Genomic DNA, 288,358 nt, shown 5'->3' on the forward strand with positions numbered 1-288,358 from the left:
CCAGTGAGGGTAGGGAGCGAGCCCCCTGCTTTGGTTGCTGCATCAGAGCCAGTGTCACCTCTCCCCTGTGCAGGGGGCTGGCTACAGACAGGCAGGTAATGGGAGCTTTGCAGTTCTTCCCTTGTGCTACTAGCCAGGGAGAAAAGTACCCCCCTCCCTGCCACCAGGCCATTTATGGGCCATTCACATGCTCACTGGCTCCTGCCCTCTCCATCTTCCGATCTCTGGGGTCAGCTCTTTGGCTGTTACTGGTGCAGGGTCCGGATCCTGTCTTAAAGAGACACAGTCACTTCCCAAGAGTACGTCAAGGCTGATGTGCTGAAGGATCCCAGGAGTTGAATGGCTGCTGTCTGGGAGCCTTCCCCCAAGTTACATGGCCCCTCAGCAGCTGGTGAGGTTGCACCACACCCATGAGAGTCCTGGTCCCCAAATCTCTTCACCCCGTGAATGTCTTCCCACTGACCCCCACCTGTGGCTCCCCCTGGGGATCAGAGGGGCCTGAGCCCAGGAGTCACAAGCAGACATATCTGCTGGGCTTGGAGTGGAAGCCCGTGTGCCTTCCCCCTCCCCTGGCCAGCTCTGCCCCAGGAGCTGTCTGGGTGACTGCTTCCCAGCTCTCTCTCTCAGCCTGCATTACCAGGTGACCTCCTTGTACGTGATGCCCAGGGTTTCTCGTACACCCCGGAATATTTTCCTGTCTGCCTTAGGGGTTCATTCAAACTTAAGTGGCAAAGCCTGTTTGAACCTTTATAGTCCCCAGTCTCTGCACCATCCATTTGGCTGAACACCCCTATGGCCTTGGGACCAAGCAGGGGGTGTGAGACAGCTGTGCCTGTCAACCTAGTTCAAATCACAAGCCTTCTCACAGGCAGTGAGGTCGGCATCAATATACCTCCCCCATTATACCGGGGCACACTTTGGAATCTAGGCTTCCTGCCAAATTGGCATCTTGGGGTCTTTCCCCACAGGAGGTGCTCTTGGCCTGCCTCTCCTCCAACTCCAGTTCATGTTTTCACTGCTCCAAGCAGTCACTTAGCCTCTGCTCCTCCGGCTCCAGCTCCTTAGCTCTCAGCTCCAGATTTCATCTCTTCATATCCACTGTGGTTGGGAAGCCCTCCTCCTTTGGGGAACGGGGTATGGTGGACCCCCTGCCACTACCCCAACTGCCCCCCTGCTACTCCCAGGCTCTCCGGGCATCCCAGAACCCTGCTGGGATCTGGAACTTGCTCCTCAGACTGGTCATTCTCTACCAGCCAGGCAATCTACACCTCCTGGGTGAGCCTCCCAATGCTCAGCCCTTGCTCCCTGAACAGACATGCAAACCAGCTTTTAGGGAGCTGGTTCTAGGCCCTTTCCTTGCTGGTTCCTTCAATTCCCTTGTTTTATCACTAGCAGGCAACCGTCTACAGGGTGCATCTACGAACAATCCTCTGCTACCAAGTTGTCAGGGACTCACAGGACTTATGCTCTCTCCCGGCTCCATACGGTCCCTGGGAGGAACCCCCTTCATTGCAACAGCCCTTCTCGGGGGTCTGCTCTCTCTCGGGGGATAAGCCGTAGGCTTCTCCACCTCTCTGAGCCTTCAGCATGCCTGTCTCTCACTTGCAGCACACAGGGAAACTGAGGCACGCGCACACAATTCATGTAAAACACTACAAAAATCCCCAACTTCATCACACCAGGCTAGTTTGATCCAGCTAGCATGCTAAAAACAGCAGTGTAGCCATGGCTTCCTGGGCAATGACTTCAACTAGCCCCCTGTATACATACCTAGGATTTCAGATGGGCTTGTACTTGGGGCAGCTATTGTATTGCACTATGTTGCCAAGGCTGTGATGCTATTTTCTGCATGCCAGTTTGATCAGAATCAGCATGATATGGCTATCCAACCTGAAAATTACACCTCCAGATCCAGTGCAGACATAACCTGGGAAGTTCAAAGCACTTTACAACCATGCATGAATTTAGCCTCACATCCCCTCCTAAGGTGACCAGATAGCAACTGTGAAAAAAAAGGACAGGGAGTGGGGGGTAATAGGTGCCTATATAAGAAAAAGTCCCTTTAAAAATGGGACATCTGGTCACCCTATCCCCTCCTGTTAGGTAGGTCAGTCATGTTAGCCCCATTCTACAGATTGGGAACTGAGGCACAGAGAGGCATCACTTTCCCACAGTCACACGCGGAGGTGGGATAAGAACTGAGCGCATGCTCACCGGGATTTGCAAGTCTCCTGTTAGTGACATCCAAACGCAGGCTGTTTTCTGGTTTCTGATGGACACCACCCAGACTCCGAGTCAAGCAGAGACCAGGCAAAATGTGGTAATTTTGGATGAGCTTTGCTTTATCTTTCTTTGGGATTTCTGAATCCAAAACTCTGAGAAATGCAAGACAAGCCAACTCTGTGAGAAATGACACCCACAAAAATGGTACCTTACCACAAAATTGCTGATTTCCCCATCATTCTCACAGCAATCGAGCCAACTGTAACATGAGGCCAGCAGTAATAGAATGTTAATAATTTGACTCTAAGCACCTTCCAAATTCCCAGTCATGGCCATTAGATTCTGCTACCTTACATTTCCTCTTACAGTTACAATTGGAAGGTGGTGTGCCTCACTGCCAGGCCTAAACTCAAGCCTGAAGCTACTGTGTGTGGTATTGCTGTGTGTTGTTAAGGAGCAGCTGACATCTACTTCAGAGGTGACTGCATTTTGGAGATGGGAATAGGAGCCAAATTTTGATCTCAGTTACACTTCCGGAGTTCCCCCTAACTTCAATGGAATTGTACCTGCTTGCACCAGCATTGCAAGTGCCTCTTACCTAATATCTGCACTCCTAGGGGGTTGAGAGGTTGTTTATGTCTTCAAGGGCAGGTGCTATCATTGTGGTTAGCTTTATGGAAGCCATGATCACTATAATGCCTGCTCCAAAGACGCACCAGTGACAATACATTGTAGTACAAATTTGTACCAAGGTGTGAAAGAAGCACTGTGATGCTGGCAAGAACCACTGGACCTGTCAGTGAAAATACCACTAGATTGGTACCATTGTGTTAAAAATTGTCAACCACTGCTTTCTGCTTTCCATTTATTGGGATCACATTGTCATTGCTGGTGATTTTTTTTTCCAGTGACAACTCCTGTAATGGACTCAAGGAAGATATTTAAGAACTTAGCATGTGAACACAACAATATCTGGTGAAGTTCGGCTGGGTGATGATGTACCAAGAACCACTCAAGGGCAAACAATACATGTTTTAAGAAAAGATGGGAACCAGAAAGTCCATTTCTCTTCCGTCCATTGTATTACAGGAGGAGGGTGGGGAAGGTGCAGTTACTGGAAGGCACTGGAATTGCGCTCAGGAGAGATCCGCGGGATGTCTGTGCAGTTGGAGAATAGTTAGAGAAGGACCTGGGATGTGTGGTTGAGATGCTGGAATGTTGAGGGTTCCCAGTCCCCATAGGAAGTACCTGTTGGCATGCCAAATTCACATGTGAGATGCCCTGATTTCACATGCCAAAGAGGCACCTGGCCACGCCAGCATCCTGCTCCTCATCATGTCCCCAGGCAGCAGGCCTTGACCAGTCAGAGCTGGAGGTTCCAGGATATGTGTTCCAAAGCTGCCTTTCTGGCTGGTGATGTGGCTAACCCCCGTGCCATGCTCTGCCTTGGCTATGTGCTCCTGCTCTGCCCCCTGCACCTGGCAGACCACTGGGGGCCCTGTTCATTTGTTTAGTTTTAAAGTCCCCCACGCCCTTTCCTCCCTCCAGGCTACAGCTGATATTCTCCATCCCCCAACAGCCTGGGCTCACATCACAGGGGTGGCAAAGGGAAGGGCTACTGAAGAAGGGGCAAACCAGACCAGATGTCCTTGGAGGGTCATGTTCTCATTTGAAATTGCCACCCCTTAAAGCAACAAGGCAGACGGCACCCCTTTGCTGCCATGGGACATGGCCACTTCCCATTGAAGTGCTGCCGTTCCATTGGCTCTGCAAATCAACACCCCTCGTACTGGGGGCAGCACCTGAGGGGCCTTTTCCGTATCAGGTACACTCAGCAAGTCAGCCCCAGTGGCGAGCACGGCTCAGGCAGCACCTGCTAACCTGCATGCTGTGCTCAGAGCTGGTATGGGTGCAGCCCCGGCTGTCACCTGTCTACTAAACCTGCCACACCCCAAGGCCAGTTAGGTATGGGGGCTGCCCTCTCGGCCAATACTGGGGACTGAACCAGGGACCTAACAGCCAACAGCCCAAGTCTCTACAGTGCAAACTAAGAGCTGGCCCAGCCCCATTCCCTCTGCAGATCGGGATGCGTAGCACTCACCGACTGGGGGCTAACACCTGTTGCCAGCGGAACGGCGCTAGTGACAAGAATGAATAGCTTCTGTCACTGCACAAGTGACCTTGGCTGCAAGGATCTGGAGCCCAGTGGCTTCACACGAGTCCTTGCGGACATGAGGAATAGCAGCCAGGGCAAAGGGCCCTCATGGCCATGTGCTGCTGCTGCTCTCATCACTCGTACTAGCTGGGCACCTCACCTTGCGGGGCTAAGTCTAGCCTGGTGGGCCATTCCAGGAGTCAGAATTATCCCTGGTGAAACTCTGCTGAAGTCAATGGGGTTACCCCAGGGATGAATTTGGCCCATGATGTTTTGCTTCTCTACTCAGGACTCCCTAGGGGGCATAGGCTGCATAGGCCAACAAAGCATCAATGCACCGTGTGTGCAGTGGCCCATTCCCCCACCTCTAAGGCTGCCACTCGCTCTACTGCAGAGTGCCCTTGGCTTGGTTACATGTTCAGATTTCCTCCTGGTCTGCGGACTGACTGTGGGAGCCGTCTTCAAGGGATGTGCAGGCTGGTGCTTTCTCACAGTCCCAGTTTCGGTTTGGCATCACCACCCCAACTAAACTGTGCCTAGCTCCATGTGGAATGTCCCACACATAAAAGGAAGTGGACCACAGGTAAAGGGAATGTCAACCTCCACGAACATCACATGCTTGGAGGGTGAAACTGATCCAAATTGGTCCTTCGGGCATAGCTGATGTGCTATACAGCGGGCAGCGTTCCATCATCACAGCCAAGGATGGAGTTCTTCACCCACCCTTCCAAAGAGACGGAGGCCACCTCTGCTGGGCATGAATTCAGTCCATGTCACACCCTTCTCCCCCCCACCCCAGCAATGCAATGTTCCAAGACACTACTGCCTGGGGGGAGAAGGCGGGGAAGGGAAGATACAATAAGCTCAACACCAGCTGTCATCTAACTGTGCTTGGAACACTGCAGAAGTGATCATACAAGGGACCAACAAAAATCAGCTGCTGAAAACATGTTGAAAGTCAAGCTAAACTGCCTTGAGCCCTCGGGGAGAGATACGTACAGATGGTCATTAAGATGGGGAGGAGATAGGGTTGGGTGGGGGTGGGAGGGTGACCTATTGGGGCAGGGTCCTGGACCAGATTCAAAGTCCCCAAACCCCAGTGCCCTGTGATAGAACCCAGAGTTAGCGCTTCTCCAAGCTTTGATCTGGGCTTCACAGACTGGATCCTATCACTTGGCCAAGCATATCCCTGAGCTCTGACTGGCATAGGTATTTCCCTGGCCATCCAGTCTGCAGTAACAGCACTTGGGGGTTGAGCATCAAGCATTTAATAAAGATCTCCAGTAGACCCCCTAGGAGAGCTCTGTTTCAGGGGGCGGGGGGGAGACCAGACAGAACATTCACAGTCTTTCCCCAGCACTGCCAATAAGTCCATCTTGCAGAAGGTGCTAGGGCAGAGGATCAAGCGTTTGGTGCCTCTTGATATGTGTTGTGGGGTCTGGTGAAGTTTTCTGTGTGGGAGAAGAGCATGAACATCAGGGGATATTCCTGGAATCTTAATCCACCTGTCTCCCACTTCCTTTCAGCCCTTACATTCCTCTGTAATGGCAGAGTCCTTTTTGTCCAGTGCCCCAATCTCGTGGTTCCCAGTGTGTGCTCTGTGGGCTAGCCCTGACGCTACCTGTTCCCTCCTCCCAAAGCTTTAACAAGGAGATTCTGGGCTGGACCCTGTATGCCATTCAGTAATATGCTCGCCCACCTGCTATGCTGAAAACCCCATGTCTGTGGTCCAGAGCAGGCTGTGGTGGATGACTGTCCACCCAGCTGAACGGGCAGGGGCAGATTATACTCTTACCCCAATCAACAAATGCAGCCACCCTACAAGATTGGGAAGTCACAAGTCTGACAACAGCCCCCCTGTGATATGGGGAGAGGTCAAAGGGCTTAGGTGAAGTGGGCCCTGGCCAACCAGGAGTGATGGAGCCTAAGAGCATGTGTGTGGAGGCTAAAAGAGACTGCTGCAGTCCAGAGAGCACATGGGAGTGTCAGATAACGGAGGGTAGCCCTGTCCCAACCCTGCACACTGCAGGGACACGGGTGACTCAGAAATTTGTTGTGACCAGCTGTTCAGGCACCAAAATTTAGACCAATGATCTGCCTCTGTGGTGCAGATGGGTGGAGTTAACCCAACAGTCCTTCCCACAGCAGCGGACTGGCTGGCTGTGAGGATCCACTCTCTTTCCTGCTCTTCTTCCACCTTGGCTTGCTCTGCCTGGTTCTCCTCTTCCTTCCCTCCCCTTCTGGGAGTGTATGGAGGGGGCGTGATACTGAGCTAGTGTAACCCACACACCTCCTGGGTGTGGTGTTCTGTCCCATCTAGTGGCATCGAGACCACTTAGAGGGAGATATAAAATGAGTCTGCCCTACAGCCTTCACTAAGAGGCAGCTGGCTTTTAGCTCATGCAGTAGAGGCTCATGCACTAAGCTCCAGAGGTCCCTGGTTTGATCCCGTGCGCCGACGACTGGAGTCTGTCGACATTATACTAGCACAAACCAAAGAGACTTTCAGCCTGGATATGCTTGTGGGGAGGGGAGGTTCCTTGAGCAACTTCTGTGCCCTAGACGGAGTGCTGAGCCCTTACATGGTCCCCTGTCCTGGCCATCAATCTTTGGCTAAGGAAAACTAGATGGACATTTTTAGAGACCAGTAACGTGGCTCTTACACCAGCCAGATGGACAGTGGCCATGGCAGGAGGGTGAGCAGCTGAGTATGGGAGGAATCGGACTGTAGCTGGGTGAGCCCAGCTTGTGGGTTGGCCGGCACGGCAGGCATGTCACTGACCAGTGAGAAATCATGCAGGATGGTGCTGGATGAGCGCCCAAAGCCGTGCTCTTGCTCCAGGAGCCGGGTGCTGAGGTCCTGCTTCTCCCGCCCCCATTTCCTCGCAGACTCCTCCAGCTGCGAGGGAGAGAACAGATACTCAGTGCACTATGGTAGTGCTGCCCTGCCTGCCCTCTCACCCTGGGTTTGCTCTTGAAGGCAGTAGTGGTGCACGGCACCGCCACTCTGCTCACTGACACATGGGAAACTGACTAGTGCATTTCAGACTGCTGATCTGTGGGCTCCCCATCCAAGCCACATATTCCCCAGCTGGCGGCTTCCCATAACCTATACACTGCCATATACAGCAAAGTGCTGCTGGAATTAGGGGTAGCTTGGAGAATATGAAAACATGGCACCTGGGCAACTGGGTCTTTGAGGCCACACCCAGGGGGTTCTTGTGAGGCCCATTTCTCCTCGTTAGTGCTGATTTGGGGATTTGCTAGACCCATGGCTGCAGCCTCCCTCAGGGGTTTATTTGTGGGAAAGCCTGTGAAAATGCTCAATGCCAGGGAGGCTGGGGGGAAAGGGAGCTTTTGGGTATATCTGCTTTAAGGCCTTGATGCTGCTCTTCTGAGCTCTCCATGGGCTGGGCCTAGGCTATCTCAGAAACGGATGCCTCTCCCTCCATGTTGTGCTCCTGAGCAATGATGAGACTCAAGGAGAAAACTAGGATGAGATTGATCTTTTCAGCGGCCAGTGCTTGACTGTGGAACTCCCGTCCACAAGAGTTACAACTGACCAGCAACTGATCGCCTTCCAGGCCAATCGCAAGAGTCAGATCTTCACCAGCCAATAAATCATAACAAGTCCTACCCTCCGCTGGGAAAGGAGCAGAGATGAGACAATGCTTTGTCTGCATCTAGCCCCTAATCCACCTGTGATCATGTATATAGATATCTCGAAGGAAACACCAGTTTCTGGGGGCACACCAAGGGGTGAGTCAGTTCTCAGGGTTGTCAGAGTTCATTCTCATTCATGCCACAGGACCACGCAACGGGTGGAGATTGGGGATGGGATGTGTGTACTAGGGGGATGACCTGTGAGAAAGGGCATGACAATTACCTGGCTTTCCAGGACACGAATGCGTCCTTGCGCCTTCTCCACCTTGGCCAGCAAAGACAGCTTCTCTGAGTTGGTGGAGAATATGTCCTGCAAACAGATAATGCAGCTAGCAAGTGAGATTTAGAGACTCTAGCCCTCCATCCCCTTCCCATCATGACACAGGCTGCCAGTGACCCCTTTTCCCCCACCATTCCATGGAATCCATATAATGGGAGTGCTGATGTGGGGTCGGAGTGGGGGCAGAAAAGCCAGTGCTGAGCAGGCCTTGGATCTGTGGAGGCTGTGGTGAAGGCAGCTTTTCAAATACAATATAATATTGCATTGCAGTAGTGGCTAGAGGCTCCAATCAGCGGTCAAGGCCCCATTGTGCCAGGCACTGTACAAACCTGTCAGCAGAAACAGTCCCTGTCCCAAAGCATTTACAACCTGATTGTGACACTGCACCCCCATATTCTTCATAGTGATATTATTATGATATGATTATAACATAATTATGATGCAGTTTGTTCAAGATAAGTCATGTGAGATGTCATTGGAAAAGTTATGATTTGCTGAATATGATTATCCTATTTGTATGCATGTATCATTTTTGTATCTAAAGTTATGAATATTGACTATGTATCTGTATTTCAAATGTAGTTACACCTGGATAACGCCCACTAGAAAAGATGTGTTCAGGCTAGATAGCTGGTTGGGAAGGGCCTACTCAGGGCAATGAGCCATTAGGGAGAACAATAGGCCTCAGGAGAAGTTTATCTCCCACCTGGTGAGTCTTCCTGAGAACTCTACAGACAGCCTGAGAGTGATGGCTGCTATGACTCTACAAGGACATGTGACCAGGCCACATGAGGCTGGACTCCATCTTGGGATGTCAGTATTTTCCCACAGATTGGTCTGGGAATCAAGCTTTGGAACAAAGGGTTCCCGCTATATGCAAAAGCTATATAAGGCAGGGAGTGACATCATCGGGGCAGGATTCTTCACTCCCCACACAAGAAAACTCCTGGAAACACCTAAGGAACAAAGACTGAACTGGGGGAAGTGCTGGACCCAGGCTAAAGGGATTTCTAGCCTGTGTATGAAGACCTGAGAAACCCAAGTTGTAAAGTTAATGCAGCTTGTGCCTTAAGAATCTGTAGCCTGCCTGTACCATCAATTAAGGTGAGAATCTGCTATTCATAGCCAATCTATTTAGTATATTAAGCTTATTTTGCATTTTTGTTTATTTACTAGGTGATCTGTCTTGATCTGTTTGCTACCCCTTATAATCACTTAAAATCTAGCTTTTGTAGGTAATACATTTGTTTTGTTTTAATCTAAACCAATGAGCTTTGACTGGAGTGCTTGGGGAAAATCTCTGCTTGGTTACCACAAATGTGCATTGTTCTCTTCACATTGAGGGAGAGGAGGACCAGGTGTAAAACACATATACTGGCCAGATTTGACCAGGGCAGGATGGTTCAGCTCTGGGGTCCCAGGCTGGGAAGCTGGTGGTTAGAGAGCCTGCGTGTAGTAACTGCAGCTGGGTGTGTCCCTACCTAAATTCCCTCTAAGCTGTGCGGTCCCTCCCCTGGCCCCAACCCAGCCCAAGCCCGGATCTGCCAAAGCAGGGGAAGAGGTCCTCCTTCCCTGGCCCCAACCCAGCCCCAGCCTGGACCTGCCGTCGCCGGGGGAGAGGCAGGTCCAGCCCCGGAGCTGCCGTGGTGGGCAGAGGCGACCCTCCCCCCCAGCCTAGGTGCTGCTGCTGCTGTACCTCTCTCCCTGCTGTAGCCCCAGGAAGTCTGAACCCAAAACCCCTCATCCCCAGACCCACCCCAGAGCCCGCGCCCCCAGCCAGAACCTTCACCCCCCCGTGCCCCAATCCTCTGCCCCAGCACCGAGCCCTTCATCCCCGGCCCCACCCCAGAGCCCGCACCCCCAGCCGGAGCCCCACGGACCCCAACCCTCTGCCCCAGCCCTGAGCCCCCTCCCACACTCTGAACCTCTCGACCCCTGCCACATGAATTTTGTTATGTGCACCAATATGGAGGTGATGTGTCACACATCACCTCCATATTGGTGCATATAACAAAATTAATTCCACACATGCGTGGGCAAAATTAGAGGGAACACTGGTCCGACTCCCAGCCTGTGTGAATGCTGGTGAATGTGCAGGTTGGAGGGTTTTGCAGCTTCTCACAGCAGTACAGTGTGAGAGGGAGCCCAGACTGGTGGGTCAGGGGGCTCAGTGGTACCCCAGTTTCAAATGGCACCCTGGGGGGAACCTGTCACACTGATAAAGCAACCAAACTGCCAGCCACAGTGTCCTGCACATGAAGTGAATCACTCCCACTGGCTAACAGGAGACCCTCCCCATGGCGTGGCCCCAAGCCGACCCATCTCACCGGCAAGGCTTGCTGCTGCAGGATGATGGGGGAAGAGCGGTAGTGGGCTCTGCCCAGCTCCTCCCGCAGTCTCATGTTCTCAGCTAGCAGGGTGGAGTAGAACTCCTTGGAGAAGCTATCAGCTGGGGGAGAAGAGCAGAGAAGCCTGGGAGTTCCATACCCTCCAGCACTTTCACTACCCACCCCCTTCCAGGGAGAGGCCAGGTCATTTCACCTCTCCTTTGCCCCTGCCAGCCTACTATAGTGGAATCAGAACCTGTCTGTGAAAGGGAGCACCCTGGGCAGGGCCGGCTCTAGGTTTTTTGCCGCCCCAAGCAAAAAATTTTTTGCCCCCCCCCCCCTTTTTTGTGTGGCTTTTACACGTTTGCACTTTGCAATGTTTTTTGTTGTTGTTGTTGTGTTGGTTTTTTTGACTGCGTGCGGTACTGATGCAGCATTGGGCAACGATTGCATCTGAATCTGCTTGAGCCGGGTGTATCTGCCTGAATTTCGTATTGAGACAAAGGAGCTGAAAAGCCCCATGGGCCACTAGAGCGCCTGAGTAATTCGTGCTGCCTGTAATATGTGCGGAGGGGAAATACAGAATAGAGAGTGACATTTCAAGAGGCTTAAATCACCGCTTGCTTTGCTGCCCCGGTGTCACGCCTGGGTCTCTTGAAGGAAGGCTACGGGGTTGTGCAGCCGTGATCGGAGACAGCCCTTGGCTTTCCTGGGCACGCTCCGTATTTCAGTCTTACTAGGAGCTGGGCTGTTGCTTCTGAGCGCTTTCTGCTACTTTCACTCATTTAAAATGAGCCTGAAGTTCCCCAAATCATTAACTGAAATGGGTAAGGAGCGCACTGGAGAATTGCCTGCTGTCTGACAGTTGCTAATTCCGACTCTGCCACTTGATCAAAGGGTCGGGTCATTATCTTTAAAAAGTTGTGCCTCAATGAAAGGATTTCTCCCAGCTCAGATTCGTTTCCAAGGGGGCGTGGGAGGGAGAGAAGAAGGGGGAAAGCCGGGCTAACCCTTGAAGGGGTATTTCATGGCACTCTCTCCCAGTGCATCTCCCTGAGCCCCACCAGCTGTACCGCAGGGTTACCGGCCTTGGTAAGTTCTCGGTGGCTTTCTCGTTGTTCCTCGGGGGACTCGGGCTGTAGGAACATGAAGTTGCTCTTGGCGGACTCCAGGGCCAGGCAGACTTTGTAACAGTAGCCCGGAGGGCCGCTGCCTGCCACATCCAGGCAGTTGGTGGGCACTTTGTTGCCCGAGGAGAGCTGGGGCTTGATGTTGGAATTTTTGAAGACGTCGGCGGGAATGCCGCCCCTGGAAATGTGCCGCCCCAAGCACGTGCTTGCTTTGCTGGTGCCTAGAGCCGGTCCTGACCCTGGGTACAGCAAGGAGCTGGGGGCTTTAGGCTTCCCTGACTGGGGGCTCTGCTTTTCCCTTCCATAGGGCCAGACATCATGTGGAGTAGCAACTTACTCCACAAGTAGCCCCGTTGGTTGGTGCTGCCCAACATGAGTAAGGGAGGGAGCAGAGTATGGCCCTGAATGATGAGCCTCTCTGCTGGGTCCCTATGAGCTTCTCCCGCCTGCCTCCCACGTGGCCAGTTGAGCTGTAACTTGGGCCACTCCCTCCCCTCCTGCATCACTCAGGAACTACCTGGCTCCCAATAAAACAGGGCCCAGCCCAGCCCCCTGGCTCTCACAGAGAGAGAGGGGGGCATTTACCCAACAGTTGCTCACAGGTCCTAGCAGCCTCTGGCACCTTCTCCTCCAGCATGCGCTCCATCTTCTCAATCACCTTTGGAAGGCAGAAATTCAGTGGAGAGGGGAGCTCCCATCACAGCCCCTGAAGGCCCACATAACCCTTGCAGCAACAGGGTGCCGCAGAGAGTTGGGGCCTTGGCTAGACTAGATTTGGGGCATGTCGTTACCACATGGTCACTAACAGGGTCTAAACATCTAGTCTGCAGAAGGTACGTTGCCTTTAACTCATGCTAAACAGGCTGAGGTGAAGCCCAGAGGGGAGCCTAGGTTGGCACATTAAAGGCAGTGTGGCCTTAGCAACACTAGACTTTTAAAATGTGTGAGTCACACATGCTAACATCACAACCTTAGTCTGGACAAGGCCTAGCTCTGCAATGCTGTTGCTGGCCTTCCCTCCTGTTCAGCTTGCTCCACTGTTCCCCAGCTGGAGGGGACTGTGTATGGGCCACAGACAATGGACCTCATGTCCTTTAAGGGTGTGTCTACACTGCACATGGGCCGGTCCACATTTAAAATGCTGCAGAGGCACAGAGCATCTCCCGTCAGCGTAGTTAAGCCACTTTCCCGAGAGATGGTAGTTATGTGGGTGGGAAAAACTCTCCTGTCGACATAGTGCTGTCTATGCCAGGAGTTAGGTCGGTCTTTAGGCATTTCAGCTGTTACGTAGATAGTGTACCTGCTGGAGAACAACAAACAAATCCTTCCCCCCCAAATTTGAAAGTATCTTCTTTCCTCATTGGTCCTTCTGGTCAGGTGCCAACTAGGTTATTTGAACTGCTTAACCCTTTACAGGTAAGGCAATCCAGTACAGCTGCCAAGGAGGGATTTTATGCTACTGCATACATAAAGGTTGCTACCCTTCCCCCTATATTCATGACAGGGTGACAAAGGGGGAGCAGATGGAGGCAGGAAGATCCCACCCTGCTAGTGAGACTATGGGGCCCAGATCCTGTGGGCCTGGTTGATGCTGACAAACACAACACCAGGGCAGGTCCCTGATGGTTTGCTTTGCTGTGGCTTGTTGCAAGGTCTCCCTGTAGGGAGTGCACTATGAGCACAGGGCATGTTGCCCCAGCATGGAAGAGGAGCAAAGCCCTGTGGGACGCCCAGCTGGGTACTCTCCCCTGCACCCTCCCATGCACCTGTGCTCTGCTCACCCTCTCCTGCTGCCGTACAGTATCCTCCAGGGCTTTCATCTTGGTGATTTTCTCGTGGTACTTCCTCAGCACCGTCTGCTGTTGCTGATGGGCTCGTTGCAGCATCACCAGGTCCTTCTCCCGGTCGTTCTTCTGGTGGGTGAGAGGGGAGGGAAACCATCAGATCCCTCGGGGAGTGAATCAGAATGCACAGGGGATTCTTTACTGAGGTGGATGGACACAGGCAGACCTGTGGTTCTCTCTGGCTCCCAAGCAGTCGCTGATCGGGCTGCGGAACTATGGCAGGGTGTGACCCAAACTGAGCTGCCAAAGCTACTGGAGTTCACCTGTTACTCCACTCTCCTCCCTTGGTCAATCAGGGTGGCTGCAGGGTTAGGAGAGGAGGGTAATCAGCGGAGAACTCAAACTACAGCCCCAGTCTCCAGGAGCTTAGTGAGACTGTCCAGGGGTCTGGGAATATTTGCTTCTCCAGATGGCTCCCCAGCTCCAAGCTGCTCGCCCCCTGTGAGGGCCTCCTGGGCACCAGGCTGACCTCTCTTTGTCTGTGTTAATTTCCACCTGTAACCAGGAACGTGCTGCTCCTAGCGTGCGGCTCTAAAGAGTGGTGGTCTCCTTTCTCCTTTGGAGGGGAAGACCCCCAGCATGGGACAGCAGGAGAAAGGCAGAGGGTGTTGGCTGTGCAGCACAGCTGACTTTCACATTTAGACTGGCCTCTCGCTCCGCAGGCTAGGGCTGGGGAGCAACCTCTGATGTCCCACGTGCTAAGCCGTCTCCTTTGTCAAACTCCCTTCTTGCATGCAGCCTTCTTCAGAGCTCTCCTCACTAGGGACAACCCAGATCCTTGTGCTTGTGCCCTGGGCATCGTATCTGTTTGAATTAGACCCTGAGGCCTTCAGGACAAGAGCTGCATACGCTCACGAGTCCCTCTATGGAATAATGACCAAGCAGGCCAAAGCCATCGGCACAGTTACCCGGATCAGCTCATTTTGCAGCTGTTGCACCCGGTCCTTCATCCTGCTCATCTCCACTGTCCCAGCAGCCAGTTTGTGCTTGAGGGCCACTGCAAGAGACCACAGAGCCCGGTCAGTGGCATGGGGGCATGTCTGAGGGATACAAACAGCTCCCAGGACTCCCAGGGAATAGGGGGCACAGCTATGGGGCAGGTCTATTCGCCAAGGCCAAAAGTGCCCAATCAGATTGTTAGGTCCACAAATTCAGATACAAATTAAACTGGATGGTAAGGACTGAGGAGCATCGGCCAAGAGGGAGAGTCCAGGAGGAGAGGGCTGGGATGGGGATAACAGGGACTGGGGGGCACTTGCACTGTGCCTGCCTCTAGCCAAGGCTATTAACCTTTCACTTTCCCACTCCCTGTAATGCCACAGTCAGAGACATGCCCCACTCTCATGTCAGCCTCTTCCTTCCTTCGCTCCCCACTGAGCAATGCAGAGGTGGGGTGGGAGATGCGTACCTTACCTATCCTGTCGACTATCTCCACCTTGGTCATGACATCCACGTCCACGTCGTTCAGCAGTGTGCGGCCCACTTCCTCGTGCATGCTCAGGTTGCAGCGCAGGGTGCTGTTCTCTGCCTCCAGGCTGGCAACATGCCTGCGCAGAGACAGGATATCGTCCGCCATCTTCTTCATGGCCGTACGGTAATTATCTAGCTCCTGCTGGCCACAGGAGAGCACCTGTTACAGCTTGCACAACCTCAACTTAGAGACGAATGCTTAGCCAGGTCCCTTTTTCTTCCTTCCACCCACCCCAATGACCAAGGATGCTGGCCAAAGGTTCCTGCCACCTGGGACCAGACTGAGCAAGAGCCTGGGTGGGGATGGGTGAACTGCAAATGACATGGATGAGCTGCAGAAAGTTTCCCACCCAATATTTATAGGACACAATCGCCATAGTTCCCAGGTGTTCAGGCACGCACCATAATGTACTGAACTTATATAGCACTCTCCATCCATAAATCTCAAAGCACTTTAGGAGCTTGGGTAAATATTACTGACCTCATGTTACAGATGGGGAAGAAGGGATGGGAAATGACTCACCAAAGGTCACTATGTTAGTGGCAGAGTTAAGACTACAGTCCAAATCTCTTGAGTCTTAGTCATCTGCCTTAACAACTAGACCACACTGTCCCCTGCTTATCTGAGATTCTTGGAAATCTTAAGCTGCTGTCACACTAGGTTTACATCACCTCCTGCCTCTGTTGGGGCTGGAAAGACCATGGGAACGCTGTCTTGTGCTATTTCAGCAGTCAGGCTTCTGATCACAGGTGGAATGGGGAAGTTTGGGGGTGAAACTTCTAGTCAGTTCTTGTTTGGTTTCAGCAGCTCAGCTGGGTCAATTTTTCTTTCCTTGTTTTAAGCATTGTGTCCATCTAGTGCTGGAGGTAGGGGACAGTGAGGGGGGCTAGATTGACAACTCCAGGGACCTGAATCCTATCTTTTTGCTTCCCCAACACCACATGTGTGCCTCCATGCTGACCTTGAGGGATGACCTCTAGGGCTGAGAGGCGAGATCACGGCCCATGACCTAGGCTGTCCCTGGCCTCTCTGCAGAGGCTGCCAACCAGAACGCCAGCTAGCATCAGCTATAACAACAGGCTTGTGATGTAGCACCTATCCACTAGGCCCTGGACTGAGGGCATCAAACCCATATCACCCAGGGGCCACCAGACAGCCAACTGCAGTAAAGAGAGTGACCCAGAGGCAACAGGCTCTGTATCTCATTAGCAGAGCCCAGAGTCAAGCAGTCTTCTTCCCATCTCTACTTCATAAGATCTTCTCATTTCACACCATCCCTCAGATGGCCCCCATCTGCCCCCATCCATATACTCCTCCCTTCCCATCTCAGGTGGCTGCCACCTTCCCGCATCTGCATCCTCTGTGGGGCCCCAGGCCTCTGGGGGGAGGAGGGGGCTGGCCCCAGGCCTCCACAGGGGGTGCAGGGGCTGGCTTGGGGAACAGGGGGGAATTCACTGCACTTCCCGCCACCGGTGAGTGCAGGCCCAGCCCTGTTGCACTCCTCAGGGGAGTGGGGGCGGGGCTTGGGTGGAGTAGGGGTGGGGTGGGAAGAGGTGGGGTGGGGCGGAGCAGGGGTGGGAAGAGGCGGGGCTCAGGCGGGGCCATAGGGAAGAGGCGGAGCAGGGGCTGGAGCAGCACGCAGCTGCGCAGCGCACCAGGAAATTTGGTGCCCCAAATTTCCTGGTTCCCTACGCAGCTGCGTACTTTGCGTATGGGTAAGGATGGCCCTGACTACCACCTTCCCCCAAGTGTATCCTCCCTTCCCATCCTGGGTGTCCACCACATGCCCCTATCCATATCCTCCTCCCTTCCCATCCATACAATGGCAGGTCCCAGTGGTCCCCTCATGGTGTATTCTGCACCCAAAACAGGCATCACTGCTCTGTCTAACTGACAAGGACTAACCAAGGAGCAGTTGACATTGGAGCTGCATTCCAAGATTTACCCACTACCCATCTTCACCCCTTTCAGAAGGGCCCCTGTGCTTCCTCCATATGGCCTCTGGCAGACATTTGTGGCACTCCAGGCCTTAGTTCGTCTGTCCCACATTAACCACTGAGTGATGGAACCAGCCCTGGGAACATGTCAATTCTTTGACTCTGATTCTTAAAGCTCTCATCATGGCAGCAGTGATGTTCTCAGGGTAGAATTCCTCACCTAGAAGGTTACTGAAGAGACCTTGGAACAAGAATTATCACCCAGCTGCATTGGGCAGCAGCACACCACGTGCTCCCTCCTGGCTTCAGTTCCACTTAGCTCCACAACATCACTAGTCCTTCCTAGATCCATCTGTGCAGACCTGGGGAGAGGGCAGCAAATGGGACGAAACATCGCTCCAGCAATAGTGTAAAAAGGACCAAATGGCACTTTGTAAATCAGCTGATAATTCCTATCCAACATTCAGAGTTCTGAACACAGCACATCAATTATACCTGGTTTGTCAATATCAGTCTCTCCTAACCAAGCCTGCTTGGGCTGCTCTGATGAGCCAGGAGATTTACCGCCCTATTCAACACACCCTATAGATATGTTATGTTCTTATGATTTGCCTCCCCTCAGGTAAAAAGGGGACATGCCAAAATAAGGGTATGTCTACACTATGAGAGTAGCTCGATTTTACTTAAATCAAATTAGTGGAACCGATATTACAAAGTCGAAGGTGTGTATCCACACTAAGAACAGTAATTCGACTTTGTGAGTCCACACTAACGGGGCATGCGTCGACATTGGAAGCGGTGCACTGTGGGCAGCTATCCCACAGTTCCCGCAGTCCCCACTGCCCATTGGAATTCTGGGTCGAGCCCCCAATGCCTGCTGGGGAAAAAAATGTGTCGAGGGTAGTTTGGGTAACTGTCGTCATTCAACCGTCACTCCCGCCCTCCCTCCCTGAAAGCGCCGGCGGGCAATCAGTTCGCACACTTTTCTGGTGAGTGACAGCGCGGACGCCACAGCACTGCGAGCATGGAGCCCGCTGCGACCATCGCTGCAGTTATGGCCATTGTCAACACCTTGCACCTTATCATCCACCTTTTTCAGAGGCAGATGCTGAGAAATCGGGCGAGGAGGCTACGGCAGCGCGGTGAGGACATTAAGTCTGAGAGTGGCACAGACCTCTCGCAAAGCACGGGACCCCGCGCCGTGGATATCATGGTGGCAATGGGTCATGTTGATGCTGTGGAACGGCGATTCTGGGCCCGGGAAACAAGCACGGACTGGTGGGACCGCATAGTGCTGCAGGTCTGGGATGAATCACAGTGGCTGCGAAACTTTTGCATGCGTAAGGGAACTTTCCTTGAACTTTGTGAGTTGCTGTCCCCTGCCCTGAAGCTCAAGGACACCCGGATGCGAGCAGCCCTGACTGTCCAGAAGCGAGTGGCCATAGCCCTCTGGAAGCTTGCAACGCCAGACAGCTACCGGTCAGTCGCGAACCACTTTGGTGTGGGCAAATCTACCGTGGGGGTTGCTGTGATGCAAGTAGCCAATGCAATCGTTGAGCTACTGCTCTCAAAGGTAGTGACCCTGGGAAAGGTGAAGGTCATCATAGATGGCTTCGCCACGATGGGATTCCCAAACTGCGGTGGGGCTATAGATGGAACTCACATCCCTATCCTGGGACTGGAGCACCAGGCCAGCCAGTACATTAACAGAAAGGGCTACTTTTCAATGGTGCTGCAAGCACTGGTGGACCATAGGGGACGTTTTACCAACATCAACGTCGGATGGCCGGGCAAGGTTCATGACGCTCGTGTTTTCAGGAACTCTGGTCTGTTTAGATGGCTGCAGGAAGGTATTTACTTCCCGGACCACAAAATAACTGTTGGGGATGTGGAAATGCCTATAGTGATCCTTGGGGACCCAGCCTACCCGCTAATGCCCTGGCTCATGAAGCCCTATACAGGCACCCTGGACAGTGAAAAAGAACTCTTCAACTACCGGCTGAGCAAGTGCAGAATGGTGGTGGAGTGTGCTTTTGGACATCTCAAGGGGAGATGGAGAAGCTTACTGACTCGCTCTGATCTCAGCGAAACCAATATCCCCATTGTTATTGCAGCTTGCTGTGTGCTCCACAATCTCTGTGAGAGCAAGGGGGAGACTTTTATGGCGGGGTGGGAGGTTGAGGCACATCGCCTGGCTACTGATTACGCCCAGCCAGACAGCCGGGCGATTAGAAGAGCCCAGCGGGACGCGCTGTGCATCCGGGAGGCTTTGAAAGCTAGGTTCCACAGTGAGCAGGGTAACCTGTGACTATTAAGTTTGTTTAAAGAGAAGCTGAACCTGCCCCCGTTTCTTTACCCAGTTAATGTTGACTATCCTCTCCAGTTACATACCCCCTTCACCCCGTTTCCCCCCTTCCAACACACCTTTAAAAATAAAATAAATGGAACTTTGTTCATTAACACCGTTTTCTTTATTAAGGGTTTTGTGGTAAAGGGTTGAAACTGGGACGCAGACTGTGGTGGGGAGCGGGTGTAGTGATGGAAAGGACGCTTCTAAACTCGAGGAATGACAGGCTCCTGCTCCTAGAGCGGTCCGCAGTGGTGGACTGGTTGTTTCAACGGAACCTGCCACCCCTCCTTTTCGGGACTCTGTGTGTGGGGGCTATGTGACTTTGTGGCGGGGGAGGACGGTTACAGATCCCCTGCTAAAAGATCAGGAGTACTTGTGGCACCTTAGAGACTAACAAATTTATTAGAGCATAAGCTTTCGTGGGCTACAACCCACTTCTTCGGATGCATATAGAGTGAAACATATATTGAGGAGATATATATACACACACATACAGAGAGCATGAACAGGTGGGAGTTGTCTTACCAACTCTGAGAGGCCAATTAAGTAAGAGGAAAAAAAACTTTTGAAGTGATAATCAAGATAGCTCAGTACAGACAGTTTGATAAGAAGCAAGTGTGAAAATACTTACAAGGGGAGATAGATTCAATGTTTGTAATGGCTCAGCCATTCCCAATCTTTATTTAATCCTGAGTTGATTGTGTCTAGTTTGCATATCAATTCCAGCTCAGCAGTCTCTCGTTGGAGTCTGTTTTTGAAGTTTTTCACAGAAGTGGGTTGTAGCCCACGAAAGCTTATGCTCTAATAAATTTGTTAGTCTCTAAGGTGCCACAAGTACTCCTGATCTTTTTGCGGATACAGACTAACACGGCTGCTACTCTGAAATCTAGATCCCCTGCTGCGTGGCTCTGTCATCCAGGCTAAGGACCGCTGCATAAGATCTATAACCTCCCTCCCCCGCCACAAACTCACATAGCCCCCCCCCCCACAGAACATGAAAACCACCTCCCAGACTGACCAGGGTGCCTAGTGACTGCAATGTGTGTGTGACCTGCTGCTGAACCTGCCCCCGTGTCTGTACCCTGGTAAAGGTGACTGTCCTCTCCAATTCCCAACCCCCTTTCCCCCCCTTCAAACACGCTCTCCTCTAAAAGAACCTGACGGAAACAGTAATTAAAAGAAACGTATTTTTTATTAACAACTGCACAGGTAAGGGATGACACTGGGGTGGGGGCTTGGGTGAGGTGCTTTTGGAGTGAAGGAAAGGACTTATCAAAACTTTGGGAATGAGAGCCGTCTGGTACTTGAGCAGTCTGCAGGGGTGGAGTGACTGTTTTCACGGCCCCTGCCGCCCCTCCTTCTTGGGACTTTGGGTGAGGGGGGGGATGGGACTTTGTGGCGGGGGAGGGCGGTTAGAGAGAGACTGCAGCGGGGCTCTGTCCTCCTGCCTCCGGTCCTGCAGAACATCTACAAGGCGCCGGAGCGTGTCCGTTTGCTCCCTCATTAGTCCAAGCAGCGTTTGAGTCGCCTGCTGGTCTTCCTGCCGCCACCTGTCCTCCCGTTCGCTGTGTGATCGCTGGTATTGCGACATGTTCTCCCTCCACTGGGTCTGCTGTGCCGCCTCGGCTCGGGAGCAGCCCATAAATTCGGAGAACATCTCGTCCCGTGTCCTTCTCTTTCGGCGCCTAATCTGCGCCAGCCTCTGGGAGGGGGATGCCGGGGTAGGTCGGGAGACACTCGCAGCTGTGGGATGGGAAAAAGGGAGTGAATTCCTCACAAAGATACATTTTAGTGAACAATGAACATAGTCTTTCTCTGTGAACAAGACCATGCACAGCACCTATCACATGCGCACTCAGGACAAGGTCGAATTTTCGGCCTTCCCATTCAGTGCCTGGGGTCTTGGCCATGCTGTGTGAGGCACTGATCCCAGAGTACTTGCTGCTAGCCTGGCGTGGAAAAGTTTCCTACCATGGAGGATGCAATAAGGCTGCTCTCCCCAGGAACCTGATGCAAAGGCTTTCAAATTACCTCCAGGAGAGCTTCGTGGAGATGTCCCAGGAGGATTTCAGCTCTATCCCCGGACATATTGACCTAATTTTCCAGTAGCTGCACTGGCAAGGACTAAAAAGTAGAGCGCCTAGGGCAAAGTAATCATGAAAAACCCATTGTTAATATTCCATTCCTGTTCTGTTCAAAATAAATGTTTACATGTTTAAAACACTTACCGACTGATCCTTCCCCTGATTCAGGGTCACGGTTAACGCCTTGGGAGGGTTGGTAGGGGATCTCCGTGAGGGTGATGGAGATCCTGGCTGTCGGGGAAATCAGCGTTGTAAGCAGTGTCGACTGCCTCGTCCTCCTCATCTCCTTCCTCATCTTCCCCATCCGCGAACATCTCTGAGGAAGCGGCCGTTGACAATAACCCATCGTCAGAGTCCACGGTCAGTGGTGGGGTAGTGGTGGCGGCCGCACCTAGAATGCAATGCAGTGCCTCATAGAAACGGCATGTCTGGGGCTGGGATCCGGAGCGTCCATTTGCCGCTTTGGTCTTCTGGTAGCCTTGTCTCAGGTCCTTGATTTTCACGCGGCACTGCGTTGCATCCCGGCTGTATCCTCTCTCCGTCATGGCTTTGGAGATCTTCTCGTAGATCTTCGCATTCCGTTTTTTCGATCGCAGCTCCGAAAGCACGGACTCATCGCCCCACACAGCGATCAGATCCAAGACTTCCCGATCAGTCTATGCTGGGGCCCTCTTTCTATTCTGCGATTGCATGGTCACCTCTGCTGGAGAGCTCTGCATCGTTGCCAGTGCTGCTGAGCTCACCACGATGTCCAAACAGGAAGTGAGATTCAAACTGGCCAGACAGGAAAAGGAATTCAAAATTTCCCGGGGCATTTCCTGTATGGCTGGTCAGAGCATCCGAGCTCGGAGTGCTGTCCAGAGCGTCAACAGAGTGGTGCACTGTGGGATAGCTCCCGGAGCTATTAGCGTCAAATTCCATCCACACCTACCCAAATTCGACATGGCCATGTCGAATTTAGCGCTACTCCCCTCGTCGGGGAGGAGTACAGAAATCGATTTAAAGCGACCTCTATGTCGAACTAAATAGCTTCGTTGTGTGGACGGGTGCAGGGTTAATTCGATTTAACGCTGCTAAATTCGACATAACCTCCTAGTGTAGACCAGGCCTAAGCCATGTTAAGGGATGCACAGCTCTCTTAGGGGCCTCGTATTTTCATGGGGAGAAGGTTTCTGATTGGCTCTTTCATTTAGCAGCCAAAAGCATAACGAGATCCTATAGCTGGAAGCTGAAGTTGAACAAATTCAGATGAGAAATCAGATGCATTAAGAGTCATTAAGCGCTGGAACAATATACTGATGGATGTGGTGGACTGTCTGCCACTTGAAGTCTCTAAATCCAGGTGAAGTGTCTCTAAAAGATGCGCTCCAGCTCAAACACAGGTTATTGGCTAAGCTTCCTGCGAATTTTTCGTCTAGACTTTTTTTGTCAGAAAATGCCAATTTGTCAAAACCAGACCTTTTGTGGAAATACATCAGTTTGGATTAAATTTTCATTGGGAAGGTGCCTCTGGTCTAGGATGGAATTTCTGGTCAAAATGAGGGTGGGAGTCATTCCAGACCAGCCAATAGCCCAGTGGTTAGGGCAGTCAGCAGCATGTGGGTCATGTCCCTATTCTACCTCATGCAGAGCAGGGATTTGATCCCAGCACTTTCTGTCCCAGGGCTGCTACTTTCACACACAGATCTCCATTTTGTTCCAATGCAGAATGAAAAAAAAATTGCAAACCTTGAAATTTTTCACACATCCTTGTTTTCCAGCCAGTCCTAGTTACGGGGTTTGGTGCAGGACTCACTGGGGTAGGTTCCCTGGCCTATGCTATTCAGGAAGTCGGAGGAGATGATCATAATGGTCCCTTCTGGCCTTAAAACTTATTAATAATACTTCTAAAGGGGTGTGTGTGAACATTACTATCACGGTTTTAGAGGCGGAGAGACTGAGGCACCAAGGGATTAACCATGGCTTGCCCAAGATCAATGGCAGAACTAGGGACAGCATCTAAAAAGCCTGACGCCCAATCCATTGCTCTAACCACTAGACCACATTCCCCCCCCCCGCATCTGCCTGCCCTATGTTATAGGAATGAATTCCCTACATATCAATCCAACTAACAGTCAGTGAAGATCCTGAGAGAGGAATAAACCAGTGGAAAGGGAGCAGGGAATCATTACAGCAAAATGAGGGCATGGAAACAGACTGGATTTATTAACCCTCAATGCACTCTTTCCTGAGGGACTGGATCTGAAGAGATCTCTCTCCCATTGGCATAACTCCAGCTAAGCCACTGGAGTTTTATACGGGCGAGAATAGCCTTTGGCCTGTTGTGTTTCTCTAAGAAGAGTCCCGCTGAGTGACCAGCTCTACCTCTCTCCCTGCAAGGCCCCCAGCCTGCTGTGCATGGAGGCACTCGGTAAAAGACAAACAGGGAGATGATAACGTTGCCATGGTTTGGAGTTAGCGCCCAGGGGCAAGGGCAGACTCCAGAGCCCTATCTCAGGAATGGAGGAAACAAAAACAACAGCCAGCTGCATTAGCCAAGAGCAGCGTGTGCTCTGGCCAAGGTTAGAGCTAGGAGAGCACTGGCTCAGGGAGTGCGGCCAAGTTCCACTTTCACAGCACACAGAACTGCAGGCTGCAGTGAGGCAGAGATTGCTGCCTGGCGTTCCAGATCTAACAGTGCTACCAAATATACAGAACATAGCTGCTGGGCCTCCCTGAGATACAGCTAGGCCTAGGTATAGCACACTTCTGGGCTGTCAAGGCTCCCTGCTATGTACAGGTAGATCATACCTGCTGAGCTGTCACACTTTGTTGACATGGTCTGATTCTTGGTCACCTCTCTGCTGATGAACGTGTCAGCTACATTCAGGCAGATCACACCTGCCATGCTGTGTCCATGCATGCCCAGAGACAATGTACCTGATCTGCTGATGAACATGTCAGCTGCGTAGCAGGTCTCTTATACATCCTCTTGGGAGCCAACACTCACTCCCATACACAAAATATGACCCCCGACTTCAAGGAGCATTGGGTGATTACCTTTCTGGCTGATGAGTGGTTTGAACTTGTGACCTAAGCAAGAGGCACCTCAGACTCCAGGGTAAATCCTCTGCTGCAGTACAAGTCAAGCAGCAGCACACTGCCCCCGAGACACCTACATTTAGTCTCAGCTCAGTGCAGCTTTTCAGGCACAACTCTTGGCTCTTCTGCCACCCTTCAGGGAGGCATCACACATGCTGCAGGGCACACAGGTTGTGGGAGAAAATGTAGCAGGAAAAACAAGGAAATAAAGCAATTTCAGATCCTTTCAAACATCCGCCTCAGAGGCAACACTATTCTGAGCAGAACTCCAATAGAATGGGAGCTAACAATGGGGTGATATGTACTCTGCACGCTGGATGGCTTCTGACACTGCACACAGCAGTCGCTAGTAAAAGGGCAGTATCTGCTAAGGGTTCCCACTTTAAGTAGAAGGAAAGACTGTGGCTACTCTGATGCTGCTATGCTAGGAACGTCTGGCAAATGCTGATTTGTCCTTCGAGCCCTGTGAATGGCTGGAGCTCTCATGATGGTTGAGGGGTGGTTGCTTGACCATGAGCCACCAGAAATGGGAAAACCCTTGGAGTAAGTTACAGTGAGTGGACAATGAAGTTTGAGCTATGGCCAGTATATCCCATTGTCATGCACTCTTGTTCCACAGTGCACGAGCTTTCTATTCTTAACATCAACTCTGGTCGATATCAGCTACATACTGGCAGTGCTAAAGGGCATGCAGCAAAATCCTTCTCTCCTAATGGGAGGGGTAAGATCTCGCCTGGTGTAAACCAGGAGTAACTCCATTAAGAATCAGGCCCCAGAGGTGTCCATTTTCACAGAGAGAGACAGAGCAAATGTGGATTGAGAAGCAGCCTCCCGAATCTCAGTTCTTTCTCTCATCCCCTGGCACGGCAACAGAAACACTGGTGGAGTGGTAAATAATCACAGGTGTTCATAGTTTCTAAGGCCATAAGGGACCACTGTGATGATCTAGTCTGCTCTCCTGTATAAGACAGACCAGAGAACTGCCCCAAAGTAATTCCTTCTGAACTAGATCATGTCTTTAAAGAACCCATCCAATCTTAATAAGTTGTTCTGGTGGTTAATTACCCTCACTGTTAAAAATTTACACCTGATTTCCAGTCTGAATTTGTCTAGCTTCAACTTCCAGCCAGGGATCGGTCAGTTATACAGATTAACCTGCATCACTTGGTAAGGGCTGCTCATTTGAACACCATATGTTTTAACACAGCCAAATACAAAGTCATACTTCTAGAAACAAAGATTGTAGGTCACATTTAGAAGATGGGTGACTGTATCCTGGAAAGTGGTGACTCTGAAAAGCATTTGGGGGCATGGTAGACAGTCTACTGAACATGAGCTCTCAGTGCAATGCTGTGGCTAAGAGGGCAAACATGATCCTTGGCTGTATAAGCAGGGACATATCAAGTAGGAGTATGGAGCTGGAATTACCTCTGTGTATTGCATTAGTGAGCCCAGTATTAGAGACTGTGTCCAGTTCTGGTGTCCACACTTCAAAAAGGATGTTGAAAAATTGGAAAGGATTCAGAAGAGAGCTACAAGAAAGATTCAAGGTCTGGAAAACCTGCTATAGAATGAGAGCCTCAAGAAGCTCAATCTATTTAGTTTATCCAAGAGAAGGTTAACAGATGACTTGAGCACAGTCTACCTCCATAGGGTATAGATTTCTGATAGCAGAAAAAGACATAATGAGATCCAATGGTTGGAAGCTAAAGCGAGACAAATTCAGACTAAGGTGCACTTTTTTAACAGTGAGGGTAATTAATTATGTGGGGGATTCTCCATCGCTTGCAGTCTTTAAAGCAAGACTGGATCTCTTTCTAAAAGAGATGCTATAGCTCCAACTGAAGTAATGGGTTTGATGCAGAAATTACTGCGTGAGGTTATGTGGCCTGTGTTATGCAGGAAGTCAGAGTCGATTATCATAATGACTTTAAAATCTATGAAGCTATAACCTTGGCAGGCCATTGTATTTGCTCCAGTTAAATAGTTTGTGGCACTGATGGAATCAGGTGAGGAGACAACAGGTTGTGCCAGACATACAAGCAGCTGCCTTTACAGGAGAAAGCAGTCACGTCTGATTTGAAAGGGGGTCAGCCCCTCCAACAGCTGCCACAGCTGTATTGCTCGGGGCCTTGGGCAGAGACGGCCATGACAGAGCTGTCTGTGTGCCAGTACTGCTGACCTCGGCAGCTCTCAGCCTTGGTGCTGGCCTTCGGGAGAGTTGTGCATGGCTCGAAGCCTTGAGGAGGCCTGTTTGTTTTTAAACAGGGGAGACTATCAGCTGGAAATTGCACGAGTCCCATTTCTCCACTTCAGTGGGGCGCCAGCCTTGCCGGTGTGCGTCAGGCACTGCGGCCGATTAGCACCCAGTCAGACAAATTAGTCACTCTGGGACCCATGTGCCAAAGGGGCCCCAATATTGCAACCCCCACCCTGCCACACAAGCTGTCCTTCCAGGGCATCCCTTATCGGAAAGCCATATAGAATTTAATAGGGATGAAACCTATGGGATCCTGATAAACATGACTCCCAAACCCTACAGAATTTAACAGAGAGTGAGAGCCTTTTTACAAGGTTTCTAAACCATCTCCTGTAGGCAGCACAGATTTCCCTATTGCACCCAGTAGGATAGTTACACAATCAACAAGAGAGGACCTTCTGGCAGGGAGTACTTCATACCATTCTGATCCCAAGAGAGGTGGCCCAAGAGCAGCTTTGATGAGTCCCCTCCTTGGCTTGAAAGCTGGGTCAGGCCAGCCTGTTAAGGTCAACAATTTTGGGGGGGCCTGTAATTTCTCTTGGTCCTACATGAGCTCCCCATGCTGTGATGCTATGGAAGGAGCCTGTCAGAGTCCTGAAGGAGCCTGTCAGAGTCCTGAAGTGCTGGAGCCTGCTGCTGGCACGTGGCCATGTGAACTGTGCTGTCTGGGATGCTAGGGAAGCTGCCCCATCTGAAACCTTCACCCAGAAGAGTTCTGCGGTTAGATCGACAGGCATTCACAGAACGGGTTTGCTCTGCTGTCTCCCCTCATTTTTGCTGGCTGGCAATATGGTTCACTGGACTGAGCATGACACTAGAAGCCAGGAACCCCTAATCTCTGACCTGACTCTGGATAGGTTGCTCTATGTAACACAGACTTTGCTTGCTGATGGTCCATGGGAAATCCCAGCCTGGAGTTTGGTGCCACCTGGGACTAGCCTGTATCTAATTACCCCCTGTCCGATGTACTGTTGCTCATTGCAAGGAAATACAGAAACACATCCTGGTTACCTTTCTCTCTCTGACTATTCCCTTTCCATGTTTGTATCTCACTCTCACACTCCAGCTGCCCCAATTTTTTCCCAGAATTTTGTTCTGTGGGAAATTTCAATTCTTTTTTTTTGTACCACTACAAAAGGATTTTTTTCTTTTGAAAGTGTGAAACAATTTAAACAAAATCAAATCCCTGCTCAAATCAAATCCCTTCATGATCAATTCTGCATAATGCTCCGGCACTTCCTATTCTTTTCTGCAGATGGCAGCATTTCATTGCAAATACTAAGATGGCCTGCCGGCTGGGATGTCTCACTATTTGCTCTTGCTTCTCCTGCTCTCTGTAGGTTGCTGGTATCTAGGTGGGAGGCCCTGTGCATGTCACACACAGAGTTAGCTGCAGGTTTGATTCAAACCCTGTTAAAATCAATGGAAAGACCCTCACTGACTTCAGTTGGCTATGGATCAAGCCTTAATGGAAAATCCAGGTCCTCATTGCACCTACACAATGACGCTGCCAAGCTATTTATCTGAATGTTATCAATGGAATGGATCTTGTTCCCATGGCTATCCCGGGAAGTTACGACAAGCCACACACTTCATTTAGCCCTTCCTCCAACAGACAGGCTGCAGAGCCAGAACACAGAATGGTGCACTACAGCTGGATGAATCCTTGGGGGTTTGGTTTGCAGCTCACTCGAGAACAACATGAAACAGTCAACAGCCATTGATTAACAACAGGCCTCCACCTACCCGTGCTGCTTACTTCCCACCCACCTGGCACTGCTTAAGCCCAGCAGTCTCCACAGAGTGTTACAACCATTGCCCACTGAGCACCATGTTGTCCTCTCGCTCATTTCCCTCCCTGCCTCACATCCCACCCCTTTCCTGTCTGGCCAATGTTAGCTGTACCCTGCCAGACCTGAAGTGCCCAGTTACCCACATTTCTAGCCTGCTTCGTCCATTGCCCTCCTGGTTCCTTACCATCATGTCTCCTCTAGGAGTGAAAACAAGCAGCCCCATTTACTCACCTGATCCAGTTGGAACCTGGTGACATCCTGGGTTCTGCAGAACAGAAAGCAAAGGGTCAGGGATGGGAGCCAGGCAACCTACAAGCCCATCAGAGCAAGAAATAACTAGTGAAGCCCCGTCCCCTTGTCTCTCCCTGCCTGAGAGAGGAAGCAGGTAGGTCTCAAGCCATTTTGGGCACCATCAAACCAACCCAACACCTCAAACTGTCTGGGAGCCAGTGCAGATCTTGGAGCACAGGGTGACATGCCCCTGCTCTGAGCCACTGCTAGTCTGGCAGGCAGCCAGTAGCCCACTGCACTAATCCAGGGCCTATCAGAGTCAATGACTGTTGACTTCAATGGACCTTGGATCAGGTCCCAGTTTGGATCTTACAGGGCCTGGATGACAGTGGAGATGTCCCTAGGTTCTTGCCAAAGGTAGATGGAAAAAAAAAAAAAAAACCTCTCAGCCACCACAGCTAACTGAGCATCCAGGAGCAGCCCCAAGTCACTAGCCAGTACAAGGAGAAACAGGTGTACTCCCCATTAAGGAATGCCATTTCTTCTGGTGGCTTGCCCCAGTCTCCAGGCATCAGCTCTGTGCTGTCAAGGTGGGGTCTCAACCAGCTCGCTCCTGCCCAAGGCCCTGGGGAAGCCTGTGCCAACTGTACTGGGCAAGATGGAAACCCAATGCTGGAGGAGGGCTTTCCAGAAGACAGGCAAGCTGGAAGCTGGCAGTTGGGGAGGCAGGATAAAGTTGGGCTGTGAGAGGGGTGCAGGTGTGTGTATGTAGGGGGGGATTGGGCCTTTTGCCTTGCAGAGGATGTTGGGTCCTTAAATCCCACCTGTCTTTTGTCTCCCCATATCCTCTAGCTCTTTCCCCTACCATGGACTAACCTGTCCAGCTCACCTCCTTCTGAACTAGGCCCCGCTGCTGAATGGCATGCTGGGTCCCACTGCAATGCATTAGGGGCAGACCTCTGTGGTGTGAAGTGATTCCTAATGCACTGTGCTGTTCCACCAGGCCAGCAGCTGGCCAGGCTGGCCCCAGTAAGACCCAGCTCAGAAGTGGGCAGACTATGCCCAATGAGGCAGAGGAGTACTGGAGGAGGAGGGGAGAGGGCTGAGCAGAAGATGGTGAGAGGTGGTTTGACTTTACCTGGCTGGGCCTGTGAGTCAGCTGGGAGTTCCCCAGAAAACCAGTCAAAGCCCAGTGAGCTGGGATGTGTGGGCCCCATGCTAATGCTGCGCCCTTGCACCATTGGGGCCAGGGTGCAATCTCACTTGTGGCCCTAGTGAAGTGAGTCTGCTAGAGACTTCCAGCCAGCCCTTGGGATGCACTAGGAAGCCACTAGGAAGCCTGGCCCAATTCAACACGATTCAGTGGTGAGACATATCAGGATGGAAGGTCATTGGCCCAAGTGTGTGGGGCACAGGACTGCAGGATGGGTGCAGGGAGGGGGTCACAGGGAAGGTTGCCCACCACTCCACACACTGTCGTTGGCTCCAGTCAGGACTGTCATTCTCTTACTAGCAGGGGCAAAATATTCACAAAAAGAAAGTGCTGGGGGTTAGGAGGGAACTTCTGATATGAGCAGGTTATTCCCTAGCTTCCCAAGGCAGAGATCTCACACCTGCCTCTGAAGCCATGACAGAGACAGGATACTGGGCTAGATGGACCTTGGGGTTGGTTCAATCAGCCAATCCCTATGTTCTTAAAATGTCACTAGCAATGGACTATCCGGACCCCAATGGGAGGCAGGAAGAAGAAGCTGGTACAGGAGGAACCAGGGGAGGTGGCTAAGGACACATCTACCAGAGACAAAGAGATTTCCAGCCCAAGCTGGAACACTGCTCCCCATACCTTCTGAGCATGTCCGCATCATCCACGTCACTGTCTGCTGGGGCGGCTGCCTTTTCATATAGGAGCATCTGCTTATCTGGCAGAATCTCAGCTACAGCCTCAGGGGGCGGGAGGGAGACGTCATTATCTTGGTTAAGCTGCAAGAGGGAGTTTAGAAGGTCACCATGGATGGAGCAAAACTTACAAAAGTGGGGCCGGTGCCAGGCAGAACACCTCGGATGAGGGAACTGGGGCCAGATCCTCAGCTGATGTAAATTGACATAGTTCTGCTGACTTCTGTGGAGTGATGCTGATTTCCAGATCTGGTCCCTAATACAGAAGCCAGCCTGATACCATATCAGAAGCTCTCCTATATCCTTCCTCTCCTTCTCTCTTTACTTAGGGCACTTGTCTGAAGAGATGCTCTGTGTTTCCTAAGAGTTCATCTGGTCTAGCTGTTTACTTGGCCCTGTTTGGTCTTTCCTATGCTTCATCTTTCAGAGGAGATGAACAGCACAGCCCAGGACCACTTGGGGTCATTGAAGATCACAAAAGGCACTTTTGCGTTGGTATGAAGTGTTAACTCTGGTGGTATGGAACAATTCCAGAGGGGTTAGTTACATTCAGTCTCTCTCAGGCCTCCTGATGTTTCAGCCTAATCACTAATTCTCAGGCAGCCTTGACATTTCAGTGCAAATTTGGAGTATTTGCCAGGATGGTCAGCATTGTGGTAAAAGCACTGGACTGGGCTCAAGAAAGCTTGGTCTAATACGTGACCTTGGGCATGTCATGTCTGCTCTCTGTGCCGAAGGTCCAGACAGGGCCATCCCTAGGGGGGTGCAGGGCCCGGGACAAATCAGCCTCCCTGCTAATCTCCTCATCCTCTGCCCGGCACAGCCACCCGGCTGCCGCTCGCCTCCTCACCCCGATTTGCCCTACCCCAGGGATGACTGTGGGTCCAGCTATAGAACAGGGCTCCTAGCTCCCTGCTGCACTGTGAGGGACTCAGCTACTAGAGTGATGGGGCCACCTAAGAACTGAGATAAACTGTTTCACCCACTTATTAATGTAGTGGGTATGTTTGGTGAACACATGAATCTGTATGATTGAAATATGACCATTTATATGATTAATAGTACCACTATTAGACAATTGAAACAAATCTTGTACAAAGTATGCCATGTAAGGTATCAATGGAAAAGATTCAGTCTATCAAATACGATTATCCTGTTTATATGCATGTATCATCTTTGTATCTAAAGTTATAAATATTGATTATGTACCAGTATTTCATGTGTTTGCTTCTGGGGTAACACCCACAAGGTAGTTTACATCCAGTCTAGTCAGCACATTGCACATGGACCATTCAAGTGGATGGCCCATTAAAGGACAAAATGGGCCATAGAAGAAGCTTGTCCCTGCCCAGTGAGTTGTGGATGCTTTAGCCAAAATATGGGTAATGGCTGCTCCTATGAGTTATCAAAGAATGCAAGGGCATGTGACCCTGGACTCCATCTTGTGCCTGTACTTTTCCACAAAAAAAAGACTGAGAGCAGGCCCTCCACCTGGGAGAAGATATAAAGGACCCTGAAAGCATCTCCATTTTGCCTCTTTCCTGCTCTGATCTCTGGACTATAGACTTACACTAAAAGGAGCATTCCAATCAATGAACTGAGGACTTTACAAGCCAGCAGTTTATTCCATCACTGCTTCAAACCTGATTTAAGAACTCTGCAAGGATTATATGTATTTGATTTCCTTAACCATTTTAACTCTCTCCTCTTTCTTTTCTCTTATAAATAAACCTTTATATATTAGATACTAAAGGATTGGCAACAGCGTGATTATTAGGTAAGAACTGAGCTATATATTGACCTTGCTGTGTGGCTGATCTTGTGGGATTAGAAGGACCCTGTAGACGTCCGGACTCACCCCTGCGGTGCCTCCTGCTGGTCGTCCAGGGAATTAGCTCACCAGCCTCTGGAGCGCCCTCTCAGGCCAGTGATCCGACTTGCCATCCCCGGCAGTACCCCACAGATCTGGATCTCCCCTCCCTGGGGAACCCTCACCCACTATCCCCACCTTGCCTCAGCACTAGGCCACTGCCAGTCACCAACTAGCCCCTGCTCCCTGGGGCAGACTGCAGTATAGGCCACTCATCACTGGCAAGGGGGGTTTGGACCTGCTGCCTTGGACTCACCCTGGGCTGCCCTCTGCAACCCCCAGTACCCCTTGGCCTAATACTAGGCCGCAGCCTGGGGCTTTCCAGGCAGGCGCTCCCCAGCTCCTCAGCCTTTCCCCAGCCCTGCTCCACTACAGGTACCCTGTGTCTAGCTCCCTGCAGCCAGGCCCTTCTCTCCCTGAACACAGAGAGAGACTCTTTGGGCTCCTGGCTCCCAGCCTCTTTATACCGGCCATCTGGGCTCTGATTAGGGTGTGGCCCAGCTGCAGCCACTTCCCCCAGTCAGCCAGGGTTTTACCTTGCCCAGCCCCAGCCCTCTGCAGGGCTTTTCCAACCCCTCAGGGCAGGAGCGGGTGTCCACCCCGCTACACACCTCCCCCCTCAAAACCCTCACCCAGGGAATCAAGGGGCCTTCTGGCCTGTGCGGCCCAGAGGTGTCCCGCCAGCCGTGCCTGCTTCTCCTCACTGTCTTTCAGTTTGACAGCCAGGTCTTCCCTCTCCTGGTGGGCTTTTTGGAGCCCCGCCTCTGCCGTCCGCCGGGCCTGCTCCATGGCCTCTAACCGCATCCGCAGGTCCTGGTCCCCCAGGCCATCTTCCTGACCCCCCACCCTCAGGGTCTGGATCCATTTGGTGGCCTGATCGTGGACCACTTGGGGTCCCAGCCTCTTCCTGGGCCCACCCGGTCTGGGTCTCATCATCGGCGACAAACCCCGGGCTGGTCTGGGTTCCTGCCTCCTGCAGGGATCCCTCCATCCCGGTCGCTACCTCCCGCAGTTTTGGCCCTTCTGGCCTCACAGGCACCTCCTCTGGCCTCTCCTCAGTTCCTCTGAGGGGGTAGTGCCTCCTTATATGCCCGGGCTCCCTACAGCCCCAGCAGGCATCCCGCCTCTGTGCTGCCCCGGGCCTCGGTATTTTCCTTTTGTCCTTCACTGGGCCAACCCTCCGTGGGTTGCCCTGGGCTGTATTCCTGGGGCCGGGGCACTCCCGTTCCAAGTGCCCCCTGCGCCCACAGGCCCAACATGCCCTCAGCCGCCGAGGTTTCCTCACCCCGCGGCCTACTTGAGGGATCGGGCACCACTGCGTTGCAGGGTGAGGTCCTCTGCCTCCAGCCCCGTCGGGACAGTCCCGTTTTAAATGTCCAGCCTGACCGCAGGCGTAGCAAGCCTTCGCCACGGGCCTCCTGGCCCTGGCACTCTGTGGCCCACGGCCTCCGCGGTCTCTTGTATATTCCCTCCTCAGGAGTGTTCGCACGGCCCGCTGCTCTTTCGCCAGCTGGCCGATCTGTGCCTGGAGGGCCCACAGCGCCTCCCACAGTCCATCCTGGGTCTCCCGGGCCCCCTTCAGGCCGTCAGCCCCCTTCCACTGGACCTCTGACGCCGGGCCCCACCCAGGGACAACCCCCGGGGTCTCTGCATAATATACCCCACGGTATACAGGATCCATTGTCCCATTCCTCAGTTTCCCCAGTCCAGGCAATAGTCCTGCTGTCCTCGCCTTGCCCCTTGTGTCTGGGGTGGACCGCCTATGCCCGCATTCTCCACCATATGTAGACGTCCGGCCTCACCCCTGCGGCGCCTCCTGCTGGTCGTCCAGGGAATTAGCTCACCAGCCTCTGGAACGCCCTCTACAGGCCGGTGATCCAACTTGTCATCCTCTGGTGCCCATGTCCCTCCCAGGACCCGGTGCCCCTATTACTGGGATGCTGCCCCCTGGCAGTACCCCACAGATCTGGGTCTCCCCTCCCTGGGGAACCCCCACCCACTATCCCCACCTTGCCTCAGCACTAGGCCACTGCCAGTCACCAACTAGCCCCCACTCCCTGGGGCAGACTGCAGTATAGGCCACTCATCACTGGCAAGGGGGGTTTGGACCTGCTGCCTTGGACTCACCCTGGGCTGCCCTCTGCAACCCCCAGTACCCCTTGGCCTAATACTAGGCCGCAGCCTGGGGCTTTCCAGGCTGGTGCTCCCCAGCTCCTCAGCCTTTCCCCAGCCCTGCTCCACTACAGGTACCCTGTGTCTAGCTCCCTGCAGCCAGACCCTTCTCTCCCTGAACACAGCGAGAGACTCTGTGGGCTCCTGGCTCCAAGCCAGCTGGGCTCTGATTAGGGTGTGGCCCAGCTGTAGCCACTTCCCCCAATCAGCCAGGGTTTTACCTTGCCCAGCCCCAGCCCTCTGCAGGGCTTTTCTAACCCCTCAGGGCAGGAGCGGGTGTCCACCCCGCTACAGATCCTTTGTCTCATGAAATTGGTTTTCAATAAAAACTCATCCTTAGAGGTTTTTAAGGCCCGGCTTGACAAAGCCCTGGCTGGGATGATTTAGTTGGGGTTGGTCCTGCTTTGAGCAGGGGGTTGGACTAGATGACCTCCTGAGGTTCCTTCCAACCCTGATATTCTATGATTCATCATAAAGTCTAGTGTCTGGGTGGTGAAATGAGTGCTGGAATGCCTAAGGAGACTGCATTTCTGACTTCTAGTTAACCAATGTGGTAAGACAGAAGTTTACTTTTGTTTCAGGGTTGGTATATTTAATAATAGAATAATCACTAATTTGGGGTAAGTCTGCCCTATTTCTCAGCAGTTTGTCCTGAATCTCGTATGCTCAACTGTGACCCACTGAGGCAAGGTGACAACACAGTCTTTTGCATCTGTTCACTCCATCAAAATGGAACCGTGCACAGTTTGCATTGCATATCTCATGTAAATGAGTGATTTACATCTGATTTGTTGGTGCCTAATTATCAGGGACAAATCCTACTTCAGTAAACACCACACATTGCTGAACTAATCAAACAGAGATGACACCATGCAAACAAAGTTCTCTCCTGGCAATTTTTAAAGCATTGATTTTCTTAACTCAAGTGACAGAAATCCAGTGCAACCCCAAATATTGCTAATTCATTTTTCCCACGTTCTCTGTAACCCAAAGCAGGGCCATGTTTCCCAACTGCTAGTCATTAACTCTGAAAATATACCTGCTTCGCTGGAACCTCCGCTATCCACAATGATTTGCTCCCCACCACGACACTCTGGTGCCCATGGCCGTAAAAGCATATTGGTTATATCTGACACTGCATCTGATCATGTTGCACCACTTCTGATGGAAAGATATCTTGACACATGAGCTTTCAAAATGCAACGCTCACAAAAAACACGCTCAGCGCTGCAGCATGGGCAGCAGTCTACCCGTGGCTGCAGAGTTCTGGCCAGGAGCTACAGAAGCACTGACACTAGCTAGCACTAGTCAGCCTGAGAGCTAGAGAGCAGAGAGGATCCCAGGGTCTGTCTGTGTCCAGCAGGCTCAGCAAACAATCCTCTTGCTCCTCATTACAGTTGAGCCCTGTCTCCTCGCAGCTGTGAGGGGCCCTACAATGGCAGGAGCTAACTGCCCCCTTTGCTAGCAGCAAGGCTAAGGACTGAATGGGTCATGGGGATGGGGGTCTCCTGTTCTGAAATGGTCTCTCCAGATTAGGGCTGCCAGGTGATTGCATGGCGCAGAAGAGGTTAGTGCGCACTGCCTGAGCTGTGTCTGTGCTGTTGCTAATGAGAAGAGTGCACTTCCAGAGCTGTCAGTCTGGCACCCTTTGCCAGCACTTAATTTAATGTGAGAGACAAAGAGAGATGATTCATGGTCCCCTACCCCCGTTTGCAGCCCTGGATACTCACAGTTGAGGAGAACGGCCTGTAGTACCAGGCCATCCACCACCTGTACCTGGCCCCTATCCTACTAGCTCATTCCAAGACGTCTCCCCTAGGCTGCTGCTGCTGCTCCTGGAGAGACTCTGGGCTCCAGAGATAACTGGTGTCACCCTTCACTGGAAGGCCAGCCATCCGTGATAAGCAATTCGTTGCCAGGTGTCTGCCACTTCAAACAGCAACACCCACAGAACTATGCGAACTCCAGAGCTGAAAGGCAAATCAGCCATCCCATTCTCTGCTGTCCTGGCCACAGGGGGCTTGGACATACACTCCACCAAGGCTGCAAGCTGCCTAGGAAAAGGCAGTAGGACACCAAACTTACAGAGGAGCTGGTAGCCTGCAGCATGAGGGGAGCCAGGCGTCTTTGAGGAACTTTTTACTAGCAAGAGGGGTTAGGTTTAAGCAGGCACCACCTGCTTCCTTTGTGCATTCACAGCTCACACTGTGCTGCTGTTGCTACAACAAGAAGGTTCCTCTTAGCAACCGCACAGGAAAAGCTTCACTGCACAAAGTGTGCACCCCCCAGATTTTCTCACTGCCATAACAGATGTGTAGAAGGGAAAGAGAAGGGTGAGCCGCTCTGATGGAGAGCCAAGGGCCTAAGGTCAGCTATGCAAATCCAGGTTTCGATACCTTCCTGATTAGCTGAGGTGCTGAGCACCCAGGCTTCTATTGACTTCAGAACCAGAAAAATCAGGCCTCTTCTAGTTCTATATCTATGGGTGGATTGAAGCACTGAAAAAGTTAGCCTAGATGAAGAACCTCGAGCAACACAAACCTGTTGTCCTGTGTGTCCGTCAAAGTAGTTTGTTACATGGGTACTGCCAAGTTAAAAAAACAACCCCGGGCATCACTCAGTTGAAGTCAGTGATGGAATAAACTGATGCAGTTACGCAGATTTACACCTGCTGGCACCTACATTTCTTTATCTTTATTACCCCGTAAGTCTTACAAATCTCATGGACTTTTCACCACTGATTCTATTAGTTTATCCTTTGCATTTCTCTCTGATCGGGACAATGAAAATAAAGTGGTCAGTTTCATTTATGTAGTAAGTCAGTTTCTAGTCCAGTGGTTCTCAACCTATTTACCACTGTGGGCCACATATGCAGCTATGTGTTATATGGGCCTCATCCACACAATATATATACTAGCTGTATGGCCCTAAGGATATCACATGGACTGCAGCTGTGTGCTGATTGCACCACAAGTGCGCCATAGGCTGTGGGTTGAGAACCACTGTTCTAGTCAATTCTACCTGCAAGAGTCCAGTACACCAGCTTCTGGATTGGCAGTGCTGCTGGGGAAGTTTAACTTTAGGGCCCACTGAACATTTAAATGTTACATCTGTATTTGGACCCTTTTCAATGGGTGTTTTGGTCTATGAAAGCATGCTTTGGTTCTGATTCAAAACCTAATTCAGTATCATTACAGTCCTTGTCAGTCAGCCCAAGCTCGAGATGTCTCAGACCTCACTGAAGTTCAAAGCTCCAGAACCCATTTAAGACCAGGTTAATAATAAACCAGCTAGAGTGTTCTGGGTCCTTGTCAAATTCCCTGTTTGAGGATGCCAAGGTGAATGATACAATGCTGTTTTCTATGCACACAGGCAGCATTTTGCAGGATCACAAGGGCCTTCTGTCGTACTGCAGCCAGACATGCCAAAGCAGGTGTAGCTAGAACTTAAGTGCTAGGTAGTTGTGGGAATGAGAACACTGGCTAGAGTCCTCGACGGTGTGATGCAATTCCCAGACACAGGGGAATGCACAGGAAGTGATTCCAGAAGTGACAGCCAGGCACCTGGAATCACAAGCATCTCTCCAAATCAGTCATACAAGGCCCCATTCCAGGGAGAAGGTATCTACAACAGCACTACTTTCCATTTCTCTATCCAGCCATGTCATCCATCTCAGCCCAATGGCTGGGGAAGGCCTCCTCATCACCGATACTGTTCATCCATCTGTCCACACATCCACATACAAACATAAGAACGGCAGTAGCATAGCTAGCGGGGTGCAGGGGAAGCAGCTGCTTCCCCCGCCTTTCCAAAAGCAGCCGGGGGGGGGGGCGGCATAGCATGCGGCCAGCAGAGCGGCCTGGCAGCCGCGGCCGGACGCCGGAGGAGCGAGGGGGGGTGCAGGCTGGCGGCCCGCAGCGCGGCCGGCAGCCATGGGGGGGCGGCGGGCACAGCTGGAGGAACGGGAGCCGGGGCGCAGCATGCGGCCGGCAGCCGCGGCCGGAGGAGCGAGGGGGCAGGGCCAGCTTTAGCCCCGCGCCAAGAGGGCCCCGCAGCAGCTGTCCACCCCGCCCCCAGCTCACTTCCCCCTCCTCCCCTCCCCTGAACGCTCCGCCCCCCTGCTCCTCCCCCTCCCCTGCTTCCCGCGAATCAAACGTTTGTTCGTGGGAAGCCTGAAACAGGCAGGCAGGCAGCAGGTAAGCTGGGGGGGTGGTGGCGGCGGGGCGCGAGGAGGCACGGCCCAGTCCGGCCCCCCAGGCCCAGTCCGGCCCCCCCCGGCCGAGCGGCTCCCTCCGGCGGCCGGCCCCAACCAAGAGGCTCTGGCCCCGGTGGCTCCGGCCTGGCTCGGGCCCTGGGGCGCCAGCCCCGGTTCCGGCCGAGCGCGCCGGCCCCGGCCGAGCACCCCCGGCCCCGGCGGCTCCAGCCCTAGCGGCTCCAGCCCGGACCCAAGCCCCACGACCCTGTCCGGAGCTCCATCCGGAGCGCGGCCCAATTCCTGGGGGCGGGGCTTGCTGGAATTGGGCCGCGCTCTTGCTAAAGCTGGCCCTGCGAGGGGGGGCGCAGGCTGGCGGCCCGCAGCGCGGCTGGCAGCCATGGGGGGGCGGTGGGCGCGGCCGGAGGAGCGGGGGGAGGGGCGGTGCGGCCGGAGGAGGAGACAAGGGGGCATGGCCAGAGGAGGAGCCAAGGGGGGGCGCCTTTTTTATGTTTGCTCCCCCTCCTCTTAGAAGCTGGCTACGCCACTGAAGAACGGCCATACTAGGTCAGACCAATGGGCCATCTAACCCAGTATCCTGTCTTCCAAGAGCAGCCACTGCCAGGTGCTTCAGAGGTAGGTTCCCAAAACGAGGACACTGCAGGGGAAGCGGGGAAGTTAGAGGGGGGGTACCTGTGCCGGGGTACTCACTGGAGGTGGGGGGAGTGTTGCTCCCTGTCACAGTGGCAGGGCAGCTGGCATAAGCCCAGGATGCAGCAACAGCCATCAGTCAGTGCCTCCCTGCGGGACCCCCTCCCCAGGGCTGAGTGCTGGGGCCTGGGTGAGTGGGATCCGGCAGCTGGGGCTTCAGGGGAATGAATGGACCAATCAGTTGTGGATCAGAAGAATGGACCAATCAGCTGCAGTTGCAGGGGAGGGACCAATCAGGAAGTGGACCAATCTGGACTCTTTCTGAGCTGCAGCTTGTCTGCTTTACAAAAACCAGGACATTTGCTGTTATTATTTGAAAACGCCACTGGGACAGAGAAAGCAGGCTCGAAAAAAAGGCTCTGTCCAGGGAAACCTGGACGTATGGTAACCCTGTTCAGAGGGAATGAACAGAACAGGTAATCATCACGTGACCCATCCCCTGTTGTCCACTCCCAGCTTCTGGCAAACAGAGGCTAGGGACACCCAGAGCATGGGATTGCTAATAGTCATTGATGGACCTATCCTCCATGAACTTACTTTGTTCTTTTTTGAATGCCATTATAGTTTTGGCCTTCACATCATCCCTTGGCAATGAGTTCCACAGGTTGACTGGGCATCAACAATCAGCCATTCTCAGCCCAACTGATAGCTCATCAGCTTTTCTGCTGTCCAGCACTGCCAATGGGCTAGGCCATAATTGACCAGTTTGGGTTGGAATGGGAAAGAGGCAGGTCCCTAATGTGTTTCTCCACTGCCTGTCTTCCATTGCTGAATCACCCCAAGTTTATCACCCTGAGGGTTCCTTGGCAAATTATTGTCACTGATTACAAAGCAGACATTGCTTTAGGAATCAGACCACCCCAACCCTGAAGACCTCAAATGGCTCTGTATCCTTGTCTGGGGACCCTTTTTTGAGAGCTGGTAAATAAACAAACTTGGGCTGCATGCTCAATCCAGGGGATCTGTGTATGATACTACAAGGATACCCAATAGTGCGCTGTTCACTTATGGTAATGCACAGAGACGTCCATAGTAGACTCTGCCCCTTGCTTCTACAGGGGTCGTGGCTTTTGCTCCTTGTGTTCTGGGTTGTAATTGCTGTCATTGTAATTGCTGCAGTGTGGCTTTACAAAGAGGAGAGTCTTGCAACACACTAGGAATAATGACAGACTTTGGCTTGGTCTTCCTCTGTGTGCTTATTCTGCACTTGAACATCTCAGTGGAGAAAGCCTCACCAAGGACTCGACATTGGGCACTATCAACTGCATTGTTCCAAGGGAGGACAGCTATCTCAGTTAGACCAGGATGGAGAGGAGGTGTCTGATGCAGCTATTCCCTGGCCTTTCAGGTCCACGGCCTTGAATTGGCACTGGAAGCAGATGTTGATCCATTGGAGAGCAAGGAACCCTGGTGTGAAGAGTCCGGTGCTTTCCTTCCTTAGCTAAGGAGATGGGCTCTGCCTTCTGCACAAACTGGAGATTCAGCGTGGCTTCCATATGTAGGCCCACATACAGCACAATGAGTTATCACAGTCCAGCCTGGAGAAGACCGAGGCACAGTCCCCATGGCAGGATCCTCATTGAAGAGCAAGGGGCATCACTTCCTGCCAAGCGGAAGCAGCTACCATGATGGACAGGATTAGTGATGATGGGCCCAAGACCCACACTTAGGGTAGGAGGGTGAAGCAGTTTGATGGCAAGAGAGGTCAACATTTTGGCAGCTCTTTGGAGCATTTCCTCATTCCCCCTGCACCACTCTAACCTTCCCTGCAGTCCATTTGAGCTAGTTCTCCCTGTGCAGTTGCTAATCTCTTATAGACAATTTGCACACCTCACACAGAATCATAGAATCATAGAATCACAGGGTTGGAAGGGACCTCAGGAGGTCATCTAGTCCAATCCCCAGCTCAAAGCAGGACCAATCCCCAACTAAATCATCCCAGCCGGGCTTTGTCAAGCCTGACCTTAAAAACCTCTAAGGAAGGAGATTCCACCACCTCCCTGGGTAACCCATTCCAGTGCACAGGTGACATATCTGTTAATCTTTCATATACCATGGTGATGAGGGCCACACAACCCCATGGAGGTGCCAAGAAGGAGCTATAGAACTGTGTGTCACCATGATATTGCTCGTAGCAAAGCCCACGGGAACTCACCTCCTCTCCAAGAGGCCTCAGAAAGGAAGGGAAGAGAGACTAGACAACACTGAATGGAAACTATTGCATGGGCTGGTTACTGAATGCGACTGCAGCACACCCCCTTGGACTCCTCCAGCAGGTCAGTGCCTTGCCGAACATTTCCTACAGATGCCCCAGGCCATCCACCCAAAACTGCATAGACGACAGGACAAGCTGGGTCTGCAGCAGCACTGGCACAGCTGTGTGAGGGAATCACAGACATTTAGGCTAACCTCCTATTAAGATGCAGGATTTATTGTGTCTGAACCATCCAAGACAGATGGCTATCCAGTTTCCTTTTGAAAACTTCCAGCGAAGGAGCTTCCATGACCTCCTTAGGCAGTCTGTTACATTGTCCTACTGTGCTTACAGCTAGGAAGTTTTTCCTCAGATTTAATCTATATTTGCTAGGCTGTAGTTTGAACCCATTGTCCCTAGTCCTGCCCTTTGTGGTAAAAGAGAACAACTTTTCTCCACCTTTTTATGGCACCCTTTCAAGTATTTGAAGACTGCTATCATATCCCCCCCTTAATCTCCTCTTTTCCAAACTGAACATACCCCGTTCCTTCAGGGCCGGCTCTAGGTTTTTTGTTGCCCCAAGCAAAAAAAATTTTGGCTGCCCCCCCCCGCCAGCCCTGGGCTCTCTCTCTCCCCCCACCCCCAACTGCACCCTCCTGCTGCCCCAGCCCTGGGTCACTGGTAACTCGCTCCCAGGGCGGGTCATTCAGCAGGAATTTTGGATGTGCACAGAACACAGACAGGATTGGTTCCCATATGGTTACAGAACTGCAGTAAAGTGGAACAATTTTCAGCTTGTGTGATTGAAGGATATCTGGATGCATATTATAAGACTATCCTACATAAATGAGGAAAAGTTGAGGTGCCTTTATTATTCTTTTTGTTTCTATGGGGAATTTGCCAATGCAATATCACTGTCTTCCTTTTAAACAAATAAAACCAAAACTAAAAAAAAAAAAAAAAAAAAAAAAAAAAAGCAATGGCTGTTGAAAATAGCAATTCCAGTCCTAATAACCACTGGGAAGCATTTCTTGCTCAATTTATTCTACTTTTTCTACAGCAAGTTACAGTGGATCAGTATATTTGATTTGGGGGAAATGAAGTAACAGCTGCCCAAATTGAGCTTGAGCACTCCTGAATTTTGAGGTGTTCATATCTGGAAGGCAGGTGCTAGATTCCCTTTCTGAATATTAGCTAAATCTGGAAAGGAAAAGTCAATTTCTGCTTCCATGGCTCAGAAGTGTAAATCCTCCTACGTGCCTGGTACTGTATCTAAAGCTGCCCAGGTCCAGAGCCTCCCCTCCCTTACTTTTCATTTTAAATTCTAGTGGGATCCAAGTACCTCCCTTGCTAGGCTTCAGATAGAGAGGTGCACTGTCCATTTAGTCCACCCAATTCTTTCTTTGGGGGAGAGCCCAGGGCTGGGGTGGCAGGAGGTGCGGGGAGGGGGGGAGCCCAGGGCTGGGGCAGCAGGAGGTGCAGGTGGGGGCCAGAGCTGGGGCGGCAGGAGGTGCAGGTGGGGGCCAGAGCTGGGGCGGCAGGGGGTGCAGGTGTGTGGGAGGGAGAAGAGCCCAGTGCTGGGGCGGCAGGAGGTGCAGGTGGGGGCCAGAGCTGGGGTGGCAGGGGGTGCAGGTGTGTGTGGGGGAGAAGAGCCCAGGGCTGGGGTGGCAGGAGATGCGGGTGGGGGGAGAGCCCAGGGCTGGGGCGGCAGGAGGTGCGGGTGTGTGTGGGGGGAGAAGAGCCCAGGGCTGGGGTGGCAGGAGATGCGGGTGGGGGGAGAGCCCAGGGCTGGGGCAGCAGGGGGGTGCAGGTGGGGGCCAGAGCTGGGGCAGCAGGGGGTGTGGGCGGGGGAGAGTCCAGGGCTGGGGCAACACGGGAGTGCGGGGGGATCCAGGGCTGGGGTGGGGGGCAGCAGAAAAGCTAGAGCTGGCTCGGTCCCTACCATTCACAGCAAGCTGCAGCATGAGGTTTCAGTTCCACACTCCTTCCCCCTCCCTTTCCTGTTAATTGCGGCCAAGGGAATTCTGGGAAATGTAGTTCTTTCCCTGCTCCAGGGCTGGCTCTATAGGCAGGGAGCTAACCAAGGAACTACAGCTCCCAGGGCCTCCTGTTGGTTCTCAGCTCCCATGCTGGATTCTTGCGCCCCTGCAAATTTGCCGCCCCCAAGCAACTGCTTGTTTTGCTGGTGCCTAGAGCCGGCCCTGCGTTCCTTTAGCCTTTGCTCATATGGCTTGTGTTCCATCCCTCTGATCAGGGCCGGCTCTAACTTTTTTGCCGCCCCAGGCAAAAAAGAAGAGCGCCGCCCCGCCGTAACACCCCCTCCCAGTGCCGCGCTGGGCCGCCCAAACCCCCGCCCACCCCCCAGCGCCGTGCCGCGCCAGGCCACCCAAACCCCCGCCCCGAGCGTTGCACCGGGCCGGACCGCCCAAACCCCTCGAGCGCCCCCCGCCACCCCAACATTGGCCGCCCCTTCTGAGGTGCCGCCCCAAGCACGTGCTTGGTCGGCTGGTGTCTAGAGCCGGCCCTGCCTCTGATCATCTTTGTCACTCCCTTTGGATCCTTTCCAGTTTCTCTACATCCTGTCTATACATTGGTGACCAAAGTTGGACACAGTACTCCAGCTGAGGCCTAACGAGCACTGAGGAGAGTAGTACTATCACTTCCCATCACTTGCATGCTATGCCTCTGTTAATACAACGGAAAATTGCATTTGCTGTTTTTGCAACTGCATCACAACTCCCAGATCCTTCTCAGCAGTGCTGCTGCCAAGCCAGTTTCCCTCCATTCTGTATTTGTGCATTTGGTTTTTCTTCCCTAAATGTAGCACCTTACATGTGTCTTTGCTGAATTTCATTTTGTTGTCTATAGTCCAGTTCTCCAATTTATCAAGATTTGCTGAATTTTAGCCCTATCCTCCAAAGTATTAGCAAGTATTGGTATCCTCCAGCTTTGTGTCATGTGCAAATTTGATCAGTATGCACTCTATACCGACATCCAGGTAATTAATAAAGATGTTGAAGAACTCCGGACCCAGAACAGACCCCCTTGGAACCCCACTTGGGACCCCCCTCCAATCTGACATAATTCAATTAATAGTTACTCTTTGTTTGCCTTGTTTAACCAACTATGTATCCACTTAACAGGGCTGCCACATCAGGCCCTGCAGCAGCATTGGCGAAGCTGTGGGGCATATTTAAGGCTTTGATTCCCAAGGCAGAGGCAGCACGGACACAGCTGTGTGCACTCTTCCTAGATCAGGGGTTCTCACAACAATTTTTTTGGTGGCCTCAGAGTGCAGCCATCAACTCTTGCTGGTGGCCGCACTGACACTTTTTCCTAAAATACTTAACTTTAGGAAAAACAAAAAAATATGCATGTATATACATCCAAATCATTGTAATTTATTTATGTAGGGGTTTTTTCTGTACTCAGTAATAAAAATAATACTGTGAAAAATGATATTTGTATGTTTGTTAATATCACTTTTCACAGCAAGACCTGGCAAGTTAAGACCTGGATGGAGGAGTGGGGGGTGAGGCAGCAGTGGTCAAGGAAGATGGATGCGAGGGCCCCTCCATCGCGTGGTTGGGTGTGTGGGTCGGTGCCTGGGGCTGGAGGTCAGCACCTTGGGCCAGCACCCACTGGAACCCAGTGTTGATGCCCGCAGCTGTGTGGACAGGGCTGGGGATTGGCGCCCAGGGCTGGGAATCAGCACCTGCTGCTGTGCAGCCGGGGATCAGCACTTGGAGCCAGCACGCACCGCTGTGCGACCGGGGCTGTAGGTTGGCACCCAGGGTTGGCTCTTCGGGTCCATGCACGATGCTGCACAGCCAGGACTAGGAGTGTCCTGGGCCAGCACCCGCCTGCTGCTGTGCAACCGGGACTGGAGGTTGGCATCCAGGGCCAGCACCTGCCGGAGCCTTGGGTTGACACCTGCTGCCACATGACTGGGGCTGGGGATCTGCACCCGGGGCTGGGGATCAGCGCCCATGGCCAGCACCTGGTAGAACCCAGGGTCGACATCCAGGAGCAGTGCCCGGGGGCAGTGGCCAGGGCTGGGGGTTAACGTGTGCAGCCAGGGGTCGGCCGCCGCCAGCGTTGGGGGCTGGCATTTGGGGTCTGCATCCAGAGCCAGCACCCGCCGGAGCCCAAGGCCAGCGCCAGGGATCTTCACCCAGGGCCAGCAGCTGCAGCTGGGGATCTTCACCCAGGGCTAGCAGCCACTGGAGCGCAGACAGGGGTCAGTGCTCGGGGCCAGCAGCCGCCGCTAGGATTAGGGGTCAGCACCACACAGCAAGAGCCAGGGATCAGAGCCCACCGCCATGTGGACAGGGGTTGGAGTCTGAAGCCCCATGGCTGAAGGCCAGGATTGCATGGCCAGACCTGGGGGTCAGCACCTGAAACCCCATAGCCAGAGCTGGGTGTTGAGGCCTGAAGCCCCATGGCTGGAGCCCTGGTCTGCAACCAGGTTCCCTAATTCCCCACCACCCAAGGACCCCAGGGCTGAAGTCCACAAAGCCCCCTATCCCTCCCCAGTTAGAAAACTCATCTTGCTCCTTCAGCGTTGTGCCCACCTGCCCCCGGAGACGTGCAGAGCAGTGCATCCAGGAGCAACAGGGAGGGAGGGGAAGGGGCATTCCCTCCCCCACGTCACCGCTCAGGAAGTTGTCGTGGCTTCAGGGAAACTGCCTGGTGGCTGCATGCGGCCACGATGGCCGCATTTGAGAAATGCTGTCCTAGATGCATCCAGGACTAAAACCCTTCACTTTTCTGGTCCCAGTGCTCACAAAATATCAGTCTCCCCATAGTGAGCAGAGGGGCCCAGCCCCATGATTCTCCCAGTTTCTGAATCTGAGCAGCCTTGGGAGTTTAGGGGCTTGAGGACAGGGCCGGCTCCAGGCACCAGCCGAGCAAGCTGGTGCTTGGGGCGGCAGCTTGTAGGAGGCGGCATTCCGCCCAATCCTAGGGCGGCACGGCCGCTTTTTTTTTGTGTTCCACTCCGGCCGCCCTGTAGGGGGTGGCGGCGCAGAGGAAGGGAGCGCCCTGCAGCAAGCCCGGCAGGGCAGCCCAGGTCCTTCCCTCCCCACCGACCGGAGCGGCGCGGAGCCCTCCCGGCAGGCGGCGCGGCGGGAGGGGCCGCGTGGCAGCGCCCTGCTGAAGCCCTGACCGCCCCCCTTCTCTCTCTCTCCCGCCCGCTCCCTCCCCCCACTAGCCGGGGCACATCTGCAGTGCAGGGAGTCTCCCTGCACCCGTGCTCCAGCCGCGCCGCAGGGTTTTTGTTTTTGTTTTTTTTGCTTTGCCGTTCTGGCCGCCCCGTTGTTTTTTTTTTTGCTTGGGGCGGCCAAAAAACCAGAGCCGGCCCTGCCTGAGGATAATCCCGTTGGTCCCTTGTGAGTCTCCCAACCCTCCCTACTTTCACGCAAGCCACTGCCTGTTTCTCTCAGAGCATCACCTGTGAGATGGTGCAGACGGGTGCCCGAATAATCAACTCCATCTGCTCCCTGCCTGGGCGGCCACTGGGAACCCCATTGTGATTGCTTTGAGCTCTACGTCAAGGACATAAAGGTTGCGGGCAAAAGGCAGTGTGGTTACATGCACAGCCCAGCTCACCTGGCTGGGGATTGAAACTCAGTTCAGATGGAGAATCCCTGCACTGACATCCCCCCGCCTGGACTCTTCTCCCAACAAACTCCAAACTCCTTGATCTTTCTTCCCTTGGCCCCCAAGCAGATTCTCCTGCAGGCCCTTACCCCAGAGAGAAGCACAGCACACTGCTAGGTAAACAGGTGCAACCTCACTCACATTAATGGTGTTATGTCTGCTAATGCCAGCAGTGAATTTAGTTCAGATTCTCTACCGATTCCTGCTCCCCCCACACCCTTTCTCTGATCCCTCCAGAACTTCTCTCTCACCCTCTGATTTCTGCTCCCCCTAAGCCCCTTTCTGATTTCTGTTCTTCCCAGATACCTCCCCTCTCTGTTCTCTGCTCTCCCGACCCCTCTTTCTTCTCTGCTTCCCTCAGATCTCCTCTCTAATCTCTGCTCCCCCAGACCCCATTGTGACACTGTACCCCACATTCTTCAGAGTGATATTATTATGATATGATTATGACATAATTATGATGCAGTTTGTACAAGATAAGTCATGTGAGATGTCATTGGAAAAGTTATGATTTGCTGAATATGATTATCCTATTTGTATGCATGTATCATTTTTGTATCTAAAGTTATGAATATTGACTATGTATCTGTATTTCAAATGTAGTTACACCTGGATAACGCCCACTAGACAAGATGCTTTCAGTCTAGATAGCTGGTTGGGAAGGGACCATTCAGGGCAATGAGCCATTAGGGAGAAGCTTATCTCCCACCTGGTGAGCCTTCCTGAGAACTCCACAGACAGCCTGAGAGTGATGGCTGCTATGACTCTACAAGGACATGTGACCAGGCCACATGATGCTGGACTTCATTTTGGGATGTCAGTATTTTTCCACAGATTGGTCTGGGATCCAAGCTTATATGCAAAAGTTATATAAGGCAGGGGAGTGACATCATCAGGGTTTTTCACTCCCCACACAAGAAGACTCCTGGGAAATATCTGAGGAACAAAGACTGAACTGGGGGAAGTGCTGGACCCAGGCTAAAGGGATTTCTAGCTTGTGCATGAAGACCTGAGAAACCCAAGTTGTAAAGCTAACGCAGCTTGTGCCTTAAGACTCTGTAGCCTGCCTGTACTATCAATTAGGGTGAGAATCTGTTATTCATATCCAATCTATTTAGTATATTAAGCTTAGTTTGCATTTTTTGTTTATTTGCTAGGTAATCTGCTTTGACCTGTTTGCTATCCCTTATAATCACTTAAAATCTATCTTTTTGTAGTTAATAATCTTGTTTTATGTTTTAATCCAAAGCAGTGAGCTTTGACTGGAGTGCTCGGGGAAAATCTTTGCTTGGTTACCACAAATGTGGATTGTTCTCTTCACATTGAGGAAGAGGCGTACCGGGTATTAAACCCATATACTGGACAGATTTGACCAGGGCAGGACTGCTCTGGGGTCCCAGGCTGGGAAGCTGGTGGTTAGAGAGCCTGTGGCTGGGTGTGTCCCTGGATATGAATGCTGGTGAAAGTGCAGGCTGGGGGGCTTTGCAGCTTGTCACAGCAGTACAGTGTGAGAGGGAGCCCAGGCTGGTGGGTTAGGGGGCTCAGTGGTACCCCAATTCCAGGTGGCACCCCGGGGGGAACCTGTCACACCCATTTCTTCTCTGCTTCCCCCAGATTCCTCTCTATGATCTTTGCTCCCCATCCCTTCTCTCTGTGATCTCTGCTCGCCCATCCCCGCTCTCTCTGTTTTCAGCTCCCCCAGTTCCCTGTCTCTGATCTTTGCTCCCCCAATCCCCTCTCTCTTATCTCTGCTCCCCTCACATCCTATGATCTCTGCTCCCCCCAGTCCCCACCTCTCACTGATCTCTGCTTCCCCTGACTCCCCCTGCCCCCTTTTCCCCCTTGCACTTTCCCATACTCCCCAGGTGGCTAATATTTGCTGGTTTCATTCTTTGTCTCTGGGCCTGACATTAGCTTTCTTTGCACTTATCTCTAGCTCCCAGGAGCTGAGACCTAGCCAGGCAATTTGGTGGAGATTATTATGGACTCGGAGAGGAAAGTTATCGCTCCTTTCACACTTGTGGAATCTCATTTCCATACATTGGATCTCAGAGACTGAGTGCCAGCACCTATCACTCTGCAGCTTTCTTCCCTGCAATGCACACATCTTATCCATTTAAGTTCTAAAGACTCTCAGCATCTCAGATCCCATCTCTGAGAGAGTCTCTGCTGTGACATTCCCTAGGTGAAACTGAGGCTTCAGCTCTGTTCTGCCTTGCCCCAAACTTGAGCACATCTCAACACAGCTAAAGCAAAGGGATTTTAGGCTAGACACCTCCTCATTCTCATTTCATAGAAGGGGAAACTGAGGCAAGACTGAGCGCCTGTTTGTAACCGGAGTGAGTCCCCACCTGCTAACAGCCCCTTTGAGTAGTGGGGTAATCTGCAGCCCTCATTCCCTTTATATGCTAGGCAGTGGAGAGACAGTGGAAGATAAAAACAACAAGGAGTCTGGTGGCACCTTAAAGACTAACAGATTTATTTGGGCATAAGCTTTCGTGGGTAAAAACCTCACTTCTTCGGATGCATGAGTGGAAGATAAGAAACCTCTGTCCGAGTGAGGCCAAATTGGTCACAGAGGGGTGCTCCAATAATGCCTCAATGATACAGGCTGCATAGCCTGTGTGTTTGTGTGTGGTACCCTACATTGGACACATTAGTGGGGCCTGATGTACTGAGTGGGGAGTTGAATACATTGAGTTCTTAGCACTCCAGCTCCAGACCCAGAGTGGACCAGGATATACTGTAAGAGGAATTTAATTAAGTGAAGGACTTTGAGGCAGCTCATTCCCCAGCTCTCTACTCAAGCACACGGAGCCTGGTGTTTCTCTGCTCATGCTGCAGCCTCTTAGTACACAGATCCCATTGATTTCAGCTGGAGCTGGGAGTGCTGTGTAATTTTGACTCAGAGAGCATGCCATGGAATGGCTCCATTATGATATTTGCTAGCAAAATCCTTGCAGTGCAACCAAAGGGCTTTGCCAGCCCCCTCCTCATCTAGCCAGAATGCTGTCAGCCTCGCATTACTCTCTGTTCTTGTGACCCCAGGAAATGAGAAAGATTTCAGGTTTGCCTTATATTTTCTTTTCGGGGGTAACCATCTGGGCAAAATAATCCTGCATGGGGCAAACTGGTGACATAGCACCTGAGGCCTGCTAAGATGTCAGGAATACTCAGTCTGTTGCTTCTGAGCATCCATCGAATCACATAGGACAAGGGGAATTCTCTCTTCCTCCCAAGGATGATTTGTCCAGTTCATTACTCGTTCTCTGTCATGTGCTTGTTTGCACTTCACTTCCTGTTCTACAGATCTAGGGCTCCTGCTGTCCATCGTGGTGGCCCCTGGTCCCTCCTGGCAGTTGGGGAAGAGCCCAGTATTTCAGAGCCACAGGAGATTTGAGATTTACGGATACATCCCGATGCAGGATGTCACTGGAGATTTAGGTAATCAACCAGCCCTTCCCACCCCCCGGCTGCCTAACTGATTTGCAGCTGTTAGGGCACACAACTATACCTGTTCCCACCTTGCCAGCCAGCCAGCACCTTGTCTGTTGCCCTGCCAGCCAGTGTCCTGCCTGCCGCCCTGCCAGCCAGCCAGTGCCTCGCCTGCTGCCCTGCCAGCCAGTGCCTCGCCTGCCATCCTGCCAGCCAGCCAGTGCCTCGCCTGCTGCCCTGACAGCCAGTGCCTCGCCTGCCATCCTGCCAGCCAGCCAGCCAGCACCTCACCTGCTGCCCTGCCAGCCAGTGTCCTGCCTGCTGCCCTGCCAGCCAGCCAGTGCTCGCCTGCTGCCCTGCCAGCCAGTGTCCTGCCTGCTGCCCTGCCAGCCAGCCAGTGCTCGCCTGCTGCCCTGCCAGCCAGTATGCTGCCTGCCGCCCTGCCAGCCAGCCAGTGACTCGCCTGCTGCCCTGCCAGCCAGTGTCCTGCCTGCCGCCCTGCCAGCCAGCCAATGCTTCGCCTGCCATCCTGCCAGCCAGCCAGTGCCTCGCCTGCTGCCCTGCCAGCCAGTGCCTCGCCTGCCATCCTGCCAGCCAGCCAGTGCCTCGCCTGCTGCCCTGACAGCCAGTGCCTCGCCTGCCATCCTGCCAGCCAGCCAGCCAGCACCTCACCTGCTGCCCTGCCAGCCAGTGTCCTGCCTGCTGCCCTGCCAGCCAGCCAGTGCTCGCCTGCTGCCCTGCCAGCCAGTGTCCTGCCTGCTGCCCTGCCAGCCAGCCAGTGCTCGCCTGCTGCCCTGCCAGCCAGTATGCTGCCTGCCGCCCTGCCAGCCAGCCAGTGACTCGCCTGCTGCCCTGCCAGCCAGTGTCCTGCCTGCCGCCCTGCCAGCCAGCCAATGCTTCGCCTGCCATCCTGCCAGCCAGCCAGCGCCTCGCCTGCTGCCCTGCCAGCCAGTGACCTGCCTGCCGCCCTGCCAGCCAGCCAGCGCCTTGCCTGCTGCCCTGCCAGCCAGTGTGCTGCCTGCCGCCCTGCCAGCCAGCGCCTCGCCTGCTGCCCTGCCAGCCAGCCAGCGTCTCGGCTGCTGCCCTGCCAGCCAGTGCCTCGCCTGCTGCTTACCAGCCAGCCAGTGCCTCGCCTGTTGCCCTGCCAGCCAGCCCTGTGCCTGCTGCCCTTCCAGCCAGCCAGTGTCCTGCCTGCCAGCCAGCCAGCACCCTGCCACCACCCAGCCAGCCAGTGCCTCACCTGCCACCCTGCCAGCCATTCAGCACCCTGCCACCCCTGCCAGCCAGTGCCCTGCCTGCCACCAAGCCAATCCCTCACCTGCTGCCCTGCCAGCCAGCCAGTGCCCTGCCAATGCCCAGCCACCCAGCGCCTCGCCTGATGCCCAGCCAGCCAGCGAGTGTCCTGCCTGCCATCCTGCCAGCGACCCAGCACCCTGCCAATGCCCTGCCAGCCAGACAGCACCCTGCCACCTCCCATCCAGCAGTGCCCTGCCACCGCCCTGCCACCGCCCTCGCCTGCTGCCCTGACAGCCAGTGTCCTGCTTACTACCCTGCCAGCCATCCAGCACCCTGCTATGACCCTGCCAGCCAGCCAGCGCCATGCCATCACACTGCCAGCCAGCATCCTGCCTCTGCCCTGCCAGCCAGCCAGCGCCCTGCCAGCCAGCCAGCCAGTGAGTTGCCTGCCACCCTACCAGTTAGTGGTACCCTTAAGGTGAGGTATGTCCCCCTCTTCTCTGGAAGGCATCGCAGCGTTGCCCCAGCCAGGAGGAGCCAGGAGCTGTAATGTGGCCTCAGTCTTGGAGAGGCCCCAGGGGTTCTGTTCCCTCTCTCACCCACTGCGGCATCCCAGACTTGGGTCTCCTTCAGCATTTGTTAAGAAACAAGCGGAGCCAGAGCCAGTTGATCTCTCCTTAATACTGCAGCCCGTGCCATGAATTTTTAATCAAGGGCTCTGTGTGCTTTAGGAAGCATGCAATTAACTGCCCCATCAATAATGCACCAGGCTGCAACTTTCTCTCCAAGATCCAGGGCCAGACTGGGGGAGAAGCCAGGTTGTTATTTACACTGGATCTGACCTCTCTTTAGTCTTCATGAAAGGTGCTGGACTGACAGCCCTGGACAATGACAGCCTCACTGCCTCCGCAGAGCAGGGACCGCGAAGGCAGAGGCAGAACCAACTTTGCCCACACCCCCACCATGACAATGTACCTCAGTCCTGACTTTGAGGGACCACCTCTGGAGGGGTGGGGGATGGAACTGAGCCTATATTCTCAGTCAAGTCTGGATGAAGTTGTAGGCACTACAGGCCCGTGCCTTGGTCCCCAGCTCCAGGAGTCAGATGATTATATTGTACTCTCAGATTTCAATTGAAAATAAAGGATCTTTCTACCCCTCATGGTAGGTAAGAAAAGGTTGAAAACGTGATCCTGAGTGTGGTTGGAACAGTAACTTCTGCCTGAGTCTGCAGACAGCCTGAAACAATAGCTCTGAGAGGGGTGAATTGCCCCATGCATCTCAGTGTGGTGTTATCTCCAATACTCACCCCACAGGGCTCTGAGTGTGACAGCAGGCCCACCCCCCTTACCCAAGCAGATAATCCCCACCTGTCAGGGAAAGCTTTGCTGCTCCTAAGAGAATGGGGGACATGGCTGCTGCTCCTGGGGGGATAAGGTGGCCCCTTGCCATTGCACCTGCCTTTCTGGGAGGGGGTCCCTGCCACTCCAGAGTGAGGCTGCCAGGGCCCTGTTTCATGGTTTACCTAAGGCCCTGATTTACCTTAATCTGGGCATGTTACCAGTCAGTTCTTAGCCTCTGTGCCAAGACTGCTAACAAGGGGGTCATTAGATCTGGTGGAGCATTTTGCAATATGGCAGGAGGTGGGAATCATAGAATATCAGGGTTGGAAGGGACCTCAGGAGGTCATCTAGTCTAACCCCCTGCTCAAAGCAGGACCAATCCCCAGACAGATTTTTACCCCAGTTCCCTAAATGGCCCCCTCAAGGATTGAACTCACAATCCTGGGTTTAGCAGGCCAATGCTCAAACCACTGAGCTATCCCTCAAGGATGGCTGGCCTAGTGGGCAGAGTGGTAATGGCAGAAGGCAGGACACTGAATTAGACAGCCCAATGAGTGATTCAGTAAAGCTGACAGTGCCACAGTGGGCTTGGTAGAGCCGTGATCTAAACTGCCCTCGCAGGAAGTGAGATACAAGCCTCGATGGCAAGTTTCCCATACAGCAAGACGCAGGCTGTGGCTGGAAAATGGTCTGATCCAGTATGGCAGTGCTTACATTGCTGTCACTTGGGTGTCCTCATAAATGTCCATTGTAAATGCCTACCAGATTCTTCACCTTTGCCCGTTGCCCCAGGGAAAGATCTGTTCTGACTCCCAATCCCAACCACCAGTCTAATGGTTGATGGAAAGCATCCCTGTGGATAGTTACTCACCAACAACAGATTGACATGGGACTTCTTGTGTTTGAGCTCAATGGGGGCCATCTGGAAAAAGAAATAAAAGCCAAGGTTATTGCCTTCCATGGGCTTGCCCTGTTCTGACCTTTGACCCTGACACTGTGAGTTCTGTAGAGACATCTGCATGCTCCGATGAGAACTTGCTCCAGAGGTGGATGCTGTGCATAAAGGACAATGGAGTGGAGACTGGAGGCCCTGGACAACCAGCAGTGTCCATAAAATGAATCTTCCCCAGATCCTCCCAGCTAACAGAGAGATGTCTAGTTTGGCTCAGCCATCACATTCACTATGGCCCAAGCCAGGACTTTCCCATCCATACTCCACATGGGTTCTTGTTCCTCACATGGCTGCTAGAACTTCCCACTCATTCACCACCAGCATGGGGTGCTAAGGAAGAAGGGAGGAAATCATTGTATGATGTAACTTTCTTCACACCAGTCATGATTTTATAAGCCCTCTATCATATCCCCCCTTAGTCATTTCTTTTTTAAACTGACCAGTCCCAGTCTTTTTAATCTCTCCTCTTACTGGAGCTGTTCCATACCCTTAGTCATTTTTGTTGCCCTTCTCTGTACCTTTTCCAATATATATATCTTTTTTGAGATGGGGTGACCACATCTGCACATAGTACACAAGGTGTGAGCATACCATGTATTTATTTTGTGGCATTATAATATTTTCTGTCTCATTATCTATCCCTTTCCTAATGGTTCCTAACATTCTGTTAGCTGTTTTGACTGCCGCTGCACATCGAGTGGATGCTTTCAGAGAACTATCCACAATGACTCCAAGATCTTTTTCTTGAGTGGCAACAACTAATTTAGACCCCACCATTTTCTTTGTATAGTATGGATTATGTTTTCCAATGTGCATTACTTTGCATTTATCAGCATTGAATTTCATCTGCCATTTTGTCTCCCAGGCACCCAGTTTAGGGAGATCCCTTTGTAACTCTTCACAGTCAGCTTTGGATTTAACTATCTAAACTCTCTCCACTGCAGTGAGAGCAGCAGTCCTGTAAGTACAAGAGGAAGCAATCAGTGGGGCAAAAGGGCTGGGTCCCCAGCTTCTCTGGAGATGCTTGATGAGGATTGCAGGAGTTGGAGTGCTAAGGGCACCAGAGAAGGGCACAAAGCTGACAGCTCCCTTTTCAGACCTGAGACACATCCTGGGAGAGGCTGCCCTTTCCCACATGGAAATCAGAGCTCTTCACAGCTGCTGAGATAAGCTCATAACAAGCCCTCACATGGTACTGATAAGAGACAGGGCTTGGACTGCCACCCTCTGGATGCTGCTCTGGGTCTGTGCTTCTCAAGGAGTCGTTCTCAAGGCAGAGAGGCTGTCTCCCCAGAAGTCACAGATGAACAGAGACGAGGATGATGACCTTTCCTCCTCCATGCCAGAAATCCTTGCTGACTGGCACTGAGGGCACTCATGAGATCTTTACACATGCAGAGACCAGAAGACTTGGCTCTGGTGTTTATCCATCATACTCAGTGTTGTGTTAGGCCATGGCATCATATGCAAGGATGCAATGCTGGCAGGACAGCAGGGCTTGGGAGGAGGGCTGTGTCCACAGAGGTCCTCACAACTCCAAGTTGGCAACTCAGGAAGTTGGAGCATGGAGTGGGGGCAGGCAGGGAAGCAAAGAGGGGAGCTCAGAAAGGAAATGGTAGGGAGTTTGGGGGAGCAGTCAGAGACGGAATCCCTGGGGGGGATTTGGAAGAGTCGGGTAAACAAGGGGTAGGTGGAATCCCTGCAGGAATCAGAGGGAATTCAAGTTAGGGCGGGGGGCAATGAACCCCTCAGCAGGAGGATTTGGGGAAGCAGGTGGAAGCTAGGACTCCTCAGTGGAATAGAAGAGCCGCCACCTGCGGTCTGGAGGAGACACAGAGACTGTGTGACTCTGCCCTGCCCTGAAGTACATAGGCGCTTGTCGCTGCATCCCCAGCCATGCGTGTAATTTCACAAGGGCAGGGGGAGAGCTCCTGGGATACTCTGCCATGGGTCTGCACAACCTGGCAATGAAAATATTGCAAGGGGGGCAATGTCAGAAGGGGGGTTGTAGTTCAACAAGTGTCATGCTGCCCTAGGGCACCTGCCCTCTGGCTTCTAGTGAGCAGCAGAGTGGGAGCTGACTCCAAACAGAGCCATTTGTTACCCACCAGAGTCGACAAGAGCCTTCCCACCAGCTTTAAAGGGAGCTGAAGGAGGGTCTGAGCTACCTAATGGGTCTGAGCTGCCATGTTCCAATCTGAACTCCGGGCCAAACTTCCCAGAGCTCGAGGGGGTTTGAGACAGTGCTCCGGATTGGGGCCCACTCCATTTTCATGGTGCTTCACCAGTCCTGGAGCCCACATAGACCAGCTGGCCCATTGAATATCACAGGGTACATCTGCACTGGAGCTGGAAGAGAGCCTCCTGGCTGAGGGAGACAGACTCACACTAGCTCTAGCATGCTAAGAATAGCACTGTGGATGGTGGGCTAGCTGCCCAAGGCCAAGCCTGCCATGGGGCCAAGCTCTGGTGGCTAGCCTAAGCCACAAGGGCCACCCTGCTATTTTTAACATGCTAGCTCAAGTCTGTCTACCCAGAAAAGTCTCATCCATACTGGAGCTACAGTCTATGAGCAGAGGAGAACTACTGAGGCAGAACAGAAGCACCCAGCCGTGTAAATCTCACAACAGCAGCATGTCCACTGTTAATCAAGTAACCCATAGCAGCATCTCTTCTTCAGTGTGCCACAGACAGTTCAAAGCTCAAATTGACCTGATCAGCCACTCATGTCTTCCCAGAAACCAAACCAACCAGTAATGTCATGGTCATCTTCAAACTCGAAGGATAAACAACAACCTGGGCTGAGCGGTACGCTTCCAAATGCAGGGCAGCCATACCCACAGCGCGCCTGTGGGGATGACTTTTCCTTCCTACCAGGCAGATGTGAGCAGCACAGCCAAGCAACAACCTGGAGAATTCATCTTTACAGTCCCTGGGTTATTTGATCATTATTACTATTGTTACCTATCAGTATGACAACAGCACATCCAAACCCAACCGAGGTCAGGGCCCCATTGTGCAAAGAGCTGGACAGACACAGAGCAGGCAGTCCCTGCCTTGAAGGGCTTCCAGTCTAGAGATGAGAGCATTATTATCCCCATTCTACAGATGATGAACTGAGGCACATGGCCAAGGTCCCACAGGGAATCTGTGGCAGAGCAGGCATTTTGCCCAAATCTCTAGCAACCCTGTCCCATGCCTTGATCACAGAACCATCCTTCCTCTCTCCAGGAGAAGATCAATGTTAATTTTACCAAATCAAAGCTACAACATACTCAACTACTACCTCAAATAATCATATGTAGATTAACACGTGGCTACATGAATGTCCCTGTGGTCAGCGCTCAGGATGGGGTGGGGTGACTGTGTCTATTAGGTGTCTTTGTCTGTTTCTGTCCTCCACCTCAGACACATCTGACAGATTCATATGTCTGAATTAGTCTACAATGCGATTAGCCCCACTCCTAACTCAGCTTGGGCTCTAGTGGCTGTTCCAGAACCTCAGTGTAACCTCATTACCGAGCCCATGAACACTGCCTGCTGTCAGAGCCTGGAAGGGACTGCACCGCCATCAGCAAATTTAGTTTCTTTCTTATAAAGCAAAAGAAAGATCACACCCTTGGTGGATGGGGGCCAGATGGAGCGTGCACTATGGGCTGGCCCCATGCTGCACAGAGACCTTTTTGCATAGGACGGGTTTGCCCAGATGGGGCCATCTACTGGGAATGACATATGAATCCCCCACGTGATACTGCTGGAGACATGAGGAAGCAGAGGAGCGAGAATGAGCCTGTCAAAGGGATGTGTGTGTGTGTGATCACTGGCAATCCCAACTCCCTTTTGGGGGCTGAGTGTGCCCCCAACTTCCCTGCCCCACAATGTACCCAACACCACTGGTTACGTATCTAAAGTGCCATGCGGGGATTTTGCCTTGGAACTCCAGTTAATTAATATCAAAGGGAGCTGTGCGGCGCTGCAGTGATTCAGGGGTTGCACTACACTGTTAGAAGAGAGGGCATGTGGTCATTGAAGATGTGCCCTGCAGTGAGGAGGCTGTCTGAAGAATTTTGATGGAAAATGGCAGGGCTAAGAGGACAGAGCCAGGGCCGGCTCCAGGCACCAGGCAACCAAGCACATGCTTGGGGCGGCACCTGGTAAGGGGCGGCGGGGGGGGGGGGGGCGCGGCGCTGCATTCCGCGGGGGGGGGGGACGCGGCGCTCGGCGGGGGGGAGCGGGCTCCGGCGGTGCGGCGCGGCGCTCGGCGGGGGGGGCGGCGCGCGGCGCGGCGCTGGGGGGGAGGTTTTCCGGCAGCGCTCGGCGGGGGGGCGGCGCAGGGCTCGGCGCTGGGGGGGGGGGTGTTCCGGCGGCGCTTGGCGGGGGGGCGGCGCAGGGCGCAGCGCTCGGGGGGGGGGGGTCTGTTTTGGCGGCGCCCGGCAGGGGGGGCGGGCTCCGGCGGCGCGGCGCTCGGCGGGGGGGCGGCGCGGGGCGCGGTGCTCGGGGGGGGGGGGGAGGTGGCGCGGCGCTCGGCGGGGGGCGGGCTCGGGGGCAGCGCTTTTTTTTGCTGCTTGGGGCAGCAAAGAAGTTAGAGCCGGCCCTGGACAGAGCTACGTTTGTCTTTCCTCTGTGTGCTTATGCCTACTTGCTTTACACAGCACAGTCGAGATGAAAGGCAACAAATCCACATCTGTCATTCTTACACCTTTGAATTTCCTGGCAGTCAGATGTTTGCTAATTTCTTTTTAAATGTACAATCCTCAGAAGCTCTCCCTCCTTTTCAGCAATTACACATGTGGATTTATAGTCTTTCAACCACTTGAAAAAGATTTTTTTCCTCTGTATTTGCTTAGGCTTATTTATTTATTTATTTTACAGATTGCTGGGTGACACTTTGGTGCATCCGATTAGTTTCAAATGATGGAATCTATTCATCTTTGGGCGTGTGAAGAAACAGGGCAGCGGAAAAAACACCGCAGGAGGCCCTGCCGGGTTTATCACCTCCACAGGAGGCCATGGGGAGTTTATAGGCACCGGCATGCCCACATCAGGCCTAGCAGGCATTACATTTTCTGTAGGCTGCGCCTGTGGATGCCTGCATCAGACCTCAGGTAGATTGAAATGCCCACAATGGGCAGCCTGGCAACTAAAACATCCCTCCCTCTTCTTCTAGTCAGAGCCTTCCATGCACCTGGAGCACCCTCCCCTGGGGCCAATCCAGAGCCTCTCTTGGGGGCTGATCCAAACCCCACTCGAATCAATGGGAGTCTTTTCACTGCTTTCAGGAGGCCCGTGCCCCAAAGCTCACTCTGTCTAATCCGTGCCATGATCACAAAGTGCTATTGGAGGCCAAGTTCCTCAAAGATATAGGAGTTAGGAGCTTAAATACCTATGAAGATCTGCACCTGAGTGCCCAGTCCTTTCCTCCATGCAGCATATGAACTCCAGCCATCACCGAGATGAAAATTTCCACCATCTGAGTGAAATTCACCACTCTGCAGAAGGCTGATGCAAATCCTACCCCCACCTAAATCCCATGTAGGATCCCTTTGGAGACTGAAATGGTATACTGGCCTCAGCCTGGCCCGCTGAACAGGGGTGCGTCAGTCATTGTAAAACCTGAATGAGACTCCAGATTATAATGCTCACAAGACCACCCAAAGTTCTCCGAATCTCTCCCAAACTGGAGGAGATAACTTAAAAATGACCCACCCAACCTTTCCAAGCAGAAGCAAAGACAACAGTCCTCACTGAATATAATGCAATGCATGAAATGGGGGAGATCTGGTGCTATATCCCTTTGGAAATATGGCATTGGAAAACTGAAATTGGTTCCAAAGCTCCTTCTCCAGTACCACCTTTGGTATTGGTGCACACTGTGTTGGCACCAGTACAGTCTTCAGATGCCATTCAGTCTTGGGCTCTACATCTATGTCAAGCTCTCCTACTGCATGAATGACTTGTGTGATTGTCACCAAATGTTCCTATAAAATACCTGGCCAGGAGAATGACACAGGTGAGAAATTTCAGGTGGGTTGGTTCACAATTGACCAATGGAAATAAAGTTTCAGTCATCTTTCTTCAGCAGGCTGACTGAACCCTTACTGTGCTCAGAAAGTCCATAACTAAAGGGCATCCTGGTTACCTGAGACACAAGAGGCAGGAATTAGGAGAGACTGGAAAGCACATCTACTTGGCCAGGAGCTCCGATCAAGAGAGAAAGGTGCTTTACTGTCCAGCTCTTGCTAGGAGAGCCCACGATCACACTGAGTCTGAAAGTGGGGAGAGAGTGATGGAAGCCAAGTGAGATGAGACGGAGAGAGAAAGACTGGTGGAGCAGACCTGACAGCCTTCTGATAGCATAGACAGAGCTATTAATGGAAAGGGAGAGCAGCACTGAGAGCAGCACTGGGGAGTGGCTGAGAATCAATGCTGTACATGAGCTCCAACAAGAGTGTCACCGAAATATTGGGTCCACCTAGCTGAGAGCCAATAACAGCCAGACAGGGATAAGGAAGAGTTGCTTTATTCTGCAGAAGAAAGGAGAGCCTTGCACCTTGGTACAAAGACTCTGTCTTACACACATTTTACAGATCCTTTATACACATTCAGACAAAGGTCCTTGCAGTGTTAACACTTGATTGGTGGTTGTCAGACCCGTGCTTTTGCTATCTGGTTAGTGAAAACCGGCTTGGGACCAGCTCCAACTACCTTAAGGCCTTGAAGGGAAAACAGTTGAAAAGTTCAGGCTACTGTGTCCTTAAGGTGTCTGCTTCCCCCTAATGGCCGCTGGCTGACATAAAGGCTTCTCTGTTAAGGGGGGTCACTAGTAACTTTCACAAGAGGGACAAAGATAAGCGGCTCCTGCTCCCTGTTAAAGCTGCTGGGGCAGGCATGTGAGTACGGCCTCGTGGGGAGAAGTTCCGGACTGCCTCTCTAGATCTGGTGCAGGAGAGGTAGAGATGTGTGGCGGGTACAAGCACCTGCAGCCTTCCATCTGGACACTCTGCCAGGAAAGGACTGAAAGGGAACATGAGTTAACATCTCTCCTCTAAAGGACAACATCCCCTGGGAGGAGGAGAGCAACTGCTGCATTTCAAAACTAGCGAAGGGTGTTGGAGCCCTGACCCTAATGGCCTCTCAACATTGGCATCAGCAAGAACCAGAGCCAGATCCAATGCATCCAGAGGGCTGGCCAGTGCTTCAGGCCCTAGCCAGAGACCCTGCTCTGCCACAGCCTTCCTGTGTGACTGGGGGCACATCCCTTAGCCTCTCTGCTTCAGCCCCCATCACCCTTCTCTCCTCCCAGGGCTCGGTAAGCATAAATACATTAAAGGCTGGGAGGTACTCAGATACTGTGATGATGGGGGCCAGATAAGCACCTTAGACAAATTTTGCAAAGGGCCCTTGTCTTTATAATGGGCTGAACCAAAAGTCTGGGTGTAACATCCAGCTCCAAATCCTGTGGCTTGAGCCCATCTCAAGGTAGCCCAGGGCTCTCTCAGCCCTTCCCCTTGTTTCACCAGCTCTTCCTTCTCAGTGCAGAAATACCAGCACACACATCATGGCTGTGGGCCCCATTTATAGAGGGATCCAGCTTATGCCCCAGCCTCCAGGCCTAGTCACTCACTCTCATCCTGATCTCTGTGGGCATTTAAGGGGCTGGTGGCCGGACACATTATGATCATTAGTGTTTGGGGGCTTTCTTGGGCACTGGCAGCTTGACAAGCACAGTGTGTTATTTCTTTGCACGTGCCGAGGGTGGAAGAAGGGAGCTGTCAAACTATATATACAATCAATGTGCATGCATTATAGGTAATGGTCTAGCCCGGGCATGCCTTGGTGTAACGATCGCCCTTAGAGGCATTTATTGATAGCACAATATCTATAAATCTTATGATCACATATTCATGGCCTTTAATTATGTACACTCATTACCTCTCCCACCCACCTCTGGAAGAATCCAACTGCAATCATTTGGGCAGGATGAATCAGTCAATAAGGCTGACACGCCCACCCTCCACCCTCCTCAGCACCCCCTGTCTGTAATGTCACGGGAGAGAGATTTCTAACCCTGGAGCTATATAACTTATGCTGGTTACCTGGCAGGCTTGCACTGCGCTACAGCCAACACTGGGATCTGCCGGCCATCCTGAGCATAGACTGGCATAGCCCCTGCCAACCACAGGACCTGATTTTCAGAGCAGCAAAGCACTCACAGCTCCACTGACATCAATGGGAGCGGCAGGCAATCAGCACCTCTGAAAATCAGGCCCCTCAGCTTTTAATTTGCTGGCTGCGGAGCAACGTTCTTGTGGTGATTGGCAGGGGTTTCAGGGATCCTCCTGAGTCTTTTATTACCACCTGGCTAGATCTCTCGGGCTCACTGCACCTGCTGATCGGGGCATGTGCAGGAGCCTGGCTTCGCTGGACCTTAGGAGCATGATGGTGCAGGTGGAAATGGCAGCGCCTTTCCAGTTGTTAACTGCCCTCTGCCAGTTGGAGAGGGAGTGGTCGGCTGGATCCCCGAGAATGGCTGGTTATCCTCATGCATTAGAAATCATTTGCTCCGCTAATTAAAAAAGTGTCTTCTGTTTGCCCTGGGAAATGACCAAGGCTGAGCTTTCAGCCATTTGTGTGAGCAAGCAGCTATGGGAAAAATCCCACCCCAGCTCCTGCAGCTGCAGGGGTGCCAGGGGGACTGGCGTGAAAAGGGCAGGGCTTGAGGAGATGGCACAACTGGGCAGTGAAGCAGGATGCAGTTAGGAGCAGGGCATGGGGAAGGGCAGGGTCAGGGCAGGGTCAGTGCTGTGTGGAGTCTCCTGCCTTCTTCCCTCAGTGGGCTGTGCCAGGGGTGCAGATGGTTGCTACAGCCAGTAGACTGAAGGGACCTCCATGAGACTCAGCCCAATGCTGAGGGCACCCAATTGGGCCCCGGGCATGGATTGGTAGCCTGGGAGTCCATCCTCTGCCCTATCATCTGTCTAGAACATACATAACATAAGAACATAAGAATGGCCATACTGGGTCAGACCAAAGGTCCATCTAGCCCAGTATACTGTCTTCCGACAGTGGCCAATGCCAGGTGCCCCAGAGAGAATGAACAGAACAGGTAATCATCAAGTGATCTATCCCCTGTCGCCCATTCCCAGCTTCTGGCAAACAGAGGCTGGGGACACCATCCCTGCCCATCCTGGCTAATAGCCATTGATGGACCTATCCTCCATGAATTTATCTAGTTCTTTTTTGAACCCTGCTACAGTCTTGGCCTTCACAACATCCTCTGGCAAAGAGTTCCACAGGTTGACTGTGTGTTGTCCTTTTGTTTGTTTTAAACCTGCTGCCTATTAATTTCATTTGGTTACCCCTAGTTCTTGTGTTATGAGAAGGAGTAAATAACACTTCCTTATTTACTTTCTCCACCCCCGTCATGATTTTATAGACCTCTATTATATCCCCCCTTGGTCATCTCTTTTCCAAGCTGAAAAGTCCCAATCTTATTAATCTCTCGTCATATGGAAGACGTTCCATACTCCTAATAATTTTTGTTGCCCTTTTCTGAACCTTTTGCAATTCCAATACATGTTTTTTGAGATGGGGTGACCACATCTGCACACAGTATTCAAGATGGATACTATATAGATTAATATAGAGGCAATATGATATTTTCTGTCTTATTATCTATACCTTTCTTAATGATTCCCAACATTCTGTTAGCTTTTTTGGCTGCTGCAGCACATTGAGTGGATGTTTTCAGAGAACTATCCACAATAACTCCAAGATCTCTTTCTTGAGTGGTAACAGCTATTTTAGACCCGATCATTTTATATGTATAGTTGGGATTATGTTTTCCAATGTGCATTACTTTGCATTTATCAACATTAAATTTCATCTGCCATTTTGTTGCCCAATCGCCCAGTTTTGAGAGATCCTTTTGTAGCTCTTCGCAGTCTGCCTGGGTCTTAACTATCTTGAGTAGTTTTGTATCATCTACAAATTTTGTCACCGCTGTTTACCCCTTTTTCCAGATCATTTAAGAATATGTTGAATAGGACTTGTCCCAGAACAGACCCCTGGGGGACACCACTATTTACCTCTCTCCATTCTGAAAACTGACCATTTATACCTACCCTTTGTTTACTATCTTTGTTTACTATCTTCAGCTACCGATCCATGAGAGAACCTTCCCTCTTATCCCATGGCAGCTTACTTTGCTTAAGAGCCTTTGGTGAGGGAGCTTGTCAAAAGCTTTCTGAAAATCTAAGTACACTATATCCACTGGATCCCCTTGGTCCACATGCTTGTTGACGCCCTCAAAGAATTCTAGTAGATTGGTGAGGCATGATTTCCCATTACTAAAACCATGTTGACTCTTCCTCAACAAATTATGTTCATTTATATGTCTGGCAATATTGTTCTTTATTATAGTTTCAACCAGTTTGCCTGGTACTGAAGTCAGGCTTACCGGCCTGTAATTGCCGGGATCACCTCTGGAGCCCTTTTTAAAAATTGGTGTCACATTAGCTATCCTCCTGTCATCTGGTACAGAAGCTGATTTAAATGATGGGTTACAGACTACAATTGGTAGTTCTGCAATTTCACATTTGAGTTCCTTCAGAACTCTTGGGTGAATACCATCTGGTCCTGGTGACTTATTACTGTTTAGTTTATCAATTTGTTCCAAAACCTCCTCTAATGACACCTCAATCTGGGACAGTTCCTCAGATTTGTCACCTAAAAAGACTGGCTCAGGTTTGGGAATCTCCCTCACATCCTCAGCCATGGAGACTGATTCAAAGAATTCATTTAGTTTCTCCGCAATGCCCTTATTGTCCTTGAGTGCTCCTTTAGCATTTTGATCGTCCAGTGGCCCCAATGGCTGCTTAGCAGGCTTCCTGCTTCTGATGTACTTAAAACATTTTTGCTATTACTTTTTGAATCTTTGGCTAGCTGTTCTTCAAATTCTTTTTTGACCTTCCTAATTATATTTTTGCACTTCACTTGCCAGACTTTATGCTCCTTTCTATTTTCCTCACTAGGATTTAACTTTCACTTTTTAATCCTTTAAAATCCGTCCAGCACCTGGCCTGGCTGCCCCAGATGGGAGTAGGTATCCTAAGTGCATATATTGGTATACCCTCCCCTTTGAGATGTATGGGCAATGCCCATCGGTATCAGGGGTAGATCTTGAGGGTACAGCCTGACCTCTAGGTCCCAGCCCTTTTGTCATGTTGGGGGGAACAGCACCTTGTTCCTTTCCTCCCAGTAATCTTTATCTTTAGTCATGACTGCAGAATGGAATGTAATTGTGCAGAGAGATGGGGCTGGTGGGGGGAGAAGGGCTCATTTGCACCTTAAAAGGGTTGCCACATGGTGACAGTCCCTGAGTGAAATCGATTCCCTGGCACTGCGGGGCGGGAGGAGAGTTGTCTAGTCAAAGACTGGCCTTGATGGGATCGTGGGGAAGAGATGGAATTCATTCCCAATGGACCAGATCCAATCAGCTATGCAACTGCTGCCCTGCAGCCTCCCCCAGGCCTCCCTGTTCCAGCTGTTACCCTTGTACACAGCATAGACACCTACAACCAATAGAAGGGAAAAGTGACTTGGACTCCTTATGCAGCATCAAAGAGGCAGGGGGAGATTGAGCTGGCTGGGGCGATGATCAATGTCATAAGTGCATTGACCTGGGAATTCCCTCCTTTCTGGCACCCTCTGGATGAAGAGGGCTGCCCTGATCTCATCACAAGAGAAGGATCCAGCTGCAACAGGGGGCAGAGGATCCCAAGGGGCCCATTCACATGAGGCCACTCCCTACTGTCCCCTTTCTGAGCAAGGACTGGCAGCAATGGGAGAGGCTGGCACTGTGTGGGGAGGCATCCACACAGCTCTGCCAATGCACCTCAGTCCTGACCTGCAGCCCCCCTGCTAGGCCAGCTCTAGGCTCTCCATTCACCACCATCCTGACCTGTAACCCCCCTACTAGGCCAGCTCTGCCCCTTTCCCTCCCCTTGCTCCCCAGCTCTGCTAACGCACCTCAGTCCTGACCTGGGCAACACATCCTGCTCTTCCAGTCCTGGATACTGCAAATATCTGCCCATGCATCTCTCTCAGACTGCAGCATACCCAGCTATTCCAGTCCAGCAACATCAATACTCCTCTCCCAAGTTCTGCAAGTTCTCTACTATCTCAGTTCGAGGATACACACCATTTATATTACTGTGGATAAAAGTCTATTAGGAAGTGAGGTTGAAAACGTACAACTCGTTTCACCTGTGAACAAAGATGCATTTAAATCCATCTCCAGGCTGCATATTAGACTAGGATGCTACAGAATCCCCTCAATAATAAACCCTTCCCTCACAGTAATATCAAAGCAAGCTCCCTCATTGTTATGAAGATGATATAGGCTCAGATTTGCATATCTGAGAAAAATTGCTGCAGCAGCTTAGCATGATCAGAGGAAAAAAATCTCCCTTTCCCCCCCTCCCTTTCTGTGTAAATACTCAGGAAAGCACCAGAGGACAATTAGTCTCTCAACTGCTTTTTCAGCCTAGTTATCTAGGGCCCAAGTCAGTGGGAGCTTTGGATAAGGCTCTTACTCATATTTCCTAGTAGTATTACCACAGGGCATAGGAGCCCCAGTCCTGGACTAGTCCTCTGGCAAGGAGTTCCGCAGGCTGACTGTGCGTTGTGTGAAGAAATACTTACTTTCATTTGTTTTAAACCTGCTACCTATTAATTTCATTTGGTGACCCCTAGATCTTGTGTTATGAGAAGGAGTAAACAACAGTTCCTTATCTACTTTCTCTACACCAGTCATGATTTTATAGACCTCAATCATATCTCCCCTTAGCCGTCTCTTTTCCAAGCTGAAAAGTCCCAGTCTTATTAATCTCTCCTCATATGGAAGCCATTCCATACCCCTAATAATTTTTGTTGCCCTTTTCTGAACCTTTTCCAATTCCAATACATCTTTTTTGAGATGGGGCGACCACATCTGCACACCGTATTCAAGATGTGGGCATACCATGGATTTATATAGAGGCAACATGATATTTTCTGTCCTATTATCTATCCCTTTCTTAATGATTCCCAGCATTCTGTTCACTTTTTTGACTGCTGCAGCACATTGAGTGGATGTTTTCAGAGAACTATCCACAATGACTCCAAGATCTCTTTCTTGAGTGGTAACAGCTAATTTAGACCCGATCATTTTATATGTATAGTTGGGATTATGTTTTCCAATGTGCATTACATTGCATTTATCAACATTAAATTTCATCTGCCATTTTGTTGCTCAGCTGACCAGTTTTGAGAGATCCTTTTGTAGCTCTTTGCAGTCTGCCTGGGTCTTAACTATCTTTAGTAATTTTGTATCATCTGCAAATTTTGCCACTTCACTGTTTACCCCTTTTTCCAGATCATTTATGAATATGTTGAATAGGACTGGTCCCAGAACAGACCCCTGGGGGACACCGCTATTTACCTCTCTCCATTCTGAAAACCAACCTCGATCAGTCAGTGGCCCCACTGGTTGTTTAGTTGTTTAGTAGGCTTCCTGCTTCTTATGTACTTAAAAAAAAAAAAGGTATTACTTTTTGAGTTTTTGGCTAACTGTTCCTCAAATTCTTTTTTGGCCTTCCTAATTATATTTTTACAGATCCTGTGCTCCACTTAGGACTAGATCAAGAATTGCCTCTCCTCTGGTGGGTTCCAGGACCAGCTGCTCCAAGAAGCAGTCATTTAAGGTGTCAAGAAACTTTATCTCTGCATCCCGTCCTGAGGTGACATGTATCCCGTCAATATGGGGATAATTGAAATCCCCCATTATTATTATTGAGCTGTTTATTTTAATATCTTCTCTAATCTCCCTGAGCATTTCACAGTCACTATCACCATCCTAGTCAGGTGGTTGGTAATATATCCCTACCGCTATATTCTTATTATTAGAGCATGGAATTTCTATTCATAGAGATTCTATGGTACAGTTTGATTCAATGACCTATAACATATTATATGGCTATATGAATCACAATGTATAATTTGTATGTATATATATCACCCAACATCATGGCCCAATTGGAGTGAGCAGTGACAGCTCGATAATGAATGAGAGGTGGGGCCTGACTGTGAAGGGCCTTGAAAGTGAACACAAGTAGCTTACAATTGGTGTGATAGAGAAGGGGGAGCCAGGGGTGGGATGCAAAGAAAGGGGTGACATGGTCAAAGTGACAGGCCAGGAAAATGAGCTTGGCAGCAGCCTTCTGAATAAATATAAGCAGGGCAAGATTGGATTTGTCAAGGCCAGAGAAGTGGATGCTGCAGAATTGAGACATGGGATGATGAGAGCTTGGACAAGAGTTTTAGCTGCATGGATGAACTGGAAAGACCGTATCTTAGAGCTGTTATACAAAAAGAATCTGCAAGATTTAGCCACAACCTGGATGTAAGGACCCTGAGAGAGGTCCGGATTGAAGGTGAGGAGATGTCAGAGAGACAGGACAAGATTTCAGTTTGGGCAGAAGGAGACAGGTCTGGAGCAGAGAGTAAGATCTGTGAGTCACCAACATAGTTAATCTCTGTGTGTGCCTCCGCTTCCCCATTTGTAATAATATCTACCTCTCATATGGTGCTTTGCAGCAGTAGCTCTCAAAGCACTTTACAAAGGAGGGCAGCATCAGATTCCCATTTTACAGATGGGGAAACTAAGGCACTGAGCGATGATGTGATTTGCCCAAGGTCACCCAGCAGGCCAGTGAGAGAGGCGGGAACAGAACTCAGCTCTCCTGAGTCCTAGTCCAGTGTGGATTCTCCATCTCTTGAGGCCTTCAAAATCAAGACTGGAAGCCTTTCTGGAAGAGATACTTTAGCCAATCCCAAGTTCTTGGGTTCAGTACAGGAGAAGCTGGATGTGATCTCTGGCCTGTGCTATCCAGGAGGTCAGACTAGAGGATCTAATGGGCCCAGCTGGCTGTAAAATCTGAATATGGGGATAACACTTCACTGATTCTCATGTGATGACATCATTAGGGAGCTTGAGGTGATCAGATGATGAGGGGAAACATGGAGATAGAGATAGCTCTTCAGGGTCCCATTTTGTCTATTCTCCCACCCCGAGAAACAAACAGCCACTAACCCGTAATGAAGGAGTAATGTGATCCCTGGCTCTTTTGATAACAGAGCTGATCAACACTTTTCCATCAGCATATTCCTCTGGTGAAAAGTGACTTTTTGACCAAAATGAACATTTTCAGAGAAAATTTTAATGGTGGTTGAAATTTTCTGGTTTTTCTATGAAAAACGGAAAGACAAAAATATTGAGTTTTCAAAAACTGAATTTGTTTAAAACCCAAACCAGTTTTTAGAAAAACCCAAAATATTTTGGCTTTTTTCATGGAAAAAATGAAAAAAAAATTGTGGGAAATTTTGAAAGAACACAACAAAACAGAACAATATTTGAAATTTCTCACAAGCAAAAATGGGCAATTTTGAGCAGCTCTAACACAGAGCCCATCTCTAGCCACACACAAACACTGCATGCCACCTGCCTTCTCCCCTTTCTTTCCGCCCAGTGTGTCAGCTGGTCTAAGGCTGCAATTAACCACCCTTTTATCTGATTAAACCAGGTTTGAACTCTCATTTCCCACACATCGTAATCTACAGCCCTGATTACATTTCAGCAGCGGTCTGTGACAGGAAAGGGAAAAAAATGTGCTGAAGGGGGTATATTAGCCAAAGCATTACTATTCAGTTTGAGAGTTAATTGGATTGTATTGAAAAGCATTTAATCTGAGCTGAGTTCGATTTAATAGAGACACTGTGTCCATGCTCCCCCGCATCTGGCCAGTGATTTTGGGGAACACAGATTGCCATCGTCATTCTGCTTCAGTCCCAGCTGCTGTTTGCTGATATCATATTTAACAAGGAAATAAAAGCTTCCAGATTACATTGGTAAACTCCCTGAGCCGACAAGCTCTCTGCAGAGTACGCTGGCTTCTCTGTGTCTTACTCCTCTGTCTGTTCCGCCAAGATAAGGCTCAGAAAGCAGCTATTCCAGCCAGCAAAGAACACGATTCCCCCATTTAGTTTTTATGTCACTGCTGCTTTATATCCCTCCCATTTCATTTGAAATGGCTAAGAACATTGGGGTGCCTTGAAAGTTGTCAGAATGACTTTCCTGTAGCCTCTGACTGGGTGAGCTCAAAGATTTGTTATTGGCAAACAAATCGTCTTCGTCTCAAAGACATGGATCTCTGACAAAAATTATAAAGGAACAATAACAATGAAACCCATCCCCCCATAGAGAAAAAAAGTCTCCTGGCTTTTTGCATGATGTCAGCCAGAACCAGCACTGATTATGGAGATTCTGCTAACTTTTCTCCCTCACTCCACAAACTACTTATTCCATAAAAACAACAAGGAGTACTTGTGGCACCTTAGAGACTAACAAATGTATTTGGGTATAAGCTTTCGTGGGCTAAAACCCATTTCATCAGATACATGGAGTGGAAAATACAGTAGAAAGATATATATACAGAGTACATGAAAAGATGGGGGTTGCCTTACCAATTCTAATGAGACAAATTAATTAAAGTGGGCTATTATCAGCAGGAAGAAACAGATTGACAGAGCCAGAAGAGTACCCAGAAGTCACCTAATACAGAACAGGCCCTAGTCAGGTGTTGGACTAGATGACCTCCTGAGGTCCCTTCCAACCCTGATATTCTATGATTCTAACAAAGAAAGTAACAGAACGCCACTAGCCGTCACCTTCAGCCCCCAACTAAAACCTCTCCAGCGCATCATCAAGGATCTACAACCTATCCTGAAGGACGATCCCTCACTCTCACAAATCTTGGGAGACAGGCCAGTCCTCGCTTACAGACAGCCCCCCAACCTAAAGCAAATACTCACCAGCAACCACACACCACACAACAAAAACACTAACCCAGGAACCTATTCTTGCAACAAACCCCGTTGCCGACTCTATCCACATATCTATTCAAGGGACACCATCATAGGGCCTAATCACATCAGCCAAACAGACTCCAATGAGAAACTGCAGAACTGGAATTAATTTGCAAACTGGACACCATCAAATTAGGCCTGAATAAAGACTGGGAGTGGATGGGTCATTACACAAACTAAAAACTATTTCCCCATGCTATTCCCCCCCATATTGTTACTCACACCTTCTTGTCAACTGTTTGAAATGGGCCACCCTGATTACCACTACAAAAGTAATTTTCCCTCCTGCTGATAATAGCCCACTTTAATTGAATTGTCTCGTTAGAACTGGTAAGGCAACCCCCATCTTTTCATGTACTCTGTATATATGAACCATTGCAAAACGAAATACATGCGATCAGATGTCTTAAGAAAAGCCTGAATAACGGTAACAGGAGAAGAAATTGAAGAAGTGGAACAGTACATATATTTGGGCCAAGAAGTTAATATGCGCCAAGACATGAACAGAGAACTCTCGCGAAGGATTTGGGCAGGATGGTGTGCGTTTAATTCCATCAAGGACGTCCTCAAAGGAAAAATCGACAAGACCACACGTACAAATATCTTCAATTCAACAGTGCTGCCAGCCATGCTGTATGGAAGTGAAACCTGGGCATTGACGAAGAGAGAAGAACAGTGGCTGTCGGTAGCTGAAAGGGCAATGGAATGAGCTACGTTGGGAATTTCCCTTCTGGATCGTATCCCAAATGAAATGATTAGAGAACGCAGCGGTGTGAAAGGTATTGTCATGGAAAGCAGATATAATAAGATACGATGGGTGGGCCACATAGCACGGTTCACGGACAATAGGTGGACCACAATCATTACTGAGTGGTACCTGCAAGAACAGAAAAGACCACCTGATCGGCCTCCAAGAAGATGGGAAGATGACATTGTTAAACGTTTCGGACGAACATGGAGAAGAAAGGCAAGAATGCGAGAAGAATGGCGGATGTGTTGTGATCGGCGCAGTCTTAACGACAGCTGAAGACTGATCGATCCAGGTGATCCAGGTGTATATATATCTTCCTACTGTATTTTCCACTCCATGCATCTGATGAAGTGGGTTTTAGCCCATGAAAGCTTATGCCCAAATAAATTTGTTAGTCTCTAGGGTGCCACAAGTACTTCTTGTTGTTTTTGCTGACACAGACTAACACGGCTAACACTCCGATACTTATTCCATAAGATTCTGGAAGGTACAGAGCAACTGGCTCGTGACTTCATGGACAATGCCAGAAGGAAAAGGGACTTGCACCCTTTTGGGGAATTTCAAATCAGGATGGCACAAGGCAATTGTTGCATGATACGTAAGTCCTAGCCTGGGCCTGAGAAGCTGGTATGTAAATGTGAATGAAGCTTAGGGTGGGATTGGGGTTGAAATTCAGGTTTGGATTCAGTGGCACATACATCTCAGTTTCAGCTCCAAAATGGCAGAAGTCTCCCAAGAGTTCTGCCATCTTGAATGGTGGAGATCTCATGAAATCAGCTCCTCTTGAAAGATTTCCACCATCTTGAGCTGCTTCCAAATGACAAATAAAGCCCTTTTGGTTTTGGATCTGACCTGGGAAATAGTGGTTTGGCTCGGATCTGTGCACTCAGTTACAGCTTCTCCCATGCCCAAATGAGGGTGGAGTTGGAGATTTAGGTCTCAGGTTCTGGTTTGGGGCCATCTCTAACAAATACCCAGGGCTTACAGGAGATGTTTCTACTATGCCCACACAGCCATGGAATAAGGCTCCACATACACATGCATTTGTTCTGTAGCAGTTAATCTTTTGGCAGCACAGAAGTTCTGATTCCATCCAATAAGGGGCAGTGATACGGAGTTGAGAAGTTCTGATTCCATCCAATAGGGGGCAGTGATGGGAAGTTGAAAAGTTCTGATTCCATCCAATAAGGGGCAGTGGAACACATTCCTGCTAATCTTTCAATTTGTTACACTGTATAAGATCACCTGCTTCTGTGCAGGAAATGTGAAAAAGAAAACTATGGAAAAACAATTTGGCTGAAAGATTTTGACAGTCTAGGATCTCTCTTCTTTCATTGCTAGAGAGGTTTGGATCAACAAAGGATGTGGGCTGCTTGGGAGGTCCCGTTCTGCTGCTTCTTCCTCCAGATGAACACAAGGTCTTAGGACTAAGACCTCATGATTGTGATTGTTGTGTCACAACAACCAGAGAAGAAGGCTGGAGGAAATGAACAGCAGGATCAGGTGACATCTTAGAAGGTCCTGCTTTTCCCCAGATGTGCCTTATAGTTAAGAATGATGGGAAAGGAAACACATATGGGATTCAAAGCTTTCCAAGCTATGTTAGTTACTGTTTAAATCATACAGTTAATATATTAAACTCAGCACTTCATGTTTACATATGTTGGTGTTAAGAATCGGCCTTCCCAGTTCTGGAATATTAATGATAACACTTTGCCCTTCCATAATGCCTTCCATATGAGGATCTCAAAGCACTTTACAGACAGTAATAAACTCCCTGGGGAGGTAGGAAAGTACTATCCCCATTTTGCAGATAGGGAAACAAAGGCACAGAGAAGATATGTCATCAGCCCAAGGTCATGCAGGGTATGTCTACTGTGACAAGGTCAGGCCAGATGGATACAGGAAAGTGTTAGAAAGCAGATATATTAGTCCCAGATTAAGTATATCCCTTTTCCCTGGGTAAGGTAACAGGGGCAGTTCCAGAACAAGCAGGAACGTGCTGGAACCAATTAAGGCAGGTAGGCTAATTAGGACTCCTGGAGCCAATTAAGAAGAAACTGCTAGAATCAATTAGGACAGGTGTGACGATGCGGTTCTGGCGGGACCCAACTGAGAGTGCCAATTCAGGATAAATTGCTAAAACAGGGCAGTCACAGCCCAAGGCTGGGGTTTTTCCACCTCTAAGGCAAACCAAACCAGCCAGACTAAGAGGACTTCAGTCTCACCCCACTGGCTAACCACAAGTCTCACAAGCAATTCCCTTAGACACTCCAGTTTCCCAGTATCACCACCAGTGCCACTCGTTATGGGGACAAATGGTTATGAAAACCAATACCCCAGAAAAAGAAAAAAGATTCTCCTGATCCCATAGGACCAAGCCCCAGACCCAGGTCAATATACAAATCAGATCTTACCCACAAATCACGCTGTTGCCAATCCTTTAGAATCTAAAATCTAAAGGTTTATTTATAAAAGAAAAAAGATAGAGATGAGAGCTAGAATTGGTTAAATGGAATCAATTACATACAGTAATGGCAAAGTTCTTGGTTCAGGCTTGCAGCAGTGATAGAATAAACTGCAGGTTCAAATCAAGTCTCTGGAACATCCCCAGCTGGGATGGGTCATCAGTCCTTTGTTCAGAGCTTCAGTTGTAGCAAAGTCCCTCCAGAGATAAGAAGCAGGATTGAAGACAAAATGGAGATGAGGCATCAGCCTTATATAGTCTTTTCCAGGTGTAAGAACACCTCTTTGTTCTTACTGTGGAAAATTACAGCAAAATGGAGTCTGGAGTTATATGGGCCAGTCCCTGCATACTTTGCTGAGTCTCAAGGCATATTTGCCTTTTCTCAATGAGTCCATTGTATAGCTGATGGTTCTTAATGGGCCATCAAGCAGGCTAGGCAGAGCTAACACCAGCTTGTCTGGGATGTCACCCAGAAGCATAGCATAAGTTTGCAATACAGACAGTATAGAGCCAATATTTATAACTTCAATTATAAAACTGATACACACATATAGACAGCATAATCATAACCAGTAAACCATAACCTTGTCTTAGGCACCCCATTTGACCCCCTTTATACAAGATTTGGGTGCCACTACAGGACCTTGGTTGCAACAATGATCTATATGGTCCCAGATTATATCAATAACGTCACAACAGGCTGGCTAAGCGGGGCACCTGAGTTTAAAAAGGACCTCACTTCAGTTTGTAGCGTGCCTGCGAGGAGCTGGGAGCTGAGAGTGGGAAGGCGTATTGCTGGAGAACTGAGGAGTACAAGCATTATCAGACACCAGGAGAAAGGTCCTATGGGGAGGATAAAGAACGTGTTGGGAGGAGGCCATGGGGAAGTAGCCCAGGGAGTTGTAGCTGTCGCACAGCTGTTCCAGGAGGCACTCTAGACAGCTGCAGTCCACAGGGCCCTGGGCTGGAACCCGGAGTAGAGGCTGGGCCTGGGTTCCCCCCAAACCTCCCTACTCCTGATCAGACACAGGAGGAATTGACCTGGACTGTGGGTTCTACCAGAGGGGAAGATCTCTGGGCTGTTCCCTGACCCACATGGTGAATCTCTGAGGTGAACAAATCCGCCAATAAGCGCAGGACCCACCAAGATAGAGGAGGAACTTTGTCACACTACATAGCAACTAGATACCCACAGCTGGCCCATGCCAACTGACTCGGGTGGGAGCCTGACCTCTGGGACCTTCCCACTGCACAGTGTCCTAAAGCCTAAGATCCAGCCAGAGCCCAGAGGTCTACACAGTAATGAAACAGCCCGAGTCAGCTGGCATGGGCCAGTGGTGCGTTTTTCTTTGCTGTGTAGACATACCCTCAGTGAATCAGTGGTAGAGTCAGGAATGGGAAACACAGATCAACTGACTGCCAGTCCTGTGCTTTAGCCACAAGGGCACCTTTATTAATTAACTGAGTAATGAATCTCTCTCACTTACCTAGAATTCCAATCGCTACCGTAAGCAGGCTCATCACTGAAGTATCTGAGCCTGGGAGGCCTTTCCCTTCCCTTTGGAGTAAATGGCCATCAATCCGTGAACCTGGCCTGCTGACATGCTGGCTTGGGCCCTGATCCTGCAGTGGCTCTGTGCAGGCATAAGAATTCATCTACACATATCTAACTGCAGGCTTGGGGCCATGATGGCTTTACTCTGAGCTGTGAAGCTTTCAGATCCAGTAGGCCAAACTCTGATCTGTTTTACTTGTGTAAATTCACAGTAACTCTGGATTTACACCAATGTAACTAACAGATCAGAATCTGGAGTGCCATTGGCATGGAAGAGAGAGGGACATCCAGTGGTTAGAACAGGGGACAGAGAGCTAGGGATCTCTGTCACTGACCAGCTGTATGAGTTTGGGCAAGACACTTAATCTCTCTGTATCACAATTTCCCCTTCTGTGAGCTCCCAGTCACAGGAGTGGTGTATGTCTTGTCAAATAGTGCTTGCACGGTGCTTTGATCTCTTAGAATGAGAGGCACAGCAGGTGTCCAAAACGCTGTGATTAACAAGGACACCTTCCCCCCTTCCCCATACAGGAGGGCCCGACAACATTTTGCCATTATGGAACATCAGTTTTGCCAGCCACAAGTGTTCAAAAATCGTGAGTTCAGCACTAAAAAAAAAAAATCCTTGAGACTGACTTAAAGAGTCATGAGACTGGCTTAAACATCATCATCCTTGTGTGACAGCCTTCAAGGGGGTCACATTTTCAAGCTTTTCTCTGCTAGAAATGTTCTTTTAAAAGGAAAACCAACAATCACATGACTCCAGGAGTTGAAGCTTTAAGAAAAAACAACTATTGCAAGACTTGCAATAGCCTCGGGCTAGCTGGCGATAAGGCAGTACTGAAAGCACCAGCGTAATTACTCGAAGGTCCAGCTAGCAGAACACATAGCTCCATTTTGAGACTTCTATACTGAATCTCAATGACTTAATGTCCAAAAGTTGTTAATTGCATTTCAGAATTTAGGCCTATACTTTCAAAGCGCTCACTAAGCATTTGGCTCTCCCAGCATTTGAGAAATCATTGCCCAAAGAGGTATAAAAATCCACTGTCCCCTCCCATCATCCAATTTACAGGCATGTAATGATCTCCCCACCCCCACACACCGCAGGCAATTTATTGATGGCTCTATGTCCATATATTTTAAATGTTTGCTTATTTATGGACTTTATTTACTGACAAAACTCCCTCCTCCATTCAATCAGAGAGTGTGAATCAGTCGATAAAACGACTGCATTCAGCAGCACTGATGTCACAGCGCTACCCTGGCTAATGAACTGAAAATGTGCGACATCTCACCCCCTAGCCATTCAATTTACTTCCACCATGCCAACCAGCCTCAGCCCGTTGTAGCTGTGGAGAGGGCGGCTGTGGCTCAGCTGATCCACCCTGCTTGGCTGATTCTCCTAATCAGCTCAAAATAATTTGGGCTTGTTAATTAAAATGGAAAAACAACAGACACCAACAAGGCTCGTTTGCTGGTTAATTAGCACTAGAAAAGGTCATCTTGGCTCACAAAGTTACTAATAAAGCCAGGATTTAGTCCCTCGATATAACGCTGTCCTTGGGAGCCAAAAAATCTTACCGCATTATAGGTGAAACCGCGTTATATCGAACTTGCTTTGATCCGCCGGAGTGCGCAGCCCCTGCCCCCCCAGAGCGCTGCTTTACCGTGTTATATCCAAATTTGTGTTATATCGGGTCGCGTTATATCGGGGTAGAGGTGTATTCAGCGTCTAAGGCTATGTCTACACTGCACTTTCCTTGTTAAAACTTTTGTTGATCAGGGGTGTGAAAAAAACACATCCCTGACTGACAAAAGTTTTAGCGACGAAAAGTGCCAATGTGGACAGTGCTTTGTCAGTGGGAGACACTCTCCTGCCGACAAAGCTACCGCCCCTGTTGGGGATGGATTTCTTTTGTCAGTAGGAGACCTCTCTCCTGCTGACAAAGAGCAGCTACACTGCGTACTTTACATCGGCACTGCTGTACTGGCACAGCTGTGCCACTGTAAGGTGCACAGTGTAGACATAACCTAATTCAATGAGGTTTAGCAATGCCCCAGAGCCTTCAATGGACCTGCAGTCATATCTGCCTGGCACTGGCACTGTACAGGCAACGCTTGGATGGAGCCTTTATTACAGGCTTGATCCTGAGCAGCTGATAGAACCGATTGCCCCTCCAATGAATTTCTCAGGTGTTGAGGGCTCAGTCGCTCCAGCACCCTGCAGGGTCAAACCCATTGTGTGTCTTTGGGGGTTCAGACTGTCAGGAGGTACCTAGAGGTTGAAGATATTCATAGAATCATAGGAGATTAGGGTTGAAAGAGACCTCAGGAGGTCATCTAGTCCAACCCCCTGCTCAAAGTAGGCCCAGCCCCAACTAAATCATCCCAGCCAGGGCTTTGTCAAGCTGGGCCTTACAAACATCTCAGGATGGAGATTCCATCACCTCCTAGGTAACACATTCCAGTGCTTCACCACCCTCCTAGTGAAATAGTTTTTTCTAATAGCCAACCTAGACCTCTCCCACTGCAACTTGAGACCATTGCTCCTTGTTCTGTCATCTGCCACTACTGAGAACAGCCGAGCTCCATCCTCTTTGTAACCCCCCTTCAGGTAGTTGAAGGCTGCTATCAAATCCACCCTCACTCTTCTCTTCTGCAGACTAAATAAGCCCAGCTCCCTCAGGCTCTTCTCATAAGTCATGTGCCCCAGACCCCTAATCATTTTCATTGCCCTCTGGTGGACTCTCTCCAATTTGTCCACATCCTTTCTGTAGTGTGGGGTCCACAGTACTCCAGATGTGGCCTTACCAGTGCTGAATAGAAGGGAATAATCACTTCCCTCGATCTGCTGGCAACACTCCTAGTAATGCAGCCCAATATGCTGTTAGCCTTCTTGGCAACAAGGGCACACCGTTGACTCATATTCAGCTTCTCGTCCACTGTAATCCCCAGGTCATTTTCTGCAGAACTGCCACTTAGCCAGTTGGTCTCCAGCCTGTAGCAGTGCCTGGGATTCTTCCATCCTAAGTGAAGGACTCTGCACTTGTCCCTGTTGAACCTCATCAGATTTCTTTAGGCCCAATCCTCCAATTTGTCTAGGTCACTATGGACTCTATCCCTACCCTCCAGCATATCTACTTCTCCCCCCAGTTTAATGTCATCCACGAACTTGCTGAGGGTGCAATCCATCCCATTATCCAGATCATAACGAAGATGTTGAACAAAATTGGCCCTAAGACCGACCCCTGGGGCACTCCACTTGATACTGGCTGCCAGCTAGATATCGAGCCGTTGATCACTACCCGTTGAGCCCGACGATCTAGCTAGCTTTCTATTCAGCTACTGCACTGCACAAACTGTGCCATCCTGCATATGTGTTTCCTGGAGGGGCCTCACCTGAACTCAAAGGAGAATTCAATCTCCATGGACTGTTCTCTTTGACCCTTCTGTGGATGCTGCCAACAAGGGGACCAACTGTGGCAGGGTGTTTGTAATATGGGTGCCTGGAAGCTGGACTGAAAACCACCCAACACATTGCTCACATGCCCCTGAATGACCCAAAGAAAGTAAAACTTTTGGGATTGAATCCACTGAAGTCAATGACAAAACTGCCATGATTTCCCCACTGATGTTTACGGAGGACAAGGCATTGCTCATTCTTCCCTATAGTTCCCCCTCCCCGCCCAGCCAGTAACCTCTCCGGGACAGATCCTCAGCTGGGGCAAATGGGTGCAGCACCACTGACTTCAGTGGAATTTCATCCATTGACACCAGCCACAGAGAAGCTAGCCCTCCCGCTTTACTTCTCCTCTGCTCCTGAAGAGGCCGACCCCTAGAGCAGCCAAGGCACCTAACTCCATCATTCTAGAGTAAGAGCCACAGATACTGTCATGACACCACTGAGAAGAGCTAGTACTGCAGTGTGTTCTAGTGGATAGAGCTCTGGTCTAGGACTCAGACCTGGCTTCTATTGTCAGCTCTTCTCCTTGCCTGCTGAGTGACCTTGAGCAAGTCACTTTGCCACTCTATGCCTCAATTTCCCCACTTGTAAAATGAGGATGATGCTGACTGCATTTGAAAAGATGATGAGATCTACTGATTAAAAATATTACAAGAGCTAGGTGTGATTAATACTGTACAGCTAGCAGTGCCATGCTGAATACTGTGACAAAGTTCCTCCTCTATCTTGGTGGGTCCTGCGCTTATTGGCGGATTTTCTTGCCTCAGAGATTCACCATGTGGGTTGGGGAACAGCCCAGAGACCTTCCCCTCTGGAAGAACCCACAGTCCAGGTCAATTGGGAGCAGGGCCGGCTCTGGCTTTTTTGCCGCCCCAGGCAAAAAAGCCTCCGGCCGCCCCCCCCCCCCCCCGCGGGGGGGGGGGGGGCGGAGCCCAGGGGGGGGCAGCGAGCCCCGGCGGGGGCTCCGCTCTCCCGCCGGGGGGAGGGCGGCCGGAGCCCCGGGGCGAGGGTGGCGAGCCCCGGCGGGGGCTCCGCTCTCCCCCCGGCGGCCGGGGGGAGGGCGCCGGAGGGGAGGGCGGCCGGAGCCCTGGGAGGAGGGCAGCGAGCCCCGGCAGGGGCTCGGCTCTCCCCCCGGCGGCCGGGGGGAGGGCGCCGGAGGGGAGGGCGGCCGGAGCCCTGGGAGGAGGGCGGCGAGCCCCGGCGGGGGAGCGGCTCTCCCCCCCCGCCCCGGCGGCCAGAGCGCCGGGGGCAGGGCGGCGAGAGGGCGGCGAGCCCCGGCTGGGGCTCGGCTCTCCCCCCGGCGGCCAGAGCGCAGGGCGGGGAGGGCGCGGGGGGGAGGGCGGCCAGAGCGCCGGGGGGAGGGCGGCGAGCCCGGCTGTGGCCCCGCGCGCCCCGGCGGCCCGAGCGCCGCGCCGCCCCCCTCCAGGTGCCGCCCCAAGCACCAGCTTGGTTGCCTGGTGCCTGGAGCCGGCCCTGATTGGGAGGTTTGGGGGGAACCTGGGCCCGCCCTCTACTCCGGGTTCCAGCCCAGGGCCCTGTGGACTGCAGCTGTCTATAGTGCCTCCTGTAACAGCTGCATGACAGCTACAACTCCCTGGGCTACTTCCCCATGGCCTCCTCCAAACACCTTCCTTATTCTCACCACAGGACCTTCCTCCTGGTGTCTGATAACGCTTGTGCTCCTCAGTCCTCCAGCAGCACACCCACACCCTCACCCTAACCCTCTCACTCTCGCTCCCAGCTCCTTGCGCCTCTTGCTCCCAGCTCCTCACACTCGCACCACAAATTGAAGTGAGCTCCTTTTTGAAACCCAGGTGCCGTGATTAGCCTGCCTTAATTGATTCTAGCAGCTTCTTCTTAATTGGCTCCAGGTGTCCTAATTAGCCTGCCTGCCTTAACTGGTTTCTAGCAGGTTCCTTATTACTCTAGTGCAGCCCCTTCTCTGGTCACTCAGGGAACAGAAAACTACTCATCCAGTGACCAGTATATTTGCCCTCTACCAGACTCCTGTACCCCACTGGTCTGGGTCTGTCACAATACATAAAGAGTGCAGTATCATTAAGAAGCACCGAGGATCATGGGAGGTCTGATTCAGTGTTGAACAATAAGAATGATTATGTTTACATGTCACCTTTCATTCCATAGCACACCATCAGCTGTGGGATGAACTGTACCCTCCCATGTGTAAAGTTACTAGGCTAGCTGGGCAGTGCAGGGCACGGCTCTCCAACCTCAGTCCTGCCCATGTTCTGAGATCCACAGGGAAATCCTTAGGATCTTAGGGCACCTGTGCAGCTCCCCAGGCTCCTCTTGTCCCCCAAGGGCAGCAGGTCTCCCTCAGTGCCAGGCTATCATGGTGTTCTCTTGCAGTGTAGGTGCCAAGGGTTTGATCCTGCGGGCCTCTCTCATGGGAGTTGTTTTGCTGAAAGGAGGGCTGCAGGAGTGGGCCGTCTTCAGGCGAGTCCAGATCACTGATGCTGGTAACATGAAGGCAGATATCTGCTGAAGAGCTGCTCAGGGCAGCGCATTAACTCCGTATCTGAAGCCATGGAGTAGGGTCCATATGTGTCTCCACTCTGCACCCCCACTGTCTGTGAGATCCTGCTTGAAACAGCCACAAGCCATCCCCTGAATGCTGCTGCTCCCAGGTTTCTCTCCTTGGCCATCTCTGTGGATCTGTGTCCAAGAAAATAAGTCCCCACTTCCCCCCAGGAAGCAGTGTCTCAGTCTGGTTTGAGTTCTGTCCTCTCAGCCCCTTCTCACTGCCCTTGCCTGGGAGCCTCTCTCCAAAGTGACACTTCAATAGGGAACCAACAAAAGACGCCTGAAAATTGCGACTCGTCAATAACTAGCCTTCAGGCAGACACGTGCTGGGTGATATTAACGGGATTAGGACTGTAATGCAAAGCACTTCAGAGAGCCATATCTGATGGTGCTATTCACTGCCATGAAATGCATCAGCTCCTATTGTCTGCTCAGCTAGTGCCTCTCGGTAAGGAACAATGCCCTAATTTCATTTAACTGCCCTGGACACAAAGAGGGGGCTATTTCCATCCTTAAAAAGAAGAGGAATAATGTGGAGCAGAAGGTGGTAAAATTATGTCAAAAGCCCATCAGACATGGAAATGGAAAGGGTATGTTGTATTTGAGCACAACCCCATGAATCTGCCATGTATTTTTGTTTCCTTCCTCATAGATGCTTTCTGTTCACACCCAGCTCTCCCCTGCATTAATCTGGTAATGTTCCCAGTCCTGTATTTGGCCCAGGATGTGGTCATCACTTGGAAAGCTGCAGAGGGATTTACAGGCCCTGCAAAAGTGGACAGGATGAGGCCAAATTCATCCCTGATGCAAACACTAGTTGATTTAGTTTATTGAAAGGACAGTTCAGAAAAGAACTACAAGAATGATTCAAGATCTGGAAAACCTGTCATACAGTGAGAGACCAATTGCTGATGCTAGAGCAGTGATTTGATCATGTTCTACAAGTGCCTATGTGGAAAAAGATATCTGATAGCAGATGGCTTTTTAATTTAGCAGAAAAAGGAGTAATGAGAGCTAAGGTTTAGAAGCTGAAGTGGACAAAGTCAGACGAGATATAAGGCACCATGTTTTAAGGGTAATAGTAATTAGCTGTCAGACCAGTTCACTTGGGGGTGTGGTAGATTTTCCATCACGTGCAGTCTTTAAGTCAAGAGTGGATCCTTCCTAGATGAGAACCTGTAGCTCAAACAAAAGCGATGGGCTTGATGCAGAAATTATTAGGTGAGGTTCTTTGGCCTGTGATATGGATTCATAGGCTAAGGCCAGAAGAGACCATTATGATGAGCTAGTCTCACCTGTCCCCCACCCCCCAAGGACATAGGTTGTAGAATTTCTCCCAGAAGCTGGATTAAAGCATGTCTGCTAGAAAGAGATCTAATATCGTTCTAAAGACTCCAAGCCATGGTGAGTCCATCACCATCCCTGTAAGGTGCTCCCATGCTTAAAAACTCTGTCTCCAAGAAAATGCAACTTATTTCAAAGTTTAATTTGTTTAACTTTGACTCCTAGCCCTTGGATCTTTTTATGTCTTGGTCTGCAAAAATGAAAGGCCCCCCACTCTTAGGTGAGAGTAGATGATCACCACGGTCCCTTCCAAATTTAGGAATCTACGATTTCAGGGGAGTTGCACTGTGATGGGGTATACTCACCCCGCACTGGACAGGAAGGGGTTAACTCTTCCTTGGTGGCTGAGGAAGCCATGCCCCCACGACCCTACTGGGCATGCTCCAGGTGCAGTGGCTTTATAAAGGCAGGCAGCCCAGTTCAGTTGGGGCTGACCGCTGGAGGGGAAGGATGTAGCCTACAGGCTCTCACCGGGGAGCAGCTATCAACCCACTCCGCAGAAGCCCAAAGTGCTGAGCCCCCAACCGATGCTCAGATGCCCACTGATACCCAGAAGGAGGCGGAGACGCTGGGAACAGCCCCAGCCAAGCAACCCGAAGATGTCCCAACTACTGCCACCAGAACCATGGTAGGAAGTTGCCCAGTCGGGGACTAGCCAGAGTCCCAGACATAGGCAGCGTGTTGCAGTTGGATCCCCGCTGACCTCAGTGGTGGAACCCTCTGCCATTAATAGAGCCCTGGGCTGGGACCTGGTGGAGTAGGAAGGGCCCAGGTCCCCCTACCCTAGGCTGCCATCCTCCCCCAGGGGATGGCCCGCCTACCCCGCGGCCCGGGGACTCCTCATTGACTCTGGCCGCTAGGCCTGCCTACCCTGTGGCCCGGGGGACTCCTCAGCGACTTCGGCCAGTAGGCCCAGGTACCCTGCAAACCAGGGAACCACCATTGACTCTGGCCACTAGGCCTTGACCCCGCAAACCAGAGATTTGCCACTGACTAGGACCCTTAGGCCTTATTGTCGGACAATTTTATCAGTGGAAGTCTATCGAGCATCCTACCCCGAAGAAATGGGTGCTTGAGGGACAGGGTGTACTCACCCCGCACTGGACGGGACTCCCACCCTGTCACATGTGGTGGAGAATGTGGGCAACAATCGAGACCTGCTGAAAGGTCTGGATTGCGAAGCCTAGTAGGGTAGGAGTACGTGTCTTCCCGCTACTGGTAGACATACCATATCGCCCGAAGACTATCTGGTCTCAGGATGGAATAGGATAAGGTTTTGAAATGGCTCCTGGAGAGTCAGCAACAGCAGTTGCAGCAAATCACCAACCAACAACAACAGATGATGCACGAACTCGCGCCTCAACAGCAAGCCCAGCAGGAGAGGCTCGTGCAGCAGATGGCAACTTTATTCTGGGCAGGAAGCCCTCTCTCCGCTGTCCCCCATGAACCCGGCTCTGGCTCCCTCCCACCTAGCCTCCCGCAGCGGCTCACTAAGATGGGGTCTGGGGATGACCCTGAGGCTTTTTTAGTCACATTAGAGCGAGTGACCACCGCTGGGCCACACTTATAGCCCCGTACTTGATGGGACCGGCCCATCGGCTTATTGCAACCTCAACACGATGGAAGCCCTAGAGTACGAGAAAGTAAAGGTAGCCATCCTGGACCAGACCGGCACTGGCCCAGAGACATACTGGCAGCGCTTCCGCTGAGAGCGGTACCCATCAGGGGCTAGACCATGAGAGGTGCCTGCCAGTGGCTGGATCCAGACAAGCAGTCTGGGGCCCAGGTTGTGGAAACCGTGATCCTTGAGCAATTCACCCAGATCCTCCCAGCCAGGGGTAAAGAATCGGTGCGACGCCACCGACCCACGACGCTTTTAGACACAGTAGGACTGATGGAAGAATACTTGGTGGCTGAAAGTGGGGAGCCGCGACATCGGAAGCCCTGAGTCTGGGGGAAAGGATAGGCCTGCCAGGGGAGCCTGCACTGGACTAAACCCAGAGGACCCCGGTGCTCCTCTGAGACACCTGTCAACCCCCCAGGCATGGCACGGAGGTTAGCTACCCCTCAGGTCTCCTCCAGATGGGACAAAGACCCCCGGGACAGGACAGGATCAACGAAGGTGGACTCCCCGCCTAGGGAGACCAGAGATCGTTGTTATGAGTGCGGCCAGCAGGGGCATTTCTGATGGGATTGCCCCTACATGGATTGCAATTATGGATAGGCATGGGTGGCCAGCCCTCGGGCCCAGAAGAAGGACCCAGAGAAGCTCGGGGTTTCCGTGCGGGTAAATGGGACACCTACGAGGGCTCTAATTGACTCTGGTTGTAGTCAGATCCTCATCCGGAGTGAGCTAATCCCCACTCTTGAAGTAGAAGGACCCTGAATACACCTACAGTGTATCCACAGGGACGTGCGCGCGTACCCCACGACCTGGGCGACCCTAGGGAGCTTGCACCACAATGCGGCCCTGCAGGTTGGCTTAGCCCCTAAACTGGCCTACCTGGTCATCCTGGGGCGGGACTGGCCCTGGTTCCATGAACTTTTACAAGAATGTTCCCGTGACCCACTGCTCTGGGAGGCAGACACGGCTGCGCTGGGTTGAACTCCTCTGCCATGGCCTGGACAACGACCCAGGAGAAGGATCTTTCCGAGGCGGGGATCCCCGACCTTACCCCCCACTCGGGCCTATATGCCCATGGACGACACATGTGCCGAATTAGAACACAACAGCGAATTTGTCCGTGAGCAGCGAGAAGACCTGACTCTTAGCAGAGCATGGGAACAGGCCTCTATTAGAGACCAAGAGAAGGAGGACGCCCCCTGGGCTCCCCAGGGACTCTGCTTTGAAATACGGGAGGACTGCCTCTATTGCGTAGTGGAAGAACCCCAGATGCAGGAACGGCTCCGACAGCTCTTGGTGCCCCGTAGGTTGTGCCCGGACCTCTTGCGTCTCGCCCACTCGGTGCCCTGGGCCAGACATCTCGGGAGGGAGAAAACCCTTCAGAGAGTGGCCAGGAGGTATCCACCGAGAAGTGAGGGACTACTGCGAGTCATTCCCTGAGTGTCAGCGCACTGGGCCAAAGGAGGTGCCAAAAGCCCTGCTCTGCCCCCTCCCTGTGGTGGGGGTACCCTTCGAGTGGATCGGGCTAGACTTAGAAGGTCCCCTGGAGAAGAGCTCGAACAGACACCGCTACATCCTTGTCATTGTCGATTATGCCACCTGGTATCCTGAGGCTGTCCTGCTACGGACTGCCACCGCGGAACTCATGAAGGTTTTCACCAGGGTGGGAATCCCCTGTGAAATCCTAATGGATCAAGGAACCAACGTGACGTCCCGCTTGATGGCAGAACTGTGTCATCTCCTAGATATCCACGCACTCCGGACATCCATGTACCATCCTCAAACGGATGGCTTGGTAGAGAGGTTTAATAAAACGTTGAAGTCCATGCTATGGTAATTTGTGGAGGAGGATCCCCGCCACTGGGATACTCTACTCCCTGCCTTACTTTTTGCTGTATGGGAGGTACCCCAAGCATTGACGGGGTTCTCCCCCTTCGAGCTCCTTTATGGAAGACAACCCCGGGCTATCCTCGACCTCATCAGGGAAGGATGGGAAGAACAGGAGACCCGGGCGAAGGGGGTGGCCCACCACGTACTGCAATTATGGGAGTGCCTTCAAACGTTGGGGACCTTCGCAAATGAGAATTTGATGCAGGCTCAGCAGAACCAGACCCAGCAGTATAACAAGGGGGCCCGACTATGGAGTTTTGAGCCTGGGGATCGGGTACTGCTGCTACTACCCTTGGCCGAGTCCAAACTCTTTGCTAAATGGCAAGGTCCCTTTGAGGTCACCCGATGGGTCAGACCCGTTGATTATGAGGTCTGACTACCCGGGCGCCATCGGGCAATGCGCATTTACGACATCAACCTACTGAAGGCATGGAAGAGTAGGGAGGCCCTTCTCATCAGCCCATACCCATTCGATCCAGAGCTGGGACCTTTTGTTGATGGACCCCTTGAAGCCGGACTGGTAGCAATGGGCGAGGGACTCACTCAGGCCCAACGGGAGCAGTTGTAGGATGTCCTGCGGACTTTTCCCGAGGTCTTATCGGCTCGTCTGGGATAGACAACACTTGCGAGCCATCACATCACCACCATACCATGACAAAAAGAACGCAACCCCCACAGACCTCTGCCTCGGAAGATATGGGAAGCCATGCAAAGGGAATTGGAGACCATGTTGGACCTGGGAGTGATAGAAGAATCGCACAGCGAGTGGCGGATCCCAATTGTCCTGGTCCTGAAACCGGATGGCTCTGTCCGGTTTTGCATAGACTTCCGGAAGGTAAATGAAATCTCCCGTTTCGATGCCTACCCCAGGCCACGGGTGGACGAACTTCTGGAGAGACTAGGGGATGCTAAGTTCCTATCAACATTAGATCTGACTAAGGGATATTGGCAAATCCCTCTAATGCCAAACTCCCACCCTATAACACCCTTCCCGACCCCCTTCGGCTTGTACCAATTTAGAATGATGCCGTTCGGGCTGCACGGGGCTGCAGCCACCTTTCAATGACTCATGGATCGACTGTTGCAGCCCCAAGGGTTGGTACGCTGCTGCCTATATAGACGACATTGTCGTGTACAGCACATGTTGGGAAGACCATCTCCAGCATCTATCCAGTGTGCTACAAGCTCTTAAGGACACCAAAGGTCTCGCAACAAACCCCACAAACTGCCATCTCAGGCAGTGCGAGGTGACGTACATAGGGTACACCGTGGGCAGAGGGCAACTTCGGCCCCTAGTCGACAAGGTACAAGCCCTGCGAGACTGGCCCAGCCCAACAATGAAACGACAGGTCCGACAATTACTGGTACTTGCCGGTTATTATTGTCGGTTTGTCCCTGACTTTGCATTTTTGGCTACCCCCCTGACGGAGCTGACGAGGAACTCGTGCCCTCAGCAGGTCCAATGGTCCAAAGAATGTGAGACAGCCCTACAGGCCTTGAAGGAACGACTGATGAGAGGACCAGTCCTGGTACACCCAGATTTCCAGAAACCCTTCATCTTGCAAACGGAGGCCTCCAAAGTGGGTCTCGGGGCAGTGCTGTCACAGGAAGTTGTCAGGGAGGAGCATCCCATACTATACCTGAGTCGTAAATTTCCCCCCAAAAAACCCGTTATTCCACTATTGAGAAGGAGGCCTTAGCCGTGAAATGGGAAATAGACACTCTACGGTACTACCTACTAGGTAATGCCTTCCGAATGGTCACTGACCACACACCTCTGCGTTGGCTTAATAGCATGAAAGACACTAATTCACGATTCATGCGGTGGTACCTGGCACTGCAACCTTACGACTTTCCGGTATTTCACTGTCCTGGGATGGCTTGCGCCAATGCTGATTTTTTTTTCACAACCAGGAGGGGAGGGGGCTGAGGGAGAGCACCCACCAGACGCCCTCTTAAGGGGGAGGGTGTGAGATGGGGTGTAATCACCCCACACTGGACAGGAAGGGGTTAACTTTTCCTTGGTGGCTGAGGAAGCCACGCCCCCACGGCCCTACTGGGCGTGCTCCAGGTGCAGTGGCTCTATAAAGGCAGGCAGCCCAGTTCAATTGGGGCTGACCGCTGGAGGGGAAGGATGTAGCCTACCGGCTCTCACCGGGGAGCATCTACCAACCCACTCCATGGAAGCCCAAAGCGCTGAGGCCACAGCCGATGCCCAGACGCCCGTTAATACCCAGAAGGAGGTGGAGATGCCGGGAACAGCCCCAGCTGAGCAACCTGAAGATGCCCCAACTACTGCCACCAGAACCATGGTAGGAAGAAGCCCGGGGGGGACTAGCCATAGTCCCGGACAGAGGCAGCGTGTTGCAGTTGGATCCCTCCTGACCTCAGTGGCAGAACCCTCTGTCACTAATAGGGCCCTGGCTGGGATCTGGTGGAGTAGGGAGGGCCCGGGTCCCCCTACACTAGGCTGCCTCCCTCCCCCAGGGGACGGCCCACTACCCTGTGAATCAGGGATGCCTCATTGACGCTGGCCGCTAGGCCTGCCTACACCACGGCCCGGGGACTCCTAATTGACTCTGGTTGCTAGGCCCGCCTACCCCACGGCCCGGGGACTCCTCATTGTTTCTGGCTGCTAGGCCCGCCTACCCGGACTCCTCAGAGACTACGGCCACTAGGCCTAGGTACCCTGCAAACCAGAGAACCACCATTGACTAGGACCCTTAGGCCCAGGGGTGAAAGTAAATTAAAGGAGTCCTTAGGAGGGGGCGGAGCCTCGACTGGAAGAGGCGTGGCCTTTAAATCCCCAGGTACTTTAAATCAGGATTTAAAGGGCCCGGGGCTGGGGCTGGGGTAGCAGCAGCTGGGAGCCCTGGGCCCTTTAAATCACCCCCAGAGCTACCAGCTGCAGAGGTGACTGGGAGCCCGGGGGTGATTTAAAGGACCCGGGGCTCCAGCTGCTGCTACTGCAGTGGAGCCCGGGGCACTTTAAATCACCATCGGAGGGGGCCCCGGCCTCTGATGGAGCTTTAAAGGGCCCGGGGCTCCACTGCAGTAGCGGCAGCCGGGAGCCCCTGGCCCTTTAAATCACCGCCAGAGCCTCGCCGCTGCTACACCAGGGCTCCAGCAGCAGGGCTCGGGTAGCTATTTAAAGGGCCCCGGAGGGTAGCAGCGGTGGGAGCCCCGAGTCCTTTAAATCGCCACCCCAGCCGCGCTGCCGGAGCCCCGGGGTAGGAGCAGCAGCCGGGGGCTCGGGCGGTGATTTAAGGGGCCCGGGGCTTCGGCTGCCGCTACCACCCTGGGTCCTTTAAATTGTCCCTGGAGCCCTGCTGCCAGATGCCCTGGGGTAGCAGCGGCGGTGCTCCGGCGGCATGTTAAAGGGCCGGGGCGGTAGCGGCTACCGGAGCCCCGGCCCCTTTAAATTGTCTCTGGAGTCTTGCTGCCTGGGGAGGTGGTGGCGGGGCTCCGGCGGCTATTTTAAGGGCCGGGGTGGTAGTGGCTGCCGCAACCCCGGATCCTTTAAATAGCCGCCGGAACCCCGATGCTGCTACCCCAGGGCTCCAGGGATGATTTAAAGGGCCCGGGGCGGTAGCTGCGGCAGGCGCCCTGGGCCCTTTAAATCGCTGCCCGAGCCCCACCGCCGCTTCCCCAGGGCTCCAGCAGCAGGGCTCTGGCGGCAATTTAAAGTCCCCGGGGCTCCAGCCGCCAGGGGAAGCCGATCCACCATGGTACGGCGCACCGGCTCTTGCCAGTACACCGTACCGGGGTGTACCAGCTTACTTTCACCTCTGCTTAGGCCTTAATGTCCTGCGACCTTATATACGTCTACACTGAGTCCGGTTGCCAGCCTGAGTCAGCAGAGTGACACTACACCTCCAGTACATCATTACACCCTGATGCAAAATGGTTCCCAGGCCAATATAGAACACACCTGAAAAGTTTAAGAAACCATTCCAGCTTTTTGGGGCCTTCTCAATATTGATCTGCCAGAGCTTTGGTAGTTCACCATCAGTGGCAACTTTGTGCCACATTGCCTGGACCATCCAGCTACAACATGGTCTGGAAAATAGCACCTTTTCTAGGAGCTCTTTGGGTCTGGTCTGCTGTCCAATCTCTTTAAATCCTCCTTGGCTCTGAGCTCAGCTCAGGGCCTTTTACTCTTGGGTTAATCATTGCCGGGGGGAGGGAAATAAATTGCCCAACACTTAATCCCTTTGAAAAGAGAAACAAGGCCATAAATATCTGCCGGATTCACATTAGCTGATTTATGGGCCTTCTTTATTAATCCGCTTAACCCTGCATGACAGATGTGCCGGGGACCCCACTCCTCATTCATCCAGCACTGAGATCACATGGAAATAACCCCCTTCATGGAGATGAATCGCGCCCGGCGGAGAGTGAGAGAGCTGGCCTGGTCCGTTGGACACCCAAAGAAGGCAGAGAGCCTCTGAACATCTTAGCTCTTCACTGTATTTGATTGATGCTCACTGATCTGACCTGATGTGTTCAAAACCCACAAGGCCATACCTTGCCCACTATTCTTCTTGTGTGGCTTAACTGGGGCTGCACAGGGGGTGTCATTAAGACCAGAATTTGGCCTAAAGTGTCTAGCTAGTTCCCTGCTATCCTCGCTGGAGTGCTGGGAGATGATGACAAGGAGGAGAATGATAGTCTTGAGTTTTTAGAGGGAGGGCAGGTCTGCACTAGAAAATTTTGCTGGCATATCTATGTCGATCAGAGGGGTGAAAAAATCATCCCCGTAGCTACCAGAGCGATGCTGGCCAACCCCAAGTGCAGACATAGCTATGCCAAAAGCAGAGTGCTTCTGGCATAACTAATGTCATTCGGGAAGGTGGTGTTACTACACCGCAGAAAAACCCCTTCTGTTGGAATACACGGTGTCTACACTAGGGGGCGCTGCTGGGATAGCTATACTGGAATGCACATGTAGTGTAGAAGAGGATGGATATTAATTCAAAATGAAAGAGAATAATTTGATGGAGGAATACCTCTCAATAGAGCTATAAAAATGATCTCTCTCAACTGCAGTTCAATCTTGCAGTCTGAACATTCAAACATGCCCAGATACCTGATCCTTTGACCTATGTGATCTCCCCCTCATGCTCACGCGTCTCCTTATTCCTGATCTGCAGCCACTCCTGCACCCAACTGAACTAGGGCCTCTCTGGACTACAGGTTCCTTCTGCACCAGACAGTGGGACCCGGATTAACAGCCCCCAAGAGCGGGGTACATGATGACTCCTTAGGCCATTTCATTTGTGACTTATGAAGTTTGAGACAGGCTCTCCAGAGGCTCCCATTCTGTCCCTGCTAGAGTACAGGCTGTGACACTGCACCCCATATTCTTCATAGTGATATTATTATGATATGGTTAGAGCATAATTATGATGCATTTTATGCAGAACAGGTCATGTGAGATGTCATTGGAAAAGTTATGATTTGCTGAATATGATTATCCTATTTGTATGCATGTATCATTTTTGTATCTGAAGTTATAAATACTGACTATGTATGTGTACTTCAAATGTAGTTACACCTGGGTAATGCCCACTACACAAGATGCTTTCAGTCTAGATAGCTGGTTGGGAAGGACCTATTCAGTGCAATGGGCCATTAGGGAGAACAATAGGCCTTAGAAGATTCTTATTCCTCACCTGGCGAGCCTTCCTGAGAACACTCCAGATAGCCTGTAAGTAATGGCTTCTATGACTCTACAAGGACATGTGACCAGGCCACATGATTCTGGACTCCATCTTGGGATGTCAGTATTTTTCCACAAACCAGTCTGGGAACCAAGTTTTGAAATAAAGGGTTCCAGCCATATGCTAAAGCTATATAAGGCAAGGAGTAACATCCTCTGGTGTTCTTCACTCCCCACACAAGAAGACTGGAAACATTTGAGGAACAAAGACTGAATTGGGGGAAATGCTGGACCCAGGCCAAAGGGATTTTTAGCCTGTGTATGAAAGACCTGGGAATTCCAAGCTGTAAAGCAAGTGCAGCTTGCCCCTTAAGAATCTGCAGTCTGCTTGTATTATTTCTCAGGGTGAGAATCTGCTAATTCATATCCAATCTATTTAGTATATTAAGCTTAATTTGCGTTTTTTGTTTATTTGCTAGGTAATCTGCTTTGATCTGTTTGCCATCACTTATAATCACTTCAAATCTATCTTTTTCTAGTTAATAAACTTGTTTTATGTTCTAATCCAAAGCAGTGAGCTTTGACTGGAGTGACTGAGGAAAATCTCTGCTTGGTTACCACAAGTGTGCATTGTTCTCTTCACACTGAGGGAGAGGTGGACCGGGTGTAAAACCCATATACTGTCTAGATTTGACCAGGGCAAGATGGTACTGCTCTGGGGTCCTAGGCTGGGAAGCTGGTGGTTAGAGAGCCTGTGTGTAACTGCAGCTGGGTGTGTCCCTACCTGTGTGAATGCTGGTGAAAGTGCAGGCTGGAAGGCTTTGCAGCTTGTCACAGCAGCACAGTGTGAGAGGGAGCCCAGGCTGGTGGGTCAGGGGGACTCAGTGTTACCCCAATTCCAGGTGGCACCCTGGGGAGAACCCATCACACAGGCTACATATTATTTGCTTCCCTCTGCTGTGTGATGTGGAGGGGAATCAGTTGCACCGAGGGAGAAGGTGCCCAAGTAGTATCATAATATCCTCTCTGTTGCATGGCCATGGGCGGTAGGTGAAGGGAGAGGAGGCGGAGTCTGGGGAACATCTGTTCCACAGGCCACTGTCCCTTCAAAGGACAGCTGTAGGAGTCTGTGCTTCCTGCTGCCCAGAGTATCAGTGACTACCCCTTGGAGGATTTTTAGGCCTGGGGATCAGTCGGGGGAGCAGCACTGCAGGGACACAAGTGCTGATGGGCAAGTCCCTGAACATGGGTGGAATCCTGTTCTAGTGAACACTGTGACTCAGCTACTGTGGCAAAGGGTACCTGGTCCAGTGGTGGCCCAGCCCAGGCCTTGTGGCAGGCAGATCAGTGCTCCCTTTCTGGGTAATCGGACACAGGGGAGGGTGCATATGGCCCCAAATCAGCAGCACACAACAGAAAGCCACTTTGCAGGCTCTGATGCCTGTGTTCTTTCCTTGCCAAGGCCCAGCTCAGGCTAGCACCAGAAGGGGTCTTGGCAGGAGGAATAAACTGATGGTGCTGGAATCTTTTTTCAACTCCCCTGACTGGATGCAAGAAACTGATATGTCACCAACTGTCCCTCTCCCCCCACGCAAACACACCATGCAAGGGAAAGAAAAGCCTGAACCGATGCTGTGAAGCGTGGGATGTTCCTGTCACCCTTGTGCTGATCGTGGCTGGTCCTGCATGGTACAGATGGGGTACAGAGAAGGCACAAGGCCACCTTCCCCTCCCTTGTGGGCTAGCCACAATCAAACTGGGGGAAGTGAAGGCACTGTACAAGGCTAGTGCTGTCAAAGCTAGTCTGTGCCCACTCCACGAGACTACATGAGAATGCATGCTGCCTCCTTCCAAAGGATGGCAAAACCGCAGCTCCAGTGTGCTTTGCCTGGGAGACCCAGCTGGAATTCTGGCTGAGTCAGCAAGAGTTCCTCCAGGTACTGGGCAGCCCCTTCTCACTCCATTCAGTGGCTTAAAAAGCCCTCATCAGGCCCAGCATTTTTGGGAGCCCAGGTCCATTCCTCTTCCAGTCTCTCCTTGCTATTTATAGAGCAACAATCACTATAGTATAAGAAGCTGAAATGTCTTTGGTTAGGTTTCTCAGCTGGGCTGTGGAATGCTACTATTCGCCACTAGATGGCATTGTGACAGCTATAGAGAAGCTTTGGAATGTGCAGCAATCAAACCCTCTGCCCCTTTCAAGTGTGACACTTCTGACTGTGCCAGCCCAAGAGGCACATGGCAAAGTGGCCAAGGAGTGGCTGTTCTGGGGGTGCATCACGCCTCAACACTGCCCATCACCCAGCCCATATGGCTGACATTCTCCTCCTCCCCAATAGATCACATGGTGATTAGAAATCGGCAAGACAGATGGGCAGCTTTCACACACCGAACAGCTACATGGCATGGAACTGACAAGATTCTCAACTTCAATGAGACAAATCTAAGCAGCTGAATCTGAGACAAGATGCATGTATCTAGGGCCTGATTCTGCCCTGTATTTGGGGTGGTATGCATAGCTGAGTTAATGTTGCCTTCCCTGCCTAGGTAATATAATTTGATCAAATGCATGGAAAGTTCATAGTGTGGGGGAAGAAATGCCAGTAGGGGAATGAATGGCAGTCAGTCCCGCCAGACACACCTCTGCTGGCACAGCCAAAAAAAAAAAAAAAAAAAAAACAGCTCAAGGAAGCAGAACAAAGGAACTGGAGCCTGAAGGAACCTAAGGATGAGGAACTAAGAGTGGCAAGGCAGAAAGAAAATCCTTTAAAAATAAATAAATTAGACCAGTTTGAAGAGTCTGGAAAAACTCTACTGAATCTTTAAATACCACTTCTAAATTATTCATCTCCTGAAATGAGAGCCCTGTAGCCTATTACAAATCTATTCAGTGAGAGGCAGAGACAGGCAGATGCAGCAGGCCCCACTCCCCTCTCATCCCTAGCGGCATCGCACTGGTACAGAACTCTACTGGCAAAGCAAATATATTTTGTTTCCCTAACAGAAACTGCACCGGGATCCTTTCATCTCACCTGGCCGTGGGGAACGTTCTCTGAGATAGAATTCCAGATGATAACCTAAGGCCATGAGCTATGTGCTAATGGAGCATGCTGTCCACTCCTATCACTGGGCCATGTGGGGCTAGATCCATTGACATCAGTGGCTTTACACTGGCTGAAGATCTGGCGCCCTAGAGTGTATTTTTATCCCTGGGCTGAGGTTTTTGTGCATGTCTTACTCCAACCTCCTCCCTTGCTTTCTAATTTGTATCTAATTAAAGCAATAACTGGAAGATCCTGAACAGGATCCCAAAAGTATCATGGATCCAGGCATGCTAATGGGAAGTGATTTACCTGCATTACAGGCCCCAGTTGATAAATTTGGCTGAGCAGGCAAACCAGCACTTGGCTATGATCAGATGAGTGTTTCTCAGTACCTGAACCTGGAACATTCTAGGAGAGCTAGATTGTCAATGGGACTGTAAATGTTCCTATAGTCTCTTATGTGCATCCTGTTCTATTCTCAGGTGCCAGTTCTGATTCACAGCACTGTCAGGAAGCTGTTTCTATTCAGACACACAGAGGTATTTTGAAAAGATAGCTGTAGATACTTAAAACAAACCCAGCTAGTGCATCTGGAAATCTCTCGAAAGTCCTTCTGTGCTAATTGAAGCCAAGTGAAAATAATTCTCATTTAAGGTGCGGAAAAAAAAGACCAAGTTTTCACAGACTGGAAAGTGCTCACCCCTTCCCCCCATTGTTCTGTGCAAAGGAACAAAAATAGATATTGTCACTAAGAAAAACGGAAGAGGCACAGAAACACGTGGATTTGCCCTGGGGGACAATTTTGCTGTTTGAAGCCACAATCTTTTTGCAAAAGGGTTACATTGTCCTCCTGCATTATGTTTGCAAGAATCTGGATGCAGAACAAAACCAGGCTACTTTGCCTCTCCCAATACACCAGCTGGTACCATCCCGTCCTTTATTTACAGCCATTGGGCTGGTGCTATGAAAATATGGTGAAAATGTGCTATGTAAGGGTCTGGCCCAACACTGAAGTCAATGAGAATCTTTCCACTGGCTGCAGCAGCCTTTGGATTGGCCCTAAGTGCACAGTGTGACACCCTGGCACCCCAATATTCACCACTGTCATGTAATTAGGATATGTTTTGTACTAAGTATGCCTTGTGAGGTATCATTCTAAAAGTCTGTATCTGCTAGACATTAATATCTCGTTGGATTGTATGTACTATCATTGTATGTGACATTATGAAGTTTGGCTATGTATGTGTTACTGAAACATGTTGTGAGGTTGAAAACACCCACAAGCAGCCTTTCAGGTACAACAGTAAAAAGGCCAAACAACGTTAATGGCTTATTGAGAAAATGCACACAAGCACACGGATTACCCCAGGGACTGTGTACAATAGAAATCTCTCAGAGATAGCACTACACAATGGGAACTGTTTGACCCAGGTCACAGCAAAAGAGCTTTCCAGCAAGTGGGAAGAAGATAAAAAAGGGGGGAAATGACATCATGATAGTACCTCACTCTCCCTACAACAACACACCTGGAAACACCAGAGGAATAAAGTCTGAACAGGGGGGAAGTGATGGTCACAGGCCAAAGGGATTTCTAGCCTGTGTATAAAAACCTGGAAAAAACCCAAGCTGCAAAGCTGAGGCAGCTTATGCCTTAAGAATCTGCCAGCCTGTTTATCACTCAGGGTGAGAATTTGCTAATTCATATCCTACCTATCTAGTATGTTAAACTCAGTTTTGTTTATTTACCAGGTAATCTGCTTTAATCTGTTTGCTATCACTTATAATCACTTGTAATTAATAAACTTATTTTATGTTTTAATCCAAACCAGTGTGCGTTTGACTAAGGTGTCTGGGGAAAATCTCAGCTTGGTTACCACAAGTGTGCATGGTCCTCTTCACATTGAGGGAGAGGTGGACCGGGTATTATACCCATATACTGGCCAGATTTGACCAGTACCGGACGGTACTGCTCTGGGGTCCCAGGCTGGGAAGCTGGTGGTTAGAGAGCCTGCGTGTAACTGCAGCTGGTTGTGTCCCTACCTGTATAAATGCTGGTGAAAGTGCAGTCTGGAGGACTTTGCAGCTTGTCACAGCAGTGCAGTGTGAGAGGGAGCCCAGGCTGGTGGGTCAGGGGGCTCAGTGGCACCCCAGTAATATTCCTGCTTTGTAAAGAGCTTTGTAAATGTGCTATATAAGGGTCTGGCCCAATACTGGAGTCAATGAGAATCTTTCTACTGGCTGCAGCGGCCTTTGGATTGGTCCTAAGTGCGTAGTGTTATTATAGATAGCTGAGTACGAGAGCTGCTGCGATTCATAGCTCTGGCAGGCTATGAATGGAGAGCAGAGGGAAATCATAGGAAATAGAAGGTCTGCAAAGTGAATTTGTTCAGTGGGAATGTCAGTGTTGCCATCCACTGGGATGCAATCAGCCCTTACCTCCACCTTGGCCTCTGCTATCTCCTACTGGGCCCCATGCTTTACCTACTCTGCCATTCCTGACACTCCCTTTGTCTCCTCTCACCAGACAAGTGCATCACCCCATGAGTGCACCAGCCTGGGGCATTTCTAGCCCCACTGTGGCTGGTAAGAGCTTATGCTCACTAGATGTCAAACCCAGCCCAAGGGACTGAGACCTGACCGCTGAACCCCCTTCCCCGCTTGCAATGCGTCTGGTGCTGGAATGCTCTCTGCAGTGCATTTACATAGGGTTTGCTAGGCCAGCAATATCCACCTACTGATACACTGTGTGTTTTATTATGTATTTCTATTATGTTATGTATAAGACTGTGATTGCTGTAATGAAAGTTGAAGCAGTAAAACTCAATGGATTGGTTGGAATAAAAAAAAAGGCTAGAGGAAAAATAGCTCTTTCCAAGGTTGTTTTTTGTTTTTATTGCCAGCATTTTCCCTGCTTTTCAGAAAGAACTGCAAGCAGGAAGACACACACACACACACACACACACACACACACACACACACACACACACACACACACACACACACACACACACACACACACACACACACACTGTTTTTTAAGCCTGGGCTTGGTCAGCTGATGGGTGAGAAATGGACCAGAGTTTTGACCGAGTGCAGGCAAGCAGACTTCACAAAGCAATGCATTAATGTCATCAAGAAATCTACACACATTCACATGGTACTGGACACATACACAAACCAATGCAAAACACACATAGGCTCACCCACACCAACACAACATGCATGCACACTGTCCTAAACACGCACAACAAGCATCACAGACATGGCAGTAGACACATACCCACACCAAAGCAACACACATGCACTGTTCTAGACATATGCCCACCCCAAACTAGATACATACACAAAAGACACAAAACACACACATCATACTAGATACATGCACACACACACACTGTATACTTGACACACCCACTGACCCACCAACGCACACTGTAGTGGACGCACACACATACCAACGCACATCATGCACACACCCACATCTTACATCTTCTACCTTTTGGTGTTTCATTCTGTATTTCCTGAGTTTATGCTAAGAGCCAGACGTGCAGAGTTGTGCCCATGTGCAATTATTGCAAGTGTGCACACAAGCCACCGGTAGGAGCAGTGACCAGGTCGGGAACTGGGATATTTGTGCATGCAATTTGGTAAATCTGAACTTAAGCGATTTTGCAGCCCCCTGCTTTGCATACATTTAGTGCATTTAAATACAACCTAATACACTATTTCTTCCCCCACCCCCCACGATTCTTAATAACCATGGCTGAGATTTAATGACATGTTATTTTAAAACCAGATGGAGAGATTGCATGAAGCATTACTGCAGCTCAGGGTGATATTATTCACACGACAGCACAATTTATCAGTACCAAAGGTTAGAAGATGGCAGTTATCCGTTTTACGGAGCTGAAAGGTAGGCGCTGTATGGTGCCTGAAGTCCAGAGAATAATGCAGTTGTAATAGGAAATAATTTGCTAAATGGATTCAGGATTGAACATTTAGATCACCTAGACATATCAGTCCAGATTTGAAAATGAGCCCTGCTCCCATTTAGGGATTTGAACATGAGCCAATTTTCCAAAGTCCTCACTATCCAGCTGCTCTCTCTGTGACACCTCTGGCCACATTTTCAAAATGGCTCCGCACCCATCCAGTGGGCTGAATCTTTCTGAAAACCTGCCACTTACACACAATCAGAATGCAGCCGACAGTGCAGCGATGATGCACGAAGCAGAACAAACCCCAGCTCCCCTTCGTGCAGGGATTCGCAATGTACTCAGAAGGCAGATCACATCTTCATTAGAGATTGTCTTGTGGGTCACTTCCCCTCCCATTTGCCATCAGCCAAGCCATCACACAGAACCTCTGGCTTTCGGGCAGCTTTGTACCCAACCTAGCGTAAAGCTGTCCTAATTCAGGGCAGGATGAAGTGGGCAGTTGTGTGTCCCCCCAACAGACTACGTGTGTATGTGTGTGTGTATATAAAGGAGAACTGGTTGACACAATTTATTTAGACTTCCAAAAGACCTTTGACAAGGTCCTTGCACAAGAGGCTACTAAAGAAGCTAAGTTGTCACAGAGTGAGAAGCAAAGTATTGTCATGGATTAAAAACTGGCTAACAGGCAGAAAGCAAAGAGTAAGATTAAATGGCGAATTTTTACCAGGACAAAAGGTGAACAGTGTAGGCCTCAGGGTTTCATACTAAGTCCCACATTGTTTAATATATTGATTAATGATCTTGAAAGGGAAATGAGCAGTGAGGTAGCAAAATCTGCAGATCACTCAAAGTGATTTAGGTTAGTCAGGATCAGAGAGGACTGTGGAGAATTTCTGAGAGACCTAAACAAGCTAAGTGAATGGGCAGCATGATGGCAAATGGAAATTTAATGTCAACAAATGCAAAGTAATGCACATGGGAGGGAGAAATGTAAACTTCTCTTACATCTAACTGGCTCTAAATTAGCTATCAATTCAAGAAGGGAATGTGGGCATCAAAGCAGACAGCTCAATGGAGACCTCTGCAGTCAAAAAAGCAGACAAGATGTTAGGATGCATAAGGATCAGGATGGAGAATAATATCAAAAATAGTATAATGCCTTTATCTAATTCAATGGTGTGGCCTCATTTGGGATCCTGTGTGGAGGACTGGTCACCCCATCTCCAAAAGAATAGTGCAGAACTGGAGTGGGTTCAGAGAAGAGCAATGAGAAGGATCAAGGGTCTGAAAAAACTCTATGAGGAGAGATTGAAAAGATGTGAAATGTTACCTTAGAAAGGAGACAAATAAGAGGGGATGTGCTAAAAGTATATAAATAAAGAATGGTATAGGGAAGGGAGATCGGAGTGTCTGTTCTCTGTGTTTCATCACACAAAAACAAGAGGATATTCAATGAAATAAAAAGGTGTGAAATCCAAAACTGATCAAAGGAAATATTTCACACAAAGTGTGATTAGACTGGATCTCATTGCCAAAGGAAGCTGCTGAGACCAAGAAATTAACAAAATTCCAAAAGGAACTGGATATCTGTATAGATAACAAGAATACCCCGAGTTGTCATTGATGACCACAAATTTGTTCTGCAGTACTTAAGCCAATCTCTAGCTATTAGAGACCAGGATGAGACCAATGTGGGGAGCAGATTATTCCACGTTCCTCTGAAGCATCTGCTGCTGGCCACTGTCAGAAGTGGGATACTGCATTGGACCTTGGGTCTGATCCACTCAGGCAATTCCTATGTTCCTATATTTTAATAAAGCAATACGAGATTTTTCTCCTCAATTTTATGATATAGCTACTAATTCGAAAGGTACCAAGTCTTTGGTTTATGTTTTTCTGTGTCACTCAAACCTTCCTACAAAGCCTGGGGAATTTTTTTCAAAGCTCTGGATCTGAACTCTGATTTTTTCTTGTTTTTTTTCGGGAGGGGGGCGATGGATCTGATTCTGAAGAGAGGATGTGTGGCTTCACACTTCACATCAGAAAGGGAAATATTGGAGGAAGGGCAAGAATCTGAACTCAATGTGCACATGAGCACACCTACATATTTATATTCCCATGTACTATGCCAGGGAATGGAACCATCTGAGAGTAAACTAATTACACAGCTGTCTATGGCCTCTGAGTCCCATGCTAGGAATGGCATCATTGTTATGCTATTCGCACACTTGGGTTTAAGACTGCCCTGCCATAGTCTATTTGTCTACTACCCCCTGCCTATTTAGAATGTCAGCTCTTTGGAGGAGCCTCTCTCTCGCTATGTGTATGGATAGCCCCAGCACAACAGGCCCCGATATCAGGGAGCATGTAGATGGATATAGAAACTTCAAATTGGTAGGGGGGTGTATCTCAGGTCCTGCTCTCAGTGGGGAACAGACATGGACTCAGCCCTGGCCCACTAAGCAATGAGAGCAAGTTTCACAAAGGGATTGAACATTTATATGGATAACAAGGGCATCCAGCTTTAGAATAACTGATGCTAACAACGTTTTTGAAGAGATATCAAACCTCATGCTTCAGGGCTTAAGCCAGTCTCTATTATTGCTCAGGATGAGATTTATGTGATGGGGAGATTATCCCACTTCTGCATCTGAGGGATCTTACACCTTCCTCTGCAGCCTCTGGTGCTGGCCCTGTCAGAGATGGGACATTGAACTAGATGGACCTCAGGTCTGATCCAGTCTGGCAGTTCCTATATGCCATGTGTGCCCCAGAGAGTTCTGCATTAGACCACATCCCCACCAATCTTCCTATGAAAAGCATTTCAGCAGCACACCTTGCAGCTGAGCTCCCGGTCTAAGAGCTCAAAGGAGCTCCGCTTTTCTTGGTAAAAAACCCTCCAAACACGTTGTGAACAAAGAGCTGAGCTCCCAGTTCCCTTCCCTGCAGGAAAGGTCTTGTTAGCAAACTTCATCTCCTGCTGGGCACATGCAGACACTGCAACATTCAAACAGAGTTTAGCTCCATGGATTATTGATGGGTTGATGAATATTTAAAGCCATGCCACAAATGGCCTAGTTCCAACATTTTCTTCCTCCTCCCTCATTTGTTTAGATCTAGAGAGCTCCGGGCCCAGCAGTGGAGAGGAGGAAAGGAGGGAAGAAATGCCCCTAATGAAATCGGGGAGGTGGGGATAGGTGTAGTGGGGAGCACACACAGGGCATGACTTGGGAAAGGCTTTTGTAGGTTTGTTCAGGATTAGAGCGATCAAAACCAGGCTCTTTAAAGAGTCTGAAATCAATGTCTCCTCTCCCCCTGGGATCCTGGCTCTTGTGGCAGTGTATCTACAGCCCACCCATCACCGCAGTCTGCCCCATGATCAGACTGCGGAGGTGGGCAGGGCTTGTCAGTGCCATATTACACAAGCTGGGATAGGGTGGTGAGGCTGGGGATGTGCATGGACTGGAAGTATTCAACCACAGCATTCCCAAGTCACCAAGAGCAGAAAGCCTGTTCCCAGCAGCTGCCAGAGTGGAGAGGAGGCAAAGGCCATGAATAAGTCACAGTGAGCCATGATTATTTCATAGTCTCTGAGTTTCCCACCCTACCTTTCAGACACTGCTTCAGCAGACAGTGAAAAACACTGCACTTCCACATCCCCATGTGCAAGCAGCCACTCTCCTGCATGTAGACCTGTCACTTCTACCCTGGCCCAGTTCTTGGCATTGCGCCTGCATAGAGCCACCCACTGTCAGTGCTTCCCCCACGGCTGCTCCAAGGGCCAGAGTCCTAACTGTTACCTTTCAGCTCCCTAGCACTTTTCATCTCAGAGAGTCAGGTAGGGCTGTACAGATTTTCCACGCATTCCCCTGCCATAGAAATGCAACCATCTCCTGGGAGGAACACAGCAGCTGTTTAACAGAGTCAGCTATAGAACACAACCATTTAGGAAGAGAAGTGAAGAAGAAGAGAGCATCCAACCGAAATAGCTGCAACAATCTGATTCCTGAGTTGGAACTGGGCCAGAACATGAGGGCTGACACCCCAGCTCCTCTGAAAAGTTCCAGGAGATTTCTGATGACCACAAATGCTCAGGACCTCAGTTTTACTTCTCACCTTTTACCCCCCTTCTGTCTGTCTGTTTGTTAGAGACATCAGTTGTAAGCTTTTCAGGGCAGGGAACTGTCAGCATTACGTTTGCACAGCACCCAGCACACTACGGTCCCTGGCCTCTAGGCACTATGCCAATACACATAATAACCGCTCTCCAAGACGGCACTTCTGATGACATGGCCCCAGCACCAGCACACCCATCACAACTGCAGTCAGATTGGTGATGCTCCAGTCTCCACAGTTCAGGGTCTTTCCTCTCCCCATCGCAGGCCTTATGTGCCCCAGGTGGGGTTTTGCCTCTTTCTCACCCTACCCTTTGTGTTGCAGATGCCCCTGTGAGAGGGGAAGGTAGATAGAAGCCTCCTGCGTACTGATATAAAGTCAGTGGGCTATGTGGGCTGAAGCACCTTCCCCTCCATGGAAGAAGCCCGTGGCTTACGCAGTGCTCCCATCTCCTGAGCTCCAGGGAGAGACACAGCAAGTCTGGGCATTGCACCAGGGTCTCTAAACCCCCAGAGTTTACTATAGCACAAGCCACAGAGGGATTCTTCCCCAGTCAGTCCATCTGGGCCTCAGTCCACAGAACCCAGGGGCTACTTTCCCATTGAGGCTCAGCGAGCTCTCTCAGGGCCTTGGACGTCCCCTTCCCCATCAGCACAGTATCTGATAGAGTTGCCAGGTGTCCGGTTTTTGACCGGAATGCCTGGTCGAAAAGGAACCCTGGCGGCTCTGTCAGCACTGCTGACCGGGCTGTTGAAAGTCCAGTCGGCAACGCAGCGGGACTAAGGCAGACTCCCTGCCTTCCATGGCTCTGCGCGGCTCCCAGAAGCAGCGGCATGTTCCCCCTCTGGCTCCTATGCAGCCAAGGGGCTCCGTATGCTGTCCCTGCCCCAAGCGCCAGCTCTGCAGCTCCCATTGGCCGGGAACCATGGCCAATGGGAGCTGCGGGGGCGGTGCCTGTGGACGGGCCAGCACACAGAGCCACCTGGCTGCACCTCCATGTAGGAGCTGGAGGGGGGACATGCCACTGCTTCCGGGAGCTGCTTGAGGTTACCGCTATCTGGAGCCTGCACCCCTGAGACCTTCCCGTGCCCCTACCCCCTGCCCCAGCCCTGAGCCCCCTCCCGCCCTCTCAGCCCCAGCCCGGAGCCCTCTCCTGCACCCCAAATCCCTCATCCCCAGCCCCACCCCACAGCCCTTACCCCCAGCTAGAGCCCTTACCCCCCTGCACCCCAAGCCCCTGCCCCAGCCCTGATCCCCCTCCCACACCCTGAACTCCTCATTTCTGGCCCCACCACAGAACCCGCACCCCTAGCCCAGAGGCCGTACCCCCTCCCGCACTCCAAACCCCTCATCCCTGGCCCTATCCCAGAGCCTGCACCCCCAGTCAGAGCCCCCCCCCTCCCATACCCCAAAACCCTGAGCCAGCCTGGTGAAAATGAGTGAATGAGGGTGGGGAGAGCAAGGGGGAGATGGAGTGAGCGGGGTCGGGGCCTCAGAGAAGGGACAGGGCAAGGATGTTTGGTTTTGTGTGAGTAGAAAGTTGGCAACCCTAGAGCACCTCACAATCTTTACAGGATGTAATCTCACATGCCCCAGTGGGGCAGGACAGGGCAGCCATCCTCATTGCACAGAGAGGCTGAGTGACTTGCCCCAGAGCAAGGAATTGAACCCAGATCTTAACTCCTGAGCTAGAGCCCTAAGCCAGTGATTCTCAAACTTTTGCACTGGTGACCCCTTTCATATAGCAAGCCTCTGAGTGTGACTCCCCCTTATGAATTAAAAACATTTTTTTATATATTTAACACCATTTAAATGCTCGAGGCAAAGCGGGGTTTGGAGTGGAAGCTGACAGCTCGTGACCTCCCACATAATAATCTCACGACCCCCTGAGGGGTCCTGACCCCCAGTTTGAGAACCCCTGCCCTAAGCACTAATGAATATTCCTACTCCTCTCCTGGGGTACAGTACAAGCAGGTGGCTTCTGTGCTCAGGACAGGCCTGGAGCTCCCCTCCTGGCTGAGGCAGTGCAATCTGCACAGCTACCGCCCCCCGGGCTCCTCAAATTTCCCATTTCACCTCCCCCTCTTTCCTGAGCCATGCTTCTGTGCAGGCAGTGGGGTAATGGTGGTCCCAAGCAGCAGCATTGAGAGCTCAGCAGCCCATGCCCCTACATCTGGATCACACAGTATGTCTCCAACAAGGTCAGCCTGCAATCATCCCTCCTCTTCCCGCATGCCCCGCTTCTCAGCCAGGCGCTCCATGCCTGAAATATTGTCAGTCATGCCAGGTCATTAAGGAACCTGGCCCCACTCCTTCACAGTATCAGCACCACATAGTCGACCCCAAAGCTTTGGGACTTCTCAGTCTCTTCCCAGAGTGGCACCAATCAAGCACTCTCGCCACCTAGTCCCAGCCCTTCAGAGTTGAGAACACACACTCCCCTCCGGCTTCCCTCCATCCTTTTGTCAGGTCAGTGACCTACAGAGGCCCTTTGCCGTCTGCCCTCTGGTCCTTGCCAAATTCCCTAGGGGCCTCCTGCTGAAGCTACTTCTGGACCTGGGTCTGCTTCATAGGAGAGGATATGGGGTCTTCTCACCTCACGTCTCCTCCCAGTTGTACCCACTAACCTGCCCTGACATTCTGTCCCCAACCCAGGACTAAACCCTTCTTACAGTTCTCCCCCACAACCGGGTTCCAGCCCAACCCTCTCTACTCTGGGCCAGCTCCCTCTCTACTACCAGAGAGCCTCCTCTTCTCCCTAGGACAGTGCCCCCCCCCCACCCCGTTTGACCAGACCCAGCTGGGGAACACTTATCCTGTTGCTGGGCAGCTGGACCATTTCCCTGGCCAGTCACCCAAACCTACAGCCCTGGCCCTTCTTGGGCTGGATCTAGGAATAACCATCCATGTTTCTAATGATCCCACAGGAGTCAAACCTAAATGTAAGCGGGGGAATGGTCCCGCTATTGTGGGGAACTTTCCTGACTTATATACTACCCCAGTGAAATGGGCTAGCGAAAGGATCTGAGTCCTTGCTCCCACTCCCTTTACCCAGAGGCCTGCCTGACCTCGAGGGCTCCCCTTCCACGCTTCTGGGTGGCAGAGGCCTCGTAACCCCAACAAGTCTGGATATCTGTTGGCTCAACCCCCAACTTTGCCGTGGTCACTTAGGGCAGGGCCTAGGGTGTCCCCACTCCAGGGTGATCTCTCCGCACTAGATGCTTCCCTGACCTACTGATCATTGCATATAGTTCAAAGCAAATACAATTTATTAAACAGCAACTAATTACAAAAAATAAGGGAAAAATGGGAAAGGTTAAAGGAAAACCCGTCACCCTGCTCTGTGGGCATAGGGTACCACAAACAGCCATTGCTGGAATGTCAGGGCAGTTGATGGTTGAGTTCAGGATCCTCACAAAAGGAAGAAAGGAAAGTAGCAAAATACGGACCCTGGACTTCAGAAAAGCAGACTTTGACTCCCTTACGGAACTCATGGGCAGGATCCCCTGGGAGGCTAATATGATGGGGAAAGGAGTCCAGGAAAGCAGGCTGTCTTTTAAAGAACAAAACATCCCGATGTGCAGAAAGAATAGCAAATATGGCAAGCAAACAGCTTGGCTTAACAGTGAAATCTTCGGTGAGCTTAAACACAAAAAGGAAGCTTACAAGAAGTGGAAACTTGGACAGAAGACTAGGGAGGAGTATAAAAATGTTGCTTGAGCATGCAGGGGTGTAATCAAAAAGGCCAAAACATAACAGGAATTGCAGCTAGCAAGGGATGTGAAAGGTAACAAGAAGAGTTTCTATGTTAGCAACAAGTAAAAGGTCAGGGAAAGTGTGGGACCCTTAATGAATGGGCAACCTAGTGACAGATGATGTGGAAAAAGCTGAAGTACTCAATGCTTTTTTTGCCTCGGTCTTGACAGTCAAGGTCAGCTCCCGCACTGCTGTCCTGGGCAACACAGGACGGTGAGGAGGTGAGTAGCCCTCAGTGATGAAAGAACAGGTTGAGGACTATTTAGAAAAGCTGGACATGCACGAGTCCATGGGTCCAGATCTAATGCATCCGAAGGTGCTGAGGAAATTGGCTAATGTGATTGCAGAGCCATTGGTCATTATCTTTGAAAATTCGTGGCGATTGGGGGAGGTCCCAGACAATTGGAAAAAGGCTAATGTAGTGCCCATCTTTTAAAAAGGGAAGGAGGAGGATCCGGGGAACTACAGGCCAGTCAGCCTCACCTCAGTCCCTAGAAAAATCATGGAGCAGGTCCTCAAGGAAACCATTTTGAAGCACTTGGAGGAGAGGAAGGTGATCAGGAACAGTCAATATGGATTCACCAAGGGCAAGCCATGCCTGACCAACCTGATTGCCTTCTATGATCAGATAACTGGCTCTGTGGATATGGGGAAAGCAGTGGATGTCATACATCTTGACTTTAGCAAAGCTTTCGATACGGTCTCCCACAGCATTCTTGCTAGCAAGTTAAAAAAGTATGGATTGGATGAATGGACTATAAGGTGGATAGAAAGCTGGTGTGATAAACTCAGGACAGACAGCTGCAATGGGGGGGGGGAGTAGAAATCAGTCTCAGAGGGTTAAAAGGCCCTCCTCCCTATCAACTGGGGGGTAACTACAGGTCAATCAGGTTCAGCTGAGAAGGGGTTACCAGAATATCAGTTAGAATCAGCTGAGAGGGAGCTACCTGAGGTTAATTAGGATCAGCTGATTCCAACTAAGGGCTGCCTGAGACCTTTTTAAACCCTCCCCTGGGGGAAGAAGGGGGAAGAGAAGAGAGAGACGGAGTCCTGCTGCCAGTAAGTTAGGAGCAGCAAGACAGCGAGCCTCACCAGGAGGAGAGGCTGCATTCCCTCCCATAAGGGAGAAAAATAAGCTAAAAAGACTGGTGGAGAGAAGGAACGGCCTTCCCCTGTGCCACCAAGAGGGACAACATGGTGTCAGGAGTGGGATGTGTGAGTGAGACTTTGTGGCAAACCATCTCAGGGCAGGGTAAATCACCCCCTATATATATATATAAAAAAGGAGGATGTAGTGAAGGCGTTGGTGCAGGCCACCACGGCCCAACAAGAGGCTACCAGGGTGCAGATAGCTACCCAGCAGGAGTCAGTGTGAATACAGCAGGAGACAAATCAACTACTGATGAGCCAGGCGGCTCAGGATTGAGCCACCCTGCATGAGGTTGTGAACCAGCTAAAGGCCCTGACCACTCTAACGCACGGCCCCCATGGGACCCGGCCCTGCGGGCAAGCAACTACTTACAGAAGATGACGATGGATGATGACGTAGAGGCATATCTCCTCGCATTCGAGAGAACGGCCCAGCGGGAGGCCTGGCCCCAAGACCAGTGGGCCAGTATCCTGGCTCCTTTTCTGTGTTGGGAGGCACAGAAAGGATATTTTGATATGACAACAGAAGCAGCTACAGATTACTCCCAGCTAAAGGTGGAGATCCTGGCGAGGTCTGGCGTGACGACAGCTATAAGGGCACAGCGGTTCCATGAGTGGAAATACCGAGACAGCAAAGCACCGAGGTCCCAGCTGTTTGACCTGATCCACCTAGCCAGGAAGTGGCTGTGCCCCGAGACCCACGGCCCAGAGGAAATCGTGGAAATCATGGTTTTGGACAGGTACATGAGAGGGCTACCACCGGACATACAAGGATGGGTCAGTCAAAATGATCCCTCCTCCTATGATGAGCTAGTTGCTCTCGTAGAGAGACCACCTAGCAGCCCAGGAACTTTCTCGGACCACCGGGGAAGGAAGGCACCAGAATAGGAGGCAAGTCTCTGTACCAAGGGCCCGAGTTGCCGTAGCTCCAGGCAGAACTATGGAGGGGAGGAAGGAGGCCGAAGAGCGGCCGGAGATCTCGGAGGGACTTGGGGACTGGGGGAGAAAGACTTGGGGGGTAAGGCCTAACAGCCCGAAAAATAGGGGGCTGCCCCGAGCAGGGTACCGATGTTATGCATGTGGAGAGATAGGGCATATAGCTGCCCAATGCCCAAACCTAGAAGAGCCCATGCAATGCGACCTGGGAGATCTAGAAGAACCATGCGACCTAATAAATCTAGTAGGGGTTGCGATGGTCCCTCATAGATATACTAGGCCAGTTAAAATGAATGGTATAAAGATCACCGCGTTAGTAGACTCAGTAAGTGCGGTCACGCTGGTCTCGGGAAAGTTGGTTGGGCAAGATCAACTATCCCGGGCCAAACGCACAGGAATATCCTGTGTCCATGGGGATGTCAATTACTACCCGACCATCCAGTAAAAATAGAGGTCCTGGGAAACCGCACTAAGGTGACGGTGGGGGTGGTCCCGAAACTCCCCTATCCAGTCCTCATAGGACGAGACTTCCCAGGGTTTGGCAGTCTACTTCCTGGAGAGGAGTCAGAAGAAAGTAATAACCCCAAGAGCAATGGGATGACCTCGATAGTTAGCACCCCCCGGTCTTCCATGAATTTGCCGAGGATTTATTCTCGCCCCCTAGGAAGACCAGGAAGCCTCAGCGAGAAAGGAGGGCAGATAAGAGGAGGGGAACGAGAGTCTTGGCCCAGAACCAGAAGCCTATACTCGTAGGGGAAAGAGTTGGCCCGACTGACAAGGGGACTAGGCAGGGGGTCGACGAACCAGCAGCCGGGCCCAGTTCCCCAGGGACCTCCCTCGAGAGGGAGAGGGAAATAGAACCCCCTGAGATTGGGCAAATTGGACCTTCACTGGAGAATTTTGGACAGGATCAGGCCAATGATCCGATATATAACAATATTCGCAAAGAAGTAGTTGAGGTGAATGGGTTCCCTGTGGAAGGAAGAGGCAAGGGCCCAGGGCCATATTATATGATAAAGAAGGATCTGCTATACAGAGTAGTCTGGGTCCAAGAGCAAGTCGTGGAACAGCTCTTAGTACCACAGAAGCATCAGAGGGGCGTGATGGAGCTAGCTCACAGCCATCTGTTCGGTGGGCATCTAGGAGTAGATAAAACCCTGGATCGAATTCTGCAGAGGTTTTTTTGGCCTGGAATATATGCGGCGGTCCGACAATATTGTGCCTCCTGTCTGGAATGCCAATTACATGGCCCCCGACCACACTTAAGAGCACCTTTGGTACCTCTGCCAATTATTGAAGTCCCATTTGAGCGAATAGCTATGGACCTACTAGGGCCACTAGAGAAATCAGCCTGAGGCCATCAGCACATACTGGTGGTGCTAGATTATGCCACCTGATACTCCGAGGCTGTTCCCCTATGGAACACTATGTCCAAGACCATAGCTAAAGAATTAATCCAAATTTTTGCTAGAGTGGGAATCCTTTTGCAAGAGATCCTGACTGATCAAGGAACCCCCTTTGTATCTAAACTAATGAAGGATTTATGTGCAATGCTCCACATATGGACCATAAGGACATCAGTCTATCATCTGCAGACCGATGGCCTCGTCAAACATTTTAATAGAACATTAAAGAACATGATACAAAATGTGGTGAGCCAGGACGGGAAGAACTGGGACACCCTGCTACCATACCTAATGTTCGCTATAAGGGAGGTTCCTCAGACTTCAACTGGATTTTCCCCATTCAAGCTGTTATATGGTCGCCACCCCCGTGGCATACTGGACATTGCCAAAGAGGGTTGGGAAGAACAGCTGAACCCAGGGAGAAACATCATCAAGCATGTGTTGCAGATGAAAGATAGGATAGCCCAAGTCACCCCCATAGTGTGGGAACACATGGAGAGGGCGCAAGGGGCCCAACAGACATACTACAATCGCCAAGCGACGATCTGAAAATTCCAGGTGGGAGATCGGGTAATGGTGCTCATACCCACAGCGGAGAGCAAGCTCCTGGCCAGATGGCAGGGGCCATACGAGATAATAGAAGCTAATGGAGAGGTCGATTACAAGGTCCGACAGCCAGGTCGCTGGAAGCTGGAACAAATCTATCATATAAACCTGTTGAAACCTTGGCAAGACAGAGAAGCTCATGTGGTCACTCTAGGGTCACTTCCCCCCGAAAGCAACCAGCCTGGCCAAGTGGGAATATCCCCAGAATTTACCCCTGACCAACGAACTGAAGTGATCAACATGATCAAACGCAACCAGGACGTGTTCTCAGAAAAGCCAGGCAGGACTACTGAGGTTCAACATCACATCCTCACACAGCCTGGAGTGAAGGTGAATGTCAAGCCATACTGGACCCCGGAGGCGAAAAGAGAAGAGATCAAGACAGAAGTCAGGAAAATGTTGAAGTTAGGAGTCATTGAAGAGTCTCATAGCCAATGGTCAAGCCCAGTGATCCTAGTACCTAAGCCGGATGGCAGTATGAGGTTCTGCAATGACTTCCAGAAACTGAATGAAGTGTCCCAATTTGATGTGCACCCTATACCCCCAGATAGATGAGGTAATTGACCGACTGGGAAAAGCACGATTTTTGTCCACCCTTATTGGCAAATTCCCTTGGCCAAGGCCGACAAAGAGAAGACGGCCTTTTCAACACCAGAGGGACTGTATCAGTACACTGTCCTCCCTTTTGGTTTACATGGGGCTCCTGCAACTTTCCAACGGCTCATGGACAAACTGTTGCGTCCACATGGCAAGTATGCAGCCGCCCATCTCGATGACATCATTATACATAGCCCAGACTGGGAGACGCACTTGGGGAAGGTGGAAGCAGTCCTGGACACCCTGAGGAAGGTGGGGCTGACTACAAATCCCTCCAAATGCGCAATTGGGCTAGCAGAAGCCAAATACCTCGGATATATAGTGTGGAGGGGTGTGGTGGAGCCCCAACTGAACAAGTTAGAGGCAATACAGAATTGGTTCTGACCAGTCCAGAAGAAACAGGTCAGAGTGTTCCTGGGGCTGGTTGGATACTACAGGCGGTTCATCCCCCACTTTGCCACCAGGGCATGTCCGTTAACAGACCTAACAAAAGCCGGTGGCCCAGACATAGTAAGATGGTCTAGTGTGGCTGAGGAGGCTTTTGCAGATCTGCAGACCGCCCTCTGCACTGACCCAGTGCTGGTAGCTCCAGACTGGGAGAAACTGTTTACTTGCAAACTGATGCCTCTGAGGTTGGGTTGGGAGCGGTTCTTTCACAAATGGTTGGAGAAGAACATCCAGTCCTGTTCCTCAGTAGGAAACTCCTGCCCAGGGAACGTAAATATGCCGTAGTAGAGAAGGAATGCCTGGCAGTAAAGTGGGCCGTAGAAAGCCTTCGCTACTAGCTACCCAGACGGAGGTTTACCCTCGTCACGGACCATGCCCCTTTGAAGTGGATGCACCAAAACAAAGACAGAAATGCAAGAGTGACAAGGTGGTTCCTGTTGCTACAACCCTTCCACTTCAGAGTACAACATAGGTCCAGAATCAAGCATGGCAACGCGGATGGCCTTTCAAGGGTACACTGTTTGCCGACCCAAGTAGCCCAACCCCGTAGTGTTGAGCGGGGGGGAGGGGGGGGAAGAGGGCGGTATGTGATAAACTCAGGACAGACAGCTGCAATGGGGGGGCGGTTAGAAATCAGTCTCAGAGGGTTAAAAGGCCCTCCTCCCTATCAACTGGGGGGGTAACTACAGGTCAATCAGGTTCAGCTGAGAAGGGGTTACCAGAGTATCAATTAGAATCAGCTGAGAGGGAGCTACCTGAGGTTAATTAGGATCAACTGATTCCAACTAAGGGCTGCCTGAGACCTTTTTAAACCCTTCCCTGGGGGAAGAAGGGGGAAGAGAAGAGAGAGGAGTCCTGCTGCCAGTAGGTTAGGAGTAGCAAGACAGCGAGCCTCACCAGGAGGAGAGGCTGCATTCCCTCCCATAAGGAAGAAAAATAAGCTAAAAAAACTGGTGAAGAGAAGGAACGGCCTTCCCCTGTGCCACCAAGAGGGACTATATTACCCAAGCCTGTCTCGCCAGGGCGAAAAGCAGCGGAGGCTGGGGAGACCGAGAAGAGGCTAGAATGTCGGGCTCAACGGGTAGTGATCAATGGCTCAATGGCTAGTTGGCAGCCGGTATCAAGTGGAGTGCCCCAGGGGTCGGTCCAGGGGCCGGTTTTGTTCAACATCTTTATTAATGATCTGGACGATGGGATAGATTGCACCCTCAGCAAGTTCGCAGATGACACTAAGCCGGGGGGAGAGGTAGATAAGCTGGAGGGTAGGGATAGGGTCCAGAGTGACCTAGACAAATGAGAGGATTGGGCCAAAAGAAATCTGATGAGGTTCAACAAGGACAAATGCAGAGTCCTGCACTTAGGACAGAAGAATCCCAGGCACTGCTATAGACTAGGGATCGAGTGGCTAGGCAGCAGTTCTGCAGAAAAGGACTTGGGGATTACAGTGGATGAGAAGCTGGATATGAGTCAGTAGTGTGCCCTTGTTGCCAAGAAGGCTAATGGTATATTGGGCTGCATTAGTAGGAGCATTGCCAGCAGATCAAGGGAAGTGATTATTCCCCTCTATTTGGCACCGGTGAGGCCACATCTAGAGTACTGCATCCAGTTGTGGGCTCCCCACTACAGAAAGGATGTGGACAAATTGGAGAGAGGTCAAAGAAAGTGATCAGGAGGCTGGGGACATGACTTACGAGGAGAGGCTGAGGGAACAGGGGTTATTTAGTCTGCAGAAGAGAAGAGTGAGGGTGGATTTGATAGCAGCCTTCAACTACCTGAAGGGGGGTTCCAAAGAGGATGGAGCTCGGCTGTTCTCAGTGGTGGCAGATCACAGAACAAGGAGCAATGGTCTCAAGTTGCAGTGGGGGAGATCTAGGTTGGATATTAGGAAAAATTATTTTACTAGGAGGGTGGTGAAGCACTGGAATGGGTTACCAAGGGAAGAGGTGGAATATCCATCCTTAGAGGTTTTTAAGGCCCGGTTTGACAAATTATTTAGTTGGTGTTGGTCCTGCTTTGAGCAAGGGGTTGGACTAGATGACCTCCTGAGGTCTCTTCCAACCCTAATCTTCTATGAGTCTATGATTCACAGTCTGTTCCTCACACGTCCCAGGCCTCCTGACAAGGCCCTGGCTGTGTTGCAGAGAGGCTGCGGGTCAGACACTCGCTCTGGTGGTGACCACACACCTTCAGGCTCTAGGGGGCAGAGTCCTTCCCCACAGCGTCGTCCGCTCCTCCCCCCCATTGACGTTATGATCCCCCTCCATGTCTGGCCTGCAAGATCTCTTGGCTGGGGGTGTCTCCCTGCACTGGGCCCACTGCTCAGGGTCTCCCCTCACTCTCCCCAGCTGCTCACCGCACCTAGCTCTATACTGCTCCAGCTCCAGCCCCAACTCCAGCCCCAGCACTGCTGCTGCTCTGCCTCCAGCCCCCTGGGCTTCTTATCTGGCCCCTCTGGCTCTGGTTGCTGCAGTTCTCCTCCAGCACTGACCTGTTCCCTGGGCTGCTTCTCTGGCTCTTGTTGCTGTGGCTCTGCTCCCAGCACTGACCTGCTCTCTGGGCTGCTTCTCGGGTTCTCTCTGGCTGGCGAGGCCCTGCTCCTGAGCTCAGCTCAGGCCCCTGCTCTTTCCTTAGTCTGGTCCTACTCTGTTCCAGGCAGTTCCCACAGTTGCCAACTTTAATGCGGTAAATAAGCACCCTGACTTTCACAATAAGCCAAAAATCAAGCTAATCCCATTTCAAAACAAGGCCAAAACAAGCCAATCCCTAAGAACCCCAGCACTCTATGTGACTAGATCCCCCCGGCGTGCAGTCTGGGCCTGTGGTGGGCCCACTGTGCACCCCTGACTCTCTCCCCACCCCTTGCCCCTGCTTGCCGGGAGCTGATAAAAAAAAAATAAAAAAAAATAAAAAAGCAATAAGCTACAACAAGCAACATGCTACAATCCAAACAAGCAACAAGCCAATTAAACCAAAAACAAGCCCAATTTCTGCGTGGTTTGGCATGTCTGGCAGTTCCGCTCACAAGGAGGATGGGACCCCCCAGCCTCCTGATTCCCTCATTAGCCTGCCTGCCCTGTCAATCAGGCTGACCTGGAGTATTGGCCTCTCCCCATTGCTGCTGGGACTGTCAGTCTCAGGATCCTGATTTCCCATCGACCCTTCCTTTTGGTACTGGGAGATGGCCAACCAACCTCCTCCCCCACTAAGTTTTAGTAAGGGGACAACAGTCCCCTTAGATCAGGGGTCTCAAATACACTGCTTGCAGAGTTATTTGCTGCGGCCCACCAAGCTCCCCGCCCCCCAGGAGTTATTTCCTGTGGCCACCAAGCACCCCTCACCCCATCAACAGCCATTGTCCAGCAAGAGAGCTACAATGCAATGACTCACCTGCATGAGGCCCCACCAGGGGAATTGCTCAACCTTGCTGGGAGACTCATCAATGCCCCCCAGAAGTGCCTGGACTTGTGTTCCAAAAGCACATGGACTGAGGGTATAAAACAGAGTGGACACATACGGGGCCCTTTTCCTGCCCCACCTATGCAGCAAGCAACCAAGACACAGAGAAGACAAGACTCCAACACAGGAGACTGGCCCAGGTTTAAGGAACAAACCTGTATATTAAGGACTGCAATATCCAGTGGGGTAAGAAAAACTGCCGAATCTAGTTGCTGCCCAGTCTAATAGTGTTGAGAGTTTAGACTGCGTGCTTATATTTTCTTTTCTTTTGATAACCACTCTAACTTGTTATGCTTTGATTTATAATCACTTAAAATCTATCTTTATAGCTAATAAATCTGTTGGTTTATTCTACCTGAAGCAGTGTGTTTGGTTTGAAGTGTGTCCGAGGCTCCCCTTGGGATAACAAGCCTGGTACATATCAATTTCTTTGTTAAATTGACGAATTTATATAAGCTTGCAGCGTCCAGCGGGCATAACTGGACACTGCAAGACAGAGGTTCCTACGGTTGTTTCTGGGACTGGAGATATTGTCTAGTGTCATTCGCTTGCAAGTAGCTGGGAGCAGCTTACATGCCAGAGGCTGTGTGTGAACAGCCCAGGAGTGGGGGTTCTCACAGCAGAGCTGGGTAAGGCTGGCTCCCAGAGTCAAGGACTGGAGAGGCCTAGCAGATCATCGGTCCAGATAACACCAGAGGGGAACATCACACCTGTGCAATGCTCCTAAGTCCTATGTGGGCAATCTATGTCAGCGGGGAAAGGAGAGAACTTACCTCATCCGGGGGCTGAAGTGCTAACTTTGATTTGTCCCCTTTGACGGAAGCATATGGTACATGAGAGGAAGGTTGTGCCCAGGGCTCTCTGATCGCCCCAATCTTCCCCAGGAGTTTGGGATCCAGGATGGGAAGGGTGTCAGTGTTGGATGGGGTGAGAAACATATCCGGTCTCTGGAAAAAACAACAATACAGCTTAGATGGAGAGAGCTTAGATGTAGGCAATGGATCAGAGCTGAAAAGAGCAGGGGGACTGGGTTCTGAATAACCCATATTCTCTCCTGTGTTTGCTTCTTAGAAATCAAGACCCCTCGGGCCTGATTTTCAATAGCCCAGAAGCTCCCAGCTGCCTCCAGAAATGTGAGAGTAATTCTGCCCCTAATTTCCATGTGCTCTGGCCATGCTGGTCTGCCCAGCTGGGATAGCCGTGCACACAAAGCAGGCAGAGAGTCGTGCAGGGCTTCTGAAAAATCAAACCCTGCACAGTCTGTTCCTCTCAAACGACAGATCTCAGGCACTACGGGCTTCACTTTCAGAGGTGCTGCTCTGCCTGACTCCTGCTGGGGCTGTGAACTAGCCAATGAGAGGGGAAGGCTGCTGGGACTAGGGGCACAGAACATAGGAGTCAGGGTTGTGGGTCTAATTCCTGGCTCTGCTAGAGCCTTGCACTTAACCTCTCTGGCCCTCATTTCCTATTGCTAAGTGGGGATAATAATCCCTCCCTGTGTCACAGTGGCATTTGAGGCCTGTGGACTTTTGAGGCTTAATTCCCTGAAGTGAGCTGCTAGGTATCTATGGCTCCTGCCTTTCTCAACAAATACGCCCTGTGCCTGTTAACAGCCCAGTCTGGTCCCTTGCCTACATGCTGGTTTTTATGTCTCTTCCACCCCATCAGCCCCATGCTGGGAAAGGGGGCTGACTTCTCTTCTGGCTGACTGTGCCTCCCCAGGCTTTCCAGGGTGGAATCTATGCTGTTGGCTGCGTAGGAGAGAGGTCTGGGTAGAGAGCAGCCCCTACACTTGGCCCTGAAGGATCACAAGAACGTAGCTTCGCAAAGTGTTTCCAAAACCCGCATGGAAACGCTACGATGGCAAACGTCACTAGCAGGGGCAGCGTGCCACCGCCGAAGCAAAGTGCTGCCCCCAAAAGGCTGGAATGCTGCACCTTGAAAAGGGCCGTCCCAAGCACATGCTTGGAATGCTGGTGCTTAGAGCCGGCCCTGGTCCCTAGGGCTGTCCCAGCACAATGGGCTTTGCAAGGGATTGGCGTGGTGCATATAGCAAGCAGAGCCAGGGCTTGAGCCAGATGCTGATTCAGGACTGTAATGCGATTTTACCTTCCTTCATTTCCAGCCACTCAGCTCTGCCCCCTTCCCCCGCCAGCCTGGGTTTTATAGACTAGCATCTAATCTGGTTAGAGAGGGAAGTTGGATCTAATGAAATAAACAATGGAGTCCATAGAACCTTTGCTGCTGCCCTGGAAGAGGGGTCATGGTTAGGATGGTGGGGGAGGGGAGGGTGGCTTTATGCTTTGCAGAATTTGCCTGATGAATTACAACAACCCTCCACCCCCGTTGGCATCAGCACCTGCCTTCTGCTACTCCCAGTGGTGACGGGGCTCCCAGCTCTTAGGCTATGTCTACACTACAAAATTAGGTCGAATTTATAGAAGCCGGTTTTATAGAAATCGGTTGTATGCAGCCGATTGTGTGTGTCCCCACATAAAATGCTCTAAGTGCATGAAGTCGGCGGACCGCGTCCACAGTACCGAGGCTAGCGTCGACTTCCGGCGCATTGCACTATGGGTAGCTATCCCACAGTTCCCGCAGGCTCCGGCGCCCATTGGAATTATGGGTTGAGATCGCAATGCCCGAATGATGCAAAACAGTGCCGCGGGGGGTTCTGGGTACATTGCGTCAGGCCCCTCCCCCTCCGTCACAGCAACGGCAGGCAATAGATTCGCGCCTTTTTACCTGGGTTACCTGTGCAGACAACATACCACGGCAAGCATGGAGCCCGCTCAGCTCAGCTCACCGTCACCATATGTCATCCGGGTGCCGGCAGACGTGGGACTGCATTGCTACACAGCAGCAGCAGCTAACTGCCTTTTGGCGGTAGATGGTGCAGCATGACTGGTAGCCTTCATTGGCGATCGGGATGCTGGTAGCTGTGGGGCTGGCAGCCGTAGGGCTGCATTGCACTAGCCCCTTACCTTTTGCCTTTTGGCAGTAGATGGTTTATTACGACTGGTAACTGCCCTCGTCGGACAATGATGGCTATCAGTCGTAGTATACTATTTTCTGCCAAGTATTGTCTGCTAAGCACCCAGAAGAGGCCGAGGGCGATCTGGGTGCTGGCAGACATGTGGCTGGCACACGTAGGGTTACATTGCTACACAGCAGCAACCCCTTGCCTTTTGGCAGTAAATAGTATATTATGACTGGTATCCGTCATCATCATACTGCCAAGCGCCCAGTATTTGCTGCCAAGCACCCAGAAAATGCCGAGGGCTATCAGTCATGCTGCACTGTCGTCTTAAGATGTAAAAAATAGATTTGTTCTGTATTCATTTCCTTCCCCCCTCCCTCCGTCAAATCAACGGCCCGCTAAACCCAGGCTTAGGAGTTCAATCTCGGGGGGGGGGGGGCATTCTGTGTGATAGTTGTTTGTATTTCTCCCTGATGCACAGCCACCTTTCTTGATTTTAATTCCCTATACCTGTACGCCATGTCGTCACTCGCCCCTCCCTCCCTCCCCTGGTCCTTCAGATACTAGTTTCGCGCCTTTTTTCAGACCAGACGCCATAGCTAGCACTGGGATCATGGAGCCCGCTCAGATCACCGTGGCAATTATGAGCACTATGAACACCACGCGCATTGTCCTGGAGTATATGCAGAGCCAGGACATGCCAAAGCAAAACCAGGACCAGCCGAGGAGGAGGCGATTGCAGCGCGGCGACGAGAGTGATGAGGAAATGGACATGGACCTAGACCTCTCACAAGGCACAGGCCCCAGCAATGTGGAAATCATGGTGTTACTGGGGCAGGTTCATGCCGTGGAACGCCGATTCTGGGCCCGGGAAACAAGCACAGACTGGTGGGATTGCATCGTGTTGCAGGTCTGGGACGATGCCCAGTGGCTGCGAAACTTTCGCATGCGTAAGGGCACTTTCATGGAACTTTGTGACTTGCTTTCCCCTGCCCTGAAGCGCCAGAATACCAGGATGAGAGCAGCCCTCACAGTTGAGAAGCGAGTGGCGATAGCCCTGTGGAAGCTTGCAACGCCAGACAGCTACCGGTCAGTCGGGAATCAATTTGGAGTGGGCAAATCTACTGTGGGGGCTGCTGTGATCCAAGTTGCCAGGGCAATGAGAGACCTGGTGATATCAAGGGTAGTGACTCTGGGAAACGTGCAGGACATAGTGGATGGCTTTGCTGCAATGGGATTCCCAAACTGTGGTGGGGCGATAGACGGAACCCATATCCCTATCTTGGCACCGGCGCACCAAGCCACCGAGTACATAAACCGCAAGGGGTACTTTTCAATGCTGCTGCAAGCCCTGGTGGATCACAAGGGACGTTTCACCGACATCAACGTGGGCTGGCCGGGAAGGGTACATGATGCTCGCGTCTTCAGGCACTCTGTTCTGTTTCGAAAGCTGGAGGAAGGGACTTTCTTCCCGGACCAGAAAATAACCGTTGGGGATGTTGAAATGCCTATCGTGATCCTTGGGGACCCAGCCTACCCCTTAATGCCATGGCTCATGAAGCCGTACACAGGCAGCCTGGACAGGAGTCAGGACCTGTTCAACTACAGGCTGAGCAAGTGCCGAATGGTGGTGGAATGTGCATTTGGGCGTTTAAAAGGTTGCTGGCGCAGCTTACTGACTCGCTCAGACCTTAGCGAAAAGAATATCCCCATTGTTATTGCTGCTTGCTGTGCGCTCCACAATATCTGTGAGAGTAAGGGGGAGACATTTATGGCAGGGTGGGAGGTAGAGGCAAATCGCCTGGCCGCTGATTACGCGCAGCCAGACACCAGGTCGGTTAGAGCAGCACAGCAGGGCGCGGTGCGCATCAGAGAAGCTTTGAAAACTAGTTTTGTGACTGGCCAGGCTACGGTGTGAAACTTCTGTTTGTTTCTCCTTGATGAAATCTCCGCTCCTCCACCCACCCGGTTGACTCTACTTCCCTGTAAACCAACCACCCCACCCTCCCCTCCCCCCTTCGAGCACCGCTTGCAGAGGCAATAAAGTCATTGTTACTTCACATTCATGCATTCTTTATTAATTCAGCACACAACTAGGGGGATAATTGCAAAGGTAGCCCGGGATGGGTGGGGGAGGAGGGAAGGAAAAGGACACACCGCAGTTTAAAACTTTAAAACTTATTGCTCGGGAAATCATCTAGGGTGGAGTGACTGGGTGGCCGGAGGCCCCCCCACCGTGTTCTTGGGCGTCTGGATGAGGAGGCAATGGGACTTGGGGAGGAGGGCTGTTGGTTACACAAGGGCTGTAGCGGCGGTCTCTGCTCCTGCTGCCTTTCCTGCAGCTCAGCCATACGCAGGAGCATATCAGTTTGATGCTCCAGCAGCCAGAGCATCGACTCTTGCTTTCTGTGTACAAGCTGACGCCACTTCTCCTCTTCAGCCCGCGATTCAGCACGCAACCTCTGCTCTTCAGCCCGCGATTCAGACTGCCTCCCACGCTGACAGAGCACAGCAGAATGCATGGAGGCAGACAATTACTGATTTTAGAAAAGCCCAATATGAGCGAGAAGAGAGGTGGCGTGCTGAAGAGTAGCCTGGCCAGTCACAAAACTAGTTTTCAAAGCTTCTCTGATGCGCACCGCGCCCTGCTGTGCTGCTCTAACCGACCTGGTGTCTGGCTGCGCGTAATCAGCGGCCAGGCGATTTGCCTCTACCTCCCACCCCGCCATAAATGTCTCCCCCTTACTCTCACAGATATTGTGGAGCGCACAGCAAGCAGCAATAACAATGGGGATATTCTTTTCGCTAAGGTCTGAGCGAGTCAGTAAGCTGCGCCAGCGCGCTTTTAAATGCCCAAATGCACATTCCACCACCATTCGGCACTTGCTCAGCCTGTAGTTGAACAGGTCCTGACTCCTGTCCAGGCTACCTGTGTACGGCTTCATGAGCCATGGCATTAAGGGGTAGGCTGGGTCCCCAAGGATCACGATAGGCATTTCAACATCCCCAACGGTTATTTTCTGGTCCGGGAAGAAAGTCCCTTCCTCCAGCTTTCGAAACAGAACAGAGTGCCTGAAGACGCGAGCATCATGTACCCTTCCCGGCCAGCCCACGTTGATGTCGGTGAAACGTCCCTTGTGATCCACCAGGGCTTGCAGCAGCATTGAAAAGTACCCCTTGCGGTTTATGTACTCGGTGGCTTGGTGCGCCGGTGCCAAGATAGGGATATGGGTTCCGTCTATCGCCCCACCACAGTTTGGGAATCCCATTGCAGCAAAGCCATCCACTATGTCCTGCACGTTTCCCAGAGTCACTACCCTTGATATCACCAGGTCTCTCATTGCCCTGGCAACTTGGATCACAGCAGCCCCCACAGTAGATTTGCCCACTCCAAATTGATTCCCGACTGACCGGTAGCTGTCTGGCGTTGCAAGCTTCCACAGGGCTATCGCCACTCGCTTCTCAACTGTGAGGGCTGCTCTCATCCTGGTATTCTGGTGCTTCAGGGCAGGGGAAAGCAAGTCACAAAGTTCCATGAAAGTGCCCTTACGCATGCGAAAGTTTCGCAGCCACTGGGCATCGTCCCAGACCTGCAACACGATGCGGTCCCACCAGTCTGTGCTTGTTTCCCGGGCCCAGAATCGGCGTTCCACGGCATGAACCTGCCCCAGTAACACCATGATTTCCACACTGCTGGGGCCTGTGCCTTGTGAGAGGTCTAGGTCCATGTCCATTTCCTCATCACTCTCGTCGCCGCGCTGCAATCGCCTCCTCCTCGGCTGGTCCTGGTTTTGCTTTGGCATGTCCTGGCTCTGCATATACTCCAGGACAATGCGCGTGGTGTTCATAGTGCTCATAATTGCCACGGTGATCTGAGCGGGCTCCATGATCCCAGTGCTAGCTATGGCGTCTGGTCTGAAAAAAGGCGTGAAACTAGTATCTGAAGGACCAGGGGAAGGAGGGAGGGAGGGAGGGAGGGGCGAGTGACGACATGGCGTACAGGTATAGGGAATTAAAATCAAGAAAGGTGGCTGTGCATCAGGGAGAAATACAAACAACTGTCACACAGAATGCCCCCCCCCCCCGAGATTGAACTCCTAAGCCTGGGTTTAGCGGGCTGTTGATTTAACAGAGGGAGGGGGGAAGGAAATGAATACAGAACAAATCTATTTTTTACATCTTAAGACGACAGTGCAGCATGACTGATAGCCCTCGGCATTTTCTGGGTGCTTGGCAGCAAATACTGGGCGCTTGGCAGTATGATGATGACGGATACCAGTCATAATATACTATTTACTGCCAAAAGGCAAGGGGTTGCTGCTGTGTAGCAATGTAACCCCACGTGTGCCAGCCACATGTCTGCCAGCACCCAGATCGCCCTCGGCCTCTTCTGGGTGCTTAGCAGACAATACTTGGCAGAAAATAGTATACGACAACTGATAGCCATCATTGTCCGACGAGGACGGTTACCAGTCATAATAAACCATCTACTGCCAAAAGGCAAAAGGTAAGGGGCTGGTGCAATGCAGCCCTACGGCTGCCAGCCCCACAGCTACCAGCATCCCGATCGCCGATGAAGGCTACCAGTCATGCTGCACCATCTACCGCCAAAAGGCAGTTAGCTGCTGCTGCTGTGTAGCAATGCAGTCCCACGTCTGCCGGCACCCGGATGACATATGGTGACGGTGAGCTGAGCTGAGCGGGCTCCATGCTTGCCGTGGTATGTTGTCTGCACAGGTAACCCAGGTAAAAAGGCGCGAATCTATTGTCTGCCGTTGCTGTGACGGAGGGGGAGGGGCCTGACGCAATGTACCCAGAACCCCCCGCGGCACTGTTTTGCATCATTCGGGCATTGCGATCTCAACCCATAATTCCAATGGGCGCCGGAGCCTGCGGGAACTGTGGGATAGCTACCCATAGTGCAATGCGCCGGAAGTCGACGCTAGCCTCGGTACTGTGGACGCGGTCCGCCGACTTCATGCACTTAGAGCATTTTATGTGGGGACACACACAATCAGCTGCATACAACCGATTTCTATAAAACCGGCTTCTATAAATTCGACCTAATTTTGTAGTGTAGACATAGCCCGTGTGAACGTGTCCAGGCTAAATTCGAATTAACGCGGCTAAAGTCGACCTAAACTCGTAGTGTAGACCAGGCCTCAGCTTTCATTTATTCCACCACTTGAAGGTTTTGGTTTCTGTAAGTACTGGGCCCATGGCGGCTGAGATACCATGAACAGGCAGACCCCTCTGACAATGCAGCTCAGCAGTGACATGCTGTGGCAATGTTGAGCTTGTACCCTGGTCTGCCAATGCTCCTCATTCGTGACCTGGTATTTTGGTGCTGGACTTCTGCCAAACATTGCCACATTCCCTGGTTTCTGAGCTGTAGCAATCTCTGCTTCCCTGGCCTGGACCCCATGGCTCTGCCAACTCCCTCCACAATCTGATTCTGCTATTCTGCATTTCTCTGCTTGTGGTTTCTTTGACAAAACAAATCTAGGTGCCACTGTTCCCCATGACAGTAACTGGGGAAGGGACAGGCTCTGAGTTCTCAGCCAGACACTGGGAGTGAGGAGCCTAAATACTTTTGTGGATCTGGGCCAGGTGTCTCCGAGCCTAGTTTACCCAGTGACACTAAAATAACAGGAGTACTTGTGGCACCTTAGAGACTAACAAATTTATTAGAGCATAAGCTTTCGTGGGCTACAACCCACTTCTTTGGATGCACCAGTGACACTAGTTGCCAAAGACTCCACTCCCCAGAGCCTGTATCTTATCTAGTGATCCCATTCTTGGGAGACAATGGTTTGTCCCATGGCTCTCCAATGTGGCCGATTACTGAGTTGCTGAATGCCAGTGGCTGCTATATTAACACTAGTCCCTGAGGGCCATCACTTCTGCACTGGAACAATCAGCAAAGTCCATGGCATCCCCATGATAATCAGTAACCTGGTTCCCAAGGGAGTAACCCTGTTCCTCTGATACTGTGGCAGCTCCCCACTCTGCAGTAATCTGTAGGTCTGACTTTTGACTAATGTGTTATCATTGGCTCAAATCCCTGTCTGCATTTGAAGGGGCCTGTGCTCAGGAGTGTGAGATACATGGACACAATTCCATTGCCCTTGGAGTTGTTCCTGTGCTGATACAGGCCTGGGTTTAGGGCTCAATTACATGACTAATATTAGGGAAATTAACCAGCCGCCCAAACAACTGGGAAAGGCAGAAGGCCCTTAAATAGAAGAGAAATGATCATTCACTGGAGAAGATTCAGCTGGGCTCGTGCAAACTCCATGGAGCCAGAGGATTCTTCATTGCAATAATCTCAAGCCTCCCCCTCCCATGATTGGTGTGTGCCTTGCAGACAGTGTCTTCATTTAGCACAGCCCAAGTACTCAGGCACCTCTAACTTGCCAAATTGGTGTCTGTGATGGGAAGCAGCAAAATGGCCCTTGCTTATGTCTTACTCCGTGACTGTGGATGACACTGTCTTGTTAGTGCAGTAACGAGGAGCCATCTTTGAAGGCACAAAACAACGCACATCCGCAGCCTTTGGCCCGAGTGCCTTTCCTTCCTTGATTCCCCAAAGCCGCTGCCACTGGGAGAGACTATGTGCAGAACAAGGAACTTTCCAAGTGCTCTGAAGGTGCCCTCACGAACTTCCCGATTGCTGCCTCATTAACGCCATCAGATGCTGTCTTCTGTGCTGACGCATTTCATTAAGCTGGGGGCCTTGACCTCGGAAAGGCTCCTTTGGCATCAAAGAAAGCAAGACACCATACTGCCAAGTGGAAATCCCTCCCCCCTCTCCGGTTCCCTGAACCTGCCCTCCCCAGGGGACAGGATCATGCAAAATGCAACAGTTTATCATGTTCTCTGCAATTACAAGTGTGCAGCATACAGCTGCTGTTGGCCGAGCTGAAATTACCATGAATCCCATCTCTTTGCCTGCCATCTTCACTCGACGGAGATAAAGAGTGTTTGCTAGCAGAAGTGCACATGTTCTTAATTCAATTAGCTCTCCCCAGAACACTCCTCTGGGAGTAGCAGGCAGAAACTGACAAATTCTCTTTAACAAAGATATTCATTTCCCCCCTCCCCGCTTTTGGCTTTGCCCTGCTGTATCCCACTCATTAGCTATCTAACAAAGCAAGCCCAGCCCAATCTGTTTCCCTTCAGCAGCAATTCTATAACTCTTATGTAATTTATACTGAGATAAGGGGATCTGTCTAGTCAGGCAGCGCTGGGATTATTGCAGGCAGGAAGCTGGCAGAGAATAATGAGAGAGCCTGGGAGTCTGCCCATTCATTCAATGGCATTTCATTGCTTTTGGCAATATTTATTTTGTTACTTAGGCTCGCTCTCTCTCTCTCTCTCTCTCTCTCTCTCTCTTCACACAGATGGATAAATATAGACACCAACACTACAGACAGGCAGGTATAGGTTGAGACTTTCAAAGCAGTACAGGGGATTTAGAAAGGTCTTTTCCATTAAAATCAGAGAAAATCACGGGCCTTGTTTAAGTCAATGGGAGTTTTGCCATTGACTTCATTCAGGCCAGGATTCACTCTGTTTCTAAATCCTCTAGACAGGTTTGACAATATTATGCATAGTTACCTGTACAGGCACACACACATAGACACTGAAAAAAAGTGCTATCGTTTCAAAGAGGCCTTTCTATCCCGGATCTTGTATCATCTGGCTAATTGATCCTGTCTCCTTACAGCCCTTCCTGCATTGTACTTAGCGGTCTGTCAACATTTGTCACTTTAAAGGAGCTACATATGGTGGCTGTTTAGTTTGAGTGTAAGATGAAGATACACACATGTGATCAGCCCAGAACACTTATTTGTTAAAGAAAAAACATGTTACTTGGTTACAATGTTTAAGTGACAGAATGTGAGAAAAATAAGAGATGTTTCCCCCGTCAATGTCAAGCTCATGTTTTCAGGTAGAGAAAGGTTTGTCTAACAGGTTGTTTTGGGGGCAGATCGTCAGCTGGCGTTAATTGTCATAGCTCCACAGAGCTATGGCAGCTGAATGGAGCTATGACAATTTATACCAACTGAGCATCTGTCCCTTCATTTTTAAATGGCATCAGTGTAATAAATTAAAGTTATCTAGGCAATGACGGATCTAGGTTGAGTTTGGTTAGCCTGAAAAAAAGGATGTTTTTCTCTTCTCTCCTTTGCATCACTGTTGAATGGAACAATGTACAGATTCATTGATCTTTATTAATTCATAAATTGCAAGGTCAGAAGGGACCACTATGATCATCTAGTCTGATCTCCTCCATAACACAGGCCAGAGAACTGCCCCAAAATATTCCCAGACCATACATTTTAGAACGATATCCAATCTTGATTTAAAAATTGCCAGCGATGGAGAATCTACCTTGACCCATGGTAAATGGTTCCAGTTGTTAATTACCCTCACTGTTAAAAATATACAACTTATTTCCAGTCTCAATTTGTCCACCTTCCACTTCAAGACATTGGATCATGTTCTACTTTTCTCCATGTAGGCACATATAAACTGTGATCAAGTTATCCCTTAACCTCCTCTTTGTTAAGCTAAATAGATTGAACTCTTTGAGTCAATCACTATACATCATGTTTTCTAATCCTTTAGTCATTCTTGTGGCTCTTACATGAACCCCCTCCAAGTTTTCAACATCGTTCTTGAATTGTGGACACCAGAACTGGACACAATATTACAGCTGCAGTTGCACCACAGTGCCAAGTACAGAGGTAAAATAATCTCTCTACTCCAACTCAAGATTCCCCTGTTTATGCATCCCAGGACTGCATTAGCCCTTTTGGCCACAGCATCACACTGGGAGCTCACGTTCAGCTTATCCACCATGACCCCAAATCTTTCTCAGAATCATTGCTTCCCAGGATAGAATCCCCATCCTGTAAGTATGACCTGCATTCCTAGATGTATACATTTACTTTTAGCTGTATTAAAACACATATTGTTTGCTTGCACCCAGTTTACCAAGTGATCCAGATTGCTCTGTATCAGTGACCTCTCCTCTTCGTTATTTACCACTCCCCCAATTATCATGTCATCTGCAAACTTTATCAGTAATGATTTTATGTTTTCTTCTAGGTTAGTGATAAAAATATTAAATAGTGTAGGGCCAAGAACAGATCACTGCAGGATCCCACTAGAAATTCACACATTCAATGATGGTTCCCTGTTTACAATTACACTTTGAGAGTTAGACAGCTTTTAATCCAATTAATCTATGCCATGTTAATTTTGTATCATTCTAGTTTTTTCATGAAAATGTCATGAGGTACCAAGTCAAACACCTTACAGAAATCCAGGGATCCTGCATTAACACTATTAGTTTTATCAGCCAAACTTGTGAGCTCATCAAAAGAAGATATCAAGTTAGTTTGACGGTATCCATTTTCCATAAGACCATGTTGATTAGAATTAATTACATTACTCTCCTTTAATTCTTTATTGATCATGTCCCATATCAGCCACTCCATTATCTTGCCCAGGATTGATATCAGACTGATAGACCTATATTTACCCAGGTCAAACTTGGGCCAGGTATAAAAAATTATCAGTATCATACCTAGAAACTACTTATCTAAAACAGTGGTCTCCAAACTTTTTTGATCGCGCACCCCATCAGTAAAAAAATTTTTAGCACGCACCCCCTGCCGCGCCGAAGCAAAAAACAAAAACAAAAACAAAAGCGCTCCTCCTGCCGCGCACCCCCAAGGATCCTCTTGCGCACCCCACTTTGGAGACCACTGATCTAAAACTCCAGATATGTAAGTAGATCAGGAAATGTCTAGGAAGAAGTAATTAGGTTTAATCCCTTTTATTTCTTTATGGCTTTTGGATTCCTCTGTGCTAACCCCAGGTGCTTTTGTTTTCCTTGTAACCTTTAAGCTGGACCTCAAGAAAGCTATTCTTGATGCTTAATAGTTGTAGTTGTTTTTTTTTAAATCTAGCAAAAACCTAAGTCCCAGATGTATTTTCTTCTTTTATTTTATTAATAAAATTTACCTTTTTTCAGAACAGAATTGGATTTTTGTGTCCTAGGAGGTTTGTGCACGTTTAATTAGCTGGTGCCAACAGCTGATTTCCTTGATTTTCTTCTCAACTCTTCCCCGGGGGTGGTGTGTGTGTGTGTAAAAGGGCTTGAGGGTACCCCACAGGAAGGAATTCCCAAGTGCGCCTTCCTGGATTCTCAAACGGGTTTTGCACTTGGATGGTGGCAGCATCTACCAATCCAAGGTCAGAGAAAAGCTGTAACCTTGGGAGTTTAATACAAGCCTGTAGTGGCCAGTATTAATTTTTAGAATCCTTGCGGGCCCCCACCTACTGCACTCAAAGTGCCAGAGTGGGGAATCAGACGTAACAATCATTATCACCATTTTACAGATGGGGAAACTGAGGAACAGATAAGGGACCCAGAAGGCTGAACTGGGGATGGATGCCAGGTCTCGTGAGTCCCAGTCCAGTGCTCTGTCCTCTGGTGTAGATCAGGGCCCTGTTGTGCTAGTTGCTGTCCAAAAACATAGTAAGATTCTCTGCCTTAAACAATTTATGGTCTAACTAGTCAGGCAGACATAGGATGGGGGAAAGGGAGAATTACTACTGAGAACCACTTGGGAAGTGAAGAACAGAGAGATTAAGAGTAGACTCCAAAGTGCTCAGTGTTAGTCTAACTGTGCTCCCATTGTCTTCAATAGGAGCAGCATTAAGCCAACCAGGGCCGGCTCCAGGCACCAGCGAAGGAAGCAGGTGCCTGGGGCGGCCAATAGAAAGGGGCGGCAGTGCGTCCGTTGTCGGGGCGGCACGTCCAGATCGGCGGCGGCAGCTCAATCAGCTTGTTGTGCTAGATTTTGCAATTTTGCGGCAATTCGGCGGCAGGTACTTCACTCGCTGTCTTCCTCTTTGGCGGCACTTTGGCGGAAGCTCGATCGGGTTCTTCTTCTTTTCTTTTCTTTTTCACTGCTTGGGGCGGCAAAAAAGCGGGAGCTGGCATTGAAGCCAACACTCAGTTCATTTGAAAAATCCCATTCCAAGGTTCACACAAAGAGTCTGTGCTACAGCCAGGGACTGAACCCAGATCTTCTGAGTCTCAGTCCAGGGCTTTCACCAGAAGAGCAGTCTTTCTCAGCAAGACAGAGTCATTCCAAACTAAAATTCCTTAACGGGTTTGTCTTAGTGAATAAATCCAGCATATACAAAAAGCAAAAGGTCCCTTTGAAGCCAGTTGGGATCTGTATTATCCTTAGTATGGAGTATCACTGAGGCCTGGTCTACACTATGAGTTTAGGTCGACTTTAGCAGCGTTAAATCGAATTAAGCCTGGACATGTTCACACGATGAAGCCCTTTCTTTCGACTTAAAGGGCCCTTTAAACCGGTTTCTTTACTCCACGAGGGGATTAGCGATAAAATCGGCCTTAGCGGGTCGGAATTGGGGTAGTGTGGACGGAATTCGACGTTATTGGCCTCCGGGAGCTATCCCACAGTGCTTCATTGTGACCGCTCTGGACAGCACTCTCAACTCAGATGCACTGACCAGGTAGACAGGAAAAGCCCTGCGAACGTTTGAATTTCATTTCCTGTTTGCCCAGCGTGGAGAGCACAGGTGACCACGCAGAGCTCATCAGCACAGGTAACCGTGATGGAGTCCCAGGATCGCAAAAGAGCTCCATCATGGACCGAACGGGAGGTACGGGATCTGCTCGCCATATGGGGAGATGAATCAGTGCTAGCTGAACTCCGTAGCAGTAAACGAAATGGCAAAATATTAGAAAAGGTCTCCAAGGCCATGAAGGACAGAGGCCATAACAGGGACGCACAGCAGTGCCGCGTGAAAATTAAGGAGCTAAGGCAAGCCTACCACAAAGCCAGAGAGGCAAACGGAAGGTCCGGGGCAGAGCCGCAAACATGCCGCTTCTACGCGGAGCTGCATGCCATGCTAGGGGGTGCAGCCACCACTACCCCAACCATGTGCTATGACTCCTTCACTGGAGAAACACACAGGGAAGCGGGTTCGGGGTACGAGGAAGATGAGGATGAAGATAATGTAGATAGCTCACAGCAGCAAGGAAGCGGAGAAACCGGTTTCCCCAACAGCCAGGATATGTTTATCACCCTGGACCTGGAACCAGTAACCCCCGAACTCACCCAAGGCGTGATCCCAGACCCTGAGGGCACACAGGGGACCTCTGGTGAGTGTACCTTTTAAAATATTACACATGGTTTAAAAGCAAGCGTGTTTAATGATTAATGATTAATTTGCCCTGGCAATCGCGGCCAGTACAGCTACTGGAAAAGTCTGTTAACATGTATGGGGATGGAGCGGAAATCCTCCAGGGACATCTCCAGAAAGCTCTCCTTCATGTACTCCCAAAGCCTTTGCAAAAGGTTTCTGGGGAGGGCTGCCTTATCCCGTCCGCCATGGTAGGACACTTTACCACACCAGGCCAGTAGCACGTAGTCTGGAATCATTGCATAACAAAGCATGGCAGCATATGGTCCCGGTGTTTGCTGGCATGCAGACAACATCCATTCCTTATCGCTCTTTGTTATCCTCAGGAGAGTGATATCATTCATGGTCACCTGGCTGAAATGGGGCGATTTTATTAAGGGGACATTCAGAGGTGCCCGTTCCTGCTCTGCTGAACAGAAATGTTCCCCGCTGTTAGCCACGCGGTGGGGGGAGGGGTGAAGTGATCATCCCCGATAATTGGGTGTGGGGGGAGAGGGGGGTTAGTTGGGTTTGTGCTGCATGTTAACCCTGAAACCGCAGCCCCTCCTTTTACATTGCAAACCCATTTTAAATGGCCAATCCAACGGGTGCTTGGTATGGGAAATGAGGACGCTACTGTTTGAAACCATTCCCACATGTTAAGAAGCTTAAAAAAGCCAAAAGACTGTGGCTTACCATGGCTGCCTGCAAGCCGAAATCTGTTGCCTGGCACTGCGTGAGTGATCTCTCACACCAAACCGGCAGGCCCTCAATATAAGAGGAAAAATGCGACCTTGTAACGAAAGCACATGTGCTGTGTAATGTGAACAGCAAAATTTAACGTGAAAGAGTGTACCCATTGTTCTCTAAAATGTGTCTTTTTTAACCACCTCTCCCTTCTCCTCCACCAGCTGCAAATGTTTCTCCTTCACAGAGGCTAGTGAAGATTAGAAGGAGAAAACGGCGGACTCGGGATGATATGTTCACGGAGCTCCAGATGTCCTCCCACGCTGAAAGAGCACAGCAGAATGCGTGGAGGCAGTCAATGTCAGACTACAGAAAAGCACAGTATGAATGAGAGGAGAGGTGGCGGGCTGAATTGCGGGATGAACAGAGCAAGTGGCGGGCTGAAGATGATAGGTGGCGTCAGCTTGCAGACAGAAGGCAAGAGTCGATGCTCCGGCTGCTGGAGCATCAAACTGATATGCTCCTGCGTATGGTTGAGCTGCAGGAAAGGCAGCAGGAGCAGAGACCGCCGCTACAGCCCCTGTGTAACCAACAGCCCTCCTCCCCAAGTTCCATAGCCTCCTCACCCAGACGCCCAAGAACACGGTGGGGGGGGGGCCTCCGGCCACCAGTCACTCCACCCCAGATGATTGTCCGAGCATCAGAAGGCTGGCCTTCAATAAGAGTTAAAGTTTTAAACTGCAGTGTGTCCTTTTCCTTCCCTCCTCCCCCACCCATCCCGGGCTACCTTGGCAATTATCCCCCTAGTTGTGTGATGGATTAATAAAGAATGCATGAATGTGAAGTAACAATGACTTTATTGCCTCTGCAAGCGGTGCTCGAAGGGGGGAGGGGAGGGGAGGGTGGTTGGTTTACAGGGAAGTAGAGTGAACCGGGTGCGGGGGGGGGCGGAGGGTTCATCAAGGAGAAACAAACAGAAGTTTCACACCGTAGCCTGGCCAGTCACAAAACTCGTTTTCAAAGCTTCTCTGATGCACATCGCGCCCTGCTGTGCTCTTCTAACCGCCCTGGTGTCTGGCTGCGCGTAATCAGCAGCCAGGTGATTTGCCTCAACCTCCCAACCTGCCATAAATGTCTCCCCCTTACTCTCACAGATATTATGCAGCGCACAGCAAGCAGCAATAACAATGGGGATATTCTTTTTGCTGAGGTCTGAGCGAGTCAGTAAGCTGCGCCAGCGCGCTTACATCCACTATGGCCTGCACGTTTCCCAGAGTCACTATCCTTGATATCACCAGGTCTTTGATTGCCCTGGCAACTTGGATCACAGCAGCCCCCACAGTAGATTTGCCCACTCCAAATTGATTCCCGACTGACCGGTAGCTGTCTGGCGTTGCAAGCTTCCACAGGGCTATCGCCACTCGCTTCTCAACTGTGAGGGCTGCTCTCATCCTGGTATTCTGGCACTTCAGGGCTGGGGAAAGCAAGTCACAAAGTTCCATGAAAGTGCCTTTACGCATGCGAAAGTTTCGCAGCCACTGGGAATCGTCCCACACCTGCAGCACGATGCGGTCCCACCAGTCTGTGCTTGTTTCCCGGGCCCAGAATCGGCATTCCACGGCATGAACCTGCCCCAGTAACACCATGATTTCCACATTGCTGGGGCCTGTGCCTTGTGAGAGGTCTATGTCCATGTCAATTTCCTCATCACTCTCGTCGCCGCGCTGCAATCGCCTCCTCGGCTGGTCCTGGTTTTGCTTTGGCATGTCCTGGCTCTGCATATACTCCAGGACAATGCGCGTGGTGTTCATAGTGCTCATAATTGCCGCGGTGATCTGAGCGGGCTCCATGATCCCAGTGCTATGGCGTCTGGTCTGAAAAAAGGCGCGAAACTAGTATCTGACGGACGGAGGGAGGGAGGGGCGAGTGACGACATGGCGTACAGGTACAGGGAATTAAAATCAACAAAGGTGGCTGTGCATCAGGGAGAAACACAAACAACTGTCACACAGAATGGCTCCCCCCCCAAGATTGAACTCAAAACCCTGGGTTTAGCAGGCCATTGATTTCACGGAGGGAGGGGGAAGCAAATGAATACAGAACAAATCTATTTTTTACATCTTAAGCTGGCAGACGACGGTGCAGCATGACTGATAGCCCTCGGCATCTTCTGGGTGCTTGGCAGAAAATACTGGGTGCTTGGCAGAAAATAGCATACTACGACTGATAGCCATCATCGTCAAGACAGTTCGATAGGACTGAGCATGTCTGCCCAGGTGCCCATGATTGACAGCCACTGCAGTACGATGACGACGGATACCAATCGTAATATACCATCTTCTACCAAAAGGCAAGGGGCTGCTGCTGTGTGTAATGCAGCCCCACGTCTGCCAGCCCCACATCTGCCAGCACCCAGATCGCCGATGAAGGCTACCAGTCATACTGCACCGTCTACTGCCAAAAGGCAATTAGCTGCTGCTGTGTAGCAATGCAGTACCACATCTGCCGGCACCCAGAGGACATATGGTGATGGTGAGCTGAGCTGAGCTGAGCGGGCTCAATGCTTGGCATGGTATGTTGTCTGCACAGGTAACCCAGATAAAAAGGTGTGAATCGATTGTCTGCAGTTGCTCTGACGGAGGGGGAGGTGCCTGACGACATGTACCCAGAACCCCCCGCGACACTGTTTTGCATCATTCAGGCATTGGGATCTCAACCCAGAATTCCAATGGGCGGCAGAGACTGCGGGAACTGTGGGATAGCTACCCACAGTGCCAACGCTCCGGAAGTCGATGCTAGCCTCGGTACTGTGGACACGGTCCGCCGACTTAATGCACTTAGAACATTTTATGTGGGGACACACACAATCGGCTGTATACAACCGATTTCTATAAAACCGGCTTCTATAAATTCGACCTAATTTCGTAGTGTAGACATACCCTGAGTCTTGTTTTCAACAGGAAATGTGCTTGCGCCTGAAGTTGTATGGGTAGCACCATGGGCTATGCCCTTATACACTAAACAGAGTGATGCGTAGAGAGAACTTAGATGCGAACTCTGCAGTAGGGTTAGTAATTCAGTAAGAGGGGCTCCTACCTGAGAGTGAATAGTCAACCAAAGCCCCAGCATGGGGCTGTGTAGAGTGAGGTCAAAATTTCCTAACAAAACTGTCCCCTCAGAAAATGCTGATTTAACAAAACCGAAAGGTTTCACAGGATCATATCGATTTCTTCAAAAATTTAAATGAAAATTTTTCAAAACATTCAATTTCAACGTGATTGTTTTGACTATACTATACTATGTAAGGGTGACATGAAATATTTTGGAATATTTTGTCTGAAGACAAATTCAGAGATTTCAACTTTTCATTCCACTTCAGGATGAAACCGAATTTTGAAATCTCAGCTTTTCCCATAGGACAGAAATTGCTTTTTCCAACCAGCTCTAGTGTTGTGCAGCTGGCTTTCAAAGGAGAAGCTAAACCAAGATCCTAACTCACTGTGGCTATTAAAATCCAACAGCGTAGGAATAGAAAAACTGGTGTCCCGAGGGAGTGGAGTCATATTTCTTGAAAAGCAAGATGCCTAGACAGCACTACTACTGTGTACACTGGTTCATCACAGGCCTAGTTGATTTCAGGATCTAAAGCCAAACCTGGGCCAGTTCTGCCCCAATAGCATCCACGGAACTGCTAAACATTTGTGAAACAGATGTATAAGGCCAGATTGTTAGATGTGGGGAAATGGGATCCTGGGAGGAAGCACAAGCAGGAGAGCGCAAGAGGGGAGGACTCCTGTCTCATACTGAGAAAGAGGGACGATCGATGAGTTATCTTAAGTGCCTATACACAAATGCAAGAAGCCTGGGAAACAAGCAGGGAGAACTGGAAGTCCTGGCACAGTCAGGGAACTATGATGCGATTGGAATAACAGAGACTTGGTGGGATAACTCACATGACTGGAGTACTGTCATGGATGGATATAAACTGTTCAGGAAGGACAGGCAGGGCAGAAAAGGTGGGGGAGTTGCATTGTATGTAAGAGAGGAGTATGACTGCTCAGAGCTCCGGTATGAAACTGCAGAAAAACCTGAGAGTCTCTGGATAAAGTTGAGAAGTGTGAGCAACAAGGGTGATGTCGTGGTTGGAGTCTGCTATAGACCACCAGACCAGGGGGATGAGGTGGACGAGGCTTTCTTCTGGCAACTAGCAGAAGTTGCTAGATCGCAGGCCCTGGTTCTCATGGGAGACTTTAATCACCCTGATATCTGCTGGGAGAGCAATACAGCGGTGCACAGACAACCCAGCAAGTTTTTGGAAAGTGTAGGGGACAATTTCCTGGTGCAAGTGCTGGAGGAACCAACTAGGGGCAGAGCTTTTCTTGACCTGCTGCTCACAAACAGGGAAGAATTAGTAGGGGAAGCAAAAGTGGATGGGAACCTGGGAGGCAGTGACCATGAGATGGTCGAGTTCAGGATCCTGACACAAGGAAGAAAGGAGAGCAGCAGAATACAGACCCTGGACTTCAGAAAAGCAGACTTTGACTCCCTCAGGGAACAGATGGGCAGGATCCCCTGGGAGAATAACATGAAGGGCAAAGGGGTCCAGGAGAGCTGGCTGTATTTTAAAGAATCCTTATTGCAGTTGCAGGAACAAACCATCCCGATGTGTAGAAAGAATAGTAAATATGGCAGGCGACCAGCTTGGCTAAACAGTGAAATCCTTGCTGATCTTAAGCACAAAAAAGAAGCTTACAAGAAGTGGAAGATTGGACAAATGACCAGGGAGGAGTATAAAAATATTGCTCAGGCATGCAGGAGTGAAATCAGGAAGGCCAAGTCACACTTGGAGTTGCAGCTAGCAAGAGATGTTAAGAGTAACAAGAAGGTTTTCTTCAGGTATGTTAGCAACAAGAAAAAAGTCAAGGAAAGTGTGGGCCCCTTACTGAATGAGGGAGGCAACCTAGTGACCGAGGATGTGGAAAAAGCTAATGTACTCAATGATTTTTTTGCCTCTGTCTTCACGAACAAGGTCAGCTCCCAGACTGCTGCACTGGGCAGCACAATATGGGGAGAAGGTGACCAGCCCTCCGTGGAGAAAGAAGTGGTTTGGGACTATTTAGAAAAACTGGACATGCACAAGTCTATGGGGCCAGATGCGCTGCATCCGAGGGTGCTAAAGGAGTTGGCGGATGAGATTGCAGAGCCATTAGCCATTATTTTTGAAAACTCATGGCGATCGGGGGAGGTCCCGGATGACTGGAAAAAGGCTAATGTAGTGCCCATCTTTAAAAAAGGGAAGAAGGAGGATCCGGGGAACTACAGGCCAGTCAGCCTCACCTCAGTCCCTGGAAAAATCATGGAGCAGGTCCTCAAGGAATCAATTATGAAACACTTAGAAGAGAGGAAAGTGATCAGGAACAGTCAGCATGGATTCACCAAGGGGAAGTCATGCCTGACTAACCTAATTGCCTTCTATGATGAGATAACTGGCTCTGTGGATGAGGGGAAAGCAGTGGATGTGTTATTCCTTGACTTTAGCAAAGCTTTTGATACGGTCTCCCACAGTATTCTTGCCGCCAAGTTAAAGAAGTATGGGCTGGATGAATGGACTGTAAGGTGGATAGAAAGCTGGCTAGATCGTCGGGCTCAACGGGTAGTGATCAATGGCTAGTTGGCAGCCGGTTTCAAGCGGAGTGCCCCAAGGGTCAGTCCTGGGCCCGGTTTTGTTTAATATCTTTATTAATGATCTGGAGGATGGTGTGGACTGCACTCTCAGCAAGTTTGCAGATGACACTAAACTAGGAGGCGTGGTACATACACTAGGGGGTAGGGATCGGATACAGAGGGACCTAGACAAATTAGAGGATTAGGCCAAAAGAAAGCTGATGAGGTTCAACAAGGACAAGTGCAGAGTCCTGCACTTAGGACGGAAGAATCCCATGCACTGCTAAAGACTAGGGACCGAATGGCTAGGTAGCAGTTCTGCAGAAAAGGACCTAGGGGTCACAGTGGACGAGAAGCTGGATATGAGTCAACAGTGTGCTCTTGTTGCCAAAAAGGCGAGCGGCATTTTGGGCTGTATAAGTAGGGGCATTGCCAGCAGATCGAGGAACGTGATCATTCCCCTTTATTCGACATTGGTGAGGCCTCATCTGGAGTACTGTGTCCAGTTTTGGGCCCCACACTACAAGAAGGATGTGGAAAAATTGGAAAGAGTCCAGCAGAGGGCAACAAAAATGATTAGGGGTCTGGAGCACATGACTTATGAGGAGAGGCTGAGGGAACTGGGATTGTTTAGTCTCCAGAAGAGAAGAATGAGGGGGGATTTGATAGCAGCCTTCAACTACCTGAAGGGGGGTTCCAAAGAGGATGGAGCTCGGCTGTTCTCAGTGGTGGCAGATCACAGAACAAGGAGCAATGGTCTCAAGTTGCAGTGGGGGAGGTCTAGGTTGGATATTAGGAAGCACTATTTCACTAGGAGTGTGGTGAAGCACTGGAATGCGTTACCTAGGGAGGTGGTGGAGTCTCCTTCCTTGGAGGTTTTTAAGGCCCGGCTTGACAAAGCCCTGGCTGGGATGATTTAGTTGGGAATTGGTCCTGCTTTGAGCAGGGGGTTGGACTAGATGACCTCCTGAGGTCCCTTCCAACCCTGATATTCTATGATTCTATGTTGTACATTGGCGTAGATGCCCTGAAGTCAGTGGAGCTTCATTGATTTATACGAGCTGAAGATCTGGCTCAGTGTGTTTTGTGGAATGCAGATGCCCAGATTAAAAACTTAGCTGTGTTGAAATGTATGGCCTGCTGCATAAAATGGTTCAGAGGAGAAGATGTAAAGAGAAAGATTCACTTGGCAAATCTCCTCTCTCCTGCCATCTGGGGTGGGAGAGAAATACAATGGTGGCTAGATTCAGTTTGGTTACAGAGAGAAAGGGATCCATGAAACTGCAGCTGTTTGACCCCATCATCCAGCCTTTACAAGGGCAAATGAAAACTGCTCCATTGCCCACATCAGCCGATGCTTACATTTTGGTGCATGCCAGTTAAGAAGGGACCAGGCAAATTCACCTACATAATGTATCTGCTCAAAAAAGGGCCTGAAAATGGAGCAATCTATCCCCTGACCATTCAATAGAGAGAGGGAATTGACAACTTTCAGGCCTTAAATTCACTGGCTACCAGTCACGGAGCTGGCTAATAAGTCATGCCCCACGGTCTGGTGCTTTTATTCCATCAGTACATAGCAGGCAGGATCTGCCCTGCTCTAGGCATCCTGTAGGAGAATGTCTGTTCTCTGTGCTGCCATGGCAGGAAGGAGGTGCACAGGGGAATGCTCAGTCTCTGGGTGAAGTTGCACAAAGCACTTTCTAGAGGAGGTATTTAAATGGCCCTGCTAATGTAGCATCTGAGTGTTTAACAATCACAAATGTATTTTACCCACACAACACCCCGTGAGGCAAGGCAGGCCTACTATCCCCATTGTACAGCTGGGGAAACTGAGGCACTGAGGAACTGAGTGACTTGCCCAAGGTCACACAGGAAGTCTGTGACAGAGCAGGGAACCAATAAGCCATTCTTCCTCTGATTAGAGCGAGCCTGTAAAACTTGGCTGTAGCCGACAGGAAAGGGTAGGTTTGGCTTGCTGTGCAGAGTATGGCTAGATTGTCACTGTAAAACCTGGCTGGGATCCACGGAGGAGGGTAGGTCACTTGCTGTCAACTGGAGAATGAGGGTCAGACTTCAGGGGGATCTAGATTGGTAAAGGACCTAAGGCTCAGGAAAATCAAGCTGTGTCAAGAGAGTACAGTTAAACTGGGGACAAACCTTATGTAGATGCTCTAGTTTCAGTTTAAGGGCATGTCTAACCTACAGCTGCTACAACACTGTAGTGGTGCCACTGTAGTTCCATAGTGTAGACGCTTCCTACATTGATGGAATGGGTTTTTCTGGGTATGTAGTTATCCACCTTTTTGAGAGGCAGTAGTTAGCTCCACAAAAGAATTATTCCATCAATTTAGCCATGTCTACGCTGGGGGTTAGGTCGATCTATCTATGTGAAATTATTCATAGCCCTGCACAATGTGGCTAGGTTGATCTAATTTTTAAGTTGAGACTAGGTCTGAGAGAGATTTATTTCAGGTGGACTTAATCTTGTCCCAATAAACTGAAGCTAAACCAAAAAAAGCAACTCCAACTGAAATCAGAACATCCACATGGGGGTTGCATCAGTTTAAATTCACAGTTTAGGATCTATTGGGGCAACTTTTGTTTGGAGACCAGGCCTTAGCCTGGGGCTGGCTGAGGGGAGACTGAGCAGATGTGACACTCTGTACCTCAGGGAAACAGCCTGCACCCCCATGTTCATCCTTATAATATGACTGTGTGGTATCCAATGCAAAGCTTGTCATGTCAGGTATCTTTGGAAGGCTCATGATGCACTGAGCACTGTTGTTATAGTAATGTTATATTTTGTAATTTCAGGTATATAGTTATGAGGCTGAAAATGTGTCCTCACGGCTTAAAACAAGCCCAGGCAAAAACTCTCCAGGAGCAGAGGCCCAGGCAAAACTGTCCAAGAGCAGAGGGGCAGTTCATTCCTCATCAGGACATGTATGGGACAAACCCAGCCCAGCCTCACAGGAACAAAGGACACTGGCCTAGGCAGCAACAAAGGATCTGTTGGACTCTCGAGTGAGTCACCCCCTTTCGCTTGGTCAGTTTGGGACTACGATGAGGTAATGCTCACCTGACTCTGCGGGGGGTGGGGGGGGAGCCAAGAGGGAAGAAAGGACATGATAAAAGGGAGAGATGTTTGCCATGCTCGCTCTCTCTCTCTTTCACCTCCATCTACAGACACCACCACCAAGCGACTGAAGCACTGATCAAAGGGGAGAGTCTGGCTGAAGGGCAACCAGCCAGCCTGTGGTGAGAAGCATCTAAGTTTGTAAGGGCATTGAAAATGTTAAGATCAGCTTAGAATGCATTCTGCTTTTATTTCATTTGACCAAATCTGACTTCTTGTGCTTTGACTTATAATCACTTAAAATCTATCTTTGTAGTTAATAAATTTGTTTGTTTATTCTACCTGAAGCAGTGCGTTTGGTTTGAAGTGTGTCAGAGACTCCCGTGGGGATAACAAGCCTGGTACATATCAATTGCTTTGTTAAATTGACAAACTCATATAAGCTTGCATCGTCCAGCGGGCATAACTGGACACTGCAAGACGGAGGTTCCAAGGGTTGCGTCTGGGACCGGAGGTATTGGCTAGTGTCATTTGGTTGCACAATCCAAGCAGTGGCTGGCCAAAAGTGCCCACTCACGTAGCTGGGAGCAGCTTATATGCTAGAGGCTGTGCGTGAACAGCTCGGGAGTGGGGGTTCTCACAGCAGAGCAGGGTAAGGCTGGCTCCCAGAGTCGAGGATTGGAGTGACCTAACAGATCACTGGTCCAGATAACACCAGAGGGGAACATCATAGCAGAGCATCCACATGAAGAGCTATTCTACACATGAAAGTTATCATGGAATAAGTTAGGGTGTGAATTTAAAGCTACTGTATTCCAGAATAACTCCATGTGCGGACACTCATTCTGGAACAAGAGGGCCTTTTTCTGGTTACTTTAATCCACAGTCCATGTGGCTTTTTGGCACATTTAAAGCAGTTCCATTTCTTATAACTCTGCCTGCCTGCCCTAGCACTTATTGCTAATGAACATGGGAGGAGCTCCTGAGATAAACTTATTAAAAGATTCAGAGAAAATACTCAGATCTGGCCTGGGGTTTTTGCCCATGTCTGACAGTGAAGACTCAGGGATGGATGGATGGATCCATTGGTTTTATACTGCCACCCATCACCATAGTATCTGGGTGCCTTCCACATAACACCAATAGCAATAACGAAGTCCCTAGTGGACTTCATGAAGTCTCCAGCTCTTCTCCCTTTTCTGGGTCAAATCTCTGCCTCCTTCCTGCGAAGGGGAATAGATTTTTATAACACACCTATTGCCAGAGTATCTGAGCTTGTTTTGGAAGATATTACCCCAAACCATAGTCATCCCTAGTGTGACTCTAGTGGGCCTAATATAACATGATAGAGCCATATAATATGGCGCGTTGAGTTAGTGTCAATTGCTGTCCACTCATGACACATATTTTTCCAGTCAGGGTCCTATCTTGCAAAGTGCTGAGCCCTCTCAACTCCCATTAAAGTCAAAGGAATTGAGAGAACTCAACACCCCCTTACAAGGGGCTCAGCACTTTCTAGGATCAGGCCCTAAACCTGGTAAGTCTGAAAAATCAGACCCTAAGATTATGATTACTCACTAAAGGTAAGCTCCTGCCTTTCTGGGGTGCGGAGGTATGTGTGGATGGACAGGGAGCTGAGAGAATGACTGTATCCTAATTGGTTGGTATAATTAGTCCAAGGACAGCAGCGAGCTGTGCCATGAAACATCTCCAGTGTTTGCAGCTCCTAGCATCAGAGAAATGCAAATAGACCGAAGTCTGCTATTGTCTGCAGCCTTTCAAAGCAGGCTGGAGCTGGGTCGGGGTAAGAGCCATGTGGGCAGCTGTGGAGAGCCGTGGACCCTCCACACCTGCCCTGGACAGGTGGCCCTAGAGGTAGAAACACATCCCTTGGGCAGGTGGAGAGTCCGCAGCTCCCTAGCCCGCTCCGGAGTCCAGCTAAGGTTGTCAGGTGACTGGTTTTTGACCGGAATGCCCCGTTGAAAAGAGACCCTGGCGGCTCCGGTCAGCACCGCTGACCAAGTCATTAAAAGTTCCGTCGGCAGTGCAGCAGGGCTAAGGCAGGCTCCCTGCCTGCCCTGGCTCTGTGCAGCTCCCCCGAAGCGGCTGGCATGTCTGGCCCTTAGGCACAGGGGGGATCAGGGAAGCTCTCCATGCTGGCCCCGCCCCCACTGCTGGCTCCACCGCTCTCATTGGCCGGGAACCGGGGCCAATGGGAGCTGCGGGGGCAATGCCTATGGGTGCAGGCAGTGCGCACCGTGCAGAGCCACCTGGCCCGTGCCTCCGCCTAGGGTCCAGACATGCTGGCCACTTCTGGGAGCAGTGTGGCGCCAGGGCAGGCAGGGAGACTGCCTTAGCCCTGCTGGGCCACCAACCAGGAGCCTGAGATGAGTGCCACCCAGCCGGAGCCTGCATCCCGAACCCCTTGCCCCAGGTCAGAACCCCCTCCCGCACACAAACTCCCTCCCGGACCCCGCACTCCCTCCCACATCCAAACTCCTACCCTATCCCTGAGCCCCCTCCCACACTCCAAACCCCTTGGCCCCAGCCTGTAGCCCCTTCCTGCACCCCAAACCCCTCACCCCCAGCCCCACCCCAGAGCCCACACTCCTAGCTGGAGCCCTCACCCCCTCCTGCACCCCAACCCCCTTCCCCAGTCCAGAGCCCCCTCCCGCACCCTGAACCCCTCATTTCTGGCCCTACCCCGGATCCCGTACTCCCAGCTGGAGCCCTCACCCCTCCTACACCCCTACCCCCTGCCTCATCCCAGTGACAGTGGGGGGACAGCGAGTGACGGAGGGAGGGGGCTGGAGTCAGTGGAGGGCAGGGCCTCAGAAAAGGGGCAGGGCTTCAGGGAAGGGGCCTCAAGGAAGGGGCGGGACAGGGGGCAGGGCAAGGGTCATTTTTGTGCAATTAGAAAGTTGGCAACCCTAATTCCATCTAAATTCCAACTTGGTCGAGGGCAGAGCCTGGGGGGGAAGAGGAGGGACAGGGCCACAGAGGGGACAGGGGCCCCAGGCTGGTCCCCCCACCTTTGGGAAGGCTCCACCTCCCCTTGCTACCACGTGGTTTGGCAAAATCTAGCACAACAGAGATATGGGCTGATGTGCATCACAAAGGAGGTGCATTGGCAAAACTGTGTAGAGATTTAGTGTTGGCATTGCAAGGAAAGAGGCAAAATGAAGGTGCCTTGGCAGAGCTCTGGGATGCAGTGGTGGGGGCAGGAGAAGTAGTGGAGTTCAGGACAGAGATGCACAGGTAGATCTGTATTTGGTGGCAGTGAAAGGGCTTAAAGGTGAAATAGGCCAAGGAGCTGCACATCAGAATTGAAGTATATTGCTCTAGCTGTGTGGGAGCCTGGCAGGGGGGATGCAGCCCAGGACAGAGGTGAATGGCAGAGCTATGTGTGGGAATAGCAGGAGGGGCTGCAGATCAGGAATGAGTCGCATTGGCAGTGCTGGGCATAGGAACCTTACACAGCAGCTCTATGCCCGCAGCTAGCTAGTGTTCAATCCCTCACTTCAGTCAACATGAACATGATTTTCACTCAATTTAACCCTTAGTCTGCTGGCCCATTCTGCACTGCCAGCCAACTTGGCTGCTCAGGAAGATGCGCATAGTTTCCAAAGGGTTAAATAAAAAATAAGTCAGTGCTTTGCAAAGCTGAGATTGCTTGAACCTGCCAAGAGGTTCCAGCCCCTCCTTTTCCTTTGTGTCAGTGGCAACAAATTCATTCAGTTGCATTGTTGCATGGATCTGTTTGCTGAAACAAGCTTCTAAAAAACAAAGAATAAAAACATTCCAAACACGGGTCTGACTCTGGTGCTTTTTGTTTCCTGCTTTGACTCTTTCATATGTTACTGGGAAGGGGGGGCACTGGGGGAAGAGGGGGGAGGAGAGAAAAAAATTTGCAGCTCCCAGATCAAAACAATAATCAGCTAAATGAATTCCGCAACATTTTCCCACATGACCGGGAGTAATAATTTAGTGCGGCAGCCAGCTGGAAGGAAAGGGATTAATTCTGCACTTAGTGACACCCATGTGAATAATTCATCACACGCAGACCCTTTTTCACTGACCCCCGTGAGCAATTACTCCGAAGTACCAAACCAGCCAGCCATGCCCCAATGGTACGGCACCCCAGGTGAAAATAACAATGAAATAAACGGAATGACATTAGGTTCCATCCCAAATTAACTTTATGGATATCATTTTTGTGGGGGGAGGGGGAATAGTTTGATGCTGGATTATGATTTCAGTAATAAGACTGGAGTGAACTGACCAGTCTATGTGTGTGCCATGGCCCTCCAGTGGTTGGCTCAAACATGCTCAACTGTGTGTCCTAGGCCCTATAGTGCTAAGAGCTAATGACGATTCCCCTTTGGGAACAAGAGGATCTGAGTTCTATCCCTGCTTCTGGTGTGACACTCCTAGCAGCCATGAGTAACAATTTGGAAAGGTGGCCAAGGATTTGTTAAAAGTGTCCTTGAGCTTTGTGTCTCTTGTGAGCTGATAGTCTCAAACACTTATTTTGCTGGCAGCAGCTGCAGCAAGGTCACATAGAGGGACTGGCATCAGGTTAACCTCATCCTGATCCATTGCAGAAAAAATCACGATGTTCGACCAATGCATAGCACTGATCTTGACACTGACCATGCCCTTCTCAGGGCCAAGCTCCAATTACATCTTAAAAAAATCTCTTTTGCAAAGCCAAAAGGCAAACCTCGCCTCAACATCACTAACACTTGGGCTCTAACACTTGGGCAGTTTCAATGTGCACTTGAGCTTGTTTCTGAAAATGATCAACCTGATTCCCCTGATTCTGACATCTTGTGGGAAAATTTTAAGATCAAGACCCTGGCTACTGTTCTTTGGAACAACAAAGAAAAAACATTCTGATTGGAACACAGCATCTGAACATCAGTTGTTCCCACTCATAGAAAAGACAAAGCAAGCTGACCTAAGTCTACTTCAACAACCATCTAAGTCCAGAACTCTCAAGTTTAAAGAGGCTAAGTCTGCGGTTCAGAAAGCCACCAGAGAATGTGCCCAGAAGTATTGTTGGCAAGACCTGTGTGACAAGATTCAGACCTGCTTTGAAGGAGGGCACCTTCATAGTACCTATAATGGAATTAAAGAGGCACTTGGTCCACCTTGTAAAAAGACCACAAGCCTGAAAGTGAAAGATGGTACCATATTGACTGACAGGCAAGAACAACTTGACTGATGGGTTGAGTGTTACAAAGAACTCTATTCAAAGGATGCTATTATCTGTGATACTACCTTAGCTGCTGTTCCCCAGCTTCCAACAATGCAGTAGCTGGACCAAACACCAACACCTGAAGATGTAGAGAAAGCTATCTAAGAGATTGTGCCTGGGAAATCAGCAGGCAATGATCAGATACCTCCGGAGCTCCTAAAGGCAGGGAGGAAGAAGCTTGCAAGTGACATCTATGCACTTCTCGGTGCCTATTGGGAAGAAGCCATATACCCCAGGATCTGAAAGATGCTAAGATAATTACTCTATATAAAAATAAAGGGGACACAGCAGACTGCAACAATTACTGAGGGATATCTCTGCTCAGCGAGGTCGGCAAGGTGCTTGCAGGGGTCCTGCTGAAAAGACTTCAAGTCCTTGCTGAGAGAGTCTACCCTGAGAGCCAGTGTGGGTTCAGAGCTGGATGCTCCAGGACTGACATGTCCTTCATATTGCACTTGTTGCAAGAAAAAAGCTGTGAACAACAGGCACCTCTCTATGTAGCATTTGCTGACCTACAAAAGCCCTTCAACATAGTTATCAGGAATGGCATCTATAAGATCCTGTTGAAAATTGGCTGTCGACAAAAGATGCTCTCCCTATTCAAGGTGTTCCATGAGGGAATGAAGGCAACCATCCAGTATGAAAATGAAACATCATTCGAGTTTAGTATTGATATGGTATGAAGCAAGGCTGCGTCTTAGTGCCCAGCGGCTTTGGCATCTTCTTCTCTATTCTTCTTAAGTATGCCTTTGGAAATGATCAATCTGGTGTATTAATTGAAATGAGGATGGATGGCAGCTTGTTTAACATCAGATGATTCCAGAGCAGAAGGCATGTCACCCAGCTTACTATTCAGGATCTGCTCTTCGCAGATGAGGCTGCATTCGTCTCTAATTCACCCGATGAATTGCTTGTCATGATGAACAAGTCCTCTGATGCATGCACTAAGTTTGGCATAGGAATCAGTACCAAGAAAACAGTTTTCATGTCACATGGTACCAACATTCCACCTAAAATCTATGTCAGTAATGAAGCTCTGGACAAAATAGATCACTTCTGCTATCTTGGCCTTGATAGGGAACTGGATGCTAGAATCGGCAAAGCTTCTGTCACCTTTGGCACACTTATCTCATGTGTCTGGAACAACAAGCTGCTAACCCTGAACACAAAGGTGTCTGTTTATCAGGCTTGTGTCCTTAGTACTCTCCTTTACAGCTGTGAAAGCTGGATCACGTACTTCAAGCAGGAGCGGAGACTGAACAGCTTCCACCTTCGCTGTCTCAGAAAAATCCTTGGAGTTACTTGGGACCAACAGATCACCAATAATGAGATCCTTGAGAGCACAAGCTTACAGTCTATGCTGACTACACTGGACGCTTACAGGTTTCGCTGGTTGGAACATGTGGAGCGCATGCCTCAAGATCATCTGCTGAAGGCTTTACTCTATAGCCAACTCAAGAACTGCCTATGATGCATAGGAAGGCCAAAGTTCCGATACAGCGACAAGGTCAAGTAAGGCCTCAAGGAATTCAGCATTCCCACTGCCAACTGGGGAGAACCCTGTCCACAGCCGCTCAGTCTGTAGAAGCCAGGTCAAGGCTGGCGCAGTCATCACGGAGAGCCATCAGAGAGCCCAGGCTGAGGCCTGCCTGTGAGCCAGGAAGCAGAGTGTGCTCCAACCTCCATCTGGCGAGTTGACCTATAGGCACTGTAGGAAGGTCTGCCACTCACGCATCAGGCTCTTTTCCATACTATTGCCAAGCACCACTTGTGATGGGTTCAGTCACAGAGACCCCCTTGGGACTGCCACCTGATGTGTTGAGACTACCTCTGAGCCCGTTTTCCCTGCCAGCTTGGGACTTCAGTACCCTGTCTTGTTGAGCCAGACATGCTAGCCTGCTGCAAACACAGACCCAGGTCTGAACCATGTCCCCCAAAAGCTGCAGACTTAACTGAAAACAGCTTAGAAAGTGCTCCTGTCTCTAGCACCCAGATACCCAGTTCCCAATGGGGTCCAAACCCCAAACAAATCCGTTTTACTCTGTATAAAGCTTATACAGGGTAAACTCATAAATTGTCCACCCTCTATAACACTGATAGAGAGATATGCAAAGCTGTTTGCTCCCCCAGGTATTAGTCACTAACTCTGAGTTCAATAATAAGCAAAAGTGATTTTATTAAATATAAAAAGTAGGATTTAAGTGGTTCAAAGTAATAACAGACAGAACAAAGGGCATGGCTACACTTGCGAGTTAGAGTGCATTAAAGCAGCCCCGTGCGCTCTAACTCACGACGCGTCCACACTGGCAAGGCACGTAGAGTGCCTGGACTCCGCGGCTAGAGCGCTCCTGGTACTCCACCTTGGCGAGTGGAATAACATTTGATGCGTCCCTGCTGGAGCGCCGCAGCGCCAGTGTGGACGCCCTGGTCTGTTAATTCGCTCTGATCAGCCTCCAGAAGTGTCCCAAAATGCCTATTTTAGCCACTCTGGTCATCACTTTGAACTCTACTGCCCTGCCTTCAGGTGACCAACTGTCAGACCCACGCTCTGGGAATTTGAAAATCACCTTCCTGTTTGCGCAGCCAGGCGTGGAGTGTTCTCAGCGAATCTTTCCAGGTGACCAAGTCTCCACGCACCAGGCGATCCCCAGTATGGAGCAATGGCGAGGTGCTGGACCTCATCAGTGTTTGGGGGGAAGGAAGCTGTCCAGTCCCAGCTGCGCTCTAGCCATAGGAATTACAATACCTTCTGGCAGATATCAAGGAACATGATGGAAAGGGGCCATGACTCAGTGCAGGGTTAAAGTGAAGGAGCTGTGGAATGCCTACCACAAAGCCTGCGAGGCAAACCGCCGCTCAGGTGCTGCCCCCACAACCTGCTGTTTCTACAAAGAGCTGGACGCGATACTTGGGGGCGACCCCACCTCTGCTCCGAGGACCACCATGGACACTTCAGAGCCCAGTTCAACAAGGCAGGAGGAGGAGGAGGAGGAGGAGGAGGAAAGTGGGAGCGAGGGTACTGAGGAGGAGGAGGAAGACACCCCAGAATCCCTAGATGCATGCAGCCAGAAGGAAGGTAGCCAGTCGTGGCGGCTGGTGCTTGGGGAAGGACAAACACCAGAGGAGGTTCCCAGTAAGTGGCTTTTATTTTGGGAAGAAAGTTATTCAGTGCAGGCTCTTGGGGCAAGGAGGGTTAGGGCTGCATGCATGCCTAGATGCGGAATAGGGCGTTGATGTGCTCTCTCACATCATGGTAACTGGCCTCAGTGATCTCTTCAAAGGTCTCATCCAGGAGTTGGGCAATGCGCTTGCGCAGGTTTCTTGGGAGAGCCACTGTAGTCCTTGTCCCAGTCAGGCTAACATGTCCGCACCACTGTGCCGTGAGGGGTGGGGGGACCATTGCTGCACACAGGCAAGCTGCATATGGGCCAGGGCAGAAGCCGCATTGCAGTAGAAGACCCTCCCTTGCTTCCCAGGTCGCCCTCAGCAGCGAGATATCTTCCAGGACGAACTCCTGTGCAAAATGTGGGGACAGTGTTCAGTATAGGGGCCCGCTGTAGCTGTTGGCTCTCCCCAAGGCACAGAAACCCACAGGACAGTATGGCCGTGAAACAATCAGTCCCCCTTGACCCTGTGCTTACTCACCATTTTGGGGCTCCCGTGGGTTATGTGTGCTCGCTTTGGGACAGGCAAATTATTCTATTGTGTAGACTGTGCTTGCCCTTAAGTATGGGGGAAGCATTGCTCTGTCTGGTGTGAACAATGCTGCCTCTGTTAAGTGTTGCATTTTGCTTTTACAGATGCAACCTTGAGATCTCAGCTGTCCGTGTTATCACCGGCCAAAAAACTCCAAAGAATTAGGAAGATGCCAGCCATTCTACATAAAGCCTTGGGGGTAAAAGAAGAAAGTCTCTTGGGTGCAGTGGGGAGGCCCACTTGGGCCACAATTTCACAGACACTCAGCTCCCATTTAGGCACCAGAATAAGTGGGCAGATTTTCAGCTTAGCTCAGCATGCTGTGTGCGTATTGGGACCTTTGAAATTCTGGCCCTTACTGGGGGTGTGAGTGCTTACAAATCTGGCCCATAAGGGTTAGGCAGAATTGCAGCCCCTGACTTCTGGGAAGCATACGGGTTAATCAGTTCCTCATTCCCTCCAGGGCATACAGGGCCCCAAAGAGAGTGGGGCCAGAGCTCTGCCTCTATGTATAGATAGCAGAGCTAGCCAGTAAAGCTGCCACCTTTCTAATTGCTGGTAACCAGATCCGTGAGGCCCTGCCCCCTGCGCCGCCTCTTCCCTAAGGCCCCACACCTGCCCTACCTCTTCTCTAGAGGCCCCGCGCCCTTCTCCATCTCTTCCCTCAGGCCCAGCCCATATTGCTTACTCTTTTGCCCCCTCCTATTGCTTGCTGGATCGTCTTCATCTCCCTCCCTGCCCCCCAACAGGGCTCCCTCTGCTCTGGGGCTGGGATGAGACTGGGAGCTTCTGCAGCCTAACAACAAACCTGCCTGCAGGTAAGAGATGGCCCCAGCTGAACAGGGGCTGGCAGGGATTAAGGACCCAGTGCCCCCCCCCCCATGGTAATTGGACTTTTGGTATCCAGTTAGTACATCTGGCTAGACACTGCCAGGTAGGGTTGCCAACTGTCTAATCACACAAACCCAAACACCCTTGCCTTGCCCCCTTCCCTGAGGCCCTGCCCCGCCCTTCTCCAAGGCCCTGCCCGCTCACTCCATTCCCCCTCCCTCTGCTCGCTCTCCCCCACCCTCACTCGTTTTCACTGGGCTGGGGCAGGGGATTGGGGTGGGGTAGGGAGTGCAGGAGGGGGTGCGGGCTCTGGGCTGGGGCTGAGGGGTTCGGAGTGTGGGGGGGGCTCTGGGCTGAGCCTGAGGCAAGGGATTGCGGTGCAGGAGGGGGTGCAAGGTGCAAGCTCTGGGACGGAGTTAGGGTGCTGGAGGGGGCTCAGGGCTGGGAAAGGAGGTTGGGGTGCAGAAGGGAATGTGGGGTGTGGGATCTGGGAGGGAGTTTGGGTGCAGGAGGGAGCTCAGGGGGTTGGGGTGTGGTAGGGGGTGAGGGGAGCAGGCTCCGGCCGGGTGGTGCTTACCTCGGGCGGCTCCCGGTCAATGGCGCAGTGGGGCTAAGGCAGGGTCCCTGCCTGCCCAGGCTCCGTGCTGCTCCCAGAAGTGTCCGGGACATCCCTGCAGCCCCTCGGGTGGGGGGGGTAGAGGTATCTGTGTGCTGCCCTTGCCCCCACTCCACAGCTCCCATTGGCTGGGAACTGAGGCCAATGGGAGCTGCAGGGTTGGAGCCTGCCTTAGCCCCACTGCGACGCCGACCAGGAGCCGCCCAAGTTAAATGGGGTCAGGGGGCTCCACATGCTGCTCCCTCCACACACTGCTCCCGGAAGCAGCCAGCAAGTCCCTGCAGCCCTGGGGCGCAGGGGGCACCGTGCGTTGCCCCTGCCTGCAGGCACCACTCCCGCAGCTCCCATTGGCCGCAGTTCCTGGCCAATGGGAGCTGCAGAGTCAGCGCTCGGGGCGTAGGCAGTATGTGGAGACTCTTGCCCTCGCACCCCCAGGGACCGCAGGGACGTGCTGGTCACTTCTGGGACTGGCGCAGGGCCAGGGCAGGCAGGGAGCCTGCCTTAGCCCCGCTGCGCCGCCGGACTTCTAGCAGCCTAAAATCTCCCGGTTTGGTTTCAGTAGCCTCTGGGACATAGAGCCAGATTCCGGGAGACTCCTGGTGAAACTGGGAGAGTTGGCAACCCTACTGCCAGGTCACCTTTTTGACTGGACTTTCCAGTCGAAAACTGGGCACCTGGCAAATGGCACCCAGACACAGATGCCAAAAAACGAACTGTCTTGGTAAAACCCAAATGGGTGGCAACCCTACTAGCCAGCCACATGGGGGCAGGGGAAAGAGGCTGCACCCTATAGTGGGCCCCCCATGGGGGACTGCAAATCCCCTCTGCCCTGGTATGGCCCATGTTATTTCCCATCACAGAAGCCATGTTCAAAGGTCATGCCTGGGATTTACTTTACATTCTCTCTTCCCGGATCCTCCCCTTTGGCCCCTTTTGTTGTAGAGCACAATGGACTGAGCCTCTGCTTCAGCCCCTTCCTTAAGCCAGGCCTGTTGGATCTCCCTGCCTGTGTTATACTAGCATGGTTCCTTTACGAGTTCTGGGAGACAGGAGGGGAGTGGAGAAGGGCACACGCTTTATAAGTCTATATAACCCTGCATCTGTAGTCCCCAAGTGTATGTGACACAGGCATGCCCAGACACGCACAGGCAATCCTATTATACCTATGTTTGACCAGCTTCACCAAAGGGGTGGGGATGTTCTCTGCTGAAAGCTAAGTGTAGGCCCGGGACTTAACTCACCCCCATACTAAACTAGCCTTGACTAGCCTTGGGTGGGACTCAGGGATTTCACCACTGAAATTAAATAAAATTGCTCCACTGCCGTGGGCACCCCACCACAGGAATGCCCCTAACAAGAGTTATAATACCAAAGGTTGTAAAGTAGAGATATCCAGGCACTGGGAGGATACAGAAAGACCCAATAAATGGTAAAATAGATAAAATAAACTCTGACCAGCGAATTTATGATGGTCATCTGCACAAACAAAGAAAGTCATAAATAAGTTACAATTTGAGCATGAGAGAGAAAATATAAAAAAGACTTGAGCAGGGAGGAGCAAACATAGGTGCCAGTGCATGATTGGTTAAATTTTGTTACCTAGGGGTATCGAATAATGTGATGGGTTTAATAGAGTTAATGGAAGTAGTTAGTTTTACCTATATAATGGGAGCTATCTCTGGACTTCAGTTCAATATCAAGCTGCTAGAACTCTGACCACTCTCCACAACCGTGATGTGCAGAAGCATTGGCGGGCACCCCCAGACAAGTGGATTCTGACTGGCCATCGGGTGAAGTTTGTCTTTGTATTGGGAGTAGTGAGCATAATATATTTGCTTGGCATATGTATTCTGTGCATGTTGCACAGAATACATATGCCAGAATAGATGTTTAGAGAACAGCTGTGTAAGGCTTTTTCACTGGGAAAAGATCCTGCAGACCTGTAGAGCTCTGAGCCCCATGGGAAAGGGTAGGTGCCTTACCCCCAAGCCCTCAGAAGGAAAAGGGTGGGAGTGCCTAAATTGACCAGGTCAAGCCTTGAGCCCTCGGTAGAGTGTGTGGTTAGATGTTTGGCTGCGTGTGTGTGTTCTCTGTGTGCAGACAGCCGGCACAGCAGACCTCGAGCGAACCACCCAATGACCACAAGATTTGTTAAGGTACAAAGGCACCAGGCCAGGTTTATTGTCGACAGAGCACAGTATAAAGCACCTGGCAGACTCTACGAGGATACTAAGACATGTATGCCCATGACAATAGACACAGCTCAGTGAATGGCAGGACTTTCCATTCCCCCCTTGGCTGGACAAAAATACTCCCTCCGAGATACATCTTTATACCCTGATACAAACATGTTACATACAGCCTCTGACATACTTAATTACTGCTCCCTGATGTGGTTAGTTATCACCCATCACCTTGTACATGTTGATTTGATTAAAACATCTTTATTATGTACTGTCATCCTGACTTTGTCTTTTAGGAGGGGTTAGTGTGTTCCTGTTATCCTTTTTTCAGAGTGGGGAATGTTTTTGTATCATCCTTGATATTGGAATGTTCTGGTACCACTTGATATTGGGATGTGTTTGCATGAGTACTCTGTGCTTTGTACTTCTTAGGAATGTGTATTTCTGCAATATCAGCCCTGTTCTTGCCAGATTCTGTGAGCAGGTCCTGCCTCATACCGGGCTTCTGATACAAGGGCTTATGCTTCAGGCTCTCTCCCTACTACAGGGTACAGGTGGGATGCCCTAGATTTTGGCAAGGAAACATAAGAACTGGCTGATCATCTTGGTTATTGTGAGACATTTATATGGGAAATGTTTTCAGAGCTCTGCAAAATGCAGAATATGATGTTCCAAAACTGTTGGAGATGAAGCAGATCACCTGAGGTGGATGGGTCTCAGAGCTAACTCAATTAAGAGTGAAAACAATCAACATCTTTTGACCTAGCCCAGCCCTGTATTTCCTGCTTGGACCACATGAGCATTGACAAAGACAAAGGAACCCAAAGAAAAGCCTCTGACGATGGGACCCTCTAGGCTGAACACCCTGATTATGGAACATCCTGATTATGGAAAGACACAAAACGTCGGAGACTAAGAGAAGAAGAGAGGGCACAAGATGTTATCCATTACAGAGGTGACACTCTGCCAGTGGGAGTGTCTCATGAAAGGTAGATCCCAGCTCTCTGGGCTGGACTAGTGCTGTAAGGACTGACCATCGGGCATGGGCGGCACGTGAACTGTCCGTTCGGGGAGGCTAACCCCAGCCCCTCCCCCACAGCCGCCGGCTCCCCAGTTCCAGGCCGCCCTGGCTGGGCTGCTCCACCCTAGAATCTCTAGCCCTAGGCCACCCCGGCTGGCCCCAGCACCCCCAGCCCTGGAGCGCCGGGCGGGCTGCCCCAGTGCCCCCAGCCCTGGAGCGCCGGGTGGGTGGCCTGAGTGCCCTCAGTCTGGGAGTGCTGGGCAGGCGTCCCCAGTGCCACCAGTCCTGGAATGCTGGGCGGGAATCCCCAGCCCTGGAGCACTGGGCGGGTGGCCTCAGCCGCCCCGAATCCCAGAACAAAGGCTGGTCCTCCTTAGCCGCAGCCCCTTCCCATTTTGGGGAAGAGGAGCAGCCTGGGCTGGGGCCATGAGGGAACAGTGGGAAGCAGGAAGATCTTGGGAAAGAGCGTGGGCAGGGCCACTCCTGGCTGTTTGGGGAGGCTTAGCCTCCCCTGGCCTGCGATACTTGCTGCCCAGGCCATTGCGGGAGAAATTCCTTATTAGACTGAAAAAGAACTTGTTAGTTAGAATAGACTCGAGATTGTGTTTTATGTTTTTCTTTTCTCTGTAAACTGGTGATTCCAATCCTTGTACTTCCATCTATTTTGGATCTTTTTCTTAAGCTCTGTTAAATTAACTTATATTTAGTTTCTACTCTACACGTGACCAAGTGCTTTGCGCTAAAGTGTGTTGAGTGAGGGGAGGCTGGTGAACTGGGGTGCACTGCTGGCCCGGAAGCAGCAGATTGATGTATATTGTGGGTATCCAGAAGAGAAGGGACTGGGCACTCGAGTGTCCAAAGGTGGAGCATGCAGGGATCATGGAGCCCAGAGTGGAGTGCTTGTGCTGCCAGCAGCTGGCAGAGTTGGGATCATTTTTTCCCCTAGGATGTTCTGATGAACATCAGCTCTCTCACCCTGTAAGCAGGTGGTAGTGACTCACCCCAGACACCTTGGGGAACCCCAAAAGTCTCACAGTGGCCTCTGGATGTAACCTGCTCTCAGGATGGCAGCAGCCTGGACACCTTCAGTTTGTTTCTATTCATGTCATTCAGTGCCAGCTTCACTGGCATGGAATCTGCATGACTGACCTCCTGTCCTCCTCGCCCACGCCTGCCAAGGGATGGGGCAGCCTCCTCCAGAGTGGTACTGGGGCAGGGGATGGATGGGCATTCAGCTGGCAGAGGATCTGTGTGGGAACCTTGGAGGGCATTGGAGTGAACTGTAGGGCATACCAACACTCGGGTGCTGCCTAGACGGAATAGCAAACCCCAGTGATTCGCCTTTGGATCCAGGCCCAAAATTCCCTTTTTTTCATGGGGGTTTGGATGCAGGTACAGATCTGCATCCTATTTAAAGTAAAAATATCCCATTCTCCTTTCCCCGTGATGGGAAAGGGGAATTCCCCTTTCACATCCATGGACTAAATCTCACCCACATAGCCCCATTGACTGAGGTGGCCCCTTGTCTCTAAAGTTAATCTGTTCCTTCCCACTTGCCTCACCTCTGAGCTGATCAGCTGCATGCAGAGTTGAACGGTTGGAACAGCACCAGATGTGGTTCTCAGATTAGTGCCCTGGGGAAACAACATAAGGAAGGACAAGGTCAATAAAATCCACATGAGAACATCAGCTCCTGAGAACATCAGAGTGTCAGATGGCAACCCATAGCCTGTAATAGCTTTGACTGGCTGGTGCCAGTCTGTTATGGACAGCAGCCAGCAAGGAATTTGCTTGCTTCCCTGCTGCAGCTTAACATGCCAGGAGATTGGGGCTACCAGGTGTGCCAGGGCTGCCATGACACTCCAAAGGGATTCCAACAGGCCATCGGCAGGATATGGCTACAGGCATGCAGGAGTGAAGAGCCAGTAGTGAAGCAGTTAATAAGCTGGAATGAATGACACATCAGAAGTCAACCCCCCAGCATTCAGCTCTATGGTCCTGTTTCTAAAGATGGCTGGTGAGGTCTGTGCATCATTGCCTGCTCCCAGGTACTACCCACACCCAGAGAGAACCCTGTGCCAGCAGCTATACACTCCCCATGTAGGGTCCAAATCCAGAGAGAGGCTGAGCAGCCATAGCTCCCACAAAATGAGTGGGAATTGTAGGTGCTCAGCACCTCTTAGAACTTGGTCTAGAAATTATTTAACATGGGGTTAAGTTACAGGAGACAAGTATGATAGCTTCTCCTAGCTGGCCAGGGCCCGTGAGCACGCAGCAGGTACCACATGTTGGTGGGTTAACACCCTCATAAATGCTCCAGGGTCAATGCAGGCTGAAGTCAGCCTCCCTGAGCAGGGGCGGCTCTATGTATTTTGCCGCCCCAAGCACGGCAGTCAGGCTCCCTTCGGTGGCATGCCTGCGGGAGGTCTGTCGGTCCCGTGCCTTTGGCGTACCTGCCGCCAAATTGCCGCCTAAACCGCGTGTGACGTTATTGATATAATCTGGGACCATATAGATCATTGTTGCAACCAAGGTCCTGTAGTGGCACCCAAATCTTGTATAAAGGGGGTCAAATGGGGTGTCTAAGACAAGGTTATGGATTACTGGTTATAATTATGCTGTCTATATGTGTGTATCAGTGTTATAGTTGAAGTTATGAATATTGGCTCTATACTGTCTGTATTGCAAACTTTATGCTATGCTTCTGGGTGACATCCCAGACAAGCTGGTGTTAGCTCTGCCTAGCCTGCTTGATGGCCCATTAAGAACCATCAGCTATACAATGGACTCATTGAGAAAAGGCAAATATGCCTTGAGACTCAGCAAAGTATGCAGGGACTGGCCCATGTGACTCCAGACTCCATTTTGCTGTAATTTTCCACAGTAAGAACAAAGAGGTGTTCTTACACCTGGAAAAGACTATATAAGGCTGATGCCTCATCTCCATTTTGTCTTCAATCCTGCTTCTTACCTCTGGAGGAACTTTGCTACAAGCTGAAGCTTTGAACAAAGGACTGAGGACCCATCCCAGCGGGGGATGTATTCCAGAGACTTGATTTGAACCTGCAGTTTATTCTATCGCTGCTGCAAGCCTGAACCAAGAACTTTGCCATTACTGTATGTAATTGATTCCATTTAACCAATTCTAACCCTCATCTCTATCTTTTTCCTTTTATGAATAAACCTTTAGATTTTAGATTCTAAAGGATTGGCAACAGCGTGATTTGTGGGTAAGATCTGATTTGTATATTGACCTGGGTCTGGGGCTTGGTCCTTTGGGATCAGGAGAACCTTTTTCTTTTACTGGGGTCTTGGTTTTCATAACCATTTGTCCCCATAACGAGTGGCACTGGTGGTAATACTGGGAAACTGGAGTGTCTAAGGAGATTGCTTGTGAGACTTGCGGTTAGCCAGTGGGGTGAGACCGAAGTCCTCTTAGTCTGGCTGGTTTGGTTTGCCTTAGAGGTGGAAAAACCCCCAGCCTTGGGCTGTAACTGCCCTGTTTGAGCAATTTGTCCTGAGTTGGCACTCTCAGTTGGGTTCCGCCAGAACCGCATCGTCACACCGCGGGACTGGCGGACCTCCCGCAGGCATGCTGCCGAAGGCAGCCTGTCTGCCGCCCTCACGGTGACCGGCAGGCCGCCCCCCGCGGCTTGCCGCCCCAGGCATGCGCTTGGTGCGCTGGTGCCTGGAGCCACCCCTGTTCCTGAGTGAAGGTAACAGATTAGTTGCCCTGCAGTTACCGGGGTCAGCCTAAAACATGAAAAATAACTGCAGGAATATGTTGACCAAGCAGGAATTTAGTTGGTTTGGATCAATCTGGGGAGCCTTGGTTGGGACTGGCTCTGGTTCGCCAGTCCCTGCTGGGGATGAACGTAACTGAAAGAACCTGGCTTTGTCCCCAGACACCATGCTCACCCAGTACTGTTCCCAGATCAGGCCGAGCAGATGCCAGACAAACTGGCAGCAGTGACAAGTGAAACACTCCTGTGGGTAGAGGAGGAAGCAATGACCTTTCATCCTCTCTGGAAGCCTAGAGACAATCCTGTGAGACTCCATGCACTGTGATGAGAACAAATGCCAGCTGCAGAGGCCCTATGCAGCCTCAATGTCCATCTGCAGGGACATCAGAGTCACCTCAGATATTCTCCCACTGCACTCCACATAGAGCAATTCCTCCTCTTTCTCCTGCTCCACAAGAGCTGTTCCCTGGATGAGAACCCAGGACTTCTGCTGGTTGCCTCTGTCTGAGTGAACTCCCCCTGGCCCTCATTGTACTGCTTATCATATTATCCCCCCATTAACACACCATGAGAAAGTCCCCCCGCCCTTCCTCTTCTCTTCGTCTGGCAAACACCTCTTCCCACAATGCAAAGCACCTCTACCCTGTGCCTCACTCTTGCATGAGATCTCCTCCTGGCTGGCTCTGTTCATTCTAAGTTCTTTCAGCTACCCAGGCCAAACCAGGATGGGATCAGACAGCAAGGTGGGTGGTACATGACTCATTCTTACACAAGGAACTCTTCCAGCAGGACACAAGGGATCAGTGTTCGATCAGCCCTCAGCAGGACCCAGAGCAGTTACCTGGATTGGAACATCATCTACACGAACCCCACTCCGGTTGCTCTCTGCCACAAGACTCCGATACACACTGTTGGTTAGGGGCAACACGGAGTAACCCAAAGGCTTTGGCTTGTTCTCAGCTTCTGTTTCTGACACTGGGGAAAGGAATCACATCAAATACACTTTATAAAGAGAAAAAAGGACTATTCCCTGCCGTGAACCTGGCAGTACTACAGCCCTAAGAGCCAGGAAAACCCAGCACTACCATGCTGAGACCCCAGAAACCCAACACTATTGTGCTGAGGCCCCTCAAGACCCAGCCCTGAGACTCCCAAAACCCAGCACTACCATGCTAAGATCAGCCCAAAGCCAGCATTAACTCCCTGAGATGCCCCAACACACAGCACTACTGTGCTGAGACCCCCCAAACTCATCAGTATCATGCTGAGACCCCTCAAACCCAGCACTACCAAGCTGAGACTTCCAAAGCCCAGCACTACTACGCTGAACCCCCAAAACTAGAAAACCCGAGCAGTCCTGCACTGAGACCCCCAAAACCCAGCACTACAGCCCTGAGATCCCAAAGCCCAGCACTACAGCCCTGAGACCTCCAAAACCCAACACTACCGCACTGAGACCCTGCACTACCTCACTTAGACGCCCCTAACCCAACAGTACAACACTGAGACCCCAAAACACACCATTAGCTTGCTGAGACCCCCCAAAAACCCAGCATTACCGTGCCAAGGCCTGACAAAGCCCACCACTAATGCCCTGAGACCCCCATAGCCAAGCACTACCACATCGAGACCCCCCAAAACCCACTGAGACCCCTCAATGTCCAGCACCACCTTGCTGAGACCCCCCCAAACCCAGCACTAAAGCCCTGAGACCGCCATAATCCAGCACTAAAGCCCTCAGACCCTCCAAACCCAGCACTATGTCGCTGAGACCCCACCAAAACCTAGCACTACCTTGCTAAGATCCCCCAAAACCCCGCACTACCACACTGAGATCCCCAATGTCCAGCACTATCATGCTGAGACCCCACAAAACCCAGCACTAGATTGCTGAGACCCCACAAAACCCAGCACTACCCTGCTGAGACCCCCCAACCCAGAATTATAGCCCTGAGTCCCCCAAAACCCAGCACTACCTCGCTTAGACCCCCTAACACCAGCACTACCACAGTGAGACCCCTCAAACCCACCACTAGCTCGCTGAGATCACCCAAAATCCAGCACTACCATGCTGAGACCCCACAAAACCCAGCACCATGTTGCTGAGACCGCACAAAACTGAGCACTATGTCTCTGAGACCCTCCAAAACCCAGCACTACCATCCTGAGACCACCAAAGCCCAGCACTACAGCCCTTAGGCCCCCTAAACAAATTACTAAGTCGCTGAGACACCACAAAACCCAGCACTACAGCCTTCAGACCCCCAAACCCCAGAACTGGGGGGAGGGAGAGCTCAGTGGTTTGAGCATTGGCCTGCTAAACCCAGGGTTGTGAGTTCAATCCGTGAGGGGGCCATTTAGGGATCTGGGGCAAAAATCTGTCTGGGGATTGGGCCTGCTTTGGGCAGGGGGTTGGACTAAATGACCTCCTGAGGTCCCTTCCAACCCTGATATTCTATGATTCTATGAACTAAGATGCTGAGACCCCCCCCCCTGCCCAAACTCTGCACTACCTCCCTGACACCCCCCTAAATCCAGCACTACCACACCGAGACCCCAAAAAGCCCAGCACTATGTCACTGAGACCCCACAAAACCAGGCACTACAGTCCTCAGACCCCCTAAACAAAGCACTAAGTCGCTGAGACCCCCTCCCCCAAAACCCAGCACTACAGCCCTGAGACACCTGAAACCCAGCAGTACCATGCGGAGACCCCCCCACCAACCCAAGTACTATGTCGCTGAGATCCCTGAAAACCCAGCACTACCACACTGAGACCCCTAGAGGCCACAACTAGCTCACTGAAACTCCCGAAAACCAGCAGTATCATGCTGAGACCCCCCCCAAAATCCAGTACTACCATGCCGAGACCCCCCAAAACCCAGCACTACCGCCCTGAAACCTCAAAAACCCAGAACTACAGCCTTCAGATGCCCAAAACCCAGAACTAAGTCGCTAAGACCCCTGCAAGACCCAACACTACTTTGCTCAGACCCCACAAAGCCCAGCACTATGTTGCTGAGACATCCCAGCACTACAGTCCTGAGGCCCACAAAACCCAACACTAAATCTTTCAGACCCCCCAAAATGCAGTACTGTCACTGAGACGCCCCAAAACCCAGGACTACCACACTGAGACCTCACCCCAAAATCCAGCACTCCCATGCCAAGACCCCCCCTCAAACCTAGTACTGCTGCACTGCGACCGCTGAAAACCCAGCACTACCTCGCTGAGACCCCCCAAAAACCCACCACTACAGCCCCGAGACCCCCCAGTACTACATTGTTGACTCCCCAAAACCTTGCCCTACTGCCCTGAGACTCCCAAAACCAAACACTACAGCTCTCAGACCCCCAAAACCCAGCACTACCTTGCTGAGACTCTCAAAATCCAGCACTATGTCACTGAGACCCCAAAACCCAGCACTACCACGCTGAGACCCCAAAACCCAGCACTGCAGCCCTCAGACCCCCAAAACCTAGCACTAAGTCGCTAAGACCCCCCCAAAACCCAGCACTACCTTACTGAGACTCCCAGAACTCAGCACTATCATGCTGAGACTCCCGAAACCCAGCAGTATTGTGCTGAGAGCCCCCCAAAATCCAGCACTACCATGCCTAGAACCTCATACCCAGCACTACCTCTCTGAGACCCCCCAAAACACAGCACTACCACACTGTGACCCGCAAAACCCAGCACCACAGCCCTGAGACCCCCAAAACCAAGCACTACTGTGTTGAGACTCCACAAAATCCAGCACTACCTCGCTTAGACCCCCCCAAAAGCCCAGCACTACAACACTGAGATACCTGAAAACCACCACTATTTCGCTGAGACCCCCAAAACCCAGCACTACCACCCTCAGACCCCCCCAAAACCCAGCAGTACCATGCTGAGACCCCCCCAAAACCCAGTATTACCACACTGAGACCACTGAAAACCCAGCACTACCGTGCTGAGACCCCCCAAAATCCAGCCCTACCATGCCAAGACCCCCCAAAACCCAGCACTGCTGCACTGGAACTGCCGAAAACCCAGCACTACATTGCTGAGACCACCCAAAACCCAGCACTACAGCCCTCAGACCCCTAAAACCCATGTCAAGGCTGATTCCTCACTCTGGCACTTCGAGTGCAGAAGGTGAGGGCCTGCAAGGATTACAAAAATTAATACTGGCCACTCCAGGCTTGTATTAAACTCCCAAGGTTACAGCTTTTCTTTGACCTTGGATTGGTAAATGCTGCCACCACCCAAATGCAGAACCCCTTTGAGAGCCCAGGAAGACGCACTTGGGAATTCCTTCCTGTGGGGTACCCTCAAGCCCTTTCACTCCCCCCTCCGGAGAAGAGCTAAGAAAGAAAAAAAAGGAAATTAGCTGTTGCCACCAGCTAATTAAACAATGTGCACAAACCTCTTAAGAGACAGATATCCAATCCTGTTCTTAAAAAAGGTAAATTGTATTAAAAAAGAAAAGAAAATACATCTGGAAACTCAGGCTATTGCTAGATTTAAAAAAGAGTAACTACAAGGATAGCTTTCTTGAAGACCCGCTTAAAGTTTACAAGAAAAACAAAAGCACCTGGGGTTAGCACAGAGGAATCCACAAGCAATAATGAAATAAAAGGAATAAACCTAATCGCGTCTTCCTAGACATTCCTGGTCTACTTACATATCTGGGGTTTTAAATGAGTAGTTTCTAGGTATGATTCTGATGATCTTTTCATACCTGGCCCAAGCTTCTTACAGCATAGCTGCTGCCCTGTCCGCCTCTCCCCGGGAGAACAACAACAGACAGACAAAAGGGAGTCTTTATTCAATTTTAAAAAGTTCTAGCCTTCCCATTGGCTCTTCCCACTCACTTCCTTTTACCTATGCATAGCAGAGAGACTTTTTAACACTTTGCAAGTAGAGCAAGTAGAGAACAGCTACTAAGAGGGATTTTATAGCTATTGGCTGGCTGGGTGTCCATAAAAGGGAACTACCCTCACCCCCCTTCATTTATCACAACCCAGTTCTAAGTCTCTGAGACCCCCCAAAGCCCAGCACTACCTCGCTGAACCCCCACCAAGCCCAGCATTACTGCGCTGAGACCCCCCGAAACTGAGCACTACCATGCTGAGACCCCACAATACCCAGCACTACCACGCTGTGATCTCCTAAACACGGCAGTACTGTGCTGAGACCCCTCCAAACCCAGCACTATCACACTGAGACCTGTCCCATGAGACCCCCTAAATCTGCAGCACTACAGCCCTGAGATGCTATCCCATGGGATCGAAAGCAGCCTGATGACAGCTTTGAAATCCAGCTTGGACCACTGCAAATTGCTGCCTGCTGGAATGGAACAATCTTTGGAGTGGCCTGGGAGACCATGGCTTTGTTGTGACAGGTGAGTGAGTGCTGTGCCAGTACCTGCTGTTACTTGCGCTCCTGGGGGAACTCCAGATGGGAATTGGGTGGGAGCAAAACCCAGACCCCTAGAATTCCCCAGGAACTCTTCTGTCTCACACACAGAGCCACACTAAATCCAGAGCACTTCCTGTGGCCTCGCACTTCTGTCTAGCTTTCCAGCCTAGATATGTATGAATATCTTTGGTGCCCAACAAACCAGAGTGAATCAATAGTTGTGCCTAGATCTGCCTATGTCCTTTGCACCAGTGGAATGATCCAAAGCTGGTTGAATCCCAGAGAGAGGAACTCACTTGTTTTGTACAGATAGTATTCGATCACCAGGCTGGTATCATCTGAGAAGAGGGTGGCCCCATCCCTGCCTTGGAAGAGGAAGGAGGAGTTCCAGGTTGGTTTCTCTGGGGGTCCACCAGGTTGGGTGACCTTAGATATGGGGGCGAAAAGACGACAGTGTCAAAATATACAGAGAGAAACACCTTATTTAGGGAGCACTGGAGGATGTGTGGGTGGGGGAATTCCTGTCTCTCCTTTGACAATGCAGAGTGTGCAGTAAATCCATGGGACAAGAGGCCTTTATTGATTGACTAAAGGGCATTCCACAGAGCACACAGATTAGAAGCTGTCAAGACTGGGCCTTCAGGCATCAGTGATCCCTGTGTCTCCCCAGGGCTCCCTGCAGCGAATCCAGCCAAGCAGACTCCTGCGGGAGGCTTGTACTGTGCCCCTTCAGGACGCTATGCCCACGGTGACTATTTGCAGCGACAGCAGGTGGCCATTCCAAAACCAGGGAACAATCTATGAATCTAGGGTTGCCAGGTGTCCAGTTTTCGACCAGAACGCCCGGTCGAAAAGGGACCCTGGTGGCTGTAGCCCATAGGATTATTTTGCTAGCTATTATATCCTACTAATCCAGCCAGCAGTATTAATTAATATGTTTCTTTTTCTGAAATTAATCCATTTTATTCTTATATTTTATCAGTATTAATTCCTTGGAATTTAGAATGTGTTGAAGCATGTGTTTCTTAATAATAAGTTTTGCTGAAATGCTGAAATGGAAGAAGCCTACTGGCCTGTAAGATCCGGTAAGATCTGCTATATAGCAAAAAGTAGAATTAGTTATAAATATGTCAGCATAAAAACTGGGAACCTTTGGCACAGATAAGAATGGTCCCTGAACTTTGGGGAACCAAAGGGAGGAACTATCCACATCACATCACAGGTTTATCCGGCATCTATAACCGGTTGGTAACCGTAGGGTACACCACAAATCGAGGTCATCAAGAGAGCCTAGGTTGGCAGTTTTGGAGTGAGATAATCCTTATTAATATATTTAGAAAGTAAGTGTCATAATCCCCTAACCTATAGGAGAAGGGTACCCATACATTTCTTAGGGTACGGAAATAAGATTTGGGTATAGTAGGTTGGGCCTGAATTACATAGGTCAGGATCCTATAAAATACCTTGTAAGAGAGTGCTCTTGAGCTTTTTTAGTTCTTAGGGTCTGCTATGTTCTATATTCTAAGCTCTTAAACTCTCTTAAGTTCTTACTCTTCTAACTCCTGAAGCTTCGGTTTCTTGGAGTGCTTTTTCCAGTTCTCCTATACTCTGTTCTGTCTTCTATCACGCTATCAGCTCAGCTTGTGCAGTATAGTATAACTACTCAACATTCCTAACCATTGGGGAAGCCAGCACCATCGCGTAATCGGGCATGCCAGGAGTGAGGCTGGTCCTTTACCTTCTATTACCAGGCTCCCAAGGAAGGGTGTGAGTATGTTAGGTTAAGGTACTTATAATAGAAATGTTACCACCAGGAGTTTTGGAATTCTTTTACTGTTTTGCAGTGATACGTTTCATTGCATTCCTTATTTTTATGTTAATGTCAATAAAGATTTTATCAATTTGGTATTGTCCTCAGTGTACACGTTCTTGCCAAGCATCCCGAGAGTCCTCTCCCGATATAGAACTCTCTGAGTTCTTGAACTCTGTAGTCTGAATTGGACAAGAACCTATAAATCTTCTGGTCGGATGCGATCAGTGGCGAGCCATAAAAACTAACCCATCAAATTCAGGTCAACATGGCTCTGGTCAGCACCACCGACCAGGCCATTAAAAGTCCGGTTGGCAGTGCTGTGGGTCTAAGGCAGGCTAGTCCCTACCTGTCCTGGCACTGCGCTGTGCCCCGGAAGCTGCGAGCAGGTCTGGCTCCTAGGCGGGGAGGGAGGGGGCATGGGGCTCCGCGCTGCTGTCCTCGCCCCGATAACTGGCTCTGCACTCCCATTGGCCAGAAACTGCAGCCAATGGGGGCTAGGGGAGAGGTGCCTGTGGGTGAGAGCAGCGCACGGAGGCTCCTGCCCCCCCGCAACTAGGAGCCGAACCTACTGGCTGCTTCCGGGGCACAGCATGGAGTGAGGCCACTTAGGGACTAGCCAGCCTGCCTTAGCCCCACTGTGTTGCTGACTGGGAGCCGCCCGAGGTAAGCCTGCACCCCAACCCTGAGCCCCAAACCCCTGCCCCAGCCCTGAGCCCCCCAAAACCTAGAGCCCCCTCCTGAACCCCAAACCCCTCATCCCCGGCCCCACCCCAGGTCTTGCACGCCCAGCCAGAGCCCTCAACCCCCTGCACCCCAACCCCCTGCCTCAACCTGCAGCCTCCTCACGCACTCCGAATCCCTTGGCCCCATTCCCCAGCCTGGAGCCCCCTCCCGCACCCCAAACCCCTCATTCATGGCCCCACCCCAGAGCCTGCACCCCAGCCAGATCCGTCACCTCCCTGCACTCCTGCCCCAGCCCGCAGCTCCCTCCCCCACCCTGAACCCATCATTTCTGGCCCCACCCCTGAACCTGCACCCCCAGCCCAGAGCCTGTACCCTCTCCCACACCCCAACCCCCTGCCTCAGCCCAGAGCCCCCTCCCAAATTCTGAACCCCTTGGCTCCACCCCCCAGCCTGGAGTCCCCTTCTGCACCCCAAACCCCTCATCCCTGGCCCCACCCAAGAGCCCGCACCCCCAGCCGGAGCCCTCACTCCCTCCCGCATCCCAACCCACTGTCTCAGCCCGGAGCCCCCTCCCGCATCCTGAACTCCTCGTTTCTGGCCCCACCCCGGAGCCCTCACCCCCTCCTGCACCCCAACCCCCTGAGCCAGCCAGGTGAAAATGAGCGAGTGAGTGAGGGTGAGGAGATCAAGCAACAGAGGGATGGGGGGATGGAGTGAGTGGGGGCGGGGCCTCAGAGGAGGGGTGGGGCAGGGACGGGGCAAGGGTGTTCAGTTTTGTACGAGTAGAAAGTTGGCAATCCTAGGTCACCAGGCTGCTGAATCTGAAAGTCCTTCGGTTAGCACAGAGATATAAAGCTTAAGACATAGCCTGTCTGGCCAAGCCACAGCAACCAGTCAGCCAAACTGCTATGCACTTCATGTCAGCCTCTGTCTCTGGCTCCTTCTCAGTCCAAGGTGAGAGGCCTGTGTCTTTTCAGAGAGCCACCCTTAACCTCACCATCCAACCTCACCTTTCTCTTTGGTCTCCAGCTGGGGCCTTGGCTCTGCTTCCCTGCTGAGAGGTGGAGGTGGAGGGGGACTTCCTTCCTTTTGGCAGTTGACTGCCAGGTGTCAATGTCCTGGCCCCTGGGGATTTCCTGCTGTCTTTATTTGGACATGATTCAGAGCCAGCTGGTTCCTTAATGACCCATTCATTCCACCCCAGACAGCATGGTGGCACACACATCTCATATCTCCTGATCTGCCCCAAGAGCAGACTTAAACCTTCCCTCCCTCCCCCCCTCTGGGCAAAGTACAGTGGGAAACTGAGGCACACATAGGCATCTTTAAAAGATTACAGAAAATTCCACTTTGGCACAGAGGCCTATGAGGGTCAATGTTCCACAGTGGAGTAAAGCCCTCACTTTCTACCATGGCTTGAAGCCTCCCCAGACAGCCCAAGTGGGACACAGGACTCTGAGTGTGCCCTGCTTCCGGGTTCCCAGTTCTCCCTCCTCTGAAGCCCAGCCAGATCCTGTGACAGTCGGTACCTCCCATAAGGCTTTATGGAGATATGCTTATGTATGTGTATATATATATAACATAACTAGAATGTGTTGTATGCTACATATGCCATGTAACATATCTCTCTAAAGGTTATGATCTACTGAATCTATTAATCCTATTTGTATGCATGTATCATTTTTGTACTCAAAGTTATGAATATTGGCCGTGTACTGGCTTGATTTCTAAATAACCTTAGTAGAGCATTTGGTCAGTTCCTGGAGAAAGGAATTCGCAAAGTTAAGTGCCCAGTCAGGAAGCACTTAAGGAACAATGCATCTTGGAATGCTCCAATTCACATAAGAAGTCTTCCTGGAGATATTCAAGATACCATGTGGGCAATGGCTTCTGCCTGTAAAAACTGTGAGTCATGCATGGACATGTGACTTGCCCAGGTGACTCCAGAACTCCATCTTGGAGCTGGACTTTGCATAGGAGAGAGGAGAGGGTCTCCACCCACAAGAGAAAGTCTATTTAAGCCCGTGGGAGACCCCTCCATTTTGTCTTCAGCTGGCTAAAGAGAGAGCCTCTCCACCCCCAAAGATACCTGAAAGAAACTGGAACAAAGGACAGTGACTGCAAGGGGTGTGAGTGATTGCTGGACCCAGACTAAAAGGAGATTAGTCTGTAAAAGGAAGCATTCTGGAACTGGTGAGGATTTCATCTGTATTTAGTTGAATTAGACATAGACTGGTGTGTTTTATTTTACTTGGTAATTCACTTTGTTCTGTCTGTCACTACTTGGAACCACTTAAATCCTAATTTCTGTATTTAATAAAATCACTTTTTACTTATTAATTATCCCAGAGTATGTATTAATACCTGCGGGGGCAAACAGCTGTGCATATCTCTCTATCAGTGTTATAGAGGGTGAACAATTTGAGTTTATCCTCTATAAGCTTTATACAGGGTAAAATGGATTTATTTGGGTTTTAGACCCCATTGGGAGTTGGGCATCTGAGTGTTAAAGACAAGAACACTTCTGTAAGCTGCTTTCAGTTAAGTCTGCAGCTTTGGGGCAAGAAATTCAGACCCTGGGTCTGTGTTGGAGCAGACAGGCATGTCTGGCTCAGCAAGACACGGTGCTGGGGTCCCGAGCTGGCAGAGAAAGCAGGGGCAGAAGTAGTCTTGGCACATCAGGTGGCAGCTCCCAAGGGGGTTTCTGTGATCCAACCCGTTACAGATCCCTCCTCTGCAACAGGCCTGGGCCCACCCTTGCCATGGGATGGGGGGAAGGAGGACTCTCTGATGGTTCATATCAGCTCTACTGTGTTTAGCATGCCCCTCCTCCACAGACCTTTGAGGGCACCAGGTGGCTCTGTGTGTGGGGTGGGATGGATGAGCGCACACGCACACACTCTAGTAAAGGGCTTTTGGCACAGAGGGTTTTGGAGAGGCATATGAGGCTTTGTGCACTGGGATCACAACAGGGGAAGGGTATATGAATGGATATTCTTCCTTGATGATGCTTGGGTGCCAGGGAGTGCCAGGGCAGATCTGTGGGAACGGAGTGAGGAGCTATGGCCTCCTTCCCTCACACTGAATGAGAAACAGTAGGGCACATCCATCCCAGTGCATCTCTACCCATCGCAGCTCCAGGGATGAATTTGGTTCAGCATGCTGGAATCTTAAGGCCCATCATCAGCCATGCTTTAGCAATGTGGGATGGGAAAGTGACGCTCATGGAAACAGGACTTGGGGCCACCTCCTCATCAGCTGAGCTCCACTGCCTCCAGCAGAAGGATGCCAGCTGACACCAGCGGAGGGTCAGACCACAGCCTGCTCTCTCCTGCCCAGATCCCCAGCACTTCCCCCCCCTTTCTGAGAAGCAGACTTTACCAGCCATGTTTCTTCAGGGCAAGTGAAATAAGCCTGTGTTTGCTTCAATCGATCTTGCTTCCCTCTCCCTCCATACTGTTTTCACAGCTCTCTGCTTTATTTAAAGAAACCCAGGTTGTTTGAAATTGTTTTCCTCAAGGCTTCAACTCCGGCTATGTCTCTCTCTCCATTTTTCTCTCTCTCAGGAATATGCATCTAGATATTTCTTGTCAGATTCCTCTATCTTCTCAGTACTAAAGGGCAGAACCAATAAGAACACCCCCACTCTCCCATCGTTAAACCAGAAATCAACATTCGTTGATGATGCTTTGGGATTTTTCCATCTCTCCCAGGGGAAAATCAAATCTATTCCAGTCCCCCAAGCAATGTGCTATGGCTAGACGGACCCCTGTGCTTCCAACATGTCATGCCGGCGTAAGGGGATAAGCCACATTAATGGATGCAGCATGCTTCAAAGGATTGGGAGGATATGTGGGATTGCTCCTGCTGGGGGAAGGGGGGAGGAGAGAATCCTCTTGCCCCTCCAGCTGGATTAATATTGCAAGCTCAGATGGAGGTGAAGGGGTTAAGTTCTGTGGGCTCTCTATCCCAGTAACACTGCCAGAGTTCAGTGGGGAGAGAAGCAAGCCACTGAGGATTAGCTTGTTTGCATGTCAAAGGGAGCAGGTGCCTCAGAGCAGCAAAGAATTCACCAGTTGGGAGCCTGGATGGGAGGAGCTCTGAAATCCCAGTGGCTTCTCCCCTAGCCTGGTTTGCCCCTATGACCCCGTGGTCCCAGCAGGTGCTGCTGGAAATACCTCCCTGGGAGTGTAGGGAGCTGGGGAAGAGATACCTCCTGGGGTGCTGTTAGAAGAGGCACGTGCAGGCAAGCTGGGAGTTTGTGGAGTACCTGAGTACTGTCCCATTGCGAAAATGGAGCAATCAATGCAGGGCTTGGAGAATCTCCAGGGCTTTGCCTGGTCCTTGAGCCAGAGAAAGCTGCACTGGGGCAATTCACTGCAGGATGGAAGCAAAGAGTTTGGGGGGAAATGGATGCAACACATGCCATATGCACAGCAGTTCTGTCCTGTGGCCCAGAACCATGGAGACAGTGTTCTTTAGAGGCTAGGATATAATGGGAATCAAGACCCCTGGGTTCTATTCCCACCTCTGCCACTGATTAGCCACATGATCTTGAGCAACACAGCCATCTAGGAACCACTCAGTGTCCCCAAAATGTATACATTTGGGGATACCAAAACCCCACAACACACTTGCACTGAAGCCAGAAAGGAAAGGAGCCAGCTAATAATTAGCCATTAGGCCTGCCAAGTTCATTACACACCCCACAGAGTGCAACTGTTACCCATAGTGAGCACAGGCTCACTACCCTTGTGAACTTCTCCCCTTTCATGATCTCTAAGGTGGGAGGCCATGGGGCAGAAGGACTTGTTAGCAAAGCACTCAGTCTTCCTGTTCCTGGGGATAGATGGCTCCTGCAGCCCAACACTCAGTCAGTGTGTTCCTGGGGTGCATGGCTGTCTCTTGTTAATAGAGAATTCAATCTGCCTGTTCTTTGGGCTGTATGGTTGTAGCTTGCTACTGCAGCCTAGCACCCAGCCGGCATGTTCTGGGATGTATGGCTGTAGCCTATTAGTAGAGAACTCAAGTTGCTTGTCCCTAAGGGTGTGTTGTCCATTTTCCATATGCCTGTTACCTCCGTGGAGCAGGGGCGATGCTTTGGTGTCTGGTACAGTGCAGGACTGTTGGTGCCTAAAATACAAACAGCACCAGCACCTCTGGCTTGCTACAGACTCCCAGGCGAAGCATATTGCACCTAGTTTAATATTTGCTGCTTCTTTTTTTAACCAGATCTGGATCAAAACTAGAACCATGAATCCTCATCTGACTGAATTTCAGGGAAGTCACTTTCAAATCCCTAGATCCCAATTTGTTCCTGTAGAGCTTGATCAGATCTGAATCTACCAGGGGTCAAGACAGTGGAGACCTCATAAAGAGCCACTGATCTTATGAGATCACAACCATTTGTGGGCAAAAGGGTCTCACAAGAACAGCTGGAATAATTTCAGGGCTGTCCAATCCAAAACTTTGTGCTGATGCTGTGAGCATGAACTCCGCTACCAAGCTAAGCCAAGTCCAGATTCAGCCCAGCTCTGTTTACAACTGTCAAAGTAAAGAAATAAATTGTGCAGGAGGATGACGATGTGACCCCAAATGCTGGCATGTTTGCAGCCAGCCAGTCCTCCTGTGGGTTTGATATCACAGTCCAGTGCACTAACGCTATGTGAGGAAGAGAGGCGGGGAGGGACAATGGGGATATCTGAGCACCACTGACAGTCAGAAATCTCCCCCTCTACATAGCACAAACATAGACATCCCTACCAGAGCTTTAACTACAACCCTGTGTTTTAACGCAGACACAAGATACTCTTTCTAAGCTGGGCAGAATCATCTCACCTGCTGTGTTTTGCTCCCGAGGCTAAAGCTATTGTACCAACATAAAATAAAAGGCAGATGGGTTTAGCTCTGTCTGCTGTGTGCTGTGTCGCATCAATTTCCATCCCAGTTCCCAAGCTCCCGTCCTGTTGGAAATTGGTTCTACACAGCCCTGACTGGCTTGGGGACCAGGCACAACCTTCCCAGAGATTCTCTGAGCCCTGTTTGGATCACTCAATTTTCACAGTGGATCAGCAAAAACAGCACTCAAATTTCCTTTTCTCCCCACCTGCACCATGTCTTACCAGAGCTGGTGGATACATACTGGGCCCCAGCAGAAATTGGGTCAGAACATTGGACTGGGACCACCAATAGTTCTTACTTTTCTAGGGACATTTAACAAAGTCTACCTGTGGTTCTCACTAGAGAGAAAGGATGGTCCAGTGGTTAGGGTGCTGACCTGGGACTTGAGAAATGTGCTCACCACGGACTCCTGTGTGACCTTGGGCAAGCTGGCCTCAGTTCCCATCTGTAAAATGGGGATAACAGCACTGCCCTGCCTCCCAGAGGTGTTTGTGAAGATAAACAGATTAAAGACTGTGAGGTGCTCAGATACTGCGGTGTTGGGGCACACCTTAGAGCAGTGGTTCTCAAACAGAGATTTGAGGACCTCTGGGGGTCTGTGAGCAGGTTTCAGGGGGTCTGCTAAAGTAAACCAGAGAGCAGGGCTGATATTAGACTCACTGGGCCCAGGGCAGAAAGCCAAAGCCCGAGCAACTTAGCTTTACAGAGCCCACTATGGTATCTGGCCATGGGCAACTGCCCTCATTGCTACCCCCTAACGCCAGCCCTGGCATTTACTCTCCTGACCCTGGCACAGGTTGGGCCATCGTGTTTTTATAGCACGTTGGGGGGGAGGAAGGGGCTCCGAAAGAAAAAGGTGGAGAACCCCTGCTTTAGACAGCTTTTAGCATTAGAATCTCCTGTGCCTAGCAGCATGAGGCAACTCATTTCCCCCATCTCTGTCTATTCCGATTTAGATGTTTGATTCCATTGTAAGTTGTCTCCATGATGGCAGCATTCTTTTCGGTCATCCTTTGTTTTCTAGGACTTCCTTCTCTTCCCTCCAAGTGGGATCCAATCTGAAATACACCTCGTGCTTCTGTTGCAGGGTAGCTTGATGGCATGGCCAAATCACTGTAGCCGTCTCTGTCTGACTATTGAGTCTGCAGTCTGCTGGCCTGTGTGGTGCAACATTTCCACATTGGTTATACAGTCTCTCCTATGAATTCCCATGATTCTTCTTAAACAATGCCTATGGAGTGCATTCAGCTCCCTGTTGTGAACTTCCAACATCTGCCACATTTCTGAGGCACACAGTAGTGTTGAGTAGATAGTAGAGTTGTACAATCTCATTTTAGTGTGTAAATGTATCTTGCTACGCTTCCAGGTGTTTGAAAATGGGGAAACGATCCACTGGCTTTGTTGAGTCTTGCCTTAACTTCCTTAGTGAGCTAGCAACTAGCAGCTATTGTATTGCCCAGGTAGATAAAGTCATCAATTCTTTCATACTCTTCCTATAAATCAGACATCTGCTGGTGTAGACAGCATTCTCTCTTATCTACATGAACTTGGTCTTCTGAATACTGATTTAAAGTCCCACTTATGCTCATTCAGAGTTTTTTTTTCATTCCATCCCGGTGTCCAGGAAGACTGTATCATCCACAAAATCTAAATCTTGCAGCTTATCTCTAGCCCAAACACCACCACCTCAGCAGCACCTGTTGCTCTTCTGAGCACCAAGTCTATCACAATGCAGAAGAGAAGTGGGGATAACATACAACCTTGCCTTATGCCAGTAGCAATCTTAAACCATTCTGGCTCCACTCTCGGCACAGATTCATCATACAAAGTTTTTATCAGATTAACTCTCTTTGCTGGATTTCCATAGTATAGCAAGATCTTCCAGAGGGCTTCTCTGTGGACACTATCAAAGGCTGTCACTTCTCTGTGGACACTATTAGATAGAGACCGCCCCGAATACTGTCAGATGTACTTGTGTGTGCCTCAAAACTCAGATTCACCCTGTTGTTTCCTAGCTCTGACTTCCACTGCAGCAGAATGCAGCACTGAAGGGATTCATATGTATCTGTTGGACTCAGCATCTGTATTTCAAATAATAAAAAAGGGACTTATGAAAGATTGGAAGAGGCTGTTTATGTCTCTGGTTACTGGGAACTCCTGAGATCAAGGTTTTGAAAGTCAATAGCAAGATTCACTGATCACTTCTGCATTGCATGGGTACCCACACAGCCGTATGAAACTCTCAGGGTCATGTCCCAGCATGCACTGGCTCAGAAACCTGGAATGGATTCTCTAGAAGATGCTTTCTTCCTAAGTCCTGGGCAGAGATCCACAGGGGATGTCCTGCCCTATCATTCCAGCTGGTGACCACCCCGAATGGTGGCCTGCACCATTGTCGCAGCTGGGAACTGGAGCTACTTTCCAGGAAGTGATGTGTTTTATCATCATTGCTAGTAATTTCCATGCTGTGATCTAGCTCCAGACCTAGAGGGTGTCTTTCCATCACTGCATCATGGTCTTTTGAATGCTCCATATTTCAGCCCTACTGCTGCATTAACATGAGCTTTTGAATTTAACTGAGTGCAATAAATAAAATAGTAAAAGACAGAGGAGTTCCTTTGAGGAGCCCTATACACTTTACGAACAGTGAATGATCTAAGTTCCGTAGTGCCTATGGGAGGAAGGCAGGTATTAATCAAAGCACAGAGAGATAGCTAGTCAGTGGCAGAACCAGTAAGAGAACCCAGAAGTCCTAGTTTCGTCCTTAGCCCCTAGTCAATAGTCCCCACATGACATGGTTCTGGTTGTATTACTTAGATGGCAAGCTCTTTGGGGACAGGACCATCTCTTTGTTCTGAGTCTGTACAGTGCCTAGCATGGTGAGGCTGGTGCTCCCTCATGACTGGTGCTCCCTCATGCTACTGTAGTACAAATAAATAACAGCAACAGGGCAGGGCTGATTTCCACATGGCATGTGGACTGTGTTAGAGTGGAAAAACTTGCTCTTGTGATCTTCATTTTGTCCTGATCACAGAGGTCCTGGAGGGACAGGCCATGCCTGGGCCAGGACACCCGGATGCAGAGTGCTTTTTCACAGTCCCAAAGATCAGGTTCAGGAAATGCTTTTTGTGATAACAACATGATTTGTGAAAGCTTGCTTAAGTGGGCACATTGTTTATCCCTGAAGCCACTCGCTGTCACTCAAAATGGCATTGGTCCATCACCGCTAGCAGCTGCTCTCCCTCTCTTCCTGGCCTGCATCAGGGATCATGCCAGCCCTCGAAAGGTCAGCATTAACACAGGGTTCTCATCATCAGGAAATTATTGACAGCAGCCCTTCTTAATACCATTATTCCATTTCCAAATGCTCAGCCTGCCTCACACAGTGGGGACAATATGCACATCAGCCTTCTGCGTGAATGAATATGCTCTCACAGAGTCTGGGAGCCTGGACGCTAACTGCCACGTGTATCTCTCCCTAGGCTGGTTCTTATTTGCAACATGCTTGGCACGCCTGAGTAACACACCTGTCTGTCAATATAAAGAATACAAATGCCATTTGGATGTTAAACAAATTATATTGTAATGGACCCATCAAGAGATGCACATTAAACATGTGATATTATTTACTGTAATCCCTCTTTTTCCTCAGCCACTCCTCATGGTATATTCCTGTCTCCAATCATTGCCTCTAAATCTGCACTGTAAGCTCGCTGGGGTAGAGACTTTTTTTTGCCTTGTAAAGCACCTACTCATAATTTAGGTGCTGTATAGATAAATAACTAATAAAAAGCATCAAATGTTACGAAGTATTTCCCCTGGTATTTAAAATGTACAGGTGGGGCACTGTGAGCAGATGCCATTCCCAAACGCACTCCACACAGTATGTAAAGTCCAAATGCTTCCCTGCCTGCAGTTTGGCTTTAGTAACAAGCAAAAGAGGTATTAGACAACAAAGTTCAGCTTGACCCCTCTCCCCAGGCCTGCTGCTCTTTGGGTTCCTCACTCAGGACTGCTCAGACCACACCATAGGTCCTCTTTCCTCAGGGAGCCACTCCCAGCTGTCTCTAATCCAGGTAAGGTAATGTGCCACCAGTCCACTTAACCCCTTTCCAGCAGGATCAACTCCTGCTGATGGAATGGGGTGTTTCAGGCACATGCTGTCAGCCTGTTACAGGCACAATACTGTTACTCAAATACAAGAGTATATTGGACCTGAATTTGCTGAGCAGCAGAAACTCAAACTCATGTGGACATGCTTGAGTTTTGAAACCCCAAAACTCATCTCACTGGTGTCCTCTCCCTGCTCCAAGCATGGCATGGAGAGGTGAAAGGCTGCTGTGCTAGCTACCCCATGGTGCTGTCTCAAGCCTAGATCTGTGACTCTGAACTTAAAAAACAAGCAAGCAAACCCACTCTTCATCCCTAACCCAGAGCTGACAGAACAGAGTGGCCATCCAACTGGCAACCCTCTGCAGCCCTCCTGCAGCCTCCTCATGGGCAGATGGAGCACTCCGTCTACACAATGCTCCTCACCCCCCAGCCCCACCAAACCCACCCTGGCACATCACAGCCAACGCACTGATTCAGGCAGACGTCTTGTCACAATAACAGCTTCTGCGAAGAGCTGCCTGGAGAAATGCAACTAAGGGGTGGGGAAGTGCTGCCCGCCTGCTGTCTAATGCTTTGGCTCCACCAGCACTGTGACGTTGCACTCCATATGTTTTATGGAAATATGCTAATGAGTGAGAGTATAATGTAACTGGAATATGTTTTATGCAAAAGGTCTCTTGTAAGGTATCATTACAAAGCTTATAATCTACTGAGTGTGTTCATCCTCTTTGTATGAATGTATCATTCTTGTATCTAAAACTAGAAATATGAAGTATTACTCTGAGGTCCTATTGTAATTATGCAAAGTATGAGCCATTAATGGTGGCTTAGGATCTTGATGGCTCCCATTGACTAGGACAATTGGTTGTGAATGGGTTTATTTACCTGCAAGCCTTCCTGTGTACATGACATGGGTAATGAAGAATGAGGTCTTACAGTGACATGTGACCATGTCACATGATACTGGAATCCATCTTAAACCTGGTGCTTTTCCATTTAGAAGGAGGGGTGGGTACCCAGAGAGACTAAGGATTCCCGCCTTGTGCCAAAGCTATAAAAGGGGGTGGAGCAGGACAAAGGGTCTGCCAGTCATGAGAAATCCCCTAGTTACCACCTGAGCTGGAACTAACAAAGACTGTACCAGGGGAAAGGATTGGGCCCAGACTAGGAAGGAGTCTAGTCTGGGAAAGAAGCTTATTAGAACATCTCAGAGAGTGAGATTTACCTGTATTCAGTTTCTTAATGTATTCGGCTTAGACTTGTGTGTTTTGTTTTATTTTGCTTGGTAACTTACTTTGTTCTGTCTGCTATTACTGGAACCACTTAAATCCTACTTTTTATACTTAATAAAATCACTTTTGTTTATTAATTAATCCAGAATAAGTGATTAATACCTGGGGGAGCAAACAGCTGTGCATATCTCTCTATCAGTGTTATAGAGGGCGGACAATTTATGAGTTTACCCTATATAAGCTTTATACAGAGTAAAACAGATTTATTTGGGAGTTGGGTGTCTGGGTGCTGGAGACAGGAGTACTTGGTGAGCTGTTTTCAGGTAAGTCTGCAGCTTTGGCGGCGTGGTTCAGACCCTGAGTCTGTGTTGCAGCAGGCTAGCGTGTCTGGCTCAACAAGCCAGGGTTCTGGAGTCCCAAGCTGGCAAAGAAAACGGGCCCAGAGGTAGTTTTAGCACATCAGGTGACAGTCCCAAGGGGGTCTCTGTGACCGAACCCATCACAAGCACAATGGTTAACTGCTTGTGATAAGGAGATCCCAAGCAGAGCAGATCAAAGGCAGAGTTGCTGGCATAGGCAGAGAGTCACAGAGGTATCTAACGCCAAGGAGGTCATGCGTACAAAGCCTTCCACCTCCAATGCTCACCCTGTAGTGCAATTGGCTCAGAATTTCCAGGCCAACAAAAACATTGTGATGGCTCCAGGAAAGCTGGGTAAATTGCAAGCTTCTTTATGCCGGAGTCAGGTTGCAGTTACACTAGGGAAAGAGCCCCTGAAAGCAGATTTGAGTTTAACAAGGAGAAACCCTCCAAACAGTGGACAGCCACAGAATTATTTCAGGGAAGTTCTAGCCTTTGTTAGACAGGAGGTCAGATGGTGCCCAGCCTTATTACACAGGAGGGCCACATAAACCTAAGCACAGCCTTATATGGGCCAAACAGATTCCTTATATTTTAATGAGATTTAAAGTCACCTGCATTGATTTTTATTTTATGTTCAGCTTGTTTTGTATGTATTTAAATAGGTTGTTTCTATGTACAGTATAGTGTGCTGAAGCAGGCCACGGTCCTTATGAAAATGCTCTGGTGGGCTGTGTATGGCCCGTGAGGTGTAGATTGGGCACCCCTGGACTAGATGATCACAGTGTTCCTTTCTGGCCTTGGAATCTATGAATCCAACGGGAAGGTCTAAAGCACACAAGCGTGGGAATGGATGGAAACTCAGAGTTAAAGGAACTCCAGGATAACCTTAACTCTGCTCCCAGAAACCTGCCTCCTTATGCACCAGCCACATAAGGAATACAAGTACTGCAGTGACTGTTGCTGACATTGCAGACTGGGGCACAATTCTAACTGCCTGTTGATGGGAGTTGGGTATCCAGTTTCCTTGGGTGCCTTTGAAAAGTCCAAATACCAGGGCTAACGATACCCACAGGCACAGGGAACCCAATCACCTGTCATGAGGGGACTCTATTGGGAAGGTGTGATGGGGGCTGGATAGCTCTTTGCAGGAGGCTGTTTGGCCAGGAAAGAAGCATGCCCCTGGGCAGTGATACATATAGAGCAAGTGGGTGGTGCACAAACTAGTATGGGGCAGCGTATAGCAGGGGGAGATGTGGCTCTGATCACCCTCACTGAAGACGCATGGTGGGATGGCTGTATTATAATTAGGACCAGTGTGGGGCTGTTGAGTGGAATGCCCATTTAGAAGGGCTCCATAACACTTACGCCCGGGATAAGGGAACTCAGCAAAGGTTGAAAAGAAAATGATCGAAGTTTTCAGGTCAGAAAAGCCACTTAACTGAAGAGGTGACTCTGATAGTAACAAGTCACAAGCGTTCCACCAAACAGGTATTCCTTGTTAGGAGTCAGGTTAGAGTTCAGGTTTTGAATCAACTACCCCATCAATGCAGCAGAGGTACCTGTGCCCAGATGGAGAGAGTCCCCTGTCTTGCAGCAGTGTCATGGACCCACGGGCAGTTAGCAGGGTACTGGAGCAAGCCAGAAAGGGTTAACCATGAAACAAATGCTGCCTGAAGTCCCAAAAGCTGTGAGTAAAGAGGCATGTGTCAGCCTGCTGCCTGGCTAAAGATGAATCAGGAGCCTTTGTCTGAGGACACTAATGGGAAATGACAGGAGAGATGACATGCTGGGATGGCAGAATTATCAAATATGATTAGCTAGCACATACATTCACACAGGGAAAGCCATTAACCTCTGCAACCAGAGTAACTGCCCTCCTCCTCCAGCCCCTCCCCAAAGCCCTTCAGAGGGCGGTGGATCTACAATGCATAGATTATTGCCATGGGGCTTGTGATGGGACCGATAGGATTTCTGCTCCCCTTAAGGAAGGAGATGAGATGCTGATAGTTGCACTGACCCTTATGTCCAGATCTGCCATACGGGTGAGGGGAAGATGCTGTTTTTCTCCCCCCAGCCCCTGTCTGGAACCAAAACAGAAAGCGCTTTTGATGAATATGTTTCTGAAGGTCTAGGCACACAATCTCAAGCTGGATGGCTTCTGATTGGCAGCCCTGCTCACCCTCTGCACTGCAGCACTGAGACACTCCAAGAGCCGATGGACCATCCTATTCTCTTAACTCCACCTCTGCTGTGGAGGAGTTTGAGGTGGCCCTGATGAGCTGCAGAAAGAAACAGCATTTGGGGCTTATGCAGAGGAACACAGTCATTTTGCTGCACACTGGATCTTCACAAGCGGGGAGAAGATGTGTAGCAGGAAAGGAGAGTCAGAGAGTTTCTCATCAGGCAAGGCCACAGCCAGGATCCCCTAGGCAGGAACAAGGGCTCTGCACTTTCCTACAGTAAAACTTCAGGCACCCACCAAGGATGGGAGGGAATCTGCCTCAGGGGAGGGAGTCCTGTGATGGCAAGGGGGAGATAAAGCTGGTCTCTGCAGCCCAGAGATGCTCTAGAGGTGACCTTCAGCAATCATTGTGGTATTATTCTTCTGTCAGAGGTGGGTCAGAACCAAGGCGCAAGATCCAACCCCCCCAAATTTCTGACTGTTTCTAATTCAGATCTGAACACTGTTGCTTGAGTCCCTCCTGTTTACTTTGGGGTGGTGAAAGCTAGACTAGGGCGGTGGCTGTGGACAGTGTTAAGCTGTTCTCAAGGAAGCTGACTGCAGCTAGAGAAGACTAGGTTTTGCCATCAGCTCAGAAGATGACAGGCTATTGTTTATACCATGATTCAGCAGGGAGGCGAAAGCACCCCAGTCTAAGAACTGAGTTTGCTGGAAGGTCTAAGCTACCAGAGGAACCATACTCAAATCTGGAGCCAGGCAATGCATTACAATCATAAAGTTCCCAAGCTGGGCTGAGTTTTGAGCACCTGGCTGGTGGGATCAGGCAGTAGTGCATGAGCTGAAGCAGTGTGAAGCTGGGCCAGCATGCACCAAACAGAAGGCACTGCCAAAGCTACCACAAAGAGATAGCATTTAGGGGCACAGCCTGGAATGAGAACGGCAACGTGGAATAGATGTATCATTCCAATCACAACAGAAAGGGGGCTGGCACCCCAGAGCCTAGCCCCCACGTGAAATGAGTTTGACAGGTTTCACTCAGGCTCCTGTCCGTGGATATCCCAAAGATCCCCACCCAGTTGGCAATGACTGTCTGTTCAGGAGATGTGGCTGTTACTCATGGGAGAGGGGACTAGTGATCAGGACTGAGGTGTGCTGGCAGAGCTGTATGGGCATCATTTCAGACTTAGCCTTGATTACTGCCCTAGTAAACTGCCAAGCAAAATGCCACCTACATGATCTCTCATTGCATGCGTATTTACAGCCCTGTGCTCTAACTCACGACCTGCTTGGGCACTCAGGTTAAGTGATGGAAAGATATACAAAGTCTGATTAAAGGAAAAGGGGGGAATTCCCTTTGTGGATTCATTTTATAATTTGATTGCTAAGAGCAAGACCACGGCTGACAGGTGTGACTGATTTAGGGATTTGCACAGCCCTCACTGCCCTTCCCCCGCCCCTGCATGGTGGCACCTATTCCCGGCCCACTCCTCTCACTGCTGCCTGTAGTGAGGTACAGCAAACTCACAAGCATACCCTCAAGACAGGCTCTTGAGTCCTGTCAATTCTATCCCTGACACTGATTGCACCCGAAATGAACACAGTCTCCAAGTCACCACTGAGAATCAAAGCAGCAAAACATAAGAAGGACCAGCCCTTTAATAAGGGTGTTGGCGGCTCTAAGGGTATGTCTACTCTGTAATGGAACACCTGCAGCAGGCCCATGTCAGCTGATTTGGGCTTATGGGGCTTGGCCTATGGGGCTGTAAAACTGCAGTGTTGGTGTTTGGGCTCAGGCTGGCACCTGAGCTCAGGAACCCCGCAAAGAGGGAGGGTCCCAGAGCCCAGGCCCCAGCCTGAGCCCGAACAACAACACTGCAATTTTATAGCTCCACGAGCTCAAGCCAGCTGACATGGACCAGCCATGGGTGTTTCATTGCAGTGTAGACAGACCCTAACTCCACTTCCTCCATGAGAAGGAAGAATTCTGTGACTCCATCCCCTTGGGAGGATCCCATGGCGGAAGAGAGGCAGTCAACAAGAGCCAGACCTCCAGCTGGGAGCAAAGTGCCTTGTGTAGCGCTGGGTGGAGAAAGCGTCATCCTGGTTTGGGAGGATTGCGAGATTCCAAAATTGGGTTTTGTTCCCATTTGGAACAAACATAAAACATTCAAAATTCTCTGCGAGACAGCTGCCCAGAGCCCTGACAGACCACAGGGGGAATGGGGAATGGGGGGTGGGAGACAGTTGGAAAGTGTGGGAGCCAGGCAAGAAGTGAGGAGCCTGGGAGCCCTGGCTCTTGGGCCATTTGCCCGGTGGGCTGCTCCAGAGCTAGGGACCCTGGAAGCCCAGGTTGCTGAGAGCCACAGACCTGGCAGCTGAGTTTCCCAGGGCTCTGGGCATCTGGCTCCATGGCAGCTCAACAGACCAGCTGTGGAGGAGCAGGGCAGGAAAGCAGGCTGACATCCATCAGAAGCGTGGCTGATTTCTCTCAGAATCCCACTGAACTTAGCCTGTTCCTGTGGAACATTTCCATTTTGATGACTCGGCAGATTCCAATGGAGAAAATGTTTCATCAAAATGTTTCTGACCAGCTCTAGGCTTAAGCTTTATCTAAAGGCCCTAGGTGATGAGTCAGAGCTGGTGAACCAGTCTTTCTAGGTGCTATAGGGCTCTCATCACTGTAGGATCTGAGCACCTCACACCCATTATTATCCTCATAGCCCTCCTGTGAGGAGGGAAGGATTATCCCCATCTCAGAGGTGGGGACCTGAGATACAGGGCAGAGTAAGGCCTTGCTCAATGTCACAGAGCAGGTTGTTGATTGAACCACTACTGCTATCAGTGAATGGAGTTACTTCTTTTGCTCAAGTGTTGGCCCGTGGGATCCAGGGGGCGAAGAGAGGCATTATAAGCCTAACTCCTACAGTGGTTCTCAAACTTTTTTTTCGTGGACCACTTGAAAATTGCTGAGGGTCTCGGCAGACCACTTAATGATCTTTCCAGCCAAAATGCCTGGGGCTGGACTCCCACTTAGGCATCATAATAAGGGCCACACTTTCACACTGCTTAGTCCCCAGTAGTTCCCATTGTGATGCTGATGAACAGATTGTCTAAAGGGTTCAGCGTATGGACCCAAAGAGTGAGATCTTCCTAAAATCTGGCCATGTATTTTTGGTGGCCAAAACTCACCAGCTGGAAACTAATAATAATTTGGGGAAGGGGAAGGAAGATACAGACGAAAGTTCTGGTTTTCTTCCTTGTGTGATTAATGCTGTTAAATAAATGTATTTAGACATCTGGCAAGGAGGGCTGCAATACATATACATACCCACCAGCTGGGCCTTAATTCCAGCTCCTGCCAGACAAAGCTCAGTCAAGGGGAGATGCAGGAATTAGGTTGCAGCACAGTAAAAAGGCTGGGGACAAAGGGAGACAAGGAAAAAGGGAGGAACAAATGCTTTACTAGCACTGATTCCATTTCTAAACTCCAGGCAGCACTACCTTTGGCACCAGCTCCATGCAGCATCCTCACTGTAAGACAATCCATGTCGTATCTTTAGTACTGCAGCACATGGCTCCCTTCTCCATTCTGGCAGGAGCAGGAATGCTTAAAGACACATTGGCCCCCTACCTGGGGATATCCTTGGTTGGTGACTCGGAGAACATCGAACGCCACCATGGAGGGGTCTGGAAACGTGATGGTGGTTAAATCAATCGCAGGAGAGGGCCGCATTTTCATGGCTTTTCTGTGATGGGAGGGAAAGAGTGATCAGGTATTCTGCGAGACATTTAAAGATGGTAGGTGACTGCTCTGTATCCCTCGGTTTATCCACAAAGAGTGGACATGGACTAGTGGACTCTGCTATACTCTGGCAGATAATATTCAAGGTGTGCCCAGCTTAGAAGTGAGTTAGTGCTTTCTTGGCAGGGTGTTACCTGTGAATGGAGTGCATGTAACATGCAGATTGTGGAAAGGCAATAAAATGTGAAGCCTTCACAGACATTTTCATAGTCAAAATAGAACCGTGCTTTAAATCCTGCTCAGGGGTGGCTCCAGGCATCAGCGCATCAAGTGCGTGCCTGGGGCGGCAAGCCGCGGGGGGGCGGCCTGCCGGTCACTGTGAGGGCGGCAGTCAGGCTGCCTTCGGCGGCATGCCTGCGGGAGTTCTGCCAGTCCCGCGGTTTCGGCGGCAATTTGGCGGCGGGTACGCCGAAGGCGTGGGACTGGCGGACCTCCCGCAGGCATGCCGCCGAAGGCTGCCTGACTGCCATGCTTGGGGCAGCAAAATACATAGAGCCGCCCCTGATCCTGCTCCTTCCATTCAAACCCTGGCTCCCCCCAGTAGAGTGTGTACAATACATATCCTGACACTTCCAGCACACCTCTGAAATATGTTCTTGTGCCCATGCTAGCAGCTGCTGGGCTCCTTTGTTCCTGTGTGTTTGTCAGGGTGCCCCTTGCCCCCTACTCACCTGTATGCATTAAAGTTGTTCACCACTCTGGCAATGGCTACGATAGGACCTTGGGGATCTGCTAGAGGATTCTTCATTCCCTGGAGGAAAACCTAAAAGCCAAGGAAAGAGCAAGGTTAATACCAAGCACCAGTGAGCGGGCATGGCACCACCTTGGCGGAGGGACAAGGGCGCAGCCTAGGAACAGAATAATGCAGCCAGCCTAGCACAGACTGATCCTGGCACAGCTCAAAAGGGACAAAGCTCAGCCAGCCCTTGGGAATCATGAATTGTGCTACATCATGCTCAACAAGGCAGGGTTGGAGAAAGCTCTTTTTGGCAGGTATAAACTGTGAAATGAATTTGAGAATAGCTTGTTAGATTCCCACTGGCAGCTCTGAGCTGCTCTCTTTTTCCAAGCCCCTCTGCCCATCTCTGTCCTAGCTGAGTGCACAGTGAAGTGATACAGATAGCGTTGTGACATCATGAGCACTTTCATGGCAAGAGGCTATCCTGTCCCGATTTCAGGATTATGATTTCACTGGCTTGCAGTGCATCAGCATTGCTGCATGCAGGGGCCAGCACTGGAACAGCAGGGGGTGCTACAGGGCAGGATGGACACACATGGGCTGAGCTGGACAGGAATGTAACAGCAGGGCTGGGTTGAGGGGCACAGGCAGAGTAGTGGGTGGGAAGCCTGCCCAGCACCCACCCACGCTCTACATGGCTCTTATAATGGCACATCACTTTCACGAGCACCCAATTCAGCCAGCAACTCAGCTGCTGGCTGCCATGCCCTGGCAACTCCCTGCAGGCATCTCCCCACAAGGTCTGCAGAGCAGACTGAGGACAAGGTGCATTGTACCAGTGACAGCCCCACTCCAGGGGATTAAATAACCCCACACTGAACCGCTCAGGCTTGGGCTCAGGTGTACTCTGCTATCTGCTCCCTACTGCCCTCAGGGCAGCCAGAAATGTTCACTCAACGCTGCTCTGCTCAGCAGAACTTGCCAGAGAATGAAGGACCTGAAACCGAGGGCCTGCTCACAAGTCTCGGTCAAGAGCAGAAACAGACTCAGAAGGCATCAGAGGCAAGGAAATAGATTTGGAGACATATGAGCACTCATGAAAACAACAGTCCCACTGCAGGGTTCTAGAGCACAGTATAAAAATCTATATAGAATAGAATAGATCAGGTGAATTTGAAGAGCAGCTAGCCAAACACTCAAAAACGAACAGCATTTTTTTTTAAAATACATCAGAAGCAGAAAGCCTACTAAACAATGAGTGGGGCCACTGGACGATCAAGGTGCTAAAGGAGCACTCAAGGAAGACAAGGCTGTTGCAGAGAAGCTAAATGAATCCTTTGCATCAGTCTTCACTGCAGAGGATCTGAGGGAGATTCCCACACCTGAGCCATTCTTTTTTATAGAATCATAGAAGATTAGGGTTGGAAGAGACCTCAGGAGGTCATCTAATCCAACCTCCCGCTCAAAGCAGGACCAACCCCAACTAAATCATCCCAGCCAGGGCTTTGTCAAGCTGGGCCTTAAAAACCTCTAAGGATGGAGATTCCACCATCTCCCTAGGTATTCCAGTGCTTCACCACCCTCCTAGTGAAATAGTTTTTCTTAATATCCAACCTGCACCTCCCCCACTGCAACTTGAGACCATTGCTTCTTGTTCTGTTTAGGTGACAAATCTGAGGAACTATCCCAGAGTGAGGTGTCATTAGAGGAGGTTTTGGAACAAGCTGATAAATTAAACAGTAATAAGTAACCAGGACGAGATGGCATTCATCCAAGAGTTCTGAAGAGCTCTGGGTGTCCCTAAACTCTGACTGCCAGAAGCTGGGAGTGGACGACAAGGGATGGATCACTTGATGACTGCCTGTTCTGTTCATTCCCTCTGGGCATCCTGGCATTGGCCACTGTTGGAAGACAGGATACTGGGCTAGATGGACCATTGGTCTGACCTGTATGGCCGTTCTTATGTTTTTATGAGGGTGGAAGTGTGTTCCAGTGGTTAGGGCACTAGCCTAGTGCTTAGGAGACCTGCGCTCAATTTCTCCACCCCCAACACTGTCAAAGGATGTGATTTCCAAATGGGCCATTGGGGAATATCCATGCTTCCTTTGGTAAGGCTTAAAGGGCTCCAATAAAATAAGCATCAAACCTAAATCTTTGACCGAAAACTCAAACTGAACTAAACTCAACATTAGGAAAACTTCAGTTAACTCCTTAAAAATGCCTTTTACTTATGTTATGTGCCTCTTATCTTCCAAGCTCTGGACAGGACCAGAGACACCAATACAGAATTCTATTTTATTCTATATAGGTTCTTATGCCACCCACATCACTGTAGCATCTGAGCACCTTGTATTAAGTGACGTGACTCACATCTGTCATGTGTCGTTTACTCTCCCGCATCCTTTCCCCAGGGGGAGAACTTTGTGTGCAGAGGAGTGTTTTGTTTTGGTAGGGTTTTTATATTTGGACATGCCACTCTGTGTGTATACCAGAGCAGGCAAGAATGAAGATGTGCACCTGGTCCTTGAAGAGGAAGGTGGTGAGGTTTGTGCTGGTCCTTAGAAAGGCCTGTTCTCCAGGTATTTCTAGTTCAGATGGAGAAAGGAAGAATGGTGATATATATGCTGAAGGCCACCCGCAAACTGCAGCCAACTCTCCTTGTGAAATCTCGGTCCCTCGGGAGGGCTCCCCGATGTTTATCCACTGTGTTATATTAGCTAGAAAGTCAGTGGTTATTAACAGGTCTCATTGAAAGATCAGATAGTTTGGAGAGAACTTAGATTTTAGGCATTCAGCTAAACCATACCTTATGAGGGTTGCTCATTGCTACTAACACACAGACACCTTGTTCCTATTGTGGGCCATGCCGGCATCCCCTCCTCAGCACCATCCATCCCTCTCCTATCTTCCTGGCACAGGCCTTACCTCCAAGCCGGTGTAATTCATTCCAACATAACGGGGGATGAGGCTGCCTTTACGAACAACCGTAGCGTACAGACTTGTCCCCAAGGGGTCCTTCTTCCTCGGCTGTTTGAGGAGGAGACAAAACCACAGGATGGAATGAGTGCCAGACTATAAAACAAGAAGCGTTGTGTATATAAACAGTCTGGGCTGCGGTGTGGTGGCACAGAGCTGCCATAACTGACAATAAAGCAGCAAGTGATAATTAAAGCTCACTGTCCCCTGGAGCCTTTCCAATAAGATCAATATAATAAATCGTTCTGCTTTTGCATTTAAATATTTAATAATCTGCATACACAATGGCCTCTGACTTCCTGATCCTTCTTGGGGTGGCGGGAGGCGTGGGAGGGGATGGAGAAGAATGGAGAAGAAGAAACATACTTGTATTAGCTGAGAGGGGTGTGAATTTTTGGCTGGGGTAAAGTGAGTTTGTCAGGCCTCAGTTCCACCTAGAGTTAACTGTGAAACTTACTTAATTGGGACCTTCCTGCCAGTCGTTCAAACAATAAAGCATGGCACCCACATTATTCTGTGTTGTATTTTTCTGTGAGTCTGCAATGGGTCTGAAAACAGGAACAAGGCTCATTTGAGAGGAAAACAGGATGATCCCTTGACGGCCGTGTAAATATCTGATATTTCAGAGGATGCAACTTTAACTCACAAAAAATAGCTGAACAGCTCTTGTGCCAGGTTAGTCTTTCTGGAGCTGGGCGTCTTGTGGTTAGGGTGTAGGGCAAGCGCAGTCCATCTGAGTGTCAGTCCCAGTTCTGATACTCACTAGCTATGTGACCTTGGGCAAGGTTATTTACTGTAATCTCTCTGGGCACATATACAGCAGAGCTACCTGGCGTGCTAGTTGCTGTGTGGCCCTCACAACAACCTTGTAGTACACCAGGCATTCACAAATGATCCCAGAAGTGCACAGGCAACGTCACCATCATGCATATTAGTCCCGCTCTGAGTAAGGCTAACCACTATGTGGCCTTTCTCTGTGCCAGTCCCTCACCAGGGTGAACAGAGATCGCTGGCATAACAGCCCCAGTGATGCAAACAGTCCTCTCACTGCTGCAATAAGTAATTTTTGTTAGCTCAGTTACTGCTGCCCTCACATGCTCAGTCCCTTAATTGCCCCATCTTCACAATAATCTAGCAACCCTCCTTATCCTTATTCGTGTACCTTCCCTGGGAATTCTAACTGTACGTCCTCAACATCTCTGGTCCAAAAACAAATGCCCAGCAGGAAAGCACAGAAATTTGCCAAGGTACAGAAGTTGTTACCTTTATTTTAGCCCTTGAAATTTCAAAGGATGGATGCGCTACTGATGTAGCTATTAACCCGAGTCTGATTTTCATTCTAGTGAATGCTAAGCACTGTGGAAATCCCAGAGCAGGCCTGGGGCAGGTTGAAACGTTCTAAAGATTCTGACAAACTTGAGACCCAGGAAAAGATAGAAAGGTCTTCTTGGCTATGCTAAGGGACTCAGACCAAGTGTTCCAATTCGAGGAGGAGGAAAACGAGGTCCCCTTTTGTCCCTGGAAGATACTAGCCCGACTGCCCTTGATTGTGTAAATGAATAACCCTACTTTGATACTGCAGCTGGCATGTGTGTGTGTTTGTGTGTGTGACAAAGTACATCGAAAGAAAAGGTCTCAGCATAATGTGCAGATCAATCACGCTGTTCTTTAACAGCTATACCACAACAATTTACTCCTCCCTAAACTCCACCATAACTAATACAGGTCATTAATAAATCATGAGAAAAACCAATGCAGCAAACCATTCCCTATGTAATCTCACCACTACAGAGCACATAAAGGCACCTCCTGGCAGCACCTGCTAATAGTTATTACTCCATTGATACGCCCACCCTATTTCATGACAGCAAAGTCACTCATTATGCAAATTAGGATAATAGCATACGGAATAACGGTCACGGTTTTTCACACAGACAGAGAAATTCACTAACACAGCAATAAATGGCTCCTATTGCTGTTCAGTGGGGACAAAGTCCCACTCTGCCACTCTTGAAAAATTCAGAGCTTTTAAAAATGCTCCAGTCATGCACTTTGTCTGGCCACTCTAAGTATGGGTCCTTCACCCCGCCCCCTTCTCCCCTCCAATACGCCCTCACCTGGCCCCCACCGCCTTTTCCACATGCCCCACTTGGGCCCTGCCTCCCCTCCTTTATGCCCCCACCCAGCCCCCCACTTCTCCTCCCTCATACCCTCACTCAGCCCCTTCTTCCCCCCCATCCCAATCTCCCTTTCCAATTGTGCATCCCTCACTACCTGTCCCATTCACCTGCATGCAGTCCTTGCCTCCCCTTCCACTCATAATTGTCTAACGTCCCTGTGACAGGTTCAGCAAGGGCTTACACGGAGAAGTAATATTAGAGAAACACTGTATTTTAGCTTTGTTTACTGCAACATATAAGCTGGAAACATGCAAAGGAGCCAACCACACAGAACCAGCTCTCGACAGATCCCCAGCGAGTTCTCTGTAAACCTGTTTGAGAACCTGTGTCTACAACACAGGAGACCTGGGTTCTAGTCTTGACTCTGCCATTGGTCTGCTGGGTGACCTTGGGCAACTAGTTCCCTTCTCTGTGCCTCAGTTTCCCTATCTGTAAGATAAGGATGCTGACCTCCTCCATAAAGCTCTTTGAGATCTATTGATGAGCGCTAGGGATTATTTAATTAATATTCACAACGCCCTTTGGGGTCCTTGGAAGGACAGCACTAGGAAGGGGCAGAGTGCTGGGATTTGCTTGCACTGTTGTAAATCTCAGTCTCACCTGTGTTCTTGTCTCCCAGGAGGCCAAATTAGAAAGGGCACTTCAGAGTTTGACATCATATTTCATTATTTCCTAACACACTCATTTCCAGGAGGAAAAAAAAACATTATTTCTCTCTTCTAAAGAGGCCCCAGGGGCACTTTATTTGCTTGTCTCCTTTAGTGCATTCTCCAACTTGTGAGTCTTTGAAAATCCTAAACTGTTTCCCAGTGGGGATTACAATGGTTACACAAGATTTCCTTTACCTGACCTCAGCCAACTCAAACTAAGCAAGTCTTGTGCAAGTCTGTTTGTTTAGAAGCCTGGAATTAGATAGCATGGGATGTGTGTAGCATAAGTTTATGATTACTAATTTTTATTATTTATATTGCGGTAAGTCCCAGGAGCCCATCATGGACCAGGACCCCATTGTGCTAGGTGCTGCACAAACACAGAACAAAAGACAGTCCCTGCCCCAAAAAGCTGCCAATCTAAGTATAAGACAAGGGACACCAGGTGGAGACTGACAGAAAATCCAGACTGCCTGCCCGATGGACGAATGGATGGATGAAGTGGCAGTGAAACAATTTGACTCCCCCATACCCACATGTCTCAGGGTGCAAATTAGTTGGCCAATGCTCACCAGCACCAGTCTCAAGTGGTAGTTGTGAAACGATCGGAGGTACCTCACAGGAATCTTGTAGCTCACTAACACCTCCTTGGTGATTTTGTCGGCCACAGTCAGGATCACAGCTGGAAGGGAAAGAGCAGAAATACACATAAGCAAGTACAATAAGGGACTTAGGGGAGGCTTAGAACTACTCCACATTGCTGACCAAGGCTGGTGTTTGAAGACAAGAGGCCAGATTCACCCCAGGATCTGTCATCACTAGAGGAGGCAGCAGAAAGTCTGCCAGGATGTGGAGGGGTTGTGGTGTTGCAAGAAGCTGCAACCTCCTCTCCACCAAGAGGGGTGAAGGGGGCCAGCCCTGCACCAAAAGGGGTGGTCAGGAAGGAAGGGGGCTGGGAGCTGTTCTGATTCTGTGCATCTCTGCAGCAGCCTTCACTAACCGGGCTCCTATAGAGCCCTGTCTGTAACCAACCAGCTCCCCACCCCCATCAGAAATCCCTGAGAGAGGTTGGCAGTGCCACCATCTACCCTTCCCTTAGGGAGAACACCCCAAGGGCTCACAGGCCCAGACTGAGGCACTGGCTTTAATGGATCTAACCCCTGTGGGTTAAACAATATTGAGAAGGAACAAAGTCCATATTCCAGGTTTGTCAGAGAGGCCTGACACTGAAGCCCTTGAAAAGCTGGTACAAATGTGGTTTAGATTTTTTTAAGAATATAGGATTTGCCTTGATCCATCCAATCTGCCTCCTTGTCTCTGGCAATGGCCAGTACTTAGTAGTTCAGGGAGAAGTGAGAAACTGCTATAATGCATGTAGACAACCATGAAGTCCTTTACGTGGGATGAGGGAGAAGTCCTTCCTGACCCTCCCAAGTGATCAGTTTATACCTTGAAGCATGAGCTTTGATGACAATTATTATATGATCCATGGCTGCAAACGTTTTGGTCTATGAGCTCTTTGGCCAGGCAAGAATAGCCAAATCCTAGCCTTTCTCCTCCATGCCTCCTGCACCAGCTCTACACCTGAGACTGGGAATGAAGCTGTTCTTCACTGGTTGAAGAACCCGCCATGATGGCCCTTTATACCTCCTCCATCCCCCATGTGAGGCTTCTTTATGCCACGATGTAAACCATAGTCAGGGCTGTTAAAGACATGTCACATGGGGTTTGTAATTGTGTTTTAACATGTGTCAGCTAACACAACGGTAAAGTCTAGTGTTGACAGAATGCAAACATTTACATCCCATCCACTCCAGAAATCACAAAGGGCGAGGGACTTAAAGCCAATGAAAAACTCCAGCACAGACAAGCTCTGTGTGATTAAAATAAATACATCAGAATGAGAGTCCAGTGTTGGCAATTCCTCCCTCTTCCCTGAGCATCCCTGGATTAGTTCAGCACCAGGAACAGCACCTCGCCACATGCATGACCCTGGGATGTCCTCAACATTTAACATCACCCAAAGCAGAGGGGCTGCTCCGTGCCCCGTGGCAGAATACAAGCAGGCAGCCACGCAGTGGGTTCTGCCTGCCAGTTGGAAGGGTTTTTGCACAGGCTTGGAGCAGACTGAAGCAGAGGTTGCTACTGATGGCTGGCAGAGGAACAAGCAATGAAAGTACACATCCAGTGGCCTCATACCCACCTGGCACTGGTGCATGGGAGCAGCTGCTGTTCCAACCTAAAGGACATGCAGCCTGTCCGCAGCATGGGGAGGTGGATTTTTCACCTTCAGTGCTGGAGTAGCAGCCCTTGGAATGAAGCCCTCTGTTTAGGCACATAACTGGTGCTGTTTGGGCAGCCACAGGCTCCCCTCACACCACCTCTCCAGTAGACCTCACCCCTGACCATCTCTGTGGCAGAGAGGGCAGTTCATTCCCCAGGCACATTTATCCCCTGGGCCTCTCCACTAGGATGCAACGACCTGATGTTATTCACTCCAGGGTGCTGAAGGAGTTAGCTGAAGAAATCTCAGAGCTTCTGGCAATAATATTTGCAAACTCATGGATGACAGGAGAGGTCCCAGAACACTGGAGAAAGTGCCCAAATTTAAAAAGGGGGAAAAGGAGGAGCCAGGGAACAAACTATAGACCAGTCAGCCTGACCTCAATACCTGGGAAGCTACTAGAGCAATGTATAAAACATCCCATTTGCGAATACCTGGAGGATGGAGGGGTGATCATTACCAGGCAGCATGGATTTACTAAGAACAAATGCCAAACCAGCTTGATTTCCTTCTTTGGCAGGGTAACTGGTTTGGTGGATGGGGGAATGCGGTGGACATAATATACTCGGACTTCAGCAAGGCTTTTAACACAGTCCCACATGACATTCTGATAAGTAAGTTGGAGAAATGCGGGCTTGGCAGAATTACCATTAAATGGATACATAATTGATTAAACAACCACAAACCAAGAGTAACTATTAATGGAATGATGTCAGAGTGGAAGGAGGTCTCAAGTGGGGTTCCATGAGAGGTCTGATGTGGGTCTGGTGTTATTTAACATCTTTATTAATGACCTGGCTGTCGGAATAGAGAGCATACTGATCAAATTTGCAGATGACACAAAGCTGGGGGGGTTGCCCATACTTTGGATGATAGAGCTAAAATTCAAAGGGATCTTGATAAATTGGAGAACTGGGCTATAGACAACGAAATGAAATTCACCAAAGACACATGTAAGGTGCTACACTTAGGGAAGAAAAACCAAATGCACAAATACAGGATGGGTGAAAACTGGCTTAGAGGCAGCACTGCTAAGAAGGATCTGGGAGTTGTGGTGGATCACAACCTCAACATGAATCAGCAATGTGATGCTGTTGCAAAAAAAGCAAATAAAATTTTCAGTTGCATTAACTGAGGCATAGCATGCAAGTCACGGGAGGTGATAGTACCACTCTACTCAGCTCTGGTTAGGCCTCAGCTGGAGTATTGTGTCCAATTTTGGTCACCAATGTATAGAAAGGATGCAGAAAAACTGGAAAGGATCAAAGGGGAGTGATAAAGATGATCAGAGGGATGGAACACAAGCCATATGAGCAAAGGCTGAAGGAACTGGGTATGTTCAGTTTGGAAAAGAGGAGATTAAGGGGGGATATGATAGCAGTCTTCAAATATTTGAAAGTCTGCCATAAAAAAGGTGGAGAAAAGTTGTTCTCTTTTACCACAGAGGGCAGGACAAGGGGCAATGGGTTCAAACTACAGCATAGCAGATGTAGACTTAAATCTGAGGAAAAACTTCCTAACTGTAAGCACAGTAGGACAGTGGAACAAACTGCCTAGGGAGGTCATGGAAGCTCTTTCGCTGGAGGGTTTCAAAAGGAGGCTGGGTAGCTATCTGTCTTGGATGGTTTAGACACAAATCCTGCATCTTGACTAGATGACCCTTGTGGTCCCTTCTGCCCCTACGGTTCCATGATTCTCTGGTTATAACAGTACTGCTCCAGGGCCTTGCCTTGCACTAGTGCCTTTCACCTCGGATGTTCCCAAAGTGCTTTGCAGTTATACAGGGATGTATAACTCCATCAGCCACCCAGCTCCTACTTGGTAAGAGAAGCACGCCCCTTGCTGCATAGCTGGACTACAGTTTTACACATTGTTAGGAGGGGACTTGATTGTGCCCAGAAAAGTAGGTACTTGCAGGGCTAGCAGGCAGTGTAGGGATGCAGAATGGAATTACTCACCCTGGAACTGGGTCAGGATTCCAGAGTCAACACCTCAACTCTTTGAAACAGCACTTGGGCGTATTTTAGGGTGATCAGTGCTCAGGGCCTGTTTTATGTCCCATCCAAAAGCCAGCACTTCAGACAGTACAATACCCCATTGGGGCACTGAACAATGCTGACTCAGAGGGAAGATAGCTATCAACACCACTTCTTGGTGGTTTCTAAAGCAGGCGTCTCCTCTGAGATCCTACCCAGTCCAGATCCTGTTTACAATGGACACCATGCTGGCTCCCAGCCCAGAGCGGGGATGGCTACAGGCCATTTCCCTTGAAAGCCCTGCTCTGGGGAGGCCATGCAAACTGAATCCCATCAGTCGCTAGGGAAGCATGAAGCTTGATAATGGCTTGGAGGATACAATACTTGCAGCCGGACCCCATTTGCTGCCCTAATGCACAAGTCAGGCCAAGCTCAGCTGCATTGTGAGAGCTCACTGACCTGATTAGACAGCTCTGAGGCAGGGGAGGCCCGCGCTTTGTGTCTCCATGAAAGAAACATGCCTCATTAACTCCCAGCTTTGTCTTCCCCTGGTAGGGCTCCTTTGTGCCTCAAGTCACTTGAAGGAGTGGAGAGGCCTGTTTGGCATGTTGGACCTGTCACCCGAAGAATGGAATCTTGCCTCCCCTATCATTAACTTGGCCTTGCTTTCTGCTCACCCCCATCATCACAGCAACAGCCTGCTGCCACTTCCCCTGAAGGGATAACCCCCCTCGCACATCCCTCTTCACCTTCCTTCATAAACCACTGATTTAACCCCTTCAGTGACCCCAGTTTAACCCTATGGTATCGCAGCAATGTCTGGTGCCCCCAGAAGAACCAGAGGGAGAAAATCACAAACCTGACTCCTTTGTCAAAGGCAAATCAATGAAAACCACCCCACATCTTGTTATGTTGCCATTTACACTTAGCTCTCCCTACCACCAGCCTAATTACTGATTGCACTGATGGACAATTTAACTCTTCTCTCCCCAAGGCCCCAGTGCAGTGAAGCATTGAAGCACGTGCTTAAGTCCATCCCAGTTCAGCAAAGCACTTAACCTTAAGCATATGCCTAAAGTTAAGCACGTGCTGAAGTGCTTTGCCAAATAGGCATAGATTGCTGAATTGAGGCAACAGAGTCTCCTCTCTCCCTGCCTTTCCATCCTCTGACTGAAGTTATAAGTTTTTCTGCTGTTACTTTTAAAAGACAGCTCAATATATATGTAGATTGTTTTTCTCAGAGACCTTTGTGGAAAGAGAAAGGACTTGCCATTTAAGCTGTAAGTGGTAAAACACTCTGTCCCACATTAAAGCCAATCTGTTCCACTAGTCGTCTTTGATATCGGATCACACTCCACCCCTTGGTGAGCCCTCAGAGTGCAAACAGGATGGTAAATGAGGTGACTACTCCAGTGCTTACTTTGTAATGAAAGAGGTGTTGGGGCTCAAGCAATTATTTTACATTCATAACTGATGCAGCAAACCCAGAGGTGCCGGACTATGAACTGCCAAGCCTAGAGGTGCCGGGGCTCAGGCCTGGCAAGCCGCGGCACAAATTAAGCACTGGACTCCTCATATCTTGGGTAGAAGAGAGGCAAGAACCCAGCCACAGAGGAAAAGAAAGAGAATAGAAGGCCGAGAAAACAGAAAATACTTTAAATCATGGCAAAATAGTTTACTCTAGTGTATGTTCATTACAATTTGATCCTGCAGGGTGCTGAACACTCTGACCCCAACGTAACAAAGCACTTGAGCACGTGCTGAACTGGAAGCATGCAAATAGCCTCACTGAAGTCACTAGAATTATTCGTGTGCTTTACTGGATCAAGCCTTCTAAAACAGCAACTCACCGAGTCCCTACCTGCACATGCACACACCTCCCTGAGGGTTGGGGCTGGATGTGGAAGGTATTGGTTTGAGCTATGTTTAAAAAGGATGAACTCAAACTGGAACGGGTACAGAGAAGGGCCACTAGGATGATCCGAGGAATGGAAAACCTTTCCTATGAAAGGAGACTCGAGGAGCTCGGTTTGTTTAGCCTAACCAAAAGAAGGCTGAGGGGAGATATGATTGCTCTCTTTAAATATATCAGAGGGATAAATACCAGGGAGGGAGAGGAATTATTTCAGCTCAGTACCAATGTGGACACGAGAACAAATGGATATAAACTGGCCGTGGGGAAGTTTAGGCTTGAAATCAGACGAAGGTTTCTAACCGTCAGAGGGGTGAAATTTTGGAACAGCCTTCCGAGGGAAACGGTGGGGGCAAAAGACCTCTCTGGCTTCAAGATTAGGCTAGATAAGTTTATGGAGGGAATGGTTTGATGGGATAACATGATTTTAGTCAATTAGGCAATAACGTGTCATCGCTGGTAAAATGAGGGTCCGGCTGGAGAATCTTGCCTGTATGCTCGGGGTTCTACTGATCGCCATATTTGGGGTCGGGAAGGAATTTTCCTCCAGGGTAGATTGGCAGAGGCCCTGGAGGTTTTTCGCCTTCCTCCGCAGCATGGGGCAGGGGTCGCAAGCTGGAGGATTCTCTGCGACTTGAAGTCTTTAAATCACGATCTGGAGACTTCAACAGCTGAGTTAAGGGAAAGTGGGTGGGTCAGCTTTTGTGGCCTGCATCATGCAGGAGGTCAGACTAGATGACCATAATGGTCCCTTCTGACCTTAAAGTCTATGAGTCTATGAGTCTATGAGCTGCCTTCTTTGATGACAGCTGCTTTTTGTAGAGCAGAGTGGTTGACCTGGCTACTTGACTGTATCATTTTAAAGTGATGGCAGGGCTTTAGGAAGGGTGCATCTTCATGTGTTTTATCTAACTAGCTATCCAACCACCCACCCACCTCTGGAACAGCACTTCTTATCAGCTATGTCTACACGTGGAGCTGGAGGGCAAATCCCAGCTCAAGGAGTGGAGCGGCAGGATGGGCTAACTGCCCTGAGTACATAGACATTCCCAAACATAGCATGCATTTGAAGTGGCTAGCTCATCCCACCACTCATGCTGCCGTGGCTACACTCTATTTTAAAAGACTAGCACTATCAGAGCTCGCACAGTCTGTCTCCTCCAGCTGGGAATCACACCCCTAGCTCCAAGTGTAGATATGCTCCAGGAGTTTTGCTTGAGAAAGATCTGCAGGACTGGGCTCAGGATAGCCTGCAAAGAGAGCGCAATCAGATTTGTTAAACAGAAGTCCTTGGTTGCTAAAGTTATTGCATTTCCACGGGGAGCTCCTTGCAGGTATGAGTCCAAAGGTTCCATTTTTTCTCCAATGGGAGCAAATTCAGTTGCCAACACCAGTCAGTATCTCTGAGGCTAGAGACTTGTGACTGGGATGGAAGACAAAACTCAAGAGCAGGGAACAGATCCTCAGCACCCAAGAGGGTGTGGTGCTCTGAGTCATTTAAAAGTAATTTTGAAAAACGATTTGAAAACCCAGAGCTTAACAAGTCACCATCACATAAACTAGGATAAGATGAGAGGAAGAACGGCCCAGGGGTTAGGGGGAGAGTCTGGGAGTTGAGAGCTGGGTTGAATTCCCTGCTCTGCCACAGACTGGGTGCCTCAATTCCCACTGTGTACAATGGAGATAACAGCACAGCCCTGCCACATTCAGCTATTGGGAGGATAAAAACATTGAAGATGGGGAGTTGCTCAGATACTAAGACGAGGGGGTACAGAAGTACCAACGATAGATAAGTAGGATAATTACACTCCCCACAAATGGTTCAAAATTAATCCAATCAGGGGATTATAAATACCTCTCCTTTCTAAGTGGGATAATACACATCTGGGAAGCACTGCAAGACAGAAATGTATCAGGACTACGAGAGACTCTGTGCATTCTTGCCTTATACCTTGACGGGGCTTGGTCCTGCAAGGTGCTGAACACTCAACCAGCAAAGCCCAGGCTTAAATTTAAGCACATATATAATCCCATTAATGCCAATGGGGCTACTGATGTGCTTAGTGTTGGGCACAAGCTTAAATGCTTTGCTGGATCAGGTCAGAGTGCTCTGCACCTTTCACAGTTAAGCCCTCACTGCACACCTCAGCAGTACTGCTCTCTCACTGTATACAAGTGTATGTGGCTCTTTAAATGGGAGTGACTATTTTGTATCAAAACCTGTAGCCATGTTGTCACTCCAGGGTCACTTCAAGGGGCATGATTTTGAGGGCCAGTGTTTAGTGCTTTCTGAAAAGCAGATCCCTTGAAGGTATCCCAAAAACGGAGCCACCCGAAATGACGAGTCACTTAAAGATATTGACCTTGTGCCCTAATCCTGCAATGGGCACTTGCACACACTGGTGTTTGCTCCTATGGAGCTCAGTAGAGGATTGAGGCCTTGCACTGCCTCTTATCTGAAACAGGATCATGTGGGCTACAATATTTTTAAGCAGTATTGTCCTTGCTGGGGCAATAGGTTTTGGTAGAAAAAAACCCTAATAATTTGACTGGCCAGTGACTAAGATAGGGTCATACATACCCACAGTTAGAAGCTTTAAAGCCAGTAAAGGCTTATCCCTGACATCAACCAAACATCATCAAACCAACCCAACAACCCAAACAGCAATCGTTTTATGCTATATATCTCATCTCCAAGCATATATAGATATAGTTACACACAAAGAGTGCCAGATCCTCAGCTGGTGTCACTCCACTGAAGTCAGCAGAATTATGTTGATTTTCACCAGAGGAGGATCTGGCAGCTATTTTAGTCTCTCTTTGCACCCCCATTTCCTGTTAGCCTAAGGCAGTTAAGTACAGTAAGTACATCAAATGTTTTTTATTTCACTTAAGCAGCAGCATTAATAGAATTACATGTAATGCTATGACTAATTTCCACTCGGGCTCAGCATTCATTTTGCAAGCATCTGATTTTAATCTAATCACAAACTCTAATGCCATTAACATTATTATAACTGTATACTTAACTACATTGTGATTGGAACAATCAAACCACAAGGCTTAACCATCACTGCAGCAGGGAAGCTTCTAATTAGTAATGATTGAAAAATAATCAGGCATGCTGTGGAGCAGAATTGAGGGGGACTGGCAAAGCTGTGGTGGGTGCTGAGATTGGAACCATACCAGGTCAGGATTCAGGTACACTGACATTGCTGTGTGCAGAACCAGGAATGGATTAGCAGGTATGCTGCAGATCCACAGGAATGGATTTCCACAGTTATGGGGGAGTCCCAGAACACTGTTTCATAATAGGACTGAAGTGCGTTGGCAGAGCTATTCATGGGCCCATTTACAGGGGCTGATTTTCAGAGGCGCGGAACTTCCACAGCTCTCATTGACTTCAACTGGAGTTGTGGGTGCTCAGCATTTTTAAAAATCAGACCCAGACCTGAATGAGGACCCAGAACTACAACAGAAGATTGTGGCAAGTCAGCATTGAGCAGTGTTAGCAGGGCTGGGTGAGGGAGACAGGGGTGGAGTAGGAGGATGAGTACACAGTTTATGGTGCACTGTGGGAATTCAGAGGAAAGTGTGCATAACATGCCTGAACCCTATTTAGCTTTACCCACTACTATCAATGTGCTACTTGCACTACAAGTGTGGATCCCATAATAAGATAAGTCCAAATGGTAAGGGATGCAACTCTATGCTCTGGGTGTCCCTAGACCTCTGCCTGTCAGAAGCTGGGTCTGGATGACAGGAATCACTCAGTAACTGCCCTGTTCTGTTCATTCCCTCTGAAGCACCTGGCATTGGCCACTGTTGGAAGACAGGATACTGGGCTAAATGGACCATTGGTCTGACCCAGTATGGCCGTTCTTATGTTCTTAAGCACACCATCCTGATTCTTTCCAAAACCAGAATATAAAACTGTATTGAACTTCTGTCTTGTAGGGCACTGTATTGGGGCTCAGGAGACATGGGTTCTATTTCCATGGTTACCACTGGCATGCTGGGTGCCCTTAGGCAAATCACGTCACAGCTCTGTGCCTCAGTTTCCCCATCTGTAAAATGGGGATCAAGAGACTGACCTCCTTTGTAAAGTACTTTGAGATCTATTGATGAAAAGTTCTATATGAGAGCTTAACTTTGCAACCGTATATCATGGGTGGAATTTCTTCCTGTCCCTAGCTGATGATCAGCTCATGCCCTGAAACATAAGGATAGTTAACAATTGTATACATAGCTACACTTAAGGGGCCTGATTCCTAAGTGCCTTGCTTTGGGAAGTCATTAGCAAATGTGCAGTGGGATGGTTCTGAGCTGGTCGCATTAGCACAGGTGTAAGTGACTGGAGAATCAGGCCATCTCACTGATATTCACCTTTCCCTCACCACTACCCACTATTCAGCTCTCTTCAGAAACCATACCTTCATGGCCTGCATCTTCTGCATCAATTTCCATGGTCACCTTCTCCTCCCAGGTCGGAGAGTGCGTAGGCTCAGAGGACACATGAGTCACCCCCTGGGCTTCCCATTTCTTCTCAACATCCGAGCTGCTTTTACTAAGAAAGAAGAAGAAAAAACAACCACTCAGCGTAACAGCAGGGGTACATCCACCTCGACATGCACAAAGCCTTGCAGTGAACTGAAGACATCAGAGGAATGAACGCCCCTTCCCTTCATGCCCAAGTCAGAGACCTAATGACTTATATTCATATGGCCTGTTCACCTCAAAGCATCCCAAAGTGTATTACTGACTACAGGCCAAACTTATGCCTGGTATAACTCCACTAAAGTTAATGAATGAATCTGACAGGGTGTGTATATAAGGTTCATTTCCTCAATCTGCAAAATGCAGCCACCTCTGAGATGGAGCACAGCAGCAGTTTAACAGTGCATAGCAACACTACACATGTAGGTGAAGAAGTGAAGAACTTTTCCAAATGAAACCTGAAGGGGGATTTTAAATAATCCAGAATGCAATTACCACTGAGGGACATTTGCTAGCACTCCTAATCTTGTGATGAGAGCCCTGGGATACTGAATGACCACAAAATCCATGGGATATGTGACTAACCACAAAAGACCCAGAGTTCTGTTTTAAATCTGTAGCTGTAGTGTTATAGCGTAGACCCTTAATACAGAGACAGAAGGGGTTCTTCTGTTGCTCTAGTAAATCCACTGCTCAGAGAGGTAGTAGCTAGATGAATGGAAGAATTATTCTGTCAAACTGGTGATGTCTACATCGGCGCTTAGGTTAGCTCACTACACTGCACAGGGCATGCCATTTTCCACATCACTGAACAATGTAGTGAAACCGACGTAACTTTGTAATGTAGCCAGCCCTGAGATAGTTTAATTGTAACCAGCACCCTCTAACCTCAGGCTGAAGGACTTGTTCCCTGCTGATGAAAAGGGAGAGTGTTACCTGCTGAGGCACCAAAACACTTCCTGTTGGACTTTTCCAGTTCTCGCAGGTCTTCCCTAACAGAGCGAAGTGAAAGAGGAGGTTCATGCCAGAGCAACATATACTGTCCACATCTAAAAAGGCCACAACAGATCTAGCCATCATGAAGTTACAAAGAACAAACAAGTCCTGATTATAAACCCTTTAAAACATCTGGTTCAGCACAACAGCAGAGAAGTTCTGCTGCCATTTAAAATCCCACACGAGAGCCGACTGGGACATTGAGCTTTTCACCCTTAGGCCACCGATTCAGATCCAGCCTAGGTTGCTGGTGAATAAAAGACACAGGCCTCAATCCTGCCTTGACTTGCTTACTAGCCATCTCATGAGGATCTGAGTTGTTAGACTCAGAATGTGTCAGCATGTTAATGGAGGATGGAATCCAGCTCACTTTCCCATATCAGAACTGGATCTGCTGGACAGACAGCAAAGCCAGAAGATGGAAGTCTAAGAAGCACATGGTGCAGATCTGCACAGTAAAATAAATCTACTAGAATAATAAAAACAGTGATTTGTGAATAATTTATATTTGATAACTGAGGGGAAAATGTGCTGGATAAATTGTTTACAAGTAATTCAAGCAGCTCTCAGGGTGAACAGTTTTCTGACCATGACCATGCTGTACATTTCCCCCCTAACATTTCAACACAGCAGGGTCATTGAGTTACCAATGACAGGAATAGATTTGCCATGCCGATACTAAAATAGATTTAATAAAACAGCAGAGCCCTCTGAGATGAAAGCTTGCCAAAGGTATATACTACAGTGGGAGGGATAGCTCAGTGGTTTGAGCATTACCTTGCTAAACCCAGGATTGTGAGTTCAATCCTTAAGGGGGCCATTTAGGGATCTGGGGCAAAAAACTGCCTGGGGATTGGTCCTGCTTTGAGCAGGGGGTTGGAGTAGATAACCTCCTGAAGTCCCTTCCAACCCTGATATTCTATCATGAAGATCAGTTGGGGTGCAATAGGGTTTATCTTCTGGCAGGTTTCTGTAGTGTGTTGGTATCAGGGTTGAACAAAAAATCCCTAAAAATAATTTATTACAATAATTTAACCATTTTTCCCCAATAAAGAAAGAGGAACAGCAAGTTTGGCTTGGGACAGAGGTAAATTTGGTTCTAATGACCTTTTGCTTTTCTCTGGTGCCATCTACCTCAAAGTGCACGATCAACCATAATTAACGTTACAAGACCCCTGTGGTTCCTAAGTAGTATTATACCTGTTGCATAGATGGAGAAACTGAGGCACAGCAAGGGGAAATGAGTCACACGAGCTAGGATTAGAACCTAGCTCTTTTTTTCCCATTCTTAGTCCAGTAACTTGATCACTAGATCCTGTTTCTTCTTCTAAAAGGTATATATATATATACACCTTATAGATTTTCAGGCCTGGTAGGCAGTCTTCTCCCAATGAGGGACAACAACTAAGTTTAGTTTGACAGCACGTGCCTGTTCCAGTTTGAGAAGGATTAGAAATGGTACCATTCCTGCTCCCCTTGCCAGCAACACTTCCAGTCATTCCCACACTCTCTGTCCCTCATCCATAGCAGCAAAAATACAAGGATCACAAATAGGTGATGGGATCACACATAGGTGATGCAAGGATTGAGGATTAATGCAAGGATCATGCCTTAATAAGGATGCTTTTGCCCATCTCACGCACAATATGTGTATAGCAATAGCGCCCAGGGGCCCCAGGAATGGACCAGAGCCCCATTGTGCTAGGTGCTGTAGAAACAAGACCCTTGCACCATGAATCTTTAGCTTCCTCCTCCACTCAAGAGTGTAGCAAGGAGCTGTGCTGAGCTTTCAGTTAGGCCTTATGTAATACCAGATACATGGCAGTAATCCCCACTAAATCGCAAACATCTACCCACTAAACCTGAGGTGTTTTGGAACGACAAATGGAGCCTACTTTCTGACAAGTATCCCTTAAGCCTTCCTAATGAATTGAGAGAGGCAAGCAAATTTCAATGCCCCCTTTCTTCCCTTCCTGCTCCTGCCTCCCCCTGTCCCTCATTAGGGCCGGTATGATAATCCCCTCCATGGCTGCCTGGACAAGGTCCCTCTGGGGATCAGCACTAAATGGGACAGTTTCTTAGGGTCACATGTACAGAAATCACCTCTCTGCCCCACTTGCCTCCCCTCCAAATGGATTAGAGTCAGACTCCCTTCCCCCACCCGAGACAGAGCAGGAGGCTAAGCCATTCCTGCTAATCCAGTGGTTCTCAAACTTTTGTACTGGTGACCCCTTTCAAATAGCAAGCCTCTGAGTGTGACCCCCCCTCTAATAAATTAAAAACACTTTTTTATATACTTAACACCATTATAAATGCTGGAGGCAAAGCGGGGTTTAGGGTGGAGGCTGGCAGCTTGCGACCTCCCAGGTAATAACCTTGTGACCCCCCTCAGGGATCCCAACCCTCAGTTTGAGAACCCCTGTACTAATTGAAATGGGGAAGGGGAGCTGCCTTCGTGCCTGGCCTACAGACGTCTGAGGGTTTCCTGACACTTGGTCAGATTTGATTCCTGGAGCTGACGGTGTGAGTTAAAAGACTTCACCCCAGTAAGAAAAAGTGTAATCAGTGTGATGTTGTGTGCTGCACCAGAGCATGAACACTGAAGTATTGCACACTTAAAATGTGCAACGTGCAGTGACAGGCTAGTTTGAGACTCCGTGCAAAGCTCATGAGGTCATAAGTGAAACAAATCTCATAGTTCTCAACCTAATTAGTCTGCATCTCTAAATAGAGAACACAGTTGGGTGGGCCAAGTTCAAATGAAATCTAGACATGACTAGTACAGCAAGGGTGGAGATCACAACTGATAACTGCCAGAGCCTACATGATTAGATAGAGGACAATACCAGGACTCAGTTCAGCAATGCAGTTAAGTATGTGCGTAAGTCCTATTGACTTCAGTGGGAACTAAGCATATGCTTAAAGTTATTATCAATCAATCATCATCATCATCATGATCAAGGCAAATCTTAAAGGAATGTACCCTCCTTGCAGATCTGGCCTGACCCAGATCGATCTCTAGCTAGGTCTTTAAGACAGTTTGGCTGGATGTTCAGTCTATGTTAGGGTTACCATATTTCCACAATCAAAAAAGAGGACACTGGGGGGGGGAAGCCCCGCCCTAGCCCCGCCCCCATCCACTCCCTCCCACTTCCCACCCTCTGACTGCCCCCCTCAGAACCCCAACCCCCCCTGCTTCTTGTCCCCTGACTGCCCCGACCCTTATCCACTCGCATGGGTGGCAGGGTTGTAGAAATTTTGGTGGTGCCCAGAACCCACCCCCCCTCCTGCCTAAGGCTCTGGGAGGGGGGTTGGATGGGGGGAGGAGGTCTGGGGTGCGGGTCCTGGGCTGGGGATTAGGGTGCAAGAGGGGTGCAGGGTGCAGGTTCTGGGATAGAGTTTGGGTGCTGGGTGCAGGCTCTGGGCTGGGGCAGGGGGTGGGTGTGCAGGAGGGGGTGAGGGGTGCAGGTTCTGGGATGGAGTTTGGGGGTGGGAGGCGGTGCAAAGGGAGGGGGTGCAGGCTTTGGGAGGGAGTTTGAGTGCAGGAGGGGGTGTGTGGGAAGGGGGGAGGGGGTTTGGGAGGGAGTTTGGGGATAGGAGGGGATGCAGGGGTGAGGGCTGTGGGTCTGAGGATGAGGGGTTCATGATGCAGGAGGGGGCTCAGGGATGGAGCAGAGGATTAGGGTGTGGGGGGATGAGGGCTGGGGCTGAGGGGTTTGGGGTGTTGGAGAGGCTCAGGGCTAGGGTGGAAGGGCAGGGTAAGGGCAGCCTGTCTTCCCATTAGTAGATGGGGGACACTAGGACCCGGGGGCAGCAGACAAGGGAGAGGCAGGCGGGGCGGGGCCCACAGGGGGGGACGCGAGGGGGGGTGGTGGCAGGTGGAGGCCGGGGACCCATCCAACACTCCCCCGCTCCCTGACTGCCCCCCCCCCGGACTCCCCTTACCATTCTGGCTCCACGTGTTTGCAAAATACGCTGCCCGGTGGGTCGGTTTGTGTGTTACACAGGGCTGCAGACAGAGGGAGGGGGGAGCAGGGGAGGGCTCTGGCTGCTGGAGGCCAATGGGAGTGGGTCAATCGGCCAAGCCGCCCAATCAGCAGCCACACTCTGCATGGAAGGGAGGGAGGGAGAAAACCCCCCCGGACATTTTAACCTTGTTACCAATTCCTCCCGGACGGCTATTTAGAGACGCAAAAGCCGGACATGTCCGGGGAAATACGGACGGATGGTAACCCTAGTCTATGTCCATCACTGGTGACCTTATAATGCTGCCAAAGCTTTTGGTGTCTATGTGATCACCAACCGTGTAGTGTAAACACACTTTGTAATTCATTGAACTGCTATCCTAATAGAATGTCCATACCAAGATAGCTGACAAAATGCAACCAGAGCTGGGTCTGCCTACAAATATCTCTACTGCTGATCTTGTCCTGCCACTTAATACAGAGGAGTGGGCAAAGTCAAACATACTATGCTCAGTCAAGGCCCAGTTAGGATAAATTAGGGGGAATGTTTAAACAATGTCTGCCTACACTGAGAGTAAAGATGACTAGAGTGCCAGCCTGGGACTCAGGAAACCCAGGTTCATGTCCTCTGCTCTGCCACAGACTTCCTGTGTGATCTTGGGCAGGTCACTTAGTCTCTCTGCGCCTCAGCTCCTATCTGTAAAATGGGAATAATAGCACTTCCCTACCTTGCTGGACTGTTGTGAGATGCCTGGATACTGTGGTAATGGGGCCATATAAGCCCTTAAGATACATACGTTACAGCTAACTATGGCCAGTATTACCATTCCCTCCATTTCATTAGCATAAAAATTCACCTTAATGAAAAAAAAAAGACAAATCAATTTCCACAAAAGTAAAGGCTGCAGGAACTGACATTAGCAGAAGGGTCAGTAGTGAAATATTCTTAGTGCACAGACCTCATCCATATCTCCCAAGAGAAATGACGAAACTAGGGTTCATTTAAAACTAGACTGTACAAGACACTAGGGAACAAGCCTGTATTGGCTGTAGACTCTGGAGTACCTCTGGAGGAACTTTGCTACAAACTGAAGCTCTGAACAATGGACTGAATGACCCATCCAAGCTCTGGATGTACTCCAGAGACTTAACTTAAGCCAGCAGTTTATTCCATCACTGCTACAAGCCTGAACCAAGAACTTTGCCATTACTGTATGTAATTAATTCCATTTAACCAATTTTAACTCTCATCTATATTTCTTTCATTTTATGAATAAACCTTTAGATTTTAGATTCTAAAGGATTGGCAACAGTGTGATTTGTGGGTAAGATCTGACTTGTATATTGACCTGGGTCTGAGGTTTGGTCCTTTGGAATCGGGAGAATCTTTTTTCTTTTATTGGTTTCCATAACCATTCATCTCCATAAGGAGTGGCACTGGTGATGATACTGGGAAACTGGAGTGTCTGAGAGAATTGCTTGTATGACTTCTGGTTAGCCAGTGGCGTGAAACTGAAGTCCACTCTATTTGGCTGGTTTGGTGTGTGCCTTAGTAGTAAAGGACCCCCAGCCTTGGGCTGTGACTGCCCTGCTCTAAGCAATTTGTCCTGAATTGGTACTCTCAGTAGTGTCCTGCCAAAGGCCGTTTTGTTACAGTGGCGTAGTCGTGCTAGGATCCACAGAACCAGATGAAATACGTTTTGGATCAGAACCCCACGCTATCCAAATTTGAATTTTGGGATTGTGAGTTTTGTTGGGTTAAAGATCAGTGACCATGAGCCAGAAAGCATCAGCAGAAGCAATGAAACTGCAAGCCCTGAGAGACAGCCTGCAATTTGAACATAAACAAAAACTGGAAGAAATTCGAATGAGAGAGAAGCAAGCCTTGGCCCAGCTGGAAAAGGAAGCTAAGGAAAGGGCTGCTGAAAGAGAGAGAGAAGCTGCTGAATTGGAGGAAAAGGCTCATAAAAGGCACCTGGAGCGTATAGCTGTCGAGGAGAAAGCTCACCAGATGTAACAGAAGACTGCCAGACTTCAGCTACGAGTATTGGAAGAACAGCAGAAACAGTATCATCTTGAAAGTCCAGTTTATAACAATGCTATATTACTCTGAGCATTTTTCTGTATTTAACCCATTATGCTATGACTGCTTTATTACAGCCTGTCCATGAAAAAAACACACCCCTGACCAAAACCCCCAGTGTAGATACAGCTATGTTAATGGAAGAGGGCTTCTGTCAACATAGTTAATGTCATTCAGGCAGGGCCGGCTCCAGGCACCAGCCGAGCAAGCTGGTGCTTGGAGCAGCAGCTTGTAGCAGGCGGCATTCCGCCCAATCCTAGGGCGGCATGGCTGCTTTTTTTTTTTTTTTTTTTTTTTTTTTTTTTTGGTGTTGTTACGCTCCGGCCGCCCTGTAGGGGGTGGCGGCGCGGAGGATGGGAGCGCCCTGCAGCAAGCCCGGCAGGGCAGCCTGCGTCCTTCCCTCCTAGCCGACCGGAGCGGCGCAGAGCCCTCCCGGCAGGCAGTGGGGCGGGAGGGGCCGCGTGGCAGCGCCCGGCTGAAGCCCTGGCTGCCCCCCTTCTCTCTCTCTCCCTCCCGCTCCCTCCCCCCTGCACCCTGGCTCCGGCCGCGCTGCAGGTTTTTTTCTTTTTTTGGTTTTTGCTTGGGGCGGCCAAAAAGCCAGAGCTGGCCCTGCATTCAGGGAGGTTGTGTTCCTACAACAGCAGAACTCCTCCTTCAGTTGGTGTATACTGCATACACATTAGGGAGCTGTATTGGCATAGGCTCCATAATGTAGACATACCCATACGTGACTTGTGCATGGTCACAGAGGTAGTGTGTACTAGAGAAGTGAATTGAACCTTAATCTCCCAAGTCCCAAGCTAGTGCCCTAACCACTAGGCATGCTTCCTGCCATTACATTGTATCATTACCTTTCTGTATTTGACTTGTCTCTACCTCTTTGTCTATTGTAGCAGAGCATTTATACCTCCCTCATCACCATTGTATCTGAGCCCCTTAGTGACTTGGTTGTTATGCATAAGGCTATAACAATGATATCCTTTTATTCTAAAGGCTATTTCACACTCTGGAGGCTAATTATCTAGATGCACCAATGTGAGGACAGGTAGATATCTGGTGGTGAAAGGAGAGGGGAGGGTAAAGGCTAATGAATGGCATAGTTAAGATTCAAAAGCACATAAATAATAAATATTTCAAGCCACAATTAACAAGTGCCTAGCATTGACAGAAAACCAGCCCTACACAATTATCCACGTGTATTGTTTATTTTCTACATACCACAAGGGATGGTGTGTTTCACACACATCAAAGTGTGGTCATCATCCTCAGGCCTAGTTCATATAATTCTTTTCTTCTCTCTCATTTAAAAACACTCAGGAACTTAATTCTTCGTTAAACTCTCAAAGAGAGCTTCTTGTGGTCGATGAATCCTGCCCAGGGGTTCAAACTGCAGCAGCACATCTGGAATGCAATGAGTTTGCTGGCCTCAGCTCTATCTGCTGGGGGCAGAAACACCTAGCACAGAAACAAAGGGATAATGGGGTGGGTGGGGGAAGAGTTCTGCAGTTGCTGAGCTGCCCAAGGTAGGCTGGGCAAAGCTGGAGTTTGGCCCTATGGGTTTGTACAGGGCCTAGCACAATGGGGCCCCTGATCTCAGCTGGGGCCACCAGGCATTAGGATAATAAAAATAAAACAACAAGAAGAATAAGCCCCCTGCCAATGTTCTCCAGACCACTCTAGCTCTTGCTGACATCACCCTATCAAGATCAGTTTCTGCTGGCCTTCATGGGCTGTAGGCAGGGCCAGATCAACCAACGGGTTACCATGGTGCCACCCAGTTTTGTGCACCACCTCCCCTTTCATTATATTTCCACTGAGACCACTTAGAAAGAGAGAGAGTTGGATGAGTCTGCTCTACAGCAACTTTTAGCTCATGTGGTAGAGGCTCATGCACTAAGTTCCAGAGGCCCCAGGTTCAGTCCCGCCCGCTGACGACCACGGTCTGTAAGCGTTACATTTCTCACCCCAAGAACTCGGCGTGTTGGCTACACAGGCCCCCAAGATACTGGCAGCATACAGAGTGAGGGATCCAAATCAGGACACACACTCACATCCCCTGCCTCTTCCTGCAGTCAGGCCCACTACACTGCAGGGAAGCTGTTATGACCATAGGGGACTATAGCCATGGCTTGGCTTAGACACAGAACCACAGAGTACGCCAAGAGTTAATTTATGACTGCTCCTGTCTCCAAGATGAGGGCTAATTGGCAGATGTGGGGGAGAGAGACCCTGGGAAGCTGATGAGTGGAAATGATTATCTATTTCTTTAACCAGAGTGAGGTTTCAGATCCCCAGTGAGGAGGGAAAGGATGTCAATGTAATGGCTTTTTCTTGGTAGGGAACCGTGGGGCAATGAACAGACTTCAGCCAGAACAGAGAGAGACCCCTCCACACAGGCCTGCTCTTGTCAGACAAGGAAAGCTATCTCCTCATCTAAAGCAAACAAACTGGGACAATGGAGTGCCCAATTACTAATGATGGGGAGGGAATGGGAGGAGTGAGTGGCAGGGGAGTTTGTTTTTAATCCATAATGGAATTAAACACGGCACTTCACAAATGAGGGACCCCATGTGTGTTTTAGGGGAACTAGCCAGGGTTGAGAAGAGGTTGGATAGTCCCAGGTGCATTGTCTCCCTAGATCAATCATAGGGTTAGAAGGGACCACAAGGGTCATCTAGTCTGACACCTCCCCCGCCCCCCAATGCTTCCTAGCTTTTATCCATTGCACTTGATTGCCAATTTCTGTAATGGCTCAGACTGATTTTGGAGAGAAGCTTTGAGTCCCGTTTTATCCAAGCTGCTTTGCAAATTCCTAAACAAAGACCCCCCCCCCAAAAATCCCTTTATATTACTATCTTGCCAGGAAGGATCAAACTTTCTAGTTCTAAGGGCATCCGACGAGTCTTAAGAGCAGCTAGTTTGCCAAGGGGGTCACTGTTCACAGAGACCACCCTGTGTCATGAAGCTCAGATCCAAACCTCCCAAAGTTTAGGGTTGTTTGGATCTAGGGGTTTGGTTTGATAGATGCAAACCAGCAAATTTGGCAGTAATCTGAATCCAGATTATACAGTCCTCTCAGTTCTGGATTGTTCGGACCCAGTGACTTGGTTTAGGCCTATCTCTGACTAATGGGTGGGTGTATATAGGGGCTGTCATAGGTCCTGATTCATTGCCCTGCCCCTAGGTTATTGAAAGCATCCTGAAATATAGAATTAAAGACATGCAGGGCTGGAAGGGACCTCGAGAGGTCATCTAGCCCATCTCCCCATGCCAAGTATGTTCGGAGTCAACAGAGAACCATTGCATGGCAACACAAGGATGTTGCTGAGTGCCATGCTGATGTCATGCCACAATGTGGTATGTGCAACAGTGATGTTGCCTTGAGAGGATGTGATGCAAGTCTCAGCATTGTGAGCTGCTTGCTTTGTTTATAACTTTGGCTTCTCCAAGAGTGCTCCCTGGAGTGGAGCCAGCACTGCTCTTAGAAAAAGCCTTAGTGGCGTGGCTTGGATACTGAGTGCAGAGATGGGAGCTGTGCAAGAGAATTCTCACTACCAGGGAGTTCAGATGGAAAAACAGCAAACCCTATTTCCATTCCCTCCTAACAATACTGCCCAGGTTTCAGCCTGGCCTCTAGATTCTGGCTAAACCAGTGTTTGTGTCAGTAGGTGGAAACTTGACCCTTTGGCCACTTTGACAGAAAGAGTCTTTAGGCATGAAAATAGTCAATTCCAAAGAGGATAAATTCACCCTGAATTCTGCATTTGTCCCTGCATTTGTGATAGACTGCACAAATTCACACCACTCTTGCTGTGAGATGCAGAAAAAAAATCAGTGAGTGCTCACATCATTACATGCAAGCAAAATAATGGTGGCTTGGAGACATCCGTTTTTAGCTTGAAATCCTGATGAACTAGCTTCACTCCTGCGATGGGGAGCCGCTTATAAAGGCCTTCCCAGCCGATGGCTAAAATGGCAGGGAATGCGCAGGCAGCACTGGGACTGCGCCGCCTCTTTCTTGGTGAGGGGAGCCAGCCGGCAGTGTGGTTTGCTCCTAGGGATGGACAAGAGCTTGTCCTTGAAACATTCCTAAGCAGCTCCCAGCCGCTGCTCTGTGCTACATCTTCTTTAGGATGTCTTTCATTCTCTCACACCCTCCCCCGTTTACACACACCCCAGCTCCCCCTCCTCTTCCTCCACCTCTCAAAGCTATCAGCCGATGAAAATTTAATGCCCATTCCTTCCAAGCTATTTAATATCTCTCCTCAGTCTCCCTCCTGGCTGGAGAGATTGTTTTAATGTAGTCTCCTGCTCACACACACACACCCTCCCACAATATGTTAATGGGATGTCTGCTTTGGAAGTGAGGGAGGTTGCAACCCGCCCCCATCCTCCCTTCCTTTCCACTCTGGTCCCTTTGCTTGCTTTCTTCCTTAAGTGTAGCTGCTGGCATTTCATCCAGTAATTGGCCACGTGTCAGTCCAGGCAGCGTTCTGCTCTCTATGATAATGGATACCACCTCACCCATGGCCCCCTTTAATCCTGGCCTCTCCTCTCCTCTCTCTGTCCACAAAGAGCACACTCAGCCAGTGCATCAATAATGGATGAAAGGACATTCACTTCTGCCTGCTGTCATGGAGGGAGGGCAAGTCCTCGCAGCTCCATAGATGAATGACCGAAGCAAAGAGATCCCAGCGCACAGTCAAAAGTGGAACCTACGTTAAGGTGACTAGACAGCAAGTGTGAAAAATCGGGACAGGGTGTGGGGGGCAATAGAAACCTATATAAGAAAAAGACCCCAAAATCGGGACTGTCCCTATAAAATCGGAACATCTGGTCACCCTAACCTACATGTACATTCCAGGTGCTTCCCTGAATGCAGAACATCTCAGCTGAGCTGCTGATGGAGCCAGACAAGGGCACTATGAGCTTTAGGACCTCAGCTCTATGGCTTCAGAGGTACCATTTCCACCAGAACAAAGGTGCAGCTGGTGTGTAGAAATATTGATGGAGTTAGAAACTCCATGCAAGACTGCCTGGCTCTCTAACAGTCATTCAAACCATGCAGCTAAGATCACCACCATTGTGTCCTCTCACTGTGAGGGCTTGTGATTTCATTGCAAAACAGCCTTTCACTCCTAACATCAAGTGTAAACACCCACCCACCTGCATCACCCCCTACCAGTCTAACCACAGACACCAATTTCTGGTGCAAAAGAACCTGAAAAATCCCCCCATAGCATCTCCAAGACCCCTGTGGGTACACATTCCAGGTCTGTTTTGCTTGGGGTCTATCCAGTCTGGAGCTGAAAGCTGCTCTACAAGGCCCTGTGTCACAAGTGGGAGTTGAACTGGAAGCCAGATGAATGCCCTCCGACGGGGGCTCTGGGTTCTCACCCTGCACGAGGCCAGCTCAGGGAGAGTGGGGAAATCACAGAAACCACTACCACAAAGAGCCCATCCAGGAACCCAAGAAGCTGGCAGGTCGGAATTAGCATTGCACTTCCACCATTTTGGAGGGCTGGGAGAAAAATCAACCCTCCGATAATGAACTCCCTGGGGGACTGCTGCACAGGCAACGTGCTGAGAGTCTGAATGAAGCCAACATGGTTGTGCAAAAGAGAAGCAAAGAGAGGCTGCTCCTGGTCCTTTTATTATAGACTTGCCTAGAGCATTCAAAAGGCTTGGATGGATGTGAGACACAACACAACATCTAGAGATGTGCTTTGGAATCAATGGGCTGGGGTGGGAAGAACAGAGATGCTTTGATGTCTTCTCCCAACACTAAAAGTCTGGTAACATCCACCTCCTCCGACACTAAAACAGCTACTGGAGGAGACGGAAAAGTGCCATCTCTCCCAGGCTAGTAAGGTCAGAGTCCTCTGAAGATCAGTGCTCTGGGGAATGCTATCTCTACAAACACAACAGTACCTCACTCTGCTCAGTAAAGTTACGACCATTACCAGGTCATTCCTGGGTAGAACATGGCTGGGAAACAGCCAAAGGAAATTCCACCAGGAAAAATGCTGATGAGAAACATGTCCCTCCAGTGGGAAGGAGGCTTCTAGGAAGCAGTAGGTCAGGGGTGAACAGGGACTGCAAATGGGACAACAATTGTATGGGGGCATAAAGGCCCATGCAGGTTTGGGCAGAGTTCCTAGCGGCATCATGCCATAGGACAGGCGGTGATAGCCCAGTCTGTCTGGCTCTGGCTCTGGCAAGAGAATGCTGATGGAATTGTGTACAAGTCTGTTTCCCTCAGTACTTGAAGGATGCCAAGGAACTGAAAGGAAGCAGAGCGATCGGGATGATCCGGGGCAGTGGTTCTCAGCCATTGGTATATGGTCACCCCATGGTATAAGAGGAAAAAGGTTCAGGACTCTGCTCTCATCTAGCAATAAAGACAGGGTGAGTGGTCACAACCCCTGAAGCCAGTTCAAGACCCTCCCAATTGGCAACCTCCCAATTGAGAGCGCTGATCTAAGGGATGAACTAGGCAGAAACATGCAGAAATAAGTACATTTAAGTTGGCTAAGAGACAGTTAAGAAGAGTTGGGAGTGGGGAACATGATGAATGTCTACGGCTTTGTCTTCACTACCCGCCGATCCGGCGGGTAGCAATCGGTTTTTCGGGGATCGACTTACCGCGTCTAGTGAAGCCGCGGTAAAATCGATCCCTGATCGCTCTGCCGTCGACTCCGGAAATCCACCTCGGCAGGAGGCGGCAGCGGAGTCGGCGGCAGCGCGGCAACGGTCGACTTTCCCGCGTCCTCACCGCCAGGTAAGCCGACCTAAAATACGCAACATCAGCTACGGTATTCACGTAGCTGAAGTTGCGTATCTTAGGTCGGACCCCCGCTGCAGTGTAGACCTAGCCTACAGGTATGTGCCGGGGGTGAGCAGAGAGACTGGAGTATTTTAGTGGGATGAATTAAGGAGGAATGAAAGCAAGGAGAGGGGAATTTAGGCTAGGTATCAGGGATGAGATCTATTGTTAAGATGTGGGACAGTTTTCCAAGGGAAGCAACAGAAGCTCTCACTCGTGTCATTTAATTAGCATGGACAAAGGCCAGACTAATGCTCTTTCAGACAGTTCAGTTGAAGCAGGCCTGGTACAGCAGGGATGCAAACACCAAACCGAATCAGCAGCCTTTTGGGGCAGAAAGCTGCTTAAATGGGCCTGACCTACTGTATTTTTCTTACTTCAGTGACCTAGTTTTGTGCTTTCCTTTATGGTCATCTCTTAACAGACTGCCTGGCTTTGGAGATCAGCTGTGTGCACCACTGCTCAGCAGTAGCACTCAGTTAGGATGAAAGCCATCTTCAGACTCTCTCATCGTTGCTTGGAGATGGACCGTCAATGCAAAAATTCCCTACAGTAGCCGCTGTGTCCTGTAACCTAGTTGTGGTGTGAAGCCACAGATCCGGGCCTTTGTTTCTGAGAGTATTCCATTTACCAAGGAACGTCCCTGTGATCCAGCTCCCAAGATCCCCAAACTCCCAAAGCAGCTCCTCAGTGACCCAGCTCCCAAGAGCAGCCTGTCCACCCCTACAGTGCCCCTCTGGGGAGTCATGACCCTGCTCAGAGCGCCCTTTTGGGAACTGGCTCCCCAGCTTAGCCCACTCACTGCGCTTAGCAGCACACAATGCACCAAGGAAAAACTCAAGCTGAAACACTTCTTTTCAAGGAACAGAGGGGACAGCTCAGAACTGCGGAGGTGGGGCCAAATCCATTGCTGGTGTAAACAGATGCAACCCCATGGATTTCAGTGGACTGTATCAATTACACCAGTGGTGAACATGGCCCTCTCTCTTATTCCCTAATTAACGGGTATGTTTTTCCCTCTCAAGCTATACTTCTTCCTTACTAGCAAAGAAATTATCCTAAGAAATTGTACACCTTAGGTCTTGAAGATCCCACCGTCCGTCTCTTTACCCACACTCTGTTTTGAGGGAAAGCTTATCTTGCCACTTAGATTTCCCATAAAAAAGGCCACCCTATAATTTCATTCTGAAATTACTCTTATTTAGCCTGAAGAAAACATAAACAAAAGAAAAGGCTCCAGGAGTGAGAGCGAAATGTGTGTCCTCTGCAATAGGCTGCAGAGTTTGCCATGTGGCCCACAAACTAGCAGAGTGCTCAGCTCTTTAACAGTGTGGTACACAGAAATCCCAAGGTATCCTCAGTTATGGTTGTGCAGAAAATATCACTGAAAATGAAATTCCTGACCTGCAGCCCCCTGCTATCCAAGGAAATTCCAAGGAAAAGGGGAAACAAATTCTGCAAACTTTTCTTCTTTTTGTCCCTTCTGTTATCCTGGTCAGTAGCAGCCAACTCTAGTAATTTTATTGAGAGTCATAGAATCATAGAAGAATCATAGAAGATTAGGGTTGGAAGAGACCTCAGGAGGTCATCTAGTCCAACCCCCTGCTCAAAGCAGGACCAACACCAACTAAATCATCCCAGCCAGGGCTTTGTCAAGTCTTGCGATATTTGGTGCTTTTTCTTAAAGCCCCAGCCATGGAGTCACGTAGTTAGGTGAGAATTTCAATTTTTCTTGAAAAAAGCATAACCTGGAAGGTTCCAAACCCACAAGGTAAATAACAAGATCACAAGTGTATCTTTACAAAAACCCTCATGATTTTAAGCTGATCTCTTGATTTTTGAACACTTGGGGTTGGTGATATTGGATCAGTACATATCACAGATTCATAACTACTGTACATGAGCCACACTTTCCAAAGCAGCTTACTAACGAGAGCTGGGATGAATTTCTCCCCTTCATTCTGGGCCCTTAGCCAACCAGAGGAAGAGAAAAAGGCACAGGCGCTGTGTAGAACAGACCTCCTCGCTAGCCACAGATTCTGTGCATGTCAGGGGTGTGACTGAGGATAAGATGTGGCAGGCCATTCTGGCCAGCCTCGGGCTGCCAAGCTGCCCATAGACAGCCCAGGCAGGAGCCAAGCTGCCATATTCTAGGTAGTCAAGGGAGCTGCTCTAAGTTACACAGTCCCCTGGAACAGTGCAGAATCCCTTGCCCCAACTCCCTCTGTGGGCCCCTGTGTGTGCCACATCTCCTGCACTTGGAAAAGAGGAAGGACAGTCCAGTGATTAGGGCACCAGCCAGAGACTTGGGTTCAATTCCCTGCTTCATCACAAACTTCCTGGGTGACCTTGGGCATGTCACTTAACCACGCTGTGCCTCAGTTCCCCCTCTGCAGGATGGTGATAACAGCCCAGCCCTACCCCACAGAGGGGCTATGAAGATAATGTTTAAAGACTGAGAGGTGCTTGGGTACTACATATAATAAGGATCTAAGGGCAGGTCTTCATGGAGTGGAAGCGGAGTCGACGGGGGAGCGGCAGCGGTCGACTCGCCGCCGTCCTCACGGCCAGGTAAGTCGACCTAAGATACGCCGACTTCAGCTATGCTATTCGCGTAACGGAAGTTGCGTATCTTAGGTCCACCCCCCCACCCCCGCTAGTGTAGACCTGGGCTAAGATACAGGACTCAGTGTCACACGTCACTCTTCCTTCACATCAGCAACCCTACGGAGGCAGACGAATGAATGAGGATTGTGAAAGGCAAACCCTGTTGGGAAATATTCTGTTTTGATGTTAGATGTACATAGACCTGATCTGGTAAATATTTATGCAGCTATCTAAGGCATTACCTCTAACCATTGGAGATTTTCTTTCTGGGATAACATTCCTAGCAGAGGAGTAAACAAGGTGGCTCAGATACATTATTCCCACCAAAGAACAAAACAAAAGAAAATTCAGTACACAGCAACATTCAGAACAGAAATGCTGATTTGCGTACTGCAAATAACTTTATCCTGGTTTCCCTGCTCAAGGTGCTAGCAGTGTATGCACAGCTCATGGAAGAGCTATACCAGGCCATTTTGTAAAGTCTAATTAGTGTTGCCAACTCTCACAATAGTAAATGTTTTTTTCTGAATGCCCCAGCTCCTGGAGTCCTGTGATTCGGTGAGAATCTCAGCCTCACTTTTACAAAAAGGTATGCGTCTAGCCCTTGTGATTACAGAGAAGAGCTTGAAAATGTGTCCTGAGTGTAACCTAAAGATTAAAAACCTGAAATCTATAATTTTGCAAAATCTCATGATTTTAAGGCAATCTCATGATTCTGGGGGCTCCTAACTCATGATTTTCCAATACTTGGGATAGGCAATGCTGACTTAGTTACTAACATTGAAAGTGCTTTGAGGCGGGGCCATCTTTTTGTTCTGTGTCTGCACAGCACCAAGCACAATGGGGCCTGGTCCTTGGCTAGGGCCCCTAAGCACTACGGTAATGCAAATAATAATTGACAGTCTAAAGTCTAAATGGGCAGCAGGTTTAAAACAAATAAAAGGAAGTTTTTCTTCACACAGCGCACAGTCAACTTGTGGAACTCCTTGCCTGAGGCGGTTGTGAAGGCTAGGACTATAACAGGGTTTAAAAGAGAACTGGATAAATTCATGGAGGTTAAGTCCATTAATGGCTATTAGCCAGGATGGGTAAGGAATGGTGTCCCTAACCTCTGTTTGTCAGAGGGTGGTGATGGACGGCAGGAGAGAGATCACTTGATCATTACCTGTTAGGTTCACTCCCTCTGGGGCACCTGGCATTGGCCACTGTCGGCAGACAGGATACTGGGTTGGATGGACCTTTGGTCTGACCCAGTACAGCCGTTCTTATGTTCTTATGTTAAAGCCTGCTTGCTCCTGCACTTTTGTGCACAGTGCATTCCTGCAGCATATGTAGCTTGAAACTCTTCTGACATTGTTTTTTAAATTACTAGGAACTGTGTCTACCTGTAGAGCACCCATTTTGTTCTCAGAGCAGGTACTGCATGCTTCAGAGGAGGGCACACACTGTGCTCTCTCATGGAGACTTTCCGTCTATTTTTTGTTCTTGCTGCTTTCCTTCCTTAGCAATCAGTGTAATTTTAGGCTGAAAGCCTTTGTGTATGGAAACACAACTCTTCTGCTAGGTAATCACTGTAGAGTTTTCACCTCATTTCAATCCCAGCATACAGTGGCTTTGGCTCCTCTTGTATCAGCAGCTCATTTCCAAGTGCAGTGATGCCAAATAAATGCTACTGCCTTGTTGGGAAAACCCAATGGATCTTAGGGGGAATGGAATCTTTCAGAGCAACACTATTCAGGCAGCAAGCACAATAAAGCATTCATCTAAGACCTTGAGTTTCTTTTCTCTAGGCTGAAGTGCATAAGCTCTAAAGGGGGAAGTGGGTTCTTTCCCATGCATACCTCTGAGAAAGGGCCCTCCCTATCCCTACCTCAGCACTTAAGGGAAAAGAGCCTGCCAATTCTATCCTCATTGTTGCGTTAATTGCAAACACACTTGGCTTCAGCACTGCAAGGTCACTCCTGCTTTATGCCAGGCTAGGATCTGTAGCCTCAGACCATCACCCTGTTGTGAGAGCTAGAGGAGCCAAGCACAGCATTGAACTGGTCAGGTTAATCTAGCCTAGGGGCTGCTCCCAGGACCTAGAGATGAGGGGGGAGAGAGCTGTTTCTAGGTTACTCCTTGTGTTCGTAGAAAGAAGATGCATTTGTAGGAAAAGAGGGAGGGTAGGAGAAAGAAAGATAAATGCTGTATTGATTTCAGCCCTTCCCCTGCTCTAGAAGATAACCGTATAAGGAGGGGCTGCCAGTTACTAAGAGACCAGTCACTGGTGTAAAGAAGGGAGGTACGAGAACAAATTGTCCAGGAGCAAAGTGCACTGCAGAGCCATGGAGCGACCCTCAGGACGGGGGCTGTAGGTCAGAACTGAGGGGCACTGGCAGAGCTGGGGGGGGGGCACTGGCAGAGCTGTAGGGGAGCCCAGGGCTGGGATAGCAGGAGGCTGCAGGACTGGACTGAGGGCAGGGGTGGCTCCAGGAACCAGTGCTCCAAGCGCGTGCCTGGAGCGGCAAGCTGCGGGGGGGGGGGCGGCGTGCCGGTCGCCGTGAGGGAGGCAGTCAGGCTGCCTTCGGCGGCATGCCTGCGGGAGGTCCACCGGTCCTGCGGCTTTGGTGGCAATTTGGCGGCGGGTACGCCGAAGGAGCAGGACCGGCGGACCGCCCACAGGCATGCCGGTGAATACGCGTTACCAGCGGACCGCCCGCAGGCGTGTCGCCAAAAGCTGCCTGACTGCCGTGCTTGGGGCGGCAAAATACATAGAGCCGCCCCTGACTGAGGGGCACCGGCAGAGCCAGAGGGAGCCATGGGCTGGGATAGCAGGGGCTGCAGGTCAGGACTGAGGGGCACCGGCAGAGCAGTGGGGAGCCCAGGGTTGTGACAGCAGGGGGCTGCAGGTCAGGACTGAGGGGCACTGCCAGGGCTGTGGGGGGAGCCCAGGGCTGGGATAGCAGGGGGCTGTGGGTCAGGACTGAGGAGCACTGGCAGAGCTGTAGGGTAGCCCAGGGCTGGGACAGCAGGATAGGACTGAGGGGGCACTGCCAGGGTTGTGGGGGGGCAGGGCTGGGATAGCAGGGGGCTGTGGGTCAGGACTGAGGGGCACCGGCAGAGCTGTAGTGTAGCCCAGGGCTGGGACAGCAGGATAGGACTGAGGGGGCACTGCCATGGTTGGGGGGGGGGGAGTCCAGGGCTAGGATAGCAGGGGGCTGTGGGTCAGGACTGAGGGGCACTTGCAGAGTTGTGGGGAGCCCAGGGCTGGGACAGCAGGGGGCTGCAGGACAAGACTGAGGGTGACTGCCAGGGTTGTGGGGGGCAGATCCCAGGGCTGAGATAGCAGGGGGCTATGGGTCAAGACTGAGAGGGACTGGCAGAGCTGTGCATGCGATGGTATGTTGTGTACTTTGCACCATCTAACCAACACTCTCAGCCTTACTCTCAGGAACCATGTTACCTAAAACATCATCCGAATATTTCCCACCCCTGACCCAATCACACAGCCATAAAACTCATCCCACCTTTAAAGATATCTTGACTATCCAGGGCAATGGATTCTTTGTAAAAGTGGGGGGAGGGGGTACAAGACCCCACCCTTCTGTGGCCCAGCCCCTGCCCCTCCTCTTGCCCCCGAAGCCCCACCCCTGGCCAAGCTGGAAGCCAGAGCCAGGCTGGGGAGCCTGGTCCCCTCCACCTGCCCGTGGGGTGGGGGTGAGATCAGCCCCTGGCTCATATCCCCACCTCCCAGGCACCCCGCTCAGGGCAGGTGGAGGGACCCAGGTTCCCCACAACTGCCCGCGTGGCTCTTACCCAGACCCGGCTCCAGCTTCCGGTCTGAGGATTGGGGCCTCGGGGGCTGAAGAGCTGCAGCCAGGCTATGGTAAGAGCGACCCGGGCTGCTGAGGGGAGCCCTGGACCCTCCACCTGCCCTGGGTGGAGGATCCGGGGCAGGGGCGGCTCCAGGCACCAGTGCTCCAAGCGCGTGCCTGGAGCGGCAAGCTGCGGGGGGGGGGGCGGCGTGCCGGTCGCCGTGAGGGCGGCAGTCAGGCTTCCTTCGACGGCATGCCTGCGGGAGGTCCGCCGGTCCCACGGTTTCGGCGGCAATTTGGCGGTGGGTACGCCGAAGGCGTGGGACCGGTGGACCTCCTGCAGGCATGCCGCCGAAGGCTGCCTGACTGCCGTGCTTGGGGCGGCAAAATACATAGAGCCGCCCCTGATCCGGGGGCAGGGACATGAGCTAGAGGCTGCTCTCAGCCCCTCCACCCCAGGCAGGTGGAGGGTCTGCAGCTCCCCACAGCTGCCCAGGCTCCCCAGACCGCTCTTACCCGAGCCAGGCTCCAGCTTCTGGCCTGGCCTGAAGCCAGGAGGTCTCAGGAGGAAGAGGAGAGGTTGGGGGCCAGGCCCATGGCGAAAAGTGGATTGTCCATGGCTCCTTGGCCTGTTCCTGCACCCCTGACCCAGGGTCAGCCTTCTAGGGCTGCTTTATGACCCAAGTGCTGCTGCTACAGTTTGTGTTCAGAACAAATACAATGCAGTGGAGCTGAAAAGAAATGGGATAAACTTTAATTGGGAGCAGGAGGTGGGGGAAGAACAGTTTCACTTCCTTGCTCCAGGTTTACATGTCTTCAGTGAAAGCTAATGTAGCAGCTGTGCGCGAGAGGACTCCTTATAACATCAGGATTCCATTAGCTCAGTCCAAAGCCACTGTGTACAGAGCAGGCCTGGATTAAAGCTGGCGCCTCCATCCCTCAGCCCTGGCAGTGTCCCTCAGTCCTGACCTGCAGCCTCCCTGCTAAGCTGGTGCATCCGTCCTCCAGGCTTCACATGGGCCCTGTGCTCTCAAGGAATTCCTGCACATTTTGTACCCTTCTCACCAACAGGCCCTATGGAAACATATAAGGGATTTGCCCCTAGGTTTGCTGCCTGGCTTTTTTGGTGGATCCAAGCCACACTGACTCCTTCCTGAGGTAGATGTATCAAGTGCTTTTGGAGGAGACACGTGATGCCACATGCTCTATTTGATCTGCAGGCAGAGCTGCCACTGATAACAGGAATTGTCCACACAGAACAAGGCTGGAGATGGCACTTGGCAATTGGGAAATCCAGAGACTATTTGCACTGGCTAGAAGCAAACATGCTGGGGGGCTGGCTCTGTGAAAACTTTCCTCTGCATGCACATCATGGCCAGCCTGCTGTTCCAGTCCCTGGTCTACTCCTGAATGCACTGGCTGTAACCATTCAGGACATCAGCAAGCAGTGAGTTGCCTTCCCCTGCACAACAGAGCCAATGTCGATTCTGTCTGACCCACAGCGTCCTCTTCTATTTGCAAGGCTGTGCTGAGATGACAGTGCCAACTGCAGCGAGTGAACGAACCCACACTACAGGTGGCAATTCTGTGCTGTGGATGGCTGACTGCATGACAGAAGCTACCACACATTCAGCCCATCCAGAAAATTTCACTCCTGACTTTGGTCCAAAGAGGCCCGCCAAAAAATGCACTTTCTTGAGCCCCTTTTGATCGTCCAATAACAAAGTATCACAGGCCCAGCTGCATTTCTAACTGTTCAGTTAGATCAAATGTACCTTCCACCCAGCACCAGTGGTCTATGTATTGAAGGATGCACTCTCGCAGAATTTTTCCTGCACATTTCACTAGCACCAGGGGTTATGTCCTCTCCCATCAGCCCCCCGTTGTCTGTCATTAACATCTCATTAGCACCTGCTGGCCAGCAGCCTCACCTGCCGAGATGAGTGGGCTGGTTACGTTTTGGCTTGATTCCCTTTGGCATCTGCCAGCGTGGTGTCCCAAGCGCATGGCTGGGAAAGCGCAGTTCCTCCAAGGCTGATTTCTGTCTGGCCTTACCTGGCCTGCTACCCCTCTTGCTCCATTTCACGCAACACAAACCGCCTTTGGATTTCATTTTTGTTCTCCTTCATAAGTATTCTCATGAACAATAATCAATTCCCTTCTGCCTGGGCTTCCTCACTATGGTTACTAAAAGGCACCTGATGTGTCCTGCATTGGTAATTCACAGCCTCCCGCACCAACATCCAGTGTCTTCCGTCCCCTCCCCCCCAACCCTCCTGCTCCTGCCCCATTACCATGGCGACGCAGTGATGGAGCAGCCTCGAAATGTAAAGAGAGATGCAACAATCAGAAGCTCGGCTCCCCTCATGTTACCATTTAGGTTATTGATGTTTAAATCTCCCGGGATTATCTGGCTGTAATTGGTTTATGGAAATAGAGACGGCTCCAGCAGTGGAGTTACTCAGGTGCCGACGTTGTGGGGGTGGTGAGAGAGCTCCTGTCACTCTGTTCAAGTGCAGGCTGATTAAAACGATGGGTAGGCTGGGTTGGGCTGGGCTGGGCTGGGGGTGACTCCTCAGCCTAGATTGTGATCTTGGTTCCACTGGAGTAATCCAGACTAACTTCACTGACCCTGTGTGGGTGCAAGCAGACATGCACAGCACAATCAGAGCAGCCCTGGTGCAAGACTGCAAGGCTGGTGGCCCTGGACGCTGAGGGCACTAGATCGTGAGAGGCACAGCACGGGCAAGGTTCATACAATCATAGACAGATGGGGCTGGAAGGGACCTTGAAATGTCATCTAGTCCAGCCCCCTGGGGCCTACGCTGAGGCAGGACCTCAGACCACCCCTGACAGGGGTTTGTCCAACCTGGGCTCAAAACCTCCAGTGACACAGAGTCTACAGCCGCCCTTGGAAGCCTATTGCAGAACTTAACTACCCTTGTAGTTAGAAAGGGAAGCACTTTGCACTTGTCTTTATTGAATTTCATCTTGTTGATTTCAGACCAATTCTCCAATTTGTCAAGGTCGTTTTGAATTCTAATCCTGTCCTCCAAAGTGCTTGCAACCCCTCCCAGCTTGGGGTCAGCTGCAAATGTTATAAGCATCCTCTCCACTCTCTTATCCAAGCCATTATTGAACATATTGAATAGTTCCCAACCCAGGACTGATCCCTGCAGGTGACCACTAGAGATGTCCGCCCAGTTTGATGGGGCAAAGGGAGGGATAGCTCAGTGGTTTGAGCATTGGCCTGCTAAACCCAGGGTTGTGAGTTCAATCCTTGAGGGGGCCATTTAGAGAACTGGGGTAAAAATCTTTCAGGGGATTAGTCCTGCTTTGAGCAGGGGGTTGGACTAGATGACCTCCTGAGGTCCCTTCCAACCCTAATATTCTATGAGTATGGTCTTTCAACCAGTTTTGCAATCACCTTATAGTAATTTCTTCTAGACCACATTTCCCTAGTTTGCTTGTGAGAATGTCAGGTAGGATTGTGTCAAAAGCCTCACTAAAATCAAGATATCATGTCTATTGCTCCCTGCCATCCACTAGGCCAGTAACCCTGTCAAAGAACAATGCTGCCAATGTGCTCCAACTCTAAATTGGAGGGATAAGCTCTCTGGGCTGGAGGGGAGTTCTGCCCACATGAGCCTCTCTGTAGAGGGTCCAATTAGTGTGATGTGGTTTTTATGTGCACCGAGATCCCTAGCTCATTTCACACACACCCTCAACGAGCTGTGAGCTTCCAGCCATTACCCTGTCTGGGCAGCTGATGCTCTTGGGCAGCTGATCCTCTCAGGCCACTGATTCTCTGGGATGAACTCCTGGGCCATGGGCTCTCCTGTCCCTTCAGCCTTTTCCTGAGGATGGGCTCTTCCAGGCTTCTGGAAAGCCCCCTCCTGCCACCCATGCTGTGAGTTGGGGCTGGCTACTTCCTTGGTTTCATTTCCGCAGCCCCTCCGGCTTTAAGATGGACTCTCCTAGGCCAGCAGTGACCCCACATGACTAATTCTCTCTTGCCACCCATGCTGGAAAATGGACTCCTGCACTTCTCTTGGCCTGTGGCTACCATAGACGGTGGTTCCACATGTGCCATCCAGGAGCAGATGTTCTTCAGGGCTGGCTCCCCCTCCCTCCACGCACTAGGAAAGGGCTCCAGGACTGGCATCATGGTTCAATGGCATTTCAGTGGCAACATCACAACATCAATGTCATCGTGCCACAAGGCAGACTGGGCCCAGGTTTGCTAAACTATGTCGCTGGAGGCCTTATCAGAACCAGTTTGTTTTCTCCCAACCACGCCATGTTCCTCTCCAAGGGCCTGATTCAAAGTCCGCTACTGTTAATGGAAAGACTCTCCTTGACTTTAAAGGGCTTTGGACCAGGCCCAGAATGCATCCGAATTTGTGAAAAGTTCCCCTTCCCTGATTCTGCAGGACGGAGTATGTGTGTGTGGGGGTGGGGGGAGTGGGAATGAGGGCTCTGTTGTTGGTTTTAATTACACACATCCAGCTATGCAATGCTGGCTTGCTGCTCTCACTGCTTTAAATGTCACTTCTGCCTCCAGGCAAATCTGTTCCTGGGAAAGGCTGTGCTTTAGCAGACATTTCCTGTGATTCTTCTTTGAATGTTTTCCAGCACGCTTCAAAGGGCAGTGTTATAATCACAGAAATGATGGGAGATGGATGCCGTGCAGGAGACCTGGCCTCAGCCCCCAGGTCCTTTGCTCCTTGTGCTGGAGGAAGCATGCATAGTTTTCAGAGGAGAGCCCTGAGTTGCTCTGCTGCTGAGTCTCTGCTGGCTGATTAACTCAGTATGCGAGCCCAGATGAGTCCTCACCCAAGGGATACTTCATTCCAGCAGTCACTTGGCCCTGCGGTGTACTTAGCTTCTCAGTACAGCTGCAGGCCCCGGAATTAAATCCCCCCTTGAGATAAATGGAGCAGCACACCCCTTTTTCTGTGCCTATATTTCAGCGTGGGGCAAGGGCGCTCATCCATTCCTAGTGCTGAGTGCACAGCTGAATACAACTGGACTCCAGGGGCAGAAATCAGTGGGGGCACACCGACTAGTGCAAAGGGTATAGTCTAGTTCAGGGGTTCTCAAACTTCATTGCACCATGGGCCCCTTCTGACAACAAAGTTACTACATGACCACAGGAGTGGGGCTGCAGCCTAAGCTCCACTGCCTTGGGTGGAGGGAGAGGGGGCTACAGCCCAACCCTTAGAACATAGGGCAGGAGAGGACCTCCTGGATCATCGAGTCCTTTCTCATGTTATATATGTCATCCCAGTAATAAACATATCAAGGTCCATTTTGAAACCAGTTAGATCGGGGTGGGCAAACTACGGGCCGAGAGTCATTTTAAGCTGGCCCACGAGCTCCCACTGCGGAGCAGGGTCTGGGGCTTGCCTAGCTCCAGTGCTCCAGCCAGGGCGCAAGGTCGGGGGCCGCACCACGCGGCTCGGCCCCGCTCCGGAGCTCTAACCAGGGCGCAGGGTCGGGGGCCACATCACGCGGCTCCCAGAAGCCGCAGCATGGCCCCGCTCCAGCGCTCCAGCCAGGGTGCAGGGTAGGGTGCTGCACCACGCAGCTCGGCCCTGCTCTGGCGCTCCAGCCAGGGCACAGGGTTGGGTGCTGCACCACGCGGCTTGGCCCCGCTCCGGCGCTCCAGCCGGGGCGCAGGGTTGGGGGCTGCACCACACGGCTCCCAGAAGCCGCAGCATGGCCCTGCTCCGGCTCTTACGTGCTCCAATGGGAGCTGCAGGGGCGGTGCCAGCGGATGGGGCAGTGTGCAGAGCCGCCTGGCCATGCCGCCGTGTAGGAGCTGGAGAAGGGATATGCCACTGCTTCCGGGAGCCGCTTGAGGTAAGTGCTGCTCGGACCCTGCACCCTCTTCCCACACCCCACACTCCAACCCTCTGCCCCAGACCTGTTCGCCCTCCCGCTCTCCAAACCCCTTGATCCCAGCCCAGAGCACCCTCCTGCACCCCAAACCTCTCATCCCCAGCCCCACCCCAGAGCCCACACCCTTAGCCGGAACCTGAACCCCTTCCCGCACCTCTGCCCCAGCCCTGATCCCCCTCCTGCCCTGTGAACACTTTGGTACCAGCCCAGAGCATCCTCCTACACCCCAAACTCCTCATCCCCAGCCCCACTTCAGAGCCTGCACTCCCAACCAGAGCCCTCACCCCCTCCTGTACCCCAACCCCAATTTTGTGAGCATTCATGGCCTGCCATACAATTTCTATTCCCAGGTGCAGCCCTCAGGACAAAAAGTTTGCCCACCCCTGAGTTAGGTTGTTTGCTCCCCACTGTTCCTATTGGGAGGCTCTTCTAGAACCTTTCTCCTCAGATCATTAGAAACTTGCTTCTTATGTCAAGCCTGAATTTATTCATGGCCAGTTTATATTGCACCAACATTGTCCTTTAGCTTCAATAGCTCTTCTCCCTCCCTGGTATTTACCCCCTACCCCCCGATGCAATTATACAGAGCAACCAGATCTGCTCACAGCCTTCATTTTGAAGTGGACTGAGAGTCAGGAGTCTGGGGTTCCATGCCCAGCTCCACAACTGACTTTCTGTGCAGCTTTTGGCAAATCACTTGTGCCTCAGTTTCCCCATCTTTACTAACCCTTGGTAAAGTCTATGCTCTGAGGGAAGGTGTTAGAGAAAACTGAGGTGGATATTGTAAATAATGGTGGGTTCTTCAGATCACCATGGGTAAAACGCACCAGTGGGTATCCATTGGCCAGAAACAATTACTTCTGCCACCTGAAATCCAGAGGCTGTCGTTTACCACCAGGACAGTCCCAAACTCGCCCTGCCACCTCCCTGCAGGGAACATAAGCACTGCCAGAGATGCGCCATAGGATAAAACAGGGAGTGGATTGATCCAGCTGATGCTGGATTCTCCATCTCCTGGGCCTGACTAAAGTGCACAGACATCCTTCTGTTTCCTAGTTCAGTTCCTTGAACGGTGGGTCTGACACTAGCCGTTAGTCCCAGCAGCCTGTCATTAGCCCAGGGCTGGTCATTGAGAGCAAAGGGAAGCAGAAAAGCAGCAATTCCAGCTCAGGGGGTGCAGAAGGAGCAGGAGCTCCCAACCCTGTGCTCTCTGGCCTTCCAGGCAAACAACTTCAATCTGTCTAAAATGCTAATCATCCACCTTGCCCACTGCTATGGCTACATCTAGCTCCTGGAAACACCCCCACTCTTCACTACTACACTTAACCCTCAGCCCCTTCACTGCGGCCAAGCCCCTCGATCTACCACTCTTCATGGAGCTCATCACCCATCTCCATGGCTTCTCCCACGCTGCCCATGCAACCCAAGCACTCTTCACCCCATCCACCACTCCATGCCTCCACCTGGTGCCCTGTTCTGCCCCACCTCCCAGCGGGTGGCATTGAGGAGAGGGCTCTCCAGCGGATGAGGTATGGGGGCACACCACAGGAGACAGATCTTAAGGACAAAGAGAATGACACATTTGGATGAGAAGGAAGTGCTGATAGGAGCTGCCAGATCTAAGTAATGTGACTGGGAGTGGAAAGGTGATGGTAATCTGTGTTCTTTATGGATCTGGCTTCACCAGCCCAAGGACAAGTCAGACAGGGAGAGCACTTTTAATTACAGAACAAAGGAGCCTGTTGTGGAGGAGAGGCAGGAGGGCTGGGGAAAGGAGAAAAGCAGGGAAACAGGGACCATCTGGTCACTGAGATCAACTCTGCCTATTCCTCAAACATCAGCCGCATAGAACAGGAAAGATTTCAGGTCTCTAAAGCAAACACTCTGCTTGGTCCCTGCCAGCTAGCAGCTTCCACCAGCCTCTTTTCCCAGCTCATGTCTCTTCTGTTATAGGAACTGAGGGCACCAGAGGGGACTTCCCGTCAGTGAGAATGGGAATGACAGAGCTTGGCTCGGCTCCTCGGCTCTAGGAGGACATGGAATATAAAGTGGCTTTGAGCACCACCATGCTCCCTTCATTTTGGGCTGCCGGTGGGTCTGCTTACTACACCTCTGGCCTGTCTCTTCTCAATCACAGGGATGTCTCACACGTGTGTAGGGTGACCAGACAGCAAATGTGAAAAATCGGGACAGGGGGTGGGGGTAATAGGAGCCTATATAAGAAAAAGACCCCAAAATCGGGACTGTCCCTATAAAATCAGGACATCTGGTCACCCTACACGCGTGCATTCGTGTGAATGGGGTGCATGCACTTGTGTGTTTCTGTGTGCGCATCTTTGCCTAAGTACGTACACACATGTGCATGGGAGCCTGAGAAGGTGTGTGTGTGAGCGACTGAATATCTGGGGCATGTGAGGGTGGGTATATGACAGCAAGAAGCTGTGTGTGTAAGAGCGGCTGCACGTGTAGCTGCATGCACATGTTCGTAGGTGATGGACCTGGAATCTGTGAGTGTTTCTACACTCTCAAAGTCGTTAGTGCTGTGAGGGCTTAAGGTTACAGCACCAAATTACTCCTTGATTACTGAGAGCAACTCCGCCTGACTCTGCACACACCTGGCACCAGGCCAGAAATGGCTGCAGAGAGGCTACTAAAGCTCAATCGATAGACTCTTTGCAGTATACCCCCAAAAGAACTGAGAATCTGGATATTTACTTTTCACATTTGTATCTCCTGGGAGCACATTTCTCTTTGGGTTTTCAATTTTCTTTATTAAAGTGAAGGGTTTATAGCTTGGGCAGGGTACAAGCAGTGGAAGAGTCACACACACGGCTCTGCCCAGGCACCTCAGTCTTGTCCCGCACCACCCCCGGCTATCCCACCTCTCGCTCAGCTCTGTCACTGCACTTCCATCCTAACCACTGTTATTCCAGTCCTCCCACTCACCTCCATGGCTGGGCCAGGGCCCCTTCAGACCTGACATGCAGTACCCCTGCTATGCTAGGCCTGGCTCACTCTGCCCTCTGTCAGGTTTGGTGGCATGGATAAATAAATATATTTGTCCAATAAAAACTGCCCATTGGTTTACATTTTTTATGTTCTTTTGTGTTGGTTATGGACCTCCAGAAATCAGTTTCTAAGAAGGGGTTACACTAGTGTAAAACTGGGGCAACCGAATAGAGAATCAGGCTCCTTCAACTGATTTATTCATTTTCAGGTTATGATTCCTCCACCGCTCTTCCTAAAGAAGCTGAAATTAACATGGCTTTTCTTGTTTACAGCCTCATTAGTGCACCAATGTCATTTGTGATGCCCACACCAGTCTGGGAATGGGGTTGCTAAGTAAAGATCTACTGCAATAACAGCACTGTGGAGCACAAAGCATTATTTGCATAGATCACAAACAGTGACTATTTGCCCCTCTTTTAGTGAAGAAGAGATGGATTATTATTTTTTTCTTTTAAAAGATGTTTAGCATTCAGACTTTACCTATCTAATTATAACAACACAACTCAACAGTGTCCTTTCAGTTACTACACACCAAAGTGTTGCTGCTTAATTGAGTCCTCTGATGCATGTATCCTGCACAAGGAACCAAATTCTGTGTGCCAAGGCACATTGTTTTACTTCTTTATTCTGACATATATAAATAAACCCAAAAAGCACCATCCTCTGGACTCTGACATCATTCTATACATTTTACAGTACCAAAAATTCATTCAAAGAGCTGTAAAATAATGAGTAGTCACTCTAACCAAACCTCACCTATCAGCTGACCCAATTACAAACCCTTGTCCAATCCAGAGATCCCTCAGGCCACCCCCCCAACATGAGTTTTGTTTGCCAAACAATATATTCCCTCCAAGCCAGTAGGAAATGAAGGCCATGTCGGCACTACAGAGCCTATGCCAGATTAGCCCCTAGTGTAGATGCAGTGTATGTGAACAGAGGGAGTTTTGTTGCCAGCATAGGAATACCACCTCCTCGAACTACGTTAGCTGCATGGACAAAAGCCGTCTTCTATCAGCAGAACACCAGAATCCCTGGCTGGGATGATTTAGTTGGTGTTGGTCCTGCTTTGAGCAAGGGGTTGGAGTAGATGAACTCCTGAGGTCTCTTCCAACCCTAATCTTCTATGATTCTAACTCCACCTGTACTGGGGGGTTTCGTCAGCATAGCTATGCTGCTGGGGTGTGTGTGTTTTTTCACACCCCGACTGACATAGCTACACCGGTAAACTTTTCCAATGCAGACCAGCCTTAGTTTTTCAGCAGAACAGGTCCATTGCCTTGATGTGGTGAGATGCCCCAATCACGATAAAGGCACAATAGAGTCACTTTAAGGTCAGAAAGGACCATTATGATCATCTAGTCTGACCTCCTGCACAACGCAGGCCACAGAATCTCACCCACCCACTCCCGCAACAACCCCCTAACCTATGTCTGAGCCATTGAAGTCCTCAAATCATGGTTTAAAGACTTCAAGGTGCAGCGAATCCTCCCGCAAGTGACCCGTGCCCCACGCTGCAGAGGAAGGCAAAAAAACCCCAGGGCCTCTGCCAATCTGCCCTGGAGGAAAATTTCTTCCCAACCCCAAATATGGCGATCAGCTAAATCCTGAGCATGTGGGAAAGACTCTATATTTCCTCAACCTCCCACACCATCCCAATCCCCGGATGTAAAGTCTGGCCAGCTGTATCAACTGAGCCAAATTGCATCTGGGACTGCCCCCTGGGTATCATGGCAGCCCTGAACACCTGAGTGTGTACAAGCCAAGCAGCTCCTGAGCCACCCAGTGGACACCAGTCCTACATAGATGCATTGCTCTGAAATGAAGAAGGCAACCTTCAAAATGCCCCGGGCTCTGATCATTTGCTACTTCCCAGCCTGCAGGGGGTTAGTTCATTTCACCCCCTCTGATACATTGCTGCTGTAGATATTCTCCTCCTAGCACTTCCATAGCATAAATCACTGGGGTGACAGCCAGGTTTTGAACAAAAGGAAATTAGAAATAGATATTCCACCCTGAGAGCTGTATGCATCATTTTTTTCTGACAACTCAGGTAAACCCTCTGTGTACCTTATACTCCTCTCCCACAAGATTCTCAGTGTCCCTGATTTATCACGCTGTGCCTTCAGCTCGGAGATGCATCCTCCTGTGACACCTCGCAAGTGCCAGCCTATTCAGTGAAGATTAAGACCAAACAGATCAGCAGAGACCAGCCTTATGGCCAGCACTGCAGTCTCAACTCCTTGCCTGTTCCATTTGCTGAAAGAGCAGATCTTATAACCAAAGCCAAGAAGCAGCATCTCAAGCCCAGAAGTAAAATTCACAGGTACTCACACAGTGACATAGGGCCATGGCACGTTGCCCTTCTGGGTGGCTGGCAGGTTGCTGGCACCGTGCAGAGTGACAGAGATGGATTCCTTCCCAGAGTGTGCCAGGTGCCAATGATTGGTTTCTGAAGTTTGTACGGCCTCATCCATTCCAGAGGGTGCCTCTAATACCTGCCAGGTGCAAGCAGAAAGAACTTCAGCGTTTGTTCTTCCCCGGTGCAAATTCACCTTCCACCTCCCGCTGACCCACATCTCCAGCTCTGTTCTAAAGGCTCAGGTGTGTGCCCTCAACAAACAAGCTGTGCTTGCATATTTCTCAGACTACTTGGAGAGACGAGTCTTTCCCATGGGTGCCAAGGTGTCTAGTGCTCGGGCCAACAGGCTCAGTCCCAGAGCAAGAGTAAATTCAGAGATGTCTCGTCTCCTCTCCCTATTCACATGTAACTCCCATGGAAATTTGCAGGAGTAATACATGCAGAGGAAGAGGAGTTCACATCCCAGGAGAAGGAGCTGAGTTGTGAGCCCACAGCTTCCCCAACAATGCCCTGCCATCGTGCCGCAGGCCAGGCCAGGAGGGACAGCCCATCATAGCAGCAAAAATCAAAGTTTGCATGGTCAGTACTTAGCTTCTCTGCTGAAATTGCCAACAGGGGGGCTAATTAGCAGGGGGCGGGAGGGAGGCTGAGGTGTGGACAGAGGAATGTGCGGTTCAGAAGGTAGAATATAAGAGGGTAGGGAGTTTGGGGTACAGGAAGGAGACTAAAGGGTTAGGGAATGGAGGAGAGAGGGAGATGGAATGGCTAGGAGACTGTGAAGAGGAAAGAGGGAACATATGGGGTGGCAGGTGAATTAAAGAGTAGGAGACTGGGTGGGGTAGAGAAGCAGGGAGGGGAGGGGGACAGGGCAGCAATGGAGTTGGGGGCACTGCAGGCATACACTGGCAGCACTCCCACCCCAGGGGCCAGGGGAGGTTAACCGGGGTCCCCTTCAAGCAGCTGGGGAGGGCCTGCATCTCTGGGGATGCACTGAAGGTTGAAGCACACATAATTTGGGGCAGGCGGCCTCCCACTAAAGGCACAAAACTCAGAAGGCAACCAGCCCCCTGTCCCCCCGTGCAACGTATTACCATTATTAGAAAAATCCTGTGATCACTTCAGCCCGGATCATGAATTTGATGCATGATGGGCTGGCAATACTCTACCTTGGAAGCTTTTCCCATGTTTGGCTTCAGACTGAGGATTGCGCTCTAGGTACCTCCTCTTCCCCTGGAACTCCCCTGCTACCTCTGTGCAGGGAGCTGGTCAGAGGGAGGCAAGGGGCAGGCAGCCAGCAGGGGGCAGCACAGGAGAAGGCAGGAGCTCTACTCCCCTGCTGGTGGGAGGCTGGAAGTGCAGGGTCTAAACAAAAAACCCAACCCCTCTGCTCAGTGCTGAGAGTCTGGCTGGGGCGGGAATGAGTTGAGGAGGTGACACCCTCCACACATCCCCATGGCAATGAGCCTGTACTCCAGTGTCCTTGAGCACAGATTCTTTGCTATGCCAAGGATGCTGATGGGCCTAGGTAATAAGTGTTCTCAGCCCTACCAGTGGCACCATGGTTACAGCCATGGTGTGCAGTACAGGTGCAAGAACGCGATTGGCCAGTGAGGGTTCTGAGCTGTGTGACAGCACTGTGAAAGCACCCCAGGTAGGGCTCAGCCTCGGTTGCCATCACAACAAACAGGCAGACAGGCAGGACTTGTCTACACAATATCGTAACCTGCTTTAAAACTGGTTCATTTAAACTGGTTGGAGCCATAATGCTGATTAAACCCCAAGCAGCCTGAACTGGTTACAACTCCATGATCAGCAGGCCATCAGGAGTCTGGTTCCAATATGGGGCACATCAAACAGGCTCACGGTGACAGTAAAGACATGACAGCACCCCAGAAGCAATCAGTCTCTCCAGCTACACGCACTTTTCACTGAGGGAATGTCTACACTATGAAATTAGGTCGATTTAATAGAAGTCGATTTTTTAGAAATCAATTTGATACAGTCGATTGTGTGTGTCCACACTAAGCGCATTAAGTCGGCGGTGTGCGTCCACAGTACTGAGGCTAGCGTCGACTTTCGGAGCGTTGCACTGTGGTAGCTATCCCACAGTTCCCGCAGTCTCCACCGCCCATTGGAATTCTGGGTTGAGCTCCCAATGCCTGATGGGGCAAAAACATTGTTGCGGGCGGTTCTGGGTACATGTCGCCAGGCCTCCCTCCCTCCGTGAAAGCAACGGCAAAAAATCGTTTCTCGCCTTTTTTCCTGGGTTACCTGTGCAGACAACATACCACGGCAAGCATGGAGCCCGCTCAGCTCACTGTCACCATATGTCTCCTGGGTGCTGCTGGCAGACGCGGTACTGCAGTGCTACACAGCAGCATCCCCTTGCCTTGCCTTGCAGACGGCAGATGGTGCAATACGACTGCTAGCCGTTGTCGTCGTCCCGTGAGTGCTCCTGGCCAACCTCAGTTAGGTTGGTCAGGGGTGCCTGGGCAGACATGGGTGCTCTTGGCCGGCCTCGGTGAGGTCGGTCAGGAGCACCTGGACAAAAATGGGAATGACTCCAGGTCATTCTCTTCTTTAAGTTTCGTCTAATGGAGATTCAGTCCTGCCTGGAATATCATGCCAGCTGGAGGCTTCTGCCTCAGGCTGCTCTCCCAGTCGGCCACACCGCGCGGTCACACCTACCCCAGCCTATCCCTTGCTCCCATGGCTCATGAAGCCTGGACAGTAGTAAGGAGCAGTTCAACTATAGGCTGAGCAAGTGCATAATGGTGGCAGAATGTGCCTTTGGACGTTTAAAAGCTCGCTGGCGCAGTTTACTGACTCGGTTAGACCTCAGCGAAACCAATATTCCCATCGTTATTACTGCTTGCTGTGTGATCCACAATATCTGTGAGAGTAAGGGGGAGATGTTTACGGAGGGGTGGGAGGTTGAGGCAAATCACCTGGCCGCTGATTACGTGCAACCAGACACCAGGGCGGTTAGAAGAGCACAGCAGGGCGCGCTGTGCATCAGAGAAGCTTTGAAAACCAGTTTCATGACTGGCCAGGATACGGTGTGAAAGTTCTGTTTGTTTCTCCTTGATGAAAAGCTGCCCCCTTGGTTCACTCTACTTCCCTGTAAGCCAACCGCCCTCCCCTCCCCCCTTTGATCTCCGCTTGCAGAGGCAATAAAGTCATTGTTGTTTCAAATTCATACATTCTTTATTAATTTGTCACACAAATGGGGGGATAACTGCCAAGGTAGCCCGGGAGGGGTGGGGGAGGAGGGAAGCACAGGGGTGGGGTAGTTGTAGGGGTACCCCCTAGAATGGCATGCAGCTCATCATAGAAGCGGCATGTCTGGGGCTCTGACACGGAGCTGCCGTTTGCCTTTCTGGTTCTTTGGTAGGCTTCACGCGGCACAGCTGCGGGTCCCTGTTATAACCTCTGTCCTTCATGCCCTTGGAGATTTTTTCAAATATTCCGGCATTTCGTCTTTTGTAATGGAGTTCGGATAGCACGGATTCATCTCCCCATACAGCGATCAGATGCAGTATCTCCCATTTGGTCCATGCTGGAGCTCTTTTGTGATTCTGGGACTCCATGGTCACCTGTGCTGATCAGCTCACTACGCTGGCCAAACAGGAAATGAAATTCAAAAGTTTGTGGGACTTTTCCTGTCTACCTGGCCAGTGGATCTGAGTTGAGAGTGCTGTCCAGAGCAGTCACAATGGAGCACTCTGGGATAGCTCCCGGAGGCCAATACCATCAAATTGCATCCACACTACGCCAAATTCGACCCAACAGGGTCGATTTCAGCGCTAATCCCCTCGTCGGGGAGGAGTACAGAAATCGATTTTAAGAGCCCTTTAAGTCGACAAAAATGGCTTCGTCGTGTGAACGGGTGCAGGGTTAAATCGATCTAATGCTGCTAAATTCGACCTAAACTCGTAGTGTAGACCAGGGCTGAGGTTAGCAAAAGGTACAATACTGTCAGCCTTGTGTCTCACAACAGAAGGCAGGAGATGTGTGACAGCCTCAAACAGCCCAAACACTCACACACTCCAGTCTTATTAAATATACAATGACAACTTCTCTTAAAATTCTCCCATCCCAGCAGCTCACATGTGACTGGCGGGGGGAAGGCTGAGAACTGGCTGGTGTAGCTGTGGAAATTAGGCCCCCAAATGGTTGATCCAGTCAATTCTACTGCCAATTCCTCAGTGAACTGACAAGGACCTTCCTCATCTCAGCTTTCCCTATTGCTATCTCCTCCTATGCTAAATGAATTAGCCTCTGATGTGTGTGAACCTTGACCAAGCTTCCCCCCTTAACTTCTCTTCATGCCTCCCTCCTTTGTCCCCCCCTCTGACATGCCCCCTAGTCAGACCCAGAATTTTACAATTTACAAGACTCCAAAGGAATTGGGATCCTGGATTAATGCGAGGGAAAGAGAAGAACAAGATTGCATTCCTCTCCCCTCCACCACTCATTAACTCACACCAGATGATGTGATAAGACATAGAGATTCACAGTTCTTTACACTGGGGGTCCCTGACTTAATTCCACCACACACAAGCGATCATGCTAAAGCTTTCAGTTCCCTCTGAACACAGACCTGGCAGCCCCAGTGCATTCCCTCTGTGATTTAGCCATGCACTAAAGCCCTCTCCAAGCAGTCGCTGATATTCAGCTCTAAGGCTTATTCCACAACAAAGGTGGAATAAAAACTCAATAAAAACCCACATAATGGGTTAATGGTCAGCATGTCATGGGCTCTATGTTTAAGCTCAGCCTTCAGCTGACGTGAAATGCATCCCCACTTGTGCAGGAGACAGGACTGGAGACTTGCACAGCACTAGCCAGAACTACATATGCCAGTAGCCATGGCTACCAGCTTCTCCAATTCCTGTGGACCACAATAGTCACAGGCTCAAGGCCTGACATTATTATTCCTTCAAGGCATGAGCCAGGTCAGAATCTGCCCCGCTTCAGCACTGAGCTGTTTTGCATGGAGTGGGTGACAGCAAACACATCTATAGAGGTAGAAAAACACAGGACAGTAGGTGCAAGAAAAGAGCAGTCCACCGGGTCTGTCTGCAGCCATATCACCCTGTGCTGTGATCACAACACAAGCTAAATAGGATCAGGCCTGGCTAGGCCTTGCATAGGAGACCCACAGAGAGATTTTCTAACTTACTATCTTCTTTCTGATGCTAGTAGTGATCCAGTGCCCCTGCATGGTGCTGACTACACTGTCCTGCCTCAGCTGAGACCTAACATTGAGGTGTTCATCCTGGTGTTCTGGCTAAATTACACTCTGCTGACCCCAGATCCCCCTAAAGTTCCATGGGGGCCAGAGTTCTCAGATTTGGGCAACTACATTTAAATATGGTGTCTAGCTTTAGCCTATGTACTACTTCACCTCCTGTCCTAACCTAGTGTTGCACATATCTTCAAACGAAAGGTGACACAGCCTAGTGAATAAAGCCTCAGAGAAAAGAAAACCCAACAGCCCATCCCAGAATGGCCATTAAATATAACAGCCTACCACAACAAGAAGGCTAAAAGGGAAAAAAGAACATTCTCATCTCACCCAGAAGGATGGCCAAGATGGATTCCAGTGTCCCTCCAGGAGTTCTCTGGAGCCCTTGATGGAGAAGGGCCAGCTTCCTGATCCCTTGTATCAATTGCATGCATTGCTCTGAAGCATGTTGAAATAATACTTTATTGCTGAGGTTCCCTGGCACCATCACAGAATTGGTATCTCATGAAGCTCTTCCATTATAGATAAAACCTTCCTGCTTCCACATCCACTGACCTCCGTAACACCCTTCACACAAGCAGGGCCGGCTCTGGCTTTTTTGCCGACCTAGGCCCTGCTTTGCCGCCCTAGGCAAAAAAGCCACCAGCCGCCCCCCCAAGCGCGGCAGGGGAGGGCGCCGAGCCCGGCTGGGGGCCCGCAATCCCCGACCGGCCGGAGCGCCGGGAGGAGGGCGGCGAGCCCGGCCGGGGCTCTCCGCTCTCCCCGGCGGCCAAGCGCCGGGGGGAGGGCGGCGAGCCCGCCGCGGCTCTCCGCTCTCCCCGACCGGCCGGAGCACTGGGGGAGGGCGGCGAGCCCAGTCACAGCCCCGCTCTCGGGCCGGAGCGCCCCGCCGCGCCGCCCCCCTCCAGGCACCGCCCCAAGCACATGCTTGGTGGGCTGGTGCCTGGAGCCGGCCCTGCACACAAGGCTAGGTGGCAGCACAGGTGCAATTCACATATGCACACAAAAGAGCCTTCAGCGCTTTGATTTAAAGGAGGGGCATGCTCCCAGGCCATGGGGACCAGTGCATGCGAACACAACCAGATGAAGTGTTAATGAAAGCCTGACTGCCTTCATTTGCAAGTCAAGAAGGCCTGGGGATTTCTGTCTACCTCCATTCTTCATCCCGGCCTGCTTCTGCCTGCTGGAGGAAGAAGATCTGAGGAAGACCGCTGTGTAAGCTTGAAACCTTGTCTCTCTCACCAACAGAAGTTGGTCCAATAAAAGATATTACCTCACCCACCTTGTACTGGAGGAAAAACACCCAACAGGACAACCAGAAGAAGGAGGACACCTGGCTTTTCAAAATGCTAGAGTCACTATCTAGCCAAACACAACCAGAAGCAAAGCATTCAGTATATTAACATATCGGATGGGAATCTGAGGTCACGGCAGCTCCCAGAAGGATTATCCATCATGAGGACATACACCTTGTATGCTACAGTAGACAATTTTATCTCTGAAAGTGACTAGCAGGGCTTCTTCAATAGCACTGAAAAGTTCAGTGCACCTCAGAGGATCTAGCCAGAGTCAGTAAGGAACGAATACCCACCACCGATCATCTCCACTGCTGCTTGCTCCAGTTGTCCTGCTGAATTGCATCTCTCATTTTTCCAGTCTCCAGATTCTGCTAATAGATTAAGCCTGCTCTGATGTCTGGCCAACAGTTGGAGGAGAGATGCATTTCCTGTTTACTCTCACAGAGACTAGAGATCAATGACAGGGCCAGCTTTGGAAAGGCAGTCATACTGTAGATCAGGGGTCGGCAACGTTTGGCAAGCGGCTTGCCAAGGTAAGCACCCTGGCGGGCCGGGCCAGTTTTATTTATCTGCTGACGCGGCAGGTTCGGCCGATCGCGGCCCCCACTGGCCGCGGTTCGCCGTCCCGGGCCAATGGGGGCGGCGGGAAGCCGCGGCCAGCACATCACTCGCCCGCGCCGCTTCCCGCCGCCCCCATTGGCCCGGGACGGCGAACCGCGGCCAGTGGGGGCCGCGATCGGCCGAACCTGCCGCGTCAGCAGGTAAATAAAACTGGCCCGGCCCGCCAGGGTGCTTACCCTGGCAAGCGCGTGCCAAACGTTGCCGACCCCTGCTGTAGATGATCCCCAGGGAGACAGGAATTGCTGCTTGGAGTGAAGGTATCACAGGAGGAGCTGTGATGGGTTCGATCACAGAGACCCCCTTGAGACTGTCACATGACGTGCTGAAACTACCCTTGAACTCATTTTCCCTGCCAGTTTGGGACTCCAGAACCCTGTTTTTTTGAGACAGACATGCTACTCTGCTGCAACACGGACCCAGGGTCTGAACCACGCCCCTAAAGTTGCAGACTTTAACCAACTAAACTGCAGGTGACACCAGCTTTGGAATAGTTAAAAGCATTACCTTAGCAATGTGACTCCTTTCCACCATAATGAGTTAAACTGAGTTCCCTAGACCAGCACTTACCCCCTTCCTCCACCCCGAAGGCTTTTCCAAACAAATCCCCTCTGACATGTGTCCTCAGCTCTAAACCCTTTAATGAGGGGGTCCTACACTCCACCTGTCCCCTTTGTCTCTCTCTCTCCAGTGTCTCACTTCACAGGAGATGCTGGATTTGGGCTGGCAGCTGGGGAGGTGAGCACAGGGTTATCAGCAAAATGTGTGACAATTAAAAAACCTCTTCCTCCCAACCCCCACCTTTTCATCATCCTCTCCCCATCCAGCCAAAGCTTTGTGCTGCCTAAGAGACAAACATAAAGCACCGAATTAGGCATGCGGATAAAAAACTGACCTGAGCTTCCCAATTATCATCAGATCAGAGGGGATAGTTGGGTAAGTCAAAAAGCTGAGCTACTGAATGTCAGCTCTCATTGCAGAAGGTGGGGAACAGAAAGCTACTTTTAAAAAAGTGGACAAGAAGATCTATGAATTTCTTCCAGTACAAGTAGGAAAACATTTGAGTATCACCATCCATATTATAACTACAGTCAGGGTCCCATTGTGCTAGGTGCTGTACAAACACAGAAAAAAAAGACTGCCAAAAAGAGCTTTCAATATAAACAGACAAGATGTACAAAGGAAGTGTTGGTATCCCAATTGTACAGATGAGGAACTGAGGCACAGAGAGGCTAAGTGACTTGCCTGCGGTCTCTCAGGGAGTTTGTTGCAGAGCTAGGAATTTAACTCAGCTCTCCTGAGTCCTAGTCTAGTGTGTTAACTTCAAGGCCATCCTTCCTCTCAACAAAACCATTAATCTGCTGTGCTTCCTCCTTCCTACATGCTCATCAGTTAGGGTTTGTCTACATAGGGTAATTGACCAGAATAGCTATCCCAGAATAACGAGGGTTAATGAGATTACATCAGGAAAAGAAAAACGTGCATTTGGTATCATTGTTCCTTATTTCTTGAGCAGTAGAATGTCAGCACCCCAAAAAGGGATGAGTGCCCATTGTACAAGGCACTGTACAAACAAATACACACCGTTCCTGCTGCCCCCGGGGACTTTATTGCAAACTGGTAACATGATGAAGTCCGTTGAGCTGTGGAATGGTCTCCCTGAGGAGTGGCTGAAGCCCCATCACTTATGATGGGTAAGGTCCCATCATCCTCAAGAATCTGGTACACCTACCATGATACCTGGAGTCCCAGTTCAGTGCTCTATCCATTAGGTCCTCTGGAGCTGAATGGGAATAGTTTACACTCACCCCGGAGGGATGCACATGCACCTGCCTGACATATCAAGAGAGTGCTCCATTATTTGGGACACTGAATTAGAGAATGTGCTGTAGGGAATAAGCCTGCACTGATGGAGATCTGGAGAGGATTAGACCAAGTAGGATGTGGAGAAAGTGGTGGACGTGATATACCTTGACTTTAGCAAAGCTTTTGATACGATCTCCTGCAGTATTCTTGCCAGCAAGTTAAAGAAGTATGGATTGGATGAATGGACTATAAGGTGGATAGAAAGCTGGCTAGATAGTCGGTCTCAATGGGTAGTGATAAACAGCTCGATGTCTAGTTGGCAGCAGTGCCTCAGGGGTCGGTCCTGGGGCCGGTTTTGTTCAACATCTTCATTAATGATCTGGATGATGGGATGGATTTCACCCTCAGCAAGTTTGTGGATGACATTAACCTGGAGGGAGAGGTAGAAACGTTGGAGGGTAGGGATAGGGTTCAGAGTGACCTAGACATATTGGAGGATTGGGCAAAAAGAAATCTGATGAAGTTCAACAAGGACAAGTGCAGAGTCCTGCACTTAGGACAGAAGAATCCCATGCACTGCTATAGGCTGGAGACCAACTGCAGAAAAGGACCTGGGGATTATAGTGGATGAGAAGCTGGAGATGAGTCAACAGTGTGCCCTTGTTGCCAAGAAGGCTAACGGCATATTGGGCAGCATTAGTAGGAGCATTGCCAGCAGATCGAAGGAAGTGATTATTCCCCTCTATTCGGCACTGGTGAGGCCACATCTGGAGTATTGCGTTGTGTTTTGGGTCCCCCACTATAGAAAGGATGTGGACAAATTGGAGAGAGTCCAGAGGAGGGCAATGAAAAGTATTAGGGGGCTGGGGCACATGACTTATGAGGAGAGGCTGAGGGAACTGGGCTTATTTAGTCTGCAGAAGAAAAGAGTGAGGGGGGATTTGATAGTAACCTTCAACTACCTGAAGGGGGGTTCCAAAGAGGATGGAACTAGGCTGTTCTCAGTGGTGGCAGATGACAGAACAAGAAGCAATGGTCTCAAGTTGCAGTGGGGGAGATCTAGGCTGGATATTAGGAAAAACTATTTCACTAGGAGGGTGGTGAAGCACTGGAATGGGTTACCTAGGGAGGTGGTGGAATCTCCATCCTTAGAGGTTTTTAAGGCCCGGCATGACAAAGCCCTGGCTGGGATGATTTAGTTGGTGTTGGTCCTGCTTTGAGCCGGGGATTGGACTAAATGACCTCCTGAGGTCTCTTCCAAGCCTAATTTTCTATGATTCTATGATCTCCAAGTTCTCTGATTTTTTCAAAATGCAAAATGCATTCAAATCCCAGCAGTGCCACCAGCAGTGTGAAAACCAAACTGTATTCTCTACCCAAGAGGCAGATACCTGGGTTCTGTGAAAGAGATGAAACTCTTCCCTGAAAAGACATTGATTGTGACTTCCAGTGGAGATCTATTGGGAAATAAAAGAGAACGAGATTTTTTCCAGCACATGGAGAGACAGAGTGAAGGACACAAAAAATAGTTGGATTTGATATTATGATTCACCTTTCTTTCCTCTCGCCAACACGTTGTTTGCCATTTCCTCCCCTTTTAGCTGGTGCTTCCCCCTGGCTTTTCATTAGCTGTCGATGAGAAGGAAGGTTGGTCTCATGGTTAAGGTATAGTAACGGGGACTGGAATCCTGGGGCCTGGTTCTTCGTTTTGTAGTTCATGTATCTATCTATTTAGGTACTCACCTGGCCCTCCTCCCCTGAGCACCTCACAAACATTCGTGGATTTGTATTGTCACAACAGTCCTGTGAGCAGGGCTGGATTAACTCAGCACTGGGCCCTAGATGACCACGGGGTTACACTGATTCTCAAGTTTGTGTCCCTGCCTCCCTCCCGCCCCCCAAATATGGTCTCTAACCACATGCCTAGTTTGCCTGAGTGTTAATCCAGCTTTGTATGTGAGGTAGGGGAGGGTTATCCCCGGTTTACAGTCAGGGAATTGAGGTGAAGTGTCCATTAAGTAACATACCCAAGGCTGCACAGAAAGTCATTGGCAGAGCTGGGAATTCAAGCCAGGTCTCTGGAGGCCCAGGTCACTGCTCTTCTCATTAGATCACCCTTCTACCAGATCCGAACAGTAAGAATTTACATTCACTTTACACCGGGGTAGACAGCTGGGCAATGGAGACTCCAGCTGCTGGGTTCTATTCCTAGCTTTGCCATGGACTCCCTCTGTGACCCTGAATGATCATTGGACCTCTCTGTGACTCAGCTCCCCATCTGTAAAAAGTGGAGAATACCTCCCTACTTCACAGACTGTATTTATTTATATTTATCAAGGGATCTGAGTAGACACTTGACCTGATATTGCAGGAGAGTTTTGCTACTGACTCAAAGGCAGCAGGAGCAGACCCTGGGCTACACTCAGGGGACTGTTTCTGGTGGGGACGTGGAGGGCAGCTGGGCTAATTTGCTGGCACCAGCAGCAAGGAGCACAGCTGATCGCAAAATTCTCCAAGAAGCATTTTTCTGTTGGAAAAGCCAATTCAGCAGCACTGAAAAGTGGCGTGGGAATGTATTCATGGCAATGAAACATTGGGTGGGATCCAGGATGGCATGTCTTTGGAAATGGTTCACCAAAGAGAGAGACACTGCCCAGATTCGCCAATAGCTTGGTGGTCAAGACACTAAGCTGGGATCCCAAGCAAATCTTGACTCGGGGTTTCCTGCATAGCGGGTGGCCACCAGGGCTTGGAGGTCCCTCTCTGCCTTTTCTGTGAAAAATGTCAAACGGACTCAATTTTGTTCTATGTGGAATAAACCCTCAACATTGTTCAATACGTGGAATTCTTGTTTTCCAACCAGCCCTAGCAAAGAGTTAATCTGCAGTGCTGACAGCTGAAAAGTGCACTTGGCTGCTCAGCAAGATTTTGTGGGTGTGCCCAGGTACCTGGTAAATGCATGCCAACTGCACTACGGGGGTCCAGAGCTCTGTGCACTCAGTCATAACTCAGCAGCTTGTGCTCAGAAATGTCCACAGTATAGAACTTTTCCCTCCCACCTGCGTGGTCTTATCTATTTAGATGTAATTAGAGATGGATGAAACATGCTCACCAAAACAGTCTGGGGATGGAAAATGCAGTTTTGTCAAAACCAAAACGTTTTACGGGAACATGACAAGATCAATGACATTTCTGACGGCAGAGTCTCGATAACTTGTTTCAACTTTCTCATTTTGATTCAATACTGTCCAAATATTTTGTAGTGTATTAAAATATTAATTCTATTAATATACATATTACAGTGATTATATATAATATTAAATATGATACATTGTATTAAAATGTTTTGACACTATGAAAATTAAACGTTTTGATAATTCCAAATAAAGTTTTGTTATTATTTTTGTTTCAGGGGAAGTTTTGAAATTTCTGCTTTTCATTCTGAGTCAGGACAAAATCCAATTTCAGAAGGTCAGAATTTCCTGCAGAATGAAAACTCCAGGTTTCAGCCCACTCTTCCTGTAAACTCTTTGGGATTGAGACTGTTTCTTCATACTGTGTCTGCACAGTTACATCTAGCACAATGGGGCCTGTGACGTTGCACTGCATATTTTTATGGAAATATGCTAATGAGTGTGTATATAATGTAACTGGAATATGCTTTATGCAAAAGGTATCATTACAAAGCTTATAATCTACTGAGTGTGTTCATCCTATTTGTTTGCATATATTATTTCTATGTCTGGAGTTAGGAGAATAAGATATAAACCTGTATTACTGATATAAACATATTAAGTGGAAGCCATTAAGGGTGCTTCAGAATCAATGAACTGTAAATGGCTCTGTTTACTTGCAAACTTTTCAAACTTTCCTGTGTACCTGTGGGCCAGGCCAGGAAGAATGGAGGCTGGGGTCACACAGGACATGTAATCATGTCACAGGATACTGGAATCTATCTTAAATCTGGTACTTTTCCATTTAGAAGGAGGGGTGGGGACCCAGAGAGACAAAGGATTCCCGCCTTGTGCCAAAACTACAAGAGGGTGGAACAGGAAAAAGAGGCTGCCAGTCATGAGAAAGCCCCTGCTTAACCCCTGAGATGTCTGCTGGAACTAACAAGGACTGTACCGGGGAAAGGATTGGGCCAGACTAGGAAGGAGTCTAGTCTGTGAAATAAGCTTATTGGAACATCTCTGAGGGTGTGATATTACCTGTAATCAGTTTCTTAATGTATTAGACTTAGACATGCGTGTTTTGTTTTATTTTGGTTTGTGACTTACTTTGTTCTGTCTGATATTACTTGAAACCACTTAAATCCTACTTTTTATACTTAATAAATCACTTCTGTTTATTAATAAACCCTGAATAAGTGATTAATACCAGGGGAGCAAACAGCTGTGCATATCTCTCTATCAGTGTTACAGAGGGCAAACAATTTATGAGTTTACCCTATATAAGCTTTATACAGAGTAAAACGGATTTATTTGGGGTTTGGATCCCATAGGGAACTGGGTGTCCGGGTGCTGTAGAGGTAACCTACTGAGCTGGTTTTGGTTAAAGTCTGCAGCTTTGGGGGCCTGGCCCAGACCCTGAGTCTGTGTTGCAGAAGGCTAGCGTGTCGGGCTCGACAAGGCAGGGTTCTGGAGTCCCAAGCTGGCAGGGAAAATGGGCTCAGAGATCATTTCAGCACATCAGGTGACAGTTCTAAGGGGATCTCTGTGACTGAACCCGTCACAGGGCCCTTATCTCAGTAAGGACTTCTGGGCACAACTGCAATAATAAATACTGTAGTAGCTATAATAATAAGAGCAGCTCAAACAGCCCTGACACTTCCCAGGAAGCTTCCAGCATTCCAGTGCCCCAGGGACAGTGGTGAAAGGGTTAATAGCTAGAGTATACAGGTGCAGAGTACCTGGCTTCCCTAGCCTCCCTGGGAGCATTATGCTGCAGGACAGCATTTCAAAGCTTTTTCAAATGAAGGGTAAGGCAGATCGAAGGCTGTAAAGAGAAATAAAAAGAGAAGGGGGGCCTTGTATGGATCAAACAAGGCTGATTGATGTTTGTCTCGGATGGAGGGGGTTCTCATTTCCATCTCAACCCCAGCCCCCACCTCCCACAGACAATCACCAACATCCCCACATCCCAGCCAGGATATGTTGATGACAGGGAACAGTTCAGACAAAGACTACCCCACACTGAGACACAATACCCCAGACATCCTACCCACACACACCAAAAACAAGACAGCCTACCCTGGCCCCACAAATCATACCCCAGACAGCCTACCCCACCCCCATACACCATACCCTAGGCAGCCCCCCCTAACCCCCCACAATACTCTGGACAGCCTACCCTACCATCACACACCCTTACCCACCCTACAAACCATACCCCAGACAGCCTACCCTGCTCCCACACACCATACCCCAGACAGCCTACCCTGCTCCTACACACCATGACCCAGCCTACCCACCCCACACACCATACCCCAGACAGCCTACCCTGCTCCCACACACCATACCCCTGACCGCCTACTCCGCCCCCACACACCATACCCCAGCCTACCCCACACATCATACCCCAGACAGCCAACCCACCCCCACACATCATATCCACATGCCATATCCCATAGACCCTACCCCATCCTGAGACATAATACCTCAGACAGCCTACCCACACACACACACACCAATACACCAGACAGCCTTCCCCACCCACACACACTGTACCCCAGACAGCCTACCCACCCCCACAAACCACCAACCAGGCAGCCTACTCTGCCGAGATACTATACCCCAGACAGCCTACCCTACCCCCACACACCACTACACCAGACATCTTACCCTGACCACATACCACCTCCACATACCATACCCCAGACAGCCTAGCCAAACCCCAAAACCACAACCCAGGCAGCCTACCTACCACCACACCATACCCAGACAGCTTACCCACCCCCATACACCACCTCCACATGCCATACCCCAGAGAGAGCACCCCACCCCCACACACCATACCCCAGACGGCCAACGGGGGGGGGGGGGGAGGGATAGCTCAGTGGTTTGAGCATTGGCCTGCTAAACCCAGGGTTGTGAGTTCAGTCCTTGAGGGGGCCACTTAGGGATCTGGGGCAAAATCAGTACTTGGTCCTGCTAGTGAAGGCAGGGGGCTGGACTCGATGACCTTTCAAGGTCCCTTCCAGTTCTAGGAGATGGGATATCTCCATTAATTTAATTTAAAAAAAAAACAACAAAAAAATAAACCCTACCCCCACAAACCACAAACCAGGCAGCCTACCTGTCCCCACACATCATACCCCAGACAGCCAACCCCACTCCCACAGGCCATACCCCAGGCAGGTTACACTACTCCCACACAACATACCCTAGATAGCCAACTCACCCCACACACCATACCCCAGACAGTCTACCCACCCTCACACACCACCTCCACATGCCATACCCCAGACAGCCTACCCCACCCTGACACATCATACCCCAGGCAGCCGAACCCACCCCCATACGCCATACCCCAGACAGCCTACCGACCTCTACAGACCACAACGCAGACAGACTATCCACCCACACACAGCACCTCCATATGCCATACCCCAGACAGTGTACCCCAGCCTCACATACCGTACCTCAAACCCCCACACAGCACTACACAGACAGCATACCCCGCTTCCTTACACCATATCCCAGACAGCCTACCCCACTTCCACACACCACACTCCAGACAGCTTACCCACCCCTGCACACCATACCCCAGGCAGCCTACCAACCCCGCCACACCACAACCCAGACAGCCTACCCTGCCCTCACACAACACAATCCAGACAGCCTACTCTGTTCCCACATACCATATGCCAGACAGTTTACTCCGCCCCCACACACCATGCCCCAGAGATCTTACCCCGCACCCACACATCATACACCAGACAACCTCCTCGCCCCCACGCACCATACCCCAGACAACCTACCATGTCCCCACACACCATACCCTAGACCAGAGGTTCTCAAACTGTGGTCCGTGGACCGCTCAATTCAGGTGGTCTGCGGATAGTTCCCTCTAAGGTGAGTGCCTGGGCAGCCTAGGGTGACCAGACAGCGAGTGTGAAAAATTGGGACGGGGGTGGGGGGTAATAGGAGCCTATATAAGAAAAAGCCCCAAATATCAGGACTGTCCCTATAAAATCGGGACATCTGGTCACCCTAGCGGGCAGCCGCACACAAGAGAATGAAGGGCCACCCACCTAATTAGTGGAGCTGCGCAGGCATGGCTCCACTAAACAGGTGCCTGGATCCTGGAGAAGACGCACATGTAAGGTGAGGTGGTGGCCTTGGGGGGAATAGGGGGTACATGGGAGGGGGCAGTGAGGTGAGAAGAGGAGGTGGGGGGAATTTGGGATGTGCCGGGCTGCGGCAGCCAGAGAAAGAGGTGACTTTCCCCAGTTCCAGGGATGCAGCTGCCGGGGAGAGATAGCCCTCCTTCCCAGCCTCAGCTCTGTGGCTGCTGTGGCAGGGGAGAGACCTCCATTCTTCCCAGCCTCAGCTCAGGGGCTGCTGTGGTGGGGGAAAGAGAGAGAGAGACCCTCCTCCTTCCCAGACCAAGCTCGGGGGCTGCCGCGGCAGGGGAGAGAGGGCGCATCCATCGTATTAGAAAGGTAAGACTACTGATATTAAAATATGAGTTGTGTGCTTTCATTTGTAGAACAAAAAAACATTAATTATTATTCATTTTTTTTATATAGAGCGCTTTTATCCAAAGCGCTTTACAATAGTTAGCCAATGGTACAAACAACATTTGGAAAGATCATTTAGTGGACCGCCGACACCCTCAGCAATTTTCAAGTGGGCCACGAAAAGAAAAGTTTGAGAACCACTGCTTTAGACAGCCTTCCTGCCATTACACAGCATACCCCAGACAGCCTACGCCATTCCCACACACCACAATCCAGAGAGCTAACCCACCCCCACATACCATACCCAAGGCAGCCTACCAACCCCCACACACCAGAAACCAGACAGCCTACCCTGCCACCACACAACACAACCCAGACAGCTTACTCTGCCCCCACAAACCATATCCCAGAGATCTTATCCCACCCCCACCCACCACAACCCAGTCAGCCTACCTTGCCCCCCCCCCCACAACACAACCCAGACAGCCTACCCTGTTCTCATATACCATACGCCAGACAGTTTACTCCGCCCCTACATACAATACCCCAGAGATCTTACCAGGCCCCCCGCACACCATACCCTAGACAGCCTTCCTGCCATTACACACCATACCCCAGACAGCATATGTCATCCCCACGCACCAAAAACCAGACAGCCTACCAACCCCCACACACCATACCCCAGACGGCCTACCTACCCCCACACACCACAAAACTGGACACAGTACTCCAGATGAGGCTGAATAGAGGGGAATGATCACGTCCCTCGATCTGCTGGCAATGCTCCTACTTATACAGCCCAAAATGCCATTAGCCTTCTTGGCAACAAGGGCACACTGTTGACTCATATCCAGCTTCTTGTCCACTGTAACCCCTAGGTCCTTTTCTGCAGAACTGCTGCCTAGCCACTCAGTCCCTAGTCTGTAGCAGTGCATGGGATTCGTCTGTCCTAAGTGCAGGACTCTGCACTTGTCCTTGTTGAACCTCATCAGATTTCTTTTGGCCCAATCCTCTGATTTGTCTAGAATCATAGAATCATATAATATCAGGGTTGGAAGGGACCTCAGGAGGTCATCTAGTCCAACCCCCTGCTCAAAGCAGGAACAATTCCAACTAAATCATCCCAGCCAGGGCTTTGTCAAGCCAGGCCTTAAAAATCTCCAAGGAAGGAGATTCCACCACCTCCCTAGGTAACGCATTCCAGTGCTTCACCACCCTCCTAGTGAAATAGTGTTTCCTAATATCCAACCTAGACCTCCCCCACTGCAACTTGAGACCATTGCTCCTTGTTCTGTCATCTGCCACCACTGAGAACAGCCGAGCTCCATCCTCTTTGGAACCTCCCTTCAGGTAGTTGAAAGCAGCTATCAAATCCCCCCTCATTCTTCTCTTCTGGAGACTAAACAATCCCAGTTCCCTCAGCCTCTCCTCATAAGTCATGTGCTCCAGACCCCTAATCATTTTTGTTGCCCTCCGCTGGACTCTTTCCAATATTTCCACATCCTTCTTGTAGTGTGGGGCCCAAAACTGGACACAGTACTCCAGATGAGGCCTCACCAATGTCGAATAAAGGGGAATGATCACGTTCCTCGATCTGCTGGCAATGCCCCTACTTATACAGCCCAAAATGCCGTTAGCCTTCTTGGCAACAAGAGCACACTGTTGACTCATATCCAGCTTCTCGTCCACTGTGACCCCTAGGTCCTTTTCTGCAGAACTGCTACCTAGCCATTCGGTCCCTAGTCTGTAGCAGTGCATAGGATTCTTCTGTCCTAAGTGCAGGACTCAGCACTTGTCCTTGTTGAACCTCATCAGGTTTTTTTTGGCCCAATCCTCTAATTTGTCTAGGTCCCTCTGTATCTGATCCCTACCCTCCAGCGTATCTACCACACATCCCAGTTTAGTGTCATCTGCAAACTTGCTGAGAGTGCAGTCCACACCATCCTCCAGATCATTAATAAAGATATTAAACAAAACTGGCCCCAGGACCGACCCTTGGGGCACTCCGCTTGAAACCGGCTGCCAACTAGACATGGAGCCATTGATCACTACCCGTTGAGCCCGACGATCTAGCCAGCTTTCTATCTACCTTACAGTCCATTCATCCAGCCCATACTTCTTTAACTTGCTTGCAAGAATACTGTGGGAGACCGTATCAAAAGCTTTGCTAAAGTCAAGGAATAACACGTCCCCTGCTTTCCCCTCATCTACAGAGCCAGTTATCTCATCATAGAAGGCAATTAGGTTAGTCAGGCATGACTTGCCCTTGGTGAATCCATGCTGACTCTTCTTGATCCCTTTCTTCTCCTCTAAGTGCTTCAAAATTGATTCCTTGAGGACCTGCTCCATAATTTTTCCAGGGACTGAGGTGAGGCTGACTGGCCTGTAGTTCCCCGGATCCTCCTTCTTCCCTTTTTTAAAGATGGGCACTACATTAGCCTTTTCCCAGTCATCTGGGACCTCCCCCAATCGCCATGAGTTTTTAAAGATAATGGCCAATGGCTCTGCAATCACATCTGCCAACTCCTTTAGCACCCTCGGATGCAGTGCATCCGGCCCCATGGACTTGTGCTTGTCCAGCTTTTCTAAATAGTCCTGAACCACTTCTTTCTCCACAGAGGGCTGGTAAACTCCTCTCCATACTGTGCTACCCAATGCAATAGTCTGGGAGCTGACCTTGTTCGTGAAGATAGAGGCAAAAAAAGCATTGAGTACATTAGCTTTTTCCACATCCTCTGTCACTATGTTGCCACCCCATTCACTAAGGGGCCCACACTTTCCTTGACTTTCTTCTTGTTGCTAACATACCTGTCGAAACCCTTCTTGTTACTCTTAACATCCCTTGCTAGTCACAACTCCAGTTGTGATTTGGCCTTCCTGATTTCACTCCTGCATGCCTGAGCAATATTTTTATACTCCTCCCTGGTCATTTGTCTAAGCTTCCACTTCTTGTAAGGTTCTTTTTTGTGTTTAAGATCAGCTAAGATTTCACTGTTAAGCCAAGCTGGTCGCCTGCCATATTTACTATTCTTTCTACACATCGGGATGGTTTGTTCCTGCAACCTCAATAAGGATTCTTTAAAATACAGCCAGCATGCACCACCACAAATAGGTATAGAAAGACATGCACAAGCCTCTCAAGCCACCCAGGAGAGAGTCTCTCTCTCTCACACACACACTCCCCCACCCCCCACCACCACAGACAATCGCAGGCACACAAGCACCAGGCAAATGGGAAATGGTCAGCTTTATTTAGGCTAAACTGGCCCCGGGTTGGCCCCTCAGTCCCAGAAGGACTACTGACAGCTGAGGAAGAAAGAGAAAGGTTAAACACAGGACTACTCTCCTGCCTTCTCCCTTTAGCCCCCAAAGGGAGGTGACAGCTGCAATCAGCTAGCGATTGGAATAAAAGGGAAGGTAATCACAGGATGCATGCAACAAGCTGTGACTAACAGGCCTGCGACTGCAGAGTGCAGGGACAGCAATGGAGTCAGTGCCAGCAGGAAATGAGGCTTTCTAGCCACTCTGGGTGGTTATGTCTACACTGCAATTAAAGAGCTGCTAGCCCAGGTCAGCCGGCTCAGGCTGCAGGGCTATAAAATTGCAGTGTAGACATCTGGGCTCAGGTTAGAGATTGTGTTCTGTGACCCTGGGATGGGGAGAGGCTCAGAGCCAGGGCTCCAGCCCCCGAATGCCTACATTGCTATTTTTAGCCCCACAGTCTGAGCCCCATGAACTGAAACCAGCTGACCTAGGCTCAGACTTGGGGCTGTGGGTTTTTTATCGCAGTGGAGACATACCGAGTATGTCTACACAGCAGGCTAAGCATGGGCTCTCTCTCAAGTCTGAGCCCTTCCATCCGCATACAGATCAGTCTGAGTTGGGTCAGCAAGCATGCAGGACTTAGGTCTCAGGACCCTGCTAAGAAGGTGGGTCAGCGCCAGAGTCCTGCTGAGACTCAGCTCCAAGCCCTGTCATTTTGCAATTTGGACATAGGTCGAGCTGCAGACCTGCATCAGAAGGTCTGTGTGGTGCAGTATAGAGATGTTAGCATGGCTGTGAGACCCGGATCCAGCAACTGTAAACCCAGGTGTGGACACTCAAGTATGGACTTGAAACATCAATTCCATAACCCCGGGTCCCATGGAGCCAGTTTGAGTGTGCAGTGCAGATATACCCTGAGAGGCCAGGTCTCTTTCGAGAAGTAAGGTTCACCTGTGCAGGGGGAATCCTCTCCTAGTTTGAGCTCCAAGCCCAACAGCCCACCTCTTGCTGCTGCCTGCTGCACCAACTAGGAACAGCAGGGAGGCAGGTGACATTGTGAGCCGAAGACATGGATAAGGCAGGGAACTGGCAGTGGCTCCGTGCACAGAGATGCAGCTGGCAGGCCTCCCTAATCAGAGTGGGGTTAGCCTGGGAAGGCTAGTCTGGTTGAAGGGAGGGAAAAGGGGGTTGGAATCAGGATTTCTGCTTTGGAAAGAGGGACTGGAGATGGGTTCACTTAGCTCCTTCTCAACTGGAGAGAACTGTATCAGCATAGCCACACTGACGTAGTTGCACTGCCTCAAATCCACATGGTGAATGCTCTGCCCTGGTGTAAAATGAGGCTTGCCTGGTGCAGCTTATCCTGGTTTCAAACTGGGGTAAATCACAGCTATGCAAATCCACTCTTACACTGACGCAACACCTCTACACTGGGGTTTGCACTGGTGCAGCTAAATCAGTACGAACACCCCCAGTATAGAAAGCCCCTCAGTAAAGCATGTGATAGCAGCACATACTGGTCCATGGGGTCTAAACATACTGGTTTAAGGGGAGACTCTGAATTCTCTCTTTTCCCCATTCCTTTCTTCTCTCCTCCGGTTGGAATGTGAACGTAGCATGCGCGATGGACTGATCCCAAGCCCTCTTGGCCAAGCCTCTGCAACTATCGGTGCTTCTGATGAAACGGAAGGCAGACCTGCCTTGGTCTGGGGTTCACAAGCCAAAACCTCCAACCTGTTTTGTGTTTTACTAGGAGCCTGACATGGATGAGGAAAGTGTGGGGAAGGTTGGGTGCCTATACCCTGCAATACTACAGTGCGGGTCACAGCTGGACAGCAAAGCACCCAGGAAAGCAGGGGTGGGCGATCCTGTAATGCAGCAGCCCAGGTCAGCAAGGAACAACAGTAACACTGCAGCGCAGATCTGAGCCAAGGAGCAGTGCACGCAGATGGAAGAAGGGGAGCACTTCTGACGTACTTCGTGCACATCTGAACTGGAGAGCAGAGGAAGGGGTGAACCAAAGCCTTGTAGTCTCTCTACTTCTCCACTCTATTGAAGTGGAAGGCAACTCCCATCTGTTCCTTTTTTTTATAAACAAATTAGATGCAATGTCTTCAGACACCTGGAAAGCTGCCACTGCAGCCCGAGAGTGGGTGGTCTGTCTGCCACAGCCTGAGCTGGGTGAGTCTTCAGCTGTGCCCTTGCTGATTCCTGCTGTTGGGGCAGTAATGTTTCTCGGAAGCAGTCTCAGTGGCCTCTCCATGCTGCTTCCCCAGGGCTGGCTAGTTTGGCTATTTGCCTGCAAGTGGGTGGAGGGGATGGTTGTACAGAAATTCTCTGGTATCTGATCATTTTCTATTTCCTGAGGAGCCTACACATTCACACTCCACCTCCCTCTCACCTTAGTGAGCATCTCAGAGTGGTATCCGTCAGGTCATCTCTGGTGCCCCCTGGAGCTGCACTCCTCATAGCACCGGTATATAGGGCCCCACCACACCTTCAGTTCCTTCTTGCCATCTAACTCCAACAGAGGGGAAGATGGTGGGGAGAGAGGGGAGTGGAATGGACATAAGCATCACATCTTGAAGAACAACAGTTACGGAAGATCAGGAACCGTTTTTTCTTCTTTGAGTGCTTGCTCATGTCCATTCCAACATAGGTGACTCCCAAGAAGTTGTGCAAGTGGAGTGTTCGGAGTTCATTGGCACACTGACTGTAGCACTGCTCAGCCGAAACCTGCATCATCTCTAGCTTGCTGGGTGACTGGGCAGTGCAATGTGAATGTGTGGACTGACAACCACTTCGCCGCTCTACAGATGTCCCAGATTGGAACCTGCACTGCCAACGACAACACTTGAGCTCTTGTAAAATGGGCTGTCAACCGAGGAGCTGGGATCTTCACCAGGTGAAGATACAGGATGAGATCCATGACGAGATTCTCTGGTCCGAGACTGGATGGCCTTTCATTCTGTCTGTGATGGATATGAACAGCTGGGTGGACTTCCAAAAGGGTTTAGTCCTTTCTATGTAAAAGGCTAGTGCACCCATCATATCCAGCATGTGGCTTAAGCTAGAAGACTGGCAGCATATCCTGGTTACTATGGAATTGTGAGACCACCTTTGGCAGGAAGGATGGGTGTGGTCGCAGCTGTACCTTGTCCTTGAAGAAGACCATGTACAGTAGGTAAAAGGTAATGGCGACTAGGAAGGCCATCTTCCAAGACAAGTAGAGCAGAGAGTACATTGCCAGTGGTTCAAATGGGGGTCCTGTTAGCCTTGCCAGCACCAAATTGATGTCCCAGGGAGGTAGTGGCTGGCATACCTGGGGGTACAGCCGTTCCAATCCCTTAAGGAAACGAGCATAGGCTGAGTTTGAGAAGATCAACTGGCTGTTCACCCATGAGTGAAAAGCTAAGATTGCAGCTAGATGGATTCTTATAGATGACACTTTTAGGCTTTGCTGCTTCAAGTAGAGTAGGTAATCTAGAATCATAGAATATCAGGGTTGGAAGGGACCTCAGGAGGTCATCTAGTCCAACCCCCTGCTCAAAGCAGGACCAATCCCCAACTAAATCATCCCAGCCAGGACTTTGTCAAGCCTGACCTTAAAAACCTCTAAGGAAGGAGATTCCACCACTTCCCTAGGTAACCCATTCCAGTGCTTCACCACCCTCGCCAGTGCTTCACCAGGCAGTGATGACTAAGTAGGTGAAACACCCTTTTGTGCTGACCAGATTGAGAATCTCTTCCACTTTGCCAGGTAAGTGGTTCTAGTAAACAGCTTTCTGCTCCCTAAAAGCATCTTGCAAACAGGCCCAGAGCATGCCAGTTCTGTGGGATTCAGCCATGGAGCTTCCATGCCGTGAGATGAAGAGACCCGAGGATGATGTAGACGGTCGTGATCCTGAGAGATCAAGTCCAGAAATGGAGGCAGGCTGACTGGCATGTCCACCGAGAGATCTAGGAGGGTGGTGAATGAGTGCTGACATGGCCAGGCCAGGACTATCAGGATAAGATGCACCTGTCCCTTCTGACCTTCAGCAGGACCCTGTGTATGAGAGGGATCGGAGGGAAATGCATAGAAGAGCTGGTCCATCCAAGGGAGGAGAAAGGCGAACCTGGGCTGTGGCCTAGGAAGGAGCAGAACTGAAAACACATCCTCTTCTACTTCATTGTGAACAGGTCTACCTGGGGAGTTCCCCACTTCCGGAAGAGTGTGTTCATGATGTCTGGGCGAAAGGACCACTCTTGATGGTCAGAAAAGGATCTGCGGAGATGATCCACTAACTCGTTCTGCGACCCCGGGAGGTATGAGGCTTCGAGGTAGATCGAGTGGGCTATGCAGAATTCCCACAGGCAAAGAGCCTCTGGGCACATGGGAGAGGAGCATGCCCTGCCCTGCTTGTTTGTGTAAAACATTGCTGTTGTGTTCTCTGTGAGGACTGGCATGCAGTTGCCCTCCGGGTAGAGTTAGAATGCCTGACAGGCTAGGCGCACCACCTTCAGTTCCTTCACATTGATGTGTAACAAGAGCTTGTCTGGAGACCAGAGGCCCTGAGTCTTGAGGGTTCCCAAGTGAGCCCCCCATCCCATCGCCGACGCGTTTGTGACGAGAGACATTGATGGTTGGGATCTCGAGAATGGGACTCTTGTGTATACTGTCCCTGGGTCCAGCCACCAAAGGAGGGTGAAAATCACTGATGGGGAAGTGAGATCACTTTGTCCAGATGGTGCTGGCCTGGTTTGTATACTGATGCCAGCCAAGTCTGGTGAGGCTGAGCTGTAGTCTCTCATCTTGTACCACATAGGTGCAAGATGCCATATGCCCCAAGAGCTTTAAGCAGTTTCTTGCTGTGGTGATGGGGTAATTCCTCAGACTCTCTCTGAGTACCCTTTGAGCTCCGAATCAGTTTCCCGGGAGAAAGGCTATGGCCTGGGTCAAGTCAAGGATCGACCCAATGAATTCTATTCTTTAAACCAGGGAAAGGGTGGATTTCTGCATGTTTATCAACAACTCCAGGTCCTGGAAAGTTGTCTGTATTAGCCTTACGTTTGCCTCCACATGGGCCTTGGACAGATCTCTGATCAGCCAGTCGTCTAGATAGGAATAGACTTCAGCCCTTTGACCTCTTCCACTGCTCTTGCCCTTAGGAGCAACTGCACCTCCTGGGCTAGAACTTTCTTGTCAGAAGGGTCCCTGAAAAGGGATGGGGAGGGAGAGAGGGAAGGAGGGCAACAACTGAATTGAAGGGTGCATCCTACTTCTGTCGTGTGTAGTACCCAGCAGTCGGACGTAATGCGGGCCCATGCCTGATAGAAGTGGGACAACTGGTCCACAAGCATAGGGGAAATCAGCTCCATACAGTGTCCTAATATGTCATCCCCGAGTGTCTCATCAAAAGGTCTTCTTAGACACCCCCCTGCCCCCAGTGTCTCAGGGGTCAGGCACTGGGGCAGATGAGGACTGGGACAGAGGGCTCCTCTTATGGCCTCTGTTCCTTCTCCTGATGTACTCCTGTCTCTGCCGTGGTGGATAGAAGCAGGCCATTGGTTGGGTCTTGTAATGCTTCCTGGAGGGGGCTGGTGTATGCAGCACAAGGGATCTAAGAGTAGCTCTAGAGTCCTTTAAGCTATGCAGCTTTGAGTCTGTCTGCTCCAAGAAGAGCGATTTGCCTTCAAACGGAAGATCCTGAATTGTCTGTTGGACCCCATAGGGCAATCCCGAAGATTGAAGCCACGAGCTTTGCCTCATGACCACCGCCAAAGCCATGGAACAGGCTGCAAAGTCTGCCATGTCTGGAGGCCACTGATTTCCCCTCCTCACTAGGGCTGAGAACTCGCCCCGGCACTCCTGTGGCCAGGGGTGAAAGTAACTTAAAGGACTTGCAGGTACTCTGGAGTCCTGAGGAGGGGCGTGGCCTCCACCAGAAGAGGCGGGGCCTTTAAATCCCCAGGCCCTTTAAATCAGGATTTAAAGGGCCCGGGGCTAGGGCTGTGGTAGCAGCAGCTGGGAGCCCCAAGCCCTTTAAATCACCCCCTGAGCTCCCAGCTGCAGAGGTGGCTGTGAGCCCTGGGGTTCGGGGGCGATTTAAAGGGCCTGGGGCTCTAGCTGCTGCTACCACAGCGGAGCCCCGGGCCCTTTAAATGGCCGACGGAGCCCCGGGGCTCCAGCAGCAGGGCCCGGGGCTCCGGGTGCCGCTACCCTCCAGGGCCCTTTAAATCGTCTCCGGAGCCCTGCTGCTGGAGCCCTGGGGTAGCGGCGGCAGGGCTCCGGTGGCTATTTAAAGGGCCCGGGGTAGTAGAAGCAGCGGGAGCCCCGAGCCCTTTCAATAGCCACCAGAGCCCTGCCGCCGCTACCCCAGGGCTCCGGCAGGCTCCGGGGGCTATTTAAAGGGCCCGGGGCTCCCACTGCCTCTACTGTCCCAGGCCCTTTAAATTGTCCATGGAGCCCTGGGGGGCTCCAGCAGCGATTTAAAGGGCACGGGGCGGTAGCAGCGGCAGGAGCCCTGGGCCCTTTAAATCACCACCCGAGCCCTGCCGCCGCTACCCCAGGGCTCTGGCAGCGGGGCTCTGGTGGCAATTTAAAGGGCCCTGGGCTCCAGCCCTTTAAATTGCTGCCTCAGGAAGCTGGTCCAACCCGGTATGGCGCACCAGCTCTTGCCGGCAGGGGTGGCAGGTTTGTAGAAATTTTGGTGGTGCCCAAACTCTGCCCCCCCCAAACTCCACCCCCCACTTGCCCAAGGCTCTGGGAGGGAGTTTGGGTGGGGGAGGAGGTCTGGGGTGCAGGCCCTGGGCTGGGGCAGGGGACTGGGGTGCAGGAGGGGTGCAGGGTGCAGGCTCTGGGAGGGAGTTTGGGGATGGGAGGGGGTGCGGAGGGAGGGGGTGCAGGTTCTGGGAGGGAGTTTGGGGATAAGAGGGGGTGCGGAGGGAGGGGGTGCAGGGGTGAGGGCTGTGGGGTGAGGCTGGGGGTGGATTTGGGGTGTGGCTGGGGATGAGGGGTTTGGAGTGTGGGAGGGGACTAAGGGCTGAGGCAGAGGGTTAGGGCGCATGGGGATGAGGGCTCTGGCTAGGGCTGGAGATGAGGGGTTTGGGGTGTTGGAGAGGCTCAGGGCTAGGACAGAGGGTTGGGGTATGGGGGATGAGGGCTCTGGCTGGGGGTATGGGCTCTGGGGTGAGACAGGGCTGGGGATGAGTTTGGGGTGCAGGCAGGCTGCCCTGGGACTGGAGCCAGAGAGGAGGACTCTCCCCAGCCCTCTCCCTGCCGGCAGCAGCGAGCTCTGGGGTAGGGACCCCCCCCCCACTGTCACTGCATGTGCTCCTAGGGCCCCTCTCAGGTCCAGGAATCTCCCTTGCTTCCCCTGTAGTGGGTGCCATGCCGGGGGGGGGGGGAGCTGCCATCATATGTGCACCTCCTCCCCTGTTGCTGCCCCTCACTGTAGCCTCACTGGGGGTGGGGGATGGGGCTGCCCCTTGCCCAGCGTGTGGTAAGAGCAGTGACTGCAGGCAGGGGGGGCGGCTGTACTGGTGGAGGGTCCCACCGGAAAATGAAAGGGTCTGAGGGGGAAGGGCAGCCTGCCCTGGCAGTAGTGGAGGTGGGCACTAGGACCTTGCGGCGGCAGTTAATGCAGGCAGGCAGCATGGAGCTTCAGGGGAGAGACAGGGAAGCTCTGCTCCGGCCCCCAGGGAGGCGCATGGGGGCAGCAAAGGGGGGCCGGGACACACTCAGGGGAGGCGTGAGGGGGGCAGCAAGTGGGGCCAGGGGGGAGACCAGGCCCCGAACATTCGTGGAGCCGGGCCCCCGGACCCTCAATATTGCTGGAGCCAGGAGGAGGAGTCAGAGAGGGAAAGAATGCTCCATTTTCTTGCAGGTACGCTACTGCACCTTTTCTTACCGGTCCTCCATACCGGCTTACTTTCACCTCTGCCTGTGGCAAATTCGCCATTGAGCGCCCTGAAATTCCCCGAATTTCGCCATTGAGCTCCAGGAGTTGAAATCGTACCGGCCCTGGAGTGCCTGATGGTTGGCGATCCTGAGCTGGAAGCCACTTATTAAGTAGACCTTTCTGCCAAAAAAGTCAAGTTTTTTGGCATCTTTAGCCTTGGGAGTCAGCCCCTGTCAATCCTGTTTCTCCCTGGTGGTGGGTGCATACAAAAATTGATAGCCCTTGGGAGGGACAAAGTACTTCTTCTCCATCCTCTCTGCAGTAGGTTGGAGGGATGCAGGAGTCTGCCATAGAGCTTTTATAGGCTCCAGGATGGCATCGTTCAATGGCAGGGCCACCCGTGATGGCCCTGAGGCTGCTAAAATATCCGATAGGGCGTGGGAGGATTCAGAGATCTCCTCCGCCAGGATACCCAGGTTCTGGACTAGCCTCGTCAGGAGTTTCTGGTGCACCCTGTAATTGTCCTGGGAGGGCGTTATAGCTGTTCCCACCACCGCCTTGTCAGAAGAGGAGGAAGAAGAAGCCTGTACAGGCACAGGTCTGTATTCTTCGCCCTCTGCCCCGGATGGGTCCAGTGGGGGCAGGTCCTGTAGGCCTGTACTGTGCTTGGCACAGGGACCAATCCCTATTCCCCATATATCCTGATATAACAGAGTAGGACCTTCTAGAGTGGGGGGCCCTGGAGTGGATGAAAAGCCCAGGGATTTCAGAATGGCACTGCAGTGGCACTTGCTGTTGCACTGGTGGCCAGGCCATTGGCAGTATGCCCTGGCTCATGTCAGCCATAGGGTATCGCCGATCAGAGCAGTGTCAGCTCCTGGGCAAGGTATAGTACTCTACTTCAGAATTAGAGTCCGAGGAGGCATTTCTCAGTGACCAGGGTGGAGCGGTACTGATCGGTGCCAGAGAATGATGCCAGGAGGGAGGAGATCAGCGCTGTGCCAACATGGCCAGCTTGCCCTTTGACAGCACCTGCCTTGGTGCTGTGGTGGTCCTTGTGTCCGGTGCTGCCAATGTTAATTCCCGAATGGCTGGGAAGGTGGCATCAGAAGGGATAGTAAGTCCCTCGCTGCCTCAAACACCTCCGGCGTAGATAGTAGTGCTAGGGCTGTTGAACCCCGATGGCTCTCACTTGGTGGAGAGTCCAATGGTACCAGACTCCCTGGCGCTCTTCCCAGGGCCAGAGTCAACAGTACTACTCTCTCCCCTGGCATTTCCGAGTGGCCCAGCATGGGTCACACTCTATCGGCATCTCTATGGCCCATTGATTTTGGGGTTGGAGAATGCCCCCAGTCAATCTTTCTCTGCTTCTTTCTTGATACCGGTGATGAAGAGGGGTGCCGAGAGTCCTGTGCAAGAGTTGACTTCCTTGGTGCCAGGAGTTCCGGGGTGTTGGCACGGAGTTCTTTCTCAGTGTCGGGGAGGCGGAACGGCACTGCACCTCACTCAGAGACACCCAGGCACTTATCACTGAAGTCAAAGTGCTCGGTGCTGAGTCCCCATGACTTGGCTCTGAAGGGGGCCGGTGCGCAGCCGGCCCCCTTCAGAGGAGGAACTTAAGTCTGTGTCCCTGTCCTTTTTTGTTCTGGGTCTAAAGCCCCTGCAGATCCTGTAATGCTCCTGCATGTGGGCCTCGCCCAGGCACTTAACGCAGCTAGCGTGTGGGTCACTAACCAGCATCAGTTTATGGCACGACACACATGGTTTGAACCCCGGGGACTGAGGCATACCCCGGTGCCGGGGAAGGGCTAGCCCCGCTAAGCGGGGTTTGCTATTGACTATACTACTAACTAGCTAATTAACTAACTAAAACTTAACTCTAAAAAGGCAACTATTTACAATCTACAAAACAATCCACTGAGAAAATATACTTGTGGGAAAAACGCAAGAATGAGCAGAAGTTACAGCAACTGTTACAGGCAGTAAGAAGGAACTGAAGGGGCAGTGGGCCCCTATGTACTGGCGCTATGAGGGCACGACTCCCGGGGGCACCACAGCTGACCCAGCGGATACCACTGAGGGAAAACTTTCCAGTGACAGTGCTCAGGGCGAGCACACACCTGCATTGGAATGGACATGAGCAAGCATGTGAAGAACTTATGTCGCTCAGGGGTGTGAATAAACCACCCCCCAAAGCGAGGTAAGTTACCCTGACCTAAGCACCAGTGTGGACAGTGCTATGACGGTGGGAGAGCTTTTCCTGCCAACATAGTTACTGCTGCTCATGGAGTGGTTTTATTATGCTCACAGGAGAGCTCTCTTCCATCGGCATAAAGCATCCTCACCAGACGTGCTGCATCAGTGCAGCGAAGCACTGCAGTGCTGTACGTGTAGACATGGCCTAAGCGTCTTAATCCAGCTTTCATGACAGCCCGTTGTGAAGTCATCAGTACCACAGGTGGGAGGTCAAAATGAACTCATTCTCACAGATGATGAGGGTAAGAGGGAGCATATGGGAATGACTACAGTCTCCTTGCTGCCACAGTTATTCACACTAATTTATCATTTCCCCCCCCTTAATTAAAATTCTAGCTGCATCAGACGAGGCATCAAGCAGACTATCAGTCACTGCACTGCTGAGCTCACTGGCTATGAGCCTTGAGCAAACAGCAGCCATCCAAAAATGGAGGTTCCACATTTCTTCCGCAGCTCCCCTTGATCAGCCTGGCTGGTGACATTCAGAGCCTGAACTTACTTCCTCGTTCTTTTACAAAACCCTTGCAGACCCCCTCATTTTATATCCACTAGCTCACTTTAGTCCAGCCTGGGCATTGTCCAAGGTGAGCCCAGCAGCCTTGTTCCAGAGGTAAACTGCATACGGTCTCCCACAGTATTCTTGCCAACAAGTTAAAGAAGTATGGGCTGGATGAATGGATTATAAGGTGGATAGAAAGCTGGCTAGATCATCGGGCTCAACTGGTAGTGATCAATGGCTCCATGTCTAGTTGGCAGCCAGTATCAAGCAGAGTGACCCAAGGGTCAGTCCTGGGGCCGGTTTTGTTCAATATCTTCATTAATGATCTGGAGGATGGCCTGGATTGCACCCTCAGCAAGTTTGCAGATGACACTAAACTGGGAGGAGTGGTAGATACGCTGACGGGTAGGGATAGGATACAGAAGGACCTAGACAAAAGAGAGGATTGGGCCAAAAGAAATCTGATGAGGTTCAACAAGGACAAGTGCAGAGTCCTGCACTTAGGATGGACGAATCCCATGCATTGCTACAGACTAGGGACTGAATGGCTAGGCAGCAGTTCTGCAGAAAAGGACCTAGGGGTTACAGTGGATGAGAAGCTGGATATGCGTCAACAGTGTGCCCTTGTTGCCAAGAAGGCTAACGGCATTTTGGGCTGTATAAATAGGGGCATTGCCAGCAGATCGAGGGACATGATCGTTCCCCTCTATTTGACATTGGTGAGGCCTCATCTGGAGTACTGTGTCCAGTTTGGGGCCCGACACTACAAGAAAGATGTGGAAAAATTGGAAAGAGTCCAGTGGAGGGCAACAAAAATTATTAGGGGGCTGGAGCACATGACTTATGAGGAGAGGCTGAGGGAACTGGGATTATTTAGTCTGCAGAAGAGAAGAATGAGGGGGGATTTGATAGCTGCTTTCAACTACCTGAAAGGGGGTTCCAAAGAGGATGGATCTAGACTGTTCTCAGTGGTACCAGATGACAGAATAAGGAGTAATGGTCTCAAGTTGCAGTGGGAGAGGTTTAGATTGGATATTAGGAAAAACTTTTTCACTAAGAGGGTGGTGAAGCACTGGAATGGGTTACCTAGGGAGGTGGTGGAATCTCCTTTCTTAGAGGTTTTTAAGGTCAGGCTTGATAAAGCCCTGGCTGGGATGATTTAGTTGGGGATTGGTCCTGCTTTGAGCAGGGGGTTGGACTAGATGACTTCCTGAGGTCCCTTCCAACCCTGAGATTCTATGATTCTATGACTCTCATCAGCTCATTTGGGCAACATACTGTGGTATTTGCCCTGTGGATGTCAGCTCAGTTCACCTTGGCTTTGCAGTTTGTTTTTGTTTTTTACTAATTTCTCCTACTGTACAAGAGAATGCTCATGCGCTGAGAAGAGTCTGTGACTATGTAACCCACTGGTGAATGTGTGTTACAGGCCCCCGCTGTGCCTGATCTGCACATATGATAATGGAGGTTTTTAAGATCAGGCTTGACAAAGCCATGGCTGGGACAATTTAGTTGGGGATTGGTCCTGCTTTGAGGACTAGATGACCTCCTGAGGTCCCTTCCAACCCTGATATTCTATGATACTAATATAGTCCCTTTTCAGCCCTGGCAGCACCACCCCTTGGGGGATGATCAGGGACAAACCCCTCAGGAAACATCTCAGATCAGCTTGAGAAAATGGTTAACAACAATGATGGGTCCCAACCAAACCCCTGAATCCAACATCTCTGAACATTGGGGCTGTTTGGAGACAGATCCCAACTTTGCAGTCTAGGCCCATCTTTTGTTAAAGCTTCAGGCAGAGGTGAAAGTAAGCCGGTACGCCCCGGCTTCCCCAGGCGGCAATTTAAAGGGCCTGGGACTCCTAGAAGAGGCTGGAGCCCCAGGCCCTTTAAATTGTCGCCAGAGCCCTGCTGCTGGAGCCCTGGGGTAGTGGCAGCGGGGCTCCGGGGGTTCTTTAAAGGGCCGGGGCTCCCGCTGCCTCTACTGCCCTGGGCCCTTTAAATAGCTGCCGGAGCCCCGCCGCCGCTACCCCAGGGCTCCGGGGGCTATTTAAAGCGGGGGGGGGGGGGTGGTCCTGGGCCCTTTAAATAGCCCCCAGAGCAGCGGTGGGGCTCCGGGGGCTATTTAAAGGGCCCGGGGCTCCCTCTGCCTCTATGGCCCCGGCCCTTTAAATAGCCCCCGGAGCCCCGCCGCCGCTGCTACCCCAGGGTTCCGGCAGCAGGGCTCCAGAGGCTATTTAAAGGGCCCGGGGCGGTAGAGGCAGGGGAGCCCCGGGCCCTTTAAATAGTCCCTGGAGCCCTGCTGCCGGAGCCCTGGGGTAGCAGCGGCAGCCAGGGGCTCCGACAGTGATTTAAAGGGCCCGGGGCGGTTGCGGCGGCTGAGCCCTGGGCCCTTTAAACTGCTGCCGGAGCCCCCGGCTGTCGCTGCTACCCCGGAGGGCACTTATCGGTACAGGGCGGGCCGGGGCGGGCCGGGGCTGGCTCTGACCCCCCATCCCCGCCCCTTCCGCCCGAGGCCCCGCCCGAGGCCCCGCCCGAGCCGGCCCCAACCCAGCCCCATACTGGGAAAAGTCCCTATTTCTACTTTCGCCCCTGGCTTCAGGTCCCTGTATTGTATTAATAAAGAGACAGACAATGAGGGCCTGATTCTTGCCTCCCTTACACTAGTTTACACCAGTGCAGCTCAGGAGGCAGGCACCAGAATTACATACAGCATTATTACTGTTCTTTGTCCTTTGTCCTGTGGAGCTCCTCTGGTCTGGAACTCTGGTCATGGGGCTTCTAAATCCATCACATGGCTTTCATTTTTTGTGATTCAAAGGGAATTACAAAATTTTATATAAATTCTCTTGACAGGACATTACCAGTCAGAGTTATTCAGCTGTCCCCATCCATGCTGTTTGTTTAATTTTTGCATTCCACATTTGGACACAAACTGGTGAATCAGTTTCATTTTTCTTTTTCATCATTTCCATGTACTCAGTTTCTTTTTGGGTTACAATCGCTCCCTATTCAGTTTCACAGGCACACACTAGTCCAGTGCTGCAGTATTTAGGTTACAGACACTGCAGAAAGTTAATTAAATCTAAAGTGCTGATTTCATAAGCTCTTTCGGACAAGTACTCCCAAATCTTTGCACAGCGCCTGGAACAACTGGACCTTGTTTGTGAATCTGACTCCCTGTTTCTCAGCTAATACTGAACCTAGGGTGGGATTTTCCAAAGTGCCTATGTGTGAATTAGGAGCACAAGTCCCACGGAAAGTCACTTCAGTGCTTTTGCGAAGCCCACTCATAACATTCTGCATGATCCTCCCTCGCTGCTTCTCAAGCGTTAACCCCAAATAGCCCAGGAAGCAGATGTAATCATTATTAGCTTTATCACAGAGTGCCTAGGAGGCCCATCATCACTGAACACTGGAAGGATGACTGAAGGAAGTTCAGGACCAATCATCAGAATTTGTTTTTCTAGTCACTGTTTATCATCCTGAAAAGAGAATCAATAATCTCCTCCATTCCAGAACCATGCAGCTCCAATCTCTCTATCGACTACTGCATGTGGCCAAGATTAAATTGCTTCTGGCTCTTGGATGACACACCATAAATAGCCTCATGAGCAGGGCTTTAGTTTAACAATCCCCACAAGTTGACACACTGACATCAGTACTGGAAGAAACCAGCATATCCCAGGGCTGAATCAAGCACCCCATGGATTACAGGGGAACATGGGCCTGAGCAGCCACCCCCCACCACCTACCCTGCTCAGCTCTACCTGTCAGTGTGGAGAGGAAATGGTGCCGTGGGCCCAGCCCCTGCCTCCATGGTCCCATCCTGTTGTCAGAACTGTGGGCTTTGTGCACTGGGAGCCCAAGGCCTGGGGCTGTGCCTAACCCCAGTGCAGGGGTCCTGAGTGGCGATGGGGTGGAGAGGTTCCTTGTACCTTCTCCCAGCTTGTGCAGCCACCCCTGAATGGGCATGTGCTAGGCTACAATGTGCATGTAAGTGAAGAGTGTGGGAGTCCCACTGGGATGAAGGGGGCTATGGAATGGGTGCTCATTATCACTCCTCAGCATGCCATGCAAGAGCCCATGAAAAACAAACACGCTCACAGTTCAAGAAAGCCTTTGCAGTCAAACCCCCTTCCACTTTGGCCCCAGCAATGGGACTTGAGTTTTTAGTGGCAAGCCATTGCTCCCCACACTACTTGTGCCAAGCTATTTGTACAAGAACTTGTGAAGGTGTAACACACTTGCTTGCAAAGTGTGTCTCAACTCCTCCTCTAGTGGCTGGTCTGCCTACTACTGCTGTCTACCTGGAGAGTTACTCCTTTAGCTCAAGTAGTCTGTGGTGTGGAGGGCCCAGGTTCAAACCCTGATGACAATCCACAGTGGGTATCACTTGGTAAGAGGCTACAAGCTCACTCCTCACTGACATCGGGCTCATTATGGCCATGATCCTGCTCCCTTGGAAGGCAACAGGAAAATTCCTATTGACCTTAATGGTATAGGATCAGGCCCTTCCCCACGCCAGATAACAAGCCCCCACAACACTATCTGCTTGTTTAAAAGAGGACTTCTCACACAGCTCCTCCCACAGCCATAGCCCTCCCTGACAAGAATTTACGAGCGGCTGTTTGGAACAAGGCAGTTTTATCCTCCTCTCGAGACCTCATAAAATAACAATGGGCTCCGTGAATGGAGATGGACTGAGCATAGCGTAAGCTTCCCTAACTCAATGCTTCCCCAAGCTCCCTTAAACGCAAATGGAGACCTCCTTATGGAGGCTCATTATAGATCGGCGAATTGCACAAGCAGCACATTTGTGACAGCGGAGAACAAGAGCAGCCCATACAAACCCCACAACCCTTCCCTGGCAAAGAGATGGAGACTGGCAGGGCAGAATTTACACCGCTCCGTCTGCCAATAAAACAGAAATAGCACATACACTCCCGCTATGTAAACAGTTAGCAATAGTTTGTGTGTATGGGAAACATAGGCTTCAATCTACTCCTCTCTGCAGACTAATACTAAGCCACAAGTCTGTACCAATTTCTCACCTCTCTCCCCCTGGAGAATATAAGGCCAGATTTTCAGAAAGGGCCCACAACTGGGACACCAAAACAAAAGGCCAGATTTTTCACCTGGCCTGGTGGGGGCTGAGCCTTGGGAGAAAATCTGACTGGTATTTAGGTGCCCAAATGGGAGCAAAGTTCTTTTAGAAATCTGGCCCCTTCAGTGGCTGCTGAACCCTTGAAAATCTGTCCCGAGGCACGCTGGAACAGGAGGGGCCAAGGCTCTCCCACTTTTTAAAGTGGACATGCCTGGCCCATCCACTTTTCACCATGGGCCTGGCCCCCTGCCCCTCCTTTTCCATCCGAGGCCCTGCTCAGGGTAAGAGCTGCCGGACAGCTGTGGGGAGCTGCAGACTCTCCACCTGCCCTGGGTAGAGGACCTGGGGGGTGGGGCCACAGGATGGGGGCTGTTCTTGGGCCCCCCCACCCCAGGCAGGTGGATGGGCCTGAGCTCCCCAGCCCCGCTCCAGCTTGGCCGGTGGGCGTGGCCTCAGAGGGAAGAGGAGAGGCAGGGGCAGGGCCACAGAGAGAGCGGGGGCGAATCCCTCGCCCCTGTCTGTCCCTGTATCTTCAGAAGAATTATCCTGCTACTTAGGGTGAGAGCCCCAGGTGTGATAATGTGTCACGCTAATGAGAGAGAAAGAGAGAGAGATTCCAGTTAATGCTGCTAAAGAGAGATGGCCAAGGTGGGGGTGAAATTAGCACCCAGGGAAATAGCTAAACTGCCAACTCTGATTCAGGAGTAGTTGTGTCTAGTACTTCGAAATTGGAAATTCACTACCCAAAATGGACTTGTGTCCCAGCCAGTTGGCCTGCATCATTTAACTGAAAAATAACAAGTTTGTGATTATCATGAAGTATAATGGAAGGATTTTATTTACGCTTCTTCTGCTTTATTTATTTAACTTAGAAATCCAGGTCTTTAGCCTAGAAAGTTAGGAACATTTGGAAAGCTAGTGAATTTATGCCCTCATAAGAGACTGAAAATTAAATTTAATTCAGATTGTTTAAAAGATCTGCTTTGTTAGCATTTATTTAATTCAAATCCCAAATCAACAGTGGGGAGAAAGAACCTCTTTGCTAAAGATGTAATAGCCTCTCCCCTTTGATTATGGGCTCATAACACTCACGCTTCCAGGAGAACCCAGTAAAGACAAGACTTGACATTATTCATCATTCTGGCATGAGGCTAAAAAAGCAGGAAAAAATCCTTACCTTCATTATCCCCTACCACCACCAGTGCAACCTGTCAGTCCTTATTTATATGTTGAAAAAGGAATAAATATGGGCACCAACCCACACTTAACAATTCCTATTGCAAGTCATTTTATAGCACAAAGGACCAGAAAGCCCCTTCTGCTGCAAACCCACAAGAGATACTCCCCCAAATTTATAATCTGCGGGCCCCAGTGCTGCTCCCAGTTGTACTGGTGGAAGAACCACTCAGCTGGTGCTAAAGGGACCGAGCAGAGGCATACAGGAAAAAAACCCACACAGATATGAGATATTTATGCTGCTCCTTGGGCTCCCCTCTACCTAGGATCTCCCATCACTTCAGTATCTCAACACCACACAATCCTTAATGTATATAACCTCCCAATGGCTCCAAGAGGTAGGGCAGAGCTATTCCAGATGGGGAACTGAGGCAAGTTGCTTAGTCTCTCTATGCCTAAAGTCACACAGGAATCTGAAATAGAAGCAGGGAACTGGACCTGATTCTCCTGAGTCTCAGGCTAGCATGCTAATTCCTGGGTCATCCTTCGTCCCCATTACCCTTGGCTGCCAATGCCTCCTTGCCTGTGTATGGCTCCTTCTGGCCTCTCCTGAGTAACTCGTCCAGCTTGCAGTGGGAGCCCACAGCAATTGGAGCCTGATCCAAAACCCTCAAAGGCAACAGGAGACTTTCCATTCATTTCAATATGCTTTGGATCAGGCCTTTAAGTCTGACCCTGTGCCCCTTAATCCCCACAGGAATGCAGATTGGCTGGGGCGAAGGTTCAGGGAGGAGAGGCTGGGTTCCTGCTCCTCTCCGGAGTTCAAGGGTCAATCCCGGGCTTCCCAAGAAAATAACTTGTCTCTCCCCTTCTCACTCCTGCCTGTTTAATGATTGATCTGGTGTGCAATGATAAGACATTGGCCTGGAAAGGGGGTTGGTAGATTGGGATCTTCCATTACAAAGCATTAGGCAGCAAACAGGGGTTAAACACAGACATTACAAGCTGCGACAGCTGCATAACAAGGGCCAAGGAATTGATCAGTAACTGGGCTGAGCAGCAAATCCCATGGGGAAATGAGGATCTGGAAAACAAGGTCATCTCCCTGGAAAGGTGCTGGGCCAGATCCCCAGCTAGTGTCGACTGGCATCACTCTATTGAAGCTGATGGAGTGATGCTTATTCCCACCATCTGAGTCTCCGTCCCATCAGGCTGGCAGGCTTGGATTGCAGTGTTCAGAAGGGGAAGGCTGTGTGCTACCAAGCTGGCAGGATGGGCAAAGGGCTGGGGATAAAACATGAATTGGCCCCAATCACAGCTCTCCCACCTCACCTAGCCTTCACTGCCCCAGGACCCTGCCATCACTAGCTAAGCAGAAAAAGCAGTTCTCATGGAGTTTCCAGACCAGAGGAGATCAGCTAAGCTTCTAGCTTTAGGGGTGAGCATCCAAAGCAAGAACCTGATTCACCCCTGCCTTGCACCTTGTGTGGTCAGTTACAGTGTCTTGGCCCAGGCGTAACACTCTACTCTGCTGCTCTGGTAGCTTTTCACATCTGCTTTGCACAAGTTTACATGACAGCACAAAGTGTAAGGCAGTGGGAGATCGGGCCCCAATTCTTAGAGGACCAGATCTTGCTCTCAGCTGTCCCACCAGTTGAGGGCAGCTTTAAATTGTACCAAGGACTCCATAGGATCCATACTGGCAGAAGTTAGGGTCCATGCTGATCAGAGCATCCTCTCACTGCCTTGGCCACACCCCCTCCCCATCTTAGCATCGCCCACATTTTGGTTTGTACTGGCCAAACATGAGCTGCACTAACTGGAGAGTGTGTGTTACAGGTCCCTGCCTGTGTCAATCCCCACATGGCTCCATATAGGCAGCCCTGGCTCTTCAACTCATGCTTTTAGCTCTGGGGGGGTCTCCAGTTCAAATGCCTGGGGTGTCAGCCAAGACGCTGGCTCTCACAGTTGCACCGCCAGGGTCTGTGCCAGTGGAGAGCCCAGGGTGTGGCTGGCCCAGGGTGCAATGTTACTTCCACGTGATGGATTCAGAGCTTTCAGCTTGACTGCAGCAGGTTGCCCTTAGACAACGGCTGAGCTGCTGCTACTCTCTGTTCGTACGCTTCCTGCCTTGCATTACCTTTATTCCTTATTTAATAGGAGCAGCTGCATAGAAACAGGATTGTTGTTTCTTTCCTTCTTACAAAACAAAAATGTGTGTGAATCTAGTACAGGTAAGAGCACTGGAGACTGGGGCAGGTACAGGGTCAGCTTCCCTCACACAAAACCTCCTGGCCACCTGCCCCACTCCTGTCCTGCAGGAACCCACCATTAGGGGCTGGGAAGTGATCCAGACTCTAGGACTGTTCTTCTCCTCGTTGAGACCCCTGAAAACCTGACTCTAAGCAGCTACAGAAGAGCTGAAGGCCTGATGCTGATCTCTCTCACGCTCGTGTAAATCAGGAGCAATTCCCTTGAAATCAGGGCAGTTCTTTTCCAGCGTAAAAGTGGGGTGAGCGAGAGGAAAAATCAGACTATGGGCCAGATTCTCTGATGACCTGCACCTTGTCTGATCATTTATACCCACGTAAAGCAGTGTAAAATGATAGCAAATCAGACCTGTACACCTACCTTGCAATGCAGAAACAGATCCTGCAGAAACAAGAGCCCCAGACCCAAGAGGTTTGATTACAATCATCCTTCAATATTTCCCCATCACTAGGTACCAGAGATGGGCTCCAGTCAGAGGCAGAATTTGCACCTGGATCTAACACACCTTGAACAATGGGGGACATTCAGAACTGGAGCTTTACTTCAAGCTCATTGCAAAGACACAGGCTGCTTGCAAAATGGAGCGCTGGATCCTGGTCTGGATTTCCAGCATCCCTAAACAGGGGCAGGGTTTTTTCAGATCCCAGGCGCTGGTTCAGGCTCATCTCTCGGACTTACAGCAGCATTCAGTTCTTTTTGCCATGCTCTTCTTTGTGGATCAGTGATTCCTTGTTTGTCTGTCTTCTCTGCTCTCAAGAACAACTGGAGCCTTGGAAATAATCTGATTTGAGGCTGCGAAATCTCATTTGCAGATGTATTAATGCATGGCTGGGATGACACAGGCCCCATCCTGTCTCCAATGAGTGAAACACAGAAAGCAATCTACCCGGGAAATCCATCTCCCAGAACAGGCACGCGGTGGGGGGGAGGGCGTCGAAAGCAATTACGGTTAAGAGGAAGATTAAAACAATATCTGCGCTATTCTTCCTCTGACCCCATCTCCCAGCTGCAGGAGAAAAGCGCTGAGCTACACAAAACAGCTTCCTGAGGATTCGGCCTTTAAACCATGACTTAAAGGCAGCTTCTTGCAGAATATAATTAAAGGAGCTGACGCGCTCATTCCCATTTGCTGGCTATTCAAAGCAAAGGCATTTCAATCACAATGTTGTTAAAACAACAGATAAACAGAACAGCCAGGAGTGTACTTGGAAAGCAGATCCCACAGCATGGAGATTAGTGCTACCAAACACATCAGGGTGAAAGCTTTAGACATTGTGATTGTGTTGGGTGTAGCTATGTAACTCTTAGGACTGTTTATTATTTCTATTGCAGCATCATGGACCGGGACCCCCATTGTGCCAGGCCCTGTACAGACCCAGAACAAAAAGATGGTCCCTATCCCGGAGAGCCTATATGGTCTATAAGGTGGGAGGGATAGCTCCATGGTTTGAGCATTGGCCTGTTAAACCGGGCCTGGGTTGTGAGTTCAATCCTTGAGGGGGCCATTTAGGGATCTGGGGCAAAAATCTGTCTGGGGATTGGTCCTACTTTGAGGAGGGGGTTGGACTAGATGACCTCCTTCCAACCCTGATATTCTATGAGACAAAGCTATATACAGGCAGACTGGGGCACACACAAAAACAGCATGTTGGAGAGACACACACTGCACTCTCTTGTGGAGACTTCTGTTCTTTCTTGTTTTCTTTGCTCTGAAATAAAAGTCACCCAGAGTGAGAAGAATACAGTGACTCTGATAGAAAGAGAGACAGGGTTTTTTTAAAGTGAGCTTTAACAAAGTGCTGGACGCGAAGATGTGGATTCTGCCTCATACAGCGCCCAGTCTAAATCCAGACAGGGCTGATATAGTGCAGACATATGAAACATGCACGAAAGGGCCAAACCTCCAGGGCAGTGTTTTCTTACTATATTCTGAGTCCAGTCCTGCTCTCATTGAGTCCATGGGAGCTAACGGCCCAATCCCAGCTTCAATGGAACTATTCATGTGTTTAAAGTTAGGCATGTGCTTAACTGAATCAGGGCTTAAGTCAGTGGAAGAATCTGCAACAGACTCCAGGATTCCTGGGGTCCCTGTTCACCACACAAACTCCTAGGCAACTCTCCCTCTTTGATGTGCTGACAGCTTGTCTCACAACTGGCACAGCAGGCTCATTCAGAAGGGAAGAGAGCATCACAGCACTGCCTGCTGCTGGGATGCCAAATGGTTGCAGACTGGATGCTGGAGATGTAGGCACCCAGATATTATGGTGATGGGTGTCAATGTAATGCTATGCTGAAAGATGCTAATGGCTGCTAGCAGGTGAGCATTGGACCCCAAAACAATCACAGACCTTATGAAACCCAGTAGGTGCAAGCACTCTCTTTCAGCATCATCAAAAGGAGCAATCGACACACTTTCTGTAATAACAGCTGCAGACAGGGTGGTGGTGATCCCCAAGGTAGTAAGTGGCATGGCCAGGCATGAGCTAACTCAGGGAGATTTACAGGAGTTTACCTGGTTGCAAGAACAGGGGCTAGGAGATTGGTTGCAGCCTGTGTCTGATGGAGGCACAAAACCAAGAGAAGCAATGGTAAGTGTGACCCTGAGAAGAAATAACAGGATGGGACTTCTTGGCACAGAACTTGTTGGGATGGCCCTGGGGATTTCTGAGCAACAAAACTGCTTGCTGTTTGTTTCTGTTATGCTCAGGGAAACGTAACTGCGTGTACATTTTTTGCAGATAAACCGCAAAGAATACACCTGACTCATATCACTGATTTCTTATCCTAACAGAATCAACCCTGCAAGCTCCAAATTTTGGCTAACCACTCAGGCTAAAGGATACACACATGCACACTCACATTTGGAGAGCACCAAGTTTACTGATGCTTAAATCCAAGGCAATTTAAAAAAATCTTTAAAAAAGAAACACAACATAATAAGCATTGTATTTTCTGCAGCTCCCATATGCTACGTTAAAACCATTCACAGCAAATGACAAATCAGCATTAAAAAAAAACAAACCACATAAATAGATCCCCAACCTAGTGAAATAAAAGCAACCAATGCAAAGAGAAAGGAAGGAAACTGACACTAACCCTGTTTTATTTATGATTTTATCTCAGCCCAGTCACTGATCCTGCAGTCCCCTCCTTGTTGCTATATTAACAAGGTAATTGCTACAGGGAAGAAATGTAGCTTTTGTGCCATGTCAATGACATTTGCAGAACCCGGTTACAGCATACAGTGGGGTTTGGTGGGGCTTTATCACCTGAGTTGTTTCCTTGAGGGGGCCCTGCGGGAGCTCATTAGAGATCACATGAGTTTTTTGGTAGCCGGGGGGGGGGGGGGGGGGGGAATGACTATTTATTCTCTTCCCCCTCCTCCCCCATCCGCTCCACCCCATATCAGCATGCTGAGAGAAGTGAAATTTTCAGGGAGAATGTCAAGCCGATTTCTACAGAGAATGCAGCTGCCATGATCCTGGAATCCCTTTGGGCTAAAATTTGCTGAATTCATTGTCCATTTATGCAGAAAAATCCCACTTCACCTGTCAAATAATTAAGTCGACTCACTGCCTGGCGCTCCCATTGTCTGCTCCATTAGGAGAGTTTTACACTTTCTATATTTGTCAGTGACGCTGGTATAATTTTCTTCTTTTCCCCCCCTCATCTGTATAAAAGGAAATGATTTTCTCTTTTTAATCCCATTTGCTTGTCTCACAAAAGCAGACGTTTGACACCTAAAGAGAGATCATTACATACATTGTAGGAATAAGAAAGGGCAATGGCGTGTTTGTTCTTCCAGCTGAATGCAGGGTTGTGCCTCTCAGTATATTCTCCAGTATTTTGTCCATTCCAGTCTTAAATGAATCAAGCAATGGCAGGTCCAACATTTCCTTTGAGAATTATTTTCTACTCTGGCAGATTTCATCACTAGGGAGTTACTCCAGAAATCCATCCTAAATTTTCCTTTACTTAGTTTCATCTCACAGGAACTGCCATACTGGATCAGAACCAACCTCTGCCTTGTTACATCTCAGATCCCGCTTCACATTTCCACTTCCATCTGCCGGGCTTAATTTAGCCAAACAACACACACCTTTGGCTTCATAACTAGAGCTCCTCCAATAGTTTTCCATCAAAAACTTTCTTCTGATGGACAAATGCCTTTTTGACCAAAACTGGACATTTTAGTGGAAAATGGGGAGTTTCTGTCTGATGAAAATTTTCAAAACAAATTTCAATTTTTTTTATTTTGTTTCATAGAATCATAGAAGATTAGGATTGGAAGAGACCTCAGGAGGTCATCTAGTCCAACCCACTGCTCAAAGCAGAACCAGCACCAACTAAATAATCCCAGCCAGGGCTTTGTCAAGCCAGGCCTTAAAAACCTCTAAGGATGGAGATTCCACCACCTCCCTAGGTAACCCATTCCAGTGCTTCACCACCCTCCTAGTGAAATAGTGTTTTCTAATATCCAACCTAGACCTCCCCCACTGCAACTTGAGACCACTACTTCTTGTTCTGTCATCTGCCACCACTAAGAACACTAAGAACAGCCCCCCTCACTCTTCTCTTCTGCAGATTAAATAATCCCAGTTCCCTCAACCTCTCCTCGTAAATCATGTGCCCCAGCCCCCTAATCATTTTCGTTGCCCTCCGCTGGATTCTCTCCAATTTGTCCACATCCCTTCTGTAGTGGGGGGACCAAAACTGGACACAATAATCCAGGTGTGGCCGCACCAGTGCCGAATAGAGGGGAATAATCACTTCCCTCGATCTGCTGGCAATGCTCCTACTAATACAGCCCAATATGCCGTTGGCCTTCTTGGCAACAAGGACACACTGCTGACTCATATCCAGCTTCTTGTCCACTGTAATCCCCAGGTCCTTTTATGCAGAAATCCAGATCATCCAGATAATTAATAAAGATGTTGAACAAAACCAGCCCCAGGACCAACCCCTGGGTCACTCCGCTTGATACTGGCTGCCAACTAGACATCGAGCCATTGATCACTACCCGCTGAGCCTGACAATCTAGCCAGCTTTCTATCCACCTTATAGTCCATTCATCCAATCCATACTTTTTAAACTTGCTGGCAAGAATACTGTGAGAGACAGTATCAAAAGCTTTGCTAAAGTCAAGGAATAACACGTCCACTGCTTTCCCCTCATCCACAGAGCCAGTTATCTCATCATAGAAGGCAATTAGGTTAGTCAGGCATGACTTGCCCTTGGTGAATACATGTTGACTCTTCCTGATCACCTTCCTCTCCTTCAAGTGCTTCAAAATGGTTTCCTTGAGGACCTACTCCATGATTTTTCCAGGGACTGAGGTGAGGCTGACCAGTCCTTCTTCCCTTTTTAAAAGATGGGCACTATATTTGCCTTTTTCCAATCACCAGGACCTCCCCCAATTGCCATGAGTTTTCAAAGATAATGGCCAATAGCTCTGTAATCACATCAGCCAATTCCCTCAGCACCCTTGGATGCATTAGATCTGGATCCATGGACTTGTGCATGTCCAGCTTTTCTAAATAGTCCTTAACTTGTTCTTTCACCACTGAGGGCTGCTCACCTCCTCCCCATACTGTGTACTTCAGCTTTTTCCATATCATCTGTCAGAAGGTTGCCTCCCTCATTCATTAAGGGTCCCACACTTTCCCTGACCTTTTTCTTGGTGCAGTAAAAAACAAAACAAAAGAACCAAACCATCATTTCTCTTACTTTTTACTCCCCTCCTGCTTTCTTCAGTGGGAAAAATTGGGAAGAAAGTGCTTTTTCCTACCAAACAAATTTTTAAGTCAGTACTTTCTTCTAGTAGTGCCCCACAACCAGTGCTTTAATGGAAGGTAAAAATAAGAAACCTAAGTAGAAGAATTCAGTTTTGCATGTAGTTCTGAAAGCTGTGAGATCTATGATCATTCTTATACCTTGCAAGAGTGAATTGCATAGTCTAGTACCGGGGTTGGCAACGTTCGGCACGCGGCTCGCCAGGGTAAGCACCCTGGCGGGCCGGGCCAGTTTTATTTACCTGCTGATGCGGCAGGTTTGGCCGATCGCGGCCCCCACTGGCTACGGTTCGCCATCCCGGGCCAATGGGGGCGGCGAGAAGCCGCGGCCAGCACATCGCTCGCCCGTGCCGCTTCTCTCCGCCCCCATTGGCCCGGGACGGCGAACCACGGCCAGTGGGGGCCGCGATCGGCCGAACCTGCCACGTCAGCAGGTAAATAAAACTGGCCCGGCCCGCCAGGGTGCTTACCCTGGCGAGCCGCATGCCGAACGTTGCCGACCCCAGTCTAGTAGATCCAGTGCCAATGACATTTCTGTCTCCCCCCTCACCAGCCTAGAAGTATTTACCTCTGCTAACATCCCTCCCTGTTTTAAGACTATTGGCTGACAATGTCACAGCTCTCATAAAACATAGCTCTAATGGGGTATCACAGGCACGGAGGGAGAAAGAGGATCTCTTGGGTGGCTATGGTGTGCAATATCAGGATAGAGCTACGGGGCCCAGTGTATGGAGAGGAGTATTTGATTGATACATGTACGGTGGCTGTCATAACTATAAAGGGAAGGGTAACATCCCTCCTGTGTACAATACTATAAAATCCCTCCTGGCCAGAGACTCCAAAATCCTTTTACCTGTAAAGGGTTAAGAAGCTCAGGTAACCTGGCTGACACCTGACCCAAAGGACCAATAAGGGGACAAGATACTTTCAAATCTTGGTGGGGGGGGGAAGGCTTTTGTTTGTGCTCTTTGTTTTTGGGGGAGTTCGCTCTTAGGACTAAGAGGGACCAGACATTAATCCAGGCTCTCCAAATCTTTCTGAACAAGTCTCTCATATTTCAAACTTGTAAGTAAACAGCCAGGCAAGGCATGTTAGTTTTATCTTTGTTTTCTCAACTTGTAAATGTACCTTTTACTAGGGTGTTAACCTCTGTTTGCTGTAACTTTGAACCTAAGGCTAGAGGGGGGTCCTCTGGGCTCTTTAAGTTTAATTACCCTGTAAAGTTATTTCCCATCCTGATTTTACAGAGATGATTTTTACCTTTTTCTTTAATTAAAAGCCTTGTTTTTAAGAACCTGATTGATTTTTCCTTGTTTTTAGATCCAAGGGGGTTGGATCTTGATCCACCAGGAGTTGGTGGGAGAAAGGAGGGGGGATGGTTAATTTCTCCTTGTTTTAAGATCCAAGGGGTTTGGATCTGTATTCACCAGGGAATTGGTGAAGAGTCTCTCAAGGCTACCCAGGGAAGGGAATTAGCACATTGGGAGTGGTGGCAGCGAACCAGATCTAAGCTGGTAGTTAAGCTTAGAAGTTTCATGCAGGCCCCCACATTTGTACCCTAAAGTTCAAAGTGGGGAAGCAGCCTTGACAGTGGCCTATGGTGCTAAGCCAACAAGATGCTGTGGTGTTTTTAAATCAGCTGGAGATTTTTAAGGAGTGTTATCTTTATTCCCAGGTAGCACATGCTGCAGTATGCAAGCCTGGAGGTCATAAATGCATAAGTCATGGCGCTGGGTTTGTATCTGATATGGTGCAGCTGCAGCTGGAAGTGTGTGCCTCTTACCCCCATGGCTGCTTGTACTTCTAGCTGCGTGAGGAAGTCCAGAAGGACCCAAGGCTGACCACTGCATCAGTAAATCGAGGGACAAGGTGAGTGAGGCAAGATCTTTTATTGGATCAACTTCTGAAGAAGAACTCTGGGTAAGTGCGAAAGCTTGTCTCGCTCACCAACAGAAGATGGTCTAATAAAAAGAATTTACCTCACCCACCTTGTCTCTACAATATCCTGGGACCAACACAGCTACACCTCCACTGCAAATTAGCGATCAGAAGGCAGATGCCCTCAGCAGTGGGGAACGCTAGAGGAGGCGAGTCTGTCAAAGTGCTTCTTTCTTCCTAGCAACATCCCTTTAGTCTGAGCCAGCGGCTCCTCTTGCTGGTGATCTCAGCTAGGCACTGAAAACACTGATAGATGCTGCTGAGAGTTTCCCATACCATCTTACCACAGTGTTTAGGACCATTCTTAGAGCTGGACCTATCCAAGGACCCCAGATCCCAATTGCTCCAGTCTCCACAGGGTGGTGCCCATTCCTGTACCACATTAGAGTACATATGCATAAAGAGGCCGTGCTGTGCCCCTGCTGTGGGACTGGGATTGCAAGAGGTATCCCTTTTCTTTCAGGACTTATAGCAGGCCTGGCTGAAATTAGTGCCTTTGCCATCTGCACCCCAGGAATTTTAATTATTTTGCAAAATATTGGTGGGGGCTGGGAACCTCTTGGTATGGAAGCGATGAAACGTTGAAGAGTCCTGTGCAGCGAAAGGTGAAAGCTTCTAGTTGTGGGAGGTGTGGCCTAGAGGCAGCCTGGCCTAGTGAAGTGAGCAGAGGTCTGGATGCCAGTATCTGGGGAATACTATCCCTGCTCCTCCCATTTCCTGCCCTTACTAACACTTTTCCCTTATAAAGGCAGCATGGTTCAGTGGTTAGGGCAGCTGGCCAGGGTTCAATTCCTGGCTCTGTCACTTTCCTTGGACAGGTTACTTCATACTAGCTGATCATAATGATCCCTTCCGACCTCAATGTCCATCAGCTTCTCTGTGTCTCAGGTCCCCCTTCTGTAAAAGAGGGATAAGGCTTCACCTTCTATATAGTACTCTGAGGGCTGTGGATGAAAAATGCTATCCATGACCTAGGACACTCACAGGATGTGGGCAAATATTATTACCCCCATTCCACAGGTGGTAGTGGTGGAGCTGAAATGACTGACACAGCAGGTCAGTTTTAGGGTCAGTACCAGAAGCCAGGTTTATCCACTAGATTCCAGGCAACGCGCAAGCTCCCAGCCATGAAGGCGCTATGTCCAGAGGAGCTGAGCACCCCCGGTGCAGTGACCAGGAGCTGTGAAGGCTGGGCACCTCAGAAAGTCAGGCCTTCAACCTTTGTGATTCTGGTGCCCCTCAGAGCGCCCAGGACTCCAGTGTGGCTGGGCCTTTCTCTGTGGTACTCTCAGGGCCCATCTCTATATGCCAGCAGCTCCTGATGAATCTATCGTGGCACTCTCCTTGCCCGGCCAACAGCCATTCAAAGCCCTACGGATTGGTGGCCCCATGCTCCGCTGCGCAGTGTTTATTTAGCTCAAGGGCACCAGAAGCTTCTGGCAGGACCTGCTGGGGAAGTTTGTTTTTCATCCTCACTGGGCTTCTCAATTAATCAATTTGTCTCTGGCCCCTATTCACCCTGCCTCCCTCCAACACTCTGCCAGCGTTTTAATAACACCCCTGACAGGCAGGTGCTAGAAAGTGCTCAGGCCTCCCGCAAGGCTCATTATGTAGTAGGCACGATGACACTGATGAACAACGGAGCGCTGGCTGGGGGGGAATCAGTCACCAGCCTGACTCTGGGCAGAGAGAGACAACACTCCATTCATCACAGGCTAATAGAGAATTCTCTGCAGTGAGCAGCTCTAATCGCCCTGTCACACACCCAGACCCAGTGACATGAAGAGAAGCTGCTGGACACACAAACCAAGTGAGCAGCACTGAGACATCAGATGTGACTCAATCCATCTCCCATCCTTCCATGGCATTTACCCCATCGCTCTGCCACTTACCTAAAGGAGACCTGTTTGTTCCACAACCACCCATATCCCCCAACCAAATCTCATGCAGCAAAGCAACAGACACTAGAGATGGATCCACAGTCTGTAAAAGTTTGGATCTTGATCTGGTTCTGCATCTCACAGCTGACCTGCTCAGCTCAACCAGGTTTCAAGCCAGTTCAAATCATAGCCTAGACCCTATGTTAGGTGGCTGGATGCAACACATGGAGTAAAACAACCAAAACAGGTCAGGATGCCTTTAAACCATGCCTGCCCCATGCCTGGGTCTCTGAGGGAGTTAGGTATCCAATTCCCGTTGAAGCTTGGGTGCCTAAATCCTGCATTAATACATGTCTCTGCTGGATCGATGGGGGGGTTGGATTTCTTTTCTGGGATAATAGATTTCTGGATTGGAAAGTCCCAGCTTGAGGCTCTCTCCTGGTTTCAGAATCAGTTTTGCTGAATTGTTTTTAACTTGGTTAGAAAATTCTCCCAGTGTAGATCAGCCCCTTGAGGCTGCAATTCAACTACTACTTATAGCTGCTGCTTCTGTTTTATGCATTCAGCTTAAAAAATAAAAGAATTGCTGTTGACTCTAAGGACCACCCCCCCCTTTCCACTATAAAGTCTATGTTACACTATAAATCACTTTACACTCGAACATTCTGCATTAGCAGACCCAGCCACATCACTTCAGTCCTGTGACACAGCTAACACACGGTTGAGTCTTACAACGTAGCTATGACTAGAACTTGTTTTAATCCAATTTTCAAATTGTGCTACAGCCCCGCAGCAATCTATGGCTGAAGCATCATTTGGGAACACTTTTAAAAACACTTCTGTTTTAATCATGTCAAGGGGTTACCATGTTCTAACCAGGTCTCCTGACATGGTAGATTAAAAGGGTAAACAGGACATGAAGGAAGAACCACCTCAGGATTGTTCTTGTGCTCTCCTGTCTGTGTATCCACCTGGTGTCTCTCGTCTTACTTAGATTGTATAGGCCATGTTTTTTGTTCTGTTTCTACAGCCCTTAGCACAACAAGGTGCTGGTCCATGACTGCGGCTGTTAGGCATGCATTGAGTGGGCTACATTTCGTGTAGCAGTACCATCTACCCCTTGTGGCTTTGGGCTAACCACTGCCTCGATTTCCCTCACTCAGGCTGATCTCCTGACCTTCATGCCTGCTTCAGTTGCTGCCATGACTCAACCCTCCGCCTAAGTCCTTAAAGCAAAAAAGGCCACCTTTTCCAGGCCAGCCAAGACCAAAGTCAAGCAGAGGAGTCCTTCACCCCAACCTCCAGCCAGCCCCTCCTTTCTAAGGGTCTGTCTTCTCTCATCCATTCTGGGCTTCTTTGTGTCTCCACCAAGCAGCAACACCGAGAGCTTCCTAGTTGGAGTCTCCCTTTCCCTCTTCTGTCTCTCCAAGGGCTACTGTCCTATTTCCATCCCAGAAGGCCTGATTTAGCCACATGACCTGCCTAGCATGTGACTTTGCTCATTTTCTCCACCTGAGGAGGCAAGCCAAGTGTGTTACAGGTAGGGCTGGACCCATCTCCCCTTAAAGGACTAGTCACCCTGTGACACTTTGCAAAGAAGAGCAAAACTCAACAGAGATGGTTTTCAAGCCCTTTTTTGGGGGAGGAGGAAAGGGGAAGTGAAAGATAACTTGGTGTTATGGTCCCCATTAGGAAGTCAATATTTGCCAAGGACTGCTGCCTACACAGTGTGACCTACCAGAGGCATTTCCTGTTTGTATGGGGAAAACTGAGGTATCACATTTACCAAGTAGGAACTGGGGCTTCTTTTAATGTATTTATTTGCAGTATATTACTCAGCCACTAGATGTTTCTTTGTGCCATAGCATTACACACAGGTTCTGGTCCCTGGTAAACAAAGGAGACAGAGCAGGACTACGAGCTGTGAGGAATCCTGTCTGACTGTAGCTGCAGCTGTATTCTTTAACACAACCCCTCTTGCTTAAGGAAGCTTGTGATACCCTCTATCATGATGGCAACAGACAGCTGTATAAATACTTGAGCCATACAGAGCACACTGCTCTAGAAGGGTTGGAAACAAAACCATCCTCTTTAGGTTTGCTACAAAAGTCAATGTGCTGCATGGATCCCTGAAAACTGGCTGCTCTTTCCATGGGCTCCAACCATGTGAGGGATGCTGCCTGATAGTGGCAAGCACACAGAGCAGATAAGGGATGTGCCACTGCTAACAGCTAGGAGACATCTTCTTCAGCTCAAGTGACAGACGCCAGCACTGTTGAGGCATGAATCTGCACCACTGAAGTTAATAAAGCTTTGCCACTGACTCCAGTGAGCTCAGGTTCAGATCCTTGGAGCTGAAGGGCTAGTGGTCTAGTCCCAGACACACGTGTGATTTCTATAACAATTGGGTTCGCTGTCTGCATTCTTATTTTGCGTTTGCATTAAGGTAGCACCTAGAGGCTCCGACTGCAATTAGGAGCCCTATAAAGGTGTGGCCGCTTGCCTTTCACAAGCGCTTCCTACTGGCCAGCTGTGTGCCTGCACTCTTCTGTTTTTATGCAGTGCCCTCTGCCGGCAGTTTCTCTTTTCAGATGGGTTTTCAGTGACTCAGCCCTCTGGACGAGTCACGCACAGTCTGTATGTGAAACAAACAGAAAACAAATCCCTTCCGGGGTAACCCAGTCCAGTGAATGGTTGGCCTCTCCCCAAGGTCTTCAGTCCCGTCTCTGGGCCTGTTTAAGCACATGCCCCCTTCTCGGGCTCCAAATGAAATGTATTGCCTTCTCGATCCTTGGCCACTCTGCCATGGTGGAGGAACCCGGGCCTGCCCACTACTCTGGGTCCCAACCCAGGGACCCTATGACTAGCAGCCACCTGTTGCTTCCTTCACTAGTGTCTGTTGCTGCATTCCCTGAGCTGCTTCCCACTCTGTCCTGTCGGCTTCTTGGGTCCTCAGCCTATCACCCCCAGCCTCCTTGCCTAGAGAGTCTGTAACAGTCTCTGCCCTGTTCTCTCAGGCCCCTTCATCTGGTGAGCATATAACAGTCTCTGGCCCTTTTTGTTAAGCCTCTCTCTCCCAGGCCTGGAGAGCTTCACAGTCCTACACCAGCTTAGGCAGGGTTTCTCCGCAGTCTCTGTCCCTGTGGAGTCTCCCAGCCGTGGGAGTCCTGACTGCTCTGTCCAGCTGCTGCAGCTTCCTCAGCCAGCCAGGAACAGCATCCTTCCTCCTCTGGCTCCAGCCAGCAAATGAGCTGTCCAGGCCCTACAACTCCTTTTATAGGAGCCTTCTAGGAGACTTGAAGGACTCCATTCTACTGCCTTTTTTCTGGGGTGGGGTGTGGTAGGACCGCAGGGCCTCCCGGAGGGCTTCACAGGGCATGATACACCCCGTCACAGGCCCACTGAGCTAGGCACTGTACAGACACAGTAAGAGATGGTGCCTGCCCCAAAGAGCTTAAAAGCTAAGTAGACTAGACAAAGGAGGTGTTCTTTTTCCCAGATGGGGGAAATCAGGGACAGCATGATGAAGTGATTTCATCCACAGCACCTGAATTTGTTACACTGTGACTCCCTGCCCCCACCCTCTTCTTTCCTTAGGTGGCTCCAAAGAGACCCAGCGCTTGTCTGGATGGAGGGAGCTTTGCTGGCTTCCCAGGCTGATGGTCACAAAAGTATAACCCCTCAAACACAAAGCTCTGTTGGAGGGGGTTGGAGGCCAACTCTTTGCCAAGCACTGAACTAAGCAGCAGAGTTTACATGCAGATCCTAACGCTCATTGAATATGATTACAAATAGATACTGAAATCATTACCGTCAGCTTGCCCTGGAATACGAGAGGCACTTGCATAGCCAGCAGAGCCTCCCTGCCTGTGCCTAGGAATATATTACACACAGGCTGCTGCAGAATGGAAAAATCTTTATCCCTAGCTTGGCCTTCCTAGCGGATCTCTGTCTCTAGCTATTATCCCCCGTCGACCACAGACCTGCATAATCACCCTCTTTCTTCTTCACATGCCCAGCCAGCCCCTCAGCTAATGAGAGATGTGCTCTGTGCAGAAGCCAAGGGTTGTACAAAGTCACAGCCCAGCCCAGCCATTTGTAGATCTGGGCAATGCAGCATACCCCTCCGGTGAGGCAGACAGAGCACGGAGGCTAGAGAGCTATAGAAGTCTCCTAATGTAAATTGCACTGCCAGACAGGCTCTCCGATGAATCCATATAAGCACCATATCGCTAATTCTGAGAGTCTGCCTTTTGCCAGCACTCAGCATTAACCCAGCTGAGTCCCTATGCCACACAGTGTACAGAATTTACCGTCAATGGGAAAAGAGGATCAGAGAGACTCAAGATGAAACAGATCAGCTTAATGATAATAGTCAGCCCTTCTCATCCACTGACCTCTATTAGCCTTATTTCCACTGATCTCAGTAGCGCTACTATTGAAGAATGCTATATAAGGGCTGGGTATTATTATTTGTACAGATGTGGAAACTGAGGCACAGAAGGGTGAAGTGACTTGCCTAAGGCCACACACTTAGTCAGTAGCAGAGCTGGGACTAGAACTCAGGTCCACTAGGCCCCACTGCCACCATGGCAAAGCATCTTGGCTGTCTTCACCCAGCTAATGCAGTATTGTCCCTCACTGTATATCCCCTAGTTGCAACCAACCCAGTTTTAATTACCTCCAGCTCAAACGAGACGATCATATTGAAATTGCGTGAGCTCTGCTGCCTCTGTGAAAGCAAAACCAGAGTGCCAAACCTGTGGTTTGTGTGCACCCCACCTCCTCCCAACCATTTCAGATGGGAACTAGCACTAACCCCCATTGCAGCGAGATGCAGAAGGCCTGAAAGGAAGGCTCTGTTAGCTCTAGGGCAGTGGTTCCCAAACTGGGGTTCGTGAACCCCTGGGGGTTCACGAAATGTTACAGGGGGTTTTCAGGAAAAAATTCTCTAAGGGCAGTCAGAGCTATCCCTAGGGATCCTGGGCAGCATGGGGCCAGCAGCCCGGAGCCCCTGGACTTCCAAGAGCTAAGCAGATCAAAGCAAGCATAGCTGTCACACTGAGGAGATATAAACTTCAAGACTCCTTATAAGAAATGGAAAGGGAGGTGGATATTTTTTGCTGTTTTTAAAATTAAATAGGCAGCTCGTATTGTTTTTAAAATTATTATGAACAATTTTAAACTTTGTTGTAACGTGCATTGTTTGCCTGGACTGCTCAAGACCTGAATGCTTGTATAGGAGGAACTCTTTGAGTTGGCTTCTTAAATGCCTTCATGCTGTTTCACATTTGATTCTCCTTGATGAAACATAGGAGCCTTGTCTTATAACAGGCTTATTCAAAGTGATACAAGCTATGAAAGTGAGATCTTGGACGAGTGTTGCCGTTTTCATAATGTAATAAAAATACTGTAATGATAACTAATAATTAATAACAAATAGTGTGTAATAAGCATGTCATAAAAACAAATTTTATATTTCCAAGATCACTGCTTTTATAATTTATACTCAGGTAAAGGAGAAAATCCCTGGAAATATTCATTTTTATGAGGGGGTTCGCAAGACTTGACATTTTAGTGAAAGGGGTTCACAGGTTGTTAAAGTTTGGGAACCATTGCTCTAGGGCAAGGCATAATGGGCCTGATCCAAAGCCTGTTGAAGTTGATGTGCATAGGTACTATACAAGCTCCCCTGCCAGCTTTAGCCAAACTAATCCTGACCTGCCAAAACCCCTTGCTATCCTGCTCCTAGCCCTGTTGTGAGCAGAGACCGCCAACTATGCAGAATTGCGATCCCTAGCATAGGACCTAGGCTGAGACCATCAAACTCATTTCACTTGTGACCCAGGCCACATTGGAGTCCAGGTCTCCAAGCTGAAGCTTTAACCGCCACTAAGGAAAACAAGTAGAATGCAATAGAGGTTTATTTAGCCAATCGGTGATGCACATGGAATGACATCCAATGGTACTCAGCAGCAATCAAGGGCCCAATCCTGCTTCCATTGAAGCCATTGGGCCTGCATGATTGATCAGAGCCCAATAAGTTGGAGACCAGATCTCCTGGCCAAAGAAATAATAGAATTGCCTAGGTGTGCCGCGTATTCTACTCAGGCAAAGGGGATTCTATGCACTGATTTAACAATACTTGAGAAACATGGCAACAAAACTGTGGTCTATTAAACAAGTGCCCTAGTCTCTGTGTTAGGAGGCCGTGGGGTTTCTCTGCTGGGAATTCCCTTCGGTTCCTTCCATCACCCTTTGGTCAGAGCCTGCATATTCTCAGCAATCATACCTGCCCATCCAGCACTTCCAAGGAGGGTTATGGATAATCCTAACATGACCAGGTCGCTTCAGCAAAACCAGTGGCCTTGGTGGGGATTTTAACTAACTATGAATTCAGCCTCATTGGCAGGGGCCGGATAGGAGGAACAGGGCCAGGTGGGGGGGGGAAAGGCAGAAAGGGAAGAGAGGAGAAGGAGATCCATGAACAGCAGTTGTTCAATGTAGTAAAGAACATGGAGCCAGATCTTCAGCTGATGTAAATTGGTGTGGCTCCATCGACTACCATAGGCCTCTGATGATTTAAGCCATGGGTGGAGCCAGCCCTATGATGTACAGAATTGCATACAATTGGACAGCTAATGCAGGGGAAAAGCCATGAGAGGAGAGCAAGGGGAGGAGACTATGGTGATGACTGCCAGTGCAGTGACCTGCAGTTCAGTGCTGGCACAGGACCAGATGCTGTCCTGACTGTGAGGGAGGGTGTATGGTGGGAGCCGAGCAGCAGTGGGGATGAAATAACCGGTGCAAAAAGGTACGTGTAAGGCACACTGCCAGCCTGGCCTTGTGCTTGTGTTCTAAGTGTTATTATTAACGAAACACCCCCACGTGCACTAGGCACTGCACAGACATCAAACAGCAAGCCATTGGTTTCCAAAAAACTTCCAGTCTTGAGAGTGTGTCATAAACTCTATAGCGCTAACAGCAAGTCCCCTTTAGCTCACATGCCAGGCACACATGGAAAATGAGAATGAGTTCTAACCCTGTTATTGCTATGATGTGCAGCACAGTCTACCTATCTTAAATACCTATATAGCCCTGTAGTGAGCCGGTGTGGCGCCCCTCCGTCCCGCATAGGGCCGAACTTCCCCTAACCCCAACGTGGGCGGAGCCACCGGGTCCGGCGCCCGCCTCTCCGAGGTCACGGCCCCGACCCGGAAGTAT

General features: G+C 50.3%; 1 protein-coding gene across 1 annotated transcript; it reads right to left on the reverse strand.

Moving 5' to 3' along the window:
* Positions 1–5,766: 5,766 nt before the first annotated feature.
* Positions 5,767–232,524, reverse strand: CCDC33 (coiled-coil domain containing 33). The gene is made up of 21 exons (XM_065412566.1): positions 232,382–232,524; positions 200,797–200,930; positions 190,764–190,873; positions 187,311–187,412; positions 184,378–184,469; positions 183,536–183,650; positions 163,914–164,043; positions 159,052–159,185; positions 156,030–156,101; positions 116,984–117,157; positions 54,411–54,461; positions 30,673–30,809; positions 28,830–28,863; positions 15,036–15,234; positions 14,531–14,619; positions 13,560–13,691; positions 12,364–12,436; positions 10,649–10,770; positions 8,265–8,351; positions 7,161–7,277; positions 5,767–5,829 (listed from the first exon to the last, which is right to left on the reverse strand). Exons 1-21 carry the CDS (start codon positions 232,522–232,524, stop codon positions 5,767–5,769), a joined length of 2,310 nt encoding a protein of 769 aa, XP_065268638.1.
* Between the last annotated feature and the right edge of the window lie 55,834 nt (positions 232,525–288,358).

The sequence above is a fragment of the Emys orbicularis genome, chromosome 10, assembly GCF_028017835.1.
Source record: "Emys orbicularis isolate rEmyOrb1 chromosome 10, rEmyOrb1.hap1, whole genome shotgun sequence".
Classification (NCBI taxonomy): domain Eukaryota; kingdom Metazoa; phylum Chordata; order Testudines; family Emydidae; genus Emys; species Emys orbicularis.

Coding starts and splice junctions, on each gene's coding strand:
- CCDC33 (XM_065412566.1), bottom strand. CDS start 232,524: ATGGATGAGGCCGTACAAACTTCAGAAACCAATCATTGGCACCTGGCA. Junction 156,102..159,051: donor TAGATGATGTTCCAATCCAG/GTAACTGCTCTG, acceptor TTGTTTCCCCAG/GGCACTAATCTGAGAACCAC. Junction 54,462..116,983: donor CACTTCAGCCCCCGGATGAG/GTAAGTTCTCTC, acceptor TTCTTTTTCCAG/ATGGCCCCCATTGAGCTCAA.